Source organism: Eleutherodactylus coqui, chromosome 9 (assembly GCF_035609145.1).
Source record: "Eleutherodactylus coqui strain aEleCoq1 chromosome 9, aEleCoq1.hap1, whole genome shotgun sequence".
Lineage (NCBI taxonomy): Eukaryota > Metazoa > Chordata > Amphibia > Anura > Eleutherodactylidae > Eleutherodactylus > Eleutherodactylus coqui.
Genome location: NC_089845.1, coordinates 94,526,156 through 94,814,513, shown reverse-complemented (window position 1 = coordinate 94,814,513; position 288,358 = coordinate 94,526,156). Strand labels below are relative to the sequence as shown.

General features: G+C 43.3%; 2 protein-coding genes across 3 annotated transcripts; both read left to right on the top strand.

Annotated features, from left to right (window-relative positions):
- Window positions 1–41,370: 41,370 nt before the first annotated feature.
- Window positions 41,371–41,784, top strand: LOC136578228 (large ribosomal subunit protein eL33). The gene has a single exon (XM_066578080.1). The coding sequence runs from the start codon at window positions 41,430–41,432 to the stop codon at window positions 41,760–41,762; it is 333 nt and encodes a 110-aa protein (XP_066434177.1). The 5' UTR covers window positions 41,371–41,429; the 3' UTR covers window positions 41,763–41,784.
- A 59,146-nt stretch (window positions 41,785–100,930) lies between these two features.
- ALKAL1 (ALK and LTK ligand 1) lies at window positions 100,931–202,079 on the top strand. 2 transcript variants are annotated; one of them, XM_066578983.1, is made up of 6 exons: window positions 100,931–100,991; window positions 101,459–101,754; window positions 189,822–189,866; window positions 194,918–195,001; window positions 199,030–199,106; window positions 201,826–202,079. In XM_066578983.1, exons 1-6 carry the CDS (start codon window positions 100,972–100,974, stop codon window positions 201,829–201,831), a joined length of 528 nt encoding a protein of 175 aa, XP_066435080.1. In that variant the 5' UTR covers window positions 100,931–100,971; the 3' UTR covers window positions 201,832–202,079. The 2 variants fall into 2 exon arrangements, with proteins under 2 accessions (XP_066435080.1, XP_066435079.1); XM_066578982.1 differs by lacking the exon at window positions 100,931–100,991 and having other exon boundaries at window positions 101,106–101,754.
- Window positions 202,080–288,358: the final 86,279 nt, after the last annotated feature.

Genomic DNA, 288,358 nt, shown 5'->3' with positions numbered 1-288,358 from the left:
GCAGCGATACCTAAACAATACGTAGGCTGCACCCGCGGATGGAAGCATCGTTCTCTATCACCATCAGAAACGGGGACCTTTTAGCTTCATCAATCTGTGTATTATATTCCTCCTCCTGCTCCTCCTCCTGAAACCTCACGTAATCACGCCGAACGGGCAATTTTTCTGAGGCCCACAAGGCTCAGTCATATAACTTTTGTAAACAATTTTTATACGTTTCAATGCTCATTAAAGCGTTGAAACTTGCACCTGAACCAATTTTTATTTTAACTGGGCTGCCTCCAGGCCTAGTTACAAATTAAGCCACATTAACCAAAGCGATTAATGGGTTTCACCTGCCCTCTTGGTTGGGCATGGGCAATTTTTCTGAGGTACATTAGTACTGTTGGTACACCAATTTTTTGGGGCCCTCGCCTACAGTGTAATCCAATTAATTTTTTGCCCCCAGTCTGACTGGGGCATGCAGTGTGGGCCAAAGCCCACCTGCATTTAACATGACATTACATCAGCTGTGTTGGGCACTGCAATGGGATATATTTATGTACCGCCGGTGGGTTCCAGGGAGCCACCCATGCTGTGGGTCCACAGGGAGTTGTAACTGCATGTGTCTACTTCTAAAGAACCCCAGTCTGACTGGGGCATGCAGTGTGGGCCGAAGCCCACCTGCATTTAACATGACATTACCTCAGCTGTGATGGGCAATGCAATGGCATATATTTATGTACCGCCGGTGGCTTCCTGGCACCCACCCATGCTGTCGCTCCACACGGAGTTGTAACTGCATGTGTCCACTTCTAAAGAACCCCAGTCTGACTGGGGCATGCAGTGTAGGCCGAAGCCCACCTGCATTTAACATGACATTACCTCAGCTGTGATGGGCAATGCAATGGGATATATTTATGTACCGCCGGTGGCTTCCTGGCACCCACCCATGCTGTCGCTCCACACAGAGTTGTAACTGCATGTGTCCACTTCTAAAGAACCCCAGTCTGACTGGGGCATGCAGTGTGGGCCGAAGCCCACCTGCATTTAACATGACATTACCTTAGCTGTGATGGGCAATGCAATGGGATATATTTATGTACCGCCGGTGGGTTCCAGGGAGCCACCCATGCTGTTGATGCACACGGAATTCCCATTGCGGAGTTGTACCTGCCTGTGACTATTTATAAAAAACCATGGTCTGACTGGGGCATGCAGACACCTTGACAGAATGAATAGTGTGTGGCACATAGGTTTCGCATTGCTATGCCCATGTGTGCAGCTCCAGATGGAGGTGGCACAGGATTGGATTTCTCATTGCTTCTGTACAGCATCGTGGGCTATCGCCCCGCCCCTTTTAAAGAGGGTCGCTGCCTAGCCGTGCCAACCCTCTGCAGTGTGTGCCTGCGGTTCCTCCTCATGGCAGACGCACTTATAAATAGACATGAGGATGGTGTGGCATGAGGGCAGCTGAAGGCTGCGCAGGGACAATTTGGTGTGCGCTGTGGACACTGGGTCGTTCAGGGGGGGGGGGTTGGGCAGCATGTAACCCCGGAGAAGTGGCAGCGGAGTGTCATGCAGGCAGTGATTGTGCTTTGTTGGAGGTAGTGTGGTGCTTAGCTAAGGTATGCATTGCTAATGAGGGCTTTTCAGAAGTAAAAATTGTTGGGAGGGGGGGGGCCACTCTTGCCGCTATTGTGGCTTAATATTGGGACCTGGGAACTTGAAATGCAGCCCAACATGTAGCCCCTCGCCTGCCCTATCCGTTTCTGTGTCTTTCCCATCACTTTCTTGAATTGCCCAGATTTTCACAAATGGAAACCTTAGCGAGCATCGGCGATATACAAAAATGCTCCAGTCGCCCATTGACTTCAATGGGGTTCGTTATTCGAAACGAACCCTCGAGCATCGCGAAAATTTCGGCCCGAGTAACGAGCACCCGAGCATTTCGGTGCTCGCTCATCTCTACACAGGATCCATCATTCACAATTGGCGATGGTCACAGCTTATCTCCTTCTTCTTCCTGAATAGTCTTCCATAAAATGCAATGGGTCCCATCTTGACTATTATGCCTATGGCTCATGAATTCTGCTGTGTAGCATATCCCTTAATGTTGTTAAAGGGCAACTCTGGTAAAAACACATTTTTCCATACCTACTGTGCTCAACTGATATACTCAACATACACTCCTTTGTGTATTCCAGCCACTTCCCTGCCATGCAGCCCCCTGTTTGATGCTTAACAGTCACCATCGTAATGCTTTTAATGCTTAAGATTTTTAACTTTCAGTTTCACATTTATCCCATGATGCATCAGAACAGCATTAGTAAAGGCTATACCCTTTATGCTTGCAGGATAGGGGGGCAGTGTAATTATTATTACCTTCTATATTCACCTAAATAAGCTACAGTTCATAAATATTGGGTCATGAGCATGAGCTGTGATCTCCTCAATTCTAACTATGTGACAGGAGGTGTGTGATCATTATCAGTAACTGTGACTGGAGTGCCTGTATCCACCTGTAGGCAGTTTCTCTGCTAGGATTGATGCAACAGAAAGAGAAAATCTGACTAATTTCAGAGATCATAACCTCAAGTAGATCTGAGTTTCTTAGAATTTAGATCATATGACCATCAGAGGAAAAGGAGGCCAGGAGTTTCAGAAATAACTAACAAAGATAACACTAACTCACTTATATATACTGGTATGATAGCCACATTATGAATGAATTAAAAAATCACAGGAGTGGAGCTGTAACTGCAGCAAAGGCAAGATAGCCACCCCCGTAGTCATGTACAGTACAGGCAAGAGAATAAATAATATGGTATTAGAAATTAAAAGCAGAACCGATCCAGTTCTTTTTTTTTTGCATTTTTTAGCAATGGATTAATGAAAAACGGACAGTACATGGATAGCACACTGATGACATCTGAATGCTGTCCTTTTTTTTGTATCCCTATTGAGTTCGCAAATTGGTTCACAATAGCGCATGGCAATAGCTCTTCTCACAATCTCTGTGTCCATGTAAAAAACTGATATATAAGTTGTCACACTGACTAATATGGATCTGTGTGTTGTCTAGGTATAGTCCATTTTTCAATCGGACAGCACGCAGACTAAATATATGTCATGTGCCCCCCCTAGCCTAAAGCAAGGTAAATAATAATCATAGCCTTTCCTGAAAGCCTGAAATTGGTTATTTGTTAACCCCTCAACAACACAGGACATAAATTTACGTCCTGGCTGCCTGGTACTTTAGGCAACAGGATGTAAACTTACTAGAGATGAGCGAGCATACTCGTCCGAGCTTGATACTCGTTCGTATATTAGGGTGTTCGAGATGCTCGTTACTCGTAACGAGTACCACGCGGTGTTCGGGTTACTTTCATTTTCTTCCCTGAGACATTTGCGCGCTTTTCTGGCCAATAGAAAGACAGGGAAGGCATTACAACTTTCCCCTGCAACGTTCAAGCCCTATACCACCCCCCTGCAGTGAGTGGCTGGCGAGATTAGGTGTCACCCGAGTATTAAAATCTGCCCCTCCCGCGGCTCGCCACAGATGCATTCTGACATTAGTTCAGGGAAAGTGGTATCTTGGTGGAGCTGCTATAGGGAGAGTGTTAGGAGTATTTTAGGTTTCAAGAACCCCAACGGTCCTTCTTAAGGCCATAGAAATCGCAGATCGCACCTATGTGCGATCTGCGATTTCTGTTCTCTTCTCTATATGCGCTCAATGGGGCCGGCGGCAGCAGCGCCGACCCCATTGAGAACATATAGAAGACAAATCATTCTTCTCTGCCACAGCTGTGGCAGAGAAGAACGATGTTTGCCCATTGAATTCAATGGAGCCAGCAATACAGCAGGTTCCACTGAAAGCAATGGGCTGCCGGCGATCACAGGATGAATTGTCGGGAAGGGCTTAAATATATAAGCCCTTCCCTGCAATTCATCCAGAAATGTGTTACAATAAAAATATATACCGGCGTATAAGGTGACGGGGCGTATAAGACGACCCCCCAACTGTCACCTTATACGCCGGCAATACAGTGGAGCAAAGAATAAAAATCATTACTCACTTCTTCTGACGTTCTGCGGTGCTGCTGCAGGCTGTCGCTCCCTCCTGGTTCCCGGCAGAGCATTGCTTTCTGGACGCAGGGCTTTAAATCCCCGCCTCCAGAAACACACGTGCCTTCAGCCAATCACAGCCAATGACAAGGATGTCATTGAATGGCTGTGATTGGCTGTGTTTCTGGAGGCGGGGATTTCAAGCCCTGCGTCCAGAAAGCAATGCTCTGCCGTGGACCAGGAGGGAGCGACAGCCTGCAGGAGCGGCGCAGAACGTCAGAAGAAGTGAGTAATGATTTTTATTCTTTGCTCCACTGTATTGCCGGCGTATAAGGTGACAGTTGGGGGGTCGTCTTATACGCCCCGTCGCCTTATACGCCGGTATATATTTTTATTGTAACACATTTCTGGATGAATTGCAGGGAAGGGCTTATATATTTAAGCCCTTCCCGACAATTCATCCTGCGATCGCCGGCAGCCCATTGCTTTCAGTGGAACCTGCTGTATTGCTGGCTCCATTGAATTCAATGGGCAAACATCGTTCTTCTCTGCCACAGCTGTTACAGCTATGGCAGAGGAGAACGATCTTTACGCTGACAGTGCGGGGGGGGGCCCACTCTTGCCGCTATTGTGGCCTAATAGTGGGACCTGGGAACTTGAGATGCAGCCCAACATGTAGCCCCTCGCCTGCCCTATCCGTTGCTGTGTCGTTCCCATCACTTTCTTGAATTGCCCAGATTTTCACAAACGAAAACCTTAGCGAGCATCGGCGATATACAAAAATGCTCGGGTCGCCCATTGACTTCAATGGGGTTCGTTACTCGAAACGAACCCTCGAGCATTGCGAAAATTTCGTCCCGAGTAACGAGCACCGGAGCATTTTGGTGCTCGCTCATCTCTAAAACTTACATTATGTGCATGGCATAAAAAGAAGGAAAAGGAATGAAAACTCAAATTATATCAGAAAGTTGTAGAACTTTTCATTTGTTAACTAATTAAATTGTATTAACTAGAGATGAGCGAGCATACTCGGAAAAGCACTACTCGCTCGAGTAATTTGCTTTATCCGAGTATCGCTGTGCTCGTCCCTGAAGATTCGGGTGCCGCTGCGGCTGACAGGTGAGTCGCAGCGGGGAGCGGGGGGAGCGGGCGGGAGAGAGGGAGAGAAAGATCTCCCCTCCGTTCCTCCCTGCTCTCCCCTGCAGCTCCCCGCTCCGTGCTGGCACCCGAATCTTTAGGGACGAGTACAGCGATACTCGGATAAAGCAAATTACTCGAGCGAGTAGTGCTTTTCTGAGTACGCTCGCTCATCTCTAGTATTAACATAAAGCCAAAAAACTAATCTACGCCCAGAATATGATTGCAGATATCACTCAGTCTTCTTCACTGAAAGCTGTAAAACTTTGCATTTACATACATAAATCTGGAAAACCCATCTAAGCCCAGAATATATAGCTTTTCCTTTTTTGTGTAGAGGTTTGGGCACCGCTACTCAAGAAGCACATATCAGTTTGAGCAGGTTTAACCACTTCATGACGCGGCCCTTTTTTTTCCCATTTTCGTTTTTCCTCCCCCCTTTAAAAAATCATAACTCCTTTATTTATCCATCGACGTCGCTATATGAGGGCTTGTGCTTTCTGCCGTCATTTTGTGCGTGCAATAATTTTTTTATATTTCCGTCAATGTACTTGAACAAGGGCTCATTTTTTGCGGGATGTCATGTAGTTTCCGATAGTACCAAGTTGGAATATATACGACTTTTTAATCGCTTTTTATTGCGTTTTTTCTGGGAGACAGGGTGACTGAAAAAGTGCATTTCTGGCGTTCTTTATTTTTATTTTTTGGATGATGTTCACTATGTGGGAAAAATAAGGTGCTACTTTGATAGAGCGGACTTTTACGGACGCGGCGATACCAAACATGTATTTTTATTTTATTATTTAGGTTTTTTAATTATAGATATGGCAAAAGGGGGGTGATTCAAACTTTTAGAACTTTTTTTTTTACAATTAAAAAAACTTTATTGATTTTTTTTTTTACTTTACTTTAAAGTCCCCCTGGGGGACTACAACCAGTGATGCTTTGATCGCTCCTGCAGTATGACGTAATGCTATAGCATTACATCATACTGCCATTTGACAGGCAGTCTATCAAGCCACCTCACGGGGATGGCTTGATAGGCAGTCTGCTAAGGCAGCCCTGGGGCCTTTCTAAAGGCCCCTGGCAGCCATGACACCTGCTCGGCTATCCCGATCTCACTGCGGGGGGGCCGTGTGAGACCCCTGAACATTGTTTGGAGGATTTAAATGCCGCTGTCAGGATTGACAGCTGCATTTAAAGGGTTCATAGCCGCAATCGGCCAAACGGCCAATCGCGGCTATTGCCCGCAGGTGTCAGCTGTAGTAAACAGCTGACACCCGTGCTGTATGCAGAGAGGTCGCCTCGCGACCTCTCTGCATACATACCCCGACGCTTTAGGACGTAAATGTACGTCCTGGCGCGGTAAGGGGTTAAAGGCGGGCAACTAAAGTAATAAACAGAATGGGCGGAATAGAATACACAGGGAGGTTATTGGGGTTATTTAGTTTAGAAAAAAGAGGGGCGACCTAATAACTATGTATAAATATATCAGAGAACAATACAGAGATCTCTCCCATAATGTGCTTATTCCTAGGACTGTGACTGTAACAAGGGAATATCCTTTACATCTAGAGGAAATAAGCTTTTTACATCAGCATTGGAGGGGGTTCATTGCACTTGACAAGACTGGAGGTGGAACTGTCTATAATTACTTTGGGAGGGAAGGGAGCCAAATTGAGACACCAGCTCAGGATCTATGGTCTACTTAATCTGTCTCTACAATTAGTAAAGTAGCCCAAAGGTTTGACTTAGCAGATGGTTACCAAATGACAACCTAGGCTAAATTACATTGTGTCTGCTGATGAGTCTACATGGTTTATACAGAGAACTTAAAATGCCTTTCAAATTACTACTGGACTACTCCAAGGGGATAACACTAGTGGTTTTGTTTGGCCAATTTTATAATAATGTACATACATAGTACATATATGGTACAAGAGCAATGCATTTCATACTTTTTCTAAAGTCCTCAATATCATCTCGATAACTTTTCTACTACTTGAAAATAACTTATATGTTACTTCTCTATTAAGAAAGTTTCTCTTAAGATTTTAAAATACAATAAATGCTAAGTGTTTCCAGATCTTCTGTAACATATATAAAATTGGTTTTCTTATTCATGACCTATTACAAAATTATGTATCTGTTAATGGTTTTATACTTAGGCTGCTTCTCACATGTTTCTGGTTATAGATATATATTACTACTGTGAATCTGATAATAGTAGCCTTGAAAGCGAGCTTTATTGTTCAGACTCTACTTATTAAAGGACTGAGCAGAAGATTTATGAAGACCAGTGTTTTATAGTGTATGTCTATAAAGTGCACTGGAGAAAAATGCAACTAATATAGAGCTTCATCACACAACTGTGTTTTCTCTTGGAAAATAATTGTGTGCTAAACACAGAGAATAGAACCTATTGATTTGAATGGGTTCATTCTTATGAGCATGTTTTTCGTGCGTACTGTAAAAAGTAGGACCTGCTGCTATCTTTCTGCGTTTTGTGCATTAAAAGTCCCATAGAAGTCTAAAAAAAGAACACATCTGGACCTCATTTGGCTTAAAAAGCCATTAAATCCACAGAAAGGGTGTGTCACGGACACGTGAACTGGCCCTGTGCGCGCAAAAAGCGCAGTAATATATACTGACACACGTGTAGATCTACCTCCAGAGCCTCGTTCCTGTGCAAAAATGTCACGCAGGGTTAAGTGTTTTTTCATATGGGCACCCTTAGGCTGGGTCCCCCACAGGGTGTAATCCCACCGGAAATCTCGCGCTTTGGCCGCAGTGAAAAAACACGAGAAAGCGTTGCTTCAAAACCCGCAGCACTTAGCCATGGGTTTTGGTGCGGCTTGGCCGCATGCTTTTCTGTTGCGGCCGCTGCTTCCTTAGAGGATGGCGTGGCCGCAACCCAAAAAAAAAAAATTGACATGCTGCGGCTGGGGAATCCGCACCTCAGCGCCAGCTTCTGCCGGCTTTGCCATGACAGACTGGCCAATCCAGGGATTAGCGGCTGCAGGCGGATTTGCCGCAGCGAAATTCTGGACGGAATTTCCACAGCTAATCCGCCTTGTGTGAACCCAGCCGTACTACGAGGCACCAGTCTCCTAATGAATTTGTTGTATTTTTCCAGACCCAGGAAGGCAAATCTACAGCTGCTACTAGGTTGTTAACATGGTATCATTGTATAAACCTACTGTGAATGGTTGGAACAGACACTATAGATAATTCATGCAGATATCCCTCAACTCCTCTGCAAAAAGCCTCAGAATCTTCTTGCACACTGTTCAGAGTAAGGCCAGTTTTACACGGCCGAGAATTTCATGTGATTTTCGTACGTTGCAAGACTCCTTAGACTTGCGCAAATATGAACTCCATTCTTTTGAATGAAGTCATACACATGAGCATCGTTTTCTCTTACTGCAATGCGGCAAAGGAAAAAATCATTGCATGTTTTATTCTTTCGTGTTCCTTGGAAAGCATCGCCCATTGAGTTCAATGAGATCTTAGGTACATCACATGACTCTCACATAGTAACATAGTTCATAAGGCCGAATGAAGACCATGTCCATCTAGTCCGGCCTGTTTATCCTCCTGTGTTGTTGATCCAGAGGCAGGCAAAAAACCCTAAGAGCAGAAGCCAATTAGCCCTTTTGGGGAAAAAAATTCCTTCCCGACTCCCTACTGGCAATCAGACTATTCCCTGGATCAACCCATAATAGTTCCTACCTGCTGTGTACCCGGTCTAACAATTACCCTTAGATTTATAACCTATAATATCCTTCCTCTCCAGAAAGAGATAAAGTCCCCTTTTAAACTCCTCTATGGATTTTTCCATCACCGCTTCCTCAGGCAAAGAGTTCCACAGTCTAACTGCTCTTACACTAAAGAACCCTTTCTATGTTGGTGATGAAACCTGCTTTCCTCTAAACGTAGCGGATGTCCTCTTGTTACCGTCGTAGTCCTGGGTATAAACAGATCATGGGAGAGATCCTTGTATTGTCCCCTCATGTATTTATACATAGTTATTTGATCACCCCTTAGCCTTCTTTTTTCTAGAGTAAATAATCCCAATTTAGATAGCCTCTCTGGGTATTCCAGTCCCGTCATTCCATGTATTAGTTTAGTCGCTCTTCTTTGAACCCCCTCCAATACTGTAACATCTTTCCTGAGCATCGGTGACCAGAGTTGTACGCAGTATTCCATGTGAGGCCTGACTAGTGCCTTATATAATAGAAGGATAATGTTCTCATCCCTCGCCCTTATACCTCTTTTAATGCACCCCAAGACTTTATTTGCCTTTGCAGCGGCTGACTGGCATTGGTTACTCCAGTTTAGTCTACAATCCACTAGTACCACCAGGTCTTTTTTCATATCACTTTTTACTACACAGAGCAGTTTAGGAGAACTGCCGTCCGTCCGCAGCTGAACTCCGGCTGCAGGGACAAGGTGAGTATATATATTTTTTTTTTTTTTTACACATTTTAGGATGATTTTCAGGGAAGGGCTTATATTTTTAAGCCCTTCCCGAAAATTCATCCCTTGCTTGCCGGCAGCCCATTGCTTTCAATGGAGCCGGCTGTATTGCCGCACCCAGAGGTAAAAGGTAGGAGTTGACAAATGCAATATTGGGCCAAGTTTCTCAGACCAATATCACGCTCACCTGGATGTAGGTAGCCTAACCCAATTTTATAAGTAAATATTTGAATTTCAAAATTGACACTTTTTTCCAGATAAACCATATTTTGAGCCGATAAAAGCATAAGACCTTCTCACTCACTAAATTTATACTCTCAAAAAACCCTTATAGGTAACATAATAATGATAGGATGCAGAATTTTCCACTAAAATGAGCAATATGATTAAGAATTATGTGTTATAGTTAATATATATTTTTGTACATTTGAAATCAATGAGTTCTATTCTCTACGTATTGTGCAGGCAAATTTGACTCTACATTATACATTCAGCTACCCAGACTGTACAGACAATATTTAAAAAGCTGCAGTGGGGTTATTCCTATTTGTATATTAGCTTTACTTAGTTAACTGTCATTGTTCATTTGACATATGGTGCTTTAAACTCTAAAGCATAAGATATGACTCAAATAGAATTGTCCCTTTGTCTTCTTGTCCACTTTAATATAAGCCATACATGATCATAAACCATGTCTAATTTATGAGAATAATATAAGTACAAGACACAAGGAGCGAACAACAGGCAAGAACTTTGTATGTGAAATGGCACATAACTGGATCCAATTACACGAAATCTCAAAAAAATCTATTTTTTTCGTGTATAACAGAAAATGTAATAACTGTAGAAGTTAATATTCATGTTAAAAACTGGGTTATAAATAACAGCAAATAAACTTCAAATAGAAAAAAGTCTACTAACTTCTGTTAATGGGTTGCGGCTTCCAAACTAATCTTTAAAATATTTTAACAAGTGTTTTCTAAACTATGAACTTGGACTTAGGAGCAGCGAACAAAACAATTTTCAATGAAAAGCAGATTTATTCTTTAAAGGGACTCTTATTTTCACTTTGTGATAGTCCTGCAGCATCAATATGGTATGTTCAATGTAGTGTTAAAATGCGGTTGGCAGTTTTTGTCAAGTCAACCATGGAAAACTTTCAAAAAGGAAGTAATATGGTCATTCCCAATTACATGGAAGAACTGTCTGCTGTGACTTCTCATGACCAAGGGTGTCCCTCTTTCCGCTGCCGCTGACCGGATCATCTCGACGAGGGCTTCCATCACGTAAGTGGATCTTTTTCCCGACTCCACCTAGTACTTCTTCATGATTCTTCCTCCTGCTTCTTCCTCTGTCCTCTTCTCTTTCTCTTTCTCCTGGTTGTTCTCTCTTCCATCTTCGTTTTCCAACTGTTAGTCCAACTCTTGTGTTTCTCCTCCTCTTTCTTTCCTGCCCTTCATAATTCCGCCTCCTCCCCCTTTGCCTTCTGTTAACCCCTTCCTTCCCACTCCCCGTTAACCCTATCATGGGCGACCTCCACTCTAGCTTTTCTTGACCTGTTATTTTTGACATGCTGTGTATACTTTTCATATCCCTTAGAATACAGAAACTTCTTACATAGGTCATGGTAAAGCATGGAAAAACAACATAACGTAAGGGTGTTTATGCATCCCTGCTTTCCTATAGACTTAAAGGAATTGTCTCATGAAGGAAAGCCCTGTCGATGCTCTATTAGGGCCCATGGCCATCAAGGGGGGCTTCAACCAGGTATTTTTTCTGTAAGTTAGAACAGGGAGCCATTCAGTAAAAGTGGTCACCACAAAGGGGTGCACATCACATGGCATGCAATATGTTAAACTGTCCCATTAACCCCTTGAGTGGCGGGTTTCCTACCACCCTGTCGTGCCCACCAGGGCAGGTTTTTTAAAATGGTCTAATCATTGAATTTCAACTAATTTTGCAGTTGCGTCTCAAAAGCCATAACTTTTTCATTTTTCCATTGACATGGCCATATAAGGGCTTGTTTTTTGTGGGACAAGTTGTGATTTTTTTAAACAGGGGGGAGGAAAAAAAGAAATGGGGAAAAAAGAAAAAAAGGGGCCATGTCATTAAGGGGTTAAATAATGTATTAACTTCCTTCTCTGGGTCATTACGATGCATGGATACCACATGTGTGATTTTATTTTTGATTTTTTACAAAGTAAAGGGAGACAAGTGTTTTTATTATTTTTTTTAATAATTTTTTTACCGTTTAAAAAAAAAAAAAATTTTTTTTGTCCCTTTAGGGGACTTCCACAGGGATCCATCAGGACCCCTGATCACATTCCAGGGGTCCGATGGTGACAGCCCTTTACATGCTGCAGTGACAGCCCTTTACATGCTGCAGTCACATAGACTGCAGCATGTAAAGGGTTAACAGCAGAGATCGGAGGTTTTCTCTGACCTCTGCTGTAAGAGCAGGTACCTAGCTGTCCTCTCACAGCCAAGCACCAAGCTCTCCCTGCCACAGAGACCATCGGCTTGCTTCTGACAAGCCGATGGTCTCTATGGCAACCTGTAAACAAAGCAGGGACATATCGGCAATATCTTCTGCTGGTTTTTCAAAGCCCTTGCTTTGTTCTCTGTGGGAATGTAGGCAGAGCACACTGTCACAGCTTGTGGCATTGTGCTCTGCAGCTCCCGTAGTGATACATAGCCCGGAAATCTTCCGGGCTATATCACTATGAGCAGTGGAGCTCGTCCCGGAAAATTTCCGGGCGTGCCACTCAAGGGGTTAAAACAATGGGCGATGCGTTCCAAGGAACGTGAAAAGATAAGACATGCCACGATTTTTTCCCACACTGCGATATGCCTGCATTCAAAAGAATGGGGTTCATATTCGAGTTTCGCAATGCAACAAACTCGTGTGAGATTCTTGGCTGTGTGAAACCGACCTCACCTGGTAAATCTCCCACTGCTCCAGCATTACCATTCTGGCAATTACCGTCAGTCTCTGTTGCTGTCTAGCGGTGATGGTAAAACAGAGGGCACATGACTGCTGAGAACAGTAATTGGTTGCAATGGTCACAAGCAGATAGTTGGGCACGTTATCCCCTGCAGGACAGCAGAAGAGATCTGGTGATGCTGGAGTGGCATGGGTGTGCCAGGTGAGTAATATATATTATGTTTCTTTATCATATACCTTGTTTGCAGCCAGTCTTTTAATGTCTCAGACAACCCCTTCCATTCATCCCACATTTCGCTTGCTCAGTTACAGCTTTCATCAATAAAAACAGCAGTTTTCCTGGAATTACAGATGTCTCTAATCTGAAAGGGGTTATGCTAAAAATGGATATTCCAGTTTAGAATTAATTTATTTATGTAATTTTTTTTTAGCTAAATGCAAGCGCGGATGCAAAAGAGAGAATCATTAGTTTTCCTTTATATTTCTCCTTTTTTTGGATCCATCCTGACTTTATAAAAAAAAGGAATCAAACACTGTATGCATGAATTCAGCTTTATGTTAGTGCACTAGATGTGTATCCTCACAGCTGAATGGTCTATCCCCTGGATGTAGTGCATCCATAGATTAAATGACTGAACATGGCATCATACTATGCACTTTCAGGAGCAGATCTCTGCAGCTCGTGGCTGAATTGGCTGTCTGTTGTGTGGATTGCTCCAGGCAGCCAATCACCTGGGGTCTGTGCACATAAATATCAGCCCAGAGCCCATGTTATTACTGCACCATAAATATTAGTCAGTTCCTGCTAAAGTCTTCCCACATACACACCATGTTCAGCCTTTATTTTTTGTGTTTCCTTTGTTAAATGAATTATCATAATAAACTTTATTTCCATTTTTTACATGAAAGATGAACAGGCTGTGGCTCTCACACAACAGCTCAGAGGCCTTTTGGTAAAGCTGTCCCCAAGGGCTCTTTCCCATGGGCATCTGTGTTTTTACGTTCGCCCGCACGTGACGTAAAAACGCGTGAACAGGCGCACAAATCTAACGTTTGTGCACCTGTTCAGATGGCCCGAGCCCAGCGCATATACACCGAACCTGCAATGCTGTGGGGAGTGGTTCCCACTCCATACAACATGAGTGCAGGCTTTTTCTTACAGCTGGCACCTGTCCACAACAGCTCTGCTAAGCCTCACCACTCATTGGAGCTGTTAATCCTTTAAATGCTGCAGACAATTCTGACAGCAGCATTTAAATGCCCCGACCAATGTTTGGGTGTCCCGTACAGCCCCCGCAATAAAGGACCCCAGAGCTGCCTTGGGCATGGCTTGATAGAATGTCTGCCAGATCGTGATATGATGTAATGCTATGGCAATACATCATATTGCAAAAGCGATTAAAAGAGACTAAAAAAAAAAAGTTAAAATAAGTTTATAAATGTTTTACTAATTATTAAAAAAAGAAATGTAATAAAAGTTATTAGCCCCCTTTTGCCATATTTATAATAAAATAATCTAAATAATGAAACAATAATACATATTTGGTATCGCTGCTTCCATAAAAGTCCGATCTATCAAATAATGCATTATTTACCCCGCATGGTGAATGTTGTCAGGAAAAGTAAAGAACGCCAGAATTGCGCTTTTTTGGTCACCCTGTCTCCAAGAAAAAATGCAATAAATGAATAGGTGAGTGCTGCCTCTAATTTGCTGAGCGCAGGGCCCAATCAGAGGCAGCTCCCAGCTGTCATTCAATAGCTGAGAGCTGCCTCTGATTGGTCACAGTGCTCAGCCAATCAGAGGCAGCCCATTCAGCAGGCAGAGATTTTAAATCCCCACCTGTTGAATACTCCTCACAGCAGTGCAGGAGAAGAGCTGGCTGGACGCGGCTGAGCCCCGGCAGCTGAAGAAAGGTGAGTATTTTTTTATCACTATTTTTTCTTGTTTTTCAGGGAAGGGCTTATATTTAAAGCCCTATCCTGAAAAACAATTACAGGATGCCAGAAGCTGGATCCCCTACCGCAGCTGTAATTTGAGACAGCTGTGGTAGGGAATTCTTTATTCCTTGCAGGGATGAAGAATTCCTTTGCTGCATCTATTCTTTTTCCTCGCGGGGATAAAGGAAGCATATGCCACTCACAGCAGATGTGTTCTTCATCCCCACGGGAACACGGCAGCAGTGGACAGGTAAGTATTTTTTTCCCTTTACACTAAAATTCTTGTTTTTCAGGGAAGGGCTTATATGTAAAGTCCTACCCTGAAAAACAATTCAGGGGTGCTGGCAGACCATTGCCTTCAATGGAGCCACCCGCAGCAGCCGCAGCTCCATTGAAGGCAATGCACGGACCTTCATACACGTGTGTTTTTGTGGGTACATAGGTGCGCACCTATGTACGCACAATAACACGCTCGTGTGAAGCCACCCTAACACATTATACTTGGGGGGCCCTGTTACAGATTTTGTATTGGGACGCAGAAGCTTCAAGTTATGCCTCTGCTATATGGTATAAAGAGACTTTAAAACATTTGCAACTTTGAAGCAGTATTAGCTTTCACAAGGTATGTATTGACCAATACTTTAAAAAATAAGTGTCTCTATCAAGGGTAAAACTAAAATGCAGTCCTGTAGTAAGACCAAGGACCCTTTTGCATGGAACTATTATCGTTTAGATAATCGTTGGATTGTGTGTAACTGCATGCTAATCGCACTGTGTAAACATGGCCAAAGATTAAACAACAAATGATAATTTGTTTGCTTATCATTCCTCATTCATCTTATGGAGGCATAAAAACCTGATAATAGGCCTGTGTGAACAGGGAGTCTTTCATCTATGAAGGACTCCCTATTTACTCTGAATGGAGGCAGCCAGTAAAGATCCCTGCCTCCATTCAGTGAGCGATTATCAGTCCTGTGTGAAAGCAAAGGAGTGATGATCTTTGGTCCAACTGTTGGGTGGTTAAGAACTCAACAGTCTTCCCTTGTCAAAGGACCCTGAATGTGAAACGTTGAACATTTCAACAAGTTTATTTCACCCAGTTAAGAGCATCTTCATCAGTTTAGGGCAGATAACAGGTGGCCAAGAGTCAGGCTGAAGAAAGAGGTGACCTAATGGCCAACCACATGTTTACAATCAAATACTATCATAGGCAGCTCTGCCTCGTGTTGGAAGACTCATATTCACTGCTCCTTCTAAGCTGTACAAAAGCTACTCCTATTTAGAGAGAGTCCCATACAGGCTTCTTGAGGTCCCCTTTAAAGATCAGGTAGAGGGTTCAAGAAATCTCACATGCTGCAGGGAAAATTTGCAGCAGAAATTGACATGCAATGCAGATTATAAATTAAAGGGGTTGTCTCGCGGCAGCAAGTGAGGTTATACACTTTTGTATGGCCATATTAATGCACTTTGTAATGTACATCGTGCATTAAATATGAGCCATACAGAAGTTATTCACTTACCTGCTCCATTGCTAGCGTCCACGTCTCCATGGCTCCGTCTAATTTCACTGGCTTAAGGGGGCGTGGCTAGCGGATGGCGGGTTAGGTAGCAGTTTCAGCGAGCTCCCGCGTCTATCTCCCTACCTGCAGCTTGAGAGGCACCATAAAGCAGCAGAATACGGTCCCCGGACGCCACATGGGCAAGAAGAAACAGCCGAGATCCCTGTCCTGCACGCCGGCCGGCAGAAGGAGCACGCTGGAGAGGTTCCTCGGCAGCGGAGGTGAAGCCGCCGCCGCATCCAAGATGGCGCCGGCTCCCACGAGGCTGCAGACACCGGAGCAGCAGAGGAGCGCGGAGCCGCGGCAGCCGCCCAGAGGGCAACCAGAAGTAATAAGCAGCAGGGACAGAGCGAGCAGAAGCCAATACAGCGAGAAGGGAGGCCTGCAGAGCCAAAACACCGCGGAGCAGGCACCACAGGAGGAGGACCTGGGACATGGAGGAACCGTGAGTAGCTCTGGCAACAGCCCCAGCTCCAAGCATGGCTCCCCCCAACTCACCCTGCAGCCTGTTATAGATGATGGAAGTGACAGCTCCTACCCAAAGTGTGGCTCCCCCCCCCAATCCATTTTGCAGTCTCCCATAGCTGAGGGGGGTGATAGTCCCTATTCAAAACATGGCTCTCAACAATCTACCCTGCAGTCTCCCACAGCAGATGGAGGTGATAGTCCAGCCTGGCCCCACTCCCCTACAAACAGTGCAGCAAATAGCCCACCGCATAAGAGACCTAACGGTTCCTCCGCAAGCATAAGCGAAGAGGCTTGGAAGAGCCGTATTATGGCCATACCAACAAAGAATGAACTTGATGAGTTCTTCAAGAGGTTTGAGACATCTAATAAAAAAGCGCTAGAAAATATCCACAATGACATACAGCACCTAGGACACAGAATAGTACAAGTGGAGGAAGTCCAAGAAGGAGCTGCAGCCATCCTAGAAACACATAGACAGGCCATTCAGGCGCAGGCCGACCAAATTTCCGGTATCATCACACATCTCGACGATCTAGAAAACAGAAACCGGCGCAACAATTTGCGAATAAGGGGCCTCCCAGAGGAGATAGAGGGACAGCACCTGGACTCCTGGGCGCAAGCCTTTTTTCAACAGCTACTAAACCGCAAAACAGGGGACACCATCGAGATAGATAGGATCCACAGGGCCCTTGGCCCAAAACCGGTAGACCCTAACCGACCGAGAGATGTAATTTGCAGGGTCCATTTCTTTAGAGACAAAGACGCAATACTGAGAAAAGCTAGAGAAAGAGGAGAGCTACAGCACGACGGTAGACCCATAATCCTACTACAGGACCTAGCACGCCATACACTGCGGATGAGAGGCGCCCTAAGACCCCTACTAGCAGCCTTGAAAAACAAAGGAATACCATATAGATGGGGGTTTCCGTTTTCCCTAACAGCCAGGAAAGATGGGAAATCCGCCGTGTTTCGGTCAATTGGAGACCTCCCTAATTTCTTAGGTACCTTCCAGTTACCTATGATAGCATTACCAGACTGGCCCACGGTTCCGACGGTGTTGGCTCCCACAGCACAGGAACAGTGGCAAAGTGTACATCCCAAGACAAGACGGGAGAAGCAAAGGATGACAGGCAGAGACACTTAAACCGCTGCAAGAGCTTTTAACATACCATATGCTAATGTATGGTCTACTATACATGCCCATTATATTTACAGGACTATGTATCTGACCCACCCGGGAAACAGCACGGGAATTGCCAGACCACCAACTCTTCTCAAGTTTCTGGTGCTGTTGAGGGAGGAGACGAGTCAGACTAGAAACTTTCCCCGGCGTCCAGGGGAGTGGATGGGTTTGCCCCCACGAGAAAGACGCCACTTGAGACTCCAACATGGAGTACCAGACCAACCCATACGAAAACAGAGTTCAAGTTAATAACGTTGTATTTTTCTTTCAGTTAAAAGATGACCGGTGCCTCGAGAGCTTTGGACCAGGGCCCGACAATGGGCTGTAGCACCTTCGTAAAGGTCGCGTTTTGGGGGGAGGCGTGGGAGCTCGGCACCTGTCTTGGCCGGTACCTCCACGTCCCTCTCACAGGGCGACCAGTCACACGTAGTGTGAACCCTGACAGCAAACATGTCAGTAGTTCTCCCTGAAATTCTACGCAGTAGTTCAATACTGCGCAAGGTTCTTCTTGATGAACCTTCTTTCTTTCTTCTTCTCCCAACCCCGCTCTCCCCCTCTCTACCCAACCCACCCCCCTCCCCTCCTCATAACCTGGCTGACCTGCAACCACTAACGAATAGTATTTATCTAGATCTGTAGCGAATATGGCAGACATTACTTTTTGCACTTTTAATGCAAGAGGATTGAACGGGCCTGCCAAGAGGGGACAGATCATGGACCACTTCCACCGGAAGGGGATCATGATTGTTCTCTTCCAAGAGACGCATTTCCAAGATACCAAAATGCCAAAATGCAGATACCGCCACTATACTACGTGGTACCATAGCCCGCACCCGGATAAAAAAGCGGGTGGTACATCAATAGCAATTCATAAAAACCTGCCACATAGACTGATTACCTTGGAAACGGACAAAAATGGAAGGTATGTGTTCCTAAAGATCCAGGTAAACAATGACATAATAACACTTGCAAACATTTATTTTCCCAACCAGGATCAGAAAAGGTTCGGGGTCCGAGTGCTGGGGGACCTGGCAGTCTTCGCGAGCGGCTCCTCCATTATCCTCGGCGTAGATTTCAACCTAACCATGGACCCGGCAAAAGACTCCTCGGGGGGTAAGTCAGGGGTCCCCCCCTCAGCTAGACACAGACTCCGTTTAGAACTAGCAAACCTTAAATTAGTGGACTTGTGGAGAACACTACATCCTAGCGAGAGGGATTATAGTTTCCATTCCCCCGCCCATAACAGCTACCATAGACTAGACTACTTATTTGTTTCCCACGGGCTGCTGGATAGAAGGCCATCGGCGTCTATGGGCCCCTTTTTGTGGTCTGACCATGCTCCGGTTTGGGGGTCCCTCAGTTGGGGACAAGCTGATAGATCAAACCTTACATGGCGACTCAATGACAACTTGCTGGGGGATGGGGCCTGTCTGCAGGACATACAACAGACAATAGACACCTTTACAGATATCCACAAAAACGACCCCACACCTGCACCGACTAAGTGGGAGGCTTTAAAGTGTGTTCTCAGAGGGATTTTTATCTCTCACGGGACACGTTTAAAAAAGACAAGGAATGCAAAGCTAGAGGAACTATTGACACAGCTCAACAGTTTAGAAACATCTAATAAAAACTCGCCCACAGATAACAAAGCAGCAGAAATATCCGCGACCAGAATCAATATCTTACGCATTCTGGATCAGGCATCATTATGTCGCAGGGATAAATACAGGGGACTACACTACGAGCTAGGGAACAAATGCGGTAAAGGGTTAGCAAGGACCCTAAACCCCAGAGAATCACAAACATATGTATTCGAGGTCCACAAACCCGGGAAAGGGATAGTCCACAACAACACAGAAATTTTAGAAAGCTTTCAAACATACTATCAAGAACTCTACAATCTAGCAGGGGATATGGAGGACCCCAACAGAAACCCCGACACAGTAAAAAACACATACGTGTCCGAAAATTCCACCACCCGCATAACGAGCGAGGAAGCAGGGACTCTGGAAGAGGACTTCACTCTCCAGGAATTAAAAGAATTAATTGCCACACTAAAAATAGGAAAGAGCCAGGGACCTGACGGTCTCACCCCTCGCTTTTATAAGATCTGTATGGAGAGACTGGCCCCTCTGATGCTGGAAGCGTTTAATGCAGTATCCAGGACAACTCCCTTCCTGGCGCAGGCCCTACAGGCGATCATCACGGTCCTCCCTAAACCGGGCAAAGACCCGTCATGCTGTGGGAGTTATAGGCCAATATCTTTACTTAATATAGATACCAAACTATTTGCCAAATTAATAGCGAACCGATTAAAACCCCATATTCCCAACCTAATACATGCAGACCAGGTGGGCTTCGTGCCGGGAAGGGAAGCAGGGGATAATACGATTAGGACCTTGGCCCTGATCTCGAGAGCGGTAGAGTCTGGTACACCATTATGTTTACTATCTATTGACGCAGAAAAAGCGTTCGATAGGGTTGACTGGGGGTTCTTGGAGATGACCCTAAAGCAAATAGGACTAGGCCCCAGATTTCTGGGGTGGATTAAAGCACTATACAGCAACCCGACAGCGAGAATAAGGGTGAACGGCAGACTCTCACAGCAAGTGCAGATCAGAAACGGCACGAGGCAGGGCTGTCCCCTGTCACCGTACCTATATATTTTGGTAATGGAGACCCTGGCGAATGCACTCGGGGCTAACCCCAGCATCAGAGGGGTACAAGTAGCAAAAAACGAACAAACAGTCGCGCTATATGCGGATGATTTATTAATATACCTCTCGAACCCAAGGGTAGCTCTGCCCTGCATCCTTGACGAATTCCGTAAATTTGGACAAGTGTCCAACTTTAAAGTGAATCTAAACAAATCGGAAATACTAAATATCAATATCCCAGACACCGAAGAGGGGGCACTGAAAGCTTCCTTCCCATTTAGATGGAAAAAAGAAGGAATCAAATACCTAGGCATAAATATTACCCCCAAAACGGAAGACCTGTTTCAAAAAAATTATCAGCCTCTGATAGATAAACTAGAAAAGGACCTGGATAGGTGGCGCAGCACGCCACTATCTTGGTTTGGTAGAATTAGCTCAATCAAGATGAACATCCTCCCCAGATTTTTGTATGTGCTGCAGACAGTGCCTATTCGCCTTCCGGGGACCTACATGAGCAGAATAAGGAAACTGATGATGAGGTTCATATGGGGAGGCAGGAAACCCAGGCGCAGCTGGAAGGCCCTCACAGGACCAAAAAATAGAGGAGGTATGGGAATCCCAAATATGGCGCTCTATTATAGAGCTACCCTGACCCGGCGTATAATAGAATTGTTAAACAGCAAACCACAAAAACGCTGGGTAATAATGGAACAAGACTCGGCCCCATGCAGAGGTGCAGGCTTCGTGTGGATTCCTGGTAAAGGGAAACACAAGAAATTGGGATTATCACCATTCACAGAGGAGCTGATTTCAGTGTGGTTGGGGGTAGCCTCCGGGATGGGCCTGATCAAGAAACCAGGTCCCCTAACCCCACTAGTGGGCAATGTGGACATACCGACATTTCTCAGGGGTACACCCCTTACAGATATGTTGGCAGAGGACCGCCCCGGAGATATACCCAGAGTGGGGGATATGATCACAGAGGGGAACATAAAAACCTTGAGAGATATCCTAAGGGGCCGGGGGCCCCCAGCCGGAGCATGGTATCAGTACCTGCAATTATGCCATTATGTCAGATCACTGGGAGAGGTCCAGTTGTTGGGGTCAGCACCCACAGCGTTTGAAAAACAATTTATCCTCAACCCTAAAGCAAAAAGTAAAATCGCCAATCTTTATAGTCATATGATGGAGGCAGATACAGGAAGGTGTGGGATAGCACTAGAAAGAGAATGGACAAGGGAGTTGGGCCACTCACCCGCCGAGGAGGATTGGAGGAAAGCCTACATCCTAACGCATAAAATGAATATATCAAGCAAATACCAAGAGCTCAATTATAAGATCCTAACGAGATGGTATAAAACACCAGAGAGGCTGGCCAGAATCTTCCCCCAGTACTCGGACACCTGCTGGAGATGCCAAAAGGAGAGGGGCACATACACTCACATCTGGTGGTCGTGCACAATGATCGGTCCCCTCTGGCAAGAAATAGGAGCCCTGTACTCTTGGATTAGCAGGGAAACTACCCAGCTAACACCAGAAATGGCGTTATTATCAATGATACCGGGGTCGCTGGCGAGGACCAAGAGATCATTGTTAAGGTTCTTTTTATTGGCGACCCGACAAGTGATCCCACTGAAGTGGAGAGAGTCAGTGACTCCCTCCAGGCTGATGTGGATAGAAAAACTAGATGAGATCGGGTACATGGAGGAACTATGTGCCAGAGACGAAATGTGTCTCAACAAATACCTAACGATATGGAGTGCCTGGACCTCGCAACGAAAGACGGTGGAGATCTCCAACTGGGTCCAAAATGGAGTAATCCCCGCCCCCAGGACTAACATACTTCAAGTTAACTAGAGACAAACAGAATAGATTTGAACGGAAGAATTGACAGGTCAGTCAACCCCCCCCCCCCTCTTTCTCCGACCATTCTTCCCCCCCCCCCCCTCTATACTACTTTCTTTTCTATGTCTTTATTTTATCTTTTCTCTATTTGTTACGCGATTCTAGATTTTATTAGAATATTATTCGATAATTAGACTATTTACTTATATACCAAGTAGTTAACACTAAATGGCTTAAAGATTATTATTAGGTGTATTGTATTGATTGCAAGCAAGAGCCAGATAGATAGCAGTTAATAACAGTTTATTGTCAAAATACAAAATTGATTTGATGTTGTAATATGGCCAGAGTTACTGGCCCCTGATGCTATAATGCCATATTTCTGTTAAAATGAAAAATGAATAAACACATTTTGAACCATAATTTCACTGGCTTCTTGCTTTTTTTAGACACGCTTGCGCTGTGCGGTCTTCTGCCTGGTGAATGGGGCCGCTCGTGCCGGAGAGCTGGTCACCGCGTCGTCATCGTAGCTCCGCCCCGTCACGTGTGCCGATTCCAGCCAATCAGGAGGCTGGAATCGGCAATGGAACGCACAGAGCCCATGGTGCACCATGGGAGAAGACCCGCGGTGCACCATGGGAGAAAACCGCAGTGCATCCCTGGGAAAGGACCGGTGGCCATCTTAGGCAGAAGATTTTTAAAACTTCACATTTCAGCACATCGGTGAGTAGCAAGCGGCTTAAAAACCGCTTTAAATTGCTATTTTATGCCAGGGGGGGTGACAGGGGGAATGGGGTAAAGTAAAATTTTGATGTTTGCCGCGAGACAACCCCTTTAATGTTAATTATTGGTGTTGATTTTCAGAGTGGATTTCATCACTAAGAATGAAAAGGTGAAATTCAAGGAAAATATTTGCATCCAAAACCTGGATCAAATCTATTCAACATGTGGATTTCGATGAGGATTCTGACATGGATCTGCACCAAAACTGCACCAGGTTTTATGCAGTAGAAATTATGCTACGCGTGACTGTAGCCTAATATAATGCCAGTTTGACAGAGTGTATTATGAGGTCATTTGTGCCCATGTAATATGGACAAGTGTTCTGACTCAAACTTAAAGCATCATAGGGATCATACACAAAATAGTAGGATATTTTAAATCAAAACTATTTACAAAGATTCTTGATGCATTCTATTTCAGAGGCATTAAAGAAAAAAAAATTGGTTCTGCAAGGGGTTCTTATGGAATAATTACACAGGGTAGAACTTGCAGGAAATGATTCTTTTTTTAAACCTCATTTGTTTTAGTAGTCACTCACATGAGTGTATTTGGACTGAGTATTGTGAACGTAAAAGCTGCTCGTGGCCTGAGTTCAGAGCGGCATGATTGCCCATTAGACCAGCTCTGTGCAGGCACCTACTAAAGTGACACCAGAGCAACTCTCAACATGGGGCACCCACCTTTGAATGAGGTTCGGAACCCTCAGAGGCAACATGACCCGTCGCTGAAGACAGCTCACGCAGGAGGTTTCATGGAGTGCGTCAGCAGCAAGGCCAGTGATGGTCCTTCTCCTTCTCCATTCCCCACGGCTAATGTGTCTGCTATGCCAGTGCTCTGTAAAGATGCCAGTTGCGGGAGATAAGTGCTGGATTCTACCAGTACGTCTCACACAAAAGCACAGGCTTGCATTACAAACCCCCCACAGCCTGTACTACCCAGGGATAATGAGGGAAAAAATAATGCTGCAGCCCACATTCTGCAAGATGGCACCCAGTACCGTTTGGTGACTGCAACTGTATCCAAGATGGTGCCCTCCTCTTCTCAAAGCAGCAAGGCACTTCAAAGACCAGAAGAACTAAGAGGGATCCAACAGAGCTACTGTCCAGGTGCTGGTTCTTCGGATGCAGATCAGTCTCACAAACATAAAAGAAAATCCCAAGAAGGGAAAAACAATCCAGTAACACAACAGCCATACATCAAGTCAGGAAAGACAGTCAATTTAGATGAACACACAAACGACACCTCTCCATCAGACAGCCCAGTCAAACAACGCACAAAATGGTGCTCCCAACAGGACAGTAACACTGAAGAGCTAGAAGAATCCCCCACTATCATTACGTCCCGAGAAGACTCCCTTAAGGCAATGACCACTAGCAACCTAGCAACATCAGAAGCCTTTCTAAAAGAAGCGAAGCTGGCACTACTCAGTTCCATCTCAAAATACATAGACACAGTCTCAGCTAGCATAGATTCCCTGGGAGATAGAGTGGAGCATATCAAGCAAAGGATGGGAGAATATTCTGAGGCCCATCTGGCTGATGCACACAATTCATTGGTGGAAGAGGAGATGGATGCATTAAAAGCCAAAATACCCGACATGGAAGATATAAACAGGAGGAATAACATTAAATTCAGGGGCATCTCTGATTCGGTAACATCTAAAGACCTATCTCCGTATATCCAAAAATTGATCCAGTCTCTCCTCCCAGATTGTCCATTTTACAAGCTAGCCATAGATTGCGCCCACAGACTCCCTAAGCCAAAACACATCTCAGATCCAATCCCAAGGGACATAATAGCATGTATTCACTTTTATACAATGAAAGGGCAACTCATGCAAAAATCCAGGAAAATACCCAACCTCCCATAACCCTACAATTAAATCACACTGCTTGCTGATCTATCTCAAGCAACAATCGCAGCCAGGAAAAAATTGTTCCCCATCAATCAAACCCTAAGGTGATTGTCTTCAGGAATGGCTCAATCTCGGCTTCAGCTCACTTGAAAAATGATTGGATCTCCTCCAACAATGAGGACTATCACCAACCTACCCCAGCTAAACACTTTGGGCCAAAGCTGGTGAAAGAATGGAGCTAAGCAACGAAAGACAGTTGAGGAAGTGTTAGTTTAATCTTTTAATAGACCTAGGACAAGAACTGTTTTCTACAGTGTCCCCCCGCAAATGGCAGTCTCATACAATGCCTATCCCTTTTAAAACCCTTAGTTACAAATCATCCTGGTTTACAATGTTTACCTTATCTACTTTTTAGTTTTCTATGTACCATTAATCCAAAGAGCCAAAATAAAACCATCCAACTCTTAGGGGTCTCAGAAAACACAAGTCATCAGTCTTGTAAGCACTTTGCTCTTACCCCATAATGACAGTTAAAATATTTTCATTGAATGCCAAAGGGATAAATAGCCCATGTAAATGCTCTTTACTATGTAAAAAAACCAATAAAAAAATCCAACGCTGATGTTATTTGCATGCAGGAAACACACTTTAAAAAATCATCCCCTCCAAAATGTACAAACCCCCACTTCCCACACATATTCTTCTGCAATGTAGAAAAGGAAAAAGTGGGAGCACTAATAGCTGACAAAGATTCAATAACCTTTTCCCTCTCCAAAGTGATAAATGACAACAAAGGAAGATATGTGGCCATAATATGCAACATAAAGAATTCCATTTACACTATCATTAATGTGTGGAGAACATTGATCTAGTGAGTGATCAAGGGTCGGATGCAACTGAACGGATAATCATCATCATTATTATCTATGCGATCAACAAATCCCAGATTTCCTTTCTAAATAAACTGTACCCCAAAACTCAAAAACAACATCTCAGGGAAACTAATAATTTGTGTTGACTTTAACATTATTCATTATGTCAACTTAGACACCTCATCCAGAAGCATAAGGCCCCTCCCCAATTAAAATCATGGCCAGCCAGGAAACATTTATATGGCACATGGAGATGCTTCCACACATCAGAAAAAGACTTTACATATTACTCCGCTCCCCACAATACTTACACAAGAATAGACATGTTCATTACTAGAGATGAGCGAACGTACTCGTCCGAGCTTGATATTCGTGCGAATATTAGGGTGTTCGGGATGCTCGTTACTCGTAACGAGCACCACGCGGTGTTCCGGTTACTTTCAGTTTCCTCTCTGAGACGTTTGCGCGCTTTTCTGGCCAATTGAAAGACAGGGAAGGCATTACAACTTCCCCCTGTGACGTTCAAGCCCTATACCACCCCCCTGCTGTGAGTGGCTGGGGCGATCAGATGTCACCCGAGTATATAAATCGGCCCCTCCCGCGGCTCGCCACACATGCCTTGTGACTTAGCTGAGGGAAAGTGCTGCTGCTGGTGCTGCTGTAGGGAGAGCGTTAGGAGTCAGTGTAGGCTTCAAGAACCCCAACGGCCCTTCTCAGGGCCACATCTACTAGTGTGCAGTACTGTGTTAGCACAGTAATTTTTTTTTTTTTGTCCAAAATTGGATCTGCAGAGCATTGCACCCGGTATTAGGGACAGAAGTGGGGGTTAGGCAGGGAGAGTGTTAGGAGTTAGTGTAGGCTTCAAGAACCCCAACGGTCCTTTCTAGGGCCACTTCTATCCGTGTGCAGTACTGTCCAGGCTGCTGTTAGCAGTATTGCATATTTTTTTTTCTTCTCAAAACCGGCTGTGCAGAGCATTGCACCCGGCATTAATACTACAGGGATAGAATTGTGTAGGCAGGGCCAGAAGACATTTATTATTCATTGAATACACGCAGTGGAGTCTTCCCTTTGCTAAAAAGGAAAAGAAATTATATTTGGCCTGCCTGTGTCAGTCCTAAGGTCTGCGTGTACGTGTGTGCTGCGTGGACAACGTACAAAAATCAGACGCAACCAGCTACGCTTTACTGCAGCCTAGCGCCATTGTCTTTCCTGACTGGCAAATACCTGATCTGCTAGAGTTAATAACTCTGCTACACTATAGTTGTGTGACAGTTTTTGAGGGCCACACCACAGATATTAAACTTCTTGTTCATTGAATATACGCAGTGGGGTCTTCCCTTTGCTAAAAAGGAAAAGAAATTATATTTGGCCTGCCTGTGTCAGTCCTAAGGTCTGCGTGTACGTGTGTGCTGCGTGTACTACGTACAAAAATCAGACGCAACCAGCTACGCTTTACTGCAGCCTAGCGCCATTGTCTTTCCTGACTGGCAAATACCTGCTCTGCTAGAGTTAATAAGTCTGCTACACTATAGTTGTGTGACACTTTTTGAGGGCCACACCACAGATATTAAACTTCTTGTTCATTGAATATACGCAGTAGGTGCTTCCCTAAGCTAAAAAGGAAAAGAAATTATATTTGGCCTGCCTGTGTCAGTCCTAAGGTCTGCGTGTACGTGTGTGCTGCGTGTACTACGTACAAAAATCAGACGCAACCAGCTACGCTTTACTGCAGCCTAGCGCCATTGTCTTTCCTGACTGGCAAATACCTTGTCTGCTAGAGTTAATAACTCTGCTACACTATAGTTGTGTGACACTTTTTGAGGGCCACACCACAGATATTAAACTTCTTGTTCATTGAATACACGCAGTGGGGTCTTCCGTTTGCAAAAAAGCGAAAACATTATATTTGGCCTGCAGGCTTGCGCCAATTTATTTCCTGCCTGGGAAATCAAATCACTGGTAATACAGCATGCTGAGGGGTAGGGGTAAGCCTAGAGGACGTGGACGTGGCCGAGGACGCGGAGGGCCAAGTGAGGGTGTGGGCACAGGCCGAGCTCCTGATCCAGGTGTGTCGCAGCCGACTGCTGCGCGATTAGGAGAGAGGCACGTTTCTGGCGTCCCCACATTCATCGCCCAATTAATGGGTCCACGCGGGAGACCTTTATTAGAAAATGAGCAGTGTGAGCAGGTCCTGTCCTGGATGGCAGAAAGTGCTTCGAGCAAGCTATCATCCACCCAGAGTTCTGCGCCGTCCAGTGCTGCAAATCCAAATCCTCTGTCTGCTGCTCCTCCTTCCTCCCAGCCTCCTCACTCCACTACAATGACACCTGCTCAGGAGCGGGAACACTCCCAGGAACTGTTCTCGGGCCCCTGCTTAGATTGGGCAGCAGCGGTTCCTCTCCCACCAGAGGAGTTTATCGTCACTGATGCCCAACCATTCGAAAGTTCCCGGGGTCCGGGGGAAGAGGCTGGGGACTTCCGCCAACTGTCTCAAGAACTTTCTGTGGGTGAGGAGGACGATGACGATGAGACACAGTTGTCTTGCAGTGAGGTAGTAGTAAGGGCAGTAAGTCCAAGGGAGCAGCGCACAGAGGATTCGGAGGAAGAGCAGCAGGACGATGAGGTGACTGACCCCACCTGGTGTGCAACGCCTACTCAGGACAGGTCTTCAGAGGGGGAGGCAAGGGCATCAGCAGGGCAGGTTGCAAGAGGCAGTGCGGTGGCCAGGGGTAGAGGCAGGGCCAGACCGAATAATCCACCAAGTGTTTCCCAAAGCACACCCTCGCGCCATGCCACCCTGCAGAGGCCGAGGTGCTCTAAGGTCTGGCAGTTTTTCACAGAGACGCCTGACGACCGACGAACAGTGGTGTGCAACCTTTGTCGCGCCAAGATCAGCCGGGGAGCCACCACCAACAGCCTGACCACCACCAGCATGCGCAGACATATGATGGCCAAGCACCCCACAAGGTGGGACGAAGGCCGTTCACCGCCTCCGGTTTGCACCGCTGCCTCTCCCCCTGTGCCCCAACCTGCCACTGAGATCCAACCTCCCTCTCAGGACACAGGCACAACCGTCTCATGGCCTGCACCCACAGCCTCACCTCCGCTGTCCTCGGCCCCATCCACCAATGTCTCGCACCGCACAGTCCAGCCGTCGCTAGCGCAAGTGTTGGAGCGCAAGCGCAAGTACGCCACCACGCACCCGCACGCTCAATCGTTAACCGTCCACATAGCCAAATTTATCAGCCTTGAGATGCTGCCGTATAGGGTTGTGGAAACGGAGTCCTTCAAAGCTATGATGGCGGCGGCGGCCCCGCGCTACTCAGTTCCCAGTCGCCACTACTTTTCCCGATGTGCCGTCCCAGCCCTGCACGACCACGTCTCCCGCAACATTGTACGCGCCCTCACCAATGCGGTTAGTGGCAAGGTCCACTTAACTACGGACACGTGGACAAGCACAGGCGGGCAGGGCCACTACATCTCCCTGACGGCACATTGGGTGAATTTAGTGGAGGCTGGGACAGAGTCAGAGCCTGGGACCGCTCACGTCCTACCCACCCCCAGAATTGCGGGCCCCAGCTCGGTGGTGGTATCTGCGGCGGTGTATGCTTCTTCCACTAAAGCACCCTCCTCCTCCTCCTCCTCAACCTCTGTCTCGCAATCTAGATGTGTCAGCAGCAGCAGGACGTCGCCAGCAGTCGGTGTCGCGCGGCGTGGCAGCACAGCGGTGGGCAAGCGTCAGCAGGCCGTGCTGAAACTACTCAGCTTAGGAGATAGGAGGCACACGGCCCACGAACTGCTGCAGGGTCTGACAGAGCAGACGGACCGTTGGCTTGCGCCGCTGAGCCTCCAACCGGGCATGGTCGTGTGTGACAACGGCCGTAACCTGGTGGCGGCTCTGCAGCTCGGCAGCCTCACGCACGTGCCATGCCTGGCCCACGTCTTTAATTTGGTGGTTCAGCGCTTTCTGAAAAGCTACCCACGCTTGTCAGACCTGCTCGTAAAGGTGCGCCAGCTCTGCGTACATTTCCGCAAGTCCCACACGGACGCTGCCACCCTGCGCACCCTGCAACATCGCTTTAATCTGCCAGTGCACCGACTGCTGTGCGACGTGCCCACACGGTGGAACTCTACGCTCCACATGTTGGCCAGGCTCTATGAGCAGCGTAGAGCTATCGTGGAATACCAACTCCAACATGGGCGGCGCAGTGGGAGTCAGCCTCCTCAATTCTTTTCAGAAGAGTGGGCCTGGTTGGCAGACATCTGCCAGGTCCTTCGAAACTTTGAGCAGTCTACCCAGGTGGTGAGCGGCGATGCTGCAATCATTAGCGTCACCATTCCTCTGTTATGCATCTTGAGAAGTTCCCTGCAAACCATAAAGGCAGCCGCTTTGCGCTCGGAAACAGAGCCGGGGGAAGACAGTATGTCGCTGGATAGTCAGAGCACCCTCCTGTCTATATCTCAGCGCTTTTAGGAGGAGGAGGAGGATGAGGAGGATGAGGAGGAGGGGGAAGAGACAGCTTGGCCCACTGCTGACGGTACCCATGCTGGTTGCCTGTCATCATTTCAGCGTGTATGGCCTGAGGAGGAGGAGGAGGAGGATCCTGAAAGTGATCTTCCTAGTGCGGACAGCCATGTGTTGCGTACAGGTACCCTGGCACACATGGCTGACTTCATGTTAGGATGCCTTTCTCGTGACCCTCGCATTCAACGCATTCTGGCCACTACGGATTACTGGGTGTACACACTGCTCGACTGACGCTATAAGGAGAACCTTCCCAGTCTCATTCCCGAAGAGGAAAGGGGTTCGAGAGTGTTGCTATACCACAGGACCCTGGCGGACAAGCTGATGGTAAAATTCCCATCCGACAGCGCTAGTGGCAGAAGGCGCAGTTCCGAGGGCCATGTAGCAGGGGAGGTGCGTAGATCGAGCAGCATGTACAGCCCAGACAGTGCAACAGTCTTTAAGGGCCTGGCCAGCTTTATGGCTCCCCAGCAAGACTGTGTCACCGCTCCCCAGTCAAGGCTGAGTCGGCGGGAGCACTGTAAAAGGATGGTGAGGGAGTACGTAGCCGATCGCACGACCATCCTCGGTGACGCCTCTGCCCCCTACAACTACTGGGTGTCGAAGCTGGACACGTGGCCTGAACTAGCGCTGTATGCCCTGGAGGTGCCTGCTTGTCGTGCGGCTAGCGTCTTGTCGGAGAGGGTGTTTAGTGCGGCTGGGGGAATCATCACAGATAAGCGTACCCGCCTGTCAACCGACAGTGCCGACAGGCTAACACTCATCAAGATGAACAAAGCCTGGATTTCCCCAGACTTCTCTTCTCCACCAGCGGACAGCAGCGATACGTAAGCAATACGTAGGCTGCACCCGCGGATGGAAGCTACGTTCTCTCTCACCATCCAAAACGGGGACATTTCTGCTTCATCAATCTGTGTCTAATATTCCTCCTCCTCCTCCTCCTGCTCCTCCTCCTGAAACCTCACGTTATCACGCTGAACGGGCAATTTTTCTTAGGGCCACAAGGCTCACTCATAATTTTTCGAAACAATTTTTAGATGTTTCAATGCTCTGAAAAGCGTTGGAACTTTAACTTGAACCAATTTTTCGTTAAACTGGGCTGCCTCCAGGTCTAGTTACCACTTAAGCCACATTAACCAAAGCGATTAATGGGTTTCACCTGCCCTCTTGGTTGGCCATGGCCAATTTTTTTCAGGTACATTAGTACTGTTGATACAGCAATTTTTGTGGGCCCTCGCCTACAGTGTAATCAAATAAATTTTTAGCCCACCTGCATTAAGCACGACATTACTACCTCAGCTGTGTTGGGCAATGCAATGGGATATTTCTATGTACCGCCGGTGGCTTCCTGGCACCCACCCATGCTGTAGGTGCACACGGAGTTTTTACTACATCTGTACACTTGAAAAGAACCCCAGTCTGACTGGGGCATGCAGTGTGGGTCGAAGCCCACCTGCATTAAGCACGACATTACTACCTCAGCTGTGTTGGGCAATGCAATGGGATATTTCTATGTACCGCCGATGGGTTCCAGGGAGCCACCCATGCTGTAGGTGCACACGGAGTTTAACCTACATGTGTCCACTTGTAAAGAACCCCAGTCAGACTGGGGCATGCAGTGTGGGCCGAAGCCCACCTGCATTAAGCACGACATTACTACCTCAGCTGTGTTGGGCACTGCAATGGGATATTTCTATGTACCGCCGGTGGCTTCCTGGCACCCACCCATGCTGTAGGTGCACACGGAGTTTTTACTAAATCTGTACACTTGAAAAGAACCCCAGTCTGACTGGGGCATGCAGTGTGGGCCGAAGCCCACCTGCATTAAGCACGACATTACTACCTCAGCTGTGTTGGGCAATGCAATGGGATATTTCTATGTACCGCCGGTGGGTTCCAGGGAGCCACCCATGCTGTAGGTGCACACGGAGTTTAACCTACATGTGTCCACTTGTAAAGAACCCCAGTCTGACTGGGGCATGCAGTGTGGGCCGAAGCCCACCTGCATTAAGCACGACATTACTACCTCAGCTGTGTTGGGCAATGCAATGGGATATTTCTATGTACCGCCGGTGGCTTCCTGGCACCCACCCCTGCTGTGGGTCCACAGGGAATTATAAATGCATCTATTTCCACTTGTAAAGATGCCCAGTCTGACTGGGGCATGCAGTGTGGGCCGAAGCCCACCTGCATTAAGCACGACATTACTACCTCAGCTGTGTTGGGCACTGCAATGGGATATTTTTATGTACCGCCGGTGGGTTCCAGGAAGCCACCCATGCTGTCGGTCGACAGGGACTTCACAATAGGGAGTTGTACCTGCCTGTGTCTATGAATTAAAAAGCCCGGTCTGACTGGGGCATGCAGAGACACCTTGACAGAATGAATAGTGTGTGACACATAGGTTCCCCATTGCTATGCCCACGTGTGCAGCTCCTGATGGCGGTGGCACAGGATTCTATTTCTCATTGCTTCTGTACAGCATTGTGGGCTATCGCCCCGCCACTCTTAAAGAGGGTCTCTGCCTAGCCGTGCCAACCTCTGCCACTTCTAAATAGACATGAGGGTGGTGAGGCATTAGGGCAGCTGAAGGCTGCGCAGGGACACTTTGGTGTGCGCTGTGGGGGGGAGGGGGGGCGGTTGGGCAGCATGTAACTCAGGAGAAGTGGCAGTGGAGTGTCATGCAGGCAGTGATTGTGCTTTGTTGGAGGTAGTGTGGTGCTTAGCTAAGGTATGCCATGCTAATGAGGGCTTTTCAGAAGTAAAAGTTTTTGGGAGGGGGGGGGGCCCACTCTTGCCGCTATTGTGGCTTAATAGTGGGACCTGGGAACTTGAGATGCAGCCCAACATGTAGCCCCTCGCCTGCCCTGTCCATTGCTGTGTCGTTCCCATCACTTTCTTGAATTGCCCAGATTTTCACACAAGGAAACCTTAGCGAGCATCGGCGAAATACAAAATTGCTCGGGTTGCCCATTGACTTCAATGGGGTTGGTTATTCGAAACGAACCCTAGAGCATCGCGAAAAGTTCGTTCCGAGTAACGAGCACCCGAGCATTTTGGTGCTCGCTCATCTCTATTCATTACCAATAATTGGGTCATTCCAGACATTAGTCAATGCGATATAAGCCAAATCACTTGGTGACACCAGGCACTCGTTACGCTTACAATCCAAACTCCCTAGCAACACATATGCGTGGAAGAACAACACATATATTACTGTATGTCCATAAAACAAATCCAAGAAACGGTATCTAGTCACCTCACAGAATTTTTCTCAATCAATAAAATCTCAGCTTGCAATGCCTTCTCATTTTGGAGCGCAAACAAAGCTTTCATTAGAGGATTACTAATTCAACAAGCCGCATATGTAAAAAAAACAATGAAAAAAATAAAGGATCTACTAAATAAGATTAACCTTTTGGAAAATTAAAATAAATCAAACCCCTCAGCCTCAACTCAATCATTCCTAAAAGAAACACGTAATTCCCTCCGAAGCCACTTAACTTTCGAATTTGAAAAAAATGCTAAAAATCTCAAGATGAGCTATTATAACTCATTCAACAAGGCATTCAAGCTAATGGCAAATTGAGTAAAACTTGCAAAAAATAAAACAAGAATCACTCACCTAAAATCCCAACATTCAAGAAATAACATCATCAACCCTCTAGCCATAACAATCTAATTTAGAAGCTCCGAGCAGTCTAAAATCCGATCCTGCCACTCAACAATCTGTAATTTCTAACTTACCTAGCCTTTTATAAGAATAATTACTAGCACTTAATAAACCCATCTCTGAACAAGAAATAGCTTCAGTTATTATTTCTCTAAAACTAGGCAAGGCTCCACGACCTGATGGGTTCTCCAATGAATAACTAATACATTTTTAACCTATCCTTTTCATATTTGCAATTTTTTTTAACCTAGCAATGTCAAAGAGGACCTTCCCAGAAGAAAATTTAAAAGCCACTCTCATAGCTCTCCCCAAACCTGGCAAAGACTCAAATACTCCTGTTAGGACTCGCAGCTCTCGGAGTCTCCGTGCCCGCACCACCCGTCCTATCACCCGAGCTGATTGGGTGCGGCGCAGGGCAGCTCCGGTCTTGGTGACCTCCTCTGACCGTCGGGGTCCCGGACACTGGCTCCGGGCGCATGCTCCTGTGCTCAGGGGGCAGCGCCTGGGTGGTCAAGTTGCTGGGGATGCGGCGGATGCCGTCCACGTTGCCATGACATCCTGATTAGCAGCATCTGCACTTGCTGCTGGATGTCTGGGATCTGCACTCGCTGCCTTTTGCCTGGGTCTGGCTGCTGGCAGGCTCCCCGCCCCAATCAGCTGCTGGGGCGGGAGTTCTGACAGCATTTAAACGTGCCTGTTTCTCTCCAGCATTGCCAGTGTATGTTTGTCTCCAGGCTACACCCGCGTTATTCTCATCTGATTTCCCATTGTGACCTTCTACTTTTGGACCTGACTTTGACTTTGCCTGCTCCCTGGTACCGCGTATTCTCCTGTTGCCGACCCAGACTTCCTGACTTGCCTCTGTGTCTGTTTGTAAGTCTGACCCCCTGCCCCCGCTTCCCTAGTGAGTATAGGGACCGTCGCCCAGTTGTCGCATTGGGGCCTAGCCCAGGGAGGCAAGTAGGTAGGGACAGGGATTGTGGGTAGCTTTTAGGGCCTTCCAGTACCCGAATTCCGACAACTCCAGAAAATTTCAGACCAATTTCCCTCCTTTAATTCAGACGTGAAACTATACGCTAAAATCATACTATACTAAGTGTGCCAAATAAAATAGATGTTTAATAAGATGGTCTCATAAAGAGATCAAGAGCCCCACCCAAATTGCATTATGAAAGGAATGCGTATTAAGAAGACTCCTCAGATCGCGGTTGCCTCTAGCTAACGAGGTTTCATAGATAGACCCTGCGTGGTTTGAACTGTTATCCTAATTTCTGAACTCATACCCTATGTCCACAATTGCATCGAACTCTTACCTCACGCTAATTATGCATGTTTTTCATATACATGACGAAGCTGAGATATAATGTAAAGCAGCAAACACAAACTGCTTAATTGCTGATTTGTACATTGTCAAAGGTCAATTTGCTCACTGTACATTGTTTATTTCCATTTTTGTAAAATCAATAAAAAAGAGATTATTAAAAAAAAAAGTTGGATTTACAAGAGCCTGATAGACTCCTGATGGCACCAGACATTTGATAGACCTGTTAGATGCTACGACCTTGGGTTGGACACCTTCTCTGATCGTTTCCCTGGATGCGGAGAAGGTGTTTGACCGGGTTCATTGGGAGTATATGTTCCAGACACTAAGGAGTTTTGGATTTGATGGCCCAATTTTTTGCATCATAAGTGCACTAAACTCCTCTCCCTCAGCTTCAGTGTTGATTAACCGGCTAACATCTAAAACATTTAAAATATCAAACGGTACAAGACAGGGATGTCCCTTTTTACCACTAATCTTTTCAATGGTGATAGAACCCCAAAAACATAAGAAATAATCTAAACACAAATGGCATAACAGTAGGCCCCACAACACACAAGATCAACCTATTTGCAGACAATGTTAGGGCTTATTTACATGAGCATATATTGGCCGGTATTTTCATGGCCAGCCGATATACGCTTCCATCTGAGCAGTCCCCCTTCCCTCCCTCTCACTGGCTCTCTGTCTCTCTCCTCCCCTCTGAGCGGTTTGCAATGGGAGTGGGGCTAAGCTCCCGCCCTCCTCCCCGCCCCAAGTCCATAGCCAGCAATGGGAGTGGGCGGGACAGGGTGGAGCTTAGCTTTGCCCCCATCCCCCCCCTCCCATTGCAAACGCCCGACGTCTTCTCAGCCAAATATTATAAGGCTTTCTTGGCAGTACTATCCCCGTATATGGTGACAACTTTTAACACGGCAATAAATCGGGGGAATTTCCCTGAGGAAAGGCTTGAGGCTACGATAGTTGCGCTACCTAAGCCTAGAAACGAACCTAACGAGCCAGGAAATTTTAGAACAATCTCATTGCTTAACACTGACTTAAAAATTTACGCTAAAGCGCTGGCAGGCATACTCTTGAGAATACTCCCTGACTAGAGATGAGCGAGCACCAAAATGCTCGGGTGCTCGTTACTCGAGACGAACTTTTCGCGATGCTCGAGGGTTCGTTTCGAGTAACGAACCCCATTGAAGTCAATGGGCGACCCGAGCATTTTTGTATATCGCCGATGCTCGCTAAGGTTTTCATTTGTGAAAATCTGCAAAACCCAAGAAAGTGCTGGAAACGACACAGAAACGGATGGGACAGACGAGGGGCTACATGTGGGGCTGCATTTCAAGTTTCCAGGTCTCACTATTAAGCCACAATAGCGTCAAGAGTGGGCCCCCCCCTCCCAACAATTTGTACTTCTGAAAAACCCTCATTAGCAAGGCATACCTTAGCTAAGCCCCACACTACCTCCAACAAAGCACAATCACTGCCTGCATGACACTCCGCTGCCACTTCTCCTGGGTTACATGCTGCCCAACCCCCCCCCCGCACAACCCAGTGTCCACAGCGCACACCAAAGTGTCCCTGTGCAGCCTTCAGCTGCCCTCATGCCACACGCTGGCCTCATAGCCACACCACCCTCATGTCTATTTATAAGTGCGTCTGCCATGAGGAGGAACCGGAGGCACACACTGCAGAGGGTTGACAGGGCAAGGCAGTGACCCTCTTTAAAAGGTGCGGGGCAATAGCCCACAATGCTGTACCGAAGCAATGAGAAATCCAATCCTGTGCCACCTCCATCAGGAGCTGCACACGTGGGCATAGCAATGGGGAACCCATGTGCCACACACTATTCATTCTGTCAAGGGGTCTGCATGCCCCAGTCAGACCGGGGTTTTTTTATAAATAGTCACAGGCAGGTACAACTCCGCAATGGGAATTCCGTGTGCACCCACAGCATGGGTGGCTCCCTGGAACCCACCGGCTGTACATAAATGTATCCCATTGCAGTGCCCTGGAAAGCAGAGCTAACGTCAGATACAATACAGGTGGGCTTCGGCCCACACTGCATGCCCCAGTCAGACTGGGGTTCTTTATAAGTAGACACATGCAGTTACAACTCCGTGTGGACCGACAGCATGGGTGGCTCCCAGAAAGCCACCGGCGGTACATAAATATATCCCATTGCATTGCCCATCACAGCTGAGGTAACGTCCGATTAAATGCAGGTGGTCTTCGGCCCACACTGCATGCCCCAGTCTGACCGGGGTTTTTAATACATAAACACTGGCAGGTACAAATCCCTAATGTGAAGTCCCTGTGGACCCACAGCATGGGTGGCTCCCTGGAACCCACCGGCGGTACATAAATAAATCCCATTGCAGTGCCCAGCACAGCTGAGGTAACGTGAGGTTTAATGCAGGTGGGCTTCGGCCCACAGTGCATGCCCCAGTCAGACTGGGGTTCTTTATAAGTAGACACATGCAGTTACAACTCCGTGTGGACCGACAGCATGGGTGGGTCCCAGGAAGCCACCGGCGGTACATAAATATATCCCATTGCATTGCCCATCACAGCTGAGGTAATGTCCGATTAAATGCAGGTGGTCTTCGGCCCACACTGCATGCCCCAGTCTGACCGGGGTTTTTAATACATAGACACTGGCAGGTACAAATCCCTAATGTGAAGTCCCTGTGGACCCACAGCATGGGTGGCTCCCTGGAATGCATCAGCGGTACATAAACGTATCCCATTGCAGTGCCCTGCTCAGCAGAGCTAACGTCACATACAATACAGGTGTGCTTCGGCCCACAGTGCATGCCCCAGTCAGAGTGGTAATATGTACCTTAACAGTAACCGCGTTGGTGGGAATGTGGTGGCGACTGCGGACCTAGTAGCGTGGTTTTATTTAGTTGGTTTTCGGAATGTGGCCAGGATTAAGTGGGCCATGGCGGGGGGATGGTGGGGGAGCTCTCTTGTTGTGTCGGTAAAGGTGAAATTCTTGGACTGCCACCAGACGGACCAATGCAAAGGTATTTGCCAAGAATGTTTTCATTGTTGGAGGAGGAGGGGGATGTTTTTGAGGCACTACGTGTCCGTGGTTATATGTACCTTAACAGTAACCGCGTTGGTGGGAAATGGCCTCGCCACCATCATGTCTTTGGGAAGCCTCCGTTTCCACACCCCAGTGACATAGCATTAGCAGCGGTATAGGTAGAGCCTAGAATTAGTAACATTTCAGCAGTAGCATTAGGGACAGGCCCCAGTAACATATCACTAGCAGCATTATAGGGGGAGCACAGTATTAGTTCCATTTCAGTAGTAGTAGCAGTCCAGACAGGCCCCAGTAACATATCACTAGCAGCAGTATAGGGGGAGCACAGTCTTAGTTCCATTTCAGTAATAGTAGCAGTCAAGACAGGCCCCAGTAACAACTCCGAAGCAGCAGTATAGGGGGAGCACAGTATTAGTTCCATTTCAGTAGTAGTAGCAGTCAAGACAGGCCACAGTAACATTCCCGTTGCAGCAGGCCTACTCCTACCCCTCAGCATGGTGTATTACAAGTAGCGCAGAAACAGAACGCTGTAATTAAATGTGCCGCTTATTGCCCTGTGGTTGAAGGCTGCCTTCGCTTACGGAACGCACAGCAGAGCCAGGAAACAATTTTGCGCACGCCTGTAGTGAGACGTAGGTGCGTAGGACTGAGCTAGTGGAATTCACAGCGCAGAAGCAGTCAAATGGCCAAAGGGCAGTGGTAGGCCTTAAGTATTTTGCTTCAATTTTTTTAAATGGTGAGCTGAAACACCAGACAGATACTGTATGCAGCGTATATTATGTATACTGTTTCCCTCTGGCGCTATGACGGCGGTGATGTAACAGGCACAGCAGAGCCAGGAAACAATCTTGCGCACGCCTGTAGTGAGACGTAGGTGCGTAGGACTGAGCTAGTGGAATTCACAGCGCAGAAGCAGTCAAGTGGCCAAAGGGCAGTGGTAGGCCTTAAGTATTTGGCTTCAATTTTTTTAAATGGTGAGCTGAAACACCAGACAGATACTGTATGCAGCGTATATTATGTATACTGTTTCCCTCTGGCGCTATGACGGCGGTGATGTAACGGGCACAGCAGAGCCAGGAAACAATCTTGCGCACGCCTGTAGTGAGACGTAGGTGCGTAGGACTGAGCTAGTGGAATTCACAGCGCAGAAGCAGTCAAGTGGCCAAAGGGCAGTGGTAGGCCTTAAGTATTTGGCTTCAATTTGTTTAAATGGTGAGCTGAAACACCAGACAGATACTGTATGCAGCGTATATTATGTATACTGTTTCCCTCTGGGGCTATGACGGCGGTGATGTAACGGGCACAGCAGAGCCAGGAAACAATTTTGCGCAAGCCTGCTGTAATGCTTTGCTGCATATTAATTAGGACTACTACCCCCAGCAGACACGCAGTACACTGAAGACGGTCACAGGCAGCCCAAAGATAGTATTTTTCCCCAATTTTTTTGAAAAAGCCCACTGCCTATATAGACAGTATATCTCTTTCACCTTTTCCACTGTCCCTGCCTCACCAGTACTGGCCCTATACTCTGTACAATGACTGCAGACTGAGGACGCAATGGTCTGTACGCCCGATATACAAAAAAAAAAATTGTGCAACACTGCTAAAAGCAGCCTCAACAGTACTGCACACGATGCAGGAAAAGCCTTTAATAGAATCCACTGGGGTTGTGCTTTTGAAACTCTGAGGCGGTTTGGCCTCGGGGAGGGAGCGATTCGTGCCATTCGGGCCCTGTAATCCAACCCCTCTGCGAGGGTGTTGGTTGACAGCACCATATCCAAAGCCTTCGCAATAACTAATGGAACAAGACAGGTGTTCCCACTGTCTCTGCTACTGTTTGTTCTAACAATAGAGCCATTAGCTGAGATCATAAGATCCGATATGGAGATAAGGAGTATTCCTTTAGGATCCAGGAAACACAAAATCAGCTTATTTACTGATGACCTAATTCTAATGTTGTCAAGACCTCTGGAATCAATGAGAGTCTCCCAACGGATACTTGATCAATTCAGTCAGGTATCCTACCATAAACTTAATCTGGAAAAAACACAGATGCTAGGCATGAATTTATCTAGAGATCTAAAAAATATCATCGTATCAGAATTCCCTTTCAGCTATCAAGAAAAAAGCCTACCATAGGCCGCCTGCACATGGGCGGAAATCCCGCGGCGGGATGTCCCGCGGGATTTCCGCCACTGAAAGTTTGCATAGGAGTGCATTACAATACGCACTCCTATGCAGACGGCCGCGGTTTGGCCGCGCGAAATCTCGCGCGGCAAACAAACCGCGGCATGTCCTATTTTTGTGCGGGGCTCGCACTCACCCGGCCGCCGGCTCCGGTCTGCGCATGCGTCGGCTGCGCGGCAGTCGGCACATGAAAGAGCCGGGGCCGCCAGGCGCGGGTGAGTACGCGCTCGTCCCTGCAGTCTCTGGGGTCGGGTCCCGCGGCGAGAATTCTCGCTGCCGGATCCGACCCGCTCGTCTGCAGGCGGCCATACCTGGGAGTAAACTTAACCACTCCCCTTGGGAATATAGAGAGAGAAAACTTCCGTCCAATGATGGCATCCTTACAGAGGGAGATGGAGCGTCTCTCCAAAGTTAGCCTGTCCTGGTATGGCAGAATTAATACATAAAAAATGAAAATTTTACCTAAGCTATTGTAAACTTTTCGGGCCTTACCACTACCTATATCTAAATCTACCTTAGGTAAACTACAAAGGTAGGTGTCTGGCTTTATCTGGGGAGGGAAAAAAATCCCACTTAGCCTTATTGATACTAGCTTTACATCGCAAGCATGGAGGGGCAGATGTTCCCAACATCGAAGCTTATTATAAGTCTAATCTATTAAATCAAGTAAAATTCTGGATAGATAATAAGAACAATCTCTGCTGAAGGGGTGTTGAAAAGGGATTTTTAACCTGAGTTTTGCTTGTTTCTTTACTTTACGCGGCGTCTTTAACAGCCATGACAGTCGGACCAGAGTATGCAGAGATGAAATTGGTGACTTGAGAACTGTCTCCTCCTATGAGTCCTCCATCTTGGATTCGGGTGCGGGTGAGGAGTCCAGCCGGCATCTGCACACCAGAAGCTCACAATGTCTGGCAGATTGTGGTGTAAAGCGACCTTCGCTGGCTACAAGAGAGGCCTTCGGAATCAGAGGGAACACACGGCCCTCCTGAAGATTGAAGGGGTCTACGCTAGAGATGAGACAGACTTCTACTTGGGCAAGAGATGCGCCTACGTCTACAAAGCAAAAAACAACACGGTGACTCCAGGAGGCAAACCAAATAAAACTCGTGTCATCTGGGGTAAGGTGACCAGAGCTCATGGTAACAGTGGCATGGTGCGTGCCAAGTTCCGCTCAAACCTGCCCGCTAAGGCCATTGGACACAGAATCCGTGTGATGATGTACCCTTCAAGGATCTAAATATTCTGTACAAATAAAAGAAGAGTAGCCGGATCCAAGGTATTACAACATTGGGAAGCTCAGAGCAATATTGGGGGAGGCATGGAAAGAGCACATTGTAGTCGGATCTAATAGGCCAGAGATAAGTGCTTGGGTTGCACTTGCATGAGCATGTTCTGGGTGTCATTTGGGGTGTGGACCACTAGGGGGTAGTCCAATACCATCTTAGAAGATTTATCAACCATTGCCTGCACTGCTGCCACCGCAAAAGCAGATGAGGGAGCTCCTCAAGTCACTGGATCCACCCTCATGGCTGTGGTTGTCCTCCGTGCTTTTGTGTCAATACTGTCGTATAGGTGGCAGTATGAAACAAGGTCCAGAAAGGTGCGGAATTTGGCAACGGGTGTAAGTACAGGTATGGCCTGCAGAACTTGGTAGTCTTTGGAGGCCTCCCGGCCTTACAGCCTTCTGCAAGAGAATTTAACAGTGAAATTGTGGCCGGTTGGCAGTTTTTTTCCAAAGCATCAGCACACAGCACCTAACATGTGTGGCTGACCCTTCACCCTTTTTTTTTTTTTTTTTTTTTATCTAGGGGGATACTGCTTGACCCAGGGGTGTGTATCTGGGTCTCGTATATATTATCATGGTCGATACATTCAATTTCCCTATGCCTGTCTTGCAGGTGTCCCATAATTTGTCAGGAACCGTGGAAAGCTGAGTTTGGGACAGGAGAAAAAACAAAACTTTTCCTTCTGGCTATCTATGATTCTTACCCCCTCCTTGGATAAGAGATGTGTTCTTGCATCATCAAGCTCCACCCCTCTGAGTGTGGCTAATCACTTACTTCCTTATTCTCTCATTCAATGTTAGCGGTCCTTGGGTACACATCACAACTCAATAAAGATAAAGTCTTATGCACCACACAATTTACATTTTACAAATTACGGGTCAATCTGCCCCGTTCCTCCTGTGGATACCTGGCCTTATCGTTACCTGCTTGTTTCCTATTCCTTGGCTTCTCTACCGTCTCTCTTTCTCCCTGTAGTTTATTTATTCTATATTGTCTGTGAATATACGTTACTTGTGCTGGGACTACAGGGCAAGTAACTTCCTCTTTTTAGGTCTCTTACTCATGTGACAGCCCAGCGACAGGATTATAAGGGAGATAACGGGAGTACGTGGCTAATTTTTACTTCTACAACAGTAGACAGTTGTTGTCCCAGACTTCCGGCAACTGGGCAGATGCAGTCTTAGATGCCGGACATCTCCATCTGATTGGTAATGTACTGCAATTCTCTCTATTCACTAAGCTGGTGTCTTTGTATATTAATACAGACGCCATTGCAGCCCACCTTCACTTCCTCTTTTCTGACACTTAGAGAAATTCTAACGTCTAATGCATAAATCACATATATTATGTTGTAACTTCTGTCACAGCGGTGGTTACAATTGAATTGGGGACTAAACACCTATTGGGGACTTGGCAAACATAGACGTATTTTCTTGTGGGCACGGTGTATTGGGATTTGGTGGGCTACGCAGTCTGTATTCTTAAGAGTCCCCTCAGGATGTGAGTGGCATACAACTTTTTACATTTGTATGACGGATGTATTTGTCTGAAGGATTAGGTTACATAACAAGCCATCCGCAGTAGTTTTAACATCCAACAGTAGTTATTTATTACAGCACAGGAATTGCTCCGCTTCTATTAAGAGTTCCACTTCCTCTTTTTAAATGTAGTTAGCAGCTTTTTTTTTTTTTTTTTTTTCCTTTCTCCAAACACACTTACGGGCATAAGCCTATACTTCTATGCTATTATTAACGTTTAACAATTCAAAGACAACACAGTTTAGTAGTCTGTCTTTTACTAGAAGGGATCCAATAACGCAACCTAACCTATAAAGTCCAAACCCACAGCGCGCCGCTGTGTACGGTGCATTATCTTGGCTATGACCCAGCCAATGCATTCTCATTGCTAACACTCCCTTCTTACAGTTTAGCAGGACTGATACTAATTCTATATGACCAACAAACAAACTATTCCTATATAACAACTCAGCAGGATTAGCTCTACACAACAAACAAGCACACTAACTTTACAAATAGACAGAGCACCAGTACGGCTGGCTTAGTCTCACTGCCCCTCGGGATACTGTCTGATAGCTCCCTTCTCCCGGACCCTACAAGCAGGCCTAGCAGGAGCGGAAATCCCATATCAGACTTATCTCTGGCAGTCTCCCACTGATGGGTCTCTGCAACAGGCCACCTGAACGGCTCCCTCCTCCCTCAGGAGTGGAAACACCCCGTACAGGCCCTCCCTCGAGGCAGCTATTGATGTCACCAATTAACTAGTACTCTCAAGACAACAGGCATGTAATCATTCCTTTATATTTTATGACAGGTTCTTATCGAGTGATCGAGACTTAAAGAAGTACCTGTCGTCGTGCGGATCCAAATCATTCGGCCTGGCACGGCACATAGGCGAGCCTGAACTTAGCCACACAGGTATAGATAATTAATTTATCTCACCGTGTTCTGATGATATTTTGGGCCCACCAAGTCCAAGGTCGCATATGTCCGTGTCTTCTGTCCGAATTCTATGGAACCTATCGATCACTGCCCGCATTCTCCACCAGCTGTCGTGGAACCTTCCTTTTGGGACCACGCCTTACTCAATTTGGAATGTTTACAGCCCTCCATATTAATTCTGAATTGATAATGCGCATAAGAAGTTCCCACACTGACACGATGTTCAGCATGCATAGCTTCCTCAATTCTAACTTTAATGATCGGCGTGTAGCCTATTTTAAGAGTTTAACAAATCCGCCCATCTGGGCAGGTCAAAAATTACATGCATACAACGTATTGTTTAATTATTGGATAAGCATCTTGCAATTCTTCCATCCTCCGGTCATCTGTGATTGGCCATCAGGTGGTGGATGAAATGAGTGGGTTGTCTTGGAGCCACGTGGGGTTCCTTCGATATGATTGGATGTTACATCATGAACTATAAATTGCACAAACCTCCCATGTTATTTGCATACGTTTCCAGTAAAGTCGCTGGGGAAATTTCTGCGGTTGTCCATGTCTGATTCCTAGTTCCGTATTAGTGCATGCAGCTGGACAGTCAAATATATTTATACATGTTGGTTACGGGCTAAATTGCTAAATTCCATCTTTGTCAGCAGAGTTTATAAAACAGATATTTCATATAAGCGGAAGTACCTATTGCATAACTTGTAGCAAGACATTATATTTGTAGCAAGACAGAAATATGTATACAGAATGTTCAATTGACAACTGTCTACTGCCAAGGCCCAAAATATAGGAATACTGGACTTCCACCACAGAGGCATGGCAATCTCTAATCTGTAGCCTTATGTCTCACAACTGTTTAAGCAAACCCCCAATTCCTATAGAAACCCTGAGCCACCTAATACCAAACTTGGGTGTGTCAAATTGGAAGGCGAGAGGGATACAAAAAGTGGAGGATCTTATAGGAACACATTTATTACCCTTTGAGAGGCTCCAAGTGGGGTACCACCTGCCTGTAACAGACAAGTTTAAATATATTAGGATTAGCTCCTTTCTTAGCAGATACCCCATATATGCAATAAAAATCCCTAGCGATATTATAAACAAGTTAAAAACACAATCGGGACTAATAAAATCTGAGACAAGAAAATTTTAGGATATACTGACTAGCAATTATGAACTGATGAAAAATCTCATCAGCTTAATTGGGAAAAGGAAATAGGGGGAAAATTCTCTATAGTTACAATAGTTACATGAGTTAAGGCAATTAAAGCATCACTGCAATCCACAAAACAGGCAGCTATTCTGGAGACACAATTACAAATCCAGATGAGATGGTATTACTCCCATCAATTTATCGCTAATCGCATGAGAAGAGGAGATGGCCTTTGTAGGAGAGAATGTGGTCAAAATGGCACTACCACACATATTTTGGCCATGTCCAAAGTAACTTACATTCTGGGGGGGGGGGTATATTTGATCTTCTCCACATGATACTCAAAATGAATATCCCCAAAAAGCCCAGATTAGTTTTGTTGCTGATATATCTGGGGGAGTTGCCCAGGCCAAGCAGGTATCTAATTGGTCATGCTTTCATGATAGCGAAGACAATTATTGCGAAACATTGGAAATCATCTAGACCTCCAACTTTGGAGGAGTTTGTGAACCATATGGCAGAACACTGTTTATTTGAAAAGTGGAAAGCCTACAGCACAAATACGTACAAGAAATACCTAGATAGATGGATTATGTGGATTAATTTTTACAAAAAATACATGTACTTTCAGGGTAACATGGATGTCAAGTTCAAGTTAAAGGGGTGGTCTCGCGAAACCAAGTGGGGTTATACACTTCCGTATGGCCATATTAATGCACTTTGTAATGTACATCGTGCATTAATTATGAGCCATACAGAAGTTATTCACTTACCTGCTCCGTTGCTAGCGTCCTCGTCTCCATGGTTCCGTCTAAATTCGCTGGCAGCTTGCTTTTTTAGACGCGCTTGCGCAGTCCGGTCTTCTCCATTCAGCACGAGCCGCTTCAGTGTGCTCCCCGCTACAGCTCTTCTGCGCATGCGCAGACGAGCTGTCACTGCTCGGGAGCGCGCTGAAGCGGCCATTCTGCACCATCCTCTGTTAGAGGAAGGTGCAGAAACTGGAGCTGCCCAGCGGAGAAGCCCAGCCCAGCCCAGCAGCCCCGAGAAGCCTCCCAGGTAAGTGATGGGTCGGGGGGGGCTGTCGCTGCGCCGGGGGGGCTGTCGCTAGGCCGGGGGGGCTGCCGCTGCGCCGGGGGGGCTGTCGCTAGGCCGGGGGGGGCTGCCGCTGCGCCGGGCTGCGCCGGGGGGGCTGTCGCTAGGCCGGGGGGGGGCTGCCGCTAGGCCGGGGGAACTAGCGCTGGGCTCCGGAACCTAGCGCTGGGCTCCGGGGCCTTCACCTGGGCTGAGGGTCTAGCGCTGGGGAGCCGGGGGCTAGCGCCGGTTACCTGCTGTCTGGTCGGCGGCTGCGGGGCGTCTGGTCGGCGGCTGCGATGCGTCCGGTTGCCATGGAGACACAGCTGGCAGCGTCTCGGGAGCGCGCACGTCGGGCTGCAGCGAGCGACGGGGATAGAGCCGGCGGCCATCTTGAGGAAACTTTTATAAGTTGCTGAAACGCTGGAACGGTAAGTACGAACCAGCTAGAAATGTCATTTACAGGGGGGCTTTGTAATGTATGTTTAATGGGGGGGACTGGGCAAAAAAAAAAATTAACTGCTTCCTCGAGACATCTCCTTTAATATTATGTTACTGTTATTTCTAGTGACAGTTTGTAACTACTACATATCTTTTGATTAAAGAAAAAAAATTCTACCTTTATAAAAGTAATGGAGAAGAATTAAGTTGCATGCAATACACTGTAATGGTAATAAATACATGCTCATATCATTCTGTATTGAAAGCAATAGATGTATGATTTGCAATATCTCGTCTGCATTATAAATAAAAACCAATGTTTCTAAAAATAATTCTGCACCTTTATCCAAATCAGGAAATTCCTCCGCACCCATCCAGCTCCACACGTCCACATACCAATGTTCTCTAAAGAAACACAAAACAAATTTATACACTCCTTTCAGATAACAAGTTCCTGGAAAATAAAACAGGCACTTCCTAAAATGGGAAAGAGACCAAGCGAGCCAGTTTCCCCATTAGGGATTGGCAAATTGCTACAAATTAGGCCTTTAAATCCACGGGATGCGCTTCCCACCATGACAAATATTCCAAATTACAAGTAAGTAATCTATCAATATGGTAGACACACTGGTTAAGTGTTATTTCTTGTTTCAAATGTTAGCAATGTTACTAATAAAACAATCTGAAAAATTGCAGGTTACAGATAAACTTATGAAACAGATCTGTTTACATGGACCACTTGCTGTATAAGGGTGGCTTCACCCAAGCGTGTTTTTGTGCGTGCATACGCGCGCACAAGAACACGCTTCTATTTAAATCAATGCATTCACTATGGTGTGTGCACATGTCCGTGTTGTACAGGTGCGTGCCTGTAAAAATAGGACATGCATGCACCATATTGTTATTCAATAGCTGAGGCAGCACTCACCCATTCATAAATTTACATATGCCACACTACAAAGAAGCTTTTTTTGTGGCATTTTTCCCTCCCTTTTCGTAAATTTTTGGGGTTCATGGCATTTTTTTTTCAAATGCAGCATGTTCTACGTATGGAATTGTTTTGCATTTTCCTATAGGCATTACTATAGGGCAAAACACCTGAAAAAAAATGTATGAAAAAGCCACCAAAAAAGCTTGTAAAAATTGGAATAAAGCCATAGTTGGTTTTACGTATTAGAAAAACAGTGTGTGAATCCAACCTTTAATTAGGGATTTTTTTTTAAATTACAGTATACAAGTGATGTGATGTACTCTGTTTTTATTTCTCAAGCTGCTGAGGTAAAATGAAAGCTGTGCTGCGATTAGTCACTATTGACAACAAGGACAGGCTTACTGTTACACTGTTTTGCTAAATGCAGCCAAAAAAGTTTTATTCTGTCGTAGTCATCACTATGGAGATATGAGGCAAAATGGCAACCAATAATGACAGGAGAGCGTTTTATGTCCTTGATTTTCACGACTGCCAGTCTGTTACTAGTTATTGTTGTTAGTCACTTAGTCGTTCACGACCCTCGGTGACCCTAAAGGCGAGCTCCCTCCATGTTTTTTGGCTTTGCACTGCTTCTTTCACTTGTGTGATACCCAGTATCAGCTCTGACAGGAACAGCCATCGTGTCTTTGGTGGCCAGGTATTCTTTTGCCACAGACTTGTCTGAGCATTATAGATTTTTCTAGCGGCTCTGCTCGCATAACATGGCCAAAATCCGTTGATTCTGGCCATGTAATGTCCAGTGATATATTGGATCTTACACGATTCAGGACTTCTCTGTTACAACTGCCGTCCAGGGCAAACACAGCAGCTTCCGCCAGCACCACAGCTCAAACACATCAATTCTCCTTCTATCAGATTTTTTCGCAGTCCAGCTTTCAGATCCATACATGACCATCGAGAAAACTGTGGTTTGCACAATCCTGCGTTTAGTTGCTATAGCAATATCCCTACTTTTCCAGATTTGGTCCATGTTTAGCACTGCGCGTCGCCCCAATGCTATCCTATATATTATCTCTGGCACAGATTCTCCATCCCTGTCAATTTTCGAACCAAGGAAAATGAAGTCTCGTATGCATTCTATTACCTCATTATTGATTATTTTGATTTGAATTTGACCATTTTTTGCTCCGTCCCATCCCTCTTATTGCAAACAGTGGTGAATGGCAGAGAAGGGGCGGGAGCTCGGTGTACTAGCTTCCGGCATGTCCCTCCTCCTCCCCTTGCACAGAGGGCAGCGTATATCGTCTGGGGCTGAAAACCCGACTGATATACGCAAGTCTGAATAAGCCCTAAACGGAGATTGTTGATTTTTCTGCCACCTACTCTCATCTTGGTTTTAAATTCATCTAGGTCCATTTTCCACATGATCACTTCCGCATATAGGTTAAACAAGAAGGGTGAGAGAATGCAGCCTTGTCGGACACCTTTGCTGGCCCCAAACCAATCTGTGTCCCCATACTGTGTTTTCACAGTGGCTTCTTGATTGGTGTAAAGTGATTTTATCAGCTTGACTAGATGTGCCAATATGCCCAGCTCTTGTAGTGTGTGCCATACTATACAACACCATTTGCAAAGTTTAGTGAAGATCCACCCATCATGTTCACAATTTGTAAATGGTTCTATGATTTTAAGGAAAAAGGTTGCACCATTAAGAGAAAACCATCCAACCGTCCACCAGTAAGCTTGGAAACACTGGAGCCCGTCCGTACATGTCTCACACAAAATCCTCAGAAATCCACTGTCAGAGCAAGCAAAGAACTGGACATCCCGCAGCCGTCTGCATGGAAGATTCTGTGCAAATGTTTGCAATATTATCCCTACCAATTGCAATTGTTACCAGCCCTGAATCCGGACGACAAAGCGAGACAACGTTCCTTCTACGAGAGTATGCAAGCGCAAATGGCAGGCGATGGTTTCATGGGATCTTTAGTGTTTAGTGATGAACCTGAATTCCACCTTTTGGGCCTAGATGTCAGGATATCCTTAGGATAGGTCATCAATAGTTGATTGGCAGGGGTCTGCTGCTCAGGACTCTGGCTGATCAGCTGAATCTCCAGCCTCCTGTCAGCTGCTGTTCCAACCCCTGTTTAGTGGTCATTGCTTCTAACTGCAGGCGCAGTTAAAATCAATGGGAGCTGCACCTGTAGTTACAAATGTCAGCCACTAAACAGGGGTTGGAACAGCATCTTCCATTCCATGCCCCTGTGGGTTGTGGCGCCGTCCATGCACCTGGTCAGCTGATCGTCCCGCTTTCCAAGCAACAGACCCTGGGCGATCAACTGTTGAAGACCTATCCTGAGGATAGGTCGATAGGTCATCAATAATAATTCCTTGGAAAAGCCCTTTAAGAGCAAGCTCAGTGAAAACAGCTGCCTCCAGTGGCAAGCAGTCAAAGTGAAGCACAATACTTTAAAGTGAGAAACAGCGGCTACTAGTGGTAAATTCCAGGAAAGACAACAAAACCCTACACAACATCCTGAAAAATATGCTCATCCAGCTTTGTCTGATGTTCTTTTCAAGTGATTCTGAACACTTGCTTCTAATTGAGAGCAGACGGTTCTAATACTTTTCTTTGTTTGCGATTCCAGTGTGTTGTGTGTTGTACAGCTTGGCATAGAGATGTTCTAATCATACCCTCAGGTCAAGTACAACGTGCTGGTAACAGTAATATAAATTATGATGCTTGCGGTTATACTTGCTATTATTTGTTCTATGATTTGCTGTTATTTTGCTAAACATGGATTAAAATATTTTCATTATTTCCATTATTAGGCGTATAGTCATTGTGCGTCACAAGCATGCAATCTTCCCGTGCAACACATGATGCCAATAGCCTATTGATTTGTATTGGGCCACTCACACCTGCGTTAAAAAAATCGCATGCATTACTCGTGCAAAAAAAAAATTGCAGCATGCGTGCCAAGATAGTGTATGGGGATTAGCAACTCACACAAATACACATCATTGCGTGCTCACTTGCTTTAGGTATGTGCACGGCACACCAACACACATGTTCATGTAAGCCCGGCCTTGGGGTGCATTCAGACGACCGTATATCGGCTGGGTTTTCACGCCCAGCCGATATACAGCGTCTCTCTCTGCAGGGGGAGAAGGCTGGAAGAGCCGGGAGCAGTGCTCTGAACTCCCGCCCCCTCTCTGCCTCCTCTCCACCCCCTCTCCTCCCATCTGCTCTATTTGCAATGAGAGGAGACGGAACGGGGCGGGGCTAAGAATTAGCTCCGCCCCCATCCCGACTTTCCTCATTGAAAATAGTGCAGGGGGGTGGAGAGGAGGCAGAGAGGGGGCGGAAGCTCAGAGAACTGGTCCCGACTCTTCTAGCCTCCTCCCCCTGCAGAGAGAGACACCGTATATCGGCCGGCGTGAATACCCGGCTGATATACGGTCGTCTGAATGCAACAAGAGTTTGTAGTAACAGTGAATATCAATTTATCCTCAGAATTCTATGTAACACACAATATATTGTATATATATAAAATAGTATTTAGTTGTAGGGCTCCTTCAGACAAGTGTATTTTAGTGCATAGAAATATTCCGCACAGAAAACGAGGAGAATAGAACCCATTGATTTCAATTAGTTCATTCTCATTACTCGTTTTTGCACCCACAGTTCTTGAGGGTGCAAAAAAATAAGACCTGCTCTATTTTGTGTGTATTTGCACCCCAAAGAGCCCCGTGGAGCTCTATGGGAGGTGCGAAATACGCATATATGTATGCCCGGGTATGCGCAAAATGTTGCCCATAGCCATGAACATCGGCATCTCGTTTTGCTTAATAACCATTTAAATCAGGGCGGAATGATTCCCCTGCCCATGTGAACTAGCGGTGCCTGCACAAATATGTACAGTCTATCCTCCATGCAGGCCAGATCTTCTTTCTTCTGCATGGCGGATGTTCTTGGGACACCGGCGGTGTGCCGCACATGTGCGCCGTGGAATCTTTTTTTCTTTTTTTAAACTCCTGCTTACCCACAGTCTGCAGCACGGATGTAGTGACAGCTGCGTCTGTGCCGTGAATCCAGAGGGCTTCCATTGGCTTCAATGGAAACCGTGGGAGCAGTCCGTGTGAAAGAACAGCACAAAAATGGAGCATGCTGTGGTTGTTTTCCCGTGTGTGCGATCCACGCGCCGGGGAAAAATGACATCCACAGGTATTTAATTACCTGCGAATGCCCAATGATTACCTATGGGCGTGGATCGCAAGTGCGGGAGACCCATGCGGATTTAAGAAATCAATTTTCCCCGTGGACATTGGGCCTTAGGGAGGAATTGCTATTTGCTAGCCTCCCTTTAAGGACTTAAACAGACAAACATTTTTGCATACTGTTTTGCAAGCGTGAAACGTACGCCTGCAAAATGTGACGAAGTGAACCCATTGACTTTAATGGGTTCGTCCTTACAAGCGTGTTTCTAGCACAATACCTGCCCATGAGAAAAGATAAGTCTTGCTATTCTTTTGAGCACAAAAATCAAACTATTAAAAACCACTTGTCTGTAAAATGTGTGTGTGTGTGAGTTACATGCAGAGCCTGACAGCACCTGTGATGTCAGTTACCGGCTCTTAGCTCCACCCCTGATCACACGACGGTGATGTCACACACAGATCCTTTATCCTCCTTCTGCACTGAATGGGGAATTATGAACTACATCCCCCACAAACCACGTGGCCTCAGTTGCTATGGATACAGCAGTATTCAGTCTAGCAGTTTGTAGCTGGACACCTGTGTGGAGACTCCAATAAGTGACACCTCACAAATGTCTACATACATAGCTGGTGGTGCATATTGACCAACAACATTGAATCATTGTCCTTCACTGCTATTTTTACATCTCCTGAATGTGATATCATGCCATCTCAAGTGCTAATGCTGCGAACACCAGTCCAGCTTCCATCTAATCGTCAACCATTGTTCAGTGTTGAAACAGTAACTGGCGTGCAAACATGTCACCACAGAGGGTTCAATGCCACCATGAAGCTAATGCAGCTTATATGATACAGCGACAAGACACGATCTCACCTAAGCCACCAGCTGAAGTTTGTAAATCACGTGCAGCTCATATGCAAAAGCAATGTATTAGATCTGTGAGTGTGTGACGTGCATGTAGCAGAGCTGTGTGGTGCATTGTGCCACCAGAAACACTGGTACTAAAATTTACTAATAATTACTAGTTACATTACTATGCACCAATATGCATGCAACAGCCTGATTATTGCCATGTCAAAACCTTCTTCATGCGCAAACAAGTTTGTCTGTTGAAGCCCTAAAGGTGCAGTGGCGGCAGCACTGCAGGTCACTGATAGCTAACTATAGTGTTCATCTAGCCTCCTTGTGGGAAGCGTCTACTTCTGAGTCTATGGGATTTGCCAGTGGGATTTACCTCTTGGTGTTCGCGCCTAGCCTGGTCCGTGTTACTAGTCTGTATTATATGTCGGAGTTTTTTTTCAGGGCAAAGACACACGAGTATTTGTGCATGAGCAAGGTTTGAAGATCAACGTAATCAACCTGTTGCACACGTCTGCACATATTACTGCAATTTTTGTTCACATGGGGCAAATTCACATGCGTGCGTGACATTCTCTTTATGTGGAATTTAATGGATATTCAAGCCTAATAAGGTCCAGCTGCCTTCTTTTCCTACATTTTGCGCCATGTCATATCCTTCCTCTTGCATAATTTTGCCCCTGACATAGACTTCTATGGGAGTTTTGCTGTGCAAAATCCAGGAAAATAGAGCAGGACCTCATTTTTGTGCACGCACAAAACATGATTATGAGAACAAACCTATTGAATTGAATGGGCTCTATTCGCTGCGCAAACATGGCCATATGAAGACACCTCAGTGTTTTCTTGGTCTCTGTCTGGGCCTCGTGCCCTCAGGTATTAGGGAGAGAATAGCAGTCATGGCTAGCTCTGGACTGATAGCTGAGGGCTACATAGGGACATCAATATCTGATTAGTGGAGGTCTGCCACTTGGGATCCCTGCCGATCAGCTGATTGTAGGGGTCGCAGGATTCTTGATTTCCGTCAGAAGCAGCAGCAACAGGGAAGACATTATGCAACAGTACTGAGAAGTGTAGCTGTGAATACAGCACTGGGATAAGATCAAAAACTTACCAGATGCTGCAGCAGCCTCTGTGTGTGTGTCTCTCTGCTTCTTTAACTCTCCAGCAGCTTCTTCCTTCTCAAACCCCCATGGACTTCAATGGGCAGCACCTGTCACCTAATCAATTGGTGTACAGACTTCTGTGTCTGAGATTTTAGACGTCAATTAAAAGTAATCAGTGGGATCACTAAGTGATCAGTAGAGAAGGAGGCAGGGGAATGAGAAGAAGTGACTGATAAGTGTTATAAAGTTTCTTATTGTCATGTGTTCTACTCATTCATGGTAGGAAAATTAAAGTGTAGATACGCCAACCCTAATGTTGTAATAATATCGTTCTTCTGCTAGCAGCAAACAGTCATACTGCAGTAAACACAAAATTCTGTAGAACTTTTTTTTACAGCTCTGTGGATAGGGGTTAACTGACTGTGGTGGGACAACCTCTTTGACAATACTACAAAGAAATGTTCTTTTCTAGAAATACTGGCATAGAACTTCTCATCTCCCAAAGGTCAAACAATATCTCAGTGCAAATCTTGCAAATGAACTGAACAAAACACATAATAACTGAAAGAGAGAGTTTAGGAGGAGTGTGTGACGTGATATAGCTAATTGGCTTTTTTACACTTGGAGTTTTTTAATACCATTGATGCCAATTCCCCCTACTAAAAAAACGTTGTAATCCCCTAATCATGTTATAAAATCTGTCAGATAGAAGCATCCCAGAGGCTACAATGTGTAATTAAATGTAAATTAAATGTATGAAAATCCCTCAACATTCTGCCTCATTTTATGTTTCAGGTTTTTCCCCCCTAGCATCATACTGTATCTACAGCAGACAGTGAACCTGAAAAATACCAGTGATTATGTAAGATCCTGCAATGGCTTAACTCTTAGCCTACGAAGCATTGCAGCAGATATTGAGGAGCTGCCAAACAAGGAAATTCACATTTATGAAGAATCAATAGCAACTGAACATCTATTCATAGTTTTTCTTAATTTCTTATGAAAAGAAGAATTATAGAATGTTGCAGTGTTCAAAATCAGACTGATTTAAACCATTGTCTAATCAGTCCTTGTCTGAGATTAACATAGTAACATACCGGTAGTATGTTAGGCCAAAAAAGACATATGTCCATTCAGTTCAATCTATTACTGCCCAATGTTGGTTACCTGCCTGGTATGGACTAAGGCATCCGTGATGCTCACCTGAGTGCTACTGTCAGTTCAGTCAGCTGACTGGTGGGGATCCGGATAGGTCATCAATACTTCTGTTTCAGAAAAACACCTTTAACTCTTTCCAATCCAGTGTCAGACCTTGTCTGACAGATTTCTCTGCCTAGTTCTGCTGTCAGACGAGGTCTGACACGTTTCTAACACTATGTAGATGAGAGCTGTGATGTCGGAGTTCTCTTCTGTATATGTATATTACACTATGCAGAGGAGAACTGTGATGTTGGACCTCTACTCTGCTTGTGAAGAAAAGATCTCCATAGACGTTTAGGGAAGTATGCAAATGTGCACATAATAGGATGCGCATGACGCTAATTCCATCTGGAACTCATTGGACTAAATAGCCATTTAAATCAGGGCGTACTAGTGTACCATGTGCAAAAAAGCCATGCCCCAAACAGCACAAAAAGTACAGTAAAATACGCCAACACACGTGCAAATAAGACTCATTCATAGCGCTGAGTCACGTACAAAAAAGCATACACCCATGTAAAGCCAACCTCAGTGTTCATGCACAAGCAATGAGATCTTCAGTATAAATTCTCCTCCAATAGGTCAAATGTGATGAGATGTCTTGAAAGCAAAATATCTGTCTTTTTATACCTTCTTAAGGGCACGTTCACACAGCAGTAATGGCTATGAATGAACAATATTTTACAGTACTAGAAGTGTCACAAATCATATCCATATGCTGCAAAAAAAATCTGCATTGTAAGGACTTCCTTTCTGTGGGCAAATATTTGATGTGGAATCCATGGAGGGTGTCCACACCTCGGATTCGGAGCAAATACACACATGCAATACTATGGGAAATTGATTCTTCCCCCACACTTGGGGAAACCAATTGCGGTTTCTGCAAGTGGAGGAAAAATTGCAGCATGTTTCATTTGTATGCAGATTCTACGCAGACAGCCTCCATTGAAGCCATCCAATTCGCGGCCCACCTGCAATGAACAGTGCGGACGGGTGACGGATTCCGCGTTGTCTAACGATCGCACGGGACAGAACAAAATTAAAAAAAGAAAATTTGTACTGTACATATGTGATGGCGACAGACCTGGTACGCGCAGACACCCCTGCTAGCAGAGCTGAGTTCCGCTGCGGGATTCTGCATGCGGAATCCGGCTCTGCAGTGTGCAGGAGGCCTAAATTGAGGAGCAGTGCAGATTTTAAACCTACAGCTTGTCAATTTATGTTGCAGATTTTCACCTAATCAAATGTGGTCATAAAATTTGCACCAAAATCCAAGTCAAAATCTACATGCAACACATGCGCATTTTGATGTGTATTTTAATGTGGATCGGCACCTAATTCCACAATGTGTGAACATACCCTAAAAGTTTCAGCAACCTATCTGACAGCCTGAGCAGCAGGCATGATAGACTGACCAAGAAGAAAGTTGCTGGCACAGGTACGGCTGGCAGACATATGCGGAATAACTTGGATACCTGCAGCTGTAGTTTAAGTGCCTGAGAAGGAAGCAAGACACAAGCTTCCAATAGAACTATGTATTCTGTACAGAGCATCCCTAACTGTACAAACCTAATATACATAGAACTCCATACATGTATCATGTACTGGGCATGAGATACTTCAGTAGCTTAAATAAGAAATCTTCTGGGAAGTTGATTTAGCCAGGCACTGCAGACAACCATTCTTGGAGTTTCTTACAGCTATATTGTGTTTTCTAGATTGTACACAGCACCACCTACTGACAAAGCTTTACAGATAGCCGTCTTTTCAGTAGTTATATGCTATTTGAGTCAAACAAGTATGTTGTAGTGGACTCACAAGGTTTTATCTTATACAGTCAACTATGTTCTCTACACATTACTACACCTATAAAATCACAAGTGGAAAAAAAAAAAGAAAAATCCCCGAAAAAGTGAGACATTCTATGATTAAGATTAGAGATGAGCGAGCACACTTGGTAAGGTCAGTTACTCGAGCGAGTATCGCTCTTCTCGAGTAACTGCCTTCTTGTCCGAGTATGCTCGGGGGGGCAGCGGGAGGGGGGGGGGGGGGGAGAATAACTGCCAGCAGGTTGGCCCCATTGTCACACACAACCTTGTCTGGATTTAGATTGCATGGGGTCAGCCATGTGTCAGTCTGGACCTGTAGAGCCATCAACAGTTCTTTGGCCATTTGTCTGTGCTTCCCTAAACATAAGAGCTTTAGGACAGGATTTTTGCATTTAGTACATGCTTTGCTGTATGGAAGTTGGATTTTGTCACATATGGATACTTGTGCCGATATGAAGCATCTTGAAAGATGGAATGAAGAGGTATAGTAAGAGAAAAAGGGGGTGAGGAGGAGACAGACAAGGATAAATGTCACACCTACTCTTTGGTGTACCATGAAACGTGAACCAACACTTTTGGCTTCATTCCCCACCTGCAGGACATTGACCCAGTATGCTGTTAAAGATGTAACATCCCTGGTCATGCATGCTAGACCATGTGTTAATGGTCAGATGCACCCTGCCACTGACAGCAATCCTCAATGCTAGGTAGATGTCATCACTCACATGGTGGTGCAGGGCAGAGACAGCTCTTTGGGCAAAGAAATGCTGGCTGGGCATCTGGTACTGTGGGTCAGCATGGAGCATCATGTTGCAAAAGGCGTCTGTGTCTGCTAACCTGAAGGGCAGCATTTTCATTGCAAGCAGCTATGCAATGCTTGCATTCAGGCTCTATGCTTGAAGATGGTTCGGGTGGGATTTTTTTTTACATTCCCATAGCTGGGGGATGGAGGGATGGAGGGCTGGCTGCTGACTTGCTGAAATATGGGGTATATGTCAAAGTCAGTGAATATTGGTGGTGATGGTAGTAGCTCACCTTCTGCTCTGCATTTCCCATCCCTGGCTCTGAAGCCTGTAGCAGAATTGTCAACTGCAGAGGAGAGGCCTGAAGTAGGTGTGCGGCTGCCCCTACACAAAACTGCCTCTCGGTGCTCAGAGGTTACTGCATGGACAGGGACGGAGAGGGAGGAAGAGGCAGCGGAAGAGGGACCAGTACGAAGCTGAATCTTTGCCCTCTGGTCCAGGGCGACTCTGTAAGACACCGGGTGGTGTGGGTTTATGTGACTGTTCATACACATTGTGTTGAGGTTGTTTACGTTCTTGCCACATTTTAAACACCACAAATCTTACAGATGACCGACCACTCTTCTATCATCATGTGCAGTTTCAAAGAATGCCCAGGCTGCATAAGTCCTGTGAGCAGACTTAGTTGTGGGCCTGATGCTGCCACTGCTAGAGCCAGTAGTAGCTGAGGCTGGTGGCCATTTTGTTTTTCTGCCACACCCCACTTGCTGTATTGGCAGGGTGCTGCCTCACCAACATCCGCCTCTTTCTATACCCCCTGTGAGCTGCTATCATGACTCATCCTGTCCATCCATGTTGGGTCAAGCACCTCATCATCTATCACCTTCTCTTCATAGAGTAGACTCTATGTGACAGTGAGCACTGGGAGCTGGCACCTCCATTTCCACATCTCCCAGAGTACACATTGCCTGTGGAGGGCTGATCACACACACTGACACACCCTCATCTTCCTCTGCAGAGGAAAAAAATTGTTAGACATCAGTGCATTCAATGTCTTGGTCTTTTCCCCCTGGTTCTTTGGACTTCTGAATTAACATCCATGACACTGAATGATTAAACAGCTCCTCAGGCTGATCCATGTGGACTACTTCGGAGGGTGCAGGAGATTTGACACGGGGTGACGTAGAAGGAGGATGCTCTTGGCCGACCAATGCAGACTGACTGCTATATGCCTACAACTGAGAGGAAAAGGAGGTGGTAGTACTTGAGGCATGCTAGGTGGTAGTACAATTGCAACAATACCAAAATTCTTATTTTTAAAGGTTTTTCCACTTTTCAGCAATAAAACCCTTTTTTTTTAAAATCTTTTTTATTCTAAATTGCTGCATTCAAAGTCCTTTAACTTTTTAATTTTTCCATGGACGGAGCTCTGTGGGGGATTATTTTTTGTGAGGTGGGCTGTAGTTTTTATTGGTACCATTTTGGGGTACATACAGCTTTTTTTATCACTTTTATTGCGTTTTTTGGGAGGCAAAATGCTAAAAATTAGCATTTTGCCTCAGTTTTTTTTTTTACACTTTTTGTGATGCAAGATGAAAAGCATGTTCAACTTATTGAATGCGTCATTGCGGACATGACCAAATATGTAGGATTTCATTTTTTTATGCTAATATAAGAAAAAGCCCCCCAAAAAGGTTTTTTTTCTCTTTTCTTTTTTTACATTTATCTTTTTTATCTTTTTTTTTATTTTTTACACCATTTGTGTCTTACATCATAGCAGCAATGATTGCTATGATAAGCGATCAAAGGCACAGGCAATACAGGACACCAGTATCTGGCATCCTGTTGCCATGGCAACCATTCAGGCTCTCTGCGATTATATTGCAAGAGTCCGATGACATCACAGAGGGAGCGAGCTCCCTATGTGAACCCTTCCCATGCCGTGATATACATAGATGGAGTTATCAGTGGGGGTCACTGCTCCAATTCACCCCCGCTGTTGCAGCGGGGGGCTGTCTATCAGTGATAGCCGGCTCCTGGTGCCGGATAGCGGAAGATCTCTTCTGATCTCACGATATTCACAGGACATAACTGTACGCCCTGTTGCGGGAAGTACCCCGCTATGAGGACGTAAACTTATGCCCTGGAGCGGGAAGGGGCTAAAGGAGAACTCACCACCTCCTGTGGTAATCTGTTCCCCTTATTGATCACCCTTACTGTCAGAAAGTCTTCTCCCTTTCAGTTTCATCCCATTGCTTCTAGTCCTTTCTTTTACAAATGAGAATAGGGCTGATCCCACTGCACTGTGACGGCCCTTCAGATATTTGTAGACAGCTATTAAGTCTCCTTAATACACGATTTGCAGACAGCTTACCATCTTGGTATGTCTTCTCTGAACTTGCTCCAGTTTGTCTATGTCTTTTTTAAATTGGGTTACCCAGAATTTCCTTCAATGGAAGTTTTCAAACAGAGGGACTGACATCTGTTTGGGATGATTTAGTGAATCCTGCACTGAGCAGAGAGTTGGACTGAATAACCCCAAAGGTCCCTTCCAACTCTACAAATATTTGATTCTAAAACAGACACACACAGCTTCATTTGCTGTGATTTCTAAGAGGAGTCTGGCAATGGTGGCTTATTCCCTTCAGCCCATTAAAAACACATGCATGCTTGGCTGAGATGTTGAGGGACTTGGGAAATAATACTGACACTTTTATTTATTGCATAATTTGAGAAATGTCATAGACTATTAGGGTATATTTGTAGACAGCAAATTTGTTGCAGAAATGTCTGTAACTAAAAAATACATTCCCTACATGTGGATGGATCATTTTATCTAAGTATGTATCTGGATTTCTGTAAGTGTCATTCAAATGAATGGGACAATTACAGAAATTTCTGCAACAAATGTGTGAATTCTCTCTTACTGTCTCTCAGAAATGATAATGTACAGCCTCCTCCCCCGGAATCCCGGGAATAACAGAGAACACGCATACAGATCCTTATTTGTGTATAAAGTCTATAGTGTTCCAATACTGCCTTATCAAGGCCCACAGCAGTACAACAGAATTGTAATTAAATCATCCAGCTCTAATAGTAATGAGATGACTCTCCTCGTTCTTTCCCAGTCTATACAGCAAAGTTGCCACAACAAATAGAAAGGTGGAACGGCACACCAAGTATGATTCTTCAAATATTATTAATATTTTAACAGTACTTAATCCAAGTCCTAGATAGACAATTGGGGTCCACTTTAATATTTTAAGAAAGCTAATTTTTCTAACCTTTATCTACAATTAAATTCTGTGATGGTACAAAGGACACTTTATGAAGCCCTCTAATTGGGCTATCATGCACATTACCCGAGAGGTACAGATTGATTGTAGCTAGGAAGAAGAAGTAGTCAGATAGTCAAATAGGGCATCACATTATATTTGTGGTCTGTGGCAGAAACATCAACAATCTCCGTTATGTGGATGACACAACTCTGCTTCCAGAAGCAGGTCTGAACAGCTGATATGTAAGAATAAAATTGATAGTGAAAAAATGGGCCTCTCAGTGAATTTAAAGATGACTAAAATTAAAAACTGACAATGAGGTCATAGAATGCATGTGAGACTTTGTCTTCCCTGGTTCCAAAATTGACCAGGATGGAGAATCTATGCTAGAGATAAAATATAGGATAGCATTGGGGCAAAGCGCAATACTAAACATGGACAAAATCTAAAAAAGAAGAGATATCAGCATCATAACTGTTTTCCCCATAGCCATGCATGGATGTGAAAGCTGGACTGCAAAAAAAGCTGATAGGAGTAGGATTGATGCGTTTGAGCTGTGGTGACTGGCGAAAGCTGCTGTGTATGCCCTGGATGGCGAGATTAACAAACAGAGAAGTCCTGAATCGTATAAGACCTGATATATCACTGGAGGGTAAGATGACCAGTCTTAGACTCACGGATTTTGGCCATGTAATGAGAGCAGAGTAGCTAGAAAAATCTATAATGCTTGGACAGATCAGTGGCAAAAGAAGACCTGGCGGCCAAAGGACATGATGGCTGATACTGTCATAGCGAATACTGGCATGGATATCACACAACTGAAAGAAGCAGTACAAAACCGAAAAACATGGAGGGAGCTCCCCTTTAAGGTCGCTGAGGGTCATGAACGACTAAATGGCTAACAACATTATGTCTATACTTTTTTAATAAGAAAAAAACCCATTTTTTTTTAAGATACAATTTCCTGCTTTTCTGCGAATACAATTGCCACAAATATTAATTGTGATCGCTATTAGAGACAGATAAATGGAGACATTAGAACCAGTCAGGATGCCTTCCTTCAAAGCTGTGTCAAGTATGTTTTTACCTACCTCTTTCATAATCCTATGCTCCAGCAATATTTGCCTGGGAGAGCAGAAAGCCATCTGTAGCCAATTCCTTCTGCATGTACAATATTGCCAGGGTTCACTGATGGAGCAGCACTGGTTGAAGTTCTCCATTAACTTTTTGGTACTAAAGTTGCTTCATTTATAGAGCTCATACTGGTAAAACATTATGACATGGTAACCATTCAATTTCATTTTCAGACTTACAATAAAAGGAAGAATAGCAGAATATTTTATAGTATGTCCACTGAAAAATGCTTTCAAAATTGTTCAAACATCTATATTAGAAACCTAATTAGATATCCAGACTATGACGACATCTTAAACATCTTAAACTTCTTGATGTGTGGTCAAGTTGTTTGCTGGGTTGCTGAACCTTGAATTTTTATTTTGGCAATATTACATTTTTCATCCTACAATAATACTAAATTCATGTTAGGCTTACATGTTACCATTACCACGCAATTATTCTGTAACATAAAATAGAGTAGACTTTAATGCCAATTAATAGTTATGACATCTTGAAAATTCCTTTCCAAAACCATGATGCCATGACAAGAAAATGTTATGTAGCGTAAATTTCAATATTACTTTTAAACTATTCAAAGCAAAAGAAGGCTTACAATTCAAGGCAAAGACAAGTGGGTTACCGGCATAAAACCTCCTCCTTAAAGACAAGTGTCCTACATGCAGAAGTTCCAGACTTTCCATTGTCTTGTTGTTCTGGGGCACAAATGCATCTTTCCCTGCTGAAAAGATCAGTTGGGTTGCTTCTGTAGGGCAAATCTTCTTTGCAGCACAGGTTTTGCACAAATTGAAAAGTGGAGAAGCGACGTGGAGAGGTAAATGGCTTGTGCTATATGTGCAAGGTGTGACTGCCTCTTTTTTGAGGCTCTACAATAGTAGGACCGAATGTGTGAATGGAGCCTTCAACTTTGCTCACATTAATGTCACTGCTAAAGTTTTTGAATATGAAAGCTTTATTCCATTGTCAAATAGAACCCAACAAATCCTAACAGATCCAATTGACCTATATTGGGACCCCAGGTTTCCACTGTGTCTCCATTTCTTAATGAACGGAATAGAGATGCAAAGTACAATATTATTGCCTTCAAAAAAGCAATGGAAACCCATGGATATGGAGAATAGTAGCAGTGAGATGAAAGCCTAACTAATCAAACAACTGTTCACAAATTGAAATGCGTGTATTAATTCTCCATTTCTTTCTTTTAGACAATTGACCTCAAATGATAATAAATGCATCATAAAAGACTCTACAAACTGATGCTAAAGTTGGCATATACAGAATGCAGACCTGGAGCTCTGTTCTAGGCCATCAGCTGCCATAGAAATGCATACACCAATAAATTGTTCATTGGGTGACAAACAACCAGGATTGGAGCTGTCCATGCTCCGCAGGTAACTTCGAACTGATGCTAGCGACTCAAAGCACATTTGTAAGGTTCAGAAGGTTGGATGATGGCAGTCACCATTCTGAAATTGTTGTAAAGAGATTGAGAAACATTGGAGGCAGAGGGCTAACATATTTAATACTTTACTGTGAATAGATATGGAACATAAAAGGGACTGAACAGGGAAAGTCTAATTGTCTTTCAGTCCTAATATTAAAAGTGACTTACTCTCTGTAACAATTGGCCTGTAGGAAAATGTTTGGTGCAAACAAACTTTAACCCCTTGAGTGGCAGGTTTCCTACCACCCTGTCGTGCCCACCAGGGCAGGTTTTTTAAAATGGTCTAATCATTGAATTTCAACTAATTTTGCAGTTGCGTCTCAAGAGCCATAACTTTTTCATTTTTCCATTGACATGGCCATATAAGGGCTTGTTTTTTGCAGGACAAGTTGTAATTTTTTAAACAGGGGGAGGAAAAAAAGAAATGGGGAAAAAAGAAAAAAAGGGGCCATGTCATTAAGGGGTTAAATAATGTATGAACTTCCTTCTCTGGGTCATTACGACGCAGGGATACCACATGCGTGATTTTATTTTTGATTTTTTACCAAGTAAAGGGAGACAAGTGTTTTTATAATTTTTTTTTTATAATTTTTTAACTTTTGTTGTTTTTTTTAACTTTTTTTTTTGTCCCTTTAGGGGACTTCCACAGGGCCCATCAGGACCCCCTGATCACATTCCGGGGGTCCGATGCTGACAGCCCTTTACATGCTGCAGTGACAGCCCTTTACATGCTGCAGTCACATAGACTGCAGCATGTAAAGGGTTAACACAGCAGAGATCGGAGGTTTTCTCTGATCTCTGCTGTAAGAGCTGGTACCTAGCTGTCCTCTGGCAGCCAAGCACTAGCTCTCCCTGCCACAAAGACCATCGGCTTGCTTCTGACAAGCCGATGGTCTCTATGGCCACCTATAAACAAAGCAGGACTTAGAAGCAGGAGATTGCCGGCAGATCGGCAATATCTTCTGCTGGTTTTTCAAAGCCCTTGCTTTGTTCTCTGTGGGACTGTGCAGGCAGAGCACAATGTCACAGCTTGTGGCAGTGTGCTCTGCAGCTCCCATAGTGATACATAGCCCGGAAATCTTCTGGGCTATATCGCTATGGGCAGTGGAGCTCGTCCCGGAAAATTTCCGGGCGTGCCACTCAAGGGATTAATAGGATCATTCGACCTATTTCCTTAGGACAGCACCTCACTTAAACAGGTGGCTTGGTGCAATTGTTAGCACGCTATTGCCTTATTAAATGCACAGTTCACTTATTTCCTCTGTATCCAGGTTTTAGTCAGTTACTTACTTTATCCCCAGTGCTCAGACCCACGGCCTGAACTTGGTCACAGTTCCAATACAATGCAAACAGTTTACTAATATTTGGTTAATCCTATAACTTGGTCTGTACCATAACAATAGGTTCACCTTAATATTATGCTCACAATATGCAATGATCACACTCAATAAATGGTTTATCCTGGACAGGGGCAAATAGCTTCACAGATGCTGTTTAAAAATAGGAGTCTCCTCTGAAGTAATTTAACTGAAATATATGCAGTCATTGATCCCTGAACAAATCATTAGCACAGCACCTTGGGGGAAGCTGTACAATGTTGAAGTCAGAATAATCCGTTTTACTAGTGATGAACTCGGGCGATGGTTACACACCACTGAAGCCGGAATATCTGGATACTGGCTCTTTGACTATCTGCTCTTGCTGTTGGTCTCTCTCTCAGTGATAATTTGGCACTTGGTGTTGGTAATTGCAACTGACATTTTTTTTGACATTTGGCAGACTTCCCTCTGACACTTGAGTTGCAACAGCTTGTTAGCACCACTCCATGAATCTGAGTTGTACTCTCTCTTTGGCATAGGAAACCCCAGCTCTTCAGTAGCACTGGGGCAGCTCACTCCTCACAAGGCTGTCTGCTCTCTGCAAAAACCACTGAGCCACACCAGAGCCTGGGAACAGGACCTGCTTTTTATACTTAGCCCACCAACCAATCAACTGGCAGCTCACTCTGCTAATCCATAGCAGCAAAGTTAGAGTAAAAAAAATACTCATGTGACCTCTCTGAAGATTCTATCAGGAACATATTTAAAGTCCAGCAATAAAATACATAGATATATATGCAGGGGTATTTAACCGCTTACACACTGACCTTAGTAAATGTAGGCAAATATTCTGAATACCTCTGTTCATAGGATGGCTGTTTGCTTTCTCCTTTCACATTCATGCTATACCACTGAATTTGTTCCATTCAAAATGTGTCAGCTGCTTATGCCTGATATAGTACAACTGGGTTTATAGTACATTCAGTCTGACATGCTGAAAATTAGTTTATACTTCTAAGGGAAACTAATCTACTGTATTGATAACAGTTGTGCTCCTTGCATGGAATATGTGTAAAATGCCATTACTAAGACATTAAGTCTTATACTGTCAATTGATGTACTGTAAAACCTGAAAGTCATTTAGCCAAGAAAAATCCAATTACATGCATGACAGTGAAATAAGTCATACATCTATAGAATTCTAAAGATATCACACATCAAATAGGGTATGTATGACCTTCAAAAAACCCAAATTACAGGTCAAGTGACATAATCCATTCAAGTCAACGCTGATTCCAGTATCTCCATGTAGTGCACATTAGAGATGAGCGAACGTGTTCGTCCGAGCTTGATGCTCGGGCGAAGATTAGCGTGTTCGGGATGCTCATTACTCGTAACGAGCACCACGCGGTGTTCGGGTTACTTTCACTTTCCTCTCTGAGACGTTAGCGCGCTTTTCTGGCCAACTGAAAGACAGGGAAGGCATTACAACTTCCCCCTGTGACGTTCAAGCCCTATACCACCCCCCTGCTGTGAGTGGCTGGGGCGATCAGATGTCACCCGAGTATAAAAGTCGGCCCCTCCCGCGGCTCGCCTCAGATGCCGTGTGAGTTAGCTGAGGGAAAGTGCTGTTCTATTGGAGTTGCTGTAGGGAGAGTATTTGTAGTGAGTGTAGGCTTCAAGAACCCCAACGGTCCTTCTTAGGGCCACATCTACGTGTGTGCAGGCTGCTGTTAGCAGTGGAGAAATTTTTTTTTCTTCTCAAAATCGGCAGTGCAGAGCATTGCACCCGGCATTAGGGACAGAAGTGGTGCTTAGGCAGGGAGAGTGTTAGGAGTGAGTGTAGCCTTCAAGAACCTCAACGGTCCTTTCTAGGGCCACATTTAACTGTGTGGAGTACTGTGCAGGCTGCTGTTAGCTGTGTTGCTTTTTTTTTTCTCAAAATCGGCGGTGCAGAGCATTGCACCCTGCATTGATACTACAGGCACAGAATTGTGTAGGCAGGGCCACAACACAGTTATTAGTCATTGAATAGGCAGAGTGGGCCTTTCCTTTTAAACAAAAGGGAAAAAACAGTAAAGTTCTGTGACACTTTTGCAGGGCCGCAACACAGTGTCAGTTATTAAACTTATTATTCAGTGAATAGACGCAGTGGGCCTATCCTTTTAAACAAAAGGGAAAAAAGTATATTTGCCCTGCCTCTGTCAGTCCTAAGGGCTCTGGGTATGTGTGTGCTGCGTGGAGAACGTAAAAAAATCAGACGCAACCAGCTACGGTTGAGTGCAGCCTTGCGCCAATTTCTTTCCTGCCTGGGAAATACCTGCTCTGCCACAGTTAATAACTCTGCAACAGTAAAGTTCTGTGACACTTTTGCAGGGCCGCAACACAGTGTCAGTTATTAAACTTATTATTCAGTGAATAGACGCAGTGGGCCTATCCTTTTAAACAAAAGGGAAAAAAGTATATTTGCCCTGCCTCTGTCAGTCCTAAGGGCTCTGGGTACGTGTGTGCTGCGTGGAGAACGTAAAAAAATCAGACGCAACCAGCTACGGTTGAGTGCACCCTTGCGCCAATTTCTTTCCTGCCTGGGAAATACCTGCTCTGCCACAGTTAATAACTCTGCAACAGTAAAGTTCTGTGACACTTTTGCAGGGCCGCAACACAGTGTCAGTTATTAAACTTATTATTCAGTGAATAGACGCAGTGGGCCTATCCTTTTAAACAAAAGGGAAAAAAGTATATTTGCCCTGCCTCTGTCAGTCCTAAGGGCTCTGGGTACGTGTGTGCTGCGTGGAGAACGTAAAAAAATCAGACGCAACCAGCTACGGTTGAGTGCAGCCTTGCGCCAATTTCTTTCCTGCCTGGGAAATACCTGCTCTGCCACAGTTAATAACTCTGCAACAGTAAAGTTCTGTGACACTTTTGCAGGGCCGCAACACAGTGTCAGTTATTAAACTTATTATTCAGTGAATAGACGCAGTGGGCCTATCCTTTTAAACAAAAGGGAAAAAAGTATATTTGCCCTGCCTCTGTCAGTCCTAAGGGCTCTGGGTACGTGTGTGCTGCGTGGAGAACGTAAAAAAATCAGACGCAACCAGCTACGGTTGAGTGCAGCCTTGCGCCAATTTCTTTCCTGCCTGGGAAATCAAATCACTGGTAATACAGCATGCTGAGGGGTAGGGGTAGGCCTAGAGGACGTGGACGCGGCCGAGGACGCGGAGGGCCAAGTGAGGGTGTGGGCACAGGCCGAGCTCCTGATCCAGGTGTGTCGCAGCCGACTGCTGCGCGATTAGGAGAGAGGCACGTTTCTGGCGTCCCCACATTCATCGCCCAATTAATGGGTCCACGCGGGAGACCTTTATTAGAAAATGAGCAGTGTGAGCAGGTCCTGTCGTGGATGGCAGAAAGTGCTTCGAGCAAGCTATCATCCACCCAGAGTTCTGCGCCGTCCACTGCTGCAAATCCGAATCCTCTGTCTGCTGCTCCTCCTTCCTCCCAGCCTCCTCACTCCACTACAATGACACATGCTCAGGAGCGGGAACACTCCCAGGAACTGTTCTCGGGCCCCTGCTCAGATTGGGCAGCAGTGGTTCCTCTCCCACCAGAGGAGTTTATCGTCACTGATGCACAACCATTGGAAAGTTCCCGGGGTCCGGGGGATGAGGCTGGGGACTTCCGGCAACTGTCTCAAGACCTTTCAGTGGGTGAGGAGGACGATGACGATGAGACACAGTTGTCTTGCGGTGAGGTAGTAGTAAGGGCAGTAAGTCCGAGGGAGGAGCACACAGAGGATTCGGAGGAAGAGCAGCAGGACGATGAGGTGACTGACCCCACCTGGTGTGCAATGCCTACACAGGACAGGTCTTCAGAGGGGGAGGCACGGGCAGCAGCAGGGCAGGTTGCAAGAGGCAGTGCGGTGTCCAGGGGTAGAGGCAGGGCCAGACCGAATAATCCACCAACTGTTTCCCAAAGCGCACCCTCGCGCCATGCCACCCTGCAGAGGCCGAGGTGCTCTAAGGTCTGGCAGTTTTTCACCGAGACGACTGACGACCGACGAACAGTGGTGTGCAACCTTTGTCGCGCCAAGATCAGCCGGGGAGCCACCACCAACAGCCTCACCACCACCAGCATGCGCAGACATATGATGGCCAAGCACCCCACAAGGTGGGACGAAGGCCGTTCACCGCCTCCGGTTTGCACCGCTGCCTCTCCCCCTGTGCCCCAACCTGCCACTGAGATCCAACCCCCCTCTCAGGACACAGGCACTACCGTCTCATGGCCTGCACCCACAGCCTCACCTCCGCTGTCCTCGGCCCCATCCACCAATGTCTCGCACCGCACAGTCCAGCCGTCGCTAGCGCAAGTGTTGGAGCGAAAGCGCAAGTACGCCGCCACGCACCCGCACGCTCAATCGTTAACCGTCCACATAGCCAAATTTATCAGCCATGAGATGCTGCCGTATAGGGTTGTGGAAACGGAGGCTTTCAAAGCTATGATGGCGGCGGCGGCCCCGCGCTACTCAGTTCCCAGTCGCCACTACTTTTCCCGATGTGCCGTCCCAGCCCTGCACGACCACGTCTCCCGCAACATTGTACGCGCCCTCACCAATGCGGTTAGTGGCAAGGTCCACTTAACTACGGACACGTGGACAAGCACAGGCGGGCAGGGCCACTACATCTCCCTGACGGCACATTGGGTGAATTTAGTGGAGGCTGGGACAGAGTCAGAGCCTGGGACCGCTCACGTCCTACCCACCCCCAGAATTGTGGGCCCCAGCTCAGTGGTGGTATGTTCGGCGGTGTATGCTTCTTCCACTAAAGCACCCTCCTCCTCCTCCTCCTCAACCTCTGTCTCGCAATCTAGATGTGTCAGCAGCAGCAGGACGTCGCCAGCAGTCGGTGTCGCTCGGCGTGGCAGCACAGCGGTGGGCAAGCGTCAGCAGGCCGTGCTGAAACTACTCAGCTTAGGAGATAGGAGGCACACGGCCCACGAACTGCTGCAGGGTCTGACAGAGCAGACCGACCGTTGGCTTGCGCCGCTGGGCCTCCAACCGGGCATGGTCGTGTGTGACAACGGCCGTAACCTGGTGGCGGCTCTGCAGCTCGGCAGCCTCACGCACGTGCCATGCCTGGCCCACGTCTTTAATTTGGTGGTTCAGCGCTTTCTGAAAAGCTACCCACGCTTGTCAGACCTGCTCGTAAAGGTGCGCCGGCTCTGCACACATTTCCGCAAGTCCCACACGGACGCTGCCACCCTGCGCACCCTGCAACATCGGTTTAATCTGCCAGTGCACCGACTGCTGTGCGACGTGCCCACACGGTGGAACTCTACGCTCCACATGTTGGCTAGGCTCTATGAGCAGCGTAGAGCTATAGTGGAATACCAACTCCAACATGGGCAGCGCAGTGGGAGTCAGCCTCCTCAATTCTTTTCAGAAGAGTGGGCCTGGTTGGCAGACATCTGCCAGGTCCTTCGAAACTTTGAGCAGTCTACCCAGGTGGTGAGCGGCGATGCTGCAATCATTAGCGTCACCATTCCTCTGCTATGCATCTTGAGAAGTTCCCTGCAAACCATAAAGGCAGCCGCTTTGCACTCGGAAACAGAGCCGGGGGAAGACAGTATGTCGCTGGATAGTCAGAGCACCCTCCTGTCTATATCTCAGCGCGTTCAGGAGGAGGAGGAGGAGCATGAGGAGGATGAGGAGGAGGGGGAAGAGACAGCTTGGCCCACTGCTGACGGTACCCATGCTGCTTGCCTGTCATCATTTCAGCGTGTATGGCCTGAGGAGGAGGAGGAGGAGGATCCTGAAAGTGATCTTCCTAGTGCGGACAGCCATGTGTTGCGTACAGGTACCCTGGCACACATGGCTGACTTCATGTTAGGATGCCTTTCTCGTGACCCTCGCGTTACACGCATTCTGGCCACTACGGATTACTGGGTGTACACACTGCTCGACCCACGCTATAAGGAGAACCTTCCCACTCTCATTCCCGAAGAGGAAAGGGGTTCGAGAGTGTTGCTATACCACAGGACCCTGGCGGACAAGCTGATGGTAAAATTCCCATCCGACAGCGCTAGTGGCAGAAGGCGCAGTTCCGAGGGCCAGGTAGCAGGGGAGGTGCGGAGATCGAGCAGCATGTACAGCCCAGGCAGTGCAACAGTCTTTAAGGGCCTGGACAGCTTTATGGCTCCCCACCAAGACTGTGTCACCGCTCCCCAGTCAAGGCTGAGTCGGCAGGAGCACTGTAAAAGGATGGTGAGGGAGTACGTAGCCGATCGCACGACCGTCCTCCGTGACGCCTCTGCCACCTACAACTACTGGGTGTCGAAGCTGGACACGTGGCCTGAACTAGCGCTGTATGCCCTGGAGGTGCTTGCTTGTCCTGCGGCTAGCGTCTTGTCGGAGAGGGTGTTTAGTGCGGCTGGGGGAATCATCACAGATAAGCGTACCCGCCTGTCAACCGACAGTGCCGACAGGCTAACACTCATCAAGATGAACAAAGCCTGGATTTCCCCAGACTTCTCTTCTCCACCAGCGGACAGCAGCGATACGTAAGCAATACGTAGGCTGCACCCGCGGATGGAAGCTACGTTCTCTCTCACCATCCAAAACGGGGACATTTCTGCTTCATCAATCTGTGTCTAATATTCCTCCTCCTCCTCCTGCTCCTCCTCCTGAAACCTCACGTAATCACGCTGAACGGGCAATTTTTCTTAGGGCCACAAGGCTCACTCATCTAATTTTTCTAAACAATTTTTATATGTTTCAATGCTCTTAAAAGCGTTGAAACTTTAACTTGAACCAATTTTTAGTTAAACTGGGCTGCCTCCAGGCCTAGTTACCACTTAAGCCACATTAACCAAAGCGATTAATGGGTTTCACCTGCCATCTTGGTTGGGCATGGCCAATTTTTACTGAGGTACATTAGTACTGTTGGTACACCAATGTTTTGGGGCCCTCACCTACAGAGTAATCATAGCAATTTGTATGTTCTTCGCCTGCACTCATGGTACAGAAGTGTGTGCGGGGTTGGCCTACACTTTAGCTACATAAATGTAACTTGGGCCTTGGCTATACTGCAGCTACTGAAATGGAACTAAGACTATGCTCCTCCTATACTGCTGCTTCGGAATTGTTCCTGGGGCCTGTGTAGGCTGCTACAATGACTTAAATGGAACTAAGACTATGCTCCTCCTATACTGCTGCTTCGGAATTGTTCCTGTGGGCCTGTGTAGGCTGCTACAATGACTTAAATGGAACTAAGACTGTGCTCCCCCTATAATGCTGCTAGTGATATGTTAGTGGGGCCTGTCGCTAATGCTACGGCTGAAATGTTACTAATTCTGGGCTCTGCCTATACCGCTGCTAATGGTATGTCTCTGGGGTGTGGAAACAGAGGCTTCCCAAAGACATGATGGCGGCGAGGCCATTTCCCACCAACGCTGTTACTGTTAAGGTGCATATAACCACGGACACGTGGAGAGGACACGTAGTGCCTCCAAAACATCCCCCGCCACGGCCCACTTAATCCTGGCCACATTCCGAAAACCAACAAAATAAAACCGCGCTACTAGGTCCGCAGTCACCACCACATTACCACCAACGCGGTTACTGTTAAGGTACATATTACCAGTCTGACTGGAGCATGCAGTGTTGGCCGGAGCCCACCTGCATTAAGCACGACATTACTACCTCAGCTGTGTTGGGCAATGCAATGGGATATTTTTGTGTATCGCCGGTGGGTTCCAGGGAGCCACCCATACTGTAGGTGCACACGGAGTTTAACCTACATGTGTCCACTTGTAAAGAACCCCAGTCTGACTGGGGCATGCAGTGTGGGCCGGAGCCCACCTGCATTAAGCACGACATTACTACCTCAGCTGTGTTGGGCAATGCAATGGGATATTTCTATGTACCGCCGGTGGCTTCCTGGCACCCACCCATGCTGTGGGTCCACAGGGAATTATAAATGCATCTGTTTCCACTTGTAAAGAACCCCAGTCTGACTGGGGCATGCAGTGTGGGCCGGAGCCCACCTGCATTAAGCACGACATTACTACCTCAGCTGTGTTGGGCAATGCAATGGGATATTTCTATGTACCGCTGGTGGCTTCCTGGCACCCACCCATGCTGTGGGTCCACAGGGAATTATAAATGCATCTGTTTCCACTTGTAAAGAACCCCAGTCTGACTGGGGCATGCAGTGTGGGCCGAAGCCCACCTGCATTAAGCACAACATTACTACCTCAGCTGTGTTGGGCAATGCAATGGGATATTTCTATGTACCGCCGGTGGCTTCCTGGCACCCACCCATGCTGTGGGTCCACAGGGAATTATAAATGCATCTGTTTCCACTTGTAAAGAACCCCAGTCAGACTGGGGCATGCAGTGTGGGCCGAAGCCCACCTGCATTAAGCACGACATTACTACCTCAGCTGTGTTGGGCAATGCAATGGGATATATTTATGTACCGCTGGTGGCTTACTGGCACCCACCCATGCTGTGGGTCCACAGGGAATTATAAATGCATCTGTTTCCACATCTAAAGAACCCCAGTCTGACTGGGGCATGCAGTGTGGGCCGAAGCCCACCTGCATTAAGCACGACATTACTACCTCAGCTGTGTTGGGCAATGCAATGGGATATTTTTATGTACCGCCAGTGGGTTCCAGGGAGCCACCCATGCTGTCGGTCGACAGGGACTTCACAATAGGGAGTTGTACCTGCCTGTGTCTATGAATTAAAAAGCCTGGTCTGACTGGGGCATGCAGAGACACCTTAACAGAATGAATAGTGTGTGGCACATAGGTTCCCCATTGCTATGCCCACGTGTGCAGCTCCTGATGGCGGTGGCACAGGATTCTATTTCTCATTGCTTCTGTACAGCATTGTGGGCTATCGCCCCGCCCCTTTTAAAGAGGGTCGCTGCCTAGCCATGCCAACCTCTGCAGTGTGTGCCTGCGGTTCCTCCTCATGGCAGACGCACTTCTAAATAGACATGAGGGTGGTGTGGCATGAGGGCAGCTGAAGGCTGCGCAGGGACACTTTGGTGTGCGCTGTGGGGGGGAGGGGGGGCGGTTGGGCAGCATGTAAGCCAGGAGAAGTGGCAGTGGAGTGTCATGCAGGCAGTGATTGTGCTTTGTTGGAGGTAGTGTGGTGCTTAGCTAAGGTATGCCATGCTAATGAGGGCTTTTCAGAAGTAAAAGTTTTTGGGAGGGGGGGAGCGCACTCTTGCCGCTATTGTGGCTTAATAGTGGGACCTGGGAAATTGAGATGCAGCCCAACATGTAGCCCCTCGCCTGTCCTATCCGTTGCTGTGTCGTTCCCATCACTTTCTTGAATTGCCAAGATTTTCACACAAGGAAACCTTAGCGAGCATCGGCGAAATACAAAAATGCTCGGGTCGCCCATTGACTTCAATGGGGTTCGTTACTCGAAACGAACCCTCGAGCATCGCGAAAAGTTCGTCCCGAGTAACGAGCACCCGAGCATTTTGGTGCTCGCTCATCTCTAGTGCACATCTCAATTTAACTTTGATATTTGGGAGAGCAATACAAACATTGTCCTTGATATGCTGAAGAGATGACATGTAAGACGTTTCTGTGCCAATTTACAGTACATTTATAGTACAAGTCAAAAGCCTTTTCATTCCATGAATTTTCTTTTTCTTTCTACTCCGTAGATACATATTGATGATGCGAAAACTATGAAGGAACACATGTGGAATTAAGTATTAAACAAAAAAGTATTAAATAAATCTGAATGTTTTTCATTTTTCAAAGATTCTTCAAAGTAGCTCCTTTTTATTTTGACGACAGCTTTGCACAGTCTTGGCATTCTCTCAATCAACTTGATGATGTAGCCACCTAGAGTGGTTTTCCAACTGCTTTGAGGGAGTTCCCAGCGGTGATGAGTACTTGTTGGCTGTTTTTCCATTTTTCTGCAGTCTAACTCATCACAAACCATCTCAACTGGCTTTAGGTCAGGTTGTGGAGGCCATGTCATCTGGCGCAGCATTCCATCACTCTCTATCTCTGTCGAATAGCCCTTTGGACTCCCGTCCATGGCGAATTTAGACTGTGCCCCCCTGCGGCTATAATCCGGTCGCGGGGAATGTAGTGAATGCTTTTCATAGCGTTGCTATGGAAAGCGAACCCTCCCTGTTCACGAGCGGAGAATCATATCTGTCAGATAGGCTCACCACGGAGAACTGACGGTTCTTTCCCCTGCTCACCGGCGGCGGAATATCGCTAGCGATATTCCCCAACGCCAATCGACAGGTAGCCTTACATAGCCTGGGGTTATGTTTGGGGTCTTTTTCTTGTTGAAAAACAAATGATGGGTACACTGAGCACAAACCTGATGTGATGGAATGTCACTGCAGAATGCTTCTGGTAGACAGGCTGGTTAAGGATGCCTTAAATAAATCACCAACAGCATCACCAACAAAGCACCCCCCCCCCACCATCATATTGCCTCCTCCATGCTTCACAGTGAGAACGACACATGAAACCATCTGATCACCTTTCCTGTTTCTCACAAAAGCATGACAGTAGGAAATCTCAACTTTTGACTCATCAAACCAAAGTTCAAATTTCCCAAGAAATTCTCCTGTTACTGTTGATGTTCTTCAGTAGTAGCTTCTTTGCAGCAATTCAACGATAAATGCCAGATTCTCTCTGTCTCCTTTAAACAGTTGATGTGGGCACTTATATGGGCTCTAATCTGTTAATTTGTGGCTTCTGAAGCTGGTAACTCTGGTGAACTTTTTCTCTGCAGCAGAGGTAACTCTTGGCCTTCCTTTACTGAGACAGACCTCATGAGAGGCAGTTTCATCATAGAGTTTGATTGTCTTCAAGCACTGTGCAATACGTTGATGCTATACAAATAACAAGTCCCTTCCTCCCTCCTTTCATGACAACACTTGAGGATACCTTCAAAGTTCTTGAAATTTTCCGATTGTCTTTATATCTTAAAGTAATGATGGACTGTCATTTATCTTTACTTACTTGAGTAGTCCTTGCTATATTGTGGTTTAGAACAGTAGTTGAATAGAGCTAAACACTGTATGGAACTGTGCACCAACACTTTCTCTGCACAACACAACTGATGATTTCAAACACATTAAGAAGGCATGAAATTCCATAAATCAACACTTGCCAAGACACAACTGCTAAGTGAAATCCATTCCAGGTGACTACCTCATGAAGCTGGTTGAGAGAATGCCTAGTGTGTGCTAAGCTGTTATCAAAGCCAAAGGCAACTACTTTGAAGAATCTAAAATATAAAACATATTCTGGTTTGTTTAAAACTTTTTTACTACTTAATTCTATATTTGTTCCTTCATAATTTTCATATCTTCAATATGACTCTACAATGTAAAAAATAATAAAAAATAAACACTAAAAAAACAATGGTAATTTGTGTCCAAACGTTTGACAGGTACAGTATGATATGGGCGAATAGCTGGGACAGATGTTCCTTACTTAAACAGATATGCCAGCGAGATATTCACAGATCAATAGTCTCTGTAGTCCAGCACCATTTGATCCTGTTGTAATATCTTGATTCCTGAGATACCTAGAGAAAGAGCGATCCATATGGCACAATTTCACCTAAGCCATAGCACATCCTTTCCCTTCATTTTTGTTAGGACTTGTTCAACTGGCTCTAGGACATAGGTTCCTCCAGCTGATCTGGTAATGTACTGGATAATGGCTAATTGTGGTGGACTGAAACCCACAGGAACTCAAAAATATACTGAGAAGGGTAAAGTGAGGAGATTGAGAATGGTAGCATAGTCAGGCAGTCCAAAGTCAGGCAGATATAAATATAGTATCAGGAGTGAAGCACTATCATAGTTGGTAAAGCCAATGATTGGGTAGTGAAGCAAAGTTGGGTATGTCATACCGTAGAGGGCAATACAGGAAGGTGGTCAGGTGAGCCAGAGATTAGGTTACTGCAGTCAAGCAGATCTGCATATATATCATATAGTAGTGTGTTTATAAATGGCACTAATCCCTTCAATGAACATCTCTAGACCACCAAGACATAAAGCTATAAAATGTGTTGACTTTTTGGATTCTCAATGATTACCTTATGAGTGTTTGTCTTGGGTTGACATCCCTGCAGTTGATTATTTTGAGCTCTAATAATCTAAGCATAATAACTAATTTATAAAAAGTATACTATTTCAAGTATACAGTACTTTTACAGTCCTCCATTTGTTACAACTATTGTGAATTGACGCCTACAGATCTTGCCTGGCTAAATCAACTTGAACTCTAATTTCATGTTCTTAGAAAGAGATTTATGTAAAACCTGGAAGCTGGAACTATATCTGGAGTTAGTTGGCAGAGGATAGGTAGTCAAAGTCTGATTGGTGAGGGCCCCACCACTGAGATCCTCACTGATCCTAAGAACAGGAGTCCCATGTCCCCTCTACTCCTCACTGAAAGTTCAATGGAACCACCGCGGTGAGGAAGAGCTTAAATGGGGTGTTGTTCGAGCATGCATGGTGCAGCTCCATTTATCTTCAATGGGAGTGCCAGAGAGAGCCAATGCTTATACTTGGCTATTTCTATCAGCCCCATTAAAATGAATGGAGCAATACGTTCGCCACTCTATTCAATCACCATGTCACTGCAGGGGATGCAGTGAACACACAGTGATCAGAAGTGGAGGACATAGGATCACCACTCTTGAGATCGGTAGGGGTCTCAGTGGTGAAACCCTCATCGATCAGATTTTCACCACTTATCTTATGGATAGGTGATAAAAGTCAGTCTTGGGATAACCCCTTTAAAAATGAGCACTGTTGAAGCTGCAATCTCTGTCCCAATTAGTGAACACTGTTGAGTCCAGCACTATTTATGGATCTTACTGCAGTTGGCATATGGCACTATTTATGGGAGTTGCAATGTCAGGTAATTTGACTTGCACTTCGTTAAACTATGAATAACATGTTTAAAAAAGCTGGACATTTGCACAATGATGCACCTAAACAGAAATGAGAAAAATGTATTAGAATCTGTTTGTTACAATACAATGACGTAAAAGGTTACAATGACATTTTTTTTTATAGAATTAGCTGCCAAGTCTTTACCACCTCAGAAAGTTTTCTTTATTTCTTTATGATTCAAAAAGATATTTTAAGAAACAAAGTTATTTTTAATGAAAGCTGTTAAGGTTGCCAAGGAATAAGCTGAAACATACAAACACTAATAAACAGATGAAAAAATTAACTTTCGGAATAAGCATTCTTCATTTGCCTTGCACTACTGCTACTCCTGCTACCATTACTACTATAGCATCACTGTGAGAACTTCATTGCAGAATAGAAGCTATTCTTTCATTTCTGTGCCCTTTCTAGTTTTTGCATTACAGCTTCATAATTCATAATATAACAGCCATGGGAATTACTAATTTTGGCTGGACTGGCCTATCATTTGTTGTAGGGAACAGACAACTCTTCCTGTGATGTCACATATTGGGGGAGATAAGGATAGGGCATTTGCAGTTAAACTACCCAATCATTTTGTTATTGGGAGTTAGCCGGGGCCCTACTCCCCCACGATCCCTACAACACATGTACATTTTGCTGACCCTTTCTCATTAAAAAAGGGACAAATTCAAAAAAAGGGTTCATACTCACAGATGCAGATGTACAAGGCCAGGTACAAACACCAGTTCCCAGCAGCATGTAGATGGAAGGCAGCACATATGCAAAATATTGATGAAAAACCACTCATAATGGCACCCTATGCAAGCCTTATCTGTGTGCAAATATAATACTAAGAACCCCCCCCCCCCTGCATAGTAGATGTGTGAGTGGTTGTTCATCAGTAGTATGCACCTGTGTTACTTTCCCCATATAGCATTTTGCCTGTCTGCATGCCACTGGGAACTAATATTTGTACCTGCCCTCGTACCCTTGTGTCAGTAAGTATTGCCACTTTTCAGAGATTATTACGTGGGTTTGAACCGATTTTCAGAAATGTGTTAGTCTTTAGACTAGCACAATATTTATGCCACTTTTTTCTACACAATTAAGTTTGCCATCTGGTCATTTTAATTGTATTTATTAGTAATTGATAGTAAATTGTTTACAAATTTTAAGGGGTTCTCTGCTTTGGACTGCAGTAACCCTTCTTCCAGCTCGAGACAGTTTTTGTAATCATTCTCCTCTCTAGCTAAGACACAGGCATCCTGGGCAGGGCAGCTCTCTATCAGCTCAGAATTCCCTATTGGGTATATTAAAAGAGGTTTTGTAAAATACACATTCAACCGGACTTTTAGTTTTAAACTTTTTATAGACTTTTTGTTATGCTTTTTATTTCTTTAAGGTGGGTCAGCACTCACTATTATCTTTGCCAGTGGGACTCACGCTAAGGGCTTATTCAGACGACCGTATATCGGCCGGGTATTCACGCCTGGCAAATATACGGCGCCCCTCTCTGCAGGGGGAGCAGGCTGGAAGAGCCGGGAGCAGTGCATTGAGCTCCCGCCCCCTCTCCACCTCCTCTTCACCCCTCTGCACTATTTGCAATGGGAGAGAAGGGGTGGGCATGGAGCTAAGTACCAGAGCTCAGAGCACTGCTCCCGACTCTTCCAGCCTCCTCCCCCTGCAGAGAGGGACGCCGTATATCGGCCGGGTGTGAATACCTGGCCAATATACGGTCGTCTGAATAAGCTCTAATGTTGAGGAAATTTGGCTGTAGCCTAAGTCCATGTTTACATTGCTTGAAATCCATGTCTAAATTTGTGTGACATGTCACTTTAAATTCCCATACAATGTATATGTGTACACTTGTTTCACACTTGCCATGACCTTGAATAAATGTAAAAAAACAAGCAAAAATAATTAACTTGAATTTATGTGCTTAAAATTGGTTGTATACTGATCACAGAAAATAGTTACAATAGAAATAGTTCTACAGAAAATGTTTTTATACGAAATCCTGTTGTTTTCAGCTTTACCTATGGGACAGAAGGAAAGTTGGCATGACATGAGTATAGGCTCTGGAGGCATACATGACTCCATGGCTTATATACAGAAAGAAACTATACATAATGGCTTTTGTTATTTTATTTTAATATACATTAAATTAAACTTTAGAAACCTAGGATTACAAACAAGTCTCCAGCACTGACATTCAATAACTCTGAGATTACTATATTGTCTGAAGGCAAAGTACCCCTGGTAATATTTGTGAAATTCTAAGTCCAGGAAATATGTTCATAGTAAATATTTAAAGTGACCATCCAGTCAGGAGCTGAGAAATCGCTATCCTTAGGGTTGATTATATATGTTCCTTTGATCTTCCTCCTTGGCTGCTTTTTAGAGGAGCTTCATTAGTGCAGAGCTGTGATCTATGATTACAGTTTATCTACAGTGTCTACAGAAGTCTGAAACACCCCCCTGTCTCACCATTGCTCAAAATGCAGCTCTCTCCCTCCCTCTGGAGCTCTATCTCCTCTGATTGGCTGTTGTATATCACACAAGTCTATCACAGGCTCACCAGAAAGTCAATGGACAGGGAGCATTATTTTCAATTTCTTTTACATTTAACTGTGAGTTCTTATATTGGTTTTAAATGCATCATTTTTACAGTGTTTCTACAGAGGAGTTGTTTGTAACATTTATAACTGTCATCAAACACTGCCTTTGCTCATCTTTCTTGGCTTTTTATTCAACAATGATGGGGAAATGTGTCAGGACAACTTTATTGGTTCAGCTTGGCATTATAGGGACCAGCTGTGTAGGTTCCAGTGTGGGGTCACCTTTGTCATGGCAGCTTTTCAAATGTTTAATCAACAGGGCTTTCTAGGGATTTTTTTTTTACTTCCATAGCTATCCTTTTCGTACTGGTGTTCTATATATATATATCCACTATTGTCCATAAGGTAATACCTTATCTCCTCTGTTAACATTTATCAATCCATTGATTCTGAGACTTTGGATACAGTCTTTACTGTTGTTTTGGTTGTCATAGACAATGGCACAAAATACTAGAGGTATTGGTATGATTATTTATTGTAGACCTAGTTACCAGATCTCCTCTAAGTATATTACATGAATTATGATTGTCTGACAATATCAGTGATAAGTTACTTTTAGATGAATAGAGATGAGTGAACGTACTTGTCCAAGCTTGATGCTCGTTTGAGTATTAGGGTACTCGAGATGTTCGTTACTCGAGACGAGCACCACGCGGTGTTCAAGTCACTTCCATTCTCTTCCCAGAAAATTTTGCGCCGTTTTCTGGCCAATAGAAACACAGGGAAGGCATTACAACTTCCTCCTATGAAGTTCCAGCCCTATTCCACCCCCCTGCAGTGAGTGGCTGGGGAGATCAGGTGTCACCCGACTATATAAACTGGGGCCGGCCGCGGCTCGCCACAGATGCACGCTGAGAGACATTAGGGAAAGTGCCGTCCTGCTGTAGCTGCTATAGGGAGAGTGTTAAGCTGTTATATTCGTCTTCAAGAACCCCAACGATCCTTCTTAGGGCCACATCTGACCGTGTGCAGTACTGTTGAGGCTGCTTTTAGCAGTTTTGCACAATTTTTTTTTTTGTATATCGGGCGTGCAGACCATAGCGTCCTCAGTCTGCAGTCATTTTACTGAGTATAGGGGCAGTACTGGTGAGGCAGGGACAGTGGTACAGGGAAAGAGATATACTGGCTATATGGGCAGTGGGCTTTTTCAAAAAAATTGGGGAAAAAAATCTTTGGGCTGCCTGTCACCGTGTTCAGTTTACTGCGTGTCTGCTGGGGGTAGTAGTCGCTCATTATTACCCAGCTAAGCGTTACAGCAGGCTTGCGCATAATTGTTTTCTGGCTCTGCTGTGTCCGTTACATGATCGCCGTCATCCCGCCAGAGGGAAAGAGTATACATATATACGCTGTATACGGTGTCTGTCTGGTTTTTCACCTCACCATTTTAAAAAATTGAAGCAAAATACTTAAAGCCTACACTTTTGCTACATAAATGTAACTGGGGCCTTGTCTATACTGCAACTACTGAAATGTGAAAGAGACTATTATCTCCCTAAACTGCTGCAACGGGAATGTTACTGGAGCCTGTCTAGACTGCTACTACTACTGAAATGGAACTAATACTGTGCTCCCCCTATACTGCTGCTAGTGATATGTTACTGGGGCCTGTCTAGACTGCAACTACTACTGAAATGGAACTAATAATGTGCTCACCCTATACTGCTGCTAGTGATATGTTACTGGGGCCTGTCTAGACTGCTACTACTACTGAAATGGAACTAATACTGTGCTCCCCCTATACTGCTGCTTTGGAATTGTTACTGGGGACTGTCTTGACTGCTACTATTACTGAAATGGGCAGTTGGGCAGCATGTAAGCCAGGAGAAGTGGCAGCGGAGTGTCATGCAGGCAGTGATTGTGCTTTGTTGGAGGTAGTGTGGTGCTTAGCTAAGGTATGCCTTGCTAATGAGGGTTTTTCAGAAGTAAAAATTGTTGGGGGGGGGCCCACTCTTGCCGCTATTGTGGCTTAATTGTGGGACCTGGGAACTTGAGATGCAGCCCAACATGTAGCCCCTCGCCTGCCCTATCCGTTGCTGTGTAGTTTCCATCAGTTTCTTAAATTGCTCAGATTTTCACAAATGAAAACCTTAGCGGAGCATAGGTCCCATACAAAAATGCTCGGGTCGCCCATTGACTTCAATGGGGTTCGTTACTCGAAACGAACCCTCGAGCAGCACGGGAAGTTCGACTCGAGTAACGAGCACCCGAGCATTTTGGTGCTCGCTCATCTCTATAGATGAACATATTATGTTTGAACTGACTTTATGATCAAGTGCCTCTTCCCAGCCACGGGTCTACGGACACAAGTTCACAGCATCATAGCTCCCTCCTTACATTCAGTGCTGAAGAAAAGTCTGCCAGTTGGCCTGACTGATAATTTTGGTTGAATCTTGGTCCCCCAGTTTACAATATATTGGAACATATGGTAAGCACTGCAAGGAAATAGTTAAAATTTTCTAATGAAATTGGAGAAATGTTTTATTTTTAAAAATACACTGATTTATAACAAAATTAAATTACAAATAAGGTGTCCATAACTTAGTAGTTTACATTGCACTTCTTAACCTTGAACATTTTTTAGAGATTACTGTTCGGTCATTTATGCTGATATGCTTTGTAGAGCTGTGTTATGTTGATGCATTTAATTTATCAGCGAGTCATATAGTTTGGTGTTCCCAGCATTAGATGCTGGTAGGATCATCAGACCATGAACCAATTTTTAAATAACTGGGGTGAAGTTACCAGAGATTTTACAGCTCCTTCTGTTTTCTGAAGTTCAGTGTTATATTATTTGGTTTGCAAAAGCTATAAAACCTAAAGAACAATTAATCCATCTATGGTAATGGTGTTATGTTATTGCTGCTGGTCACGGTTGGTGGCATTCTCTACCTCCTTCTATTGTGAGGTATGGCCAGTGTTGTTTACCCCATGTGTTGTCTGTGGTAGACGCTGCATCTCCTGTAAGTTTCCTGGTTTCCATACAGTGTGAGCATATGCCCAGTCCACCTGTTCAAGGGCCAGTGTATGCACCCAACTTTGCAGTCCCCAATTAATTGTGACTGGTCCCAGGCTATTTAGAGCTACTCTGCCCTTCAGCTGGTGCCTGAGTATTCAGTCTCTACTGTGCAAACATGCTAGTTGTTCTAAAGTCCGTCAGTCTTGTTCTAACCTTTGTTTATTTTTATAGCCTGGATCAGATGTATCATAAAGAATAAAGGGATGCCCTAGGGTAACATAAATACTGTATAGGTAAATTATAGAGCTCACGATATGTGGAAATCTTTCAAACAGCTGCAAAAAGTGTCAGTGAAAATCTTAGGGACTATGGGTGCTGAAGGATTGTGTATTGGCTTATAGAGAGACCATTGTATCATAGTGTCCACTCACCAAATATAAGTCCCGTCTCCTGCCAAGGATGCCATGAGTGGTATCTGGCCCCCATAGAGACAAGTGGTAAGGTCCTCCTTGGGCTTCCTTACAACAATCTTTAGTTTTGTAATTGGATCAGCCAACCATCTATTGTGTATGGTGCCTCCTGACTCTTCCCAACAACAGTTGTTGGGGTATACAAAACCAATAGACATGTTGGATTTCAATACGCCTGATCCATTTGTTCTGAGGGGAGATAGGCTGTCATCTTGATAATGCCACCTGTCCTGCCCTAATAGTGGCTATGACCCTCCCTCTTATTGTTGGTGACCAAGAAACAATCAATTTGATTGTTTGTCGTTGTTATTGAATATATCAAATAAGCAGTAGGATTTTTTTTGCTGGTATTATGCTGGTCTTCATGAAAGGAAACTAAAATCATGCTATTTGAGTATATTTTCATGGACCAAAAGAAAGTATTGAGCTAGACATTTAATTGCTGACAGAAGACTTCGAAAATTATATCAACGTGGTTCATTCTATACCAAAAAAAGTCTTCTAAATCAAACTGATGTTTGTGATTCACAATAAACTATTGCAATTATTGGGGAACATGTCATACTGCAGTGTTAAGAGGATCTATATAAAGTATTAACTGAATGGACTGATGCTGAGATAACAAGGGGCTGAGAAATGCATAAGTCCTGCAATCTGCCAAGGGACATCAGATCTACAATGCTTTCTCTCCTTGTAAATGGGCTATCACCTGTAGGCAACTAGTACTATGACCACTCAGTCTGTAAATCTGCGTGGGAGCTTTATGAAGCTTGCACAGAGATGTTGTTCTGAGATGTCTATTGCTTTACTGTGTAGGTGGAAGAGCAATAAATACACTCCGAGGGCTTAGGTAATGGAGTTGGTAAAAGGACAATATTAACGATTTTCTTCTTAATGATCTAACAAGATGAGGAGAGAGAGATCCAAGAGTGATAGAAATGTTCTATATGAAGATTTTAATGATAACTGAAGAAGTAGGGAGGCAGGGGCAAAAAGGAAAACAAAACTTGAAAATATTTGCATAAGGATAAACATAAAAGTAATGATGACCAAAAAGCAATAATGATGTCAGAGTGATTGTATAGGATAATATTACTGGAGAAGTTTTCAAAACTTTGTCTATTGTAAGGGTGCCTGTCCATGGGCGTGATTTTGCTGGCGGTAAACCACCGGCGAATCATGCCCTCTGAAGCTTTCCATAGCACTGCTATGGAAAGCGTTGGCACACTGTCCACAAGTGGAAAATCATTGCGATTCTCAGTTCGCAGCGGGCAATTCACAGCATGCTGCGAATTGCCCCGATTCTATCAGATAGTGCTGACCGGCAGAGATTCGGCAGCGGCTCCTGCGGCGGAGATCCACGGCGGGATACCGCAACGCCTGTGGACAGGGGGCCTAATTGTGTAATTGCAAAATATCACTTGACAACTGGACCAATCAGATTGTAATTACCAATTCACTGCCAGACACTGAACTTACTAGTCATGCATTTTTAATTTAAAAACTAATTTTTCGCAAAATCGTATATTATTTTTAGATTTTGGCTATTTATAGGGTTTAGAACCTACAAATCTCTTCATGCCATAACAGTCCACAGAATTCATTGTAAGCTGGTAAATATAGATTTTCAACAGGTGGAGAGTGACAGATTGCAGATTACTGATATTGTTTTTAAATGACATGGATTCCCATTGTATATTGCACGGGCAAACACACAAATCTTCTTCATAAGACTAAGAGTACATTCACACATAGCAGATTCTGATGCAGATTTTCCACTGTGAACAATCTGCACCATATTCCACTACATGTGAATGTACGCTATGAAGCCGAGATTGTACAAGATCTTACTTTTGTAGTGATCACAAGGGACTTTGAGCTGTAGCAGCACACAACATGTAGCTCTGTGCTCAGCTGTGATAGGCAGAGATTAAGGCCTCCTGTCCATGGGGAATTTTTCACTGCATTTCCTGCGGCGATAATCCGGCTGCGGGGAACGCAGTGAACACTTTCCATAGACTATTATGGAAAGCGCAGCTCTGCTATCTACGAGCGGAGAATCATAACGATTCTCCGCTCACGGGATTTAAATCGCAGCACGCTGTGATTTGCCGCGAGTCTCCGCGGTAAGCCTATCAGCCAGATAGGCTCAGTGTGGAGAGATGTCAGCTCTCCCCTGCTCCCCGGTGGTGGTTCCCGCGGCGAAGATCTGCCTCGGGATATCGCTACGCCCGTGGACAGGAGGCCTAAACCAAGCACTTCTCTGCACAGTAAGAATGATAAGACGGGTTACCTTGTCTCACAGTGATTGATTGTCAAGGAGAAGTTACAAAATAAAGGGGAGTTAAAATAATTAAATGTCTGATAGATGCGGGTCCCACCTCCATGATCTACACTTATCTCAGCTAGTTCCCACACTGACCCCACCCTAGCTCACCTCTTACTTCCCTCTGTTGCCTGGGGTCGCCAGGATTACGGAAATGGCTAAACTGCCTGTTCTACGGTTCACCTCTATGGAAGTTAAGGAAACATCACAGAACATCCAGTTCAGCTGTTTCCCTAATTCCAGTCACTTGTAGCCGTAGAAAGCTACCTTTTATTCTTTAGCTATGTTTGGCTGAGATGAGAATATCCCTTTAATTGCTTACAGAAATAAACCGCTACTCTGTTTTAGTGCAAGTAGAAGGACATGATTATCACTTAAAAATGAATCCGGTACCAGTGATTTTAGCTATAGAGTCCCTAGCATCATCTATTAGGCTATGCCTAAATATCTTGTGGACAATAGGGAACATAAATGTGCTCTTTTTGCTGATGACTTACTTTATATGGTTTCATCTCCTGACTTATTCTATTTGTTGCAAAGATTCTCGGAGATCTCAGTCCTGGAATTAAACACCGAGAAATTAGAGGCCCTTGACCTTAAAGGGGTTGTCTCGCGGCAAGCATCAAAATTTTACATTACCCCATTCCCCCTGTCACCTCCCTGGCATAAAATAGCAAATTAAAGCGTTTAAACCGCTTGCTACTCAACGATCCGCCGAAATATGGAGTTATAAAAATCTTCTCCCTAAGATGGCTGCCGGTCCTTTCCCAGGGATGCACTGCGGTTTTCTCCCATGGTGCACCGCGGGTCTTCTCCCATGGTGCACCACGGGCTCTGTGTGTTCCATTGCCGATTCCAGCCTCGTGATTGGCTGGAATCGGCACACGTGACAGGGCGGAGCTACGATGACGACGCGGTGACCAGCTCTCCGGCACAAGCGGCCCCATTCACCAGCCAGAAGCACGGACTGTGCAAGCGTGTCTAAAAACGCCAGAAGACATCAGAATTAGACGGATCCATGGCGACGGGGGCGCCAGCAACGGAGCAGATAAGTGAATAACTTCTGTATGGCTCATATTTAATGCACGATGTACATTACAAAGTGCATTAATATGGCCATACAGAAGTGTATAACCCCACTTGCTGCCGTGAGACAACCCCTTTAATCTGCACCAAAGGGTGATGAAACTTCTCCAGTTGAATTTTAACTTTAAATGGAATTCTGAACACTTACCATACTTGGGGTTTACGTAGACTCCATTTTCTCCCTGTATTGGGCCAATTATTCATTCCTTTTCAAAGCGATATGGAAAGACTTGCACAAATGGTCTAACTTATCAATGTCTTGGTTGAGTTGAAGAGTCTCTGTCCAAATTAACATTCTACACCAATTGCTTTATGTCTTTTGAGTGTTACCCATCAGTGTTCCCTTGGCCCAGTTAAAATACATTTGAACTGAATTCTGGAAATTCATATGGGACAAGAAAAGGAGGGACATTTGAACTAAGTCTATGTATGCCTTCTGAGATAGTGGGGATTAGGGGTGCCTCACATTATTACATTTTAACAAGCCTCCAGACTGACTCAGCTCTCTCAACTTCATTCTTGATCCCAGATCCTCCTGTGGGTGGAATTGGAGTGGTTTGCTTGTACCAGACTCGCTCTCTTGGTTGACTTCCAAAAAAAAGCCAGTCCTGTCATATTCATTCTCCTTATCGGATCAGTTGTAATCTAAGTTCCATCTAGTATCGACTCATAAACAGACTGCTCTAGTGTATAAAAATCTTGACTTTGTACCAGACCTTTCAATCTTGCAATGTAAGTCAAGGCTTAATAAAGATTTCCTGAGAATTTGTGACTTCATAGATAGATTAGGTATCAGTCCGCTCACGTTGTTTTTACCTTTCATGAACTGCCAAACTCTTAACTCTTTCGTTAATATTAGATCACACATTTTATTAGGAGTCTCAAAGCCAATAATGTAAACATTATGATGAAAACCCCTTTTGAATCTGTTTGTTTAAATCCATCTGGCACAAAGGGAGTAATCTCTTCAATATATAAGGCACTTTTACCTGTGCTGAATAAGCTACCCTATATGCAAAAATGAGAAAAAGACACAGGGAAGGAGTTAGATCTTGACCACTGTGGACGCTTGGCACAAATCACGGCTAAACTATCTATCAACATGTTGCTGGTGGAAGCTGGCTGGAAGATCCTGCTCTGCTGGTAAATGGTGCTGATGAGACTGTTGCGCGTGTACACTTAGGCTTCAGGAAGTGGGGGGTACTATGTACCACATATGTTGGGAGTGTCCAACAGCTCGTAGATAATCGATTCTTATTTATTATATGATCTACTCAGTCAGAATATAAATCTTGGGAAAGACAAATCTGCACCGAGTGGTGTGGATCTGCCACGTGTGAATGTACTCTTAGTTTGGACTTGCACACAGCAGTTTGCAGCTTTTTTAGCAGTATTTGTAACTGCATTTTTTCTTGAATAATTTACTGAAAAGTCCACATACAAAGCACTTCTTTTGCATTTTTGTGGCTTTTTAAATGTTAAAAAATGTCATGGAAAACATTAAAAAACGTGGGTTTTATTTTACAAGTGTTTAAAAGCACTTCAAAAATTGCCTACATGAAGATGCACTAAATGGGACGAAAAGAATGACCCTTTTCTAGTAACTTTCCCCAAAGTGCCTGCAATCTGTCATTATGAGCTTCACAGGGGGTAAATGAGCAGCATAGTTGAGAGGATAAATATGTAGAACAACGGACAGTGGTAGGGCAAGCTGAGCAGAGGTAATATGCTTTTGTGCTATATTAGAAGTGCAGGTCATTGCCTCGCATTGATTAGAAGTGGTTCCTGTAACATTATCCCAATGATTTATCTTTCTAAAGTTTGATTGCCGGAGGATTTTTCTTGGTATTTTCATGGTTATTTTCAACTTTTTTGTCAACAATATGGCGGCCAGATGTTAAGGTTTCTAGCAAATTACTGGGTCAAGGGGGGTATTGTTCCCGCTTGTGGAGAGTGCCATATTGGCATAGGGAGTCTTGTACACAATGCAATTCTCTTTGGGGAAAAGATATGCATTTGAAAATGGAAAAATGTCTCCACAGTGCTTCCTATTGGAAGTTAATGTCCAACTTTTTAATAGCCCTTGCAACATGACTAGAGTTATAAGCCAAGCAAAGTTTTGTCCATATGAAAAAGACACCCATCTACAGACATCTGTTTTAAGTTTCCTGCATGAAACAGCCACCTCTACACTGGTATCTTTTCCCTATGGAGAAGAATCTGTTTTGGCTTACATCTCTGGTCCTTTTGCAAGGATTGTTGAAAAGTCAGGCACTGACTTATAGGGCTGCTGCCCACTAATAGGTGTGGAGGCATTTCTTTCGAGATTTTTATTTGCCCAGTAAATTATTAAGTCTATAGACAGTGTTTTTGTGTTGATTGCTTTTGTAGTGTTTGGGGCCTTTTTTTTTTCAAAATACAGCATGCTCACAGTGTAACATTTTCCCCATAGGCTTCATTACAGGACGTGAAAAGAATAGAAAAATGCATGCTTTATGGGTTGCTTCAAGTAAGCTTGTTTTCTGAAAAATTCCATATTTTACTTGGGGGCTTTCATGTCTTTCTTAAGGGTGCCTACCCACTAGCGTTTTTTTTCCCTGCGAAATTCGCAGCATTTTTTTCTCTGCAGGGGTCTATGGGACTTGTAATGTTAAAATCGCGATCGCGCAAAATCGCAATTTAACGCGAGATTGCGATTTTAACATTACAAGTCCCATAGACCCCTGCAGAGAAAAAAATGCTGCGAATTTCGCAGGGAAAAAAAACGCTAGTGGGTAGGCACCCTAATGGTGCTTTTCTTTTCCATTTTTAAGTGGCCAGATGCTTCCTTAGGCCTCATGTCCACAGGGAAAATCAGGCCCGCCGCAGATTCTCCATGCAGAATCCCACAGCAGGTCCCTCCTTTCCCGCGGACATGAGGCCGAAAAGAAGATTTTTATTTACCTGTCCAGATGCTGTGGATCTTCCCTCCTTCGTGGCCGGATCTTTTTTCTTTGGCCCAGCGGATGTGCTCCGCACGCCGGCAGCGTGCCGCGCGCATGCGCCGGGCACTTCATTTTTTTCTGAGCACCTGCTTTCCCACGCTCCCGCGCCGGAGAGCAGAAATTCAGGTGCGGGTGTGCCGCGGATCCAGACGGCTTTCATAGGCTTCAATAGAAGCCTGCGGGAGACCGGCACTTAAAATGCAGCATGCTGCAGGTGTTTTCCGGCACACACAATCCGCGCCTCAGGGAAAAATTACATCTGCAGGTATTTAACTACCTGCGGGTGTCCAATGCATCCCTATGTGGCGCGGATCATGCGTGCAGGTGACCCTCTGCGGATCTGTCCCCGTGGACATGAGGCCTTAAAGTCTAAAGTAAAATGTTAAATGTACTAAAATATGAATTATTTGTGGCATTTCCATAGCTTTTTCATTACAATTGTGCTATTTGAGTCCCCACTCTGCAGTATTTAGTCAGTATTATTCCTAGTTTTGGCTTCCAAATACCAATGCAAAATACTGACCAAATACTGTCACCTGAATGGGCTAAAACCAGTGTGCCTTTGGTATGTCAGTTTACACTGGCATTTTTCCATAGGTGTTTCTATAGGTCTTGAAAAATGCCTGGAGAAATGCTCGGCATGTTAACAAATGTAGCAAAAATGCCACCAAAAGAGCTTGCCAAAGCGATATGAATAGAGATGAGCGAGCACCAAAATGCTCAGGTGCTCGTTACTCGGGACAAAATTATCGCGATGCTCGAGGGTTCGTTTCGAGTAACGAACCCCATTGAAGTCAATGGGCGACCCGAGCATTTTTGTATATCGCCGATGCTCGCTAAGGTTTCCATTTGTGAAAATCGGGGCAATTCAAGAATGTGATGGGAACGACACAGCAACGGATAGGGCAGGCGAGGGGCTACATGTTGGGCTGCATCTCAAGTTCCCATGTCCCACTATTAAGCCACAATACCGGCAAGAGGGCCCCCCCCCCCTCCCAACAACTTTTACTTCTGAAAAGCCCTCATTAGCATGGCATACCTTAGCTAAGCACCACACTACCTCCAACAAAGCACAATCACTGCCTGCATGACACTCCGCTGCCAATTCTCCTGGGTTACATGCTGCCCAACCCCCCCGCACGACGCAGTGTCCACAGCGCACACCAAACTGTCCCTGCGCAGCCTTCAGCTGCCCTCATGCCACGCCATACTCATGTCTATTTATAAGTGCGTCTGCCATGAGGAGGAACCGCAGGCACACACTGCAGAGGGTTGGCACGGCTAGGCAGCGACCCTCTTTAAAAGGGGCGGGGCGATAGCCCACAATGCTGTACAGAAGCAATGAGAAATATAATCCTGTGCCACCGCCATCAGGAGCTGCACACGTGGGCATAGCAATGGGGAACCTATGTGCCACACACTATTCATTCTGTCAAGGTGTCTGCATGCCCCAGTCAGACTGCGTTTTTTTATAAATAGTCACAGGCAGGTACAACTCCGCAATGGGAATTCCGTGTGCACCCACAGCATGGGTGGCTCCCTGGAACCCACCGGCTGCACATTAATGTATCCCATTGCAATGCCCATCACAGCTGATGTAATGTCATGTTTAATGCAAGTGGGCTTTGGCCCACACTGCATGCCCCAGTCAGACTGGGGTTCTTTAGAAGTGGACACATGCAGTTACAACTCCGTGTGGACCCACGGCATGGGTGGCTCCCTGGAACCCACCGGCGGTACATAAATATATCCCATTGCAGTGCCCAACACAGCTGATGTAACGTCAGCTGTAATGCAGGTGGGCTAAAAATTAATTGGATTACAGTGTAGGCGAGGGCCCCCAAAAATTGGTGTACCAACAGTACTAATGTACCTGAGAAAAATTGCCCATGCCCAACCAAGAGGGCAGGTGAAACCCATTAATCGCTTTGGTTAATGTGGCTTAATTGGTAGCGAGGCCTGGAAGCAGCCCAGTTAAAATTAAAATTGGTTGAGGTGAAAGTTTCAACGCTTTAATGAGCATTGAAACGTATAAAAATTGTTTACAAAAATTATATGGCTGAGCCTTGTGGGCCTAAGAAAAATTGCCCGTTCGGCGTGATTATGTGAGGTTTCAGGAGGAGGAGCAGAAGGAGGAGGAGGAATATTATACACAGATTGATGAAGCAAAAATGTCCCCGTTTTTGATGGTGATAGAGAACGATGCTTCCATCCGCGGGTGCAGCCTACGTATTGCTTAGGTATCGCTGCTGTCCGCTGGTGAAGAAGAGAAGTCTGGGGAAATCCAGGCTTTGTTCATCTTGATGAGTGTAAGCCTGTCGGCACTGTCAGTTGACAGGCGGGTACGCTTATCCGTGATGATTCCCCCAGCCGCACTAAACACCCTCTCTGACAAGACGCTAGCCGCAGGACAAGCAAGCACCTCCAGGGCATACAGCGCGAGTTCAGGCCACGTGTCCAGCTTCGACACCCAATAGTTGTAGGGGGCAGAGGCGTCACGGAGGACGGTCGTGCGATCGGCTACGTACTCCCTCACCATCCTTTTACAGTGCTCCTGCCAACTCAGCCTTGACTGGGGACCGGTGACACAGTCTTGCTGGGGAGCCAGAAAGCTGGCAAAGGCCTTAGAGAGTGTTCCCCTGCCTGCACTGTACATGCTGCCTGATCTCTGCGCCTCCCCTGCTACCTGGCCCTCGGAACTGCGCCTTCTGCCACTAGCGCTGTCGGATGGGAAGTTTACCATCAGTTTGTCCACCAGCGCCCTGTGGTATAGCATCATTCTGGAACCCCTTTCCTCTTCGGGAATGAGAGTGGAAAGGTTCTCCTTATACCGTGGGTCGAGCAGTGTGTACACCCAGTGATCCGTAGTGGCCAGAATGCGTGTAACGCGAGGGTCACGAGAAAGGCATCCTAACATGAAGTCAGCCATGTGTGCCAGGGTACCTGTACGCAACACATGGCTGTCCTCACTAGGAAGATCACTTTCAGGATCCTCCTCCTCCTCCTCCTCCTCTGGCCATACACGCTGAAAGGATGACAGGCAAGCAGCATGTGTACCCTCAGCAGTGGGCCAAGCTGTCTCTTCCCCCTCCTCCTCATGCTCCTCCCCCTCCTCCTCCTCCTCCTCAATGCGCTGAGATATAGACATGAGTGTGCTCTGACTATCCACCGATATACTGTCTTCCCACGCCTCCGTTTCCGAGTGCAAAGCGCCTGCCTTTATACTTTGCAGGGAACTTCTCAAGAGGCATAGCAGAGGAATGGTGATGCTAATGATTGCAGCATCCCCGCTCACCATCTGGGTAGACTCCTCAAAGTTTCCAAGGACCTGGCAGATGTCTGCCAACCAGGCCCACTCTTCTGTAAAGAATTGAGGAGGCTGACTCCCACTACACCGCCCATGTTGGAGTTGGTATTCCACAATAGCTCTACGCTGCTCATAGAGCCTGGCCAACATGTGGAACGTAGAGTTCCACCGTGTGGGCACGTCGCACAGCAATCGGTGCACTGGCAGATTAAACCGATGTTGCAGGGTCCGCAGGGTGGCAGCGTCCGTCTTGGAGTTGCGGAAATGTGCGCTGACCCGGCGCACCTTTCCGAGCAGGCATGACAAGTGTGGGTAGCTTTTCAGAAAGCGCTGAACCACCAAATTAAAGACATGGGCCAGGCATGGCACGTGCGTGAGGCTGCCGAGCTGCAGAGCCTCCACCAGGTTACGGCCGTTGTCACACACGACCATGCCCGGTTGGAGGCTCAGCGGCGCAAGCCAGCGGTCGGTCTGCTCTGTCAGACCCTGCAGCAGTTCGTGGGCCGTGTGCCTCTTCTCTCCTAAGCTGAGTAGTTTCAGCACGGCCTGCTGACGCTTGCCCACCGTGCCGTGCCGCGCAACACCGACTCCTGGCGACGTGCTGCTGCTGCTGACACATCTTGATTGCGAGACAGAGGTTGCGTAGGAGGAGGAGGAGGGTGGTTTAGTGGAGGAAGCATACACCGCCGCAGATCCCAGCACCGAGCTGGGGCCCGCAATTCTGGGGGTGGGTAGGACGTGAGCAGTCCCAGGCTCTGACTCTGTCCCAGCCTCCACTAAATTCACCCAATGTGCCGTCAGGGAGATATAGTTGCCCTGCCCGCCTGTGCTTGTCCACGTGTCTGTTGTTAAGTGGACCTTGGCAGTAACCACGTTGGTGAGGGCGCGTACAATGTTGCGGGAGACGTGGTCGTGCAGGGCTGGGACGGCACATCGGGAAAAGTAGTGGCAACTGGGAACCGAGTAGCATGGGGCCGCCGCCGCCATCATGCTTTTGAAAGCCTCCGTTTCCACAAGCCTATACGGCAGCATCTCCAGGCTGATCAATTTGGCAATGTGCACGTTTAACGCTTGAGCGTGCGGGTGCGTGGCGGCGTACTTGCGCTTGCGCTCAAACAGTGGCGCTAGCGACATCTGGACGCTGCGCTGAGAGACATTGCTGGATGGGGCCGAGGACAGCGGAGGTGAGGGTGTGGGTGCAGGCCAGGAGACGGTAGTGCCTGTGTCCTCAGAGGGCGGTTGGATCTCAGTGGCAGGTTGGGGCACAGGGGGAGAGGCAGTGGTGCAAACCGGAGGCGGTGATTGGGCTTCGTCCCACCTTGTGGGGTGCTTGGCCATCATATGCCTGCGCATGCTGGCGGTGGTGGCTCCCCAGCTGATCTTGGCGCGACAAAGGTTGCACACCACTGTTCGTCGGTCGTCAGGCGTCTCTGTGAAAAACTGCCACACCGTAGAGCACCTTGACCTCTGCAGGGTGGCATGGCGCAAGGGGGCGCTTTGGGAAACAGTTGGTGGATTATTCGGTCTGGCCCTGCCTCTACCCCTGGCCACCACACTGGCTCGGCCTGTGCCCACACCCTGACTTGGGCCTCCGCGTCCTCGCCCGCGTCCACGTACTCTAGGCCTACCCCTACCCCTCAGCATGGTGTATTACCAGTAGTGCAGAAACAGAACGCCGTAGTTAAATGTGCCGCTTATTGGCCTGTGGTTGGAGGCTGACTTCGCTTACGGAACGCCAGGAAATAATTTTGCGCAAGCCTGCTGTAACACTTAGCTGGCTGCGCATGCATTAGGAGGACAACTACACCCAGCAGAGACCCAGTACACTGAGGACAGTCACAGGCAGCACAAATAGATTTTTTTCCCCAAATGTTTTTGGAAAGGCCCACTGCCTATATACAGTGTATACAGTATGTCTTCTGTCCCTGCGTCACCAGTACTGTCCCTGGAGTATGTAAAATAACTGCAGACTGTTGCACTGTGGACTGGAATACAGCGGTGATTTAACAGCCAACACAGAGCCAGGAAATAATTTTGCGCAAGCCTGCTGCAACACTTAGCTGGCTGCGTATGAATTAGGAGGACAACTACACCCAGCAGAGACCCATTACACTGAGGACAGTCACAGGCAGCCCAAATGGATTTTTTTCCCCAAATGTTTTTGCAAAGGCCCACTGCCTATATTCAATAAATATGTCTTCTGTCCCTGCCTCACAATATATGTCTTCTGTCCCTGCCTCACAATATATGTCTTCTGTCCCTGCCTCACAATATATGTCTTCTGTCCCTGCCTCACCACCACTACTGGCCCTGGACTATGTATAATTACTGCAGGGCGCAATGCTCTGCACGGCCGATATACAAAAAAAAAAAAATGTGCAACACTGCAAAAAGCAGCCTCCACAGTACTGCACACGGTTAGATGTGGCCCTAAGAAGGACCGTTGGGGTTCTTGAAGCCAAAAATACTCCTAACACTCTCCCTATAGCAGCTCCGGCACCAACAGCACTTTCCCTCCTCTATGTCAGAACAAATCTGTGGCGAGCCGCGGGAGGGGCCGACTTTTATACTCGGGTGACACCTGATCTCGCCAGCCACTCACTGCAGGGGGGTGGTATAGGGCTTGAACATCGCAGGGGGAAGTTGTAATGCCTTCCCTGTCTTTGTATTGGCCAGAAAAGCGCGCTAACGTCTCAGAGATGAAAGTGAAAGTAACCCGAACATCACGTGGTACTCGTCACGAGTAACGAGCATCTCGAACACGCTAATACTCGAACGAGTATCAAGCTCGGACGAGTACGTTCGCTCATCTCTAGATATGAAATATGCCGAAAATGAATAGCTTTTCCTTGCAAGCATCAAACAACACTGATGTGAGTAAAGGCAGTCTAAATGTTACAAAACAAGAAAATGTCACCAAAAACAAGTGCTTAAAAATGTTGCAAAAATAGGGGAGGGATTTATCAATGGATTTGCAGCACTTTTCGAGTCTAAAAAAGTTGCATACTCTGGCACATGCTTTTTTTGTTCAAAAATTTTCATCTTTTTACATTTTTGCACTGTACTCGCCACATTTCTATAAAGTGTCCAATGCTTAGTGAGTGTACCTCTATTGTCACCCCCTATTTCTTCAGGGAATATAAATTCTTGTGTTATTACTAGTCTTGTAGTCTGGGGAGAAAAAATGTAATAGAAGTCTGCTCAGTACTCTATTAGGCCTTATGTCCTCGGTCGCCTTGGTGAAGCACTGCGGGTCTCCGCGCAGCATTTTACCATTGTTTGTTAGTAAATACTAGGTAGAGAAATGGCAGAGGCCACATATGGCTGAGAGTGTACTGCGCATGCCCACATAGTACACGAACACAGACATGTATAGTGTGACTTTTTTTTATTTTAAATTCCCTGCTCTGTTTCTTGGTGGGGATGCATATAAAAATGCTGCGCATACGCATTGTATTGCACATCGACAGCGTTTCATATGCTGCTCATACAAGTGTATAGGGCTCACACTGCATGGTATGGAGAGAAAAAGAGTATGCTGCGTTTGATTTCTCATGCGTCTACATGCCGGTATACATGGATCAATGAAAGTCCGTTGACTTTCATTGACTCCATTCACCTCGTATCACGCAGCCGTGCATCGCATACATAATATGCGGTGAAAAAACGCCCATGAGGTTCACACGGGAGTAAGTGTATTTACATGATGAGTGTGGTGTTTTTACATGCATGTATGCGTAGTTTACTGTATCTTTTGCACGGGCAAAAAAACTCAAGAATGCTCCCATTGATTCCAATGGACAATTAAGTTTAATTAGTTTAATTTGTGCTGTTTATGTTCACAATACGCATGAAACTAGGACATGCGGCGTTTTTTTTATGCAACCAAAATGCATGTGCAAAAAGTGCACATATGATTTCAACGGGTTCTATTCACTGTGCACAAATGCGTTCGTATGAGTAAGCCCTAAGACTGTGTTCACATCAGCATTTGGAACCCCTATTACTGATTTCCATGAAAATCCTAGATGAAATAGCACACCATGGTTTGCTACTTCATCCGAGAAAGTGCCGGACAGCTGGATGGAATCTAAGCAGACTTCATTATAGCCAATGGAGTCTGTTCAGCGCTGTTCAGTTCCGTCACAAAATGGATTCTTTTGGCCGAGTAGTTCAGTTTTCCTGCTCCTATAATGAAGCAGGAAAATGGAATTCATAGCCCAAGTGTAAATATACCCTAAGAACCATAAAAAAGTCATACTCATCAGATGGTCACATCACAGGGACATATGACCACTACAGCCAATTACCAGCTGATCCTGAACTAACTACAGCCAACAACTGCTTGTAGCAGTCACATGTAGCTGTGATGGGATGGCACTGTCGGAGCAGGGGCTGGAGGGAATCGGTTGAAGTATATATTTTTTATGAGTGAAAGAAGAGATGAACAACTCCTCAGTTGAGATGAAGAGGTAACAATACTCCTCAGTCCAAACAATATAAATGTCCAGTGAGATAACAGAGGATAGGCTACAATTAACCTTTGCAATCCAATTTTGGATTCAGGGTTTCCTAGGCGGCTTTCTCTTTCTGCCATTATACAATAGCACCATCTGCTGGTTAGAGCCAGTACTGCGGTAGGTGACATGCTGGAGAGGCCCCTGACAACAGAGCGGCCAGTAATCTACAGTAAGAATACCCTGCCGGACGTCTTCTGACATCGGAGCTGTACAGGCTTCAATCAGAATGTCTTTAGACGTCAGACAGTGGATTGGAAAGAGTTAAGGGCACAGTGTCCAAAACATGACAGGGGTCACCACATAGGATACATGTTGGCTTGCTTTTTTTTTTTATATGTTGGAATAAAGATTGAAGTTTTATCCTCTGTTATCACACTAAACATTTGTACTGTTGTAACTTTTTTAGGTTTTTATACTGTTCAGAGCAGATTTCATTAAAAATTTTCTCCCCAGAATAACCCTTTAATTAGATGCCATTACTCATCATTGTTTGATTTCGTTTGCACAAGAGTGCTGTTCAACATGTTGACACTAAATAAAGATTCTTTGTCATCTTCTTCTGCCACCCCTTTCCAGGGCAGGGTGGATTTAGCATTACACAGTGTCCATTCACATCTCTAGCAGCTCTTGCTTGGAGAGTGGAGGTCCTCTGCAAGGGGATTCCCTCTGTGATGTTCATATTCCCTCATGCTGTATATGGTTAAAGGCTGTTTGTTTCCTTAAAGGGTTCACAGTTAAAATAATGGCAATAATTATGTTACTAGGGTCACTAGAAATAATTAACCATTGCTCAACAGTGGATCATTTGTTGCTGTCAAGCTGCAGCTTTTTAACTAAGTTCTATTTAGCAAACTAGTAATTGCTATTAAGTTCCCAGCAAATTAGTAATGACATACTGTCAGACATAAATGATGAAACCTAACAGACAGTATTAGTCAGTGATTTGGTTTATTTCTTTATCAGCAGTGATATATATTATCCCGGGTCCTTATGTTAACAAGGAAATATCTTAAAACTTGTTTGTATCTTTCAAAAAGTCTCAGGGGAAGAATATATTTTCTTCCTTCTTTTGTTGTCATTCTAAGTGAATCCCCACAAGTACTAAATTCTGTCTGATGCTGTCAGCTTTATTAACAGGCATTTCCTGATCTAAAGGGAGAATCTAATTCACAAATATATCTGAGTCAGTCTAATAAATGGCTCTCAATTGCTATCCATTGGGAAGGGGGATGGTGCTACTGTATGCCAGGAAGAGCCATGGTGACTCAAAGAATGAATTACCAAAGATGTTTTCATTACCTACCACCCACCTAAAGTCAATACTATTAGCCTGAGCAGCCACCTAGAGAAAGTATATATAAGACAGGTATATGGATCGCAAAGGATGCTGTTACTGTAACCTGTCTACACTTGGCAAAGACTCCACATCTAACATCAGTGTTGGGAATAGGTTCAGCTCACCTTGGGTAAGTTATGAGAACATCTGGTATCTTTATACATTAATTTCCTCTTTTCTCAGTGCTCTGTGTATGCATGCTGTTCAGTATGATAAACCTTTATGATATACAATAATGTACTACACACCATACAGTCTTATCTGAGATATAATGTAACAATTTACTTTATACATTGAGTTTACACAATGACACATTGTATCTATTCATAAAAATAGACTAAATCCATGTCATACAGTACATACATGGACGAACATCTGCACCTGTAGATTTCAACAAGGTTATCCTGATGTGCCACTGACAGAATATAAAGGTTTCTAGGAATGTATTTGGGAGCTGCAATGTATTCAGATGCTGCCCAAGAGCAGGGATAGTTAAATGTGCATATAGTGAGTGGGACTATAAGTCTCATCAGTCAGGCTAGTTATCCAAGAGCCTTGTACTGACTTTTAGTTTCATGTAAACTCTGGAATGGATATGCATCTACTGAAATTGGGCTGACTGTATGCATTCTACATGTTTTAGAGTGAGATATATTCACACAGGCGCTTTTTTTCAGACCACTTTTTTGTGATTTTTACCCCATTTTTGCGTTTCTGTGATTTTTTTTTCCATGCAATTTTCATCCATTTGGTATCTGGTTTTTATGAGCGTTCCAAAAAAATACGCCAAATTATGTAATGAAGTGCTCTGCATACATTCTTTTATGGTTACATGCAAAAAAACGGATTGCAATTGCGTAAAAACAGTGCAATCTGTTTTTGACTGAGATTTTTGTCCAAAAACAGGACCTGCTGCAATTTATCTTTGCTCAGACGGTTCATCCAATAATTCATCGTGTGAATATAACCAGTTAAAATAATATGCTTTATTTGCATTCTACTTCAGTCCAATTTTAATGGACAGAGAATCAGACAGAAAAATCGTTCATGTGAATATACTCTAAGGAATGTGTTTGGGAGCTGCAATGTATTCAGGGGCTGCCTTAGAATAGAGTTAGTTAAATGTGCATATAGTGTGTGGAACTACAAGTCCCATCAGTCAGGCTACTTATCCAAGAGACTTGTACTGACTTTTAGTTCCATGTAACTCTGGACTGGATGTGTATATTTACTGAAACTGTGCTGACTGTATGTCATTGTACATGTTTTTAGAGTAAAACAAGTATGAAAGCTATCTACACATCTGCACACTTTACAGTCAGCTGTTACTTTGCACTGAGACTCAGGCAAAGGGCTCTTTGCAGACTTTGTGAGTTGCAGTTGTGTTTTACATTTGTCTTCATCAACCCGGCAATAATGATGGAGAAGAAAGCTAAGTAAATCCCAAACAAAGCCAGGATTGTATTATCTGTTCTGCATTGTTAATACCTTTTCTAATCCGGAGCTATAAATGTGCCCTGGAAGATGTGGGATGAGAGGCAGCCTGGAGGGTGGAGAGTCTGGCCACTCAATTAGGGAGGCTAGTCACTGACATGCTGCTATTAGTTGCTGTGCCCTGGGAGGAGTGTGTGCTAGTTGGATGGATTATAACAGTTGGAGAAAGGGATGAGTGCGGATTGTTTGATCATTAAAGTGAAGTTAGCAGTAGTTATTATCAGCAGCAGCTTCTGAGCCTCCTCTCCTCCCGTGATTTGACTTTTGCATTTCTTCTGACTGCTTGAAGTTCTTCTCAGGAACATCCAGGGGTCCTGCGTTGGCCAAGATCACCATGAGCAGGCAGAAGATGATGAAGGGCAGAAGCTAGCATGTGTAACCCTTGTCTTCCTCCCTCTCTCTTCCCCAGGATCGCAAAGGGAGAGATGCAGAGGGCGAGGAAATGGCAGGCAGTACTGGCCATCTCCTTATTGTTGGTCACTTCGTCTGTTCAGGGCATCAGTGAAGGGCAAGCGAGAGAAAGAACTCTTCTAGATCTTATGGTGCAGGTCATTGGGGACAGTAGTAGCTCTGGCAGAGAAAGTGGCAAAGTCATTACAAGGCGGTACACCGAGGGCACTGCTTACTCTGCAGAGTATGGTGGCAACCACAGACTGTCCTCCAGGGAGAGAACTTCTGCAAGGACCAGCAACAAGAGACCTTCAGGTAAGTGACTCTGCTCCTAAGATTCCTGATCTTTGCCTCTTCCTTTCATACAGAGAGAAATCACAAGTTTATACAGTATAATCCAATCCGTAAGACATCCAGTAGTTTTATCTCCTTTCAGAGTCTCTAATCGCTTTAGAGGAGATTTCATGCTGGTATCAGGCTTGGGTTCAGCTGTGCCTATCTAACGTATCGTCACACTACTGAGTGCAATGTGAATTATTTCTGGGGAAGAATAAATGAGTGCATAGACTAATCACATTAGTGTAATAGATTGTGTTCATCTGACCATACACATTGCAATTTCTTTTAAAGCCAAACATCACAATAAGAACAATTCTTGCAGGATAAAAGAAGGGTTATGTCTCTAGTGAAAGAGTGATTTGTAGCTAGAATTGTAACACTAAATGTGGAAATATTTATCTTTTGTGGTATTAGTCAGAAGACAATGAGGATACTATTTGCTAATAATTCCTGTGATGTCCTTCTAGCTGGATTTTATCAAACAGGTTTTGTGATTTTCCAAGAACTGTTGATGTTGTACTGATGGTGGGTAAACTGATAATAACTGATACTTTATATTTATACTTGTTTGTCCAAATGCAACATGAAGATACAATGTATCAATGTACGAAACAAACAATGGCATGAATATGCATAAATGTGACATATTTTTGTGATTTAAAGCTGAACTTTTCTGAAACTGACACTAATATGTATGGCTTGTGTAAAAATGCAACATTTTAATTAAAACTCCCTGGTGTGTTACTTGGGCTTTCTACATAAACTCTGGTATTTTTTTTTATATAGGTCAGGATGACTACACGCTTTTTAAGTTTAGAAAGTGCAGTATTCGGATATGCTGTGACTGAAAAGAAACATGTGAATTTCTATGCGCATATTACATTATCTGATACATTTTATATGTGTTTTTATGAGCATGATATTTGTTGTAAACACAGCAGGCACTAGGTGTTGAATGCTTTTTTACCGATATACTTGAATAGTAGAAATCATGCCAAAAAGCCGAATTTCAGCGTGTCCCTTGTTGCATGTTTTTTCTTTTTGCATTATAATGCTGAACACAAACATTTTTTAGATCAGGCTTTCATGGCGTTATTAGTGTTGTTAGTTTTTTGATTACTAAAAACTGATTGGCCAAAAGCAGAATATGAAGATCTGTGTCAGAGACAGCGTATCTATGGGGCAACTATTATAACACGCCAGGCTTAGATGCAGAGGCTCAGCTCTATGTTTGGTAGTATCGCTTTAAATAATGCAGTCACCAAATAATGGTCAGATTCCAGCTCTGAACTGTGAATGAAGTGCAGTAAAATCCAGTCACTCACTGGTGACCTCTTTTCTGATTGTAGTTGTCTGCTTTAGACCACCATGGATGCTTCTTCCAGACATGACTTGTATCTGCACACCAATTTCCCATTCTGCAGCTACTCCCTATGCCCCTCTTAGTGACCCATACACAATAATAATGTCCTCCTTTGTGGTCAAAATAGTGCTAATCCCCCTTTTGTACCCCACAAAGTATTAGTGCCCCCATACAGTAATAAATTCTCCCATTGTGCCCCCAGAAAATAAAATTCCCTCTTTTATGCCGTCAATAATAGTGCCCACATTTATGCTCCCACCCAACAATAATACCCACTACATGTCCCGCAAAAAAGTAATAATGTGCCTTTTCTGTCCAGCAGTAAGCCTGGGTTCACACAGGGCAGAGTTGCTGCGGTTTTGCCGCGGTTTTTCCGTTGCGGTTTTGCCGCAGAAGAACTGCTTCTGCTGCAAAACCGCTTCAAAGGTTAATTTGGACTTGCGTTTTTTGCTGCGGATTTTCGTGCGGAAAAATCTGCAAGCGTTTTTTTCCGCAGCGCTTTTTTACTTTTTGCCACGTATTTGCTGCGGTTTCGGCTGCGTCCATAGAGGTCTATGGACAAAAAAGCGCTGCGGAAAAGACCATAGAATGAACATGCTGCATCTTTTAAAACCGCGCCGCAGTTGCATTTCCGCACTGCGGCTGTGTGGAAAAAATCCATCCTATGAGAACAGCTTTTTGGCAAATCTCATTTGTGCTGCATTGCACTGCAAACGCAGCGGTTTTGCCGCAGTGTGGATATGCAACGGCAATCCGCGGCAAAACCGCGGCAAATCTGCCCTGTGTGAACCCAGCCTAAAAGTACTCTCCACTGAACTTCTGCGCAGTTATAATAGCCACAAAGTAATAGTGTTCCCCCTTTGTACCCGCACATAATAATATCCTTTTTTTAGCCCCCACTTGTAATAATTGACCTCCTAGATGGTGTTTAGTAATAATGCTCTCTTTTTGTGCCCAAAAGTAAAAATCCCCCCTTGGGCCTCCATGAGGCAAAAGTGCAACGTCTGGGCTCCCTACAAGTAATAATCATCATCTTTTTCCCATACAGTAATAATTCTTTACAGTTAGGCTGGGCTCACACAAAGGGGCCGGATTCCGCATGCAGATTTCTGCAATGGAAGACCTTTGGTCATTTGTGGAAAGTAATTGGGAAGAATTGCGGTAGATCGTGGATGCGAGCATTTTTCTGCGCTGATATACACTGGGCAGAACATATCGTCTACACGGAAGAAAGATTTCCCTCTCCCCTCCATTCCAGCTTTTCTGTCTATTTTCCTTTGATGTTGCAAGCTTTCCACCACTCATACGCAATATGAATTGTGTATGGGCGACGAAACACTCGCATCCATTGACTTCAATGGGGGCCATCCGTGCGGAATGCACTTTAAAAATAAGCATGCTGCGATTTTTCTTCCACTCATGGAATACGCAATTCATACCCGCGAGTGTGAACGAAAAATCGAAAATACATACCTTTCAACGCCTGCGTTTTACTGCATATCTTTCGCGTAGACAGCAATCATGGATTCCACAATTAAAATCCGTTTGTGTGAGACCCCATAAAGGTTTTCCTATTGTGCCTTCTTCCTTGTGTCTCTCACACAATAGTAATAAAACCTAATATTCCCCTAATCCCATTTCCATGTTATGCTGCTCCTATCCAGTGCAGTGGGTTTGGTGCAGGCAGAGTGCTCATGTCTCAGCATTGTGTCATCTGCACTGGGCTGTACATGGCCCCTAGCATCTTGTAGGCCACAAGTCCAAATGGATTGTGGCCTACTACAGTGAGTCGCAGGGCAGGGAGATGGATCTCTGTTCCACCCTCGTAATTTAAACATATCTGCATTCTGAGTTTGTAGATACAGTTGAATCTGACAATTACTCAAGGATTTGGGGCATTGGGACAAGAATCCATGGCATGGCCCTGCTCTACACACATATAATTATCAATGCTATTGCTTCTGTTTTTGTGTAGAAATAAAGGAGACATGGCTTTATGGTCCCATGTAGGGCAATGTATTGTCAGGAAAATCCTTCCATCTTTCTTCTGTGTTAGTGAGTTCTAACAGGTAAGACCTTAGCTTTCCCTGCCCTAACATGTCACAGCTCCGCATCTGTACTGTATTCGTTAACATGGCATGCGTTGTGCTCATGAAGACAAGCATGTGACATAGAAAATGAAGCCTGGTTCCTCACTTGGTGGAGCATCAGTATTCGTAAAAAATGTCCCAGTGTGTGTTTTTTTCCCAAAGTACAGCCTGGTCTAACAGTGGTGCGCCTTAACTCCAGTCATCAAGTACCCAAAATAGGCGATGATTTAGGGATTTCCTATGGAGAGAACACCTGTGTCAATTTCTGAGGCGCTGACAATAATTATATCACCCATGAAATACTAAGCAAATGCTTAAAATATGACTTGTTAGGGGTACTTAAAGGGGTTCTGTCACTAAAAACGAAAAATGCTCTACTTATCTATTCCTCCCCCATCAGTCTACTTACCAGATCTTCACCTCCCTTATCTTCTTCTGTCTCCTGCAGTCCAGGGGCTCACTTTACCTCCAGCTGCCTGATTCTTCTCCTTCCTGTGAGGTTACTACATTAGGTTGGCAGTCTGCCAATGTACGTTATGTCACAGCTCACAGGCCAGCAGGAAGACTGCCTATCTTCTTCAGAGATTGCTCATGCGAGCTATCTCTGAAATAGATTACAATTCCTTCCTAGGCAGTGAAACTACAGCACAGGGATGTGACCTTCACTGACCCAGCAGGAAGGAGTTTGTGATGAGCAGCCTTCATAACAAGCTGGTCCCAGCCTGCAGTGAGCTGACCTGGGACACTGGAGAAGCTCAAGCAGGAAAAGATGTGATAAGGAGACTGACAGGGAAGGAATAGGTAAGTTTAGATAATTTTATTTGTAATGACAAAATCCCTTTAAGAACTGGAGTTCAAAAAGTCTGATCTAGACCATACCAAAGACTGCAACCACCATAGTGTAGTTTTTTAAGTCGTTTCTAAATTATGTTTGGTACATTTTTTCAGATGCACCAAAGAAATTGGTGACTCAGTGGTTAGCACTGCTTCCATGCAATCCTGGGGCCCTGGAGTCAACCCTAACGAAAGGCAACAGTGGTACAGAGATTGTAGCTTATCCCTGTTTGTGTGTGTTTTTTTTTCAGGTTCTACAGTTTTTCTCTCACATTCTAAAAAACATTAAAACATTCCCTGAATTTAGGTTGAGGGCCCAGGAAGGTCAAGGACTGATGGAATTGATGACAATCTTTGTGAAACATGTGTTTGCTATATGAATGTGTGAAATAAATAAACATGTGCAAAGGAGGCTATAAAGTCGAGAATTTTGACATCGGGTGGCCGAGTTCAAGCGTTTGGCTGTTTCTGGTGGTTCCATTGGAATGAATGGTATAGTGTTGTACATGTGAGGCCACCCACCTTCAAAATAAGTCTTTCTGGATCATAGCCTACTAGAGTGAGCGTCCAACAGGGAGTTGGCGGTTCCCTGCTCTGCCTTAGCATTTAATTATGTCTGTATTCAGAGGATACAGATAGAGTTGAGTGTGACAATCTCTGGTGGTCCCATTCACCTTAATAGAACAGCTTTTGAACTTGGCGATCTGTGGTGGTCCCATTGAAGTGAATGGTGCGGTAGTGCAAATGTATGGCCACCCACCGTCAAACATTCAGGACCAGCCAGAGGTGATTTCTCTGGATTGATAAGGGTTTTAGAGGTTGGACCCTGACTGTGGATAGAGGTTAACTTGCCAAGATGGGAATACACCTTTAAAGCCCAATGTAAAATCATGTGTGAACAAGCCCTTTACTTGTTCAGGTCACTAAGTACCATTATAAATTCTATTTTGCATGGAAGGATATTCACTAAGATAAAGGAATTAAAATGATACAACAAAAACAATCATGCCATCTTAAATGGAATTTGTGTTACACAAAATGTGGAAATAGTAAGTTTCTTTGGCATACCTATTGTAAGTCTAATGCTCTTCCAAGCTTTCACATTAGTCTGTAAAGCATTGTAAAGTCATATTGGCTTCAGCTGCATTCTTCGTAAGTAAATATGATGCTTCACAGATGACTTTTTATATTTATGGATCACATTATTGTGCTATCCCTGGACCATGCAGGGAGAAGATATAATGGGATGTAACACAGTGGAAAAGTCTTTGTGCTGAATTGATGTAACCCCTCCAGTGAGTTAATTTGAAAGAAAAGCCAATAATGCTGGTCTAGTTTCTGCCTCACTTGGTAAAAGCCCAATTCAGTGCTAGAGAAGGACAAATCAATTACTAAGGCCCTTCCCCCCAACTAACATTTGTGCTGAATGCTCACCTAGTAAATTACACTGCAAGAGACATCAGCTGCCCATAAATATGTGATCTATTAGGAATAATTTGCTTGCTATTTATAATTAATTTGTCCAAGTGTCCAAGTGGAAGCAACTAGTTACTGAAGTTCAATGCATACCATATATGCAACAGTCCCTCCAATGAAATATGCAGATATATGCAACTGCATACATGTCATGTGGTATATGTTTTTTTTTTTGTATACTGTCATAGTAACAGGCCACTCTGGCGAAAACACATGGCTTGGCTTACAATTCCCAGTCATTATGATAAGGCTTGTCTAAAAATTCTGACATGCTGCCTTCTAATAGGTGGCGCTGCAGAGGTTTTGTTCCATCTTCCTATTTGCATATTTCCCAGAGGAGCATGCATGGCCTTGTAATTCTCATCATACACCATCAAGGTGCTCTCCTTAAAGGGGTTGTCCCGCGCCGAAATGGTTTTTTTTTTTCTTTCAATAGCCCCCCCGTTCGGCGCGAGACAAACCCGATGCAGGGGTTTAAAGAAAAAAACGGATAGTACTTACCCGAATCCCCGCGCTCCGGTGACTTCTTACTTACCTTGTGAAGATGGCCGCCGGGATCTTCACCCTTGGTGGACCGCAGGGCTTCTGTGCGGTCCATTGCCGATTCCAGCCTCCTGATTGGCTGGAATCGGCACACGTGACGGGGCGGAGCTACGAGGAGCCGCTCTCTGGCACGAGCGGCCCCATTCAGAAGACAGAAGACCGGACTGCGCAAGCGCGTCTAATCGGGCGATTAGACGCTGAAATTAGACGGCACCATGGAGACGGGGACGCTAGCAACGGAACAGGTAAGTGAATAACTTCTGTTTGGCTCATATTTAATGCACAATGTACATTACAAAGTGCATTAATATGGCCATACAGAAGTGTATACCCCACTTGCTTTCGCGGGACAACCCCTTTAAGGAGAAACAATACCCTCCCTAGCAATCATCCTAAAAAGCATAGCAAATGGCATATCATGCGTCATGAAAACTTTACTTCTATAGTTTCAGAATCTAAGAGATGGAAAATTAGGAATGAACATAGTGCTATTGGCTGTGATTAATTATTGACTAAGACCTCTATCACACTAGCATATATGGGTATGCTGACCATATTAATTAACAGATGGCACACAGCACCACTATAGACTATGGAGCCATGCACACTGCCATTTCTTCATGCAGACTGATGGTCTGTATGGAAATACTCATTCTATGTCCTATTCTTGTTCGTATCACAGATGAGAATTAGGACATGCAAATGCATGTAAATGTGTGGGCTGCCCTTATATCATATAGCACAAGGACACGTATCCATATGATGCCCAATTCGAGTTGCACGCAAGCCAATTTGGGCACAACTCAGGCATAGGGCAGGTATATTGGAGGCTTTAAAGGTAACAAAACTCTTGGATTGTTGTTCTAGAAGAGAATATATGACTAGCTGCATTTAATGTTAATTTACATTATAGATGAAGTACAGTATGCTTAATACACAGGGACAGCGTCTCTAAATTATTTTTAATGTTCGTGAATACTACAAATTTTACCATACTGATTTAAAGGGCTCCATATACTAACTTAAAGGAGATATTTAACGTTTATTGCTTATCCTTGCACGAACCATGCATACCTGCTGCTACAATAACTCACTCAGGGTTTCCACAACCCCCACAGGATTTTATCACCAGTGGATAGGTGATAAATACCTGCTGTAATACCTATCATAAATTGGAAAAATACTCTTAACAATACTGAAAACAGCCTTAAGAAAAAAAGTCCTTTCTTTAGAAAATTAACAATTTGAAGCAACCTGTGACATTGAAAATGTAATCCATCTTGTAGACAGGAGGAGCTGATTGATATATAGTTTTCTGGAGAATGATTCAGTATAACTTGTATTTCATTCATTTACATCTCTGCACATCCTTAGCTCAGAGGTCCAGTGGGCGGTCCTATCAGTGATTGAGAGCTATTTCTGCATGTGCACCCATATACAGATAACTGTCAATCACTGATAGCTCCGCCCATTGGACCTCAAAGCCCAGAATAAGCAGAGATATAAATGAATAAAATACAAGTTATACTGAATCTTTTGCCTCAAAACTATATATCAATCTGCTCAGCTCAATCTGAAGAATAAATTGCATTTTCAAGCTGACAGGTTCCTTTAATATGTCTCCTTTTTATAGCTATAGATCTTTTACAGAATCATTTCTGTTAGGCCTTATTCACACAGGTTAGTGCAATTTTGGTCAGTGAAATCCTGACCAATTTCACTTCAAGGGTATGTACTTTTTACATCAGTTTTTGTTAAGTTTTTGCGTTTTTAATGCGCAAGTGTCATTAGAGTCATCCATTTTTCACGTTCATTAAAAAATAGAAGGTGGCCCAATTGATGAAATTTAAAACTCTCATTGAGGTCAGTGGGTACGTAAAAAAATGGAGTGCACACATATGCCATGAAAGCACATTCTGCTTTTCTAACGCACCCATTGACTTGAATTTGCAATTCTGCTCTAAGTGCTTCTTCAAACGGATGTATTTGCGTGTTTTTGTGTACAATATGCAGAGAATAGAACCCATTGATGTCAATGGGTTCTTTCACATGAACAATTTATTTGCATTTCAGTCGTGTACAAAAAAAATAGGACATGCTCTAGCTTTCAGCATATATAAGAGGTGTTCAAATGCATGGAAAAATCTGCAATACGCTGCGTAAGGGCTTATTCGCACAAACGTATATTGGCCACCGTTTTCACGGCCAGCCGATATACGCTACTATCTGGTGCATCAGATCACACAGGTGTATTCCCGCAGCCTAAAAGTGCCCGACTCAGTGTTTTTACGCCGGGCAGGAAAGATAGCCCTGGAACTATCTTCCTGGCCAGACTATGGCCGCTGCCGACGGGAGGGAGTTTAACAGCGTGACTGCTTATCTCCCTACCCCTTCTCTCCTCCCCCCAACTCCCCTCCGGCTGTTTGCAATGGGAAGGGGTGGAGCTAAGCTTCGCCCCATCCCACTGCCTCCCATTGCTGGCTGAGGATGAGGGGCGGGGAGGGAGATTAGCTCTGACCCCGTCCTGCCCACTCCCATTGCAAACAGACGGAGGGGAGGAGAGAGGAGGTAAGCCGGCAAGGGAAGGGGGACACAGCTTAGCCGAACTAAGCTGTCTCCCTCTGCCTGATGGCATATACACCGGGCCTGTATACACATGGTAGCGTATATCGGTCAGCCGTGAAAACGTGTGAATAAGCCCTAATTCTGTTAAAAACACATCTGGACCTCAGGCTAAATAGCCTTTTAAATCAAGGTGGGGAGGTGTCACGCGCTCATATGAACATGCCCTGCGTATGCAAAAAAGTCACATTCTATGCTCAGACACGCATGCAAATCAAGCTCACTCACTGCGCAATTACGTTGCGCTGAGGAAAGTGTATTTGCACATTGACTCATCTGAAGAAGCCCTGAGAATCACACCAGAATAGGACATTCTGTGATTTTTTTTACACGGACCATCAGTCTGTGAAAAAGAATCGTTCATGTGAATACACATGTTAACTTTAATGGGTTTGTGTTCTGTCCAACTTCTGTCAGTTTCAGACTCAGATGTGCTTTGACTTTTTTTTTTTCCCAAGATGGATCTAATACATTTCTCCATTTCTTGAAAGCAATAAAAGATATTACATACTATAGGTAACTTTAGGTAAAAGTAAGGAAAGAATATTCTATCCTAATCTGTGAACGAAAACTCCCATAATATTGTTATGGAGCCAGAAACAAGACCAAGTGCAGGAAACATAAAACTCAAAAATCTGGTGCCGAAATTGAGGAATGTCTTGAAATCATATACAGATGATAAAACATGAAGCCACTTTTGCTTTACTAAATAGCTGAATCAGAACTAAAAAGAAAAATGATTTAGCACGTATCCAGGTCCAAACCTTTTTGAATTTTTAAGACTGGATCATATCAGTACAAAGTCAAGAGCAGAGCTAATGTAGAACCATACTATAATATATGCTGTACGGCTCATGGCGTCCCCTCTACATCATAATAGTATGTGTGACTAATTTACACCATTCACCAATGTACTCTTTGTGTGTGACCAAAAATTGTCAGAAATAGACAAAATTCATGTGTGATTTTTATTATGGATTTAGCTGCAGATTTTCTTTGAAAAGATTGCAAAATTGTGTTTTTTTTCTATTTCACTCCACTTAGAAATATTTTACGTTTTTCAGTGTGTAATATGGTATAATAAGTAGTACCGCTGAATAATACAACATGCCGCACAAAAAACAAATCCTCAGACAGCTATGTCGATGGAAAAATAAAAGAGTTAGGATTTTTTGAAAGTTGGGAGGAGACACTAAAAATTGAAATAAAGAAATTGGTCTTGTCCTTAAGGGGTTAAAGAGGTCTTTGTGATGATGGCCAAGCTACAGTATATGTGGATGAAGCTTAGTGGAGTATTGTTACTAGTATGCTACTATGTTGTTGTTGCAAGTTAAAGGTGAGTGGTCCTTTAAGAGATCCTTTTAATAACAAGGACTTGGACTGAGACTGTGTGACTACTTGGTGGTCTTAGGTTGTACTGTTGTTCACCAGAGAGTTGGGTGACATGTATGCTTGCATGCTTACAACCAAGAGGAGTTGGGAGTAGAGTTGACTGAACGTACTCTTCCGAGCTTAATGCTCGTTCGAGAATTCGCATACTCGATGGTGCTCGCTACTCGAGCAATCATCACATCGTGTTCGACCCCACCCCAGTTTTGGCCCCTCTCCGCCTCTGACGTGTCAGATTTGACCCCTCCCCACTGCGATGCTGCGCACGTCAACGGTAGTTTATGGCTGGCATGGTGAAGGAGAGAGAGAGAGAGAGAGAACACAAACACAGGGGGAAAAAAAAAAGCGTGTCCCATAGAAAAATGCTCGAGTCTCCCATTGAAGTCAATGGGGTTCGTTACTCAAATAGAGCTCTCGAATTTTACGAAAAGTTCAACTCGAATAATGAGGACCAAAGCATTTTGGTGCTCGCTCATATCTAGTTGGGAGTAAATTCCGAAAAAAAGTAGTAGTCTAGCTGTAACATAGCCCCTTGGGGGTGCAAGATAAACCTATATAAAGTGAGTGGAACAACCCCTCGAGAAAAGGCCAGTTGTGGCAGAGGGTAGCCTCTCCGGGTCCCACAGTGGCACTGCAGGATAGGCAAAAACCAGCAGCCACTTTAGGTACAACCTGACTCTTGGTGGACTGGTGGATTTTGCATGGTTCCTTGACCACAGTAGAGGATAGCTTAAAGTGAACCAAAGTGTTAGGTTCTGCAACTTTCAAGTGCTTCACTGCCAAGTATGGCCTGGAACCACCAAGCTTAGAGTTTCACCTCATGTGCTTCTTACTCATCACATATTTGTTGTTGTTAGGGACATAAAGTCATCTATGTAACCATTATATTCTGCAATTATTCTTAAAGCTGAACATCTCTTACAGAGAGAGCAGAATGTTGGGGTCAATGTTAAACACAAGTGTACACATTAATTATAGCATAGGGCTTCAGTGCATTTCAGTTCTCCTTGTACAAAGTAAATAAAGCATTTAATGGGAACTCTATAATTGCTCATTTATGTCCATATAGGGTGGCTCTGATGATGCAAAAGATAAATACATTGCTTTTTTTCGTCTGATACATTTTTTTTCGCAATTATAAAAGGGAATCAGAAAATGACCTATTCCTCACAACAAGTTAACATGTTAAGGATGTTTTTTTTTTACTTTGATGATTTTTTTAAAATTGTTACCATGCATATTTAAAAATGAATCTATCATTGTAGGCAATACTACAATGAAAGGCAGCATCTATATCTAGACAGCACAGTTTGCAATAGGTTCATGGTCACAGCTCACCTCCTCCACCCTCCACAATGACCTCTGCACAGGTCATAGTGCATGTCTAGAACACTCTTCCATGTTATTCATTGAGCATCTCTAGAATGCAGGCTCCTGTATTTCATGTGGCTGCTGTAAAGCATATCTTTGAATGCTGTTAACAGCAGCTCAGGCAAGATGGCCGCCCTCATATTCATATACGGACAATAGAATGAAAATTCTACAATCAGAAATAAAAATGGAAGAAAAAAATAATTTGCTTTACTCTCTAGTTTTAATTAGAAACAATATATAGGTAATACATTCCTTTTAAAGGGAACACGTCAGCTACTAAGAGCACCATAAACTAACTTATGGTGCTTATAAATAGGACCCGCTGAGTTTGGGGGTGTCATTTTTGTATCCTTACCAGACTCTCTGTTCCAACGCTGTTGCCACAGGAAGTCAGCCTGACTCTTCATTCAGTCTGTGCATTTGTACACCCATAGAGAACAGTTGAGTGCATGTGCATGAACTGAATGAAAAGCACTGCCTTTCTGGGATGACAACATGGGAATGGGGTGCCCACCAAGTACAAAAATTACATCTATAAAATATATACCCCTGGACTCAGTGGGACCTATCCTATAAACACAATAACTTATTTTATGGTACTTATAAGAGGTGATGGGTTCCCTTTGGTTGCTGCCTATTCTTGCATTTGCTCATATGTATGCTAAAACTGGAGTTCTCCTTTAATACATTAAGTGATTTTCCAGGAATACTATAGATATATCACTTATCCTTTATTAACATTTAATTAAACCTGTATTTACTATCCCCAAAGTTGCCATTGTTTGTCCCTAAACCAGGACAAGGAGGCTGCGTTAGAACCAGAACCAGTGTCCATATTCTCTGCTAAGGTATACGGACATCTTAGAGGGAAAATCTCTACTTGGGTCTCCCCATAAGAGCAAGAATGGTTAGCTGCTCCTTAAAAAAATATATATAGAGACATGGAAGCTTTAGAAGAGGGATTTCATAATGAAACCATTTGTGTCATACTCATCACAAGCCAGTGGGGTGTTTGGAGTAAATGCTTAGAGACTCACATAATACTTCCAATCTGGGGAAGTTTTAGAAAATCATACAAGCACAAACAGTTGTGGCTGTGTTGTGGTCAAAGAAAAAAGAAATTTCTGTAAAACCACAATAAAAATCGTATGTGGTCAAGTCAAAATAATTTAGAACATCAAATCTTAATGACATTTTTATGCAATGGAAAACATTTACATATTTGGTATTAGCCATTTGTATGTTGTAAAAAGGCTAGAATTCATGGTGGAAACATTTACTTTGGGAAGTCCAATCACAACATAACCAGCTTCATGTCCTAGATTTGAGTAGTTGAATGCTAGGTAAGCAATAGGTGTGCATAGAGGAGAGAAGATGACACGAATGAAGGACCCTGCCCTTTTTTTATGGTTGACACCATCATGTAGAGGAAAAGATCAGTGTGACTACTGACCTGTTCCCTTTAGGCTTCCTCCACACAGGTTTTTTGTTTTGTTTTAGTAAACTCCATGGGTATGGCCCAATGTCCTTGAGGCGGATCTGATTTGTAGGTTATCCGCAATTCAAGCCGCCCATAAGGAAGCATAGGCATTCACACATGAATTAAAGCATGTGGATTTGAAGTCAATGGAAGCCGTCCGATCCACAGCCCATCTGCAATTGAATTGTGGACGGGCCGCAGATTCCGATAGGAAAGTAGTAGGGTTAAAAAAAAACTCCACTGCGCATATGCGGTGGTGTGCCAGCCAGCGCTTCTAAACACATCTGCAGTGAAGAAAATAGAAAACCCAGACAGGCACGCAGAAGACCCAGACAAGTAAGCAGTGTCCTCGACTGCAGGCAGGATTGGATTCCTCTAAGGGCTCCCACATGCGAAATCCAATTTGCCTGTGGACATTGGGCCTATCTTGCACTTTTACAAGTATTTTTCTAATGGTATTTTTTAAATTGATATGTTTTTATATGAACTTTTTTCCTGCATTTTTCCAGTTGCATACAGATGTCTGTGGCAATATGCATGCAACAAACAGCACACCTATGGGCTAATGCCCACGGACAGATTTCTGCCGCGGCATCATCCCGCAGCTATTAGGTTCTATTGAACCTAATAGCTCAATGTTCATGCTGTGGAACTCTACCGCAGAATTCTGCAGCGTGAAAGAAACCGCGGCATGTTCTAATTGCTTCCATTATAGTCAACAGCGAAAGTATCACGTGATTACGCATCACAGCCCACCACCGGCCGCCTCATCACCCACTGCCGGTGTGTAATGCGCTGTACTGCACATGCACGCTGGCTCACCGGATGGGATTCGAATGGTGGATCTGGAGAGGTGAGTACGGGGTCTTTGGGGGGGCGCTGTGACGGACTACACTGTGATATTCCACTGGCGGAGTCTGTCACGGCCATGGGCATGAGGCCTAAGCGTGTTGTGTTTGGAAAAACACACCACTGACCCGAAACATGTACCAAAAGTGAAGAAAAACAAACAATATCTGGTCTTCTATTTCAAAATAAGCCTTGTATTAAAGAAAAAGGTACTGTTAGAAAAAGTTGTTAGTTTATGTTCACATACAGAGTCTGTGCCAAAATCCGCATCCCACTTATTTGAATGGGAATCTGGATGTTTCTATCCTGGATTTGAAACCCATGTTGCATGAAAAAAAAGAAGCGGCAAGTCAACTAATAACGATCCACATGGAATCCATTTCAAAAATTCCAGACATGGATTTTGCCCATTTACAAGGGATAAGGCCACTCTCACACAGGCGTTTTTTTACCACGATTTTCGAGTGCTGTTTGCTCTATTTTACTGTGCTTAGCGCACCTCATCATTCATCACGAAGATGGGGTGTGCTAAATCCCACTGTCGGAGGCAGGAACCAGCATCAGAAAACAAAAGTAAAACTGCAGCATTTTGCCAGCTACATGTGTGAAAGTGGCCTAAATCTGCATGCAGACCCACAACAGAAATACATGGCTTTAGAGGCGGAACCCATATGGAAATATGTGTGTCAGATTCCACATTGTGAATATGGCCTAATTGCTCTCATCAAGAGAAACAAAATAGTCTTGTACATACGATAACCTTTCGACAGCTTACAAAAAGAAATTATGTTAACCAGCAAGCTTTCATGATGACTTAGGTCTCTTGATCAGACATGGTATAACAAAGTATCTGAACAAACACATATCCATATACACAAAAGAGCAGAGACCACAGGTAATAATGTGACATTTACAATAAGAAAACAGAATAACACAATGAGCTTGAAACGTAAATTCTTAATTAGTCCACAAACAACAGTGTGAGGGCTCAGTCACATGGGCGCCGATCTGCCCGTGTCCCTACACGATAAGACGGCCGCACTGCAGGTACAGATGACTTTCCGCACCGCTGGAACAAAGAACACATGACTGGCTCCATTGCCGGCCATGTGTTCTTTCTTCCGGCGGTGCGGAGAGTCGTCCGCACCTGCAGTGCGGCCATCTTAGGGCTCAGTCACACGGGCGCCGATCCGCCCTTATCATGCAGGAACACGGGTGGATCGGTGCCTGTGTGACTGAGCACTGAGAGATATATTGTCTCTAAACTGATGTTCGTTCAGAGACCTGGGTGTCCCCATTAGCCCAGCACCAGATCTCTCAGATGCTAAACCCAGCCCTATCCCCGCGGGGATGAAGGAAACTCCTGCCACAGCTGTCACAGCTATGGCAGAAGTCCGTGGCATTCTCCATCTCTTTTTCAATGGGGCTAATGCTGCTGCTGGCCCCATTGAAAAGACTGGCGATATCCGGGTTTTTTCTCACACTGCGCTGCGAGACTTTACCTTTACTCTCGCAGCGCAGTGGAGAAAAAAACGGCAGTGGGTGTTCACCCTTAGGGCAACAACTGTGTGGAGTTTTTCAAAGTCTATGCAAATGTTGTATTTGATGAGATTTGAACCTAGAACCCCAGAACTGCAAGACAACAGTGCTAACCATTGAGCTATGTTTATTGAAGAGTCACCACCACCTCCTAAGGGGAGAAAACCCTCTTCACTTCTAGTAGGCTTCCCAAGAAAACAGATTTGTTTTATAGGCTGAAAATAGATTTAATCGATTTTTTGCCAGATCAAGTTTATCAATCCAACAAAAAAGCATTGCTTTCCATTTCCCTTCAGTTTTGCTGATTTCCATCCTTAGTAAAATTGGATCAGTCAAACAAAAAAAAACCACTAGTGTGAATATAGCGAGCATTGCCCTTAGCGAGTACCTGCCCGCTCAAGAGAAAAGGTTCGGGTGCCGGCGCGGGGGAGCGGTGAGTTGCGGCAGTCAGCAGGGGGGAGCAGGGGGGGGGGGGGAGGGAGAGAGAGAGATCTCCCCTCTGTTCCTCCTCGCTCTCCCCTGCAGCTCCCTGCCCACCGCCGACACCCGAACCTTTTCTCTCGAGCGGGCAGGTACTCGCTAAGGGCAATGCTCGCTCGAGCAATTGCCCTTAGTGAGTATCCTCGCTCATCACTAATTAGGATGAATTAGGTTGGTTATAAAGGACTGATACATCTGCAGCTTACTGACGTCTGTCAGGTTTAATTTTTCAGTAACCTTATTACGTTTTCCTAAATTTCAAAGTATACGGAAAAATCACCGCAACTCTCTTCTTGAGCATGTGAAAGGATGGTGAAGCACTGTTGGAGATTTTTTGAACGAATTACAAAGCTTTGTAACATTTTTTACATACATGGTGTGAAGTTTAAACTTTATAAATCAGTCAGTTGGCGGTCACTTTGTTCCACAATTAATTATTCACAGATCGGACAATAAATTCTAAGCTGGCCCAGGCTGTTTTTGCCTTGATGGCTGTTTGGCAGGAGGAATATTTCAATGCAGTAAGCTTGCTCAAATCATAGAAAGTTTTTTCACTTAAACAGTGGTTGATTGATTTTACCAATGAGAACAGTTGAACGTGAAGTGAAAAGCCTCTGTTACTGCTATGTTTTCAATTGAGTGTTTTAAATATTTTAAATTAGTTTTATTATGTGTAAAAATGTGGCTGCTAATGGACTTTCTCTGATATATACGGACTTCTAGACTTCTACATGTGCCCTTCAGCATCTTTGAATGTGTCCAATTTCATACAAATGCACAGAGGTTTTTTTCTCTTGGATTCTGAATGAATCTCACACAAAAATGTGGCATATTATTGTTCCTTGGAAGCACATGGTTCTATAAGAAATTTGCCTTTTCTGTATTACAATTCAGCTCTTTGTGGTCTGATTTCCTGGTGATCCTGGTAGACATGGCAGATGGGCCCACATGTTTTGATGAAAATGTGTGCTGAGTCTTGCATTGTTATGCGGTTAGTATAAATAAGAGTTGTACAGTTATATTCAGATATTAAATGTGTATGAGTGCTGAAGCATGTATTTCTGTTATTATTGGGTGAATAGAATGTATTTGTTGCAGCCATGGCTTACGTGCACTTTCAGATTTCAGGGAGAAAAGAACAGCAGACATGAGAAGGGACATGTGTCTCCCTAAACCAATGATGAGGCGGGAGGAGGGTCTTAGACTAATTTAGACTTGCTATAGGCACTGTAACTAAAGGCCCATTTACAGGTAATGATTATAGCTCAAAATTTATTCAAACAACTGAAAATGAGCAATAATTGTTACATGTAAACACGGGCATTGTGCACTTTTCATTTGAACAATGATTTTACGGTGAACTTAAACTCCATCGTTCAGATACTGAGAAGTAAAGCAAGCACATTTATCTCTCAGTGGACCGCATGCTGTTCTTTCCACAAGAGTTGGCAGATAACATTGTAATCTGCTGTTAGCTGCCAGCAGAACCATGTAGATGTGTGCACAGCTGGGTGTGTGATTAATCACATGCTGGGCTCTGCACATATTCTCCACTTATGCAAGAATCCTGGGCCGCAAGTTCATTCCATTCTTGAGGGTATCAAACGTGACAATAAATCTTAACTCCCAAATTCTTCTGTGACGCTGCAACTTGAAGTTGCCCTTCTGTATGATAACTCTCATCTGTTCTATGCTGTGTCCCTAAAAGAATTACCTGTGGCAAAACAGAATATGAAACGTCTGAAGGAGGTCTAGAGGGATGTCCTCTTCCCAATCATTGTTTTTTTTTGAGCTGCATAAAAATTTAGAAATTGATTTGTAAAAATGTTGTCATCCAATAGGTGGTGCTGTATTGTTTCATCTTCTTCTGTGTGCAGGTTGAAGGAGAGATAGCACACATCATAAAACTGTTACATTCCTGAGCTCCGTGGACTGATTAAGTATTTATCTCCTAGCTCAGTTTGGCTGGTGTTGTAAGTTTTTAGTTCAAAACAGTCTTAAATTTCTGTGTGTGAACATTTGTATTTAGATCTAGAGGGGTGTCCTCTCTGCATTTGTAAATTATATATGTGGCCCATCCAAACCAGTTTAATTCTGACTGATGAAGGGTCCATAGAAGACCCGAAAGCTTGCTGTAACATCATGTATTTTGTTAGCCATTAAAAGATATTATATCTACAAGATTACTTGATTACTTGGTTTCTCTTACTGAGAACAGTCACACTACATTCCCATGTGAAACACTGAACGATCGGTGTTTAAACTGCTCGATAAGTACTCGAGCCGGCATTCGTTTTTATGCTCAACATTCAGTTGTTGGCTTGTGTTTAAACTGAACAATTATTGTTCAGTTTAGTTTATTTGAATGATTATCTGAACAACAATTGTTCCATGTGAACAGAGCTTTACAGATATGTCCTTGTTAGCCAGGACCAGTGAAAATTTCCAGTTTACCAACAGTAACCTGTCATATACACGTTTAAAATAGCCATATACTTAAAGCTAACCATCAATATTAGGCATATTTTGATAATATCAGCTGACTGTCTAGTTTGTTACAACTACGAGATAAAAGAATGTTTAGCAGTGCAGTATAGAAATTTTCTATGGAAACAATCTATACCAGCAATGTTATCTGTATAGAAAACTGTAGCCAAGATCTATTAAAAGGGTTTTTCTAAGATTCAAAGCAGTACCCTCTCCACAGGATAGGAGAATAACTGATCATTGGGGTCCAACCTTTGAGACCTCCACTGATCACAAGAATGGGGTCTCAGGTACCCCTAGCATCCTAGAATCATAGAGTTGGAAGGGACCTCCAGGGTCATTGGTTCTAACCCCCTGCTCAATGTAGGACTCACTAAATTATCCCAGGAGGATGTTTGTCTCTGTTTGAAGACTTCCATTGAAGGAGAACTCACCACCTCCCATGGCAACCTGTTCTACTTATTGATCACCCTCACTGTCAAAAAGTAGATAGAGGATAATTTTTAATCTTGAGGAACCCCTTTAAGCTCTAGTTCTGGATTCTGATAACTTTGATGGACTAGGACTGTGTTTCCTAAACTCCAGTCCCCATGCCCCCCACCCAACAGGTCATGACTTGAAGATATCTCATAGAGAGAACACCTGTGACAAAGTCGGATGTGCTGTCAATAATTACATCTCCTGAGAAAAGCTACGTAAATCCAGAAAAATAAATTGCTGGGGAGTTGTGAGGACTGGAGTTCGGGAAACACTAGATATGGGTAATTGCTCTGATTGACCAAGGACAAACAAGATTTTACTGTGTGTTGCCAAGTATTTTTGGTTTAAAATAACCAAAATTAGCATTTGAAAGGTGATTTCCATGACTCATTATGATAGCAAAGCTGGAAATAATACTGGTGCTTATACAAAGATATTCGATTGGCTGCTATCGGTAACAGTGATACATTTTCTTAGTTTTTATGTATGATAACCAGTGAACTAATTTTGCAAACTCATCTGTAGTTATCAAACACTCAAGGCAATGGTAAACCACTGTGCAAAAACACTCTGCCAAGAAAACGGCACAATGTGACGTCACCCGAGGAGTCTGTCATGACTTGGTGCTTGCCTTTACCTTTACCATAACATTTGAAAAGTTTTCTCAAATGGAATAAGACTGATGATGAAGACTGGAATTTTTGATCATATTTTTTAAACTGTGATTTAGTGTTGCATGTTCCAAAGATGGGATCAGTTGAACAACTGCCATTAATTTTGGTCTTTGAAATAACACATCACATCCTTTGTGCCTTGGAATGTGACAAATAGAGACTCTTCTGTAATGTATTGCTGGTGTTTGAACAGCAGGGAAGTGAGAAACAAAGTAAAACTGTATGTTTATAATATTATTGTTATGAATAAGGAAAATATCACGTCACACAATTCCAGTTTTTGTCACGGGGAATTGCACTAGTACAGATGTTGTGGAGGGCCGTTTGAACACATTGGTGGGTCCAGTGCAAAGTCTCTTCCTGAATAAAGGGAATTTATGAGAAAATGAAAAGTACCTCAATGTAACTCTATCTTGTCCACAAGATTCCACCACAGTTCAGAAGCAGGATTTTTCTTTTTTCCTTTGACCCATTCTAATTAACACCCTCTTTTAGATTCTTTCAGGGTGTGCTGTGGGGAGATCATGCCAGCAGTGCCAAGTTAAATAAACTTTTAAATCCTGTGATTCCCTCTCACCATACAGACTCTGTTGTCGTCACCCACCATGGGTTGGACAAGCTCTTTTTGTCCCCAAAGGAAATGCATCATAATGCACCTGCTCCTCGCAGTTCAGGGTAATAGAGATAAAATATTGAAACAAGCTTGTGACAGTTACTATATTATTGAACAAAAATGAATGTCATGAAAGTCCCTGCATACACTTAGCATGTATATACTGCATAACTACATACACTGTGCAAAGCTTCTTTTCTCACTGTGCTGTCTAATGGGTTGAGGTGGTAAATTCAAGAGTAAGGTAATGCTTTGGAGAAATACTGGTGAGGATTATATGAGGAGCACACAAGGGGAACGAAGAGGAAGAGGTCTTCAAGTACCGCAGAATATTGGGCCTGAGATGCATGGAAGTGACATGTTGTACATAGCCTTGTATGTCAATGATAAGAACTTGAACTGGATAGCCTGGGGAATAGGCAGTTAGAGAAGGAATTGGCAGAAGAGAGAGGCAGGAGAGTTAAGGAAGGTTTGGAGGGGAACAAGGGCATTCAAAAAAGGGCCACAGAGAAGAATGCTAAAGAAGTCTTAATAAGAGATGCTGAGGGCATTCACTAGCATTTTTGTTGACTTGAGGTTGAGGGGAGCTCATATCTGAGAGATGTTTCTGAGCTGCTGGTGGCAGGACGTGGCTAGGGCTTGTATGTTCAGTTTGAAGGAGAGCGCAGAGTCAAATGTAACACTGAGACAGTTGATTTGTGGAACTGGTGAGAGTACAGTGATTGATAGGTTTGGTGGGAGTATAGTATGAGGTGGGGGAAAAATGAGAAGTTCAGTTTTTTTCCATGTTAAGTTTCAGGAAGCGAAATGAGAAGAAGGACGATATGACCGATAGACACTCTGGGATTCTGAATAGGATACAGATAGAATCTGGGCCAGAGAGGTAGATTTGAGTGTCATCATTGTAAAGGTGGTACTGGAAGTCATGGAATTGCATGAGCTATTCCAGACAATGAGTGTAAATGAAAAAAAAAAAGTAGGGGTCCTAGTATGGAGCGTTGGGGGACACCAACAAAGATGAAGCGAGGATCTGGTATCCAAGTGGGAGACACTAAAAATTTAGAGCTTTGACAATTTGGACAATAATGTGGAAAGTTTGTCCTCGGGAATGGTGTGGAAGCAAGTTAAAGAGGGAGAGGATGGTGTTGCTGTAATTTCAAGCTTTCTCTAATGTTGTCAATCTTGTCTTTGAAGTGCCTGGCAAAGTCCTCAACAGAGATGAGCGGCGGGGGAGAGCGGGGAGGAACGGAGGGGAGATCTCTCTCTTCCTCTCTCCCCCCGTTCCCCCCTGCTCCCCTCCGCAACTCACCTGCCACCGGCGCCGGCCCCCGAATCTTTAGAGACGAGCGGGGAGATACTCGGGTAAGGCACTACTTGCTTGAGTAATGTGCCTTAGCGAGTATACTCGCTCATCTCTATTAAAGACGCTTTGATGTTGTGCTTTGCATAAGTTACAAATATGCCCTCACAAATATGAACTTCACATAGAAAACTGTGCTACAGCTAAAGTAACTTTGTACAATTGACCCTTTTGGCCTTTGCATGCATTTATTGATTTTCACCTTTACCAAAATGCCACAAAAGACATGCTAACCAGCATAATTAATTAAGTCTGCTATAATATATGCATATATGTATCGCTTCATAATCTCTCATATGTACATGATGAATACCTTCAATCATAAATGAATTCCATATGCATTTTTATAAAGCAAGCATCAACTGTTGAAATGTACATATGGAAACTATGTAAATGGTAAATAATCTCAAGAGAAAAGATAAAAAATTCTTCTTTAAAGCAATGATCTGCACTATAGATGATAAATGATTGATCGCTGATTGTATGACTGCTGGGACCCCATCACAACCATGAGAACAGCGCATTCTAATTCTGCCAAATGAAGGGTACACATGCGTAACCATTGTTCCATTCATTTCTATGGGAATGACAGGGAAATCTATTGCCATAGACTGAATAGTATGGTAGTCACACATGCACACCACCACTCTATTCACCTAGCCGACTTAGGGTGCACCATTATCATGATCACTGGTGGTTCCAGAGTTTGGATCCATAGCACTCAATTATCTATCACCTATCCTGTGGATAGGTAAAAAATTATTTTTGCAGCCTAATCCAAGGGCATATGTAATATAGAGGCAGACAATGCGACTACCATGGGGTCCTTGCAGAGGGAAGCCCCAGCTGGAATTCCACCATCCTTTTTTCTACTGGGTAATATGAACATTTGCAGGACTTTCCTTCCAAGGGAAACTGCATTGTTAACAAACAAGGAAATGGAGAGTATGCTAAAGAGTCATTTTAAAGGGCATAAAAAAGTAATCAAACATGGGGCCCAACTGTCCTCGTTGCAAAACTGGTTGCCATAAAAGGGGACCCATTTAAGTTTTTGTTATGGGGCCCATCAGTTATATGTACACCACTGGACTATTCCTTTTAATTTGTACCTAAAATACGTAGATGTCTCTTGAGAATTATTTCTGTACACACCGTATATAATGGTAGAAAAAGTGAAGAAATGTTTTATTACTTAGTTATGACAAGGGTTACTGATCCAAGGAAATATGCTGATTGCCATATTGGGCTGAGAAAAGTAGATATCGCGCTTACATATATTCCCTTTACATAAGCCATTACCATTTTAGCCAGTTTTATAACTTTCAGTAAGGCTAAAGGCACATGGCATATTCTCGGCCTGCATAATTCCAGGGACAGCACATGGCTCCATTATAACCTATGAGGCTACACAGATGAGCAGTTTTTCACATGGACCAATGGTCCGCCTGTAAAAACTCATGGCATGTCCTATTTTTATTTGACAAGAGTAGTACATTCCAATATGCAGGGTCCATTACTTATCAAACAGCCCACGGGCAGGTGTCCACGTACTGTCCGATGTGAGTGGCACTTGAGTTGCTCAAGTGTAACGCGCTGTTATGGCTGTGTGCCTCTGAGAAACAAAACAATCCTAGTGATATGATACCTTTTAAGGACTGCTAAAAAGTAAAAGATGTTAAATAGCAAGTCTTTAAGACTGCTTAGGTGTCTTTGTCAGGCATGGTATAACAAAATATATTAAAAAAATACACAAAAGAATAGACATAGTGTAATAAACTGATATATTAAAGAGGACCTGTGGCATCTCTTGGCATTCCAATTTTAGTAAAAACTTATATTTTACTTGATGTAATGATTCTGGAACATCTTCTCTTCATGCTCTGCATTGTGCCTTCCCCATGTTATCCCTTCCAGAAACTGAAACTGGGAAACAGCTGATCAGGGGGGCTTTCAGATGTCAGACCCCCACCAATCTGTTATGTGGATAAGTAATCAATAAAAAAGCTGGAAAACCAAGAAAACTGAGACATTTTCTTATGGCAAAGGGTTGTATAGTCTCACTGCTCTACACTGAACCCTTCCCTGCTCTAGACGTTGAGATTGCTTCCTTGTTACAATCCTGGGTATAAATAGATTATCAAAAAAGTTCTCTGTATTTCTGGCTGTTTTCTCCCAGGCTATGACCTCAATTGAAATAAATGAACATTTTAAGACTTAGCATAACTAATCGTCAGGATGCATGTGGGTTGTCGTGTTGGTGTTTCTTACTTGATTGTCATGTCCTCTTATACAATTTCAATTAGTCACAAAAAAACTATGGGCTCCCTACCTTAATGTGGCAAATACACATGCACTGCTATAAATTTGCACATTGTCTAAAGCAGAGACACATATTAACGAATTAGAGGAAAAATTGCCCCTATGCCAGATACAATTAGTAAATGTGAGCAGTCTATCCATACTTTGCAATAGAAGAAGTAGTAGATAATCTGAAAAATAGACTTTGGCAAAATAATTCGCGACTGGTGGGGGTTCCAGAAAAGGTGGAAGGGTCCTATTCTAGAAAAATTTTTGAGAGATGGCTGAAATCAGTCATTGGGGGAGATATTTTGTCTTCTTTCTTTACGTTTGATAGAGCCCATAAGGCTTCTGCTAAACTAGTGAGAACTACAAAAAAATGGATGCAGTTTGATGTTAAGAGAAAGTTGCTATATTTGCAGCTGCCTTATGCTTTTTTTTATCAGGCACGGCTGAGAGTTGTGTTGCAGAGGGGAATTTTTTCTTTGATAATTCTATGGATGCTGCATCCCGCATTGATAAAAAATGAACAATATTTATACAATAGTAATAAGTAGCTTATTTTAATGGTGGATTACTGGTGGCTATTGAATGGCTTAAAATTATTTGCTGGATAGGTGGGAGGTTCCTGGGTGCTGCTTCTTATAGCAATCTTACAGTGATTTCGGTCTTCCTTTTTGACCATCATAACTACATCTAGATGATTAAAGCCTTGTGGGATATAGGCTATATGTGTATTGGTTTGTATGCATTTTTTTATTCTCTTTTTTTTATTCTCTTCCTCCATGTCTATCATGCAATGGAACAAGCATCTCAAATTATATGAATAGGTGTGTGACATAACAATGAATATCATTTACCATGGTTCAAGAGGTTAATATAATTATGTGGAATGGGCAGGTTACAGGGAATAAACTAAAAGCTGTTTTTACATCTTCCCAGCAATTTTAACCAGCTATTGACTGTTTATTAGAAACTCATTTAACAAAAGATACTGTTCACCTGCTTCACTATACCTGATGGGCACATTATTTTCATTCTGTGCACTCAAGCTACGCCTGTGGAGAAAGTGTAGTGATTCATAAAAACATCCCTTTCAGATGTGAGTCATCCTTTATGGATCCGAAGGGGAGATTTATTTGCCTCAGATGTGCTATTGCTCAGAAGAGTTATTTTTTGTGGCAACATACATCCTCCCCCTTGTATTCCAGCGACTATATTACAAAGGTGATGAAATTTATGAGTACATGTCCTGCTGTTCCCACAACTTCCTGGGTCCCTGTTTAGACATATTTACTAAAGGCCGTATAGTGGCTTCTCCTTCCACAACTGTTATCGTAAGTTTATTAATGGAACTAGGTTTATGTGATCTGTAGAGGTTGAGAAATCCAGAAGGTTGACAATACTCTTGCTGTTCTAGTTCACATAAGACCCTTTTTAGAATAGATCTCCCGATAGGTACTTCATCTATGCTTTCACCTGTATATAGAGTAGAGTGGAATGTCTGCTGAAATCTGTGTCTGATCACTCTCCACTTCTCTGGTTGTTGACAACAAATAATAGGATATTTGATTTGGACAGAATTTGGAAGTTAAATCTCTTCTGATTTAATTTTCTTAATGACAATGCTAGAACAGAAGAGGCTTCGCTGGAATTATTTCACTATAATATTGGTTCTTCCTCACTGTTTGTAGTGTGGGAAGAATATTTACATAAGTCTAAATCATGGGATGGTATGGGTCTTCAGCAACAGGCTTTACAAGCTGAGGAAATGTATATATATTCTCCCACTAATCAGGTGGACATTGATTGGAAAGAGGCACAGTCATACCTTGCGGATCATGTGAAAGGTATTTCAAAAGGCAGACGTCTTTTTATGAGGTGGAAGATTTTCGAGGTGGGTTAAGCAGGGGGTCCCTTTTTGAGCCTCCATAATTAAGGCACAAGGATTGTCATATTATGGAACAGCAGTGAGAAGGCCTGATAATTCTCTTGTTATAGGGGTGGATGAAATTTGGAGACATTTTCCCTCCTGTTCCATAGGATTGTCATATTATGGAACAGCAGTGAGAAGGCCTGATAATTCTTTTGTTATAGGGGTGGATGAAATTTGGAGACATTTTCCCTCTACTTTGAAAATTTGTATGCCTTTAAGATAACTACTTTGATGGACTAAGACAGTGTTTCCCAAACTCCAGTCCCCAGGACTTCCCTTAACAGGTTATGATTTAAAGATATCATTTAGAGAGAACAGCTGTGGCAATGTCTGATGCACTGACAATAATTATATATCCTGTGCAAAACTATGGAAATCCTGAAAAAATAACGTGCTGAGTGGTCATCAGGATTGGAGTTTGGGAAACAGTGGATTAGGGTAATTGCTCGGATTGATCAAAAACAAACAAGATGTTTTTCTGTGTTTCCAGGTATTTTTAGCTTAAAATAACCAAAATTACCATTTCAAAGGTGCCTTCCAAGATTCACTATGATAGCCAAGCTGGAAATGATATTGGTGCTTATACAGAAATAATGATTCAGTTGGCTGCTAGGTTTTTATGTACGATAATGTGATTAACCAGTGAAGTAATTTAGCAAACTCAACTTCACCTATAGAACAATCATGACATCTGTAAAGTTTTTTTAAATGCAATAAGATTGATGATGATGAAGACTGACTGGAGTTTTTTTTATCATGTTTCCCTATTGTTGCATATGTTCCAAAGATGGGATCAGTTGAACAACTGCCATTAATTTTTGGTCTTTGAAATAATGAATCAGATCCTTTGTGCCTATGCATGTGGCATTTGGAGACTCTTCTCTAATGTGTTGCTGGTGGTTAAACAGCAGGGAAGCAAAAACAAAGTCAGACTGTATGCTTAAAATATTTCTGTTATGAATAAGGAAAATATCACGTCACACAATGCCAGTTTTTGTCACGGTGAATTGCACTAGTACAGATGCTGTTTAGGACCGTTTGAACACATTGGTGGGTCCAGTATAAAGGTTTCAGTTCCCTCTTGAACATTGTTAAAGGGATCTTCTGAGATAATAAAAAGTGTGTGCCTCTATGTTGTCCACAAGAAGCAGGATTTTTCTGATTCTTCTTTTGATCCATTCTAAGTTGCACCCTCTTTTAATTCTTTCAGAGTCTGCTGTGGGTAGGATCATGCAAGCTCTTTTTGTCCCCAAAGGAAAGGCTTCAAACTACACCTGCTGCTCCCAGTTCAGGGTCATAGATATCAAATACTAAAACAAGCTTGTGAACCTACTATATTATTGAACAAAAGATCAATGTCATGAAAGTCACTGCAAATGCTTAATTAATATATATATATATGCAGAGTGCCATTAATTCCAAGGTGCACAATACGGGGGTTAAATAGCACCACGGGGGTTAAATAGCACGCCAAACGGTGACTGTTACATCTTTCCTTTTCTGATTTATTTTTCTGATTTTTCTTTGCTTTTGTGATTTATTCAGCTTTATCAGAAACATGGACGACTGGGTCTCCAGAATAATAACTTTTGCAACACAACGTCCTTCTTAAAGTCCCTTCAATATAATCCTCCACAGGAATAAAGGAACCAGCAATAAGTCCATTGGTTTTCACTGACCTGTGGTTGTCCAGGGCACAGCTGGTCCTTAAGTCCTTAGTATCTCCGGACCCCAGTCCGAGGGCAGGTGTTCCCCAAGGGTCCTGTTGGAACCACATAGCTCCTTGAGTCCACAGCATCTCTCTCTCTCTGTATACAACAGGAGTTCCTTTTCAGCTTCAGTCTGGCTCTCCCAGACACACACACACACCTCTCCCGGGTGTTGAGGCTAGGGGGGGGGGGGGGGGGTCACCCTGTCAACCTCTGGCCTTCTTGGTCTGCACCAGACCCTGGGCTAGCAGCCCTCCCAGCTCCACTGAGCTGGCTCTCTCTGGCTCTCTCAGCCACACACTCACTTCAGCAGGAACAAACCTTTTTATCTTACTGACCACACCTGTGGGTGCTTTTCCTCTTGCCTCAGGCACCAGACTGATTGTCTGTTGCCCCCTACAGGCCATCCTCTGTAGCGCACCCCTACTATATATATATATATATATATATATATATATATATATATATACATCAACAGGAAACATCAACTAAGTGACAAACAGATTGATATAGAGGGGGAGAGGACTCTAGCCACAAGGGCGTACAGTGTACAAGGGGATAGGGAAAAAGAGACAGTAGGTGAGGGTGGGGGGTGCCCGTGTTGTGGCAGCACGGTTTCTTCAGGTTGCAGGCATTCTGAAGAGCTGGGTTTTCAGGTTTCTTTTGAAACATTTTTAGGTCACAAATAGTCTAAGGGGCTGAGATGGTGTGTTCCAGAATATAGGCGACACATGGGAGAAATCCTGGTGACAATTATATGATGAGCGCACAAGGGGAGCATAGAGAAGGAGATCTTCAAGGACCACGGATTACAAGTGGGGAGGTATCGGAATATTAGGTCAGCTGACATGTTGTAGATAGCCTTGTATGTCATTGATAATAACTTAAACTGAATTCTCTGGGGAATAGACAGGCAATGAAGTGGTTGGCAGAGGAGAGAGGCAGGAGAATAATGGGCGGAAGAGGTGGGTAAGCCAGACAGCAGAGTTGAGGAAGGTAAGGAGGGGTGCAAGGAGAATGTTGCAGATGATGAGGGCATGCACTAGCATTTTTGTTGACTCTGGATTAAGAAGAGATTTTTTTGAGCTGGAGGCGGCAGGATGTGGCTAGGGACTGTATGTGCAGTTTGAAGCAGAGGGCAGAGTCAAATGTAACTCTCAGACAGCAGACTTGTGGAACTGGGGAGAGTATGGTACCATTAATAGTAATTGATAGGTCTGTTGGGAGTATAGAGTGAAATGAGGGGAAGATGATGAGTTCAGTATTCTTCATGTTAAGTTTCAGGAAGCAGGGAGAGAAGAAGGAGAATATGGCCGATTGACACTTTGGGATTCCGTATAGAAGAAAGGTACCATCTCGGCCAAAGAGATCAATTTGAGTATCATCAGTGTAAAGGTGGTACTGGAAGCCACAGGATTGCATGAGCTGTCCTAGGCAATTAGTGTAGATGGAAAAGAGTAGGCGCCCTAGTACGGAGCGCTGGGGGACACCAACAGAGAGAGAGTGAAGGGAGGATGTGCGAGTGGGAGGCACTAAACATTTGTATGTCTGAGATACTAGAAGATCCAGGAAAGGCTCAAGTTTGTGATGCAGAGGGACAAGAGAGGGAATGATCAACCATGGGTCTGATAGATGCATGCTTGAAGGACAAAGAAATTATGCTAATAGTCAGTGAGAGGTTGAGCAGGTGGGTTAAGGCTTGGATGAATTTGGTGGTGAGGTTGGGGTGAGGTGGGATGGGATTGGAGCAAGCGCATACTTAGTGAGGTGTGACTTGGAGAGTAAGGTGAAAAACATTTCCGCAGTAATGGTGGGAAAGCAGGTTACACAGGAAGAGGATGGTGTAGCTATGTGGAGGGGTTGTGGGGACTGTAATGTCAAGCTTTCACTAATGTAGTTAATCTTGTCTTTGAAGTGTGTGGCAAAGTCTTTAACAAAAGTGAGATGTAGGGGTTGGCATTGGGAGATGGAGAAGTGAGTTAAAAGTGTTAAATAGCTGCCTGGGATTATGGGAGATGGAGGATATGAGAGTGATGAAGTAGTGCTGTTCAGCAGAAACAAGTGCAGATTTAAACTTGAGGACAGCAAGTTTGTGCACGACCAAGTGAAGGCAGCCAAAAGTTCACAATATTTGTACAAAAAAAAATTAAAATAGGTCAGCATTACCCAATGGAAATATATTTCAATAGAAATATATAGGTGTATGTTTTTGTACAAATATTGTGAAGTTTTGGCTGCCTTCACTTGGTCGTGCACACCTGCTGCCCATTTGCCTTCTGTCCCTCCTACTGGAGTATTTGAACAGTATCCTACCTTCCCTGGTTTTATTTGTAGGCTTAGTCCCAAGAGAGGAGTATTCTGAAAGGTAGGAACTCAGCTTTCCCAGCTTGAGATTTACCACCTGGTTTTAGTGTTAGGACCCATCTGAGAACTTGGTCACCTGGACGTTGGTAGATGGGCCATTGTAATTCGAACAAATTATTTACCAAGAACCTTGCATTATTTAATGTGATTAGAGTATTGATTATAGGTATGTATACCTCTAATAGTAAAATTATTTTGCGTGCTGTTGCCATTTTTGGTTTCTGCTTCCACTGTATGTTGCTGCCATAGTTTAACAGGCACCTATATATTTCTATTGAGATATATTTCCATTGGGTAGTGCTGACCTATTTTATCTTTTTTTGTTTCGTCTCAGTTTCCTTGTCAGATCAGTGTGCCATGGTTGCCTTGTATATGGATGGAAAGCAGAATGAAAACAGCCCCGTGCAGGAGCACAATTTGCTCTGTTGTTAATAGATGCTGTGCTTTGCGTATATACATATGACATATGTCCTCATAATTTCACATGGGAAACTAATTAATTAATTCTACTATAATATATACAGATATGTATTGCTTCATCATTTCTCATATGTAAATGATAAATACTTTCAACTACAAATGAATTCCATATGCACTTTTATAAAGCAAGCATCAATCGCTGAAATGTACATATGGAAACTATGCAATGAATGGTAAGTAATCTGAAGAAAAAAAAGGTAGAAAATTATTCTTTAAAGGGATGATCCTACAGAAATCATTTATCTCTTATCTGCAGGAAAGATGATAAATAATTTATCACTGAGTGTATGATAGCTGGGATCCCCTTGCCACCATGAGAACAGTGCATCCAAATTCTACTGGATGAATGGAGCATTAGTGCACATGCGTGATAACTGCTGCATTTACTTCTATGGGACTGATAGGGATATCTGATCAACGTGCTTGGCTATTGCCAAAGACTACGCTGATGGTGCCATCTGCAAAGATTTAGATTTCTAGACCATAGAGTGAATTACTTCTATGATGGACTATTTGCTAGAGATGGGTTGCAACTTACAAAAACAGGTAAGCATATATTTGGTGGGCACCTTACTTCACTCATTAGGAGAGCTTTAAACTAGAACAATATGGGAAGGGAAATGAAAAGCCAGGTAAAAATATACATCTAATTAATATATTTGAGAACCCTGGTATTAGAAGTGGAAAAAAAGAACATAGACAAAAAATTCAGAAGGAAAGAAGAGGAGTAAGAGACACTGATAACAAACTAAATGTTTCTACACAAATGCACAGAGAATGGGAAATAAACAAGGAGAATTGGAGCTCCTAACACAAGAAGAGAAATATGATTTCATAGACAATACGGAAACTTGGGGGAATGATACACGTGATTGGAATACAAGGCTTGAAGGATACAACTCATTTATAAAAAACAGACCTAAAAAAAAGGGGAGGAGGTGTTGCATTGTATGTTAGGAAAACATTCATCTCCACAGAGATTCAAGCTTCAGAGCATGGTAGTTCTGTAGAAACTGTTTGGGTAGGAATACAAGGAGAGAACAATAGAAAGGACACTATTGTAGGCATTTACTATAGGTCACCTGGACAAGCAGAAGATACTGATAAACTCTTTCTACATCAGATGGCCAAGCTCTCCAAAAAGCATGACACAGTGATCATGGGCGATTTTAACTATCCAGACATTTGTTGGGAATCTCTCTCGGGTAAAAGTCATGGATCCAACAAATTCTTATCTGCTCTTGCTGACAACTTTATCATCCAAAAGGTAGAAGAGAAAACAAGGGGATCTGCTATCTTGGACCTAATTCTTACCAACAGAGAGGAAATGGTTGAGGAAGTAAGAGTGGCTGGGACCTTAGGAGGCAGTAATCATGCTATCCTTGAATTTTGTATAAAAAGGGAAGAAAGAAGTGAGAAAACTCAGACCTCAAGGTTGGATTTCAGAAAGGCAGATTTTAATGGAGTCAGAAAGAGGATAGGAAGAATCCAATAGTTGGATGTTCTTAAGGACAGAAATGTCCAAGAAGGTTGGGAAATATTGCAAAATGAGATTCTCAAAACACAATCGTTAACAATCCCTAAAAGAAGGAAGAATGGGAAGCATTTAAAGAGACCAGGGTGAATGAACACAGAACTTACACACATGGTAAAGACGAAGAAAAATATGTTTATCAAATGGAAAGAGGAGAGAATATCTGAAGAAGAATATAATGTGGTCTGCAGAAACTGTAAGTCAAGTGTCAGAAAAGCTAAAGCTGATAATGAATTGATGCTTGCAACGGACGCCAAAAGCAATAAAAAAGGATTTTGATAGTATGTCAAAAGCAAAAGTAAAGTCAAAGATGCTATTGGATGCCTTCAGGATGAAAATGTTGAGTAGGTTAAGAATGATTTGAGAAGGCCTAACTTTTAAATTCCTATTTTGTATCTGTTTTCTCTCAGAAAGTAGATGGAACATCATACATCAACTTATCTTCCCTGTGCTATTGTGGGAATAAAAACATGCAAGCTATCTATAAGCAGAGAGATGGTGAGGGAACATTTAGCTAACTTAAATGAATTCAAGTCTCAAGTTCCAGATGAATTACATCCTAGGATACTAAAGAAAGCAACAGAGGTAATTGCTGAACCACTCGCCATAATCTTTGAAAATTCCTGGAGAACAGGAGAAGTCCGAGAAGATTGTAAAAGGGAAAATTTTGTCCCTATCTTCAAAAAAGGGAAGAAGGTGGATCCACAAAACTATAGGCCTGTGATCCTGACTTCTATACCAAAAAAGATCTTTGAACAAATTATTAAACAGCATGTATAAATTGATGGGAAACTGATCACATTTACCGATGACACAAAGCTAGGAGGGATAGCTAACACTAGGGAAGAGAGAGAGTATTCAAAAAGATCTAGAAAAGCTTGAACAGTGGGCAGTAACTAACAGAATGGTATTTAACCAGGAGAAATGCAAAGTCCTACATCTGGGCAAGAAAATGAAAAAAGCACATACAGAATGAGAAGAATTGGGCTAAGCAGCAGCACATGTGAAAAAGACTTGGGTATACTAATAGATCATAGACTGAACATGAGTCAATAATGTGATGCAGCAGCCAAAAAGGCAAACACAATTCTGATATGTATTAAGAGAAGCATAGCGTCTAGATCATGTGATATAATTATCTCCCCCTTTAATCTTCCTTAGTCAGACCTCATCTGGAATACTGTGTCCAGTTTTCTGGGCACCCCACTTTAAAAAAGACAGACAATCTGGAGCAAGTTCAGAGAAGAGTTACCAAGATGGTGAGCGGTCTGCAAACCATGTCCTATGAGTAATGGTTAAAGGATCTTTAAATGTTTAGCTTGCAAAAAAGAAGGCCGAGAGGAGATATAATAGCTGTCTACAAATATTTGAAGGACTGTCATAGTGCAGAGGGATCAGCCCTCTTCTCATTTGCACAAGGAAAGACCAGAAGCAATGGGATGAAACTGAAAGGGAGGAGGCACAGATTAGCTATTAGAAAAAAATTTCTGACAGTGAGGGTGATCAATGAGTGGAACAGGTTACCATGGGAGGTGGTGAGTTCTCCTACAATGGAAGTGTTCAAACAAAGGCTGGACAAATATCTGTCTGCGATGATTTAGTGAATCCTGCACTGAACAGGGAGTTGGACCAGATGACCCTGGAGGTCCCTTCCAACTCTATCATTCTATGATTCTATGACTGAACATGCGGTAGTCATGCATGCACACCACCGCTCTATTTACCTGGCCTACTCACCATTTTCATGATCATTGGGGGTCACAGTGTTCGAATTCACAGTGATCAATCATCTATCACCTATCCTGTGGATAGGTAAAAAAAGGATTTTTGTTGGCTTTTCCAAGAGTGTATGTAACATACAATCAGACCATGAGACTGCTTCAGGGCCCTTGGAGAGAGGATGTCCCAGCTGGGATTGCACCATCCCTGTCTCTATTGGACAGTGAGAACATTTGCAGGACTTTTCTTCAGAGAGAAACTGCATTGCTACCAAACAAGCAAGTGAAGAATATGCTAAAGGGTCATTTTAAACGGCATGATAAAGGAATTAAACATGGGGCCCTACTATCCAAGTTAGATAAATTGGATGCCATAATAAGGGGCCTATTTATAATTTTGCTATAGGTCCCATCAGTTCTATGTATGCCACTGAACTAATCCCTTTAATTTGGAAGTAAAATAAGTAGATGCCTTTGAGTAGTGTTACCGTATATACAGTACATAATAGTAGAAAAGGTGAAGAAATGTTTAGATAGTTTTGAAAAGAGTTACTGATCTAAGGACAGTGGTGGATTGACAACTCAAAATGAAAGTTGAGAGGAAAAATGAGGGAATGGAGCATATACTTGGGAGTTCAAAGTCTATAAACTCGTGTCTTGATTTATGCTATATGCATTGAGAATGCTCAATTCCTGATAAATATGAAAGGGTGCAGCCAGTCCACAAAATGTCACACCTAAGAATCTAAGATGTAGAATCAATAAGAATAGATCTAATTTCAAGAATAGTTTTCTAAAACACAGTGTGTCTAGACACACAACACTAATACACAATGGTGACTTTGATGTATTCTTGATCATTTTAATCGAACAGATCCTCATTGAATCCCCTGACAGATTTGAGGCACTCAGGTAGAAAGAAATGTATTGGATATACAATGGGTCTAAATGAAGCCTGTGGAAATATTTAATGGATTAATGCTACTTCTTCAGCTTTACATTAAAGTCCTTTATCATCAAATCATATTTCACTATTTTTATTTATATTTTTAGACATACATCTTTCCATTTCCTAAACAATATTTATTATTATTAATTTAATTAACATTGCAATTATTTTATCTGCAATAATCAAATTCATAGTTAAGGTGATTTTATGTATAAAACATTCCTGATGCAATAGATGTGCTGTAGACTAATACAACAATAGAAATATTTGTGTTTATTTGAATAACTATTTAATAATATTATTTAATCAACAGCAACTTGTAAATAGACGTATTCATGTATAATTTATATCCACTGAAAAGAAAAACAAACAGAATCCTTATCAAAAGAAAGGAAAAGCCTTCCCCTTAAAGATGAGCGAGCATACTCCTCCGAGCTTGATGCTCGTTCGAGTATTAGGGTGCTCGAGATGTTCGTTACTCGAGACGAGCACCACGCGGTACTCGTCTCGATTAAACGAGCATTGACCATTGAATTCAATGGAGCCGGCAATACAGCCGGCTCCATTAAAAGCAATGGGCTGCCGAAGATCGCGGGATGAATTGTCGGGAAGGGGTTAAATATATAAGCCCTTCCCTGCAATTCATCCAGAAATGTGTAAAAATAAAAAATATATATATACTCACCTGGTCCCGGCAGACGGAGTTCAGCGCGGCCAGCGGCAGTCCTCCTGAACTGCTCTGAACAGCTGTGAATAGTATTCAGCAGCCGGGGATTTAAAATCCCCGCCTGCTGAATGAGCTGCCTCTAATTGGTCACAGCCTGACCAATCAGAGGCAGATTCCACTCACACACCCATTCATGAATTTATGAATGGGTGTGTGACTGCTGCCTCTGATTGGCTCAGCGGGACCAATCAGATGAGAGGCAGCAGTCACTCACCCATTCATAAATTCATGAATGGGTGTGTGAGTGGAATCTGCCTCTGATTGGTCAGGCTGTGACCAATTAGAGGCAGCTCATTCAGCAGGCGGGGATTTTAAATCCCCGGCTGCTGAATACTACTCACAGCTGTGCAGAGCAGTTCAGGAGGACTGCCGCTGGCCGCGCTGAACTCCGTCTGCCGGGACCAGGTGAGTATATATATTTTTTTTATTTTTACACATTTCTGGATGAATTGCAGGGAAGGGCTTATATATTTAAGCCCTTCCCGACAATTCATCCCGCGATCGCCGGCAGACCATTGCTTTCAATGGAGCCAGCTGTATTGCCGGCTCCATTGAATTCAATGGGCTAACATCGTTCTTCTCTGCCACAGCTGTTACAGCTGTGGCAGAGGAGAATGATCTTTATGCTGACAGTGTGTGTGTGTGTGTGGGGGGGGGGTCTCACTCTTGCCACTATTGTGGCTTAATAGTGGGACCTGGGAACTTGAGATGCAGCCCAACATGTAGCCCCTCGCCTGCCCTATCCGTTTCTGTGTCATTCCCATCACTTTCTTGAATTTCCCAGGTTTTCACAAATGAAAACCTTAGCGAGCATCGGCAATATACAAAAATGCTCGAGTCGCCCATTGACTTCAATGGGGTTCGTTAATCAAAACGAACTCTCGAGCATCACTGAAAGTTCGACTCGAGTAACGAGCACCCGAGCATTTTGGTGCTCACTCATCTCTACTTCCCCTCGTTTACCACCTGTTATAAACACTGAAGAAGGAGACTTTTTCTGTGCAGTAGCAGCATTCCCACGGCCGTAGGTGTAAAACACTCCGCGGATCACGAATGTAGCAGCCGGTGGTGAGCCGGCTATTGCACTGAGCATGAGAGCATATTTCATGCACGCTGACATGCGCAGTGTGACTTGTTTTTTTTTTAATTCTCTGCTTTGTCTCACACAAACGCAATGTACTGTTTATGGACAGTGTTGAATACACAACCCATAGTGGCTTAATATTGTAGCAGGGCCTAAACCAGCAGCAAGTGGGGCGAACACGAGAAAGTGGTGGTCAGTGAATTCCAGCTGCAGCTATGTTGACTGTAGTAGGGGAGAAGCTGGCATCGCCACTTCCTCCCCTGTCCTCTTATGACAATGTCCAGCCTGCTGTCCAGTGCTTGAGAAAGGGGAAGTGCTTTATCCTAAACCCTGAAACCTGTTGCATCATATCCCTTGTTTTCATCTCATAATTTTTATTGTTTTTAGTCCATTTATTTTATTTGATTTACTTTTAATTTCATTTTATTTGCTTATTTTAGCCCCACAATTAATTGTTGTCTCTGGTCTGCACTTCCAACTAAACCCTAACAATAATTGTACATCTGAATTGCGCACTTCTGTCCTCTGAATCAACAATACAGATCGATGCACTTCTCGATACAGACAGTTGATGGGAGTCCACCCAGGATCTATGCACCTCCTTGGCAAGGGCTCAGTCAGACAAGTGTTTTTGTGCACACATTTGGGTGGGGGAAATGCATTCGCAAAATGCATGTATAAAATTTGCGTGACCGAAACGGCAGACGCATTTTTAAATTTGCACTTGTGCGGTCACATAATGGCAAAATTCACACATAAAAGTGTGGTCCCATTGCTATCCCCTGCTGCAGATGTGATAGCTGCAACAGGGGATTTCTTTGATGTGAAACCCCTGGATTCTGTCACATCCAGGGTCTTCACCTTGTTGGCGGCAGCAGTGCCAGCCCTATTAAAAACAAAAGGAGAAGATTGCGAACCTCTGCCACAGCTGTGACAGCTGTAACAGGGAATGCCTTCATCCCCCCAGGAGTCCCCTTATCACTGAACACTGTGACAAGGGAACTCCTCATGGGGATGAAGAATTCCCCAGCCACAGCTGTCACAGCTGTGGCAGAGGAGCGGCTTATTCTCCTCCTGAAGGCACTGCCTCTGATTGGCTGAGCACTATGACCAATCAGAGGCAGTGCTCAGCCATTCATTGAATGACAACTGACCACTGCCTCTCATTAGTCACAGCGCTCAGCCATTCAGACGCAGTGCTTTCAGGAGGTAGGGATTTTTAAATCCCCGGCCAAAAAAAAATGCTTCAGAACAGTGCAAGTGAGCTGGGGAGAAGACGCACCAGAGCTGGACAGTACCAGAGCCGTAAAGTTTTTTGGTTTTTTTTTCAAGCAGCTAGGGCTTATTTTTAGGGAAGGGTTTATATTCCAAGCCCTTTCCTGAAAATCCCTGTGGGGGTTGCCTTCATCCCATTGCTTTCAATGGGCCGGTAGCAGCACAGGCCCCATTGAAAGCAATGGGAGAACATTGGGGTCCTCTGCCTCAGCTGTGACAGTCGTGGCAGGGAAATTCTTTATCCCTGCGGGGAGTCCCCTTGTCACTGAACACTGCGACAGTGTTGTCTGAGTGTTCAGTGATGAGGGGGCTACCCACGGGGATGAAGGCATTCCCTGCCACAGCTGTCCCAGGTGTGGCAGAGGATCGCAATCTTCTCTGTATGTTTTCAATGGGGCATGCACTGCTGCTGGCCCCATTGACAACAAGATGAAATCCCTGGATGTGACATCATCCAGGGGTTTCACATTCAAAGAATCCCCTGCTGCAGCTGTCAAAGCCGCAGCAGAGGATAGCGATCCGCTCCCACTGCTTTCAATAGGGCCGTACTATATATGTGTATTTTAGGAGCGCGTGACCGCACAACAAGTGCGAATTGCAAAACGCTGTCCTATAATTTGCAGGTGCAAATCTTATTCAAATGTAGAAAATGGATATGTGACTGCTTTCATTGGAAAGCATTGGTTCTAATAGATGCGATTCGCAAACCCACCTAACATGTGTGCACAAAAACACTCGTCTTACTGAGCCCTAAGGGAAGTTTTTTCAGATTTTCTTATTCTGTTATTGGTCACTGTATGGAAGATTGTCCCTGAGCACTTTCTGCGTTTTTTGTTTTTACATACTCTCTCCTGGTCAGGACTGGGTGTGACATGAGTCCCAAGTGGCAGACCTTCGTTTGTCAATTACTGATGACCTATCAAGGGGAGTAGGTCATCAGTGAAAAAATAAGAGAGGTATTATTATTACTAAATACAGGCCAGGAGTGGTATTATAACTGAGTGTTGACATAAAAAGGGGCACCATTACTGTATAGAGAGCACTAAAAGTGGTACTTACTATGTGGGGCCTACAAGGAGCACAAAAAGGAGATGTAATTACTGTGTCACTATTATTGTTTGGGGCAATATGCATGGGGACATTGTGCAGACATATATAAAATTAAGGCAGCGGCTGAAAAATTGAGGAGTCAAAGTTGTCTGTCTATCAAATTCTGCAGAAACAAGTTGTGTCCAGGAGAAATCATGATGGTGGTCTGAACCGGATGGATAATAAAAGGGAAAGTGAACAACCTCAGTCAGAGGGGACATCATCAGTGGTTACTGGAGGTAACGGTACTGTAAGAACGTATACGGTTTTCAGAGCACCTGTGCACTAGTACTGTGGACTGGTATCTACCATTGTATAGTCACTGTATGGGGGTAATATTGGTCTTTGTATATTTTTTTTCAGTAACATTATGGGGACATTTTGTGGTCACAGTCTGTGGGTATTATTTGGATCTCATATATTGTATTATTCATAATATAAATGTGTGTAGTAGTTTTTATTCAGTAGTAGTATAGTCATATTATTCTGTCACTATGTCGTGGTAACGTGATCATGGTGTGCAGTGTAATTTGGTTTATTTTTTGGAATGTTAATCTTTGTTATTGTCTTTATTCAGTAACAATATGGTGGTATTTTTCCATCAGTATTTGGGGTAATATGTGATTGTGATTTTGCGGTTTTATTTCACCCTTATATAGTGTTATTACTAGTAATGTTGGTCTTGGTATAGTGCGCTTTATACAATGACAGTATGGAGGTAATTATAGGGGACATGATGATTGCAGTAAAATTAAAAATATATGTTTTTTTTACTTTGTACATTTTTTTATAAACTTTATTAATATTTATTCTATTATTTATTTACTCCAAGTAGGGACATCACAGTGTGATTGTTTGATTCCATTTATAATGCTTTGGTATACTCAGTATTGTGAGTCTAAAACTGCAAAGCAATGTATTATGCCTAGCTGAAGACATGGCCTCATGAGCTTCACTCCCACTGAAATCAATGGGAGAGGAACTCTGCCATGGCACTTACTACCCCTCTCCTAGTCAGGACTGGATGTGACATCCTGATCATAAGAAAAGCAGGAAGTGGAGCAGGATAGGTCATCAGTGAAAAAATGGACAGACAATCTGTTTAAGTAATAGTGCCCCTACTGGCCCCCTTCTAAGTAATAATGCCCCTCCTAGCACCATAGTTAGTAATAATGCCTCTCATGGACTCCTGTTTTTTGTAATAGCTCAAGAGGTTAATATAATTTTGTGAAATGTGCAGGGTACAGGGGATAAAACTAAAACATGTGCTGTTTTTTCATCTATTCAGCAATTTTAACCAGCTATTGTCTGCTTGAAACCAAAGACTCGAAAACCAAAGTGGCTTCTCCTTCCTCAACTGATTGAATTTATTAATGAAACTAAGTGTATGTGGTCTGCGGAAGTTGAGAGACCCAAAACTTTCACAATTTGACAAAGCCCCTGCATTGGCCCTAGGCAGAGGCGTAACTGATAGCTCCCGGGCCCCAATGCAATACTTGTAACAGGGCCCCCAACTATAATGCTTTACTTATAGTACTGGGTTCCCTATATGGAGAAGAGAGGCCTTATGGGCCCCCTAAGGCTCCTGGGCCCGGGTGCAACCGCATCCCCTGCATCCTCTATAGTTACGCCCCTGGCCCTAGGACTTGACATGCCCACCAGGTTTTTCTGGGTGGATTCCATGGCCAGTCTGCCCCTGTCTAAGAAAATATGTTGATTGCCATATTGGGTATCAGAAAAGTAGATATCCCCTATATGTATATTTCCCTTACATTAGCCATTACCATTTTAGCCAGTTGGAAAATTATTATTACTCTCAGTAAGGCTAAAGGCACATGCCATATTTTCGGGCTGTGTGCTGCCTTTGTAATTCCAGGGACAGTGCATGGCCCCACTATAACCTATGAGGCTACACAGATGAGCAGTTTTTTACATGGACCAATGGTCCGCATGAAGAAGCTCACAGCATGTCTTATTCTCATGTGTTTTTATGGACAAGAGTAGTGCATTCCAATGTGCAGGGTCCATTACATATCAAACAGCACACGGGAAGGTGTCCAAGTGCTGTTCGATGTGAGTGGCACCTGTAACATGCTGTTATGGCTGTGTGCCTCTGTCTTAAGAGAAACAAAATAATCCTAGCAATATGATACCTTTTTAGGGCTACTAAAAAGTAAAATATGTAAATAGCAAGTTTTCAAGACTGCTTAGGTGTCTTCATCAGGCACGGTATAACAATATATCTAAAAAAAACACAAAAGAATAGACAATGTAATAAACTGATATATTAAAGAGGACCTGTGGCATCTCTTGGCATTTCCATTTTAGTAAAAATGTATATATTTTCATTGATATAATGATTCTGGAACATCTTCTCTTCATGCTTTGCATTGTGCCTTCCCCCTGTTATCCCTTCCAGAAACTGAAACTGAGAAACAGCTGATCAGGGGGGCTTTCAGATGTCAGACCCCCACCAATCTGTTATGTGGATAAGAAATCAATAAAAAAGCTGGAAAACCCAGAACACTGAGACATTTTCTTCTGGCAAAGAGTTGTATATCCTCACTGCTCTATGCTGGGCAGAAGAAGCCGTCTCTCCTCTAGATGTTGAGACTGCTTCCTTGTTACAATCCTGGGTATAAATAGATTATTAAAAAAGTTCTCTGTATTTCTGGCTGTTTTCTCCCAGGCTATGACCTCAATTGAAATAAATGAAGTTTGACAATACTCTTCCTATTCCAGTTTGCATAATACCTTTTCTAGAATAGATCTCCTTCTATGCTTTCTCATGCTCCTCCTGGGCCCCTTTAAATAATAATGCCCCCTTTGGCCCCCTATTCAGTAATAATGCCCCTCCTGGACCTCTCATAGTAAGAACACCCCTTTTGCTTCTTTTTTGGTAATAATAATGTTCCTTAGATCCTCCTTGCGGTGCTGCCCATTATATTCCGGTTCTGGGCCTCTGCTGTCTACACCACATGGGTCAAGAATGACTTCCGCATACAATGATCACCTAATTGCTACACCCAAGCATTAGCCTCTGAGGCCAATGATTAGACATAGCAATCAAGTGATCTCTGTATGCGGAAGTTGGTGTGGGTCCCTGCAGCGCAGACAGCAGAGGCTGGGACCCGGGAGAAGATATATACAGTAGGTGTATATGTTTTTCTCTTAATTTCACTTCTGCAAGTCGCAGCCAAGTAAAAAAAAAAATCAGCATTGGCAACAGGACCTGACATGCCCACCAGGGCATATTTCTTGCTTTTTTCTCCCAGGCTATGACCTCAATTGAAATAAATGAACATTTTAAGAGCTTGCATTACTAATCGTCAGGGTGTATGTGGGTTGCCGTGTTGGTGTTTCTTGCTTGATTGTCGTGCCCTCTTAAGGTCCAATTACAAGGATCGATGATTTCTCAAAAATCGCTAAAAAGCGATCGTTTGAGCCATAATCGTTGCGTCTAAACACGCGGCTATCGTGCACTTTTCGTGCACTGCTAGGTGATTGTTAAATTCAGGTCAACCTAAAAATCTTTGTGTGGTCTTATCAGGACCGCACACTGATACCTGTGGTTCACCATCAGAGCCACAGGCTTTAGACCTTTCTGTCCATTTATTATTTTCTTATTGTTTTGGTGTCTCCTTGGTGCTATGTCCTAATAGCTATTACAGATAGCTGTTAGATTAGATGCGCTCCTGTTCCTTTAGTCTAATTTTACTGCAGTATCAGTGCGTAGACATCTAGCAAATGCGGACAGAAGCTAGCATTTAGACTAAAACAGTTCAGCTTGCGTTCAGATAGGGACGAGGGCGGCAAATTTTGCTAGCACTTAGACCATTCCTGAAGCAGCTTTACCTATATTCAGCTGGGGATTGGGACTGCAAAATTAATCAGAGGATAACGGCGGTTATTTTGGTTTTATGACCATCAAACTATTTGATTCCGCTGCCATCTATATCCTCTGTAACACTCTGATTTCAGAAAGCAGTCCTTGCATATTATCAAAGAAAACCCTCCTGAAAGATAGTCTAATGCAGTAGTTGATTCCGAAGGCTTATTACCTTCATACATCTTACTCAATAGTCACGAACTATTGGAACTACATTATTGAATACAAGCACCTTGTGTATATAAGATTTGAATCTATTATCAAATCTGAGCCACCATACAACAGTATCTGAATCCTCTATACATGTCGGATCTATTATGATCAAAAGTGCTGTATTACAGACTCACTGCTTTATCTACGCTCCTGATGAACCACAGTTCTAACTGTGGGGAAACGCGTCGAGCTTTTCGTATATAAGAATTCTCGATTGTGAGCTTTTTGACATCTAAAAGCCATCTGTACCTGTGGGAGAAATCCCCTTTGTTTACGTGTCTCAAACAATCTGGGACATTATTTCTTGTTGTTTAGCAGTAACCCTGATAGATCTGCAACGAGCCACCTGTTACACCCTGAAAGGGTAATTGGTCAGCACTACTGCCATATTACCACCAGGGTCAATTTTACTAGGAAATCTATATGAATTCACCCCTGCATTTAAACATCGTTACTGCATGGTGAATGAATTCATAAGTCCTAGTACTGTTCTCAATAGCACTTAGTTATGATCAAGTCTCCTTCATGTACCTATTAAAAAGTGGAGGCTACTATCAAGGAAGGGTATCTGTTTATCCTTTGTCTTTTACGTTTTGTATGTAAGTCAGCCCATATATGTTTTTTAGAGCATCTTTAACCCCTTCCCGCTCCAGGACGTACCGGTACGTCCTGGGAGCCTGGTACTTCCCGCAACAGGACGTACGGTACGTCCTGGGGATAGCACGAGATCACATAAGATCCCGCGCTATCCCGCAGCGGGAGCCGGCCTTCAGTCACAGCCAGCATCCCGCTGCAACAGCGGGGGGGCATCGGAGATGCGCCCCCCGCTGTTAACCCCTTCCCTGCCGCGATCTAAGTAGATCGCGGCAGGGAAAGGGTTCACAGAGGGAGCGCCCTCCCTCTGTGTCTCTGGCCGGCTATCGCGATATCATTGCGAGAGCCCAGCCTGTCACCATGGCAACAGGACGCCAGACACTGGCGTCCTGTATTGCCTGTGCCTATAATCACTGTATAAGCGATAAGGCATGGCAGGGCAGTAGCTCTGCCATGCCTTATGACAGCGATCATAGGCATAGTGCTGCAAGTCCCTCAGAGGGACTCAAATTGTGTAAAAAAAAGAAAATAAAAACGTAAAAAAAAGAAAAATGTAAAAAAAAATGTAAAAAAAACCCTTTTTTATGCTTTTTCTAATATTAGCATAAAAAAAATTAAAAAAAAATTAAAACCCCACATATTGGGTATTGACACGTCTGTAACGACATGTACAAAAAGTTGAACATGCTTTTTATTTTGTACGACAAAAAGTGTAAAAAAGCCCGCTAAAAAACATCACTTTTATTGCATTTTTTGGGAAGCAAAATGCTAAAAATTAGCATTTTGCTTCCCAAAAAATGCAATAAAAGTGATCAAAAAAGCCGTACATTCCCCAAAATGGTACCAATAAAAACTACAGATCATCTCGCAAAAAATAAGCCCTTATAGAGCTCCGTACATAGAAAAATAAAAAAGTTACAGGACTTTGAATGCAGCTATAGAGAAAAAAAAAAGATTTCCAAAAAAAGGGGGTTTTATTGCAAAAAAGTGTAAAAACAAAAAAAAATATAACAATTTTGGTATCGTTGTAACCCTACCGACCCGCAGAAAAAATTAAGTTTGTCATTTATGCTGCATGATTAACGCTGTAAAAAAAAGGGAAAAAAATCTATGGCAGAATTGATGCGTTTTCTCTCCCTGTTATCATAAAAAACATAATAAAAGTTTTACGATATAGTCTATGTACCCAAAAGTAGCACTGTTAAAAACTACAGCTCGCCACGCAAAAAAACAAGCCCCTATACGGCCGCGTCCACGGAAAAATAAAAAAGTTATGGCTTTTGAAAAATGGAGATGGAAAAATACCAAAAAATTGCTTGGTCCTCAACGCCAAAATAGGCCATGTCATTAAGGGGTTAATAAAGAATCCTCAAGTTTTTAGTCTGTAACTGTGAAAGGGCTTTTCTAAATTATTATAGACTTTTCCGTCTCTGTGAATAACACACTGAGTTCTCTGTGGGTAGTACTGATAGCATTTCCCATTGGAGAACAAAGGATCTGAATGGAGATAAGAGCCCTCTGGCTATTAACTGCTTTCAGCTAAGGCTTTATTTGCACGCTAATAAGCTATTAAGTAGCTGAGTAGCTACTTAATAGTTTATGCAAAATGATCGCTCAAAGGTGTCACTCAAACTGTCATTTGAGCGATCTTGGAGCAATCATCGCTCAGTGTAAATGGGCCTTTATACCATTTTAATTAGTCACAGAAAAACTATGGGCTCCCTACCGTTGCACAAATTATAAAGCACGTGAAAAATAAATAAACTTAAATTTTTTAAACAAATGTCACTTTCATGACAGTTTCCTCTTCAAGCAGGAAAAACTGGGAAGATTCACCCCAAATTTTACAGCACTAGTTCTTCTGTGTTCAGCAATACCCCCATTGTAGCCCCAATCTATTTCTAGGACACATGGCTAGGCCTATAATGGAGGGAACATCCAGTGGATTTCAGGGCACAACTGAATTAATTCCAGGCCCCATTGCATGCTAGTGCAGAAAAGAAATTGACTCTCTAAAAAGAATTTCTCCTACCCAACCTTTTTGGCATTCTCTAAGGGCTCCAACACACTTGCGATTGCGTTTTTTGTTAACGCGATTGTCAATGGGACTTTCTATTGTAAAAAAACGCAATGCACACAACTGCATTTTTGGTGCATTGCGTTACGTTTTTTAACATTAGAAAGTCCCATTGACAATCGCGTTAACAAAAAACGCAATCGCAAGTGTGTTGGAGCCCTTAGGGTGCCTTTCCACTAGCCTTTTTTTATTGCTGCGTTTTTTTATCGCTATTATCAATGGGATTTTCTAATGTTAAAAACACATTGCACAAAAATCGCAAAGCACAAACTTGCAATTTCTGTGCGATGCGTTTTTAACATTAGAAAGTCCCATTGACAATAGCGATAAAAAAACGCAGTGATAAAAAAAGGCTAGTGGAAAGGCACCCTTAGGGCTCCTTTCCACTGGCGATAGCGATAATCGCTGCAAGAAAATCGCAATGTTAAAAGCGCATCGCATCGCTGCAAAATCGCAAGTTTTTGCGTTGCGATGCGTTGCGATGCGATGCGAGAATCTGTTTTGCCATTGCACTGTATGTGCGAGAGAAAAACGCAAAACGCTGAAACAATCCCCCTGCTGCGATTTTTAATCCTCGCCTCACAGCTTGCCCTTAAACATTGCTAATGGAAAGGTTGTCATAGAACAACATGTGCAGGACTTTCCTGCGAGAGCTCACTCTCGCATCGCACTGAAAACGCACGATTATCTCGCCAGTGGAAAGGAGCCCTTAATTTTAGATAAAAGTAATAATGTAAAACTGTGGGGTATGTCTCAAAATAGGGGTAATTACAGAGGCCTGGTTGGAATGGGCACATGGGACAATAAAACCGGGTATCCTTCCTCCTCCCATGCTTGCGGCAAACCCGACACTTTTTTGGGGGGTATTTCCTGTCCTCAGTGGCAGGGGTGCGATGTAGAAAGTGGCACTCTGTGAGGCTTTGTAAGCTCACTGGGATGCGGTGGTCTCAGACAGAAGGCGCACAACAAGCTGCTCCTGGAACTGCAGGAAGGGGTAATAACAGATGCCTGGTAGGGATGGGCACATGGGGCAATAAAACCAGGTATTCTTCCTCCTCCCATGCTTGCAGCAAACCCGACACTTTTTTGGGGGGTATTTCTTGACCTCAGTGGCAGGGGTGCGATGTAGAAAGTGGCGCTCTGTGAAGCTTTGTAAGATCGCTGAGGTGCGGTGGTCTCAGACAGAAGGCGCACAACAAGCTGCTCCTGGAACTGCAGGAAGGCGAGCGTTCACTTAGTGATGACACTGTAGACGCAGCACATACAGAGTGTAATTGCCTATGGGATGCGGGTATATGGAGCATGGAGCACAATGGGCTCTATGTTGTGGATATCCGCAGTAAAATAGAACATGCTGCATTCTGTTTTCTGCAAGTGGATTACGTAATTCTGACTTGCTAATGTGAGCAGAATTGTGTAATCCAATGCCCTTGATTGATCTGTGGATTGCGGCAGATCAAACGCATGTGGAATCCGCAATTTCCTATCCGGTCATGTGAGACCTGCCGAAGGTAGATCGCTACCTTTTTATAGCATTGTATAAATGCAATTACATTACTCGGGACCGCTCATTGAGGCTACCAGTCACTGCTCCAGGCTCTCGGTTACCTTTAGTAACCAGGAACAAGGAGATTTTAAATTTCCCAGGCCCTCCTCGGCTTTTGCGCTTGCATCCACCATTTTGCCGGCGTCGCATATGCAGAAGCTGGAGAAAGGTCTATGGATAAAAATCCCATTGCGGGGCCTTAGGTAAGTAATTTAATCTCCCCTTACTTTAAGGGCTCCCACCCACTGGCGATATTTTCTCCACTGTGATGCGATTCTAAAGTTAAAGTCTCGCATCGCAGTGCGAGAAAAAAATTGGCATGACGCTGGGATATCGGCATCACGCCGACATATCGCCAGTCTTTTCAATGGGGCCAGCGGCAGCAGCGCTAGCCCCATTGAAAAGAGAAGGAGAATGCTGTGGCAGAAGTCCCCGGCATTCTAGCCCATTGCTTTCAATGGGATCCGCACTGCTGCCGATCCCATTGAAAGCACTGCTTTCTGCCAAGCCCCGCAGAATGATTATCGGGGAAGGGCTTAAAATATAAGCCCTTCCCCGATAATCTGCCAAAGGTGTGTTTAAAAATTAAAAAAATTATTACTCACCTCTCCTGCGCTCAGCAGCGTCCTCCTGCTGGCTCCCCGTCACTGCTATTAAGCTCTTTCAGCAGTCGGGGACTTGAAAATCCCCGCCTCCTGAAAGGGCTGTGCAGATTGGCTGAGGGCTCAGCCAATAGCAGCTACTGCTTAGCTATTGGCTGAGCGCTCAGTCAATCACACATAGCCCTTAGCTATTCACTCATGAATAGCTATATCTTGAAAGCAATGGGCTAGAATGCCGCGGACTTCTGCCACAGCTGTCACAGAGCATTCCTTCATCCCCACGGTCCTCGCGGGGATGAAGGAAACTCCTGCCACAGCTGTCACAGCAGTCACAGCTGTGGCAGAACTCTGCGGCATTCTCCCTATGCTTTCAATAGGGCTAGCGCTGCTGTCGCTGGCCCCATTGAAACCACTTGCGATATGCCGGTTCTATACTGGCCTCTTTCTTGCGCTGTGATACGAGAGTTTTCTCGTGCTCTTGCAGCGCAAGAAAGAAAATATCGCCAGTGGGTGGGAGCCCTGACTTTTTAAACAACTTTTTTTATACGTTACATAATTGCCAATTTCCATTGGATAACTGCGATCACATAACCGGTAACTCCAGACCACAGCCCCCCATGAAATCTCCTGGCTCTCGGCTACCTTTGGAAGCCAGGAGCAAGGAGATTTTTAATTTCCCAAGCTGTCCATGGCTTCTGCGCTTGTGGCCGCCATTTTAGCGATGGGCACGTGCGCAGAAGCTGGGGAGAGGTCCAGGGATAAATTATCTGGGGAAAAAGTTTACCTGTTATTCGAAAGTTCGCCACTTCACATGAATGTGGATGAAGGACCTCAACGAGCTGTAGATTTGTTGAGGGTATTTTGTTGGATCAGGAGCTTTGTAGAAAATCCCCATTTATAAGGGATTTTTGCTTTCATTAAGGAGGAGGCAACAATGGCAAATGCCTTCCTAGATTGTTGATGTGCCCTGTCGATGATGAGTTCCTGAGGAGAAATTGCTGGTAATAGCTTTGTCACTAGTTGGGACAAATAATTTTTCAGGTCTTGAGAGCTAATATTCTAGGGAATTCCTTCAGCTTCTATCCTCTAGGTCCACCATTTTAGTTTTTATATCCGCCCCTTATTCTCCCGAAGCAGAATAATCTTATATTAGATCATTATGGGATTGCGTAAATTCACTCATTTAAAGGGGTTGTCCTGCAGAAGCAAGTGCAGTTATGCACTTCTGTATGGCCATATAAATGCACTTTGAAATATACATTGTGCATTAAATATTGGCCATACAGAAGTTATACACTTACCCCCTCCGGTGCTGGCGTCCCCATCTCCATGGCGACGACTGAAGCCTTCTTCTCTGGTCGCCGCAACAGTCGCGTTTGCGCAGATAAGAATCCTCTTCTGGAAACTCCGGGCTCACGAGCTGCGTCTTGGCTCCTCCCCCTTCTCAGCGTCATCTCGTAGCTCCGCCCCCGTCACGTGGTGCCGATCAGCCAATGAGGTGGCTGTAATCGGCAGTGGAGCTCAGACTGGAGAAGAACATCCACGGTGCACCATGGGAGAAGACCCGCAGTGCACTATGGGAGAAGACCAGTGGTGCACCTTAGGAAATGACGGCGGCCATCTTGGAAGAAGATTTTTATAACTTCATGAAACAGCTTCATGGTGAGTAGAAATGCTCTTAAAAAACGATTTACATGGGTAGTTTGTAATGGTTGCTTAACATGGGGGACTGGGGTGTGAAAAATTTTTCGTTTTCGCCGCGGGACAACCCCTTTCATTTTCTGTGATTGATCCTTACCCCCAATTCAGTTATTAAAGAATTAAGATTGGTAGATAAGGAGTTCTGTAGGGAGCCTTTTAAAGCCTCATGTAGCGCAGAGTGCTAAGGCAGCATAAATTCAGTCCTAAGCTCTCGCTCACAACCTGAAGGTTACTAGTTCAATCTCCGCGTGGTTCAAGTAGCCGGCTCAAGGTCAACTCAGCCTTCCATCCTTCTGAAGTCGGTAAAATGAGTTGGGGGTAATAAATAAATTAATTGAAAGCGGTGCGGAGTAAGTTGGCGCTATACAAATAAGAAGATTTATTTTTTATTTTATTTTTTAAAGCCACTATAACCTCTTTAATAATTCTCTCAGAAGCTGGCTGATCAGAAGAAGGAAGCCTATCTATAGGGTCCTTTAACTGCAAAGGTTTTACAGGACTTGTTGTGGGAGATGTTTCACTGTGGGACCCTGCACCTTGTGTGCTTCAGCGTGGTCGGGCACCATATTGGATATTCTGCTAGGATTTTCCAATCAGATCTCCCTGCCTGCCCTCACCTGCTTGGGGTCTGCAGGGCTATGGTCAGCTTGTAGACCAAGTGGGGGTGGGAAAGGGGAGCCCAGTGGTGCATTGGTGAGCACCCCCCCCCCTCCCCACACACCCGGGGAGCCACCTCAGAAGGAGGAAGGAGTAGTGCTGCTATCATAGCTGCAGCTATAGTCATGAGAGGGGAAAAACTCTGTCAAGCGATTAGGGAACATTTTCGACATTCTCCGTTTTGTCATAGAGATGTCTGCAGGCGATCAGCTGTGCTCCGGGGTGTGGCGAGTGACATGTTGTCTTTTTATTTTTGTTGCTTAGAAGAACTTTACCAAGCATAGCTCACTCACTAGCAAAAGATTTGTCTCTTCCTGATTCTTATCGTACAATGTTTTTATTGACAACTGATATGAAAATTCTGTTGAAGGTACTTGTGAACAGATTATTTTTGGTTATGACTCATTTAATACATGAAGATCAGTCTGACTTTATGCCGAACACATCAACCGCTATAAACTTAAAGAGTGTATATGTGAATATCCAGGCTGACCACCGAGTCAGTGGGAGCAGGGCTGTTCATTCACTTAACGCTGCCAAAGCTTTTGACACCATTGATTGATATTATTTATGGGATTTTCTTTATAGAATCAGCTTTGGTGATTAATTTTGGAATAAACTAAACTGCTTTATTCAAAGCCACAGGCCAGAGTGAGGATAAATGGTCGTCGTTCGGTGCGGATGGCGTTAGAGAGGGGAACAAAACAGGGGTGTTCCCTGTACCCTCTTCTCTTTGCCTTGGCAATTGAGCCCCTGGCTGCTTTGATAAGGCAATTGCCTGATATAGTTGGATTGCAGTGTGGAGAAATTGAGCAATGTGTCTCATTATATGCAGATGATCTGTTCTTGTATACGGGGGGACATGAGTAAATCTATGGGTCCTATTATATCTATCGTTGATATATTTAGTAAGATGTTGGAGGAAATCTCCCATTCCAGTGCATTTTTCTTTGGAATATACGAAACTTGAGGGAATTTAAGTATTTGACAAGTATGGTATCTTCTAAGCCCCGAGACTTTATTTCTACAAATTTGCTTCCATTCATATGAAAGTTTGAAGATAAGGTTAAGGTTTGGAATCATCTCCCGTTATTATTGGCAGGGGAAATCTTATTAAAATGGTTTTGTTGACACAGCTCCTTTATATATTTCAAAATTCTCCAGTTTGGATTGCATCACAATATTTTTTTAGAGTTCATACGATATTTAGGAGATTATTGTGGAATAAAAAAATCCACTAGAATTAAATTGAGTCCTTTCAGAGCTAAACAATCTGGTGGGTTGGCAATTGTTTCGATATATTTTTTGGCGTCTCAATTGCAACAGTTGAAGGAGTGGAGAGGAAGAAATAGGCTGAATAATAGATTACTTTCTAAAATGACAGGTTGTAGCCTCCCTATAATGATATGTGAGAAAGGGATATAAAGGGGGAGGAAAAAAGGGGCTTCTATCCGAAAATTATTTTAATTATATAAATTCTGCTTACATTTATTCCATAATTTAAACTATGGATTTACTATATACACTTTCATTTGGAAAGTGTGTTGCGAGAGGCACAAATCTCTCACGAATGGGGTCTTACATATGAGCAATTTTTTTTCGCCCACCACATCCTATGTTTGGGCATTGTTTTTAATGGGGCTGGCGGCAGCATTGCTCCCTGTGCTAGGTGCATACAGTGCAATGCAATGGGAGGTTTCCCCATTGAAAACAATGGGAGACACTCTGTGATTGTTAAAAAATCCCTGCCTTCTAAAAAGCACTGGCTTTGATTCTCTGAGCGCTGTGACCAATCAGGGGCAGTGCTCAGCCATTCATTGAATGGCAGCTGAGTGCTACCTCTGATTGGTCGCAGCACTAAGCCAATCAGAGGCAGCGCTCAGCCATTTATTGAGTTCAATGAATGGCTGAGCTCTGCCTCTGATTGGCTGAGCGCAGGGACCAATCACAGACATTCAATGATTGAATGGCTGTGATTGGTCCCTATGCTCAGCCAATCATAGGCACAATTTCCAGGAGGTGGGTATTTTAAATCCCCGGCCAGAAGAAAATGATGCAGAACAGTGTCGGGAAGCTGGGGAGAAGCTATGCTGGAGCCTCGTCAGTACTGCTAGGTGAGTTAAGTTTTTTTTTGTTTTTAGCAGCTAGGGGTTATTTTTAGGGTAGGGCCTATGCTTCAAGCCACCCCCAAAAATCCCTGCAGGGGTTGCCTTCATCCCATGAAGCAGCAGCGCTGGCCCCATTGAAAGCAATGGAATAGAATCCCGGTCCTCTGCCACAGATGTGGCAGGGGATTATTTCCTCCCCAAGGGGAGTACCATCATCCCTGAACAATGTGGCAGTGCTGTCATAGTGTTCAGTGATGAGGGGATCTTCGTAGAGCAGCTGCTCCAGTGAATAGGCAAAGTTTCATGCACAAACTTTGCCGTTCACACGTTTTCCACAAAAGCGAGGAGCAAATTTTTTTTGCGCACATAGGTGCGCAAAAAAACACACTCATCTTAATGAGGCCTAATGCTTACATGCACTTTCCTTGCAGTGCAGTGTGAAGTCTTTAGATGTGTCAGATCAAGGTTAGCATAGTATTGAGCTGACCTTACTAGATTTTCTCCTCCATCAATTGCAGAGTACAGTAAAGGCAAGGAGTAGGATGAGCTACATAAGTGCCATATTGTAGAATTAGTATAAAATGACAATATCTTCAGGGGCCAATGAGGCTCTACAAACAATTTTCACAAAGCGTATCTACACTAAACTGTCAGATACACGGCAGTATTCATGAATATGTAGCTTAGATCCCTGTATATCAAGTGTATAACCCTTATTCATTAATTTATTGACTATATATCAAGATACATATACTTGTGTATATAATTGCATCAAGAAGCAACATTTAAGTTAATCTCTGTACTCTACATTAAAAAAGCACTGCATAAAATACAGTAGCATCTGATAGTTAGCACAGTCATGTGAAACGTAAGTCACAATGCAAGTAAGCAATCAATTATAATTATTTCTGGTCAATCCAATTTCTACTCTTATTTTAGGAACTGTGTAATGAGCACACAACATGCTATCACCAGTCATATGAAAGCGGTTTATATTTCTGCTCTCAGAAGAACTGCATGCTTTACAATTAAACTTCAGTGGGTTAACCCCTTAACTTTCAAGCCAGCGTTGGTCTTTAGAACCTGAAGAACTTGGTGGTTACTTTATCACATTGTAGCACATATATCTTTATATTTACCTATTTTATGATGAGTCAAATGTTTTGTACCTTTTCATATAAAATTTTATAATTATGAGGACTACAAATATATATATATATATATACATTTCAGCAGCATCAATCCACTAGAGCAGGGATGGACAACTCCAGTCCTCAAGAGACCCCAACGGGTCATGTTTTCAGGATATCCTATAGTAAGAACCCCTGTGGCAATGTCTGAAACACTGATAATAATTACATCACTTGTGCAATACTGAGGAGATCCAGAAAACGTGACCTGTTGGAGTTCATTGAGGACTGGAGTTGTGTAGCCCTGCACTAGGCGGAAGGTCAGTAGGTGGGGATCACAAGAACTGGTGCTCTCTCCCTAATATAATCCTACTTCTTACTGCCTACAGGTAGGGCACCTGTACCAATAAAGGCAACTCCACGTCTTGGTGGCTAACCCTTAAACTGCCCACTGTAAAGTCCTAAAAACATCCAACTTTATAATATAAATAGTTCATCAGGTAATTGATAGGTGTGTCCGAATTATCCCGACAGATCCCGAGTCCCAGCCAATGGAAATAAAATCTTAAAGACACCAATCCAGTTGACAAGATGCATTTTCTTTGAGATCCAGGCAGACACCCTTACCCTACAGGCCTAGTCACAGTTGCACATCATTTGACCACAATCATTATGCCATTGTCTAAAACTGCCAGTTTTTGTAATTCATAGCCTTCATCTGGCAGCTCTCTATTCACTCTCATTGCCATTTGCCACATGTACCCAACTACATTCACATCCACTGGAGATTTCATGCGGCACAGATCCTGCATGAAATCCCAGACAAAATAGCAAAGCATCTGGGATAATGATCGGTAGTATGCATTATAATATGCATTATAATGACCGGTAATATGCAATATAATATGTATTATAGTCAATGGGCTTCATCCAGAGCATTTGTGTTCAGTATATGTCCGATCCAGCATTTCCAGGCTTCTGCTATTCGACTCCAAGCACAGAGTCGAACACTGTAAATATAAGTGCATATGTGAAAGGGGTCTTGCCAAAGTTAAGGTCTCATGTGTGCATTCTGAAAAATGTGATTACAAGTAATGTATCATTCTATAATTAAGTCTATATATAAATTAATGCTACATAGCCTAATTAAGGCTATATCATAGCAAAATAAATGTCAATTCCCTTTTCTTATTCATATATATATGCATTGGCTGGTAAACAGTACTTTGCTATCGCTTTTAATTGAGTAATTCACCTTCTATAATCCCAGTAAACAATCTGAGATAGACAATTCTTAACATATATATTAAAGGGGTTGTCCCGCGAAAGCAAGTGGGGGGTATACACTTCTGTATGACCATATTAATGCACTTTGTAATATACATCGTGCATTAAATATGAGCCATACAGAAGTTATACACTTACCTGTTCCGTTGCTAGCGTCCCCGTCTCCATGGTGCCGTCTAATTTCAGCGTCTAATCGCCCGATTAGACGCGCTTGTGCAGTCCGGTCTTCTCCCTGGTGAATGGGGCCGCTCGTGCCGGAGAGCTGCTCATCGTAGCTCCGCCCCGTCACGTGTGCCGATTCCAGCCAATCAGGAGGCTGGAATCGGCAATGGAATGCACAGAGCCCACGGTGCACCATGGGAGAAGACCTGCGGTCCACCGTGGGTGGAGATCCCGGCGGCCATCTTAGCAAGGTAAGGAAGAAGTCGCCGCAGCGCGGGGATTCGGGTAAGTACTATCCGTTTTGTTTTTTTTAACACATGCATCGGGTTTGTCTCGCGCCGAACGGGGGGCCTATTGAATAAAAAAAAAAAAACGTTTCGGCGCGGGACAACCCCTTTAAGTCAGATTTATTGTTTGTTTTTTTTAGAATCATTACTTTATTAGATAAAATATTCCCTTTTACATAGAAAACTGTTTATACAACATTTAACATGAAAATGCAAGAAATGGATTAGCTTTTCCTCAATTAATTTATTAGTAGTATAATGAATGTTGAGGATAGAAGAATTTAAAACATGAATTCATTCATTAGGTAGGAAAAGGATGTGAGTAATTTTTATGAAATACTTTCTTTATATAGAGTAGTTGTTGCTGTACGTGTAATTTATTATACATCAGAGATGGATATAAAGATTACATTCTGCAGGAAAATAACTAAGCCTTATGATCCATACAGTCGTATTCTTCTCAAGTAGATGTGGAGCTCAAGTTGTTTATCCATGGAAAAATAGTCTGTGTTAACACTTTTAGAACACAAACTTGGCCAACAGTCTACTTAAAGGGGTTGTCCCGCAAAAGCAAGTTAAGTTAAGCACTTTTGTATGGCCATATAAATGCACTTTGTATTATACATCGTGCATTAAATATTGGCCATACAGAAGTTATATACTCCCCCCCCCCCCCCAGTGTTGGCGTCCCCGTCTCCATGGCGCCGACCGAAGCCTTCTCCTGCCTCGATTAGACGCGCTTGCGCAGTCTGCTCTTCTGTCCCGTTGAATTGGGCCGCGCAGACCAGTTGTGTGGCGTGAGCACACCGGAGCGGCCCCATTCAACGGGACAGAAGAGCAGACTGTGCAAGCACGTCTAATCGAGGCAGAAGAAGGCTTCGGTCGGCGCCATGGAGACGGGGACGCCAACACCGGAGGGGGTAAATATATAACTTCTGTATGGCCAATATTTAATGAACAATGTATATTACAAAGTGCATTTATATGGCCATACAGAAGTGTTTAACTTAACTTGCTTTTGCGGGACAACCCCTTTAACTATGGAGACTATGGTTGTCATGTTTCAGCAAATGGGTCCTGAAATGAAACAAACTTTCACAGCTATACATTGCTTGTTTGAATCTGATATCACAAAATAGGTGAAAATCTGTTGAAAAAAGCACAACCTTCCCCAACAATGTCAGCCTGCATAACGCCTAAGAAGAGTTCCGCAGACATTCACTCATCAACAAAAGTCTGTACTAGTAACACCTCCACCAGAAAAAGATTGTTGTTTCTTTTGGGCACCCACTCATGTATTTGAAGCAGCAACTGCTGGATAATGATGCATTCAGTTATGGCCTTAAGCCACAGTTCTTTGAATATCTTACACCTCTGCTGGAAGAGTCACCATACAAGTATTATTTTATGTTTAATGAAAAACGTTTGGTACCATGTTAGCCAGTAGAGCACAATGTAATTGTTCTCAGTATGCCCGAGGAAGGACCCTGCGAGGTTCGAAAGCTTGCAATAGCATCATGTATTTTTGTTAGCCATTAAAAGGTATCATATCTACAAGATTACTTGTTTTTTCTTGCTGGTAACAATCACAGTATTATTTTAAAAAACACTGTCCGACACAAGATAAGACTTCAATACATAAAGGCAATTAAGATTTCATAACTGAGTATAACTCTTCACATTCCTTAACATTATATGGAATTTAGACATAAAAGGAATGGCCAACCTTATTTAGTCTGGAGATTAAATGCATTAAAATTAGCTCAGCATAATGTATAGCTACTCATAAGAAAGTAAAGAGAACAGGGAAAGTGCGAGACAACATAAAACGCAGACCTGGAAGGGCAAAATAGAAGAAAACGAAGCAGTGAGATTGATAGACTGATAAAAGATGCAGTATTTTTAACCTAGACTTGTTATTAAAGGGGTTGTCCCGCGAAACAAAGTTGGGTTATACACTTCTGTATGGCCATATTAATGCACTTTGTAATATACATCGTGCATTAAATATGAGCCATACAGAAGTTATTCACTTACCTGTTCCGTTGCTAGCGTCCCCATCTCCATGGTGCTGTCTAATTTTCAGCGTCTAATCGCCCAATTAGACGCGCTTGCGCAGTCCGGTCTTCTCCGTGTTGAATGGGGCTGCTCGTGCTGGAGAGCTGCTCCTCGTAGCTCCGCCCCGTCACGTGTGCCGATTCCAGCCAATTAGGAGGCTGGAATCGGCAATGGACCGAACAGAAGACCTGCGGTCCACCGAGGGTGAAGATCCTGGCGGCCATCTTTGCAAGGTAAGTAAGAAGTCACCGGAGCGCGGGGATTCGGGTAAGTAACACATGCATCGGGTTTGTCTCGCGCCGAACGGGGGGGGCTATTGAAAAAAAAAAACCGTTTTGGCGCGGGACAACCCCTTTAAGTATCCATATAACATAAAAGAAAATGAGGATGGAATTATTTGATATACACTTGATATTGTCTCATAGTGGATATAAAAAGTCTACACACCCCGGTTAAAATGCCTTGTTTTTGTCATGTTAAAAAATTTGACAAAGATGAATCATTTCAGATTTACTTTCACCTCCACTGTGACCCGTTATCTGCACAATTTCGTTTAAAAACAAACTGAAATAATTTAGGGTGAAAAGATAAAAATAACACGACTAAAATAATGGAGTTGCATAAATGTGAACACCCTCTTATATTTGGGGATGTGGTTGTGTTCAGAATTAGCCAATCACATTTGAACTTATGATAAATAGTAGTCAGTACTCCGCTGCCATTATTTACAGTGATTCTGATTTACCCCATATAAAGTTCATTTATTCTAGTGGGATATTTCTGGCATTCTCTTAGTTGCATTTCTCAGCAAAAGCAGTAAATAGCTTACAACACATCAAAGGGATCTGATTGTTGAAAGGCATCAGTCCGGAGAAGGGTACAAAAAAATTCCAAGACATTACATATACCATGGAACACAGTGAAGACTGTCATCAATAAGTGGATTAAATCTGGCACAACAGGGATATCACCAAGAAGTGGACATCCCTCAAAAATTGATGAAAAAAACAGGAGAAAATTGGTCCAGGAGCCCGCCAAGAAGCCGACAGCCACATTAAAGGAGCTGCAGGAGTCTCTGACAAGTACTGGTTGTGTATTGCATGTGATATAACCATCTCTCATAGTCTTCATATTTCTGGGCTGTGGGGTAAGCTGTAAAGATGGAAGCCATTTCAAAGAAACAAAGAACATCCAAGCCTGGCTGTGTTTTGCCAAAGCCTATGTCAAATCTGTCAAAAGTATGTGGGAGAGCATGTTATGGTCTAATGAGATCAAGGTTGAATTTTTGGCACTAATTCCAAAAGGTATGTTTGGTACAAAGCCAACACAAAGATACCACACCCACAGTGAAGATGGTGGACGCAGCATTATGTTTTGGGGCAGTTATTTTGCTGCTTGAACTGGAACTTTATTCAAGGTGGGGGGAATTATGAACAGTTTCAAATATCAGTCCATTTTGGCAATAACCTTCAGGCCTCTGTTAAAAAGCTGAAGATGAAGAGGAAATTCAGCTTTCAGTGCGACAATGACCCAAAGCATACCTTCAAATCACCAAAAGAATGGCTTCACCAGAAAATCATCAAAGTTTTGGAATAGCCAAGCCAAAGCCCAGACCTGAATCCCATTGAAAATCTGTGGGTTGACCTGAATAGGGCGGTAGACTTGAGATGACCTCACAATCTGACCCATTTGGAGTGCTTTTTTCAAGAAAGAGTGGGCAAAGATTGCCAGGTCAAGATGTGCCACACTGATAGACACCTAGCCAAAAAGACAGAATGCTGACATGAAGTCAAAGGTACATCAAGAAAGTATTAGTTTTAGGGTGTGATTATTTATGCAACCAAAGTATTTTTTATCCACCTGAAGTTATTTCAGTGTGTTTTTCAATGGAATTGTATAGATAACGGGCCACATTGAAAGTGGAAATAAATCTGACATGATTCATCTTTGGTGGATTTTTGAACACGACAAAAACGTGGCATTTTAACAGGGGTGGGAAGACTTTTTATATGCACTATATGCTCAATTTGCTCTAGCAGTAAGTTACTATTTAATTTATGCGTGTTCAGATTTCCAAATACATGCCACAGTAATATACACTGAATGTCTACTTCATTAGAGGCACTCATCTACTAACACATTGGACCTCATTTGGCCTTCAGAACCACATCAATTCATTGTGGCTTAGATTCCACTAGTTGTTGAAATTGTTTGGCAGTAATATTGGCACATGTAGATGGGTAACTTCTTGCAGTTGGCACAATTTAGATAGAGGTACTGACATGCTCTGAGCAGCTGATAGGAAGTATTCATCAATTTATGCTGTTTGTGCCAAATTCTGACCCTCTTGTGAGCATGGTGCAATAGAAATCTGGATTCATCTGACCTGGTGATGTTTTTTCACTGCCCAGTGACACAATTTTAGAATTTGTTTGCTCACTGGAGTCTTGTCTTTCTGTTGCTCTTAGACAGAAATAGCAGCTGAACTGGTCATCAGCGGTTATAGTTCAATCATACTAAGAAATAACGAATTGTGCATTCAAATACATTAGTTGGAGCAGCAGTGTGGTAATTGATTGCAATTGAATTGCACTGCATGTTTAGCAGAACAATGCTTGACATCCTCCTCTCATGCCTTTTATCTATGAGCTATTTATGTCCACAGATTCCCCTTTTGCTGTATCTTTTTCCTTGGTTACACTCAGTATACTCTTGATTACATTGCACACGAAAACTCATAAGGTTGGCAGTACAGGAAACAATGGTCCCACCTAGTCTAGTACTGATGACCATGTCTCCTTCAAAGTCACTCAGATTGCTTGATTTTCCCATTTTAATGTGGATTCAGACTGGACCTGTTCTATCTATCTATCTATCTATCTATCTATCTATCTATCTATCTATCTATCTATTTATCTCATATCTATCTATCTATCTATCTCATATCTATCTATCTTCTATCTATCTATCTATCTCATATCTATCTATCTATCTAATCTATCTATCTATCTATCTATCTATCTATCTATCTATCTATCTATCTATCTATCTATCTATCTATCTATCTCATATCTATCTATCTTCTTTCTATCTATCTATCTATCTATCTATCTATCTATCTATCTCATATCTATCTATCTTCTATCACATATCTATGCATGTATCTATCTCATCTCTATCTATCTATCTCATATCTATCTCTCTTTTTATCTATCTTATATGTATCACATATCTAACTATATCTCATATCTATGTATGTATCTATCACATATTACTATCACATATATCTATCTATCTATCTATCTATCTATCTATCTATCTATCTATCTATCTATCTTCTATCACATATCTATGCATGCATCTATCTCATATCTATCTCATATCTCTCTCTTTTTATTTATCTCATATCTATCTCTCTTTTTATCTATGTCATATCTAACTATATCTCATATCTATGTCTGTATGTATGTATCTATCTCATATTTATCACGTCTATCTATATCTCATATCTATCTATCTCATATCTATCTATCTATCTATCTATCTATCTATCTATCTATCTATCTATCTATCTTAAATGAAAATACATTCTACTAAGATTGTTAAACTAGAAGTTATTTCATTTGTCTTGCCATTTGGTTATTGTTATCAGTGATTTATGCAAAAAGGAATCACAGGAGATAATTTCTCTGTTCTCTGCACTTCCTTCATGTGATATATTATTCGTATGCACAATATCTGGACCAGTGGACAGATAAAACTTTGTGCTCTAACTCTGGTCACAAGTAGTATGGCTTGTCTTAATTGGCTGCGTGATAACATTGACCCAATTTTTGCAAAATCATATCAGGCCATCCCAACCTGATTTTTAGCAAACATTGTCTTACAAAGAGTGAGTGAGTATGTCCAGCTCTGAAAGACAAGAATGCTAGCATAAAAGGACACACAAATGTATGTTATTGAAGCTGATTTTTACTTTCACTGAAATCAATGGTTCTTGGAATTGGCCATCCCGATACTCCCAACCCCAAACATTTTATTAATTGCTCCACACTAACCTGTGACAAATCTAGAAGTCACACTTCTTTTCCCCAGAATGTTTTAAAAATGCCGACTGATACGTCATAAAATTTTAACCAAGCTTCTGACTAGTTATCTGCATACCATATACCACATAATGAAGTGAGAGACCACATAGTTGAAGACTCACAAACTTGGGCATAGTTCACACTTTTAGGACTAAAGAGAAAAATAAGGATACAGTACTATATTGTAGTGATTAACAATAAAGTTCTACTGACAATTTAATCAGCTGCACCAGCCAAAAATGACCATTGTCATGCGAGAAGTTCTGTGTTATAAACTTTAATTAGGAGCAATTAAAGACGCCAATTCTTTGATCATTGCACATTGCAAGTATCAGCTTGATATCCACACACTATGGTGAACATAAGTGACAAGGCTTATTTTTCTGTTACTGTTGCATATTCAGCCAATATGTATCAGTAGAATTCTGTCTGCCGTGCATAGTAGGTGACCTGAGATGACTTTTGACACATCTTGGATTAGTCTACTTTCCTAAAAGATTTCATATTCAGAGATAAACCATTAACCCTTTCCAATCCAATTTGTATCCTGGTTTTCCTAGGGGGCTTACTCTTTTTCTGCCATTATACAACGGCTCTATCTGCTGGCTAAAGCCAGTACTGCATGAGGTGATACATTGTATAGGTTCCAACAGCAGAGAGGCTGGCAATATACAGTAAGAAAACCCCGACGGATGTCTTCCAACATCGGAGCCGTACAGCCTTAAATCATAATGTCTTCAGAGGTCAGACAGTGGATTGGAATGGGTTAAAGGGATTCTTACTTTAAACAAAAAATAGCTTTGGATGATATTTGAATCGGTATAATAAAACATTACTCATATTTAAAGCAATTGTGCATTGATAGGGTATTGCCTATATGCCGTAATCTAAAGACAACCTACTGTATCATCATGAGATGTTTTATTGTACATCCATATGGCATGATTTTTACATGTATTCGGGTTATGTTGAAGTTAGATAAACATTCCAAGATAAATATAGTTCACTATGTCACAGGACAAATGCATTTCTCTTATTTTTTTTTAAGTATTCCTTCGCGTTCTACTTTGGGAACTGCATAAGTGTACTTATACAATACTCCAAATTACACAACTTACAAAATCAAAGTAAGTAAAGGGCACTGATCACTTCAGGCAATAAATAAATTTAAATTGAGAAACAAATACGGTACATTAGTAAAAAACAGTAAAACACGTTAATAATATCTGCTGTTTCTAAGCATAGAACCCTTTAAACTTTGCAGGCTTTTGAAAGTTAGCCACAAGAATGTCGAACTATGCCTAAATTGTGGTCTGTGCTTTACAACTAATCTTCAAATGTTCTGCTTTGCGTAAGCATTAGGTTTTGTAATTGTCAACACATCCCATTTGCCACTGTGAGAATTCATTTCACATATTACAGGCTTTCAAGTGAATGGGGTTTTAATGTAATACCAAACACATCCTATAGACCAATATGGCACTGCTTCTGGGAAAACACCAAACCCTTTTTTCTTGTTCTGGACAAACCCCTTTAAAAAGATCTTGTAATCTTAATATTTTTGAAAGTATACATTTTGATTTCAGTATGTATATAGATAGACTTTTCATTTCATAAAGACGGTTTATCCATAAAATGACCTGTATCCTTTAATTTGGAAGGTGCATTCAAGTTTAAGGATATCTATATGGTACATGTATATCCTATGGTACATGGTACAGAGTAAAATCAAAGTGATGACCTTACGTGTGTAGAAGCAAGCTAGATGAAAATTGATGTTTAATAATGGACATTTAAAATATTCTGAAATCTTGCAGTTTTCACACTGACCAGTAAGCATAATAATAATCTGTGACACACAGCTCTGTAAAGATCACTTCTTAAGGCCCTTTTAGACGGGATGAATGTCAGGCAGTCGATTCCCGACACGCATCCCCGCACATAAAGCTCCTGTGCACCTGTACGGGAGCTTGTATTGTTAACTCTCAGCGGGGAGGCTGCAGGAGATTTCTCTCCTCTCACTCCTCCGCACTTTTCCATTGAGTTAACATAGCGGACATTCAGTACTGAACGGCCGCTATTTACACTGAACGATGAGCGATCAGCTCATCATCCATCGTTTATGCAGCATAAACGAAGGACAATAAACTGATCGCTCATTATTCGATGTAAATAGCGGCGTTCAGTATTGAACGGACGCTATGTTAAGTAAATGGAGAGGGGCGGATGAGCGCGAGAAGCGAAATCTCCTGCAGCCTCCCCATCCCCCTGCTGGCTGCTCTGTGAGCGAGCCAGCACTACTAACTCTGCAGGAGCACGGGAGCGAGGACACACATTTGCCTGACATTCGTCCCATCTAAATGGACCCTTAGCAGTGATTTCATTATCATCACAGACAAAATGACAATGGAACACCTACATATAGATACCACAGGATTTCGCATTGACAGTAAGTGAATGGGAAGTTTAATCTCTTTTCTCTCTCTGCACAGAGCTTGCCCACAACACTCTCCAGTAAAAGTCAATGAGTAATTTTCTGATTGAGGTCTTTTAAAGTGAAAGTATCACTTTTTTTTACTAATTAAAACCAGATAGTAAAACACTCTTTGTTTTTCTAATCAGTTTTAATTTTCTCATTGTAGGCTTTTATTCTATTGTCTGTACATGATTATGGGGGCTGCTTTCTTGAGTTACATTTTACACCATTTATAAAGTTGTTTTACAGCAGTTTCATGGGCCATTCACACAATGGACAAGAGCTGACCCATAAACTTTTATGTGATACCATTCTAGGCATGTACTGTGACCTGTACAGAGGTAATTTTGCCTGGTAGTATATAGTCACAACTTATCACCTATTGTGAATGGTGGATGCTGTGTTATCTATATATAATGAGATGACTGCTGCAAAGTTTTATCTACAGATTAGGAAGTAATGGACCACTATTAGGCTCTGTGGTCAGTATGACAATTGCAGAATTTTAGGATTTCGGATTTTTTTTTTTTAAATATAGATCATGACCAAAAACGTTTAAATAAATCACCAACATTTCTTAAAAGATATGTTTACATTTGTATTCCCTTCTTCATGGCCAAAATGGGAAACAACTGTCATGGCTGGTGGCCACCCAGCTGGATCCTAAGGAATGAACCGAGTGTTAAGTGCAGCACTATCTCCATAGCTCCCTTTCACTTCAGTGAGAGCTACGGAAAACACTCAACTCTTTCCAATAGGTGGTTGGAACAGAGCTTCTGGGTTTTCCCATATTGGCAATGAAAAGCCAAGATGTGAATACCCCTTTAACATAAGGACTTGATTTACACACCAGCTCATTTTCTGATGACATATTCTCTTAAAGTCATTTTAGCTATTACGACGTGTATCTCTGAGCTGCTGTTTTTCACTCTGCTCAGGCAAAATGGTTACCCTCATAATCATGTGCGGAAGCATTTTAGTTGGCGGGCCCTGTTACAGATTTTGCATTGGGGCCCCAAATCTTCAAGTTACACCTCTAGGTATGGGTACAGATGGAGGTGGGGGGGGGGGGTGAACTTTTGCACCCAGGCCCCTGAGCCTTTAGTTACGCCCCCGCCCCTGCATGTACAGTCATACACAGATAGCTGTCAATCACTGATAGGACCGCCCTGACAACCCCTTTAACTATCTGGTTTAATTAGTTAAAATGCCATAAACTCACTTTAAAACATCACTCTCTGGTAAAGTTGTGCGTGGGATAACAGTGCTGGCTTTAATTGTCCAGATTCATGGTCAATCAGATATATTTTGTTGTACAGTAAAGCAGTAAGCTATTTAATCAGCCGAACGTTGGCATATTCAGCTATTACTGAAATTGTTAAAGTTGTTTTTGACTAATTTTTCTCATGATGATCAGGAATTGCGCATACAAGCAGCCTGGAAATAGAGTAACCTCAGGCAATTTAGAAATCAAGGACGTGATACAAAGACTGTGTTTTTGTCAGCTCTTTTATATAATTTTGTGAGGTTTGGAGTAAACTGCTTTGCTCAAGTCTTTTCGTGTTTTGATAAATTATTGGCTCTATGACAAATTTCCTATTTATGTCAGTAGCATTCAACCTTTCTTCATACAGATGTGACCTTCTTTATCTTTCCTCTTGGCTCGACATATCCTGAGATATGTGACAACATGACCAGCTTTAAAAGAAAAAATATGATTTTGCATTACTGTCGGGAGATTAACATGCTGTATGTATTTATGGGTGGCTACCAAGCGCTTCTGATGTGTATTGCAGTCTGTTGAGGGTTTTGTTAGTATGTTGCAATATTGTATTGAATTTGTATTACAAGAAATTAGAATCCTTAGGCCTCCTTTCCTTGGATTTCCTGCAAAATTACCACTCATGCCGGCTGCTATAGGATCTATGGCAGGCTGCCATAGATAGTGCAATCCTATGCAGACAGCCACGTTTTGACTGCGTGAAAACTGGCGCGGTAAACAAATCGCAGCATGTCCTATTTCTGTGCGAGCCTCGCAAAGGCCCGCACAGAAATGTCACCTCTGACGCGCCGCCTCTGCTCTGCGTATGTGCCGGCTGGGCGGCAGCTGTCACATAGCAGAGCCGTGGAGACGACCGGGAGTAGGTGAGCCGCGGGGGTCACTGCAGGGGCACGGCTCGCATCCCGTTGTGTTAATTCTTGCAGCGGGATCTGACCTGGCCACCTGGACATGAACGGTCAGATTCCGCATGTGGAAGCCCGCAGCGGAATCCGCCTCTGTGCCTATCCGGTGTCCGCACGTACTTGTCTTTTTCTCTTCTGTATGTGTACAGCAGATGGCTACGGCAAGCCGCCATCAGACATGTGCAGTACAGATTTCTTTTTTAAATGTTTATTTTTCCCGCGCCGTCCCTAGGCGATGACGTGGAATTTGCGACCCATCTGCAATGTCAATTGCGGAAGGGCCGCAGGTCGGATGGCTTCTATTGACTTTAACCCCTTGAGTGGCACGCCCGGAAAAGTTCCGTGACGAGCTCCACTGCTCATAGTGACATAGCCCGGAAGATTTCCGGGCTATGTATCACTATGGGAGCTGCAGAGCACAATGCCACAAGCTGTGACAGTGTGCTCTGCCTGCACAGATCCACAGAGAACAAAGCAAGGGCTTTGAAAAACCAGCAGAAGATATTGCCGACATGTCGGCAATGTCCTGCTTTGTTTACAGGTTGCCATAGAGACCATCGGCTTGTCAGAAGCAAGCCGATGGTCTCTGTGGCAGGGAGAGCTGGTTGTTAGCTGTCAGAGGACAGCTAGGTACCAGCTCTTACAGCAGAGATCAGAGAAAACCTCCGATCTCTGCTGTGTTAACCCTTTACATGCTGCAGTCTATGTGACTGCAGCATGTAAAGGGCTGTCACTGCAGCATGTAAAGGGCTGTCACCATCGGACCCCTGGAATGTGATCAGGGGTCCTGATGGGTCCCTGTGGAAGTCCCCTAAAGGGACAAAAATAAATAAACATTTTTTAAAAAATTAAAAAAAAAAAAAGTAAAAGAATTATTAAAAAAATAAAAAAAACACTTGTCTCCCTTTACTTTGTAAAAAATCAAAAATACAATCACACATGTGGTATCCATGTGCGTCGTAATGACCCAGAGAAGGAAGTTAATACATTATTTAACCCCTTAATGACGTGGCCCCTTTTTTCTTTTTTCCCCATTTCTTTTTTTCCTCCCCCCTGTTTAAAAAATCACAACTTGTCCCGCAAAAAACAAGCCCTTATATGGCCATGTCAATGGAAAAATGAAAAAGTTATGGCTCTTGAGACGCAACTGCAAAACTAGTTGAAATTCAATGATTAGACCATTTTAAAAAACCTGCCCTGGTGGGCACGACAGGGTGGTAGGAAACACGCCACTCAAGGGGTTAATGGAAGCCGTCCGTGCGGAATCTGCACTAGAATAGAACATGCTGCGATTTTTCCTCCACTCATGGAAATCGCAATTTGCTTTGCAAGTGTACAGGAAGAGGCGATTTAATGTAATGAATAGTATTTGCTGTGAATCCCCGGTACGAACGCCGACTGGGATTCTGCAATGCAAATCCATTCGTGTGCAGATGGCCTTAATCAAATTTGTGGAAAGTTAAGGGTGAACACATCTGTGTTTTACCCAAACTGAGTCCTTGTATTGAAAAATGAGTATTCTGCAACAGCATATATAGAATACTGTACTTCACAGAAAGGGGATAGTCTGAAAACAACACAGGTCTCCATCAAAAGGCTTTTGATCTGAATCATATGTTAACAGTTTTATCGCTCTAGGGAATTGAATAAATTTGCACAGTTCCTTTGTACAGCTGCAAACCCCCAGATCTTGGCTTGGTAACCAAATCAGCATACAATGTAAATTGTTAACATCTTGACACATAATTGCTCAATCATTTGAATTTGAACAATAATTGTTTAGTGTAAAGATAACCAATCAGTTTGCTTATCCTTCATTTCAGTCAGCATGAAAATCATCGCCGGCTCGTTCACGAATCGTTCAGTTTAACCAGCACTTGTTCATTCATTCTCATTCAATGGTAAAGCAAACAGTGAAAACGATGTATCTTTGTGTTTAAACTAACCACTTGAGCAAATGAGAAAACTGTAACCTCAAACCCTTAAGCTAAATTTACACAGAGCGATAAATCATTCACTGTGCAACCTGTTTATACAGGCAGATAAATCATTCGCAATTTGGTTTGGAATTGCATTTGCTCATATGACAGCTTAAAGGGGTTATCCAGCTTCTAAAAAATTGATGGCCTTTCCTTAAGCTACGCCATAAATATCGGACTTGTGGGGGTCTACCGCCCAGGACTACTGCTGATCAGCTGATTGAAGGGATCTCAGTGATTGGACAAGCACTGCACCCACTTCAATGTTTACATTTGAGTATGATCCTGTTCATACTCAGAATACCGTAGTTTTTATAGCAGCCGTTTTACAGACTTGTCTAATTGAAGTGAATGGCACCAACCTTTTAAGGCTTCTTTACATGCATTTTTTGTGTTGGCTGTTTTTTATTGCAAAAAATGTCATGATTTTAATAATGTTTTCAATGGCTTTTTTAAAGGGGTATTCTGGGCTTCTACTATTGATGATGATCTTTCCTCAGGGTAGGTCATCAATTTGTTGATCGTCAGGGTCTGCTTCGTGAGATTCCCGCCAATGAGCTAATCCTCCAGTCTGCTGTCAGTGCAGTAGGCCAAGATATCTGCATTGGTGGTCAGAGCTGGACATGTAATAGATTGTTTCACTCCCATTGAAATCAATTAGTGATGCCTTCCATTACATTTCTGGCTCCTCATTGCGACCAAAGCCAAAGGTTTATTAGGAGGCATTGATTTCTATGAGAGTGAAGCTATCTACTACACTTTCAACTCTCACCACAAATGACGACATTCTGATCCACTGCCCTAACAGCAAGTCATAGGATCAGCTGATTGGTGGTGATGTCAAATAATGAAATCCTACCAGTCAACTATTGATGACTGAAGGAGGAGAAGGCAGGAGGAGGAGAGAGGAGGAGGAAGCAGGAGCTGTAGGAGGAGGAGGAAGCAGGAGCTGCAGGGGGAGCAGGGGGAGGATGAGGAGGCAGCAGGAGCAGCAGCAGCAGGAGGAGGACGAGGATGCAGCAGCAGCAGAAGGAGGACGAGAACGAGGACTCAGCAGCAGCAGGAGGAGGATGAGAACGAGGACGAAGCAGGAGAACAAGGACTGGAACGATAGCGGTAGGTGAGTATTGATGTTTGCTTTTTTTACATGTAGCGTAGTTAGGGCTTATTTTGGGGGAGGTCCGGAACGGATTAATGTTGTTTCAATTCATTTCAATGTGGAAAATTGATTTGAGATAACAGTGTTTTGGGTTAAGAGCTCCGTCACAGAACGGATTAAACTCTTCAGCCAAGGCACCACTGTACTGCATTTTGAAAAAAACAATATGCATCAAAAAAAACACATCAAAGTGATGAGAAATGCCACATAAAATGCACTGCTGCAAGGCATTTCATATTTGCCTATAGATATAGCTAAAATCTTAATTTTTGAATGCATCAAAAAAATGTCCAGAAAAATGCTGAAAAGTGCAGCCTTTTTCTGAAAAATGATGTGTGAAACTATCCTAAAGGCTTCTTCAGAAGACCATGATTGTGTCCAGGGATTTTTACAGCCACAAAATGGGACAAAACGCAAACTATTGATTTCGATAGTTTTGTTTTGACTAGCTGGATTCTCAGATGTAGTATTTGGAGTTGCCCTAAGGCTAGCTTCACACGGTGCAGATTTGCTGCAGTTTTCTGTTTACTTATCTGCACTGCGGCAAAACCGCTGCCTTTGCAGTGCAATGCAGTACACATGTGTTTGGCCAAAACTGCAGTAAATCCACTCCGCGTGAACCTAGCCTAATAGTTTTTAGACATGCGGGAAGAATAGGGCAAAACCTATCTTCCTGCCTTTTTGTTCAAATGCGTGCACAATAGCATGCAGTTTTAAAAGTAAAGGAAACCCGTAGTGGCAAGAGTATTAGTGCATGCGCCCATCTGTTTAAGCCATGAAGGTTGCCGATATCTTGTCTATATCAAAAACTATGTATGTGCTGTGTGATCAAAGCTCATACAAGTTTGGGGAACCTTTGTTCCCTAATTCCCAATTGATGAAGGTTGTGATAGCCTGAAATGCTGAGCAGACTTTGATATGCTTTTCTTTGCTATGAGTCAGAAGAGCTGAAGGGCCATTTAGACACAACAATCATCGCTCAAAATTTGTTATAACGATCAAAAGTGAGCAATGGTTTTGCTTTTAACCCCTTCCCTCCATATGACGTAAGGGTACATCCTGGAGGCGGGGTACTTCCCGCAAATGGATGTACCCTTACGTCATGGGGATAGCGCAAGATCATAAGAGATCTCGCGGAAGCTGGCTGTCACTGATCTATGTAGATCATTGCATGGTAAGGATTCACAGAGGGAACGCGCTCCCTCTGTGATGTTACCGGGCTCTCACGATATAATTGCAGAGAGCCCAGCAGGTTGCCATGGTAATAGGATGCTACCTACAGGCATCCTGTATTACCATTGCCTATGATTGCTGTAATAAGTGATACGGTACTGCAGGAGAGAAGTCCTGCAATGCCTTATCAAAACGATAATCAGTGGTATGGTGTAAGTCCCCCAGAGGGACACAAATAGTGTAAAAAAAAAAAAGATAATAAAAATGTAAAAAAATGTGAAAAAAACCCCTTTTTTGGGGCTTTTTCTCATATTAGCATAACAAAAAAAAAATCCCACATATTTGATATCGTCATGTCTGTAACAATGCATACAATAAGTTGAACATGCTTTTTATCCTGCATTGCAAAAAGCGTTTAAAAAGATGCTAAAAAACTGAGGCAAAATGCTAAATGCTTCACAAAAAACGCAATAAAAGTGATCAAAAAAGCTGTATATACCCCAAAATGGTACCAAGAAAAATGACAGCTTATCTCACAAAAAATAAGCTGTCACAGAGCTCCATACATAGAAAAATAAAAAGTTTTAGGACTTTGAATGCAGCGATTTAGGAAAAAAAAAGATTTCCAAAAAAAGAGTTTTTATTGCAGAAAAGTGGGAAAAAAAACCAAAAATAAGAATTTTGGTATCGTTGTAATCGTACAGACGCGCAGAAAAAAATGTGCTGTGTCAGTTTTGCTGCACAATTAACGTTTAAAAAAGATAAAATAAATCTATGGCAGAATTAATGTGTTTTCTCTCCCTACGATCATAAAAAAAATAATAAAAGTTTTACAATATAGTCTATGTACCCAAAAATACGCTTGCTTCCTCGCTGCGGCTTCCATAGAGGAAAACGCGGCCACAGCGGAAGAAAAAAAAAATGAACATGCTGTGGCCGGCGAATCCACAGCGCCGGCTTATGCCGGCTTTGCCGTCCCTTGTGGACGAGATTTCTGACAAATCTCATCCAAATGGCTGGCTAAGCCCAGGATTAGTGGCTGCAGGCGGATTTGCCACAGTGAAATTCCGGACGGAATTTCCGCAGCAAATCCGCCCAGTGTGAACCCAGCCTTACACCCCATCCTTGGCACTGAGGTCAGTAGTACCCCACAAAAAGCATGAGAAGAGGGGGGATACCCAGTTTTATTGCCCGATGTACCAATCCCAACCAGGCCCCCGTAATTACCCGTGTCTTCCAAAAAAAACACACAGTTCACATTATTACTTTTATCTAAGATTTGGGGAAGGCCAAAAAGGGCACAGAGTGTGTGTGTGGGGGGGGGGGGATTTTTAGGGAGTAAATTTCCCCCCCCCCCCCACAAGTGAGCAAAAGGGCATGGAATTCAGTTAGTTGTGCCCTGCAATCCAACGGGTGTTCCCTGCATTATAGACCTAGCCATGTGTCCTGTAAGTAGATTAGGGCCACAATGGGTATGTTTCTGAACACGGGACAAACAGGGGTATCCATTTTGGGGTAACCGTCTTCATTCCTATGTACACTGTACAAAAATTTTTAAATTGTCAAAATTGCCAAAAAAACGAAAATCGTTATTTTTTCCTTCTGCTTTGCTTCATTCTAATACTGTGGGGTCAAAATATGCAGTACACCCCTAGATTAACTCATAAAGGGGTCTACTTTTTAAAGTTGGGTCATTTGTGGAAGTTCTATATCGTTTTGGCCGCTCAATGGCTCTACAAGTGGGCAATGGGGCCTGGAATTAATTCAGTTGTACCCTAAAATCCAACGGGTGTTCCTTCCATTATGGGCCTAGCCATGTGTCCTGTAAGTAGATTAGGGCCACTATGGGTATGTTTCTGAATACGGCACAAACAGGGGTATCCATTTTGGAGTGAAAGTCTTCATTCATATGTGTGTTGTACAAAAAACCCAGTTTTTAAATTGACACAATTGCCAAAAAAATGAAAATTGTAATTTTTTTCTACTGCTTTGCTTAGATTAATTCAAAAACTGTAGTGTGAAAATTCTCAGTAGACCCCTAGATAAATTCGATAAGGGGTCTATTTTTTAAAATTGGATCATTTGTGGGGGTTCTCTACGGTTTTGGCCACTCAAGGGCTTTACAAGTGGGCAATGGGGCCTAAATCACCTTCATGCAAAATGTCGGTTCTGAAAGCCACCGATTACTCCTTTCATTTTGAGCCCCATTGTGCATTCAGACATAAGATTAGGGCCACAATGGGTATGTCTCTGAACACGAGAAAAACAGAGGTATCCATTTTGGGGTGCAAGTCTTCATTCATGTGTGTGCTGTACAAAAAAAGCTGTTTTTAAAATGACAGAATTGCTAAAAAAACAAAACTTATTATTTTTTTCCTTCTGCTTTGCTTGAATTCATTCAAAAACTGTAGGGTCGAAATGGGCAGTAAACCCCTAGATAAAATCGGTCCGGGGTCTAGTTTTCAAAATGGGGTCATTTGTCATGGTTCTCTATGGTTTTGGCCACTCAAAGGCTCTACAAGTGTGCTTTGGGGCATAAAAGGCCTTCAAGCAAAATTTCTGTTCTGAAAGCCACCGACTACTCCTTTCATTTTGGGCCCCGTTGTGCATCCAGAAATAAGATTAGGGCCATAATGGGTATGTCTCTGAACACGGGACAAACAGGGGTATCCATTTGGGGGTGCAAGTCTTCATTCATAAGTGTGCTGTTAAAAAAAGCTGTTTTTAAATTGTCAGAATTGTCAAAAAAACGAAAATCACAATTTTTTACTTCTGCTTTGGTTGAATTCATTCAAAAATTGTGGGGTCAAAATGGGCAGTATACCCCTAGATAAATTCGTTAAGGGGTCTAGTTTTCAAAATGGGGTCATTTGTGTGGTTTTTTTTTATGGTTTTGGTCACTCAAGAGCTCTACAAGTGTGTTATGGGGCCTAAAAGGCCTTCAAGCAAAATTTCTGTTCTGAAAGGCACCGACTACTCCTTTCATTTTGGGTCCCGTTGTGCATCCAGACATAATATTAGGGCCACAATGGGTATATTTCTGAACACAGGACAAACAGGGGTATCAATTTTGGGGTGTCAATCCTCAGTTTCTTGTGCACTATAGAAAAAAAATATGTCTTTAAAATGACATATTTGTAAAAATATGAAATTTTATTTTTTCTCTTCTAAATTGCATTAATTACTGAAAAAAACCTATGGGGACAAAATACTCATGACACCCCTCAGTGAATATATTAAGGGGTGTAGTTTTTAAAATTGGGTCATTTGTAGGGGTGTCTATCATTCTGACACCTATGAGTCTTTGCAATCTTGGCTTGGTGCAGGAAAACAAAGTGTTTCTCAAAATGCTGAAAAGTAATGTTAAATTTGTACGTCTCCTAAATGGTTAAAAAAAAACCAAAAGTTTTTCAAACATGCATTCAGAATAAAGTGAACAGATGGAAATATATATCTTAGCAAAAATTTGTACAGTATGTTTGCACATATTTGAGATATTACAGTTGAAAATGTGAAAAAATGACAATTTTTTCAACATTTTCCCAATATTGGCACTTTTAATTAATATATACACAAATTATATCGGTCTCTTTTTACCACCTAAATGAAGTACAATATGTGGCGAAAAAACAATGTCAGAATCACTTGGATATGCAAAACCTTTACAATATTATGATATGTTAAGTGACACATGTCAGAGTTCCAAAATTTGGCGCCGTCACTAAGGCGCAAACAGGCTTCGTCACTAAGGGGTTAAACCAAATCAACAGCGATCTGCCGAACAATGGATTTTAAGTGGACCGAACGATGAATGAATAGGAAACGAAAAGTACATGCTGGGCGTGCTTTTACACTCAGCGATTATTGCTCAAAAGACGACTGAGCGGATCTTGAGCGATAATCTTTGTGTCTAAATGGGCCTTAACACAGTACTAGTAATTGGGCTTTCTCTAATCATTCATTAGATTGAATTTATGAAGAATGGAGTTGTGCATTGTTTAAGAGAGAGATGGGGATCTTGCAAAAGGGATTCATTCAGGTTCAATTCCAGAAAACAACTTTAAAGGAAACTTGGCACCTGAATTTAACGATCATCTAGCAGTGCACGAAAAGTGCACGATGGCCACACGTTTAGACGCAACGATTATCGCTCAAACGGTCGCTTTTTAGCGATTTTTGAGCGATCATCGCTCAACGATCATCGCTCTCCAGCTCCTCCCTTCTTCTCCTCCTCTCTCCATAGACTTCTACGGGCAGCGGTGGTAACTTGATCCCTCAGTAAGCTGATAATCGGTTTTATCTTTGCTATCTCAAAAAGGATTATAGCTGTGAACTGAGAGTGAATGATCAGTATAGGAGGCAGGGGGAGGAGAAGAAGTGGCTGATAAGTGAAGAAAGAGGTATTTTTCTTTAATTGTACTATTGCGTTATGCAGAGTTTGTTGATACAATAATGCCCATTTAGTAGTAGAGTTCTTCCTATGTGTTCAGGTTCAAATCAACCACCTATGGTTTTTTTTTTAATAATACAGGTGAATCTAGTATGAATCAGATATAGTCAGAGGCATAATAAACAATTAAAGGGGTTCTCCAGGGAGAATATTACTGATGACCTATCCTCAGCATAAGTCATCAATAGCTGATCGTCTGGGGTCTGTTGCTCGGCACCCTGACCATTCAGCTGCTATGAGCACCGCAAATACACAGAGGTCAGAGCAGAACAGCGGAAGTCTCCACAATGATCTCTCTGTAGTGGTCGTCGCGTGTAACCGCAGGCACAGCTTGTGTTGATTTCAATGACCTGAGGAAAGGTCATTAGCAGTATGCTCCCTGGAAAACCCCTTTAAATTCAGTGACTCAAGGATGACTTCTCCGCAGCTACTTCAGTAATGCATCTACAACTGCTACTGTGCCATAGAAAGGTACAGTATTACCAAAGCTGTGCTCTAGAGATATATACTGTGCCTCAGAGATATATACCTTGTGTCAGAGATATAAAGTAATCTCTCAAGTTACAATGGCCTCAAGACACAATATTCTCAGCATACAGAAGTCTATCCCAGGCTATTGTAACTTGAAACCAGATTCCACATGCAATGCCTCAGACAGCCTGGATCTGTGGCACATGTACTTTGCTGGAAAATCCAGCCAATCAGCATTGAAATTTCAGGGGTAAAACACCTGTATTACTGAAATGCATGCACTGGTTGGCTGTCTAGTCATGTCTCTCTATGGTAAATTAAGCATCTTCTGTACTGGCCTTTACCAGTGCCATGATGAGCTGCTCCTTTGGACACCAGGTGAGGATGGATCAATGCTATTTTTCAGAATGGAGTCCTAAGCTCTCACTCACGACCTGAAGGTTGCGGGTTCAATCCCTGCATGCTTTAGGTAGCTGGCTTATACCTATCTACACTTCAGACAACAGAAGCTACACCTGCAGCATGGTCCTCTCCCTGTAGTTTACCTATTGGCCATGCTGGCATGGCAACCTAAATACTTACAGTAGCCATCCAGCATGTCCCAGCAATTACTGAAGAAGAGGTTTTCCCTCGAAACGTGGTTGCTCTGCTGGTTTCACTCCTCCTTATAATAAAATCTTTATATCTTACCATCATCACCCTTTTTTTGGAGTCGTTGCACCTTGGGCCATTTTTCTCTCACTCCCACTGTGTACTTCTTGACCTGTCTTGTACAGGTGCACGTCTGGCTGGTAGCACCTCCACTACACTTGTACCACTATTCATCAATGAACTTTATACATCCTTCCATGGAGTAGCTCCACCAACTCCAAATAAATACAGACCTTCAAGCACAACACAATATTTGTTCACAGTCTATTCCAGATATCAAAATGAATACAATCCCTAGACCAGACACAAAAATAAATTCAGACCCCAAAATAAATTTATCCCAGACTCCAAATAGTCTTTTTCAGACCACTCTGTGCAGTCACTTATTTTCGGTTCCTTACATGTAATCCTCCCTACTTCAGGAGCTTGCACAAACACCCTGATACCAGCTGGTGTCAAAGAGTTGCTAATGTGCCTGGAAATTTATAGAACTACATGCTGTGGGAGAGAGGAGCAATAAGTAACTGTCTAAAAGCCTAACAGCTTTGTAGGGAGGCAACATGACCACCATTGGAGAGCCAGGTCAAGTTCTACAAGGTGTATCTGACGGAAACCAGACACATACTTGGTTTCATGTGTTAGTTTCTATTGCATTCACCCACACCTAAGCGAATCATCTAAATTATAGGCCGTCTAAGTCTCTTGTCCATACATTTGTGGCATACAGCATATCCATCATTAAAATGTCTTTTTTATTTCTAAGTCCTCGGTTCAAAAAGATTTCGAGACCTGGAATGTATTTCAATGTTACATGTGAGTTTAAATTTATGGGGTTAAGACGTTCCTGTAAAGATAGTTTTTGATTTAGTGAACTTGAGTTGAATTTCAATTCTGTGTACAATTTCACCTATCACCCTGTAGAATAATGTTTGAATCATGCCTGGCATATTTCTGTGTATGATACTTCCAGGGATTTTATTTTGCATTCTTCCTTGCCATTGTTTTATATTAGTAGTTTATGTGAACCTTATCTAAAGAACTGGAGTATGATTCAGTTATATATAGTAGAGAATCAATGGGGTGGAGGAATCAGATGTATTCTCATACCTTTCACTGAATTGACTCCTAAAACGTCATTTTTATTTTACTTATGTTAAAACTGGTAAGCTTCAAAAAGAAACAAACATAAATTAAAGAAAATTAGTGATGAAAACACTAAAATACTCCTTTTTCGGTATCTACAGTCATGTAGACCCTGAAACTGCAGAGCCGAAAAAGTACACCTATCAAAGTGTATCTGAAAATAATTACGGATGGGTCCTAGTCCGTAAGAAAAAATAAGAATTGCAACAGCCAGGATACGGTATCCAACCAGTGTCCTCAACAATAATGTGTCGAGGTAGACGGAGACACTCCTAACGGCTGTAATTGTATTTTATGTGGGCACACTCATTCCATGTCGTGCCCCACTAAATACATAGGCTTTTAGTTGCAATAGCTGCTAGAAGATCCCCTTCAATAGTTTAGGGGTCTCAATATGTATTAGACACTGGTTCTAGAATTCCCCTTTCGGGGTGCTATTCCATCAAGATTAGGTCACTAACGGGACTTGATGGTAGAATTGCTTCTGGTTTCCCAATGAAAGGTGTCCCCAGTTTGAAGTGTTAATGCTGACCTACTTAGTAAACTAAATCCTGATGCAATGCCTATTTAGTAGTGGTGTAGCTTGACAAAGACCCAATTGTTGCTGTGGGTTGAAACGTTTCTGCTTCCTTATGCTGAGGTTCTATACAATAAAGTAACTCTTCCAGATATGGTTGAGTTTTAACCTGCACCACTTTTTGATGCTGCCTGGTATCTACATTTTTGTACTTTGAAATCCTAATGCAAAGATTTTTTATTGCCCCCAGTATCCAACCTGTGGTATTGGATTACCCGACCCCAAGTGCAACTGCAGAGGTACTTTTGGCCCTGTAATTCAAGACTATATAAATTATGTCCAAAACAAAATGGCGAACCCGTTCTTTTACTTTATTTTAGGATAAATATACTAATTTAAAAAATGCTAAAACTATCAATTTAAAAAAAGCTTTTTTCTTTAGCTTTTTGAACATATTACCGCTAATAAAATAATGGGAAAAAAATCATTAAAAAGAGATATAAAATATAGCACAATATGTCATGAAAAGAAAACACAGCAAAAATAGTTTTGATAAATGAAGAAAAAAAAAATATTTTCATAAAACTATCACATGTGTAAAATCCTTTAGGCCCAAAACACCTTGGTCCTTGAGTGCTTTAATGAGGCAGTTTCTTTGAAACGAATGTAAACTGAATATACAGCTGTAGGGCTTATTTACACGAGTGTATATTGGCCGGCGTTTTCACGGCCGGCTGATATACGCTTCCATCTGAGCAGTCCACCTTTCCCTCCCCCTTACCAGCTTCTCTCCTCCCCTCTGAGCGGTTTGCAATGGGATTGTGCAGTACGGGGCGGAGTTAAGCTCCTGCCCCTTGTCCATAGCCAGCAATGGGAGTGGAGGAGAGAGGCAGAGAGCCGTGAGGGGGAGGGAAGGGGGGAACTACTTAGATGGAAGCGTATAAATAAGCCCATAGTCTTACACGCTTATCCTTAAATAAAGCACATCTTCAGGCCTTATTCACACAAGCATTTTTACACGGCTAATTTATATGGTTACTGATTTTATACGCTCCCGGAAAAAATAGGTCTTGCCCTATCTTTTGGCTGAGATACACTTGAGGTTCCCATTGACTTCTATGGGAGCTGTAAAAAAAAAGAAGGTGGAAGGAGTTTAGCAGCATCCAGCACTCAAAAGGGTTACAGCTGGCTCTATTTAGATATTCAAAGGTATTCCAAAGACTTATGCTGACTGAGGGATTTCCTGGCTGCGGCATATAAATACGCTAATACGCTGCAGCCGCCAGTGTAAATGGATGAGGAAATGCGAATTTTTGCTGCAATTTGATTGCGGCTTTTTCCTAGTAATGTGATTTTCCTAGTAATGTGATTTTCAGCTGCGAGCGTGAAAACGCATTGCTTGTGTGAAGTTCGCCTCGCACTGTGACCCAAGATCGTTGACACAATAAAAGATTGTTTTTTGCTGGTTTCCCTTAGGGACCTTCCACACAGGACAGAATACGGTGCCCCTGAATTCCCCACCAAAATCTGCACTGCTAACTGCGGATTGTGATGAGAATTGCCGGAAGAATTTTCAGTTCTGCATCAAAATTCGCACATCCGCAGTGCAGATTTTGGTTCTGAATATTCCACAAAATGACCTATTCCATAATGCTATTGCGGAATATTCAGTCCTGTATGAAAGGCTTCTTATGGATAATACGTAAATGGTAAAACATTATCACTAGAGATGAGCGAGTATACTCGCTAAGACATATTACTCGAGCGAGTAGTGCCTTAGCCGAGTATCTCCCCGCTCGTCTCTAAAGATTCGGGGGCCGACGGGTGACAGGTGAGTTGCGGCGGGGAGCGGGGGGGGGGGGGGGGGAGCGAGCGGGAGAGAGGGAGAGGGAGATCTCCCCTCCGTTCCACCCCGCTCTCCCCCGCCGCACCCCGCCCCCCGCCAGCCCTTGAATCTTTAGAGACGAGCGGGGAGATACTCGGCTAAGGCACTACTCGCGCGAGTAGTTAGCCTTAATGAGTATACCTGCTCATCTCTAATTATCATTAAAGTCACAACTCACTCAGATTTAGAAATCTACTAATTGGTGCATCAGAAACAGTTTTTTGCTTGTCATACAAACACCAGACTGTGGCTGCTTCCGATTTGTCATTGGCTGAGTAATCCTCCTTTAATTCTAACACAAATGGCTTGTCAGACTAGACAAGAAATAAATAGATGAAGATAAATTGTTTGGAACAAAGCTATTGCATTAAGATGGAACTCCAAAGATGTGTCACAGAGAGCTACAAAGAAATCTATAACAATTTGTTTCCTGCGAGGAAGGAAACATTTAAATGAATTAAAATTACAGAATCCCAAAAGTAATTAAATAAAGAAAGCATGTTTGGAAAAGCACACTTCCAAACACTAGCAAAATGATTCCATTTCATTGCAATTATACCCAGACAATTTCACAATTTCTGAGCTGTGGGCATGGAGGCTGCACACAGCCCATAGATACCCTACGGGTTAGTACTGCATGTGCCATCTCACGGTATATTCAGATGTAGCAGATACATCTACATTGCATATTTCCCCCATTGGTTTGTGTATGGAAAACTTGCAGTAGCAGCAAAGTGGATAAGATTTAGGAAGTCTCATCCACATGCTATGGATAAAAACTGCAACTACATTATATTTGCCGATTGCTTGCAGATTTGTTTCAGATTTTCCCAATTGAGTTCAATAGAAAAACTGGAATCTGCAAGAAATTCAATTTGTTCTGCATTTTGCAGTTTATTATCCAAGGATCCACAGCAAAATCAGCAGATAGGGACACAAATACTCCAATACTCAACTTCTGCATCTTTTGTCTGCCTTTGTGCTGGTCGATACATCCTGGCTTCCAAAAGTGATATGTTGTATAGACATGTGACCACTGCATCCAGTCCCATTGGTCGAGACGTATCACTGGAGGCTAAGAGAGCCCATAGGGGGAGCAAGCAGGACACTACAAAGCAGGGAGAAGATGCAAAAGGTGAGTATTCTTGGTATTTTTGGTCCAGATCTGCAACATCAAATCCACAAGCATGTATTAATGTACTATACCCTTATAATGCCTCTATACAGCACCGCTTTGGGCATTGGATGTAGGAAAGATTATGTCTCTTATAGGGCAATTTAATTTGCTCCATAAGGATCTCTACGGCTCGTAATTTACAGCTGTGTACAGAAAACCTTATATGCAGATGTACATGCTAAATTCATCTATTTGTGGTGATCCAGTAGTTGTGATGCGATTTGCTCCCCGCTGAAGATTTTGCTAGCCTGTTGTATACTATGGTGACTTGTGAGCAGTTATAGTCCTTAAAAAGCAACTACCACCACAAAGTCCACATCTAATTTTAGTGTAATAATCCACCAGACATTCATTTTTATAGCAGAAGAGTCAAGAGTGATTCTTTAGAGTTGGGTCATACAAGCCATAAGTTTGAGATAGCCAGTAAAAGCCCTTGCCATATAACCAGGCCTTATCATTTTAATGTTTCCATTTTACTACAAGCAGTAAAACAAGATGGTACTTGTACTTGTCTATCATGTAATTGCTTGTCTACTACCCTGTTTCCCTGAACATAAGAGATACCTTGAAAATAAGACATAGCATGATTTTCCAGAATTTTTGAGGATGCAAAATGATTTTTCAGGCTTTTTGAGGATGCTTGAAATATAAGCCCTACTCCAAAATTAGGCCCTGCTAACAGTTAAAGGGGTTGTCTCGCGGCAAACATCAAAATTTTACATTACCCCATTCCCCCTGTCACCCCCCTGGCATAAAATAGCAATTTAAAGCGGTTTTTAAACCGCTTGCTACTCATCGATCCGACGAAATATGGAGTTATAAAAATCTTCTCCCAAAGATGGCCGCCGGTCCTTTCCCAGGGATGCACTGCGGTTTTCTCCCATGGTGCACTGCAGGTTTTCTCCCATGGTGCACCATGGACTCTGTGCGTTCCATTGCCGATTCCAGCCTCCTGATTGGCTGGAATCGACACACGTGACGGGGCGGAGCTACGATGACGACGCGGTGACCAGCTCTCCGGCACGAGTGGCCCCATTCACCAGCCAAAAGCACGGACTGCGCAAGCGCGTCTAAAAACGCCAGAAGACATCAGAATTACACGGATCCATGGCGACGGGGACGCTAGCAGCGGAGCAGGTAAGTGAATAACTTCTGTATGGCTCATATTTAATGCACGATGTATATTACAAAGTGCATTAATATGGCCATACAGAAGTGTATAACCCCACTTGCTGCCGCGAGACAACCCCTTTAATTAAAAAAGTCAATTTAAATAGTGTCCAGGCAGCTATACATGTAAAAAAAGTTAAAACCTTTTTGAACAAAAATTAATATAAGACACTGTCTTATTTTCGGGGAAACACGGTAGATGTTTCTACAGGTGTAAAGGGCAATTTTTCATTTTTTATACGGATGGCATGACAAAATAAAAACTGACCAGAACAAAAATAATTTATCATTACTTTAAAAAAGTTAATTAAAACGGAGAGATGAATACTCAGTCAACGGCTATCTATTAAGTTATAAAGCAGGTCTAAAGCAAGAACAGGTACACATACACATAGGTATGTATTATATAGTAAAATGAAAACAGATCTCTCTGTCCTAATCCTTTTTCAGGATTAAAACTAGGTCAAATCAGGATTATCATAATGAAAAAGGAACATATAAAACCAACACTTCCCTTATAACACATAAGACCATACAACAAAAAGACGAAAGATTGTTTTCCTAATAATTTTTAATGTCTAGTATTTTATTTTGTTATTTTATTATTACCATTATGACATGGGTGTACTTTAGGCATGAAATGCAGGCTGTTGTGAAAGAACAACTCCAAATGTATAGCATAAAAATCCATCATCTACCTGAAAAAAATCTTCTTTAGCAATTTAATCTATAAAATAAGTCACATGACACACATAACAAGGCATCACGTTCTATGGGCCATCTGACTGATTTTATGGATTAAATTAAAAAACAATATTTTTTAAGGAAAGGCTGAATTTTTATGCTATACATTTAGAGTTGTTCCTGATCTAGTAGTCCACTTGGTATCTGTGCACTTCTGAAGCATCTTCAGCTACTGTATGTGTCATTAGAAAATGGGCGAGCTGACTTTTCATCTTTTGTATTTTGAAAGGACCCCAGCAATGTACATACAATACAACAGTGTCAGGGGCATAACCATAGGGGATGCATGGGACGTGGTTGCACTCGGGCCCAGGAGCCTTAGGGGCCCATAAGTCCTCTCTTCTCCATATGGGGAGCCCAGTGCTATGAATAAACTATTATAGTTGGGGGCCCTGTTACAGATTGCGCATTGGGGCCCAGAAGCTTCAAGTTATGCCTCCGGATAGAGACATTCTCTTCAACTTCAGAATTCTATTATAGGGTATATACTGAATATGTGAAGTTTACTTTAACTTGGATCTCGTTGGACCTAAATCCATATTTAAACCTTCTACCTAACCATCAATGACTTTATGTACATTGGAGCACAATATTTTATCACTAGTGCTTTGCTAGAATTCTAGTGTAAATTGCAGCATCTTTGGTAAAAATCAATTTTGAAACATTTGCTATTGATTTGTGCCAAAAAGAAAAAAAAAAGATGTCTTATCTCCTACTTCACTTTTTCAATGTGTCTACAATGATTGGAGTGAGTTTTTAGAGACATTTATGCAAATAAGAGAGATGGAATAATATCTCCACAGTGCCACCTTTTGGAAGGCAGCATTCCTTCAAGCCAAAGTTAGACTCTTTATACAAGCTTTGAAACAATGACTGGGAATTAAAAGTAAAGTCTGACTCCATGCACAGACAGCTGTTTCAAGGTATTTGTCCTTCATCATTGTACAATAGGAGTCTGGCTTTGCTAGTGAGAGGCCTGGGATGGGGGGTCAGAAACGCTATCTTTCCTCCTTAGAGAGAGCACCTAGATGGTAAGTGAGGCGACTCAAAAGCCCATTCATGTTCCTCTGACTAATATGCAAATAGGGGAGTTGGAATAATATCTCCACAGTGCCACTTATTGGAAGGCAGCATTCCTTGAAGCCAAAGTTAGACTCTTTATACAAGCCTTGCAACAATGACTGGGAATTAAAAGCATTATATAAGGGAATTATTGCATTTCCCTTATTTGCATATTACCCAGAGAATGGCCTTTTGAGTCTCCCCACTCACTGTCTAGGTGCTCTTCATAAGGAGAAGAGAGAGACACTTAAGACATGCAACTTTTTAAAATGTTGCTAAAATTGTCACAATCTCACTCCAGTATCTGGGGGCCATACAAAGTGACTCCACATCTCTAGTGTGCTTGAGAAAGTCGTATTACTGGTGATGAAACACGTTGCACAGGCCCACCAAACAGCTTATCGGCGAGGATTGTCCTGGGTGGCAGACCCCTGTTGATTTATTATTGATGGATTACCATGCTAATAGGCCATCAATAGTTTAGAGCTGGACAACATCCTTTAACATGTACATTTTTCTTATGCTGTAATATTACTTTGTACATTATCCCAGAACTGTGATATCACATAATTCTTGTGCTTTGTTTTCACTGAGATTATCCATTTTCTGTGATGGCATCTTTGTGCTATGACATTACTGTGTACATTATCCCATTACTGTGATACCACTGTGAGCGCAAAGGTTTTTTTTCTATTGTTGTATCACATGATTAATGCAATTACAGGAGAAGGCAAGCAGTACAGTGTAGAATCAGACTGCAGACATTACACTGACTTCTAGCAGCTGTTTTTCCTTCTTTGCAGAATTGTTCTCCTGCTTCTGAGGTGACCAATGCCTAGGAGGGGCAAAACAATAGAGTATCACATTGCATCACCTATAATAGAATTAATGATGTCTGTAACACAGTAAAACCACTTGCATCTAAAGCCCCATTTACACGCAAAGATGATCACTCAAATGTTCCAAAGATAGGATGACTGACAGTTTGAACGATCATTTTGCAAAAGCTGCTAATAAGCACTAATGCCCATTAGCAGCTTATTAGCTTCATTTGCATGTAAATGAGCCTCCCTGAGTTGTATGTAGAGAACAGCGGGTGGTCTGTTTTCTGCATACATCCCCTTTGTTCTATCATGAGACTGCAGCTGAAAACAATATTATCAGCGCTCCCGTGGAGAATCACAGCGCGTGGTCCCTGCTATCAGCTCTCAGTCCGAACAATGGATTTTAAACTCAACTAAAAATCTTTGGATGAAAAGCAAACGATGGTAGCATTTACATGCAATGATTATCACTCAAAAGCCATTGTTTGAGCGAATTTTGAGCGATAATCATTGCATGTAAATGGGGTTTAAACCACTTCATGCTGTGGATTCTTCTGAAGTATATATTGCGGATCTGAAAAACCTTTCGATGAGCCCCACTTGACCGTAGTGGTGAATTTACTACCATTGATCACTGTGAATGTCAATCTGATGCTGTAACTTCGAGTTAATTAATTAACCCTTTATTGTGACACTACTATTGGAATCACAGAATCATAGGACCTCACAGTGGCTTGTTGCATATTACACTGTTATGCATTGAAAAACGTCTTTGCAGTATCTAATCTTGCTTAAATATTTGGCTTAATGGATCCCAATAGTGTTGGTGCTCACTTACGATCAGTTCCTCAACAGTCTCTGTTACTATGCTGTTGATATACAGGATATAATGTATAGTTTCAAAACCCTTGAAACATTGTGCTTATGTAAATGATAAACATCACATCCAAAGAGTTTTCCTAGTTTCACTAAATGTGAAAACTCTATCTAAATGATAAAAAAAATATAATTTGTATATAAGGATATTCTGTAGCAGATATGGTAAAATACTGGAAAAGCTCCAAATCCCCAAATTATCTTAATATAAAAATACATTTATGTTAAAGAGTCGTCCAAGATTATAGTAAAGGGTGTGCATTATTTGCATAAACAATATCACTCTTCTCCATGGACTGCGTTATATTTCTGCTCAACACCATTTTACCGAGGACTCTGTAGAAAGTGCATATTAGGGAAGTTAATATACTTACCAATAGCTTTATTCATGAGATAGTCATGTTGTTCCAGTCACCTGTTGTGTCTTGTGACCTGTCCTGTGATTAGTTGAATCCTACAGCGTCTGCTGTCTGAAGTGGAATTAGTTTTCTATATTCACTCTTATGAGAGCCACAAGGTAAGTCTCATAGGAATAACTAGAGCAAGTGAGTTGCGGTCTGCGGTAGGATTCTACTAGTCACAGTGCAGGTTGCATGGGACAAAAGGGAAGTGGAATGGAGCAGGTATCTCATGACTAAAGCAATCATTAAGTAGATAAACTGTCCTAGTATGCACTTTTGTGATGACTACACCCTAGGAAATAATAAAAAGTTTCCCAGGAGTACTCCTTTATAGAGAACCTGTTGTCACCTTTGAACCCCACAAATAACAATATTTTTTAGGGCTTTATGACATAGTCTAAGGGGTGCAAAGGTAAAGACAAGTTTCCTTTAAGACTGGGACTGAGCTGTAATACCAGACACCGCCGGTATTAGTGTAGTATGTCTCCACTGAAGTATGGGTTGGCTGGGCTCACCTACAGGTAATGCCCAGGTCATGCCCAAAGCTGCCAAAATGGGGGAGACATACTACACTAGTACCGCTCAGTACTAGTAGGTGGCTCTCAGCTCTGGCATTACTATAGCCAGGAAGCTCCCAAACACTCATCCCGACCGACTGGTGCCAGAGTGTTAGCCCTCCTCATCCCGACCGGTTCTGGAGTGTCAGCCCTCCGCATCTCGACCTGTACCGGAGTGTCAGCCCTCCTCCTCCCAACTGTTTCTGGAGTGTCAGCCCTCTGCATCCCAACCTGTACAAGAGTGTCAGCCCTCCTCACCGTGCTGTCTGCCTATACCACCTGCTGTCACCAACCCTAGTGATCTCCTGTCTGTGACTTTACTACCTGTGCCCACCTGAGCGGGCGCTGTGCTGCCCAGAGCCGCCACCACTTGTCCCACTGCTTGCTCCCCGGCTGCAGTGATGAGGTTGATCAGGTAGGTGCCGCCTTACACTGTAAGGTGAGCCAACATGTGGGACGGATTCTTGGGGCTGTGATCACTCAGGAATCTGTGAAGGTGTGTGTGCGGAAGCTTTTGGCAGCTTTAGGCATGACCTGGGCGTTACCTGTAGTTGAGCCCGGCCAACCCATACTATACTAATACCGACACAGCCCATGTAATAGAGTGGCTCTGTTTTGGCAGTGAATGTAGACCTTTATTATAATCCTGGACAACTCCATTAATATTTATTAAGTATTTGAATTGTAGCTAGAAGCAATGGAGTATATAGCACAAGGGTGTAGCACCTGTGAATACAATTTAGGCTGAACAAGCACTAAGTTCTCCTGTCCCAAAATGTAGGCATAGCTGTGGGATTCTTCCTCTTTCCCAACTACAGTATCTGCATTCAGAACATTTGTGGTAACTATTCACAGATAGTCTTGCCTTTTGAATAGAGAACTATAGTAAAATTCATGTTTTAAAAATTCTATTTATGAGGTTCAACAGCATGTGATATACTAAAAATACACCATAATAATAGGTCACACTATGAACGTTCAATCCTGGAACACGATGAGACACTTTTATTTTAAAACATTGAATCAATGATATGCATTACTGCCGGCGAATTCACAAGGTTTCCAAAATCAGACCTTTTATTTCTATAAATATATGGAGACCTAAAAAAAGCAACAAAAAAAAACAGCTGCCATCCTAAATCACTGCATGTCCATTTTTGATGCACATTAGGCCAGGTTCACGCGGGCATAAGCGTAAAATGCAGCGGGGTTCCGGCAGCATTTTACAGCTGTGAACCTAACTGCAACCCTGTGTATGGCAGTATATGGCGGTGAAATTGTACTACACATGACCGTGTACTCACGGAGGCTGTCATGCGCAGTACACCTGTTTTTTTTTATATTTCCCGCGCCGTCGCTTAGCAATGGCGTGTATGCCCGCAGCCCATATGCAATGTAATTGCGTATGGGCTGCAAGTATGTACGCGAGACTAGAGAACAATGGCTCTATCTCGTGTATATAAGCGGCAGAATGAAGCATGCTGCATTCTATTTTATGCTCACGAATTACGCAATTCCGTCACACTAATGTGAGTGGAACTGCGTAAGGAAATGTAATTGATTGCTTGCAAGCTACCGCATATCACACAGTTGGACAGAGCCCGTGTATTACGCAATTTTCTGTCACTGCCAGTCACTGCCCTCAATATTGGTACCACTGAGACTTGGGATTGGCTTCAGCTATGATGTGGCTAGACAGATAGAGGTCACAGCCTCGACGGATGCAACAGTCAGAAAAGTGTGTTTATTAGTTTCTCAGCAGTAACTGAGTTTTTAATTTAGTTGTCAGGTAATCCCTTTAAGGCCTAAACTGTCTCCATTCTTAAAGGGATTCAAATCAAGTAAATACATACAGTGCATCCAATCTTATATTTTTTTTTACCATTGAGATCAATCAGTATTAATATATGTTTTATGGTTTTTTTTCAGAAATATTTTCCAACATGAAAGAAAAGTTCATAAATCATTTTACAGGTAAGGGCTGCTGCAAGGTGCACAGAGGGCTGCTTGTAATACCACACTTGTCCTGCAATAGCTACTGCAGGGGAAATGTTCTTTTGCGGTGATATCTGATGATTGCTTAGAATTAGCATTCCCGAACACTTCACGCTTCATTCATCACCAGCTCATCTTCATTTAGAGATGGAACAACTTTTTTTAATATTTTGTGCAAAAAATATTAAACATTTAAAAAAGGTTAGAGTATCCATTTACTTATATTAACAAAGAAATTGCAGAGTATGGAAAGTGACTCTGGCCTCACAATAACCCAGGAATACCTGTAGAAATATACCCGGCATGCACTGACAGAGCCTAGTTATCAATGTCATGCAAGGTGCATTCCTGAAAGGAGTTGGTTGTTCATAAATATATATATATATATATATATATACATATACCGTATATACTCAAGTATAAGCCGAGCTTTTCAGCACATTTATTTATGCTGAAAGAGCCCCCCTCGGCTTATACTCGAGTGAGGTAAAAAAAAACAAAAAACCCTGCAATATTCACCTCCCAGCCTACGTCTGTTTCCCCGGCGCGATGGTCTCCCCGGCGGTGCGGCAAGCTGCTTGAGAATTCTCGCCGCAGTCATCTTCCTGCTCGGCTTTGAATTCCCCCGCCGTTGTGTAAGTAAGCACTGTGATTGGATCGAGCGCCAGCCAGTCACAGCTGGTTCTCAATCATTCACAGTTATTTAGTGAATGACATCACTGAATGGCTGTGATTGGCGCTCGATCTAATCACAGCATTTACTTACACAGCGCTGATGGCGGGGGAATTCAAAGGCGAGCAGGGAGATGACAGCGGGGAGAATTCTCAAGCAGCTTGCCGCACCGCCGGGGAGACCATCGCGCCGCGGACACAGACGCCAGCTGGAAGGTGAATATTGAGGTTTTTTTTACCTAGTATATACTCGAGTATAGCTAGGCTTATAATCGAGTATATAAATATACATATAAATATACATACATATATATATATAAATATACATATATATATATATATATATATATATATATATATATATATATATATATATATATATGCCTGAGGAAGAACCCTAAATAGGTTTGAAAGCTTGCTAGCTTGCTATAACATTATAAACTTTTGTTGGAATTAAAGGTATCATATCTACAAGATTACTTGGTTTCTATTGCTGAGAACAATCACATTTTGCTTTACTGGCTAACACAGGACCAAACATGTTATACATTGGGTAGGCCTAGGATGAAATATCTGGTCTCTCATCTTCATTTGCAGTAAATTCTGTTCTTCCTGAATTAAACTTTTATCAAGGTGGAAAGCAGTCATTACAGTTAAATGAGCTTTTATTTTCAACATTGTATATTTTACAGGGTGGGCCATGGAAAAGTAGCCTGCCACCAGAGTCTTATGAAAACTGTCTAAAAGAAAATCTGTCTCTATGGCCCATAGGAAAAAATCACAGCGGAGCTTTCATTTCTTATACCTCTGAGGTAAAATGAAAGCTGCGTTGTGATTGGTTGCTATGAGCAATAGAGACAGATTTCCTTTAGGACAATTTTCATAAGAGTATGGAGCCGCGGCTACTTTTACGTGGCCCTCCCCGCATTTGCATATACAGAAGTAAAAGAGCTGAACTTGTCATTAAACTCTTTGGGATAAATTCTTCATGCATTATGATGACTCTCTAAGCTATAGTACACGTGATTGTTTGAGTCTTAAAGGGGTTACTTTATGATCATGGAGATCCAACCTCTGGGACTTCCATGATCCCGAGAATGGGGGTCCTCATTGGTCCCCGAGTAAATGGAACGCAGGAGTGCTGCTGCCGCATTCACCTCCATGACAGCGCCGGTGATTTGCAAAGCACTTGAACTCTGTAAACTCTGGTGCTGTAATTGAAGTGAATGGAGTGGTGGCGCAACTGCACAACCTCCACTCCATTAACTCAGGGACCGACCAGACACCCATTCTTGGAATCACCCCCACCAATCATAAAGTTATCGCCTATCCTGTAGATAAAGAATAACTTTATAACTTGGCACAACCCCTTTAATGAATAGCTTTATAAGGCCTCATGTACAATATAGAGTTATGCCATCATACCGTTGGACACTGTACAACAGAGATTTTGTCTTCTAGAAGTAGGGCTTCTAAAAGAGACTATCTCTAGAATAAGATTCCATAAAGAGGCACCATATAGCAGCACATGGAGTTAGGACTCTATTTGTGTCTGGGCTTCAAGTCTTATCCATCTGGATTTGTATTTATGCTCTTTCGATTTTCTCAATTTGCCCCAACTTTCCCTGCTAAAAGAATAACTGTAATGTATGATTGGGAACCTGTTGTCAAGATGTTTAAAGGGGTATTCCAGGCACAGATTAGCATTTTAAAATCTAATGTACATCATCACAATAAGTCATGTTGTAATAGGCTCACTGTACCTGGTCTAGCTAATATCTTCATTATCTATATCACACGACCCTCTCCCTGAAAAATATCTCCACTTCCTCTAACATCTTGTCTGCATTTGCTCCTCCCCCCCGCCCATAGCCTCCAACTTCCTGTGTGCAGTGCATGATGTGAGGACAGGGGAGGAAGTACTGCGCTGTATTACCCATCTGCAGTTCAGAGTGCTGGAGGGGCTGTCTGCTTCAACAGCTTTCTCTGGTTTAGTGGGAAGGAGGTTGGTACCAGTAAATTGTAGGACCTGTGAGCTAGGGGTGGAGCTACAGTGCTGGCCGGTAGATGAGCTCTATGCATGCTGGAAGTTGTAGGTAATAGTCTGTTGTTGTATTTACTATAGAAGTAATGCATGTAAATATAATGGCAGATCAGCGGCTGACGGGAGGGAGAAGAGGGTCCAGAGGGGCAGCTAAAAGGTACAGGTTGCTGCTACTTAGCTGTACCTCCTAGATTTTAGCATTTTCATAGTTTTCATTTTGTGCCCGGAAAACCCCTTTAATCGTTGAAAAAATATGGCTGCTTCTTAGCAAGAATGAACGCCAATGAACACTTGAATTGGGATGTTTATGAAGGTACAGATGCAATCTTATATTGATGATGCATATGAGAGAAATAAACTTCTGGAAAAGCCATTTGCCTGTATATTATGCTAGTAGCACGTAGTTTACAAAGAATAATGATACCGTAAACGTCTCTCTGTGTGTGATCTGGGGATTGAAACCTAGACAACAGCACTGGAAAGTATTAGAATCCCATCAGACATGACTATGTACACGTGAAGCCGTGTGAACTGCATTTTTATGTTCTTTCAGCACTTCCAAATTACTATGCATGGGTAACATAGAAGTATGTTTTCATTTTTCAAATTGCCATGTTTTCGTTATTTCTTTCTCTCAAATGAATTTATCAGTATGCACAAAGAATGAAATGACAGTTCATACATTCCTATGATTCAGGCACCACATTAATTACAAAATGGGGACTTCTAACACGCCATACATTTTTAAGGAAGTGAAAGAAGTTCAAGATTATTTTTGTGAAGGGACGTAATATAGCATTTAAAAATGGGAATACTAAAACCAATGGGTGTCACCAAACAAATGAATGTTGTCAAAAGTAATAAAGTTATACTATCATTGTGGCTAAAGACCCATTTACACGTAATGATTATCGCCTAAAATACGTTCAAACAACTTAAAATGACTGATAATCGTTACATGTAAACGCGGGCATCAGGCACTTTTCACTTGAACAATGATTTTAAAGTGAACTTAAAATCCATCGTTCAGCTAGTGAGAGATAAAGTATCTCTCACTAGACCGTATGCTGTTATCTCGACGTGAGGCGGCAGATAACATTGTAATCTGCTGTCAGCCACAAAGAGAATAATGCAGCTGTGTTCACGGCTGGGTGTGTGATTAATCACATGCTGGGCTCTGCAAACAGCTAGTGGATGCCCTTTACATGCAGATGAAGATGAAAAAAAGTGTTAATGGCTATTAATGGCCATTAACACTTAATGCAAATAGATTGCAAAATCTTTCAATTTTTCAGTTGTTTGACAGATCATCTTGGCATGTAAATGGACCTTTACTGTAACTCCTGTCAATAGCACACTAACTATGCATTGTTTAGCTAAATCTGTGGTCAATACCAGCTTAAGGTACAGTAGCTCCTCCTACTGATTGCTTCTATCACATTAAACATGGTGTCTAATCTGCAAGCGGCATCTTATAGAGCAGGAACTGAGAAGATTGATATATAGTTTTCTAGGAAAAGATTCAGTAATAATTGCATTTTATTGTCTGAAATCCCAGCTCATTCTATACCTAGGAGTTTAGTGGGAGGTCCTATTTAGTGATTGACTGCTGTCTCTACTTTAGTGTGCATACAGAGATAACTTTCCATCACTGGACACCTAAGTATATGATGAGCTGGAATATGCAATCAATAAAATGCAATTAATACTGAATATTTTCCACAAAAATGTAATAAGTATATTTCAACCCTCTTAGCTTCCCTTAAATGCTGCTTGCAGATTAGACTCCATGTTCAACACAATGTGTGTTAGGAGTCCAATTTGCAGTCCTACAAGTGATGGAAAGTTACCTCTGTATGCACAATAACATGGAGATAGCTGTCAATCACTAAATAGAACCTCGTGTGTATAGAGTGAGCAGGAATTTCATTAATATAAATAATATATACAACACTACTGAACGTTTTCCCAGAGAGCTATATATCAGTCTAATTAGCTCCTCCTGCTCTATAATATGCTTCTCATTGATTGTACAACATTTTGAAGCTGACAGGGTCCCTTTAAGCAATTTAGAAAACAGAGCTTTACTATATAGATATGGAATTAATCAGTAGGGAATGTTGGCAGACATAAGCTTTAATAAAGGTTTTGTACATTTAGTGGGCAAGTGGGGTGCCTTCTGAGTTTTGCTATGTTGGCCCTATGATTGTTGTTCCAGCTCCTGATCAAAGCTTAGTTGTAACCATAGCAATGCCATAATAGCAAACCATCCAAACTTTTAATTAATAGTTGTTTAAATGTGTTTTCATTACAGCAGGTCCAGTAGTAGTCTCAGCGGAATGCAGCAAGCAATTCAATCGACTCTATCACAACACACAAGACTGTTCAACACCAGCTAGTAAGTAGATGGACTAATATTAACTAAATGTACAGTCTAACAAATGAATTGTACTTTAGATGACTAGTAATCACTACAAAACTGTAACAAGGACATCCATTGTGCATTGTAAGTGCCATTCACATCTGGGGCCACAGCCTAGACACGAGGCAGCAAGTGGATTGGAGACTCAGATTCTCTATGGATAATGCAGATAAGGTTCTCGTTTGAATGAGCGAATGACGTCACCGCCAAGACGTTTGTACTTATGCAGTCTTTTTAGGCAGGCAAATGCATCGTTGGTTTGTTCAAATGAGAATCGGTCAGAATCATTCATCTCCTCTGTAAGCGAATAAGAGGGACTGAATGATTGCTGTTTAGAACAAACAATAAGACAACAATAAGAAAGACTTTGGCAGCATCCAGGGTGCAAATTGATATCCAAAGTTTTATTCCCCCATCACTGTGATGGGGGAATAAAACTTTGGATATCAATTTGCACCCTGGATGCTGCCGAAGTCTTTCTTATTGCTGCATGTATTTTTGGTGATCAGGATTCAATCATCTGTCTCTTTGGCTACTGCATAATCGATGCCCAACCCCTGGAGGGATATACAATTTGTGCTGCTGGCGACTTGCTTTCTCTGCAATAAGCCAACAATGATTTTTATGCTTTGTGACAACACGGGGGTTAAATATCACGCCAAACGGTCACTTTCCTTCTTTTCTTTTATTTATTCACGTAAACTTTAACCAACACAAAGATGACTGGGTCTTCAGGGGTAATATAATCAATACTTGAAACAACAAAGTCTCTGATAGCTTTAACCATTTACAGTCCGTAGGCAAAGCAAGTACATCCTCCGCTGAGGCAGCAATACAAGTCCATAGGTTCTGCACAGACATGTGGGTATCCAGGGCGCAGCTGGTCCTCAGTCTTTAGTGCCTTCAGTCTCTTCAGACTCTAGTCCAAGGCAGGCGTTCCCCAGGAATCCTGCTACCTCTTGCTGCGCCTTGTCCACAGCGCCTCTCCGCTCACAAAGGGAATCACTGCAGCCTGGATCTCCCAAACACACACCTCTCCTAGGTGTTGAGGCGAGGGGCGTCTCCCTGTCCACCTCTGGCCTTCTCAGCCACACACTGGGCCTGGCAGCCCCAGCTCCACTGAGCTGTGTCTCTTGGCTCTCTCAGCCACGCACTGGGCCTGGCAGCCCCAGTCCCAGTGAGCTGTGTCTCTTGGCTCTCTCAGCCACACACTCTCTTTCACTTCAGCAGGAACCATCCTTTTTATACCACTGACCACACCTGTGGGGGTTTTCCCTCTTGCTTCAGGCCCCAGATAGATTATCTGTTGCCCCCTACAGGCCATCTTCTGTAGCACAGGCCTACAGCTTGTATAAAATGAACGATGAAAGAAAAGCGAACGAGTCTCATTTGTTGTTTAGTCATTGGCTTGCATTTAGACAAAACGATTGTCGTTCATTTTCGCTTGTTTGAACAATTTTTTGAATGATTACACTATGTAAAAAAAAAATAAATTTTGTAACAGAAAGTAATTAATATGTTTCTGTGAAATTAAAACATGCTAATTACACCGGTAAAACTGAATAATAGCAGCGCATCTCATTTTCAAGTTACTTAACCCCTTTGTGACCAAGTATTTGTTTCGTTTGAAGAAATCGTAACTCCTTTATTTATCCATCGACATTGCTGCATGAGGGATCGTTTTTGGCGGGACAAGTTGTATTTTTCAATGGTGCTATTTAAAGGGGTTGTCTCGCGAAATCAAGTCGGGTTATACACTTCTGTATGGCCATATTAATGCACTTTGTAATGTACATAGTGCATTAATTATGAGCCATACAGAAGTTATTCACTTACCTGCTCCGTTGCTAGCGTCCTCGTCTCCATGGTTCCGTCTAAATTCGCTGGCGGCTTGCTTTTTTAGACGCGCTTGCGCAGTCCGGTCTTCTGCTCTCAGCACGAGCCGCTTCAGCCTGCTAGCCGCTACAGCTCTTCTGCGCATGCGCAGACGAGCTGTCACTTCTCGGGAGCACGCTGGAGCGGCCATTCTGCTACCATCCTCTGTTAGAGGAAGGTGCAGAAACTGGAGCCGCCCAGCCGCCCCGAGAAGCCGCCCAGCTGTTCCGCCGTCCTGCCGCCCTGGTAAGTGATGGGGGTCTGCCGCTGGGCCGGGGGGGCTGCCGCTGGGCCGGGGGGGCTGCCGCTGGGCTGGGGGGGGCTGCCGATGGGCCCTGGGGGGCTGCCGCTGGGCCGGGGGGGCTGCCGCTGGGCTGGAGGGCTGCCGCTGGGCTGGCGGGGCTGCCGCTGGGCCAGGGGGGCCTTCGTCTGTTGTCAGGGGTCTAGCGCCGGTTACCTGCTGCCTGGCGGTGGGTGACTGTGTGCCGTGGTTGGCCGCGTTCAATCCTGGGGTCCGGTCGGCGGCTGCGGGGCGTCTGGTTGTCAGGGAGACACAGCTGGTAGCGTCTCGGGAGCGCACACGTTGGGCTACAGCAAGCGACGGGAAAAAAGCCGGCGGCCATCTTGGGAAAATTTTTATAAGTTGCTGAAACGCTGGAACTGTAAGTACAAACCAGCTAGAAAAGTCATTTACAGGGGGGCTTAGTAATGTATGCTTAATTAGGGGGGCTGGGCAAAAAAAAAAAATTCACTGCTTCCTCGAGACAACCCCTTTAATGTACCATATAATGTACGTAAAAAGTTCTAAGTGGGGTTAAAATGAAGAAAAAATGAAATTCTGCCATCTATTGGTGCGTCTTGTTTCTACGGTGCACAAACTGCAACAAAAATGACACAATAACATTATTCTATGGGTCATTATGATTACTACGATACCAAACTTATGTTGTTTTTTTTGCTGTACTACTTTTATTTTTTTCAAAGACATTCAATTTTTTAAAAATTATTTTCTGCCACCATCTTCTGCAGAACGTCCTGTAGTTTGTGTTAGTACTAATTTTTGAATACATACAACTTTTGATCACTTTTTTTTGCATTTTTACCTGGAGACAGAATGACCAAAAAAGCGCATTTCTGGCATCCTTAATTTTTTCTTCAGACGAAGTTCACCATGTGGGGTAGATAATGCATTACTTTGATAGATCTTACTTTTACAGACACAGCGATGCTAAACATGTGTTTTTGTTTTATGATTTGATTATTTTATTTAGCCTAACCAATGACCTGTAAAAACACAGTTCATTAATTACAACTTACTGGTGGATGATCCACAGCATTTACGCCACGTGAAAACATACCCTATATGTTACATAAAGCTACCCTTATAGTGTTCAGTCAGCACGCAGTATGTAACAGTGATTGCAGAATAGCTACGCAATCACATTTGTTATACTTTTTATTAAGCAAGGTTAATGGCGAGCCTGCTGGATTAATAGAGGGGGATAATGACCTCACGTGATCCAGACTCTATGCTTCTCTTAATACATCCCAGAATTGTGTTTGACTTTTTGGCTGCTGCATCACATTGTTGACTGTGATCTATTAGTATACCCAAGTCTTTTTCACATGTGCTGCTTAGCCCAATTCCTCCCATTATGTATGTGCTATTGTCATTTTTCTTGCCCAGATGTAGGACTTTGCATTTCTCCTTGTTAAATACCATTCTGTTAGTCGCCGCCCACTGTTCCAGCTTTTCTAGATCTTTTTGAATACTCTCTCTTCCCTAGTGTTAGCTATCCCTCCTAACTTTGTGTCGTTGGCAAATTTGACCAGTTTCCTATTAATTCCCTCCTCCAGATCATTTATAAAAATGTTGACCAACACTGGGCCTAGGACAGAGGCATGTGGTACCCCACTTGATACTTTTTTCCGCTTGGATGTGCAGCCATTTATGACCACTCTTTAAGTACGATAACCCAACCAGTTGTTAATCAACCTAACAGTTGCAATCCCATATCAATCTCAAATTTGGACAAATTTCCTATAGTTATGGTTTTATAGTTACTGTTTTGAAAATGTTGTTTCATATATATTTATATATGTATTTATGTTTTTTTTTCTTTATACAGATTTCAGGAGATGTGCAAGGCTGCTAACACAGTTGGCTAAGAGCCGGTTATGCTCTCAACCTAGAACATTTGATGTTGTAAGTACATGTGCATTGTTTTTTTGTGTGTGTACTATGATATGATATGACATTATGATACACTTAACTGGACCTAAGATCTAATGCACATGTGTCAAACACAAGGCCCGCGGGCCGAATCCGGCCCGCTGCCTCATGTTATGTGGCCCGCGGCATGCCGACGGCCGCTCACCACTGTAGTGATTACCAGCTGCGGTGCCCCAGCTCCCCACTTGTAATCACACTGACAGCGCTGATCCTAGCGCACACTCTGACATCAGAATCCTTCTCCCCAGTCCCCTGCTCTTCAGTTCCGCAGGAGAGGACTCAGGGAGGAAGCGTGCCGTGCTGCACACTGTGCACCTGGGCGCATAGGAACTTTTTCCACAAGACTTTTGCACTATTGAGTAATTCCAGCAACGTGATTGGTTGTCTGGGTTGGCTGATTCACAGTGATTGGTTCTTTGGGTTCGCTGATTCACCAAGCAACCAATCAGGTTGCTGGAATTGCTCAATAGTGCAGAAGTCTTGTGGAAAAAGATAATATGCCACCCGGGCTCAGCACGATCCGAGGAGGAGCGGCGCTGACAGCAAGGAGGAGGTAAGCATATGGCTGGGGAAGGGGGAAGTCAGTATTGCTGCTGGGGGTGGGGGGTTAATATTGTTGTTGCTGGGAGGAGGTTAATATTGCTGATTGCTGCCGGGGGTGAGAGGGTTAATATTGCTGGTGTGTTGGGGGGGGGGGGGGTATTTTGCTGCTGGGAGGGGGTTAATATTGCTGTGGGGGTGGGGTGGTAATATTGCTGGCGGGGGTGGGGGTTAATATTGCTGCTGGGTGGGGGTTAATATTTCTGCGGGGGGGAGGGGTTAATATTGCTGGGAGGGTTAATATTGTTGCTGGGTGTGGGGGAATAATATTGTTGCTGGCAGGGGGTTAATATTGCTGCCGGGTTGGGAAGGGGACGGGGGGGGGGGGGGGTTAATATTGCTGCTGGGAGAGGGTTAATATTGCTGTGGGGGTGGGGTGGTAATATTGCTGGTGGGGGTTAATATTGCTGCTGGGTGGGTGGGAGTTAATACTGTTGCTGGTAGGGAGTTAATATTGGTGCGGGGGGAAGGGGTTAATATTGCTGGTGGGTGGGGAGGTTATATTGCTGCTGGGAGGAGGTTAATATTACTGTGGGGGTCGCTATTACTACTGGGGCCACTGTGGGGTACCCTGTTACTACTGGGGCCACTGTGGGGGTCAATATTTTTACTGGGGCCACTATGAGAGTCACTATGACTACTGTGACCACTGTAGGGGTCACTATTACTACTGGGGCCACTATAGGGGTCACTATTACTACTGCAACCACTATAGGGGTCACTTATCACTGCGACCACTATAGGGGTCACTATGACTACTGCGACCACTATAGGGGTCACTATGACTACTGCAACTACTATAGGGGTCACTATGACTACTGCGACCACTATAGGGGTCACTTATCACTGCGACCACTATAGGGGTCACTATGACTACTGCAACCACTATAGGGGTCACTTATCACTGCGACCACTATAGGGGTCACTATGACTACTGCGACCACTATAGGGGTCACTATGACTACTGCAACCACTATAGGGGTCACTTATCACTGCGACCACTATAGGGGTCACTATGACTACTGCGACCACTATAGGGGTCACTATTAGGGTTCGTTCACACGGACGTAATTGCATTTCGGTCGCACAAATGCGCTACATATTTGCGCAATCGAAAATCGCTTATACCTACGTATTTGGGCATGCAGAAAAGAACGCAGACGGGCCCACTGAGATGGTGCGCTAATATGCAGTGAATACATCGGTTTCCTGCGCGGCCCATTCACTTCAATGGCCTATCGTGGTGCGTAGTACGCAACAAAATAGGTCCTGCTGTGTGACAATATACATCATGTGAATGAAATCACTGAAACCAATGGCTTCTATTCACTGCATATTATGTACGCAAATACGCTGGTGTGAACGAGCCCTCACTATACTGTCTTACCATCGGCCCTTTGAAGGTCACCATAAGCCCGATGTGGCCCTCGGTGAAAATGAGTTTGACACCCCTGATCTAATGTAATAAAATCATAAGTAGGCAACATAGATGCAAAGATGAAATTCCATTTGCATTGCAAGGTGACTCTAAATTGAGTGTAACATTAATTCTAGTTCAATTTGTATACAGCATGTATACTAGCTAGTCATGTGATGCTGTGCTTATGTATCATGGGATTGATAGCACAGAATAAAGTTATAGATAGCAGGGAGAGATAAAAAATCAATATGGTGTCTGATAAGTATCAGACAGGAGGCTGCCCCACATGAAAGTCACTGCAATATACAAAGGAGCCATTCAGAGTGTGACAGGAAATCAGATGGGGGGGGGGGGGGGGAGAGGTAAATGTTTTCACCTCAGTGCTTCTTTAAAGTATGTTTACTCAGGAAAGAGAGAGTAATGGCATAATATTTCATAACTAGGTCTAAATCTGATGTGATATTGTGCACTACATTTTACAGCATTTTAAAGGTCTTCACACAATCACGTTAGTAAATCTGTCCCAATGTATGCAAAAAAATGTTCCTTTTGTATTCTAGTCCATTTCTAAAAATTTCGAAATTAAAAAAAGTAAGAAAAAATACCTGACACATAATACCTTTATTTATTACTTATTGTGATGTACTCAACTGTATTTTTTTTTCATTGTAGATCTGACCTACTAAAACAGAACTCTGATTTGCCAAGAATGTGCCTTGAAATCGGACGTCTATACCATGATGATCTGAGTTACTGTTTTCTCATTAAAAGCATCTGTTTCTTTCATTTGAACATTCCATAGTCATGTGAATAAAATGTTTTTTTATCACACTGCCCAGGGCCGAAAAGAAATTTACCTATTTATTTAAATACTTTGTATATAATATTTACTAATGATATACTAAATATATATTATAACCACTTGCAGAGTCTGTTTTTCTTTTTTTTTGTATTTGCTATTTAACATTTTCCATTGTTATTGAATATGTTGCTCAGGCTCAAATATTTTTTTTTTATTTGCACTACCTTGAAGGAAAAAAAAAAAAAATTATATATATATAGTATGTGGCTAAGCTTTAAAGGAGAACTGATAATGTTAAATAAATCTTTTGCAGAATATTGCACATCAGATTAATCACACAATGTATTAGTAAATATGGAACATCTGAAAATAAAGTTATAGTATATGACTGGAAGCTGCAATGCAGTTTACACTGAAACTGTGTACAAGTGTCTAGTTGTTTTACTTTGCAAATTCTATTTCAATCAGTGATTAAATAGTGACTAATTCATGGGACCTTAATAGGCAATGGATTATAAAATTCCTTTCATTCCTAGATGGTCATACGAATGAACGTGCAATTTACTTTTGAGGATTGAGAACATCTAGAAAGACAGGCATGGTATAATACTTTTTTTTAAACAATCTTTTTTTTTTTTTTAATTAAGAAAGAATGTTACAAAGCAAACAGATCTGCAATGTACAACTGGGCAGATTGATCAACTGTGAATATACAGTCTGACCTCTACTAACGTTGGTAATCTGTCCGAAAGCAATCGGCTTTACCTGAAACCGTTGCTACTCAAGGTAATTATTTCCATAGGAACCAATGTAAATCCAATTAATTCGTTCTAGACATTCCAAAAAGCACACCAAACTACACTTAATGGAGAACAAATATGGTCTTTAATACCAAAAACAATAACAGTAATAAATGAATATAAGGCCTCGTTCACACGAGCGACATGGCATTGCTGTGAAAAACTCACAGCGATATCACATCGCTGGACCGTGCGATATTGCTGTGGTTTCTCGCAGTGATACAGCGACTTTGTACCGCTACAAAGTCACATGTGGTGCTACAAAGTCACATGTGGTGCTACAAAGTTGTGCGACTTTGTAGCACCACATGTGAGGATTTTCAGGGGGGGCGCGTTAAAATATAAGCCCTACCCTGAAAATAAGCTGTAGCTGAAGAAAAAAATAAGTATACATCACCTCTCCCACGCTGTCCGGAGCACCTGTGCAGCTTCTTCTCGGTCCCCGACACTGTTTCTCTTCATCATCTTCTGGACGGGGATTGAAAACTCCCGCCTCCTGAAAGCTCTGGCTGTGATTGGCTTCTTCTTCTCGGTGCAGCTTCTTCTCGGTCCCCGGCACTGTTTCTCTTCATCATCTTCTGGACGGGGATTGAAAACTCCCGCCTCCTGAAAGCTCTGGCTGTGATTGGCTGACGCTTAGCCAATCACAGCCAGTGCTTCCAGAAGGCGGGGATTCTTCACACATGTTACTGTGTGTTATTTGTGGTGTTACATAGGACTGCAGGTCACATTTACTACATCATCTGTTCTCAGCGTTATCACTGTGCTGTTACATAGGACTGCGGATGAAATAATTATCTGTCCTCAACGTTATCACTGTGTTCTCTGTGCTATTACATTGGAGTACAATTGTACAGTGCTGTACTGTACTAGTGTATTACCTGTCACCGATGATGGAGAAGGGTGTGTTGGATTAGCAGTAGGAAGAGGATGAGGAGACGCCGAGCAGGAGATCACGTGGGTTCAGCAGCAGCGTTATGTGGGCCGGCACATGCCGCTGTTATCAGAGGAAACCAATCTTACTAGAGAAAAAATTTTGGCTAAAAAAACGGCCTTACTCAAAATCTGCATTAGTAGATGTCAATGCTAGTAAAGGTTTTATACCATTGTGATTATGGACATTAACAGTTTACGCAAATCCATCGCTAAAACTGTCAATGTTGTTTGAAAGATTGTCTTTGCGTGTAAATGGGCCTTAAAATATAGGTCTTACCCTGAAAATCATATGAAGCTACAGAAATAAAAATCATAACTCACCTAGAAGCACTGTCCGGCTCTTCCCTGTGATCTCTGGCAGTATTCTTCTGCATTTCTGGTGATCGGGGATTGAAAAATCCCCGCCTCCTGAAAGTGTTGCCTCTAATTAACAGTGCTGTGACCAATCAGAAGCAGCATTCAGCCATTCATTGAATAACAGCTGAGTGCTGCCTCTGATTGGTCACAGCGCTCAGCCAATCAGAGGCAGCGCTTTAACGAGGTGGGGATTTTTCAATCCCTGCACAGAAGAAATACAGCAGTCGACTGCCAGGCACCACAGAGAAGAGACGGACAGCACTTCTAGGTGAGTTATGATTTTTTTTTATGCAGCTAGGGATGATTTTTGGGGTAGGGCTTATATTTCAAGCCCCTCCTCACCCCCGAAAATCATCACTGCAGGAGTTGCCTTCATCCTATTGCTTTTAATGTGCATCGCATATGAAAATTTGCCGTCATGCATTTTCCGCTTACGCAAGCAGTGCATTTTTCTAGCACATGTAAGGGGCGCACAAAAAAAACATGTTTGTCTGACCTCGGCCTTAGACTTAGACTGCAGTTTTCTATACACAGTGATAAGTAGGAGCTGCAGAATAGAAGTAGTGCATATTTTTAATCAAACCCTATAGCATAATTGATTGTCAGTTCAAAATACATACATTTAATGGGGAAAAAAAACAAACATTGTCCCCCCTCTCTAAAAGATGTCCATAGGTATGTCAGAATTCTAAGTGAATATGCTCCGTGAGTCATCATCTGAATTTATATTTTTTATCTATGCAGTCAGCGGAGATTTGTTTGTGTTTGTGACAAAAATCTATAGCATATACTATAGAGGCACCCTCAGACATACACATATTAGGACCAATTTCATAGGAAGTTACCTATTCTTTTAAACTAGAACAGAGTACCCAAAGGAGACCCACACAAACACTGGGGGAAAAAAAAACTCCATGCAAATGTTGCCCTTGGTTAGATTTGAACCCTGAATCCCAATATTGCAAGACAACCATTGCCCCTGAATGTGTTGTTGCAGCCACTTTGTTACCAATGAGGTTGAATTGCAAGTACTTCTAAGTACACAGGCTAATATATATGTATATATTAATTACAGCACTGTGTAAAAGTTTAACGCAAGTACGGAAAAAGTGCTGCAAAGTAAGAAGGATTTCAAAATCTGAAGACGTCTAAGTGACTCCAAATTTATTCTGCAGCAGGACACGACTTTAAATATAAAACCAATGTCATTAACAACTACCTTCAGTGTAAAGAAGAACAACCAGTCCTGGAAGTGATGATATGACCACCCACAGAGTCCTAATCTCAACATCATCGAGTCTGTCTGGGATTGCATGAAGAGAGGGAAGGATTTGAGCAAGCCGATATTCACAGAAGATCTGTGGTTAGTTCTCCAAGTAGTTTAGAGCAACCTCCCTGCTAAGTTCCCTTAAAAACTGTGTGCAAGTTTACCTACCGCGTTTCCCCAAAAACAAGACACTGTCTTATATTAATTTTTGTCCAAAAAGAGGCACAGTGTCTTATTTTCGGGGGAGGGGGCTTATAACACTCACCTAGCAGCCGGCGTTCGGGTCCCTCGCATTGGTCTCCGTCGCTGCTGCAGGCTGCCGTGTTCTCCTGAACGCTGACAGAACATTTCTTCTTGGTAGCGTTGGCTTGAATACCCCACCTCCAGCAAGCTAATGCTCTGATTGGTTAATCGAGCGTTCATCAGCGAATCAGAGCCGGCGCTCAATTAACCAATCGCAGCCATTCAAGCCACCACTAACAGTTAGAAATGCCGTTGGTGTTCAGGAGAACACAGCAGCCTGCAGCAGCGCGAGGGACCCACACGCCGGCTACTAGGTGAGTATTGTTTTTTTCTTCATGTAGTCTAGCTAGGGCTTATTTTCAGGGGGAAGTTTATATTTTAGCCCTACCCCCCAAATAAAAATCGGGGTAGGTCTTCTTATCGGGGAAACACGATAGAAGGATTGATACTGTTGTGAAGGCAAAGGACAGTCACACCAAATATGGATTTAATTTGCTGTGCTTTGGAATATAACCTGCACCTCGGATTTATGCAGCAGAAAACAGAAAAAATATTTCATACTAATTTGAAAGCCTCTGCGAATCTAACAAAGTGGAAGGGCTACCGTCATTAATTTTGGTGTTCTAGTATAGAAAAGAGGGTTAATAGCTAAAGGCCTATTTACATGCAAAGACAATCTTTCAAAGGATTGAAAGTTTCAGCTATCGTTTTGCATAAAGTATATGGACACTAATGTCCATTAACACTTTATTAGCTTCTTTTTGTAAAAGGTGCTCTGGGAGCTGTTTGCAGAGAACAGCATGAGGTCTGAGCTCTGCACACAGTTGCATTGTTCTCACACAGGCCGTCGGCAGAATACAGTGTAATCTCTGACTCCCGTGCAGAACACAGCATGTGGTCTCTCTTATCTCTCTCCGGCTGAATGATGGATTTTAAGCTCACCTTAAAATCATTGTTCAACCTAAGAGTGAACGATGGTAGCATTTAGACACAACGATTATTGCTCATATGCCATTGTTTGAATGAATTTTGAGTGATAATCATTGCGTGTAAATGGGCCCTAACAGTCAGCTACTATTAAACATAGTTTATCCATTCAAACAATGGCGAAGAACATAAATTACTATTATACACATACACAGCATTGCTGCATGCACATTGTACATGCAGATAACACACTCAGCTCTGCAACATACACGCATAGCTCTGCAGCATAAACAAATCTGCTGCATACGCATATGCAGCTCTTCAGCATTCACGCACATACATACAGCTCTGCTACATGCACACGCACACATACAATTGTTATACATGCACACACACACACACACACATAGCTCTGCTGCATGCACACATATGCACACACATATACCTGCAGCAGGCATCCTAAACATTGGTTTTATTAGCACTAAATCCCTACATAAAACTGTAGTAATACATGCCCCCTCTGGCTGCTTCCTTGTCACATGGGTATAACATCAGCAAGGGACCTACTGTTACTGCAAGACCTTTGATCTTTTCTTTCCTGCCACTGAGTGTAGGGAAGAGGAAGACCTGCACCCTTTGGGTGATGTGAGTGATAGTAATTTACAGTCCTGACCTTCAGCATTATCTGCTGGAGGGTACTGCTCCTGTCCTGCTTGGATTGGGCAGGGAGAGGGAGGATTGTACAGCCGCGGTATGTATGGCTTCAGAATTCTCCCAATGATCGATCATCACACTACTGGATCATTAAAGCAACAGTCAGGGGTCTCTGGATCTATCAGAGGCCCCTGCCTCTGGATGATAAGATGCAGACACTTTTCAGCAAAATCCGTCTTTACATAGTTTTGTATTATCTGCAAATATTGATATTTTACTGTGCAATCCTTCTACCAGATCATTAATAAATGTTTTAAAAAGAATAGGACCCAGTACTGCGCCCTGTGGAACCCCACCAGTAACGGTGACACAATCAGAGTATGTACCATTAACAACCACCATCTACTTTTTATCACTGAGCCAGTTACTTACCCACTTAAACACATTCTCACCCAGACCAAGCATTCTTATTTTATATACCAACTGGAGATGAGCGAACGTACTCGTCCGAGCTTGATATTCGTGCGAATATTAGGGTGTTCGGGATGCTCGTTACTCGTAACGAGTACCACGCGGTGTTCCGGTTACTTTCAGTTTCCTCTCTGAGACGTTAGCGCGCTTTTCTGGCCAATTGAAAGACAGGGAAGGCATTACAACTTCCCCCTGTGACGTTCAAGCCCTATACCACCCCCCTGCTGTGAGTGGCTGGAAAGATCAGATGTCACCCGAGTATAAAAATCGGCCCCTCCCGCGGCTCGCCACACATGCCTTGTGACTTAGCTGAGGGAAAGTACTATCGTGCTGGAGCTGCTGTAGGGAGAGCGTTAGAAGTTAGTGTAGGCTTCAAGAACCCCAACGGCCCTTCTTAGGGCCACATCTACTAGTGTGCAGTACTGTGTTAGCACAGTATTTTAATTTTTTTTTCCAAAATTGGATCTGCAGAGCATTGCGCCCTGCAATAGGGACAGAAGTGGGGGTTAGGCAGGGAGAGTGTTAGGAGTTAGTGTAGGCTTCAAGAACCCCAACGGTCCTTTCTAGGGCCACATCTATCCGTGTGCAGTACTGTCCAGGCTGCTGTTAGCAGTGTTGCATATATTATTTTTTTTCTCAAAACCGGCTGTGCAGAGCATTGCACCCGGCATTAATACTACAGGGATAGAATTGTGTAGGCAGGGCCAGAAGACATACATTATTCATTGAATACACGCAGTGTGGGTGTTCCTTGTAAAAAGCAGGGAAAAAATTCTATTTGGCCTGCCTCTGACAGTACTCAGGGCTCTGTGTACGTGTGTGCTGTGCGCTGAACGTTCAGAAAAAATCAGACGCAACCAGCTACGGTTGAGTGCAGCCTTGCGCCAATTTCTTTCCTGCCTGGGAAATACCTGCTCTGCCACAGTTAGTAACTCTGCAACAGTAAAGTTCTGTGACAGTTTTGCAGGGCCGCAACACAGTTATTAAAATTATTATTCAGTGAATAGACGCAGTGGGCCTATCCTTTTAAACAAAAGGGAAAAAAGTATATTTGGCCTGCCTCTGACAGCCGTCAGGGCTCTGGGTACGTGTGTGCTGCGTGGAGAACGTAAAAAAATCAGACGCAACCAGCTACGGTTGAGTGCAGCCTTGCGCCAATTTCTTTCCTGCCTGGGAAATACCTGCTCTGCCACAGTTAGTAACTCTGCAACAGTAAAGTTCTGTGACAGTTTTGCAGGGCCGCAACACAGTTATTAAACTTAGTAGTATTCATTGAATACACGCAGTGTGGCTTGTCCTTTGAAAAACAAGGGGAAAAATTGTATTTTGGCTGCAGGCTTGCGGCACTTTCTTTCCTGCCTGGGAAATCAAATCACTGGTAATACACCATGCTGAGGGGTAGGGGTAGGCCTATAGGACGTGGACGCGGGCGAGGACGCGGAGGCCCAAGTCAGGGTGTGGGCACAGGCCGAGCCAGTGTGGTGGCCAGGGGTAGAGGCAGGGCCAGACCGAATAATCCACCAACTGTTTCCCAAAGCGCCCCCTCGCGCCATGCCACCCTGCACAGGTCAAGGTGCTCTACGGTGTGGCAGTTTTTCACAGAGACGCCTGACGACCGACGAACAGTGGTGTGCAACCTTTGTCGCGCCAAGATCAGCTGGGGAGGCACCACCAACAGCATGCGCAGGCAAGTACGACGCCACACACCCGCACGCTCAAGCGTTAAACGTGCACATTGCAAAATTGATCAGCCTAGAGATACTGCCGTATAGGCTTGTGGAAACGGAGGCTTTCAAAAGCATGATGGCGGCGGCGGCCCCGCGCTACTCGGTTCCCAGTCGCCACTACTTTTCCCGATGTGCCGTCCCAGGCCTGCACGACCACGTCTCCCGCAACATTGTACGCGCCCTCACCAACGCGGTTAATGCCAAGGTCCACTTAACAACAGACACGTGGACAAGCACAGGCGGGCAGGGCCACTATATCTCCCTGACGGCACATTGGGTGAATTTAGTGGAGGCTGGGACAGAGTCAGAGCCTGGGACCGCTCACGTCCTACCCACCCCCAGAATTGCGGGCCACAGCTCGGTGGTGGTATCTGCGGCAGTGTATGCTTCCTCCACTAAAGCACCTTCCTCCTCCTCCTCCTCCAACGCAACCTCTGTCTCGCAATCAAGATGTGTCAGCAGCACGTCGCCAGCAGTCAGTGTAACGCGGCGTGGCAGCACAGCGGTGGGCAAGCGTCAGCAGGCCGTGCTGAAACTACTCAGCTTAGGAGAGAAGAGGCACACGGCCCACGAACTGCTGCAGGGTCTGACAGAGCAGACCGACCGCTGGCTTGCGCCGCTGAGCCTCCAACCGGGCATGGTCGTGTGTGACAACGGCCGTAAGCTGGTGGCGGCTCTGCAGCTCGGCAGCCTCACGCATGTGCCATGCCTGGCCCATGTGTTTAATTTGGTGGTTCAGCGCTTTCTGAAAAGCTACCCCCACTTGTCATACCTGCTGGGAAAGGTGCGCCAGCTCTGCGCACATTTCCGCAAATCCCACACGCACGCTGCCACCCTGCGGACACTGCAACATCGGTTTCATCTGCCAGTGCACCGACTGCTGTGCGACGTGCCCACACAGTGGAACTCTACGCTCCACATGTTGGCCAGACTCTATGAGCAGCGTAGAGCTATAGTGGAATACCAACTCCAACTTGCGCGGCGCAGTGTGAGTCAGCCTCCTCAATTATTTACAGAAGAGTGGCCCTGGTTGGCAGCCATCTGCCAGGTCCTTGGAAAATTTGAGGAGTCTACCCAGGTGGTGAGCGGCGATGCTGCAATCATTAGCGTCACCATTCCTCTGCTATGCATCTTGAGAAGTTCCCTGCAAAGCATAAAGGCAGACGCTTTGCGCTCGGAAACAGAGCCGGGGGAAGACAGTATGTCGCTGGATAGTCAGAGCACCCTCCTGTCTATATCTCAGCGCGTTCAGGAGGAGGAGGAGGAGCATGAGGAGGATGAGGAGGAGGGGGAAGAGACAGCTTGGCCCACTGCTGACGGTACCCATGCTGCTTGCCTGTCATCATTTCAGCGTGTATGGCCTGAGGAGGAGGAGGAGGAGGAGGAGGAGGAGGATCCTGAAAGTGATCTTCCTAGTGAGGACAGCTATGTGTTGCGTACAGGTACCCTGGCACACATGGCTGACTTCATGTTAGGATGCCTTTCTCGTGACCCTCGCGTTACACGCATTCTGGCCACTACGGATTACTGGGTGTACACACTGCTCGACCCACGGTATAAGGAGAGCCTTTGCACTCTCATTCCCGAAGAGGAAAGGGGTTCGAGAATGATGCTATACCACAGGGCGCTGGTGGACAAACTGATGGTAAACTTCCCATCCGACAGCGCTAGTGGCAGAAGGCGCAGTTCCGAGGGCCAGGTAGCAGGGGAGGCGCAGAGATCAGGCAGCATGTATAGCGCAGGCAGGGGAACATTCTCCAAGGCCTTTGCCAGCTTTATGGCTCCCCAGCAAGACTGTGTCACCGCTCCCCAGTCACGGCTGAGTCGGTGGGAGCACTGTAAAAGGATGGTGAGGGAGTACGTAGCCGATCGCACGACCGTCCTCCGTGACGCCTCTGCCCCCTACAACTACTGGGTGTCGAAGCTGGACACGTGGCCTGAACTCGCGCTATATGCCCTGGAGGTGCTTGCTTGTCCTGCGGCTAGCGTCTTGTCAGAGAGTGTGTTTAGTGTGGCTGGGGGAATCATCACGGATAAGCGTACCCACCTGTCAACCGACAGTGCCGACAGGCTTACACTCATCAAGATGAACAAAGCCTGGATTTCCCCAGACTTCTCTTCTGCACCAGCGGACAGCAGCGATACCTAAGCAATACGTAGGCTGCACCCGCGGATGGAAGCATCGTTCTCTCTCACCATCCAAAACGGGGACATTTCTGCTTCATCAATCTGTGTATAATATTCCTCCTCCTCCTCCTCCTGCTCCTCCTCCTGAAACCTCACGTAATCACTCCGAACGGGCAATTTTTCTTAGGGCCACAAGGCTCACTCATATAATTTTTCTAAACAATTTTTATACGTTTCAATGCTCTTAAAAGCGTTGAAAGTTTAACTTGAACCAATTTTTCGTTAAACTGGGCTGCCTCCAGGCCTAGTTACCACTTAAGCCACATTAACCAAAGCGATTAATAGGTTTCACCTGCCATCTTGGTTGGGCATGGGCAATTTTTCTGAGGTACATTAGTACTGTTGGTACACCAATTTTTGTGGGCCCTCGCCTACAGTGTAATCCAATTAATTTTTTGCCCACCTGCATTACAGCTGACGTTACATCAGCTGTGTTGGGCACTGCAATGGGATATATTTATGTACCGCCGGTGGGTTCCAGGGAGCCACCCATGCCGTGGGTCCACACGGAGTTGTAACTACATGTGTCCACTTCTAAAGAGCCCCAGTCTGACTGGGGCATGCAGTGTGGGCCGAAGCCCACTTGCATTAAACATGACATTACCTCAGCTGTGATGGGCAATGCAATGGGATATATTTATGTACCGCCGGTGGCTTCCTGGCACCCACCCATGCTGTGGGTCCACAGGGAATTATAAATGCATCTGTTTCCACTTGTAAAGAATCCCAGTCTGACTGGGGCATGCAGTGTGGGCCGAAGCCCACCTGCATTAAGCACGACATTACTACCTCAGCTGTGTTGGGCATTGCAATGGGATATTTCTATGTACCGCCGGTGGCTTCCTGGCACCCACTAATGCTGTGGGTCCACAGGGAATTATAAATGCATCTGTTTCCACTTGTAAAGAACCCCAGTCTGACTGGGGCATGCAGTGTGGGCCGAAGCCCACCTGCATTAAGCACGACATTACTACCTCAGCTGTGTTGGGCAATGCAATGGGATATTTTTGTGTATCGCCGGTGGGTTCCAGGGAGCCACCCATGCTGTCGGTCGACAGGGACTTCACAATAGGGAGTTGTACCTGCCTGTGTCTATGAATTAAAAAGCCCGGTCTGACTGGGGCATGCAGAGACACCTTGACAGAATGAATAGTGTGTGGCACATAGGTTCCCCATTGCTATGCCCACGTGTGCAGCTCCTGATGGCGGTGGCACAGGATTCTATTTCTCATTGCTTCTGTACAGCATTGTGGGCTATCGCCCCGCCCCTTTTAAAGAGGGTCGCTGCCTAGCCGTGCCAACCTCTGCAGTGTGTGCCTGCGGTTCCTCCTGATGGCAGACGCACTTCTAAGTAGACATGAGGGTGGTGTGGCATTAGGGCAGCTGAAGGCTGCGCAGGGACAGTTTGGTGTGCGCTGTGGACGCAGGGTCGTGCAGGGGGGGGTTGGGCAGCATGTAACCCAGGAGAAGTGGCAGCGGAGTGTCATGCAGGCAGTGATTGTGCTTTGTTGGAGGTAGTGTGGTGCTTAGCTAAGGTATGCCATGCTAATGAGGGCTTTTCAGAAGTAAAAGTTTTTGGGAGGGGGGGGGGCCCACTCTTGCCGCTATTGTGGCTTAATAGTGGGACCTGTGAACTTGAGATGCAGCCCAACATGTAGCCCCTCGCCTGCCCTATCCGTTGCTGTGTCGTTCCCATCACTTTCTTGAATTGCCCAGATTTTCACACAAGGAAACCTTAGCGAGCATCGGCGAAACACAAAAATGCTCGGGTCGCCCATTGACTTCAATGGGGTTCGTTACTCGAAACAAACCCTCGAGCATCGCGAAAAGTTCGTCCCGAGTAACGAGCACCCGAGCATTTTGGTGCTCGCTCATCTCTAATACCAACCTTTTATGTGGCACAGTATCAAATGCTTTTGAAAAGTCCAGATATACAAGATCCAGGAGGGACTCTACCTGGTCCAGTCAAAAACTTACCTCCTCATGGAAGCTGATGAGGTTGGTTTGACAGAAGTAATCTCTCATAAACTCATGCTGATACGAAGTTATACAGCTATTTTCCTCGAGATACTCCAGGATAGGATCTCTTAGAAACCATTCACACATTTTACCCATAATAGACGTAAGACTTATTGGCCTGTAGTTTCCAGGTTCACTTTTTGACCCCTTTTTGAATATCAGCACCACATTGACTATGCGCTAATCCAGTGGAACAGACCTCATCACTATAGAGTCCTCAAATATAAGAAACAATGGTCAGTCTACCAAATTACTTAATTCCCGTAAAACCCACGGGTGTAAGCCATCAGAACCCAACAATTTTTCTATTTTAATCTTTTTAAGGCAGTTCTGTACTTCTTCCTTAGTTAAACGGATGACATTTAGTGGAAAGTTTATGTCATCACTCTGCATCTCACTAGACATTTCACTTACCTCTTCTGTAAACTCATAAATTCTTAATAGAAATTACATTATGGAAGTCATAAAGATAATAAAAAAATAAAAATATCTAAAAAAAGGGAAAAAATCCACAATATTTTAACATATAATACATTTTATTATATAATGGCTACAAAGCGAAAAATATATACAATACCTGGTATTGCCAAGCCTGCTCTATAAATCTATTATTTAAGTAGATAGGTGCTAGATGTCTATCAAGAAAGATATAACCTTCCCAGCAACAATGTGCACACAATCAAGCTTTGTACTGGCTACTCTGGTTAACTAAAGACCACAGATCTTCACCTTTCAATATCTTATTTAGGAATCTGGTCTTCACTATTGAAAATCCCCAGGATGCATAGTAAATGGTAAAGTTGGAAGAGACCTCCAGGGTCATCAGGTCCAACCCCCTGCCCACTGCACTAAATCTTGCCAGACAGATATTTGTCCAGCCTCTGTTTGAAGACTTTCATTGAAGGAGAACTCACCACCTCCCATGGTAACCTGTTCCACTCATTGATCACCCTCACTGTCAGAAGGTTTTTTCTAACATCTAATTTGTATCTCCTCCCTTTCAGTTTCATCCCATTGTTTCTAGTCTTTTTGTGTGCAAATAACAATAGGGCTGATCCCTCTGCACTGTGAGATATTTGTAGACAGCTATTAAGTCTCCTCTCAGCCTTCATTTTTTAAGCTAAGCATTCCAAGATCCTTTAACCGATCCTCATAGGACATAATTTGCAGACCGCTCACCATGCTCGTAGCTCTTCTCTAAACTTGCTCCAGTTTATCTTTTTTTTTTAATCGGGGTGCCCAGAATGGACACAGTATTCCAGATGAGGTCTGACTAAGGAAGAGTAGAGGGGGAAAACTACTTCACGTGATCTAGACTCTATGCTTCTCTTATTACATCACAGAATTCTGTTTGCCTTTTTTGCTGCTGAATCACATTGGTGACTCATATTTAGTCTGTGGTCTATCAGTATACCCAAGTCTTTTACCCATGTGCTGCTGCTTAGCCCATTTCCTCTCATGCTGTATGCGCTTTTCTTATTTTTCTTGCCTAGATGGAGGACTTTGCATTTCTACTTGTTAAATACCATTCTGTTAGTCGCCACCCACTGTTGAAACTAGATCTTTTAAAATCTTTTCCCTCTCTCTTCCCTAGTGTTAGCAATCTCTCCTAGCTTTGTGTCATTGGCAAATTTGATCAGTTTCCCCTCAATTTCCTCCTCCAAATCATTAATAATAATGTTGAACAACTCTGGGCCCAGGCAGAGCCTAATGGTACCCCGCTTGACATATTCTTCCAATTGGATGTGCAGCCTTTTATGACCACTCTTTAAGGACGATCACTCAGCCAGTTGTGAATCCACCTAACAGTTGCCTTGTCAATCCCATATTTGATCATTTTTTTCAATAAGTATGGTATGAGATACTTTGTCAAATGCTTTACTAAGGTCAAGATATACTACATCTACTGCATTTTCCTGATCAACCCAGTCTGTGATTTTGTCATAGAAGGAAATCAGATTAGTTTGGCATGACTTGTTTTTAACAAACCCATGCTGGCTCTGGTTAATTACTCCATTCTCATCGAAATACTTGCATACATGCTGTTTAATAATTTATTCACAGATCTTTCATGGTATAGAAGTCAGGCTTACAGGCCTGTAGTTTCCTGGGTCAACCTTCCTCCCTTGTTTAAAGATGGGAACAGCATTTGCCCTTTACCAATCTTCTGGGGCTTCTCCTGTTCTCCAAAAGTTTTCAAAGATTATGGTGAGGGGTTCAACAATTAACCTCTGCTGCTTCCTGTAGTGTCCTAGGATGTAATTCATCTGGACCTGGAGATTTGAATTCATTTAAGTGATTCAAGTGTTTACTCACCATCTCTCTGCTTATAGATAGCCTGCATTCTTTTAATCACCCAATAGCACAGGAAAGATCAGTGGATGTTCCATTTAATTTCTGAGAAAAAACAGATACAAAATAGGAATTTAAAAGTTCGGCCATCTCAACATCCTTCTTAACCAATTCACCATTTTCATCTTTTAAGCATTCAATAGCATCTTTGACTCTTCTTTTCCTTTTGATATACCCCCAAATCCTTTTTTATTACTTTTAGCCTCTGTTGCACGTCTCAATTCGTTATTAGCTTTAGCTTTTCTGACACTTGCCCTACAGTTTCTGCAGACCGCAATATATATTTCTTTATATATATATATCCCCCTCTTTCCATTTGATAAACATATTTTTCTTCCTTTTTAACATGCGTGTAAGTTCTGTTTTCATCCATCCTGGTCCCTTTAAATGCTTCCCATTCTTCCTTCTTTCAGGCATTGTTAACGATTATGCTTTGAGAATCTCATTTTGTAATATTTCCCAACCTTCTTGGACATTTCTATTCTTAAGATCATCCAGCCTTTGGATCCTTACTACCCTTTTTCTGAATCAATTAAAATCTGCCTTTCTGAATTCCAACCTTGAGGTCTGAGTCTTCTCAGGTCTTCCTCCTCTTGTTATCCAAAATTCAAGGATAGCATGATCACTGTGTCCTAAGGTCCCAGCCAGCCGTACTTCCTCAACCATTTCCTTGTTGTTGGTAAAAATTAGGTCGAAGATAGCAGATCCCCTTGTTTTCTATTCTGCCTTTTGGAAGATAAAGTTGTCAGCAAGAGCGGATAAGAATTTGTTGGATCCATTACTTTTGCCTGAGGGAACTTTTGAACAAATATCTGAAGAGTTAAAATTTCCCATGATCACTATGTCATACTTTTTTGAGAACTTGGCCATGTGATGTAGAAAGAGTTCATCAATATCTTCTTCTGTTTTTTCAGGTGGCCTATAGTAAATGCCTACAATGGTGTCCTTTCTGTTCTCTCCTTGCATTTTTACCCAAACAATTTCTACAGAACTACCATTCTCTGAAGCTTGAATCTCTGTGGAGATGAATGTTTTCCTAACATACAACGCAATACCTCCTCCTCTTTTTTTAGGTATGTTTCTTATAAATAAGTTGTATCCTTCAAGCCTTGTATTCCAATCATGTGTATCATTCCACCACGTTTCCGTGGTGCCTATGACATCATTTCTCTTCTTGTGTTTGGAGCTCCAATTCTCCTTATTTCCTATGCTCTGTGCATTTGTGTAAAAACATTTTAGTTTGTGATCGGTGTCTCTTGCTCCTCTACTTTCCTTTGAATTTTTTGTCTTTTTTTTTTTTCCACTTCTAATAGCAAGGTTCTCAAATGTATTAATTAGCTGTATATTTTTACCTGGCCTTTGACTTCCCCTGCCATGTTGTTCTAGTTTAAAGCTCTCCTAATGAGTGTAGCAAGGCGCCTGCCAAATATATGCTCACCTGTTTTAGTAAGGTGTGACCTGTCTCTAGCAAGTAGTCCATCATAAAGGTAATTCACTCCATGGTCGAAAAATCTAAATCTTTGCTGACAGCACCATTGATGTAGCCAGTTATTCACCTCTAGAATCCTGTTCCATCTTCTTATTCCATGGCCATCCACTGGGAGGATGGACGAGAAGACCACCTGTCCTCCTAGTTCCTTTACCTTTTTTCCAAGGTCTTAAAAGTCTCTGCAGATAGTTGCAAGGGCCTTTTTTGCAGTGTCATTTGTCCCTACATGTATTAGTAGGAATGAATGGTGTTCTGTACGACTGAAGAGTCTTGATAGCCTATTAGACACATCTTTGATTTGTGCACCTGGAAGACAGCACACCTCTCGTGAGGTTATGTCAGGTCTACAGACAGTGGCCTCTGTTCCTCTCAATAGGGAATCCCCCACAACCACCACTCTCCTTTTCTTCACAACAACAATGCTTCTTTTTCTCCATCCAAGAGAATTCCGAGTGCTTACTACACAGTTCTTTGCGGGCAAAGTCATTTATTGCTGTATCTTTTCATTGTTCCCCTTTGTAAGAACTTAGTTCCGGTTCCTGAGCAATATGAGTGCTGAATAACTCCTGATCCTCCTGCTTCTTTGGGTCACATGCTTCCTTTCCTCTGCTTCTGCAGGTACAATAAACACTTCTTTTCCTTCAACATTTTAAAGATTTTCTTTGGCTCTGTCAAGGAAATCGTAACTTTTCCTTAATGAGTTTCAATGTAGCTTTCTCTTCTAAAGACTTTGCACCTTTTCCTCCAGTAGAGACACAAGCTTGCATTTTGTTTGTCTTTTCCTCTTGTAGGTCTGTAAATATATAGCATATGTTACAGCTCACCATATGGCTACTCTTCACCTCCATGTTGTCAGTTGATGTCCACTTCCAAAGTTCTGAAAGTCAAGAATTGTAAAGAATATAAGCTACTACTAAGTGTACAACTTCCATTGTCCCAATGTCCTCTGAGCAGCTAGATCCGGCTAAACTCAGCAATCTTCCCACTCACAGCGACTCTTCACTCTTCCCAGAATGCACAGGGAATATTTAAATGATCTTCCTGGAGCTTCAATCTCTGGTCTGGCGATGTCTTGGCATCTCCAGAATAACCAATGATTGCTGGAGCAATAAGTCGAATAAACCCAAAGTCAGTACAGGGATATCAGAAAGAACTTCAAAGCCAAAGGGAAATACAATATCAGGATAAGGAACACAACAGGTACAGGATAATCAGAATGGGATCAAAATAAGAGAGGCAGACCTGAATGTCAAATACACATTCATAACAAAACCACATGTTTACTGGCTCAGGCTGAATGAGAAGTTGGAGTTTAAATAGAGCACAATGCACAATAATTGGCTTGACAAATACAGATTGGTGTGCTGGCAGGTACTAATTGACAGGTTGATGGAACCAGGAAACAGGGCCCATTCACATGACTGTAAATTTAAGCCATGTCCTATCTGGGTAATCCATAGACAAAATACAGTCCCAACAATAACCTATTCAGATTGCTTATTTTTAACATGGACCAATGGTCCTTGTAAAAAAAAAAATCACTGCATGTGCTATTACCTATTATCATCTATTTTCACAAATGCGTGTTGTTCAAATACATGTTTTGACAGACATATATCTGCTTTGATCTAGTACATTGTATGTGATCCACTTCCCAACTGAAATTTCAGAATTCTGTGATTATTTTGCTTTTGAGGAAACTACAAGTAGCTAAATATCTAATCTGGAAGGATTCTCCAGTGGCTGCATTGCAAAAATGAATCATTGCTATATTTGTTTAATGGGATGAAACTATTAATTATGACATATCTACAATAATATTCCATAACAGGGATCATCTATACTTGTGCCAAGGACAAATTTATCATTGCATCACTGCATATCACATACATTGGGTTGCGGTCATAAATTGGCAAATATTGTGCGAGTTTTGCATAGTCTTCAAACATGTGCTTCTACTTTATTTCAGAACCTGAATTCCATGGATAATTGTTTTCAAACCTATGGTAATACATTAATCTCTAAATATGGATTTTATCTAATAATTAACCCCTTAACGACCAGCGCATAGTGTTTTTACGTCCTGCCCAAGTGGGCTTTATTCTCTGAGGACGTAAAAACATGTGTCCTGTATAGAATAAAGCCCCTCGGGCTCTGGACGTGACAGCTCCATGCTGTTGGTGCCCGCAGGTAGCCGACAGCATGGAGCTGTCATCCCGGGCTGCAGGGACCCCCTCCAGCAATGTGATCGGCGCTATCCAATCGATAGCGCCGATCGCATAAAAGTTAAAAAAAGATTGAAAAAAGTTAAAGATTCAGCTGCCCTGATGGATCGACTCCATCAGGGCAGCTGAAAGTACTCACCCCTGTCCGCCACACTGCTCCCCGCTCTCCTGGTCCTCCGAGCCCCGAAGCCGGCCTTCTGCGCATGCGCGCCAGGCGGCATTACGTCAGCCGCATGCGCAGAAGGCCTGGCCGCCCGGGAAATTTAAAATCCCCTGGTTCCCGGCTCCTATAGGTAGCCGGGAGGCAGGAGATGTCAGCGGGGACCGCGGTGAGCGGTAATAGTTTTACCTCCCCTCATGGATCAGATCCATGAGGAAAGGTGAAAATAGTCATACCCCTTCCTCCATGTCCTCTGGCTGGTCGCGGGACCTTTCGCTGGCTTCTGCGCATGCGCTGATGTGGCGCGCATGTGCAGAAGGCCGGCGAGCCCGTCAAATTCAAAATCTCCCTGCACCCGGCTGTCACAGATAGCCGAGTGCAGGGAGATATGACTGGGGACCACTGTATGCGATTTCCAGTCATATGATCACCGTTATTCATCGGATAATGGTGATCATATAAAGATAAAAAGTAAAAAAAAAAAAAGTTAAAAGTTAAAAAAAGTTTAAAAAGTTAAAGTTTCATCTCCCCTTACGGATCGTATCCGTAAGGGGGGATGAAATTACGTACCCAACGTCTCGGATGTGTTCCCTGGTGGGATGTTAATCCGTGGATCTTACCCCAGCTTCGGCGAATGCGCCCTTCAGCATGATGGCGGACGCATGCGCAAAAGTGAAAGATTGCCCAAGAAATTTAAAATCTCCCTACTGCTGGCTACCAAAGGTAGCCAAGAGCCTGGAGATGTCACGGGGAGCCGCAGTATGCGGTTACTAGTCACGTGATCGCCGTTATCCAATGCATAATGGCGATCACGTAAAAGTTCTTAAAAAAGTGGAAGTTTCATCTCCCCTCACCGATGCGATCGGTGAGAGGAAATGAAACATCTTCTCGGAGGCTTCCGCATTTGAATCCAGATGCGATTATCCTCCATGGATCCTGCCGGCTACTGGGTATGCACCCGCCGGCAAAATGCCGGACACATTCACAGGAGCCGGGGAGCCCAGGAAATTTTAAATCCCCCTGCTCCCAGCGACCAATGGCGCTGAGTGCTTGGAGCAGTGACCGGAGGCCTCATTGAGTGGTCCCAGGTCACGTGATAAATTAGCAATATAACATTAGGCCGGTCACGCATGACCGGAGAGGAATTACGGGTTCTGCATGCGCTTGATCAGCGGTAATCCATGGATCAATCACATGCATTAGATTACACAATTCCCCCCAATTAGCGGGTCGTAATTACGTAATGCACTCGCAGAAACAGAACACGGCATGCTATATTTTACCGTGGATATCAGCGACCTAGAGCCCATTGTGCTCTATGACCGTGGATATACTCGCAGCCCATGTGCAAATACATTGTGAACGGGCTGCGGGTACCCGGGTCATCTCTAAGCAACGGCACGAGAATTATAAACAAAAAACGGTGTACTGCGCATGACCACCTGTGTGAGTAGGCAGTTATGCGCAGTACATTACGTGGCCGTACGCAGGGTCACAGCTGGAATCCGCTGCGGGCCTCCGCAAGCAGATTCTGCATATGGCCGTGAGAGCCCGGTGTTATCTAGACCGCTACCTGTAATCTGTAATTTACAAGAAGCCCCGGAAATGCTCGCCTTCATGCAGTTCCAGGAGCAGCTTGTTCAGTGCCTTCTGTGTGAGACCGCTGCACTGCAGCAAGATTACAAAGCCTCACAGCGCCACTTTTTACACCCCATCCCTGCCTCTGAGGTCACGAAATACCCCCAAAAAAACGAGAGAAGAGGGGGGATACCCAGTTTTCTTGCCCCATGTGCCCATCCCAACCAGCCTCTGTAATTACCCCTGTCTTCGGACATAAAACGCAGTTTATATTATTACTTTTATCTAATATTTAGGGAATGCCAAAAAATGGCGCGCGGGGGGGGGGGGGGGGTTATTTTTATGAAGTGAATTTTTTTTCCGTATAAGTGGGCAATGGGGCCTGGAATTTATTCAGTTGTACCCAGAAATCCAGTGGGCATTCCCTCCATTATGGGCCTAGCCATGTCTCTTTTAAGTAGTTTAGGGCCACAATGCATATGTTTCTGAACACGGGACAAGCAGGGGTATCCATTTTGGGGTGAACATCTTCATTCCTATGTACACTGCACAAAAAAAACAGTTTTTAAATTGACAAAATTGCCCAAAAAATGAAAATCGTAATTTTTTTCCTTCTGCTTTGCTTAGATTTATTCAAATACTGTGGGGTCAAAATATGCAGTGCACAGCTAGATGAATTTGTTAAGGGGTCTAGTTTTCAAAATGGGGTCATTTGTGGGGGTTCTCTATCGTTTTGGCCGCTCAATGGCTCTGCAAGTGGGCAATGGGGCCGGAATTTATTCCGTTGTACCCTGAAATCCAACGGGTGCTCCTTCCATTATAGGCCTATCCATGTTTCCTTTAAGTAGATTAGGGCCACAATGGGTATGTTTCTGAACACGGGAAAAACAGTGGTATCCATTTTGGGGTGAACGTCTTCATTCCTATGTACACTGTACAAAAAAAACAGTTTTTAAATTGACACAATTGCCAAAAAAATGAAAATCATATTTTTTTCCTTCTGCTTGGCTTAGATTCATTCAAAAACTGTGAAGTCAAAAAAGTCATCATACCCCTAGATATATTCGATAAGGGGTCTACTTTTCAGAATGGGGTCACTTCTGGGGGTTCTCCATTGCTTTGGTCACTCAATGGCTCTACAAGTGGGCAATGGGGACTAAATCTCCTTCAAGCAAAATTTCTGTTTCGAAAGCCACCGGTTGCTCCTTTCATTTTGGGCCCCATTGTGCATACAGACGTAATAATAGGGCCACAATGGGTATGTTTCTGAGCACAGGACAAACAGGGGTACCCATTTTGGGGTGAAAGTCTTCATTCATTTATGTGCTGTACAAAAAAAACTGCTTTTAAAATGACAGAATTACCATAAAAATGAAAATCGTAATTTTTTTCCTTCTGCTTGGCTTAGATTCATTCAAAAACTGTGAAGTCAAAAAAGTCATCGTACCCCTAGATAAATTCGTTAAGGGGTCTACTTTTCAAAATGGGGTCACTTGTGGGGGTTCTCCATCGTTCTGGTCACTCAATGGCTCTACAAATGTGCAATAGGCCCTAAATCTCCTTCAAGCAAAATTTCTGTTTCGAAAGCCACCGGTTCCTCCTTTCATTTTGGACCCCATTGTGCATACAGACGTAATGCTAGGGCCACAATGGGTATGTTTCTGAGCACGGGACAAACAGGGGTATCCATTCTGGGGTACAAATCTTCATTTTCATGTGTATTATAGAAAAAAGTCCTGTCTTTAAAATGACATATTTGCAAAAATATGAAATTTTAGTTTTTTATCTTTTAAATTGCATTGACTCCTGAAAAAAAACTGTGGGGTTAAAATACTCATGGCACCCCTCAGTGAATACGTTAAGGGGTGTAGTTTTTAAAATTGGGTCACTTGTGGGGGTAGCTATCATTTTGACTCCTATGAGCCTTTCCAATCTTGGCTTGGTGTAGGAAAACAAAGTGTTCCTCAAAATGCTGAAAAGTAATGTTAAATTTGTACGTCTCCTAAATGGTTAAAAAAAATGAAAGTTTTTCCATTGTGCGCCCAAAATAAAGTAAACGGATGGAAATATATATCTTACCAAAAATTTCTACATTATGTTTGCACATATTTGAGATATTGCAGTTGGAAATGTGAAAAAATGACGATTTTTTCAAAATCTTCCCAATTTTGGCGCTTTTAATAAATAAACACAAGTTCTATCGGTCTTTTTTTTCTGCCTAAATGAAGTACAACATGTGGCAAAAAAACAATGTCAGAATCACTTGGATATGCAAAACCTTTCTGGTGTTTTTCCATGTTAGGCCTTAGTCAGACGGGAGTTTTTTCACGCGATTTGCGCATGCGCATGCGTCCGGCGATTTTTTAAAACCATTGCTTTGCAATGGTATTGGACACATGAGCGCTTTTTATGCGCTCGTCCGATAAATTATAGAACAGAAATCGCAGATCGCACCTATCTGCGATCTGCGATTCCTGTTCTCTTCTCTATATGTGCTCAATGGGGCCGGCGGCAGCAGCGCCGACCCCATTGAGAACATATAGAAGACAAATCATTCTTCTCTGCCACAGCTGTTACAGCTGTGGCAGAGAAGAACGATGTTTGCCCATTGAATTCAATGGAGCCGGCAATACAGCCGGCTCCATTGAAAGCAATGGGCTGCCGGCGTGCGCGGGATGAATTGTCGGGAAGGGCTTAAATATATAAGCCCTTCCCTGCAATTCATCCAGAAAAGTGTTAAAATAAAAAAAATATATATACTCACCTGCTCCCAGCAGCCGGAGTTTCGCACGGCCGGCCTGCAGTGGGTTGAGCCAATCAGGGGGCAGGTCTGACTCACACCCCCTTCACACCCACTGCAGGCCGGCCACGCTGAACTCTGGCTGCCGGGAGCAGGTGAGTGTATATATATTTTTTATTTTAACACTTTTCTGGATGAATTGCAGGGAAGGGCTTATATATTTAAGCCCTTCCCGACAATTCATCCCACACTCGCCCGCAGCGCATTGCTTTCAATGGAGCCAGCTGTATTGCCGGCTCCATTGAATGCAATGCGCTGGACAGCTCCGGCCCGTTTCTAATGAAACGCGGCTAGGAGCAGATTTTCGGGCGATTTTCGGGCACCGGTCATGCGATTTGCGGATGCGCATCCGTCATGCGATCCACAAATCGCGCAAAAAAACGCCCGTCTGACTAAGGCCTCAAAGTGACACATGTCAGATTTGCAAAATTTGGCCTGGTCATTAAGGCACAAACAGGCTTGGTCACTAAGGGGTGACAACGTATCTAACTTTTCAGGATAAGCTGTTGTGTGTACACATGAGGAATAATGCTATTTCTGGCCATTATATGAATTGTATCCTGTATTTTCCCAATTTTCTTCTGCAGTATGTACATCTGATTCTTAGTTTGCTCAGGAATAGTGGGAAGAGACTGGCTATTGTGCTGTGTTCTATTGACTCCCTACAAAGAACTGCATTTGATATCTGAATAAAACTGCATTTCTGCCATATACACAAACTGTATAAAAATTCAAGGTTCTTATGGCATAGTTTGATAAAAACATGTGGGCCCATCTGCCACGGCCAGGCAACCATAAGTTTCACATAGGTTTTTAACACTAATAAATACCTAATTGGGCCTAAACCATGAAATGGCCTTGAGGAAAGTAGGATATAATCAAATTGCATAAGAACCAATTCTCTAGAGCTGCACAGTGGGCCTCATGCACACCAGGAAATTTTGGCTTTGCCATATGCATCAGACCTTAGAGTAATTACAAGTCCAACATTGTAGTAATGTAACCGACTTTTAAACTTCAATATCTTTTTTGTCCTTTTGAAACAACTATCTCTTAATTTATATGTAAGCCTTAACACAACGCCCTATATCTTTATAATTCATTTGTCTTGTATGTCTCAAAGAAGAATGGAAATCCCTGAAAAAACATTCCAGCACAAGCTATGAATGTGAGAAAATATAGTGTTCTCTTACCAACAATTTTCATTTATTTTTATTAAGCTTATTATGCTTTACGGTACTTTGAAGTACCTCAAGGAAAAAAGCTGTATAACTCCATATCAGCATAGGTTTATGATGGATCACTCTTGCCAAACCAATCTGATCAGCTTCTACGAGGAGTTAAGTTCTAGACTGGACCAGGGAGAGTCATTAGATCTTGTGTATCTGGACTTTTCCAAAGTGTTTGATACTGTGCTGCATAGAAGTTTGGTATATAAAAATAAGAATGCTTGGTCTGGATGAAAATGTGTGTAAGTGGGTAAGTAACTGGCTCAGTGATAGAAAGCAGAGGTTATTAATGGTTCATACTATGATTGGGTCACCGTTACCGGTGGGGTACCACAGGGGTTGGTTTTGGGCCCTATTCTTTTAAATATATTTATTAACCCCTTAATGACGCGGCCCTTTTTCTTTTTCCATTTTCGTTTTTTCCTCCCCCTTTAAAAAAATCGTAACTCCTTTGATTATCGATCGACATCGCTGTATGAGGGCTTGTTTTTTGCAGGACGAGTTGTATTTTTCAATAGTGCTATTTAAAGTACCATATATTGTACTGAAAAACTTTTAAAAAATTCCAAGTGGAGTAAAATGAAAAAAAACAAACAACATTTCGCCATATTTTAGTGCGTCTTGTTTCTACAGCGCACAAACAGCAACAAAAATGACATGATAACTTTATTCTATGCGTTGTTACAATTACTACGATACCAAACTTGTATAGTGTTTTTTACTATACTCCTCTTTTTTTTTCAAAGACATTTAATTTTTTAAAATTATTTTCTGCGGTCATTTTGTGCGCAATAACTTTTTTATTTTTCTGTCGACATAGTTTAGCAAGGGTTCATTTTTTGCGGGATGTTCTGTAGTTTCTGATTGTACCAATTTGGAATATATATGACTTTTTGATCGCTTTTTATTGCGCTTTTTCTGGGAGACAGGGTAACTAAAAAAGTGCATTTCTGGCGTACTTTAATTTTTTTTTCGGACGACGTTCACCGTGCGGGAAAAATAATGCACTACTTTGATAGTTCGGACTTTTACGGAAGTGGTGATACCAAATAAATATTTTTTTTTTATTATTTAGATTTTTTAATAATAGATATGGCAAAAGGAGGGTAATTTAAACTTTTACAACTTTTTTTTTTCACTTAAAAAAAACTTTATTGATTTTTTTTACAATACTTTGAAGTCCCCCTGGGGGACTTTAATATGTGATGCTTTGATCGCTCCTGCAGTATGACGTAATGCTATAGCATTACGTCATACTGCTTTTTGATAGGCAGTCTATCAAGCCACCCCATGGGGATGGCTTGATAGGCAGTCTTTTAAGGCAGCCCTGGGGCCTTTCATTAGGCCCCCGGCTGCCATGACACCTGCACGGCTCCCCCGATCCCACCGCGGGGGGCCGTGCGGGACTAGTGAATCTGGATAAGTTGAAGGTTTGAGCAGAAAAGTGGCAAATGGGGTTTCACACTGATAAATGTAAGGTTAGGCTGTAAAAATACATATCACCATTATACACTAAAACACTGGGAAAAAGTGACATGGAAAAGGACTTAGCCTAACTAGAGTAACCAGTGCCAGGCAGCTGCTGCCAAGGCAAATAGGAACATGGGGTGCACCAAAAGACGTTTAGGGGCACATGATGAGAACATTGTTCTTCCTCTTTACAAGTCACTGGTCAGACCACACATGGAATATTGCTTACAGTTTTGGACACTGGTACTCAAAAACACATCAGAGCTTGAGTCGGTTCAAAGGCAGGCAACTAAAGTACTGTACAGATAGTCCCTTACTTATGAACAAGTTCCATTCCAGTAGGCTATTCATGAGTGCATTTGTTCGTATATCCGTTCATATAGGACATGTGTTTTAAATGTGCTTTCAACAACCTTCAAGTACATGAAATAAAGTTTACAATAGTAAGAAAAATAAGATCTTTAATCTTACCTTAATAAGGTGACACAGTTGAAATATGTGGACTCGCTTTCTGTGGCAAGTTACTAAATGGAAGTGGAGGAGGCAGTGGGTGATGGTGGAGCATCAGAAATGGGGGACGATGGTGCATCAACAACAGTAGAGGATGGGTCATCAGCACTAGGTGACAATTGGACATCAACATCAGAGGGAGGGTGAGAAAATGTTGGCGTGAATGCTCTAACATCTGACATCGATGGCACTGGTTCAGAGCCATGATGAGACTCATCACATTTTTCTACCCTCTTAAAGAACCAGTCTAAGGATGTCTTGGTGGTGGCCTTCTTTTTCTCCTCATATATGACTTGACAGCAATGAAGTGCATCGTGGACAGCTGCTGCAACACTGGTGTACAATTCCACATTCGGGTCCTGTGATTTAAAGAGAGACAGAGATTCTTCAACCATCCGAAACCCCTATGCCATCAACTTGGTCTGGAAATGCTTCAGTGCTTGTTCCACTTCCTCCTCTTCTTCTTTTTCTTCCTCTGGTTTTCCAGTTCCATGAGGTCTTCATTTGTCAGCTCCTGGTGGTACACAGCAAAATGTTCATGAAAGTCCTGTTGCTCGAGATCAAGGTCAAGCTACTTGCTGATGCTTACTAAGTTACCAACTACAGTACATTTTCTTTTTCTGCCTGTAGCTTCCGTAAACTAAGTTATGGACAAACATGGGGCATGCTTTCTTTTAAACCCCATTCATGGTGGAAGTGGTAAGTGAATGCCATGAAGCATTTATGTTCTTTATGGCATTATAGATAGTGGAGTTCTTCCAAAACTCAAGCAGTGTGATCCCAGAATCTCCCTCAGTTACCTTCAATGCCCGCTGAAACGTGCAATGAAGATAATATTTCTTGAAGGTTGCAATGGCCCCCTGGTCCATCAGCTGGAGGAGGGAGGTAGTGTTGGGTGAAAGAAATGTTCTAATCCGGCAGTACTTCTCCACGTCGGGGATGAAATTGTCTTGAAACATAGCAAAAGTAATTTAAATGGGGAAAATTGGCATCTACTTCATTGTTTTTTTTTACTTCCTCTGGATTAACATAAAGGGGTGGAAATAGGTTTAACTGGATGGACATGTGTCTTTTTTCGACCTTACATACTATGTTACTATGTAATCTAGTTCAACATTGCAGTAATGTATATGACTTTCAAACTCCAATAGTTTTTTTTGTCCTTTTGAAATAATTATCTCTCATTTTATATATAAGCCTTAGCACAAAGCCCCATATCTATAAGATTCATCTGTCTTGAATGTCTCAAAGAAGGATGAAAATCCCTGAAAAAACATACCAGCACAAGCTGTGAGTGTGAGAAAATATTATGTTCTCTTACCAACAATTTTCATTTATTTTTATTAAGCTTATTATGCTTTACGGTACAATTCTCAGCAAAGAAAAACATTATTATTCACTAGAGTCAGCTGACAACTCCATGCCCTGTGTTGTCAAACCTGTATGGAGAAGTAGTTTAGTTTCTAAAAAGCATTTAGATTGCAATTCCTTGTAAATGCACATTTCTATTGCTCACTATCAGTACTTATTAATATCAAATATTTTTACTAATTTAACATTGCAAATTAATAAAATCACAGACAAAAATTGCCCATGTTATACTGTATGTGAGGTTCCAATATTTGCAACCTGGAATTAGAAAAGACACAGTACATCCTCACAATGGCATTGAAGCTTATGAAGCCTGTGCTGGATACTTTGTATTCCATCTGGGTTTCTCTAGAGATGCCTCCATGTGGATGCGGAGGCTATATGCACCAGCTTTGTGTGCACAAAGATTATTGGTCAATCAACATTATGTTAAAAATAAACTTACTTTTAACTTTTTTTTTTACATAACTGTGAATAATGCTTAAGCCTATGCACCAGTGGTGTGGTTAGAAGAGTTAGGCTGGTTTAACATCTGTGTTGCAGATCCGGCTGCAGATACCAGAAGAAAAAGCTGTGCAGCTAGGCAGAAAGCAGATGGAATGTTCAACTTAAAATGGCAAAAACTTTGAATATCTCAACATCTACAGTACATACCGTAATATCATCAAAAGATTCAGAGAATCTGGATAAATTCATGTACATGAGAGACAAGACTAGCAGTCAATATTGGATGCTCAAGATCTATGGGCCCTCAGGTGGTACTGCATTAAAAACAGGCATGATTCCATAATGCAAATCACTTTATGGACTCATGAATACTTCCAGAAATCACACCGTTCACCATGCAATCCACAACTGCAAGTTACAGATTTAAAATGAACTGAAGTAAAATGGAAAACTCTTCTGTGGTCAGATTAATCAAAATTTGAAATTCTTTTTGGAAACCATGGATTCCATGTCCTGCGGACTCAAGAGGAGAGGGACCATCCAGTTTGTTATCAGCGTAAAGTTCAAAAGCCTGCATCTCTGATGGTATGAGGTTGTATTAGTGCCTATGGCATGTGCAGATTACACATTTTGAAATGGACTACCAGTGCTAAGATGTATATAGAGGTTTTAGCACCATATATGCTCCCATCCAGACAAGACCTCTTTCAGGATAGGCCTTGTATATCACAGCAAAACAGTGCTAAACCACATACTGCATCCATCATAGCACGGCCACCTGGAGTCCAGACCTTTCATCAATAGAAAACGTTTGGCCAAATACGAAACTAAAAATGTGTCAAAGAAGACCCAGGGCTGCTCAGGAGCTAGAAATCTACATCAGACAAGAATGGAACAACATTTCTCTCCCCAAACACCAGTAATTGGTCTCCTCACCTCCCAGATGTTTATAGACTGTTGTAAAAAGAAGAGGGGATGCTACACAATGGTAGAGATGGTCCTGGCCCAACTTTTTTGAAATGTGTTGCTGCCATCAATTTCAAAAGTTATTATTTATTTTTTTAATGGAAAAAAATCGCATTTTCAACTTCTGATAAGTCTTCTATACTCTACTGTGAATTAAATATAGTTATATGAGATTTCCAAATCATTGCATTTTTTACATTTATTTACATTTTAGGGTGCCTACCCACTACCGTTTTTTTTTTTTTTGCTGCAAATTCGCAGCCTTTTTTTCCAAATGTCAATGGGACTTTCTAATGTTAAAATCGCAATGCACAAAAATCGCAATTTAGCGCTAAATGGCGATTTTTGTGCATTACAAATTTAATATTAGTCCCATTGACATTCGGAAAAAATTGCTGCGAATTTGCAGCGAAAAAAAGACGGTAGTGGGTAGACACCTTACACAGCATCCCAACTTCTGATATGAGGTTCTACAAGGATAATACACCTTCAGAAGTAAATTCACTGCCAAGCTCTATATATTTTACGCCAGATCTGTGACAGAACCTGCAAACAGAGGTTCCAGCGTTCACAGGAAAACCCCTAAATCATACATTTGCATCTAAAATGCACATACAATCAAAGCTTTACATACAAAAGCAATATAAAGATAATAGATCAAAAGGTGTAAAGTTCATATATACCAGGAGTTTTTATATCAGAAAGACCTCTCAAAAGTTTAAAAATGCTAAAACAGAGGCCAAATAGTATTTAGCCATCATAAATATGTGTAAAAAATGTGTTGCACATACCACAAACAAGTACTACACTGTCAAAAGCTACATTGCTTGAGAAATCACAAAAAGGGTTATTTAAAAAGAAAGAGCAGATTTGGAGATTTAACCTACCTACACCAGAGTGAGTGCTCTCTCAAGGCTTATTCACACAGGCGTATATCGCCCGGCTTTTCACGCCCGGCCGATATACGCTGCCCCTCTGATGCATTGCTTTACAATGCATCAGTGCACAGGGGCGTATCTTTGCAAAGTAAAAGCGCCCAGTCTGGTGTTTTTTATATTGGCAGTGGCAGCTGCATTGACTCCTATGGGAGCCAATGACAGCTGCAGGAGAAGGGAGGTGGGAGGGAGTTTAGCAGCGTGAATTCTAAACTCCGTCCCCTTTCTCTCCTCCCCTTGCTGCTGTTTGCAATGGAAGATGAGGGGCAGGGGCGGAGCTAAGCTCTACCCCTCCCATTGCAAACAGCTGCAAGGGGCGGAGAGGGGCTGGAGCTCAGCACACTACCTCCCGCCCCGTCCCACCTCCTCCTGTTGCAGAGAGCCGGCAAAGGGCATTTATGCCACCCCATGCATCACATGGTAGCGTATATCGGCCGGTCGATATACTTGATCCAATATTACAGTCGCCAATATGCTTTTTCACACTGATGCAAAGTGTTTTTCTGGCAAACACGCCTGCCATCACTTCTGTGAAGTAGCAATCCTCCGGTGTGGCTTTCAGGCGTGTTGGAGGATCGGCAAGCGTTTCCCATTGTTTTGAATGGAAAACCTTGCATCTCACATTTGTGCACATCGAATGGCATGTGATGTGTTTTACTGTCTGAGGAATGCAAAAAGATAGGGTATGCCACAATTTCATGTATATGACACATTTTTTTGCCACACCACAATGCTATTTCTTGCTGTTTACAGTTTAAAGGTAAATGGCGACACCACAGGAGAAATTATACTGAAACAAAACCCTTATACAAAGAAAATGTACTCTGCAGAAACCTGTAAGATGTAAGGAGTTCATACATGGAGCTCATCTATGTTCACTGTAGCATGTGTTAAAGAACTGTCAAAGTCACAAAAAAATATAAAAATGGGAGAATAGTATGGAGACAGATAGGTACTTAATTCTCTAGTCTAAAATGGCTAGATGGCAATGTAATTGCTTCATGAATGTTCATCAGCACCCATTTCCCATTTTGTTAAGATACATAGCTATATTCAGGACATCTGCAGTGTAAGTTACTGGAAGAAAGCTACAGTCACATAGTGCAAAAAAATGTTATCACGTGATACTATAATATTGTTCCAAACACACAGAAAAACACCATTTTGGGGACAAATGCCCTTCAGACAGTACCAGAATGTTTACACGAACAGTACCAGACAGAAAGTGTTTCATTAATAGTACCAGAATGCTAAAATTAACAGTGCTTCCATAACCCAAACAATATTCCAATGACAATTTCAGCTAGTGGGTTCATCTATTAGCAATGGCAAAACAGTAGTGCCTCCATTAATAGTATCAAAAAATTATATTCATCACTTCCTTTACTCAAGCACTTTATCACTGGTCTCTTCCCCTCTTTACACTAATCCCTATTAACAGTACCAGCACCAATAAAGGTCTTTCTAAGAGACTTGGTTACTCAAGAAGAATCTAGGACTTGTGTAAGCTTGGAGTTTTGTGATCTATATAAGATCACTCAGCCTGTGTCTTTGTGCTTAAATATGGTCGAGTAGCTCAGGTTTATGTTATTGGTCCAGAGATATTACCTTAAAGGGGTTGTCCCGCGGCAGCAAGTGGGTCTATACACTTCTGTATGGCCATAATAATGCACTTTGTAATATACATTGTGCATTAATTATGAGCCATACAGAAGTTATAAAAAGTTTTTTACTTACCTGCTCCGTTGCTGGCGTCCTCGTTCCCATGGAGCCGACTAATTTTCGCCCTCCGATGGCCAAATTAGCCGCGCTTGCGCAGTCCAGGTCTTCTCCTGTTCTCTATGGGGCTCCGTGTAGCTCCGTGTAGCTCCGCCCCGTCACGTGCCGATTCCAGCCAATCAGGAGGCTGGAATCGGCAATGGACCGCACAGAAGAGCTGCGGTCCACGGAGGAAGAGGTTCCCGGCGGCCATCTTCACAGGTAAGTATAGAAGTCACCGGAGCGCGGGGATTAAGGTAAGCGCTCCGGTAAGCTTTCTGTACGTCCTTGCATCGGGGTTGTCTCGCGCCGAACGGGGGGGGGGGGGTTGAAAAAAAAAAAACCCGTTTCGGCGCGGGACAACACCTTTAAGCTTGATACAACCTTCTATACAGATGTAGAAACGTTTCACTTGACTCTTAACGCATTATGATAACTTCCTGGCCATAGTTTATCTGCAGAGTCAATAGATTTTTTTAATGGCTATGATTATTGGATTTGAGTGATGGGATCTGTTTCTGGTGTCTATGTAAATGAGCAGATTTACTAACTAGGATCAAGCTAAGAAGTTTTGAACACCCATTGGATCAATAGGTAAACATGAAGTAGACATACTAATATGTACAGCATGCAAATACAAAACATCATGCAAGCAACCAGATAATAAGCAGAAAGTAACTGGAAGAGGAGGGTGGGTGTTCAGTTTTGTTCTGAAACTCTTAGCTGTTTTACTGTTTCCCATCTAGGGCGTTAGCTGGGTGGTTAACAACATATCAATGAAATAGAAGTTTTATTTCCTTACAGCTGGATGCTGGACTTTTTTTTGTATACTTTCCATTCTGTGGATCCCCGACACTTGGGATTGGGTCCATGCTCGCAGTTTACACTAGGGATAGCATGATCTAGTGAGCTGGATATTTTGTATTAAATAGCTTTTCAATGTTTTAAGATAAAATAACTCAATGCAGAAAGTTATCACAGTTAAATAAAACTCTGCTACATCTGTACCTCCCATGAACACCCTCCCTCCCTTACAGTTACTTTCTGCTTACTATCTAGTTGCTTACATGATATTTTTTATTTGCTTGCTGTTCATATTATTATAATGTCTACTTTATGTTTACCTATTTATTTTGACGCCTATGTGGGGATTTATTGGTCCATGGACCATATCACCTCTTACATACCAGTAAATAAAGATGTTTGTTTGTTTTTTTTGAATGTATCAATTTATTCTACGTTTACAATGAAAATATTTGCTAAGAAAAATGTAAGCTTTTTTTATAAACATGTAAACTATTTTAAAATGTAAACTCATTTGAGGATCGTTACATAAATTACTTACAAAAGTTACATTTTAAAAATGACAAATATAATAATGTATCTATTATTACAAAAACAATATATATTTAGACATATGGATGATACAACATAATTTAATAAGATTTGTAAAAAAAAAGAAAAGAGCAGATTACATTTCTGGAACATTTTCATTTCATTTTCTTCACATGATTTGATTTCTTTGATGTGAAGAGGTCAAGTTTTGAGAAGGATTAAAGGATATTCCTTATAAAGGCCCTGAAAGCATAAGATACAAAGTAAGGATTTTCAGTATGTATCTATAAAATAAAATACTTATGCCTTGGGGAATTGCAAAGGTGAAAGTGTCCTGTGTGTGTCTGAGTGAGGTCATTATACTATGGAGAGATAATGTACTAGGATAAAAATATGATGAGGAAGAAGATCATTTTAATTGTTGCAAACTACATCAAGATGAATGTCTCCCATTGAAAAAAAATAGATGCAAGCTAGCAATAGAGGAGGCAGGAAGGAGGGTACCGATGTGGGAGTTCTGATGTGGAACATGGAGAATGTATGCAATAAGTATTTGGCAATAAATGGCAGTATTATTTATGCACAATATTGAGGCATTATTCCCCATAAACACAGTCAGTCTCTCATGCACACAGAGTCTAAATTCCCCTTGGGCATCAAAGACAAGGGTCAAGGAATCCCTCAGACACTTCACAGTAGTTCAGTAGTGTTTTTTTTTAAGATTCAGCATCTACTAGCTCTAACTTATTTCAAATTGTTCCTAAATGATGGCTCAATTCACTGCCTTGATATAAAAAATGCTTAATGTCTATCATTGGTATGATGAAGATTATATGGGCCTCTGAAAATCTCAAAGGTTTTTCTGCTCCAGTTAAACACTGTCCAAAAAAGAATTAAATATTTCTTTCTTGAAGCATATACGTTGGCATAAGCTTTCTTTAAAAAATGTTATCTGTGTGGCTTAAAGTTTTCTCATGTGTAACAGGTTGCGGGTGAGGCGTCCTTGTGGCTGGTTACGTGATGGTGCAGCAGCTGACAAATGGAGACGGAGGAAGGATTTTTTTGAGCAATAAACTTTACTAACTTAAGTGTAGCCACACTGACCATAAATGTATGTAAACCAGAGCAACAAGGCTCAGTCTACTGTACTCTCATAGGTCTGTGGCATAAGACAGACATCATAGCATAAAGCACCATTGATGCAAACATCTACTCAGAATGCTGATCGTCACCCTGATCTAACGTACTTTATTAGTGCATAAAGCCATTTCCAAGTGCCTTGTCACCCAGCTACACATGCCATTGCTACACTTACGAACTTAGTTAACCATAAATATTTTCACAGGCCATGGACCACAAACACCACATCATAATCCCTGCATTGTTACAGTCCCTTCTGAGGAGGTATTCCAGTCCTTATCGATCTCAATAATGGTCAGTCATTGCCTCTAAAAGTGTCTGCACACTGAAATGTTGGAGGCTGGTCTTGCATGTTTTACTGCTTGATCTGTATCTAGATCCAGGGCACTGTCACCTTCCCATATTGGAAGGGAGTCTCCATCTCCTTCAACATGGTGAAAAGTCATCGCCATCAGCTTTGACCTTAGGTAATCAGGGCCCTGTCAGTATCACTCTGAGCCTTTGGCTGCTCCACCAGTCAGCCCCCAGCATAAGGATACAGCTGCGAATTAAGCTATTATGGCTGCTTCTGCCACTTCTATTGCTGTCCATATGGCCTCTCTGCACTGTGTCATAATCATTCTTCCTGATACTGCTGCATCACTATCCTTTGTGGCACAGCTACAGGACTTTTAATGGAGCCTACAGCGTCAAGAACTTTCCCAGTCATTGGGGGTGGAGGAATAGGAATAACCTAGTTCAATTTCCCTAGCAAGAATCTGTTCTTCTGGGTGGTGACATTCTATACGTCACTAAGGGGGCAGAGCTTCCTCCCAGCAATAGAGTGCCCTGTCTCTACCACTTTCTCTTTCTGGCCATGGCTGAAAAAGGTGGGAATTAGGGTGAGTTTTAATGTGGCTGACGAGGCCTCTTGTCAGAGCTCAGTAAAAGGGGGAGTGGGGCACCACTCACCCTTCTTACACATGAATAAAAGAAATGCGCTGCTGGTGATAATAAATACTTGGGGAAATAATTGACTGTGGAAGGAGGACATCACTTGTCCCTCTCTAAAGGGATTATAAAAATAATGAATAGCATCATTAATATAGCTAACATAATTTTTGTTCAATCTTTAGAAGGCTTCAGTAAACTCAAAGCTTAATATTTTCTACCACTTTAAATTTATAATCGCCTACTATACAGTTTTAAAAAATCTTAGACCTGAAGGACTTTTTGATCCATTAACTTGACATTTTTCAAGCAAACCTACTCATGTGAAAAATCCCTGAACCATTTTAACATTGACACCATTGGATTCCAGTCTAGACCCATTTGCAAGGCAGGATACTCAATTAGCATCAGGCTTATCTCTTCTATAGTTATCCTGAAATCAAAGGACTTGCGAATTCTCATCTTGATTTTGTTGATAGCCTCATTGGAGAGATGATATTTAGTGTTACCCACTAAATGCCAAGAAATTTTTAAGGAGATTTTTAAGCTTCATGGAATTACTTGTAGTTAAACATGGAGTACATTCACATTTTAGAGGTCTCTTTTGTTATTTCCTGAGCTCTTTATTGCTCCATAGGGAATCTTTAGACCTATTTCCATGAATCTGGACATGACTGCATGGACTGTTGTGTAAATTATTGTTTGCTGCAGTTCTTATGTATGAAATTAATCATCTTGAGGTTTAATTGATTGACCAATCATGTATGTAGGGAGGGCAGCGACCTGTATTTAATTTGTTTAGCTTTATCAGGAGTACAGCTTAAAGGATTGTATTTTAAGACAGTCTTTGCAGTGTGTGCTGGAATCATTCCTTTTGTTCAAGAACAAAAGTGTTTGGAAATGTTTGGCTGGAATACATATTCTATGTAAGCAAGGTCGGCTGGTAGTGTTGTGGATGTTGGTGTTGAGACTTCAGTTGATGATGGTGATTGCTGCTGTTTATTGTCTTTTAGTAGATATGAGTCAGGCATAATTGCATGTACCTGAGCATAGCGTTTTTCCAGAATGTACAAAGTAGAGATGAGGTACAATACTCGAGCGAGTATCGTCCTTTTTGAGTACCTGCCTGCTCGTCAGAAAAGATTTGGGTGCCGGCGGGGGGCGATCTCTCTCTTTCTCCGCCCCCTGCTCATGCCCGCAACCCACCGGTCACCCCCGCCGGGACCCGAATCTTTTCTGACGAGCAGACAGGTACTCGAAAAAAAGTACCATTTAGGTGTGCAAATGAAGCTTTAGCTGAATGCAGTTAATAGCCAAGGGGTATTTGCGCTCAGATCCTTTGTTCTCCACATCGAAACAACGCTATCAGCACTCCCCGTGGAGAACTTCTGATAAGAGTGAACAACGATTTTTAGGTTGGTCTGAATTTAAGGATCAGCTAGCAGTGCCCGAAAAGCGCACAATGGGTGCACATTTACAGAAACTGATTATCGCTAAAACGATCACCGATTAGCGTTTTTGTTTTTTTTACTGATCATCGGTTGGTGTAAATGGGCCTTTAGTGTATGCGCTTGCATTTTTGCATCCCCATTGACCTTTTGTGTGCAAATATGCAGGAAAATAGAGCATGCTACCTGTTTTTTTGTATGACCAAAATGTGTAGAAAAAATAGGTGGTACGAACTCATTGAAATCAATGGATTATATTCTCTGCATATGGGGAGCACAAATTTTGTGTGCATAAATACGCATGCAAATATGCCCATGTGCAAGTGGCCTTAAATAAATCTTTGATCTACATTAACAACTTGCGCATCTGCTCAGTCCGCTTTTGATACTCTATCTATTTTGTAACATCTTGAAACAAAAATTTGCAGACTTATATTTATGTCTACCAAGGCGTCGATGTAGAATTCTCATCCTGGGCTGATTTCAATTAGTACAATTGCATTTCGGACTCTACTTAGGAGGACAGCGTTTCCGTAGACAGTATTTAAGGATGCCACTTCCCTTTTAAAGCTATAGCTACCTTTTGGGGGCAATTTTTTTCACTTAACTGCATGTATTTTGAGCTAACCATCATTTTAGCAATAGGATTTAATTAAACATTTTGCAGTTTGTTTTTTGCAGCCTCTGCATATCACTGTGCATAGAAACTGCAGTCTAAGGGGGCCATAACATAGGACGACTGCCTGTGCTTTATTCCAGAGTGATAGTCAGTTAATTAATGGAGCCGGAGTGGGCGGGAATTGTTTCGGCCATTCACAGTAAACAGAAGTCGTTCAAACATTGAGTGGCTCCTGTTTACATGAACCAGCAATTTCTTGGGTTTTAGCAGACCTAAAAACCAAGCAATTGTGACAAATTGGCAATTTCTCGCTCAGTGCCCTGTTGGTAGCCGCATGCACATAGGATGATTACACTGTGCAATAAATTTTAAAAAAAATGTCATAAAAGAAAGTAATTGATAGGTTTCTGTAAACTTAAAACCTGCTGATTCCACTGGTAAAACTGAATACTAGCAACACGTCTCACTTTCAGGTTACGAACCATTTTCTTTATTTAAGATGATAACAGTTCGGACAAGCCGTAATATTACTATTAGAGATGAGCGAGCACGCTCGGATAAGTCAGTTAGTTGAGCGAGCCTCGCTCTTCTCGAGTAACTGCATTCTCGTCCGAGCGTGCTCACTTTCAGCATAAAAATCATTGCAGGTTCGCTCCCTTCTTACTGTGTGTAAACAATTATCGTGCAATGCTTCACAAAGAATGTGAAGCGCTGAACGAGAAGTGAGCGGTATTTCAGCAGTGATCTGCTAGTCTAAACGCACTGCATGTGCGCTAACAACTAGTGGTGACATCACCCACTCATGCAATTGTTTAGCTGACAGTCGTCCCGTGTACATAAAGCATAAGCCATCAGTCCGACTTCACAGACAGATCTGACGGGGTGCAGCTGTGCTGGGGGTGAAGATGGTTAGAAGGTTGAAGGAGTGTTTATACTAAGGACTGTGGGGAGGGGGGGGGAGGGCAATAAGAGCAGTAGGGGGAAAGATAGTGTAGACAGTGACCTGGGACAAAGTAAAGAGAATGGGGGCTAAAGTGAGGAGTGGGGTTAGGGCAGTTATAACGGACAGAATAGCTAGTAGGACCATAAATAGCATAATGTATATAAATAATAACAACTGTATGACAACAAATGCAACAAGTCTGATCAGTAAAGTGGGTTAGCTTAAAGCGAGAATGTCTGAAGCAAATTAAGATATAGTAGGAATAACGAAAACATGGCTTGATGATAAGTGCAATTGGGTGGTGAATTTACAGGATTACAATCTCTTCAGAAGAGACTGTGGGAACCAGAATGGGGAGGAGTATGTCTGTATGTTAAATCCAACTTAGTTTTAAGGCTACAAGAAGATGTAGGTGTAAGAGATGAACACGTGGAATCTCTGTGGGTAGAAATAGAGAGAGGGAAAAATAAAACTCTGATAGGGGTTTTCTATAGGCCACCAAAAATTATTATCTGAGACTTTAATTATCCACACACCGCCGTCCCGGGAGGACCAGTAACCGCCGCAAGGTAACACCAAGGGCAGGAAGCAGATATACAAATCCCTATACACGAGAGAGGGAGAGGTTATAAAAGGAAGTGACACAGAGCAGTTTGACAGACTCAGCCACGAGAGAGTGAAAAGAGGTTACAGTTTCCGTAGTTGGTGAGGAAGAGTATTCCAACAGTTATCATTCCCAAGGTAGAATGTGATGGTCAACATGCTACCTTGGCATCTACATCAAAGAACACAGAAGATCCTTTCAGAGGTCCATTTTCATCTAACACTGAGTTATAGCTACCCGGTGAAGCTCAAGCCTGGATTAGTATACAGCCACTTGTCTCTCTGCCTCATCTAATCCTACAGTTATACCTAATTCAATTGTTCATCGTAATTCAATAGTGGGGAAAATTGTCTGATAAATCTTTAGTAATAAGAGAGTGCATTGAAGATAGAGTATCATCAAATCAATATTGCTGCATTCTTGAATATCTGTTATAAATACGTTTCCTAAGGATTGTAAAATTAAACTGTTGTTGCAAAGTTCCAAAGTTAGTAAATCTGCTCACTCTCAGATTGCTAAACTAAACTGGACTGGTCTCTGTTATTTCTGCGTCATCATCATCCGGAGTGTCCAACTAGAGTGTGGCATCACCGTGACAAGGTTTAGGCCTCCAGCCATACCTACAGTAAGTTTATTTGGGGCATTACAACACCAAAATCTTGGCGTCTATGAACAGGATAGTACCTTCTGTGCCTTACAAACATAGAATCAAGATGTCGGTTGCTGAAGATAACCTCGCTGGCAACCAGCAAGACATCAATGACCCTGCAGACAGTCAGGAGTAGATTTACCCGTGGCGGTGGTGGTGAGCGGCACGGGCTCGGTGGTTCTGCCAAGTGCGGCGGCCGTCGCTGTGACGCTGCTCGGCGTCCCTCTGTGCCACTTGGCGTCCCGGTCGGCTTGCGACATGGGGTCAGTTGAGCTGTTGGGCGGGCCATCAGCGGCCGGGCTCAGAGTTCCTCCATTAGGGGGTGCGGCCGGAGAAGGGACAGTCTATATGCATCACCAGCCAGCGTGTCATCTAGTCCCTCCCCGACTTAGTAGGGGCTTTTTGTATTTAACTCCGCTGACACTGTCAGTCCCTGCCAGTGTTTTCTTATGTCTACAGCTAACTCCTACTCGGTTGCTAAGCTCAGTCTGCTGACCTGGTTTGCTCAGATCTGGTCCTTGCCTTTCCTTTGGTTTCTTCTCAGTACTTTGTGGTTACTTTACATTCTTGTTCCTGGTATATATTTACTGTGTCATTCTGGTACGTTGCTCTCTCGTGTCCCTGTCCCCGGGTTCCCTTCAGTGCACAGTAGGGACCGCTATCCAGTTGTCACCCCTGGGTTTAGCCCAGGGGGGCAAGTAGGTAGGGACAGGGGAGAAGGTTGGTTGTAGGGACTTCCAGTCTTCCGTTCCTAACCGACCCTGTCAGAAACACTGGCCATACAAAGATTCAGGGAAGGTGGACCCCGAGTATCCATTTACTATGGAGGCAGTTTCAGTAGTCGCTGATCAGGTTCTGAATTTGACCCAGGTTGTTCAGGAATTGTCGTCCTGTCTTTTGCGCCAGGAGGAGGTCGGGGTCGAGGTGCAGGCGAAGTTGTTACGGGAATCTGTACCTGTAAGGGAACCCAAGGCAACTTTACCTGACTTCTTCTTTGGTGACTGGAAGGTGTTTTTTGCATTCTGCGAAGGTTGTAGACTTTATTTTAGTCTGTGCCCACACTCCTCTGAGTCTGAGCACCAGAGGGTAGGTATAGTCATATCTAGACTAAGGGGGAACCCACAGAATTGGGCCTTTTCATTACCTCCTGATTCCCCCCCTCGCCAGTCAGTAGATTCTTTCTTCGCAGCATTGGGTCAGATTTACGATGAGACAGATCATGCGGGTTATGCGGTTTCTAAGTTATTAGGTCTCCGTTAGGGCCAGAAGATGGCCGAGGAGTTTTGTTCTCATTTCCGGCAGTTCTGTGTAGATTCAGGGTGGAATGACCAGGCCTTAACCCTTGTCAGCCCACTGTCTGACGTCTGAAGACATTCTGATTGAAGGCTGTACAGTTCCAATGTCGGAAGACATCCGGCAGGGTATTCTTACTGTATATTACTGGGCCCTCTGTTGTCGGCGGTCTTTACAGCATGTCCCATACCATAGTACTGGCTCTAGCCATTAGACGGCACCATTATATAATGGCAGAAAGAGAAAGCTCCCTTGGAAACCCTAAATCCAAAATTGGATTGCAAAGGGTTAAAGGACCTCTTTCTTACTGGGCTATCTGTGGCCGTAAGGAACTTGTTACTGAGCCATCCTGAGCCGGAGACGTTAGAGACAGCTATGACACTAGCGGTACGGGCTAATCGGTGCCTGAGGGCTGGGGGTGTCGCTAACCCTGAGAGTTTCACTCCGGCGTGGAAGGAGCAGCATTCCATTGGTTCTGACTATCAGACTGAGGAGATGGAACTGGGTTATCTCTCAGCATCAGAGCGAAAGGTCTTTCGTTGGAGGAACCGGCTGTGCTTCTACTGCGGGAACCCTGGACATCGCCTCGTCACCTGTAACAAGAGGCTGCAGCAGGACAAGCTTCTGCCCCTAGGTGAGGTTCGGAGGGATCGCCTAGGGGCTCAACTACTTCAGGGTATTCCCAGGTTGTGTCTCCCTTGTACTATTTCCTTGGGTACTTTTCAAAAGAATAGCTGCGCTTTCGTTGACTCTTGGGCGGCTGCTAATTTTGTGAATTCTGATTTCGTCACTTCATTTGCTTCTGAACTGCGGGAACTCCACTCCGCTTACTACAGGGTTGATAAAGAAGGTCACACCCGAACTAAGATTTTCAGTGGGATCGGTACATACAGAGACCTGTACATTCTTTGTTATGGAAAATGTATCGGTGGATATCGTGTTGGGATTACCGTGGTTGCACTTACATAACCCGGTTATTGATTGGTCAGCTTCCAGGGTGGTGCGCTGGGGTTCCGGATGTGGAGATCATTTGACATCGGTCCAGCTGCATTCCTCCAGCTGTGAGATTTCCGGTCTACCTAGGTAACGGGAAGATTCCCAACCCAAGGGAATTTTGTCTCCCGGGGTGGTGGCAGCGACCTTGACACCTAACAGATCCAACCAGGTTTTGGCGGGACAGGGGAGAGGTTTGGTTGTAGGGACTTCCAGTCTTCCATTCCGAACCAACCCTGACACAGACGCTGCTGTGCCAGTTAATGCGGCTGCATCAGATATTGAGCCTGCAGATTCAGCCCCTGCAGCTGCTAGCACCACTAGCTTTGCGCCGCTAACCATGCCCTATGGCCTAGGAGCACCATGGCTACCTAAGTACAGTCACTGGCGCCACACTCTCAGGAAATTTAAGGGGAAAATGGGAACAGTGTTCTGTCTATACTCATTAGCTATGGAGCAGAAAGTAGAAATTCTCATAAGCCAGCTAGAAGGTCCCGCTGCCAGAGAAGTTAAGACATGGCTGTGCAAGTATATAAAGACGGTGAAGGACATTATGGATAGGCTGCAGGCTATCTTTGATAAACATACCATGTCGGAAATAAAGAAACGCTTCTTTAATAAAAGACAAAGTGGGGGAGAGGTTAAGAGAATACGCACTGTCCCTGCAGGAGGACATGAAGGCCGTAATAAGGGCCGACCCTAAAGAGGCTGCTGGTGCAGACCAGGCTCTTAGAGAACAGTATATTTAGGGCTCATTAACAGAGACTCTCAGGAGCCAGTTGAAGATGCTGTCGGTGCAGCACCCCGATAGCACATTTTTACAATTCAAAGAACTGGACATTGCTATTTTGGGTACGGAGCCCCAGACCACTGAAGGGGAGGAGCCTAAGATGAGAATGAATGTGAGTGACGTGAGCTTATCCTGTCCCCACAAGAGTGACATGTACAGACAGGCGGAACAATCTAGCAGTGATATATCTGCCCCACTGTTAGAAATGCAGAAGCAAATGACGGAGCTGACTCGCAGTGTTGCCGCGCTGTGTCAGAAAGTCAGCGAGCTAGAATGCCCATGTCCAATTCCCAAACCATTACTGGCCAAGCGCCAGTTACCACCGGGACTGTATCGGCTGGCCGGAGGCTATTCACGCCCCTCGCTGCCATTTTGTGAGCATTGCTTCCAAAGCGGACACAATATCCCAATGTACTTCCATTTAAACAGGCAACCCCTGGGCAGAAGGACCGCACCCTGGGAGCACAGATAATAGGTCCACATGTGGCGAAGGGCATTTCTAAGTATGCAGGCCCCCCTCCAGAAGTGATGTTATATGTGAACGGTATGCCCCTGCCTGCACTTATTGATACCAAGTCCCAAGTTACAACTATTTGCAAGCGTGACTTTGAAAAATACTGGTCTCCGGAAGTTCTCAGCTATCCGCCTAAACAGTTAATGTTGTGGCAAGCAATAGCCTGCTCATACCTATAATGGGGTACTGGGAACCAACCGTTACAGCTGGGAAGGAAGAGCTACGCCAGCAAGGGATACTGGTGGTAGATGTGCCTGACAAAAATGCACCAATCATCACGCTGGGCATGAATATAATAAAGAACTGCTATTCAGAGATGTTAAAAGTGCTGCAAAGTAATGTGTCTGCAGTGTCCCAGGCCCAGCGAGCTGTACTAAAAACCACTATAAAACCTTTATCCACTCAGCAGCGGTTTGCCAATCTGCAGGGCCATGTGGGAAGAGCCTGTGTGAAGGACATCACACCGATTGTAGTCCCGCCGGAGTATGAATTTGTCTTCTTGTGCCAGACATGTCCAGGCTTACACGGCCATGCCTATGAGGCACTAATACAGCCCATTCCCATAGACGGTCACTAATATCTACTGGCTGCCCAGAGCCTGACCACTGTGACTAATGGGAAGGTACTGGTCCACCTCATCAACATTGGGAATATCCCTGCACAGCTAAAAAAATGTACTGCTGTGGCGCAAGTGTCCCTGCTGGAGCCCACTGATGTGTTTGAGAGTGAAACTGACAGTGTGTTGCAAGGGGCACAGTCTGCAAAGGCAGGTTCTACTTAGGCTCCCTTCTGGCTTTCTGAGCTACAGATTTGGGATAATCAGACATCCCCTGATCAGGTGCAGGGAATAAAAAAAAGTGGCTCTTGAAAAAAATACGCTTTTAGCAGACATTGCCTTGATTTTGGCCAGGTCAAGGATCTTTGCCACTCTATCAGTTAAAAATATGATCCATGAAATGAGAGATCATAAAGTTATTCGAGAGAGCCATAGTCCCTGGGCTGCTCCCATAGTACTTGTAAAGAAAAAAAATGGAGGCATACACTTCTGTGTAGATAACACACGCTTAAGAGTGTGACACACAAATATGCCTATCCTCTCTCTCGTATTGAGGAGTCCCTGATGGCTTTGGGATCTGCTGCAAATTTTTCCACTATCTGCCCAGTGGATATTGGCAGGTACCCATGAGTGAGGTGGATAGAGAAAACACTGCCTTCACTACCCCTATGGGGCTATTTGAGTTCAACTTCATGCCCTTCGGCCTCTGTAACGCCCCCAGCACTTTCCAAAGACTTATGGAAAGGTGCTTTGGCCACCAAAATTTTGAGTCTGTCCTGTTATATTTAGATGAAAAAGAAAAAGAGTTCCAGCAGCATCGATGGTGCTAATTCAATATTGCTTTTATTCTCCCATCACACAAGCAAGCGACGTTCCGGCATACTGCCTTTCTCAATGTCATATACGGAAGTTATATTGATCCTGCCTCTGGACATCGCCTACAGCAAATAATAATTCCCCCTAGAGATGTCAACCAAGTTCTCTTTGCCTACCATGATCAATCTGGACACTTTGGAGTCCATAAAACTGGTTGTGATCTGCCAGCGCTTTTACTGGATTGGCATGAGAGATGATATAGAAAAGTGGTGTCAGGAGTGCACAATTCGTGAAATCAAAAGAAGAGCCCAACATGACCAAAGAGCCCCATTGTATCCCATCATTACCACCAAGCCCTTGGAAATCCTTGCCATTGACAATCTAAAAGTAGAAACCAGTAATTCCGGGTATTGTTATGTCCTCACGCTAATTGATCACTACACAAAGTTTACAGTCGCCATCCCCGTCAAAGATTTCACTGCCCGAATCACTGCCGCCATCATCTGGAAACACTTCATTCTTAGTTATGGATGCCTCGATCAAATACTTTCAGAAAGAGGACCTGCATTGGAATCCCAACTCTTTGAGGAATTATGTGACACCTATGAATGTAAGACGCTTTGTACCACCACTTATCACCCTCAAGGAAATGGACTCTGTGAAAAAGCCAATCAGACCATACTAAAGTTACTCAGAACCATCCTAACCAAGCAGAGAGAATATTGGCCCACATTATTACCAGAGTTGAGCTACACATACAACAATACCCCCCATTGCTCCACCAGATACACTCCCTATTATTTGATGTTTGGCTGCCTAGTTTTAGATCTGAGATTGCCCTCAGATCTAAAACTAGGAATCCAAGTAGCTGATAATCACAACCCAATGCCAAAATCCGACTGGATCCAGGACCACCAAAGACGATTCAAAGAAGCCCAAGAAACTGTCGACAACCGCTTAGAAGAAAAAAGTGAAAAACAAGCTTGTGATTTCCACAAACATGCCCAAACATCAAACCTACAAATTAGAGACCGGGTCTGGCTGAAGAAAGAACACTGCATTGAAAAATTAGATACCTATGGGGAGCTCACCCCATATGCAATTATCACAGCCATATCCCCAGAAAAAGGACTTTACTGTATAGCCCATCCTGAAGGAAAATTTCAATTGGATCATCCGTAACTGCCTAAAACTTTGTCGTGCCCAACCTGCTTCACTCATAGATTCAGAAGAAGAAGAAATCATCAAATCTACTCCCCAAACAGTTCAAGAATGCCCATCTCCATTCAACCTGGAAAATTAATTGCTCTGATATTTGAATCCATTCTCACGTCTAGTATACCGAGCACCACCACCGTTTCCACAGAAACCTCGCCAAGTTCCTCAGCATCAAGTTCTTCACCCTCAAGTTCTTCCAATTCATCCAACTCTACATCAACTTCTCCAACAATATCACCAACTCCTAGAAGAAGAAGATTACCAGTGTTACCCACAGACCTAAGAAGATCCACTTGGTCCATATGCGGCCTACCACCACCAAGATTTCTAGAATAGACTTATTCTACAAGTTTCAGTTTATCAATCCTATGGATTCTGAAAAACCTGTATATATTTATTGTAACATTAGCCATAGCTAAACTCATTGCCCTGTGAGACTACTTAGAGTGTCCTACAAGTTCCGAGTTTAAAGGTTTTTGCCTCTAGAAACTACTTGAAGTTTGGTAACAGTTTTGTTGTTATTGTTGTTGCTCACATGTTTCCTCTTTCCAAAGATGCTTGTATTAGTGCACTGCACCATCGCATTGTGCACTTAATCTGCTTCCTATGGGCTCTTGAACTTCCTAGCTGCTGTCATGCCATCAACAGAAGGTTTGCCAAGAATCAAGCTGTTGTTGTTCCATATTTTCTTTCAGGATGCACATGCTGAACCTTGAACAGGACTCTAAAGTAATGTCCCGTGTTTGTTGCTTAATCTCAAAAATTCCCTTCTTTACAGGTTGCCTACCATACAGTACTTTTCTAATGTCTTTACTGCATCAAATGTTATGCATTTTCCTTGTGCCTTTGGGGAAAAGAGTTATGTAAGTGCCCAATAGCAAGCTGGGAGTTAGGATTCCATCCTTACCCAACCAAACCACTAACCTAAGAAAACTTCAACTTATGTACTGTCACACATACTTGGTAGGCACACCTTTCCGCCCCTCGCAGCTCAGTACAGCTGAGGGCGGCTGTGTTTTTAAGTAGGGGGAGCCGTGGTGGCCCAGCAGGCCCTGCAGAACTTTCACGGTACACTTGTTCTGTTTCACCTGTCTGGATGCCGTCTTTGGATTCAGAAGGTGCTGTCTGTAGGAGACACCCTGTGTCTCCCCTTCTGCTCTAGTCATAGAGCTCAATCCTGATATCAGCTGGCCTCCCATTGGCTGACAGTCAGGTTTAATCTATCTGGTGCAAGCCCAAGGGCAGGGGGCAAATATAGAGGTCCCTATGCAAGAGTGCAAGAGAGGAAGAGGTTATAAAAGGAAGTGATGTAGAGCAGTTAGACAGACTCAGCCAGGAGCGAGTGAGGATAGGTTGCAGTTTCCGTAGTCAGTGAGGAGGAGTATTTCAACAGTTATTGCTTCCCAAGGTAGAGATAATTACCGGAAAGCGCTGCAGAATAAATTGGGGCTATACAAATAACAAGATTTTTAGAGTGTGGTGATCAAACCCGCTCCCTTGGCATCTACCGCAGAGAACCCAGAAGATCCTTTCAGAGGTCCATCTTCATCTAATACTGAGTTATAGCTACCCGGTGAAGCTCAAGCCCAGATTAGTATACAGCCACTTGTCTCTCTGCCTCATCTAATCCTACAGTTATACCTAATTCAATTATTCATCGGAATTCAATAGTGGGGAAAATTGTCTGATAAATCAAATCTTCAGTAATATAAGAGAGTGCATTGAAGATAGAGTATCATCAAATCAATATTGCTGCATTCTTGAATATCTTTTATAAATACGTTTCCTAAGGATTGTAAAGTTAAACTGTTGTTGCAAAGTTCCAAAGTTAGTAAATCTGCTCACTATCAGATTGCTAAACTAAATTGGACTGGTCTCCATTATTTCTGTGTCATCATCATCCGGAGTGTCCAACTAGAGTGTGGCGTCACCATGACAAGTTTAGGCCTCCGGCCGTACCTGCAGTAAGTTCATTTGGAGCGTTACAATAGTGAAGCAATTCTCTCTTCTACACTGCCACTTAATACACAGGTGTCATTCAGATACTGCAACACAACCACCAACGTTCTCTGACAAGGATGTCTATCAGATCATATCCCATCAGTCTTTGCATCATTCATCTAAAGTTATCAAGGTTACACATATATCCTATCATAGAAGGTCGAAGGTTATATATCTAATTGAAATCAGTTTGTTTGGATGACCTATTGAAATGATAGGAATTGATGTACTCACACTGATCACCTCTCTGGTAGTGAGACTGTTAGTAAAATGTTCTAGGTAATGCCATATGGTCTCCCTGCTATCTATTGGTATAGAGACACTGGATAGATACATGGGGGGGGGGGGGGGGTGTTACTCTAATATCTCTATACCCAAACTTGTACTAATATCACCCCATGGATATATCTTGGAGAAAAAAAGAGGAAATACAGTGTCACTTAAGGTGCCAAAAAGAGGGACTGAATACAGTAATTTTGACAAAGGGATTAACTGTTTATTAAGAGAGATACAAGAGTATATTATAGGCATACCAATGAGGAGTGATATGCAGATGTGTACCCATGAGATGTTTCCTGTTCCAGTTCCACAGAGAGGAAATGATTATTAGGGTATCCATCCTTGCATTGAATAGATCTTAAGTTGTAATCAGTGGTCTATTTATTTCCGCAGTCCCGTCCTTCTTATTCTCTGTACTAATAAATTGCTCTGACAATACCTGTAACAAAAAGAATACTTACCTTCTTTATCATTGCCGGCATGATCTGAGGTTCTCCAAATATTTGGTGTTGGATATAGTGGACTGTGGATATGTAGAGCCAAGTGTAACACTGACTACAACAGTGGATGTACTGAGCGTTTATTGAAGGATTGAACTATGTTTAACAGGAGAAATAAACTGATTTTGGTTGGATCTCAACCTTGCTTGTGGAACGAGTGTCCCAAGTATACTGATGCTCAACACGCCCTGCCGGTTTGTCATGTTTGCTGCTTAGGCCTCCTTCCCACGAACGGATTTACGCCGCGTAAATTCGCGGCAAAAATCCGCTGCGTTGCCCCCTGCTATTAGGTTCTATTGAACCTAATAGCACAATGCTCACGATGCGTAATTCCACCGCGGAATTACGCACCACGATTTCTCCCGTCCTCACCCGCAGCATGCTCTATTTTCTGCGGGTGAGGACGGGCTGTACGCGCTGACGGCTTCCATTGCAGTCAATGGAAGCCGTCCGTTCATGCTATCTCCCGCTGCAACCAGCGGAAGATAGCGTGAAAAAACGCTTCCCCGCCTACCGCCGAGCGTCATATGACGCGGCCGGCGCGTCACGTGACACGGCCGGCCGCGTCATGTGACGCGGTGGGCGTGTCACATGACGCGACGGCGGTGGGCGGGGAAGCGTCTTCACGCGATCTTCCGCTGGTAAGTATGGGGTCTCTGGGGGGCGCCGTGACGGGCTTCACTGCGTAATATTACGCGGCGGAGCCCGTCACGCTCGTGGGAAGGAGGCCTTAATGTAGCTCCGTGCCAGTGCTGTGCCTGGTTGCCACAGGCAGTTTACTTACCATCTCTGATCAGTATATCACAGCCGGAAGGGCTGCTCAAAATGTCCATGCTATGACTCCGTCCTGATGAAACAGTTTAACACTATCTAACTGTAGAAACGTGTCGATGGGGAAAACAAAAGGGGGTTTAAAAGGAAAATATGTTATCTAGCTTCCTTTAAGACAAGAGACTGGCAGTGAGGTGTCTTACATATGACAAACACCTTAGACCTGCCGAGTGACTAGAGAGCTATCTATAATACAAGCCATTGCAGCACTTTGAGTTACTTAAAGAGAACAATCAGCCCAGTTCGATGGAATAGCTCAGCAAAAGGCAATCAATTGTAGATAGCGTAGAATGACAGCTATTTGAATACTAAGCACATGAACATAGAGATGATGCATTCATGAGCTCAGACAAGGCCTACTCATTTGTCTATGAAAAAGATTTACTTGGCTGGAGTGAGCCAGGGCATTTAATCAATTGTCATTCTCAGACAAATGAGTTTTCAGATGGAACATCCAATGCCTTTACTACATTATTGAGGGTGTGTTCACACGAGCGCATAAACGGCGCGTTTTTGCGCCCAATCGTATAAACGTGACCATCTGAGGCATTGGTTTCCAATGTATTCGTTTGCACGGGCGATTTTACGGCGCGTAAAAACGGCAACCCGAAAAAAAAACGGAACATATGCGACCGAAATACGCGCCAACGCATATTTGATCGCCGAAAAGATAGTTTGCAAAGTAGGAACAAACGAAAATACGCTTTCTAGCTCTGGTCGTGATCGGCGAAAAACGTTCTTTCCGGCGATTAAACGCTGCGCTCGTGCGAACGTAAATACGCCTACGCTCGTGTGAACGCACCCTAAAACATACAGGGGAATAGTTGTATATCCACGTGCTTATGTTTTGATTAATTATCTATATTGGTGACTTTTTAGCACGGCAAGGGTATGAAGCAATAATGCCCTGTGCAGGTGACTTGAATGAGTTTGAGCTGTGGATCTCTCAGCTGGAGTAATATGTATATGTGATAGACTGAGAGAATAACTAACCATCATTTGAGACCTGATTAGGACTATACATATGGGATACATTCAGCCCTGAACAGATATATGAGAGGGATTTCCTCATGATATGTAGAATTGTTGTTTAAGCTATTCAAAGAATGATGGGATATGATCTGATAGACATACTTATCGGTTGTGTTGCAGTATCTGAGGTTGAATAAACAGGGATTTTGAGTTATCGTTTGGGACCCAGTTGATTATATGGTCAAGTGAGAACTGGATTATATCCTGTATGGTTATAATGACACCCGTGTATTAAGTATCAGTGTAGAAGAGAGAATTGCTTCACTGTCATAATAAGAGTGTTGTCATTCAATCTTGCTATATATAAACTTGTGATGGTTTTAAATCACTTTAAATTTGAATAATCATAAATACATGTGTGTATACCATTTTATGTAAAGAAATTAATAAAAGTTATATTTTATATTTAGTGGTTCCTTTCGGTGATACGTTTAGGATACTTAGGAACCTTTCTGCCACTGTGACTACTTTAGATAGAAATGTCAGATTGCTGCAAAACTCGGAATGCAGGTATGTATCAGATATGTAAATGATTACAGTTGCGGTATGAATAGACAGTAGGTCTTGCCACCAGATGCTATAAAATTTGCCCTTTAAAAAGGCTCTCAGAGGCTACTTTTGTGTAGTGTATCTCTTGTGTAGAGATCATTGACTGCTAGACAGACCTCTATGATGCACTCAAAGACATTTTGCCCAGTTAATAGACTTTGAGGAGGAGCTCATCATTGGAATAAAGAAGCAAGATGGTCGTTTTGACGATTTGCCCATGTGGCATCTGGGTAATTCTCACTAAGCTGTTAGGAGATCTAGGTAACAATGGCTATTTGAGGGCAACACACATGGCGAACAGACTCCATATGGCCCAGACAAACCACCAGTAGAGAGGATCATTTTATATACTGGCAAGCACAAGTAGATCCAACAAGTTTTGTTGTGCTCCATCCATACACAGGTAGCACTTCATTACAGAATGCTGTCTCTACCCAGACCATTTCCAGGTGCTTAGCAGAAGGTAATTAGTTGTAATCTCGCTCATTACATGCCCCACCATTAATGCCCAAACACTGTGAACTTAATTTGCAGTGGTGTCGTGAACGAGAAACCTGGACTGCTACATACTGGAACTGTATTGCCCTTAGCAAGAAATCCAGGTTTTTTTCGGAGCTGACAACAGTCACATTTGAGTCTTGAGGTCTCGTGGTGAATACTTCAATCTTGCCTTTGCTATGGAGCGACATACTGCCAGAGCTGCTGGTGTGATGATCTAGGGAGCATATGATAACCGGTCACCCCTAGTAGTGATCAAGGGACACTAACAGCTCAACAACATGTGCTAGAAATTCTGTGGTTACATGTTTCATCATGTGTTGGCAGGGTTTCCAACAGGCATTTTTTTAGCAGGATGATGCTTGCCCACACACAGCAAGAGTTTTCCAGGCTGCCATCCTCCCTTGGCCTGCTAGGTTGGCAGATTTATTGCCGATCTAGCATTTATGCGACCAGTTGGGACATCAGCTTTGGCAACCCACAAGTGTTCAGGATCTAGAGACCTCGTTGCAACATATATTGGCAAGTGTGCTGCAGGATAACATATGATGCCTGTATGTCTCCATGCCTGACTATATCTCACCATGTATCCAAGCTAGAGGCAGCTCAACAGGGTACTAGAGACTCCTTTAAATCAATAAAACATGTCTCACTGTCATTATAAGAAGTGGTTGTTGAACACTGTGTTTCCTTTAAAAGGCAGGAGGCTCATCTGGGCACGCAATGGAAGGAGAAGCCATGCCATCTTGTTTAGCAGAGAAATAGGGAGTTCTCTACTGTGTACACTACCCCCACTCTAATTCCATGGAGAAGCTGTGGTGAAAGGAACAAATGTCCAGCCAAAAGGAAGACTGATTATTACTGAGCGCTGTATTGAAAAAGAGAAGTCTCAGTCTGAATCCTAAAAGCGGCGTCTTCTCCACAGTGTGGCCCGGTGAGTCCTGTTCCTTCACTATGAAAGATTGCATTGAATGTTGGTGGCCTGCACCAAAGTGCACCAAAGACTGAACAATGGCCTGTGCTAAAGGATTTGAATTGAGTTCTTCAAGATTTGCTTTTATTTATACTGTTGCACTGGCTGTGCCTACTAGAAACTGTTATATACCCTGGTTATCCACTGGAGCTCAAGCTGTTGTACTTGCTAAGTTACGTTCTTCATTTATGGATCAAAGCTCTATTTCAAAGGGACATTTAACAATTGTTGAGAAATAATCATTATAATTGAGTTCTGAAATGCAAGAATGAATCAGCCTGGTTACCTTTCTCCCAAGAGCCAGAGCATGAAAAGTCCAGCTTTCCTGGAGAGGATGAGGCTGCAGATGTATGGCTGAGGTCCAATCAGTCCCACCACCAACTTGCCCAGACAGGGGAGGTAGTGCTCATGCTGAATTGGAGCTTGAGGCCCTGTTTCAGTTTTCCCCAATAAACTTTTCCCTTCACTCAAATATTGTAATCATTAACATCATCATCATTATAAATAAATAAGAGAGGTATTGTTCCATCTTCCTTTTTTGCATATTACCCAGAGGAGCATGCATGGCCTTGTAAGTCTCCTCATTCACCTTATAGGTACTCTCCTCAAGGAGAGACAATACCTTTGACAACTCATGTCATAAGCCTCTCACTAATCAAGCCAGAACCCTGCTACACACTGATGAGGGGCAAACACCCTTAAACAGCTATCTGTGTATGGATTCTGGCTTGGTTTTCAATTCCCAATCTTTGCTAAGACCTGTATAAAGGGTCGGACATTGATTTGCAGAAATGCTGCCATCCAATAGGTGGCGCTGCAGAGGTATTGTTCAATCTTCCATATTTGCATATTACCCAGAGGAGCATGCATGGCCTTATAAGTCTCCTCATTCACCTTATAGGTGCTCTCCTCAAGGAGAGACAACAATACCCCTCCCGACTCACATCATCATTATATTTACAAGTATAAAGTTTTGTTCCATTTTCACAAATTCCTTCTTGGTACATTATCTCTTTTGTCAATGAGTGTAACTTTTATAAATTGGGTCACCAAAATGGGCCACGGTATAGTCGTGTTGTTTTTTGTTTTTTTTAACAGTGCAAGCCCCAAAAAGAGATCATGAAATAACTTTAGTGTTACCAGGCAGCACGGCGCGGGGTCCCGCGGTCAGCGCGCGCTGCTCCGGCTTCGGCGTCCTGGAGCTGTGACGACAGGGCTCTCCCGGCGACGTGGGGCAGCCGGTGTGCGGTGGCGTGGGCGGGTCCGCCCGTACCCCTTCCTCTCTCTTGTACTGTGAGTGGGGGAGTTGGCTCCTCCCACTCTCCTCCCCTGGGTGGAGTCTCGTAGTTATAAGGCTGGCAGTGACCTGAGCTCACTGCCAGTTATTGGTTCTGTCAGCTACTAGTTAGTTCTGTCTGCAGTTCTCTCCAGTCAGTCCACTAGTCTGCTCCTGGGCTTTTTCCATTCCCGAGGGTTCCCCCTGCCTGCAGTCGGTGGACTCCTTTTTTCAGGAACTCGGGGGTATCTTTGATGAACCGGACTGAGTGGGGTTGGCGGTTTCTCGGCTGTTGGAGTTGCATCAGGGGTCGCTTTGTGTGGAGGATTATTGCTCCAACTTCAGACCCTATGCGGGTGATACGGCATAGAACGATTGCGCTCTGAAAGATGTTTTTCTGCAGGGCCTCTCGGACGCGGTTAAAGACCTGTTGATTTCCCATCCCGTTCCCGGGTCCTTAAAGGAGGCTATGGAGCTAGCGGTGAAGGCAGATAGGAGGCTCAGGTCTAGGAAGCAAGATAGACAGGCCCGTAAAGTCATGGAGGTCGTTTGTCCTGTTCCCTCTTCTTCCTTACCAGTATCTGTTCCCGAGCCTATGGAGGTGGACCCGCTGGACCCAAAGGAGCGAAGCCGGATTCGTTTGTTGCATCATCTCTGCCTCTACTGCGGGAAAGCTGGACATCGGGTGATAACCTGCCCCCTGAGGCTTCAGCGCTCACAGTCTGAACCGGCGGAAAAACTCTGAGTCCTAGGCGATTGTAGGGAGAATTGCCTAGGACTTCAGGTACTTCCTAAGCTTCTGGTACCTTGTCAGGTTAGATTCCGGAATTTTTCCTGACCTGGGAAGGCGTTTATTGATTCCGGAGCAGCCGCTAACCTGATAAACATGTGTTTCGTTAGACCTCTGTTGGCGGAATTGCTGGCGCTGAAGACGCCAATTCATTTTACTAGTATTGATGCTACCCCTCTCTCTACGGGCCTGGTGCGGTGGAGGACCCCAGTGTTACAGTTCACGGTGGGGATTCTCCACTCGGAAGAATTATCATTCCTGGTGATGGAGAAAATGTCAGTAGACATGGTGCTAGGGATGCCGTGGTTGGCGTTGCACAACCCCCAATTCAATTGGACCACCCGGGAGCTGACTCATTGGGGACCAATCTGCCATAGCCATCTTGCTCCCCTTCCTCTCTGCTCAGTAGACACCGCGCTCATTCCGGAATACTTGTCTGACTTCCGGGATGTATTTTCTAAAAGTCTGTCAGAAACCCTGCCTCCTCACAGAGAGTGGGACTGTGGGATAGACCTGATTCCAAATAAGCCCATCCCTAAGGGAGCCATTTTTAACTTATCCGGGCGGGAGCACGAGGCCCTCAAGAGCTACATTACGGAGTCCATGGCCAAACGTCATATTAGGCCATCCCGTTCCCCTGCTGGGGCGGGTCTTTTCTTTGTCGAGAAGAAGGATGGGACATTGAGGCCTTGTGTAGATTATCGGGCCTTAAATCAGATTACAGTCAAGAACCAGTGCTCTCTGCCTCTAATTCCCGACCTCCTGAATCAGGTGGTGGGAGCCCACTGGTTTTCTAAACTGGATTTAAGAGGGGCTTATAATTTGATCCGTATCCGCGAGGGGGATGAATGGAAGACAGCCTTCAATACCCCGTTGGGACACTTCGAATGTCTGGTGATGCCATTTGGCCTGTGTAATGCCCCTGCTGTCTTCCAGGGATTTATGAATGCGGTCTTTCACGACGTCCTGGGGGTGTTTTTAGTCATTTACCTCGACGACATCCTGGTATACTCTCCTGACTGGGACGCTCATGTGCAGCATCTTAGGTTGGTACTAACCCGGTTACGTGAGTACCAGTTGTTCGTCAAATTGGAGAAATGTCTGTTTGGCACTCAACGAGTGTCCTTTCTGGGGTACGTATTTTCTCCCACGTCCATACAAATGGAGTCGGATAAGGTGGCAGCTATCTCCCAGTGGGTCCGACCAGGTAATCTGAAAGCACTCCAACGTTTCTTAGGTTTTGCGAATTTCTATCGCAAGTTCATTAGAAACTACTCCGTCATCGCTCAACCGTTGACCGATCTTACCAGGAAGGGGGCTGACTTGGTAAGATGGTCACCTGAGGCCCTGGAGGCATTTGATCGTCTCAAAAGGGCGTTCTCGGCCGCCCCGGTGCTCGTTCAACCTGACCTGCAACGCCCCTTCTTCGTGGAGGTTGATGTATTCGAGGTGGGGGCTGGCTCTGTGTTGTCTCAGCTGGTTAGCGGGAGGGCTGACTACAGTCCATGTGCATTCTTTTCCCGAAAGTTCAGTGCGGCAGAGCGTAATTACGATGTGGGCAATCGAGAGTTATTGGCAATCAAGTGGTCCTTAGAAGAGTGGCGCCACCACCTTGAGGGCGCTCGGCATTCTGTCACAGTGTACACCGATCATAAGAACCTAGTATACCTCGCCAACGCTAAGCGACTCACTGCATGTCAGGCCAGATGGGCACTGTTTTTCTCTAGGTTTAACCTCGTAGTGACATATCTCCCGGGGGCTAAGAATGTAAAGGCTGATGCTCTCACGCGGAGTTTTGGATTGCCAGACTGTGAGTCGCTTCCTCCCGAAAATATCCTGGAACCTGGGGTTGTGGTTGCGGCTGTGGACTCTGGTCTCATTCCACGCTTTCAGAGGGCTCAGCAAGACGCTCCCCCAGGCTTCCCAGAGGGCAGATGGTTTGTGCCAGAATCATTACGTCTCACGGTTATTGAAGAGTCCCACTCGTCAGTTTTCGCGGGTCATCCGGGAGCGCAAGGGACCCTAGATCTTTGCTCCAGGCTCTACTGGTGGCCTGGCATGTCTCGTCAGATACGTGACTTCGTAAGGGGGTGCTCTGTTTGCGCGCGCGGCAAGAGTCACTGGCGGCGTCCAGAGGGGCCCCTGAGACCGTTGCCCATGCCGTCGCGCCCCTGGTCGCACCTTTTGGTAGATTTTGTTACTGACCTGCCAGAATCACAAGGGTTCACCACCGTTCTGGTGGTGGTGGATCGTTTCTCGAAGATGGCCCATTTTGTGGCGTTAGAGAAGCTTCCTTCGGCGATTGAATTTGCCCAGGTCTTCATTAAAGAAATTGTCCGCCTCCATGGAGTTCCTGAGAACATTGTGTCCGATCGCGGGGTTCAGTTCGTGGCGCAGTTTTGGCGGGCCTTCTGCAGAAACCTTGGGACTTCGCTTTCGTTCTCGTCAGCATTCCACCCGCAGACTAATGGTCAAACTGAGCGGAAAAACCAGGATATGATACAATATTTGAGGCTGTTTGCAAGCGAGAAGGCTCATCGGTGGGTTGAGTTTCTGCCGTTGGCTGAGTTTGCGCTGAACAACCGTACTAGTTCTTCCACTGGCGTTTCTCTGTTTTTTGCATTTATGGCCAGGCTCCTTGTTTCCTTACTTCTCTTCCTACCCCGTCTGCCTGTCCTGCAGCTGATGTCACCACTAATGTGCTGCAGGGGGTATGGAAGGAAGTACAGAAGAATCTGGAGGTAGGGGGGTCTCACATGCAGTTGCGCAGTGGGAGAAGCCTCTCAGGCGCTCGGGGGGTCAGAGTGCCGCAACATTTAGATTATTTTGAAACATTACACTTGTCAATTATTATGTCACACTCAGCTATTGAAGTATCAGTTACAATAGAAAATACCCTTCTGTGCTGACATTAATCATGAAAAGCTGATATACAGATCTGCCGCATATGGCATGAGATCGATCACGTGATTGCTCAGTCCAAAAGGAGGCTGAAGTCTTTCTATGCATAGCTGAATGTTGCATATGCAAGAATAGAGGCTATAAAAAAAGTTTCTATCTTCTCTCCAACATGTCTGTCTAAGCTGGACAACAAATTGCACAACTGCAGTGAGAGATACCACACGGCTAGTATAAAAACTTGCTTTAAGTAATATGTCCTTTTCTGATTATACATTCCCTTTAAAGCCCGGAGCACACAATATACATTCAGGACAGGTAGTCCTTGACGAGTTAAAAACAATAATAATAATAAAACATTAAACACTAACATATTTTCTGAATGCTGCTCGCTTGCAGAAATGATCAAAAAGGGTTCTACGTCAACATTCCAGGACTAATTGCCATAGATCAAACAGCCGAAGACAGAGGTCAGAGTTAATACTATTATCTTTTGTTATATTTAATAGGATATGTTACAAAACATACAAATCTCAAAGAGGTCTCACATGACCTATTAAACGTGTATAATAAAGGATAACATTTTAAAATAACTATTTGAACCAACATACATAAATAGGCCTCTTCTTGAAAATATGCATCTCAAAAAACTTTTGGAGGAGCCTAATGGGTATCCCTAATATTACCTGGAAAAGCAATGAGATAGTAGAATGTTTGCAGTCCTTGGTATAGGGTAGTAGTGCAAGGCCATATCCTCTAGCAACAATGAAAAAGAATGAGAAATAGAAGAGAGGGAGAAAGAAGATAATGGAAGTGAAGGGTATGAGAAAGAGGGTGAACCCGGGGGTCCTCGCGAGCCTCTTATCCCATGAAACAATCTCAGCTGTTACCTGGTGGGAATACTGGGTTGGAGAAAATTGGTGTAAAGGGGCTATCTATCCTTGACAGGATTTCGAGTCCCAGAGTTTAAGTGTCTCTCTCAATAGATAATTGGATAATAGGATTTGGGCTGTGTCATCCAAACAGATCCATGGGAGGAGTCTTATGGGAATCAAGCAGTCCGCCTGTTCTAGTTGAATCCATTGTTCATGGGCAGAGTGGTAGTGCCAGTCTGAAATGTGTGAAAAACGCTGTTGCATGGTATAGTCTGAAATTTGGCAGACCTACCCCTCCATTTGTCTTAGGGTGAAAGAGGGTATGAACTCCCAACCTTGGTCTCAAGCGACCCCACATGAACTTGATCAAAGCTGACCTTAATGAATTAAAGAGTGAAGTAGGGGGTATGATAGGTACAGCCTGGAGGAGATATAGGAATTTAGGTAACACATCCATTTTCAGGGTGTTTAACCTCCCAAACCATGAGACGTCTCTGTAGGCATAGTTGGAGAGGTCTTCTAGTGTGCGCTCTAGGAGGGCTTGGTCATTTAAGGGGAACAGCCTAGATTGGTTTGTAGGGACAAACACCCCAAACTACTGGATGACCTCCTTTTGCCATCTGAATGGAAATTGTTCTGAGATATATGTTTCTGCTAACTGAAATGAAATGCTCAGAGCGTATGTTTTGGAGTAATTTATTTTAAAGTTCAATAAATGTCCATAACTTTTCAACTCCTGTATTAAGGACGGAAGTGTGGTTCAGGACTGGGAAATGTACAGTAGGAGGTAGGTCATCAGCATATAGGGCCCTCTGAAAAGTGGTTCCCTCCAATTTGTAGGCCTTGTATATTTGGATTATTCCTTATCGCTACTGGGACGTGCTCCATTAGCAGTACATACAGAAGTGGTAACAGAGTGAAGCGCTGTCTAGTGCCATTTCTGATGTGTATAGGAGAGGACAATAATCCGTTCACCTGTATCCTAGCAGTAGGACACATGTAAAGGGTCAGCACTCAATCCACGAATTTAGGGCCTAGTCCAATTTGTTTGAGAGTTGCTGACAAGAATCCCCAATGGACCTTGTCAAAGGCCTTTTCCACATCTATGGACAGCAGGTACAAAAGATTAGACCCACTCCGAGCTCCAGATGCTATTAGTACAGTTTTTATAATGTCGTCTCTGGCCTTCCTGCCTTTGATAAATCGTACCTGATCTGTGTATATAATGGAATCTGTTAGCTTGTGTCTTGGAATTATCTTTTTTAACCAAATCAATCTCTCTCTATCATCGCTCTGTGTAAAAGCAAACAAACAACTGTTGATCGTATGCTCCATTGACTTTTCTGAGTGACTGTGTAGTTGCTCATTACAAAGGTAAGCTTAAAGGGGTTGTCCCGCGGCAGCAAGTGGGTCTATACACTTCTGTATGGCCATAATAATGCACTTTGTAATGTACATTGTGCATTAATTATGAGCCATACAGAAGTTATAAAAAGTTTTATACTTACCTGCTCCGTTGCTAGCGTCCTCGTTCCCATGGTGCGGACTAATTTTCGGCCTCCGATGGCCAAATTAGCCGCGCTTGCGCAGTCCAGGTCTTCTCCTGTTCTCTATGGGGCTCCGTGTAGCTCCGTGTAGCTCCGCCCCGTCACGTGCCGATTCCAGCCAATCAGGAGGCTGGAATCGGCAATGGACCGCACAGAAGCCCTGCGGTCCACGGAGACAGAGGATCCCGGCGGCCATCTTCAGCAGGTGAGTATGAAGACGCCGGACCGCCGGGATTCAGGTAAGCGCTCTCCTGTTTGTTTTTTTAACCCCTGCATCGGGGTTGTCTCGCGCCGAACGGGGGGGGGGGGGGTTAAAAAAAAAAAAACCCGTTTCGGCGCGGGACAACCCCTTTAAGGGCCATTTACATGGGACAATCATCGTTTAAAATTAGTTGAAATGAACATAATTGAGCAATAATCGTCCCGCGTAAATGCAAAAAAATTGTTTCACATAGAATATGAAGTGCTGAGCGAGAAGCCTATGATTCAGCAGTGAACTGTGCCTGTCTAAATGCTCTGCACAAGTGTAGTGGCCCGAAGTATTGCTGCCCGTACAGCACTTATTTTACTAATCTTTTTTGGTGTGTCTTTGTCACTTTATGTGTCTTGTTGTAAGTAGCTTATTTGTGGGTATAGTTAGCAGGTCATGGTCTGGTGTTGGAAAGGTTCCGTTTGTGTTTGCATGTGTGTCACCAGCACTAACCCACACAATGTTCTGTCTATCACTCTTTAGCTACTTCGTGATTGGCTGTGGGGCTTTCCGTTGCTCAGGATTGGCTAAGGGAAGAAGATATAAAAGGGCAGACATCAGAGTGGGAGAGAAAAAAAAAGAAAAAAAGAGAAAAACAGAGGGAGCCTCGGGGGTAGTCGACCTTGAGAACGGTTCAGTGGTTCCTGGGCACACACATCTTTGGAACTCATGGCCAGCTCGCCAAAGGGAAGCTGTTCCTCGTCAAGCTGCATCTGGGAGACAATAAGTAGTGGAATCAGCCACAGAAGAGACTCTTTCCGCCCAACCAGACCACGTCCGAGTAAGGGCAGACCCTGCGCGACCGCAAAGAAAAGCAGACCTTGGAATCGTGAGTGATTCACAACCCTGTTAGGGAGAAGTCATTGTTCCTCCAACAAGTCTTGTCAGTTCACCACTCAGAGCAAGGTGCAGATAACTTAGACTAGCTACTCCAGCTATCCATCAAGGACAAGTAGAAATAGACTGTGAGAGAGAGAGGGAGTTTGAGCAGCAAAGACTGTTAAATATCTGTGAAAATACTGTTGGAGATTCTATTATTTGAAGAAACTGTATTTGTGGATGTTAACTTCTACAACTTGCAAGTTATAGTAAAACTGTGTGCCTTCAATTTTGCAAAGATTGATTTTGCTTGGACTCTTCATTATCAGACAATGTTATTCTCAGAGGTACTGGCGTCACATGACAACTGCTCAAGCCCTCCTTGTCGAGTAATCCACCACTGAGACACAAGCTAAGGCTCTCACTCAAGCTAATCTCGCCCTCTTCAGGCCATCACTGAGCTGGTTTTCTCTTTGGCATCATGAACAAGATTGTACCTCCGTGCCTTAGATGCCAAAGTGTGGAAAATCGTGTTGTGTTAATCGCTAATGATGATTACAAATTATAGACTTAATATTTGGACATGTCTGTGAAAGAAATTATGGATCTGTCACATGGTGGAGGCATGGAAGCCACCCCTACCCCAAGAAACATCAAAGGAATAGCCCTGCAGGAACAGCACCTTGGGTTGGGTAATCCATTGCTCCTGCAGCCCCGGAGGAATCCACGGCTGTGTCTGGCACCACTGCCAGAGGCGGACACTTGTCATATGAGACTCCGATGGGACCCATACTATCCAGATACCCTCTGTGAATCTTAATTCACAAGGATAACTTAGAGGTCCAGAACTTCGTGCCCGAGTTCCTGCAATGGTACATTGTGCGGTGTCCTGACACCAACTTTACATTTGTCTACTAATTCCCTGAAAAGAAACATAGAGGGGGAGTGTATCCACTGGCTGCTGTGGCTCTAGTAAGGCAACCTCACTTATTTTATGTGCTAAATTACAGCGTCTCCTGCGGGGGCAAAATGTTGCCTGCTGCTTTCCGAGGGTGGGGAGAAACAAGCCAGCTCAGATGAAGGGGAAAATCTGAGTTGATTGGACATACTGGTTGGTGGTGATTCATAGTGTTCTAGCCCATCACTGTGCTCTTCCTTAGGCATTCATTCATGGGACTCCAATGAAACCCCACAGTTTTCACAACAGAATCCAAGATTGAAGAGCCTGCAATTCAGTGGGAGCATCCTTGAAAGTGGAACTACTGAATATCACTTGGACTATGGACACTTGTATAAGGTAAAGACTCACTTATGTGTGTGTTATTTCATATATAAGGGTGGACTCCCTTTAGGTTGAGCCGGCTATCAGAGACTCCTGTTTAGGTCGAGCGACCTGTCTAGTTTAAGTTTTTATTACAGGCTCCTGTGGTTGCGAGCCATTCTTTCATCTGTTGGGCTTCAGGAGGGAATACCATGTTGCTTGTTCCTCGAAATGGGTTCTCTTATCCAGATGCCATTCACAGCCAGTGCAGATGCTTTCACGTCACTAGGAACTATGTACTCTGACCTGCACCCAGAGACAAAGCATTATGAATGAGGATGTATGGTTGGCAACACACTCAAGCGATGAGAATTGACAATCATTCCCATAGACTTTTTGTGAGAGACAAATGAAATGCTTAAATATGCTGCAAAAGCAACTAAGCATACAGTAATTACTGCCTGTAATATTATTTATTTTGCCATTCTTATTTTACTGATATTTGTAATGTTTAATGTAGAAGAGGAAAATGCAGGAGATGTAGTATTGTAATGTTAAAATGTCTTTGTGGTTAGAAAAATTAAGTGAAACAGTACCAGTGGTTGAATTGTGCGATTCCAATGAGATGCATTACTTGAAGCACAACCCCATTTCTTTCTTGAGTATAGGGTGTCCTGTCTGCAGTACTACAAATAGGGTGTAGAAAATATTCTGCTCCCGTAGGGAAAAGACAGTACAGTGGCTCTTTTAGGAATTTATAGTCTTGGCTGGAGGCGAGTTGATGAGTGTTTCCGTCTTCCAAGTCAAGGGGTGTTGTGATGTTCATTCTACTTCTGCCCAATTGCTGTGTTCCCAACAAGACATTCTTTTTTTCTATCTATTTGTCAGTCCCAGTGTGTATGTTCTTCATGTCAGGCTTTGGGGGAGAAGAATTATGTAAGGGCCCCTTAGCATATGCTGATGCATCCTGGGTTATGTCCTGCTCAGCACTAATTGCAAAAGGTACTAGGCCAATCCTTTATTCCGCATGCTCTCATAACTAAATGCTGACACAAGAAGTGAGACTTTGGAATTCATGCCAGAGTGGTTTTTTTTCTTCTCAGTCAACCAGAGGAGGGGAGAGGTACTGCTCTTTTAAGTAAGGGGGAACTGTAGTGGCCTGACGTATTGAGGCCCCCACAGCACTTATGTGACTAATCTTTTCTGGTGTGTCTTTGTCACTTTATGAGTCTCATCTTAAATTAGGTTATTTGTGTGTATTGTTAAGAGGTCTTGGTCTAGTGTTGGTATGGTTCTGTTTGTGTTTGTGTTTCACCTACACTAACAGACATGGTGTTCTGTCCATTCCCTACCAACTTCGTAATTGGCTGTGGGGATTTCCGTTTAGGATTGGTTAAGAGGAGGAGATAAAAAAAAGGGCGGACACCAGAGTGGGAGAGAAAAAAAAGAAAAAGAATTAATGAGAAAAATGGAAGGAGCCTTGGGGATAGTCGACCCCGAGAATGGTTCGGTGGTTCCTGGGCACAAGCGACTATGGAACTTGTGACCAGCTCGCCAAAGGGAAGCCAGTCCTTGCCAAGCTGCATCTGGCAGACAATAAGTAGTGGAATCAGCCACAGAAGAGTCTTTTTTCATCCTACCAGATGGCATCTGAGTTAGTGCAGACCTCGTTCAACCAGAAAGGAAAACGGGTCATGGAATCATGAGTGATTCACACTCCTGTTGGGCAGAAGTCATTGTTCTTCCGACAAGTCCTGTCAGTTTTCTCCACCAGTCACCACTCAGAGCAGGGTCCAGATAACTTAAACTGGGCACTTCAGCTATCCATCAAAGACAAGTAGAAATAGACTGCGAGACAGAGAGGGAGTTTGAGCAACAAAAACTGCTGTTAAATATCTGTGTAAAATACTGTTGGAGATTCTATTGTTTGAAGAAACTGTTTAATGGATGTTAACTTCTACAACTTGAAAGCTATAGTAAAACTGTGTGCCTCCGGTTTTGTAAAGATTGATTTGGCTTGGACTTTTTATTATTGGACAATGTTATTTTCTGAGGTACTGGCATCACATGACAACTACTTAAGCCCCCTTGTCGAGTAATCCGCCTGCTGGGTGAGCCATTGCTGAAAGTAGGGTAGAAACCACTGTGACACAAGCTAAGCCTCCCATTCAAGCTAATCCTGCCCTCTTCAGGCTATCACACAAGTGCTAACGACCTAGCGATGATGTCAGTGCTCATGCAGTCGCTTAGACAACTATTGTCCCATCTAATTGTGACTTTACATTATTTTCGACTGCTACTCAGTCCTCTACTACCAAAGCCAGGAAAGTAAAAGTAAGTAGTCTATCAGCAGCTGCTGTATGTGGCTTCCTATTTCTGTATCTTTAGAAATTGGCACAGATGAAGATAAGATGTGCAGAAAAAACTTTAAGGGCTTCAGAGTACATTACACTTGTGTATAAGTGACAAGACTATGTGAGAAAATCTATAATACTCGTAGTGGAAAAAATCTATTCAAACAGCTAGTCAGTTGTAAAAAAATCACTGCAAAAGTTATAGTTACGGGATAAATAAATATTCACTGAAATTCCCAGAAGACATTTCCACAAGACTCATCCAGTCTCCTATCTTTAATTACTAGCAACTTTCCTCTAACACATTTTAGTTTGTGGTCAGATAAATAATGAAAGACATCTATTGCTAGAAGCACACCCACAAGACTGGGTATGACAGCTTGTTACAATAGGAAGAAATAAAGCAACTTGATGTTGATGCAATTTAATCTATTTGCACAATTTAAGCGTTGTTTGCCATTTTATTTAGTTTCATGTATTTATTAATAAAATATCCATCTGAGAGTAAGAGTCTGATATGGGTATAAGTATTGAACTAGAGTATGCACAATGAAGATTTCAATATGTACATCCAACATATTGTATAAATAGTTGCTGCATGTTCAACAAACTTTGAGGAAATTGCTAGTATAAACTTTGTAATATATCTTATCAGAGAAAAATGGCTTCTTCCTCCTCTTATCGGGCTCCTTTACTTCTCTCGCTCCTCCTAAACCGTTCAGTCTCTCTGAAAAACTTCTAAAATCCATCTTGATTGACAAGTTGGGCTAAGGGCATATAAGCACCGATCGTTTAGCAAACTAAATCTGAAAGATTTCCCTGCCTGTATAAATTGTTCAAATGAGCAAATAAGTGAACTCTGTCATCACTCGTTCATTTGAATGATTTATTGCTCCGTGTAAAAGTAGCCCAACAGTTTACTGTTAGATCAGATTGCATTCTCTTCATAGAAGTCTATGGAGGGGAAAAGAGGGAGAAGGAGCCTAATGAGAGACACACAGAGATGCTGCTGCAGCTAGTTGTAGGTATGCACCTAAGTAAACTCATATAGTTATAGTCCTTGCTTTGTATATTATTACACTGTGAATTCTGAGTATTTTAACCAACTGTGATTGATAGTCATCCTTCTCCACTAACTGCTAAGCTTAGAATAAAGCCATATTCTGGATGTTTAACCCTTTGGATGCTGCAATCAATACTAATTGGGACATCTGTTGAGTGCAAACAAGGGACTGAGACTCCCTTTATTTGCTGTTTTCCACAGTATGGTTCAATTAATTGAAAAGAGAAGAAGCACATATCATGGGTCGCCTGCAGACGGCCGGGTCGGATCCTGCAGTGAGAATTCTCGCAGCGGGACCCGACCCGAGCCCCTGCAGGGACCAGTGCAGCGCTCACCTCTCCCGCGGCTCTGCACAGAAATAGAGCATGCCATGATTTGTTTTCCGCGTGTATTTTCACGTGGACAAATCGCGGCCATCTGCATAATATTGCGTTTTGCAATGCAATCCTATGCAGGCGTCCAGGGGTAGAAATTCTGCTGAAAATCCCGCCGCAGAATTTCCGCCCGTGTGCAGGGGCCATAGGGTGAGAAAGGTCCAATAGTGTTTTAACAACGCACTTGATAATGAATGAAGGCTTAGCTATAGACATAACACTATTCAAAGGCTTAGTCATATTACCTAATGAAAAGCAGCCGGTACAGAGTGATCCCAGGACAAGACAGCCAAAACATGTATTGTATAGAACTATAGAACCAAACTAATCCACATCTGGTGCAGAGTCCATCAAGAGTATGAAAATAATTTATCGTGGACAAACAATGCATTTCGAGTTCCTTTTCCAAAGCAGCAATCAAATTCACGTATGCAATGCATATATGTATGTATCACTTATCTAATGAAAAATGGTGGCCATCTCAAATTAGGAATGCCCTTTTACTACATCAAACATCCATTTTGGGATCTAGATTTAGTCTCAAGGAGTAATCCCTCTTATAAGGTAACATCGCCTATTTGGCCGAACATCCGTACTGGGATGATTGGCCAAACAGGTGAATCTAGGATCTGAGAGATAGAAAGATTTTAAAGGGGTTTTCCCCCTACTTAAAATTGCTTCACAATCACTCTATCCTTCCTGGTTACTGCTCACCAGGACATGCAACTGTCAAAGCCAATAGAAAGTCACTTTTGTTGCCAGTGATTGGCTGCATCAGTCACAGGTCCTGGTCAGCAGAAATCAGGAAGTATTGACTAGTTGTAACGGAATTTTAGGTTGTGGGAAAACTTCTTTACCGTTTTTCATTAACCCCTTAGTGACCAAGCCTGTTTGCGCCTTAATGACCAGGCCAAATTTTGCAAATCTGACACGTGTCAATTTAGCATGGAAAAACACCAGAAAGGTTTTGCATATCCAAGCGATTCTGACACTGTTTTTTCACCACATGTTGTACTTCATTTAGGCGGAAAAAAAAGACTGATAGAATTTGTGTTTATTTATTAAAAGCGCCAAAATTGGGAAAATTTTGAAAAAATCGTCATTTTTTCACATTTCCAACTGCAATATCTCAAATATGTGCAAACATAATATAGAAATTTTTGCTAAGATATATATTTCCATCCGTTTACTTTATTTTGGGCGCACATTGGAAAAACTTTTTTTTTTTTTTTAACTATTTAGGAGACGTACAAATTTAACATTACTTTTCAGCATTTTGAGGAACACTTTGTTTTCCTACACCAAGCCAAGATTGGAAAGGCTCATAGGAGTCAAAATGATAGATACCCCCACAAATGACCCCATTTTAAAAACTATACCCCTTAACGTATTCACTGAGGGGTGTCATGAGTGTTTTAACCCCATAGTTTTTTTTAGGAGTCAATGCAATTTAGAAGAAAAAAACTAAAATTTCATATTTTTGCAAATATGTCATTTTAAAGACAGGAATTTTTTCAATAGTACACATGAAAATGAGGATTTGCACCCCAGAATGGATAAGGGTGTTTGTCCCGTGCTCAGAAACATACCCATTGTGGCCCTAGTATTACGTCTGTATGCACAATAGGGCCCAAAATGAAAGGAGCAACCGGTGGCTTTCGGAACAGAAATTTTGCTTAAAGGAGATTTAGGCCCTATTGCTCACTTGTAGAGCCATTGAGTGACCAAAACGATGGAGAACCCCCACAAGTGACCCCATTTTGAAAAGTAGACCCCTTAACGAATTTATCTAGGGGTACGATGACTTTTTCACTTCACAGTTTTTGAATGAATCTAAGCCAAGCCGAAGGAAAAAAATTACGATTTTCATTTTTTTGGCAATTCTGTCTTTTTAAAAGCAGTTTTTTTGTACAGCACGTATATGAATGAAGACTTGCACCCCAAAATGGGTACCCGTGTTTGTCCTGTGCTCAGAAACATACCCATTGTGGCCCTAATCTTATGTCTGGATGCACAATGGGGCCCAAAATGAAAGGAGCAACCGGTGGCTTTCAGAACAGAAATTTTGCTTGAAGGAGATTTAGTCCCCATTGCCCACTTGTAGAGCCATTGAGTGACCAAAACAATGGAGAACCCCCACAAGTGACCCCATTTTGAAAAGTAGACCCCTTAACGAATTTATCTAGGGGTACTATGACTTTTTTGACTACACAGTTTTTGAATGAATCTAAGCCAAGAAGAAGGAAAAATTATGATTTTCATTTTTTTGGCAATTGTGTCAATTTAAAAACAGTTTTTTTTGTCCAGTGTACATAGGAATGAAGACGTTCACCCCAAAATGGATACCCCCGTTTGTCCTGTGTTCATAAACATACCCATTGTGGCCCTAATCTACTTAAAGAAAACATGGCTAGGCCTATAATGGAAGGAGCACCCGTTGGATTTCAGGGTACAACGGAATAAATTCCATGCCCCATTGCCCACTTGTAGACCCATTGAGCGGCCAAAACGATAGAGAACCCCCACAAATGACCCCATTTTGAGAACTAAAGCGCTTAAAAAATTCATCTAGGGGTGTACTGCGTATTTTGACCCCACAGTATTTGAATGAATCTAAGCAAAGCAGAAGGAAAAAATTACGATTTTCATTTTTTGGCAAATTTGTCAATTTAAAAACTGTTTTTTTTGTACAGTGTACATAGGAATGAAGATGTTCACCCCAAAATGGATACCCCCGTTTGTCCCGTGTTCAGAAACATACCCATTGTGGCCCTAATCTACTTAAAGGAAACATGGCTAGGCCTATAATGGAAGGAGCACCTGTTGGATTTCAGGGTACAACGGAATAAATTCCAGGCCCCACTGCCCACTTGTAGACCCATTGAGCGGCCAAACAATAGAGAACCCCCACAAATGACCCCATTTTGAAAACTAGACCCCTTAACAAATTCATCTAGGGGTGTACTGCGTATTTTGACCCCACAGTATTTGAATGAATCTAAGCAAAGCAGAAGGAAAAAATTACAATTTTCATTTTTTGGCAATTTTGTCAATTTAAACACTGTTTTTATTGTAGAGTGTACATAGGAATGAAGATGTTCACCCCAAAATGGATACCCCCGTTTGTCCCGTGTTCAGAAACACATCCATTGTGGCCCTAATCTACTTACAGGACACATGGCTAGGCCCATAAGGGAGGGAATGCCCGCTGGATTTCAGGGCAGAACTGAATAAATTCCAGGTCCCATTGCCCACTTATAAGGAAAAAAAATTGACTTCCTAAAAATAATCCCCCCCCCCCCCCACCATCCCCATTTTTTGGCATTCCCTAAATATTAGATAAAGGTAATAATATAAACTGCGTTTTATGTCCGAAGACAGGGGTAATTATGGAGGCTGGTTGGGTTGGGCACATGGGGCAAGAAAACCGTGTATCCCCCCTCCTCTCATGCTTTTTGGGGGGTATTTCGTAACCTCAGCGGCGGGGATGGGGTGTAAAAAGTGGCGCTCTGTGAGGCTTTGTTATCTTGCTGTGGTGCAGCGGTCTCACACAGAAGGCGCTCAACAAGGTGCTCCTGGAACTGCATGAAGGCGAGCGTTCCCGGGGCTTCTTGTAAATTACGGATTACAGGTTGTGGTCTGAATAACGCCGGGCTCACACGGCCGTAGGTGGAATCCGCTTGTGGAGGCCCGCAGCGGATCCCATCTGTGAGCCGGCCGTGACCCTGCGTACGGCCGCGTAATGTACTGCGCATAACTGTCTACTCACACAGGCAGTCATGCGCAGTACACCGTTGTTTGTTTTTATTTCCCGCGCCGTCGCTTAGAGATGACCCGGGTACCCGCAGCCCGTATACAATGTGTTTGCATATGGGCTGCGGGTATATCCGCGATCATAGATCACAATGGGCTCTAGGTCGCGGATATCCGCGGTAAAATATAGCATGCCGTGTTCTGTTTCTGCGAGTGGATTTCGTAATTCCGACCCACCAATTGGGGGGAATTGTGTAATCCAATGCATGCGATTGATCCGTGGATTTTCCGCTGATCAAGCGCATGCAGTACCCGTAATTCCTCTCTGGTCATGCGTGACCGGCCTAATGTTATATCGCTACTTTATCACGTGACCGGGGACCGCTCAGCGAGGTCTCCGGTCACTGCTCCAAGCACTCAGCGACCTTTGGTCGCTGGGAGCAAGGAGATTTAAAATTTCCTGGGCTCCCCGGCTCCTGCGAATGTGTCCGGCATTTTGCCGGCGGGCGCATGTGCAGAAGCCGGAAGGATCAATGCAGGATAATCGCATCTGGATTCAAATGCGGAAGCCTCCGAGAAGATGTTTCATCTCCCCTCACCGATCGCATCGGTGAGGGGAGATGAAACTTCCACTTTTTAAAGAACTTTTACGTGATCGCCATTATGCATTGGATAACGGCGATCATGTGACCAGTAACCGCATACCGCGGCTCCCCGTGACATCTCCAGGCTCTTGGCTACCTTTGGTAGCCAGCAGCAGGGAGATTTTAAATTTCTTGGGCAATATTTCACTTTTGCGCATGCGTCCGCCATCATGCTGACGGGCGCATGCTCAGAAGCTGGGGTAAGGTCCGCGGATGAACATCCCATCAGGGAACAAATCCGGGGACCTTGGGTATGTAATTTCATCCCCCCTTACGGATATGATCCGTAAGGGGAGATGAAACTTTACCTTATTAACTTTTAACTTTTTTTTTTTTTTTTTACTTTTTAACTTTATATGACAGCCAGGTGCAGGGAGATTTTGAATTTGCCGGGCTCGCCGGCGTTCTGCGCATGCACGCCACATCGGCACATCGCAGAAGCCAGCGGGGGGTCCGGAGACTGGCGGAGGACATGGAGGAAGCGGGGTGAGTATTTTCAGGTGAAACTTTTCTTTTTTTTACACTTTTCTACACTTTTCCGCGATCGCCGTTATCCATTGTATAACGGCGATCGCGGTACCGGGGACCGCTCACCGCTGTCCCCGCTGACATCTCCTGCCTCCCGGCTACCTACAGGAGCCGGGAGCCAGGAGATTTTAAATTTCCCACGCCGCCGGGCCTTCTGTGCATGCGGCTGACGTAATGCCGCCTGGTCCGCATGCGCAGAAGGACGGTACGGGACCCGAAGCATCGGGAGAGCGGGGAGCAGCGTGCCGGACCCGGCTGAGTAATTGCAGCTGCTCCGATGGATCCGATCCATCAGGGCAGTTGAATATGTAACCTTTTTTTCGTTCAAAAAGTATTTTATTGGCATAGTTTCAGGAATACAAACATACATCTGTCAGTTGCATGAAAGATTGGAACGACTTGTATTTGTATGATATAAGTAAATAAATTCTTTCTACTTCTGGAGTATCGGCTATGCTTTTTTTCCCCCCCTATTTGGGCAGATATACGCTGTCCACCCTTAACTGAACTAAAACTTCACACAAACATAACTAACAGACAGGGGGGTACAGGGGTGGGGAGTGTGGGAGGGGGTAGGGTTGTAGTGGGGATATTGTTACCGTTGGATCCTTAGCGTCAATTTGAGCGTGTTGTAAGGCAGCGGGGTCCGGTTCCAAGTAGCGCCCCGCCCCAGTCCCGAGCTCTTCCCGGGGGATCTCTAATGTCCTCTATAGGTGTCCTGTGGCCACCCAAACCTTAAATTTTCCGGATGCTCTGAAGGTAGACCACGGCTGCCAGGTATGGTGGAATCTTACCCGGGAGTCGCTCTCCTCCGCTCCCATTTCATCAAAACGCATGAGGTCATTTAACTCTTCTACCCACATCCCCCTCGAGGGGGGGGGGGGGTTGTGGTTTTCCAGAGTCTGGGGATGACTCTTCTAGCTGCTAGTAAAAAGAATTTCAAAACATTTTGCTTAATGTTTTTGATTGACCCTGGGAGGACTGAGAGAAGAGCCATCTCCCGGGTGAATCTTAGCTGTGATTTGTAGATGTGGTTATATAAGTCATGAATTTCCTCCCATAGGGCAGCCACCCCAGGGCAGCTCCACCAGATGTGGGTCATGTTCCCAATTTCGGTGTTGCACCTCCAGCAAGTTGGCGGTGTCTGTGGGAAGATTTTGTGTAGGTGGTCAGGGGTTCTGTACCACCTAGCCAAAATTATGAAATCTAGGTCTTGAGCCTTGCCGGCTGAGGACATTTTGTGACATAATCTCCAGGCTTTCTCCCAGTCTTCTTTCGGCAGGCTGTGACCCAGTTCCTTTTCCCAGGCCTCTATGTATGCAGGGTTTTGGTCCTCTGCCTCCCGGTTCAGCATCAGCCTACATATAGTTGATATCATGTGTCTCTGTGTGCTTGAGGACAAAACCATTTGTTCAAAGGGCGTGAGAGCTCCCGTTAGGTTCACCCGAGGAAAATATGTAACTTTTTTCAATTTTTGTTTACTTTTTTGCGATCGGCGCAATGTCGGGGGGGGGGGGGGGGGCTCCGAACAGCCAGGGATGACAGCTCCATGCTGTCGGCTATCTGCGGACACCGACAGCATGGAGTTGTCACGTCCACAGCCCGAGGGGCTTTATTCTCTGCAGGACACATGTTTTTACGTCCTCAGAGAATAAAGCCCACTTCGGGAGGACGGAAAAACACTATGGGCTGGTCGTTAAGGGGTTAAATAGGTATGTGTTTAATATGTGTTGATGTTACCTTACAAAAAGGCTAATTGCTAAAGACTTGAACGTATATCCTAAAACAGACGTTTGATGTAGTAAAGGGGGCATTCCTACCTCGAGACAGGCACCATTTTTATATATACATGATTTTTTTATATGTGTAGTTGCATGCTGCTTGAGAAAGGGGACTCTAGTTCCTGAAACACGTTGCTTCTTTACAGATCATTTTCATACTCTTGATGGACTCTGAACTATAGTGGGGGCAGGAACGTTTCCCGGGTTCTGTACAGTATACACAGCGTGCCAGAAAAATAAATGGAGCCATCCATACTTGGTGTCCAAAGGATCTTCTCATCCTGGTATGTGTAAAGGTAGTATAGGATATGTAGTACCACACTGTACTTTAAAGAGGCTCCACTACACTGATAGTAATCAGTCCACGTGCTTCAGTAATACAAGTGTTTCACCAGTACAATATCTATGCTGATTGGCTGGATGTGGGTCAAATGGGGTGTCGTCTTTCCTTAAGAAGAGTACCCAAAAAGTGTGTGGAGACACTTAGGGGGTGAGTGGGTCATGCGCATTCAGGGTCCCCATACTATAAAGTCATAGTCACTATGAGTGCTCCTGAGGGTTATTCTCCTCAGTTTTCTTTGTCTGGATTTGCTTGGAAGCCAACAGAGAAAAAAATCTGTTTGTCTCCTTATGAAACCTGAGGTATACAAAGATACGGTAAGGCTCCAAGCACCACTAAGGGTTCCCTATTACAGGTCTGTGCAACAAGGAGCAATAATATAGTCTTGTGCAAGAGGCCATCTACTCAAGATGTTGTTTCCTTCTGTATCTCCCTTTGTGAGTTTAATCTAAGATTGCATTTAAACTTTTTTTACTGAATGAAATTAATTATACATTATTATACAGGGTTAAATCTATAATAACATTACAGCCAAAATTTAGGAAATACAAAAAAAAGTTATTTTATGTCTGAATTCAGGATCTTTCCTTGATACCCATAAGTATACAAAGTGAAATCTGCTCTTTATCATTTTAGAATGAGGCCACCTAGTGGATTAGCACAGCTAAAACATGTTATTACTGTTAAGTTTGTGCAGGTGTTATCCCCCTTGCCTGCATGAATGCAATATATTTAAGGTGGAAGGGAGAATATAGGATATGCACACAATCGGACACCGTTAACACCAAGCATAAACTGTACATGCACGCATCAAAGGGAAAACAGGGACATAAATCCTACACCAACACCAGGAGGTTAAATACTTACCAACGTACTAAAAAAACAAGACAGATGAAAATATCAATTGGTATGTGGTATTAGTTAGTATTTTGGCCAAAGTACATAAACTCACAAACCCACATTAAGGGTGCTCATTGTCTTTGAGTCCCTACACTAACAAGACAACTAAACCCAGAAAAGGGAACCCTGCCTACAAGTGGGGCAAACATCCTAATAAGAACAGCCCCACGCTGGAGCCTAGGGACCACCTGTCTTGACTTGGATAGAAATAGGCAGGGGAACACCAACATAAAACATAATATACACCAGGTGTGAACACTGAACAAGTCATGGTTCACAGGAGGTGTCTGCAGGCCAACAGACACTGAACAAGTCATTGTTCACACCAGGTGTCTGCACATCAATAGATACTGAACAAGTAATTGCTCACACCAGGTGTCTGCACACTTACAGACACAGGGGAATCCCACCCAGGATCTCATTCATGCATACATATACAGAAGCAGACATAGTTTAAACGTCCACACCCACACACATAAGGGACAGAGTGTCAGACATCACCCATATGACAGAGAAGGGACAGGGTGTCAGACATCACTCATCTGACAGCATAAAGAACATTCAATGTCTGGAACCACACCTGACAGAAGGGTAAGGGAGCAGGGGCCTACAAAATATGTGAACAGGTGAATTGGGTGTCCAGAACATCTTCAGGAAGTGTATGGGAAAACAAGACAAACTAGCCTTACAGCGTGCATGACTCCAAACATCAGATTTCTAAGAGGGAAGGATGAGGAATAGATAATGGCCAACATGGTCTCCAAAAAACTCTAATGTGTATTGAGACCTAAACACTGGTCTCTTCCTCAGGGAGTTTTTGGGGCTTTTTTAAGCTTCCATAATGAGGCTGGGTGATGTCACCCCCAGCCTGCAGTATCTGTGTATGCAGCCGATACTGTCCGGAGTGGCTGCAACTCTCACGTGTGCTCTGTGCTTTTTCTTTACTGCTAGTTATTGCCTTCTGCTCCCGTTCTCCACCTGCTGCTGCTGCTGGGTGAGAGTTTTTTTACATTGATATATTGTTGTTTTTTTATCTTTATTGTCATTTTGTTCTTGTATTTTTAATATTGCTATATTGCATTTTGTACTCCATTCTGCTGCAGTTTATATGCCTCTTTTCTTGGTTGTACTAATATAGGCACATTCATCAAGTTTAGTGCACTGTTTGTACATTATTGCTTTTGCAAAAGTGAGTTTTACTGTTTCTCCCTTACCGCGACACCTGGAGCTCCTTCCCACTAGAGAACATCTGCATAACCTACTACATCGCCCTCCAGCATCCGGAACCACAACCCCCATCAACCATAAACTTTGTAGCCCGACCAGGTGGGAATGAAACCACCAAGCTGCCCCTCACTCTCGCCTACTACAAACTGGTGTCACAAACTACAACCACCATCATCCACCATTACTCTTTTACTTGTAGCCTAGCAGATGGGAGTCAGAGTACATAGCCACCGTGAACTCAAGCTGATCCCCAACCACCGCTTGCTACCTTTTCACTGCTAGACAAGCCTCTATGATGCATTCAAAGAGCTTTTGCCTAGTTAACAGATTTTGAGAGGGGGCACATCATTGGAATAAGAGAAGGATGGTCGTTTCGACAAATTGTCCACCACCTGGACTGTTCTGACCAAGTGAGGGCATGCAGACATGGCAAACCGACTCCAGATGGCTCAGACAGACCACCAATACAGAGCATTATTTGATTCACTGACAAGCAGAAGCAGATCCAACAGTTTCAATGCCCTCCATTCAGACACAGGTGGCACCGACATTACAGAACCCTGTCTCAGCCTGGACCATTTCCAGGCACTTAACAGGGGGAAATTTGGTGTCACAGTGCCCCTTATGTATCCTGCCATTAAAACTTAAATTCCACCGCCTCCGTTTGCAGTGCTGTCATGAATGAGAAACCTGAACTGCTACGGACTGCAACCATATTGTCTTTAGCAACAGATCCAGGTTATCTTTAGGAGCCGACAACGGTTATGTTTAAGTATGGAGGTCTCAATGTAAGCACTTCATTCTGCCTTTGCTGTGGAATGACACGCTGCTATAACTGCTGGTGTGATGATCTGGGGAGCCATCTCAAAAGACATTCAGTCACCCCTATTAGTGATATGAGGGGCACCAACAGCTCACCAGTTTGTGCCACATGTTGCCTTTCATGGCATGGCAGGATAATGCCTGGCCGTACACAGAAAGGGTGTCACAGGAATCTCCCTTCCCAATTGGGAGATTTATTACCAATTGAGCTTTTTTATGGGACCAGCTGGGATGCTAGCTTCAGCAGCCTATGAATGTGCAGCATCTAGAGCCCCAGTCACAACATCTGTGGGTAAATGTGTATCAGGATAACATATGGAGCCTCTATGCCTCCATGCCAGGCCGCTCTCTCATCATGTATCCAGGCTAGAGCTGGCCCAGCAGGGTACTACCCGTAGAGCCTACTTTTAAATTGTACAGTTTTCCCCAATAAGCTTATCCTTTCTCTCTAATATTGTAAACGTTTACATACATCATCATTACATTCACACGTCTAACGTTTTAATTGATTCCAACAACTCCTGCTTGGTGTGTTATTTTTTTGGCAATGGGTGTCTACATGCCGAGACAAGATTACATACAGTTTAGTACAATGTCTAGCAGTTTGTTGTCTAATGTGTGGGACAGCTATAGACAGTATAGGATAGTGGCTTTACATGCACATGACACAAACTCAGTGGGAGGTTACAATCTAAGATCATTTGGCAGTTTAGTTGCACACATTCCTTTGTGGTTACTGATGGGATGCAGGACCTTATGTTTGCTGTGCTGGTGAACATTTGTTTTATGACATTTTTACAAGGACATCAGTAATTAAATCACTTTTATTGTTTCTTTAATTGCTAAGGCATTTTACCCTGGGGGTCACAGGCGGTTTCTGTTTTGGAGGATTATTTTGCATCCTTTTGTTTTTATTCCACATTGAAATAAGTAAATAAAGTAATCAGAAGTAGATGCACCATAAACATAGTAACAGTGGCATATTAGAAAAACATAGGGGTTTCTGGTGCGGTGGTTGGGTGAAAAGCCCTCCACCGCTCTAGACATGTGCACTGTCACACTCCAATCCAGTCCTTCAGTATCCAAACCATTACTTCCCACTATTTTTAAATGGGGTTGTTTGTCTTGAAAACTAATTATGGAATTAATAGCAAATTCCGAGTTAATACAGATATGTTGGGTCCTCCTTTCAGGACTCTCATGCAATACAACAGAAAACAGATATCCTTGCTCTGGAGGATTTGGCAAAGCCATACATTATGTAATCCTTTATTTCCCATGTGGAGGGGCTGCTGGAAAGTTGGTTATTTATTTTATATTTTCCCAACAAATTACAGCTAATTGTTTGGAGTCCCAGCAGTAGGATGACCTTTGACTGGTCTGTTGTCAGGGGGAACGTCCAAAGCACATTTAACCCCTTAATGACCAGAGTGTTTTGGTTCAAAAGGACCAGACACTTTTTAGGTTGTGGTTTTATGGCCCTATTTTCTTTTCTTCAGCTACCAAAATTATTTTTGCAACGTTTTTTTTTTTAAACATGGCATTTAAGGTTATTTAAATTTATTTTTTTTGTTGAATTTTGTTTCCGTTTCTTTTTAGTTTTATTAGGTGTAAAAAGGCTAAAAAATGATTGTTTTTAAAAAAATGTGTAGCTTATTTTTAAAATTAGTATATTTATGCTAAACTAAAAAACAGGAATGGGTTCCTCATTTCGTTTGGACCATTTTGATATATAATTTGTATAGTCTCAGATTACACAGGTCTGCAAAAAAAAACTTTTTTAAAAATTGTTTTGATTTTGTTAAATCATCTTTATGTAGTTTTTTGCACAGATTTCAAAAATGACATGGGTTTTTTTCTATCACGCAAGGCTTGCCTACAAAATAAAGTTGAACTATTTGGAAAAAAAACAAAAAATGGAATTTTTTTTATTTGTTTTTATTATTTTAACATGAAGTAAAAGCAAAAAAAAACAATACCTAGATAAAATAAGCATAATAGTGATACACGTGTTGCAAAGTTATTATAAGTCTTTGTAAAAACGTTTTCTTTTTCCATCAAAGCTTCTTTTGGTACTTTTTCGGCTGTTTTCCCTTTTTAACATCCAACAGTAGTCTGCCATCATGTTGACATTCCATCGACCTTGGTATCTGCGCTCCATTTCTTTTAGATCCTGATGGAAACGTTCTCCTTATTCCTCACTTACAGCCCCAAGATTTTCTGGAAAGTAGTCCAGATGTGAGTGAAGGAAATGGACTTTGACACTCATGTTGCAGGCCAAGATTTTGTAGTTTTGTAACAATTCAGCAACCAAAGTTTTGTAGTTTGGGTCTTTTTTATTTCCAAGAAAGCCTGTTACAACAAGTTTAAATGAATTCCAGGCATTTTTTTCTTCCATTTCCATTTTAGTGACAAAGATTTCATCTTTTAAAAGTTTTCTTATGTCAGGCCCAACAAAGACTCCCTCTTTCAGCTTAGCATCTGATAGACCAGGAAACTGTTCACAAAGATACTTGAAACACTCTCCTTCTTTGTGTAATGCTTTGACAAACTGTTTCATTAGTCCCAATTTGATATGAAGTGGTGGAAGTAAGATCTTTTTAGGATCCACTAAACTTTGTCTTTCAACATCTTTAACTCCAGGAATAAGAGCCTTTCTGATTGGCCAGGTCTGCTTGATATAGTGTTGTTTCAGGTCACGGCTATCCCATTCACAGAGGAAACATGGAAACTTTGTGTAACCACTTTGTTGACCTAGTAACATGGAAATAACTTTCAAATCCCCACAAATGGTCCATTTATGGTCAGAGTAGCTGAGCTTATTAAGAACAAACCCAAGATTTTCATAGCATTCTTTCAAATGGACTGAGTGTCCAACACGCACAGAAGCATATTGGTTACCATTGTGAAGAAGTACGGCTTTCAAACTCCTTTTTGACGAATCTATGAAAAGTCTCCATTCCTCTGGGTCATACGTTATGTTGAACATTTCCATGATTCCAGGTACATTGTTGCAGAAAACTAGTTCACCCTCTTGTGTAAAAAAAGGGACAAATTCCTTTTCTCTAAGTCGGTACCATGAAAATGAAACACCGGAGGCTAACATATGTCTTTCTTTAAGTCTAGACCCTAACACTTCCGCTGAATCCTTTGGTAGGCCCAGATCTCGTACTAAATCGTTCAAGTCTGATTGAGAGAAAAGTTCAGGGTCATTGGTACCTGGATCATAGCTGTCATCATTATCGCTGCTACTTTGTGACATTTGGTCTAAATCATCTAAAATATTGTCCAGGGTATCCGAAGGTTAAGGAATAGGCAAGTCAGGTCCACGAGGAACAGGGCGAATAGCCGAACGTATGTTGGTTGGGTATGAAATGTCCTTCCTGTTTTTTAGATTGAAACCTTGCACTGAACAAGAACAAAAATAACAGTCATCACTGTGATTTTTAGGCTCTCTCCAAACCATGGGTACTCCAAAACGAAATGATTTCTTCTTACCTTGAAACCATTGTCTCAGTTCTTCAACACACACAGAACACACTATATGGGAAGCCCAAGATTTATCTTGGTCCCCTAATTTCATACCAAAGTATGCAAAATACACCTTCTGAACAAAATTAGAAATGTTCCTTTGTTGCTTCTTGACAGTATAAGACCCACAAATATAACAGAAACAGTAAGGAGAGTTGACACATCTTCTAGTAGCCATTTCTTCTAAATACCGTATCACAAAACTGTTTGATGCATACACCACAATGGCTGGCTCCACAATGAGTCACTGACTGCAGTCAAGGTCACGCCTAGCAGACAGTTTAGATTCGTTGTCGTACGCGTACCGAACCTGAAAAACCCTGAAAATAAGAAAATTTCAGGTGAAATTTGTGACTTATCTAGGGGTGATGGAATTTTTTCCAAAATACTGTTAAACCCACTAATTAAATATGCTACAATTTTTTCATCGCAGACCTGTGTTACAAGGCGCATATGGCGACAGTTCAGGTTGGTGGTGGGTCATTTTCTTATATATATATATATATATATATACATCTTTTTTTATTTTGTGAGTTTTTTTTACTTGTTTTCGTAAATATTTTTTTCACCATCATAAAAGTAACTGGGCATCCATAAGTGGTTAAAAATTGCTTCTGCCCTCTTCTTAGCGGCCTTGGCTGTGATGTAGGCCTTGTTCACACAAGCGTGATTTTAGCGCAGTAAGGGCACGTGAAAAGATCATGGCTATACTGCACTATAAATAGCGTGAACGGGTGATTTCCAGCTATTAAGTCTCGAGGTTAATAAACAATGAAATTGCCCGTTCACACGATCGGGAGGTACGTGGTGCATGTTATCCAGCTCCCATAGGAGTCTATGGAAACTCCTGCACAGTACGTACTAAAGATAGGTCAGGTCCTATCTTTTTCATGCACCATGGACCTGAGGTGCATATATTGCAGTCGCATGTTCTATCTTTGTTGGATGCAAGTTTTTTGCACATCTAAAATTTCTTCATCTGAACGCTTCTATTGGAAACCATTGGTTCTATTGGAAGCGATCTTTTCTCGCCCCTATGGTGTGCTAAAACCACGTTCATTTGAATGATGCCTTACAGTTGAGGACCTAATCTGCTCCTGCTACATTGCCTTATTTTTACTATTGGCTGGAATTAAAGCCCAGGACCAAGAAACATAATTCTACGGTGCTTTGTCTTTATCAGGTTAAAGAGGTAAATGTAGAAAGACGATGTGGTTATAGGTGCCATCCCAATTAAGTCAAAGAGGCAAGAGACAATCAATCTCAATGGAGGAGAAAAACAAAACCTAAAAATTTTCAAACCAAAACATTGGTATATAGATTTGCTCGGCTTCCTCTTTTTTCTTCTCATCTTTCATTAGTTTTTCGGGTTAAAGGGCCACTTCACTGGATTATGTCTTTTATTCATTATGTAGCTATCCGCCCGGTATGTATAAATCAGGGGGTGTTACCTTGGTTAGTTCCTTTTTATCTGAAACTCCTGGCCTCCTCCTCAGGTGATCATGTGATCTCAATCCAGCTCCTGCTGTTCCCTGTAAATTATAGAATCTGTCTATCTGTGGATTACTCTGATTACCAGACTTGGAGTCAGGAAGGAATTTATTGCCCTTAAATGAGGAAAATGGGCTACTATCTCATTGGTGAACTAGATGGACATATGTTTTTGTTCAGCCTTAAATATGATGCTACTATGTATCTAACTGGTATATTTGTGTAAAATATTATTTAAAAAAAACATGAGTTTTCAACTGGATGTAATAGCATAGGAGGGATTTATTAAGATCAGCACTTTGAAACCCCAGTCTTAATATTATTAGTGCACTGTCTACTGGTGCACAATTGTCTACTGGTGCACAATGCATCTAATCTTATGAAAAGACGCATATCTCTTCATACGTTAGGTGCATGTCGGCCCCTCTGTGTGCCTATACTGAAATGTACTCTATATTCAACCTGACATACATTCCTGGTATGATATACACCAGTTTCTGGTGTAAATTTGCATAAATGTTTCAGCCCTGGGCAGCCACATCCACTTTTTTCGGACTGTGGTGGACAGTGGGACCAACTCCAAAAAGTTGCAAAACTTTGCTATTTTTTACACCAAAAACTGGCATAAAATGCTTTATAAATGCCCCCATGATGTGAACCCACCTTTACTGCTTATATATATGCATTTTCTGATCTATTCCACTTAAGGATCAATGCACTTCTATGACCACGAGTGGAAATCAATAGCAATTTTCCGTTTGTGGAAGGAAAATTGCAGCATGTCCTATTTTAGCGTGATTTTTACGCTGACGGCTTCCAATTGAAGACAATTGCATCTGTCCGATCTGCGGGCTGTCCGCAGCTGTCATAAAAACGCTGTGAATATAAATGCAACTGTGCATTTGCTGCATTTTTACATGATCTAATAGACTTTAATGGGCGATTTCGGTCTGTGATATGGGCCAAAATGAGACATGCCGCAATTTTTTTTATGTGCGTAAAAAATGCACATTTGAATACCCCAATGAAGATCCATAGGGTTTATGCTGTCCTTATTGCGTGTGTAAAAAATACACCCATAATACAGATCGAAAATATTTTGAGCCCTTAAAAGTGGAAAATGAGAAATAGCTAAATACATTTGTAAAAATAATATAAAAATCTCCTTGTTGATTGTACACAAGAAACCATCAGTAAACGCATGTATGCTAGGATGGAGCATTACTGGCAGGGATTCAAACATAACATTTTCTAAGGCATTGCTACTGAAACTCTGCACGTCTCTAGGAGTGCATTAGTAAACTCACATGCTCCAATAGATGACAAAACCACTATGACCACCAAATTTGCACCTCCGTTAGCTAAGTAATAGAGGATATAGGTTATTGCCTGCCTGTATTTGGCGACCTATATTGGTGCCTGTCTATTTGCGATAGCCATATATCTGTTGGAGCTTTTTTTTGCTCTTTTACCAGGGAAAGTCTAGAATTGTTTTATTAAACCCCCTACATGTTCTTCTAACTTCTCAACGGGATAAGAGAACATTCTTGGAAATGCCTTGATAAATCTATCATTTAGTACAGTTATAAGGTAACACAAGATACTGTTATATATTAATTTTAGGTTTAATATAATGTTATCTATTATCATTTTGGTGGTGTAAACAGATATTAAAGTAGTTTTCCAGATTTTAACATTGATTGGCAGGGGTCCTACCTAGAGATGAGCGAACGTACTCGTTACGAGTACTTACGCACCTGAGTACCGCCATTTTCGAGTACTTCAGTACTCGTGCGCAAAGATTCGGGGGGCGCCGGGGGGCGGGGAGAGGAGTGGCGGTGCGGGGGGTAGCAGCGGGGAACAGGGGGGAGCCCTCTCTCTCTCCCTCTCCCCCCCACTCCCCACTGCTACCCCCCGTGCCGGCACGCCGCCCCCCGAATCTTTGCGCGCGAGTACTGAAGTACTCGAAAATGGCGGTACTCGGGTGCGCAAGTACTCGTAACGAGTACGTTCGCTCATCTCTAGTCCTACCCCTATGGAGCTTTCCTTGAAGCCATTAATGTGTGACCAGCAATAGGCTTAATCCAAGAGGCCTCATCAGTCAGAAAAATTACAGATTTGCTTCACTGCAGTACCAACCTAATGTCAGCTCAGCACCAATGACATCAGTGTGGATGAGCATGGTTAAAGTAGTGCTGTGTCATCTGCTCTCACTCTCCCCTTTATTTATGGATTAATGAGAATATTGGTGATCTCTAAGGCTTAGAGATGAGCAAACTTTTCAAAAGTTTGCTGCACTAAATTAGTTTGAACCAAATGTTCATAAAACCCCTAGAAGAAGAAGATACAAGATAATTAATACAAAGAAGGACAATATACAGCTGCAAATGAACATCGATAAGCTGGAGGCTTGGGCAGAAAAATGGCAAATGATTCATTGAAATGAAGTTCAATATTGATGAATGTAAAGTTATGCATATGGGTAGGAATAATGAATGCCACCAATATATACTAAATAGGGTATTGATAAGGAAAAATGATACTTAAAAGACCAGGGGGTACTAGTTGACTGTAGACTTAACTGGAGCAATCAATGCCAGTCTGCTGGAGAAAAGGCAAATAAAGTCTTGGGGTGCGTTAAAAGAAGTATAGGGGTGAGGGACGAGAACATTATTTTTCTACTATATAAGGCACTTATTAGACCTCATATGGAATACAGTTCTGTACCCCAGTACTCAGGAAAACCATTGCAATTCCTAAAGGGATTTAAAGAAGGGCAACTAAATTAATAAACGGAATGAGAGGACTGGAATACCCAGAGAGGCTATCAAAACTGTGATTATTCACACTAGAAAAAGACGGCTAAGGGGCAATCAAATACATATGTATAAATACATTAGGGGACAATACAGAGATCTCTCCCATGATCTATTTATACCCAGGACTGCAACGGTAACAAGAGGGCATCCACTACGTCTAGAGGAAAGAAGGTTTCATCATCAACATAGAAGGGGGTTCTTTACTGTAAGAGCAGTGAGATTGTGGAACATTCTGCCTGAGGATGTGGTGATGGGAAAATCGATAGAGGAATTTAAAAGGAGACTAGACGTCTTTTTAGAGCACTATGATATTACACAATATAGACATTAAATAACCAGCGGAGTTGTTGATCCAGGTCTTGGAGTCAGATAGGAACTTTCAAACATTGATCCAGGGATTATTCTGACTGCCATTATGGAGTCGGCAAGGAATTTTTCTCCCCCAAATGGGCTAAATTGGCTTCTGCCTCATTGGCTTTTTTTTGCCTTCCTCTGGATAAACAAGGGGGGTGGTAAGAGTCTGAACTAGGAGGACATTGTCTTTTTTAAGCCAAACATACAATGTACTATGTAAGATGAAGTAAAAGAAGAAAAGTGGGTTGTTGCCCAACTGAATGTTTAGCAATTTCAACCTGAATTCGGGTTCTGCAGGTTTAGTTTGCTCATCTCTAAATTTTCAATATTGAAATCTAGTATCAGAATACCTTTTGTTATTTCCACCTTGTTCAGGATGGTTTCAGTTCAGTCTAATGCAAAAAGATACTTTGATAATTATGTGTAAATGTGTACATTTCCAATACAATGGATTAGTACACCAGGATATTTTGTGTAGTGTATAATGCCTTTGTATGTAATGCTCAGTAGTTGAGTTCTGCAGCTTCCAATGAGTTAATGATGATGACTCAGTATCCAGTATTTAATCAATTTTTTACTTACCCTTAAACTATGGACAGGATTCAAACAGTTCTGTGCACCAAACAATATAATTTGTAACTCTAGTATTACTGAATGAAATACAAAAAACACACAGCACTCAATGAAATTAAAATCTGGCCTCTCAAAAACAATGCCTTGTTGCCTTCTGATTCTGTAATCTCATATCCATTGTACTATCTGCAATAAGTATGTGAATTTTAGTACAATTCATAGTTCTGACTGGCATTCTTGCGATTACTATGTAAGCATTGGCTTAAAAGGATGTTCCTAACAAACATTTATGGTAAATGTGGCCGCATGTCCAATTTCTATGGGGAGGGTGACTGCTCTGAATTGGACTGTGAGGTTCACAGTGTGAAGAATAGGCAGGTTGCTAAAGAGATGGCGTGGGATCTCCCTGATAATGGTGAAATTAAGATTGAATAGGCAAGAAAAGTCTCCTTTACACTTTTACTAAACAAACCAAGTCTGACAACAATGAAATGGAGTCAATTACTGGGCTTGGCCACTTAAGGGTCATTTACAGGAGACAATTATTGTGCAAAATTCATTCAAACGAAGGAAAATGCACGATAATTGTGATATCTAAATGCAAAGTCATTGTGCGCTATTCGTAAACTTTTGTTTGTCATTTACTTTAAACCAGCATAAAAATCATCACTGGCTCGCTCACTTCTAACTGCGTCTAAACACTCCCCGTTTAGTGTTTCACACAGAATGTGATGTGCTGAGCAAGAAGTGAGCAATTCTTAGCGGTGATCTGCCTGTCTAAACATTCTACACGAGCGTGAACAACTAGTGGTGACGTCACCTGCTCGTGCAGATCGTGAAGCGGACAGTCGTCTTGTGTAAATGGGGCATTTGAGGTAGTCTATATATCTTCAGAAGTTTTCAAATCAATAAAATATCAGTCTTCTCCAGCTGGAGAGGCACACTACTTGTGTTACAGCAAACTGGGAAGGTCAGTGAGTCTCAGGTTGATCACTAAGCTCAATTTTCCTCAAAACAATTTCTTCTAGTCACTAGGTACTTGGTTGGTGGCCTCTTTCTATTTCTAACTGCCTGAGACATGTTGCCTGTAGCCCCTGTCACAGTCTTGACTGATTTGACTCAAGTGTTGCAGACCCACTACTCGTTAATAGTCTTCTATCCATCCCTCTCTGCTGTATTACTCCTTTGAGGGGAAGCTGCATGTTACAAGGGTGTATGCCCAATGATGGTTCTAGCACCAGCCAACCTTCCTGTATTCCTGTGTTACACACTTGTCAGAGTTCTCACACTGACTGACTCGGACTACCACAACGACTCCAAAACTAACTGCTTTGGCAGGAAAAACTACCGTACTCCTAATTATAACTTTAGCAAATGAATAATGTGGCATATCCATGCCCTTGCATTCTCACACCAATTGAGGCAATGATCAGGCTTTCCTAACAGCCATGGCATCTGTGGCCATTATTTCTCAGCACCATATTGGGAGGGACACAGTTGACTAACATTCATGAGAACTATTGCCCTCTACAACATACAGTAACATGGGTTCTTGTTGCATAAAGTGATCAAGACCACTTGTCGGTAGAAACGTGTCTTCTGTGCTATGTGATGTCCTATCTACAAAGGTAATAAAGCATATTTTGTAAGTAGAGCTGACACTTTGGTGTTTTAATGTCTTGTTGCATAACATTGCGACAGTTAAAAAACAAGTCTGTTTTCTGCAGAACTCCCTCTGTAACAGAAAGAAATGCACAAAACAAAATATAGTTCAACCCACAAAAATGAAGGCCACGTTGCTCACCACTTCAGGATCTTAAAACAGCAGCTTCTTTATTCCAAACTAAATATAGTAATAAAGTGGGGTAGAGAACAGGTGCAATGGAAGGCGACAGCCATTTTGAATCACTAGACTCTTCTTTGACATGTAGGCCCAATCCTCCACCCCGGTTTGTTAAAATTTTTAGTATGGGATAAAGAAACTGGTGTTTTAGAATCTTCATGTGGTGAGTGACACAGCTTTTATTTATGTGGTTGGAAGCAGGGGCATAACTATAGGGAGTGCAGGGGATGCAGTTTCTCCTGGGCCCAGGACCCTTAGGGGGCCTATAAGGCCTATCTTCTCCATATAGTAAGCCTAGTAGCATGAATAAAGCATTACAGTTGGAGGCCCTGTTACAGATTTTGCATTGGGGCCCAGAAGCTTCAAGTTACGCCTCTGGTTGAAAGTATATGTATTTCATAAGTGTATACTGAGTACCATCTGGATCCATCTAGGCCCACGGTCCATAAGCCTGTTGTGTTAAAGGTCTTGTCAACCACTTCTATTACATTGTTCAACAAAGCAAAATATAAACTAGGAATGCCAGTCTTTACAACAGGACCTCTCTTTTCCTGTTAGATGAGGTTTCCAGTTGTGAAACTAGCACCTATTAACAATATATGGCATAGCCTATGTTTATGAGGGAACGGAAATTAAACTATCTTTAAAAAGGAATGAAACAATGAAGTTTTGCTGTCAGAATGCCTAATATATAAAAAAGAAAGATGCTCCTCTGGCATTTCATAAATGTTAACGACCTGAAAGTTCTCGGAAAATGTCTTATATTGGATATATGATTCATTTACACTTCTTTCAGTTACACCTTTTAACATTTTCCATACGTGACACCTTCTGTGTTTTGTATCTCTTTTAAGTCAAGATAACACCATCATAGTGTTCTAAATCCTCAGCTATGTGCTTG

Bases quoted from the DNA above. Each gene is read 5' to 3' on its own strand.
- LOC136578228 (XM_066578080.1), top strand. From the start codon at position 41,430: ATGTCTGGCAGATTGTGGTGTAAAGCGACCTTCGCTGGCTACAAGAGA.
- ALKAL1 (XM_066578982.1), top strand. From the start codon at position 101,421: ATGTGTAACCCTTGTCTTCCTCCCTCTCTCTTCCCCAGGATCGCAAAG. The intron at 189,867-194,917 runs GTAAGGGCTGCT...TTTTCATTACAG, and splicing joins GTTCATAAATCATTTTACAG to CAGGTCCAGTAGTAGTCTCA. The intron at 195,002-199,029 runs GTAAGTAGATGG...TTCTTTATACAG, and splicing joins AGACTGTTCAACACCAGCTA to ATTTCAGGAGATGTGCAAGG.